The 288358-nt window shown below is 44.5% G+C and overlaps 7 protein-coding genes across 22 annotated transcripts in view; 3 read left to right on the top strand and 4 right to left on the bottom strand.

Moving 5' to 3' along the window:
• LOC121439078 (titin-like) overlaps positions 1-1913 on the top strand; it is a gene marked incomplete at its 5' end in the record, with an annotated part of 41969 nt that extends 40056 nt beyond the window's left edge. Inside the window, 2 exons of the mRNA XM_041639573.1 lie at positions 1-269; positions 607-1913. The exon at positions 1-269 is cut by the window's left edge and continues 31 nt beyond it. Coding sequence (XP_041495507.1) covers positions 1-269; positions 607-905 — 568 coding nt within the window. The remainder of the gene's footprint in view (positions 270-606) is intronic.
• Positions 1914-9218: 7305 nt separating this feature from the next.
• On the bottom strand, positions 9219-27154 carry LOC121439074 (pleckstrin homology domain-containing family A member 3). The gene is made up of 8 exons (XM_041639568.1): positions 26840-27154; positions 23207-23323; positions 20610-20765; positions 17513-17649; positions 16935-17099; positions 14391-14434; positions 12215-12330; positions 9219-10147 (listed from the first exon to the last, which is right to left on the bottom strand). Exons 1-8 carry the CDS (start codon positions 26877-26879, stop codon positions 10023-10025), a joined length of 900 nt encoding a protein of 299 aa, XP_041495502.1. The 5' UTR covers positions 26880-27154; the 3' UTR covers positions 9219-10022.
• A 2378-nt stretch (positions 27155-29532) lies between these two features.
• On the top strand, positions 29533-39231 carry LOC121439083 (peptidyl-prolyl cis-trans isomerase FKBP7). Of its 3 annotated transcripts, none has more exons than XM_041639583.1 (4): positions 29533-29840; positions 30971-31122; positions 34482-34612; positions 39032-39231. In XM_041639583.1, exons 1-4 carry the CDS (start codon positions 29635-29637, stop codon positions 39191-39193), a joined length of 651 nt encoding a protein of 216 aa, XP_041495517.1. In that variant the 5' UTR covers positions 29533-29634; the 3' UTR covers positions 39194-39231. The 3 variants fall into 3 exon arrangements, with proteins under 3 accessions (XP_041495517.1, XP_041495516.1, XP_041495518.1); XM_041639582.1 differs by having other exon boundaries at positions 34479-34612; XM_041639584.1 differs by lacking the exons at positions 29533-29840; positions 30971-31122 and adding an exon at positions 32707-32817 and having other exon boundaries at positions 34479-34612.
• A 3590-nt stretch (positions 39232-42821) lies between these two features.
• LOC121439085 (pejvakin) lies at positions 42822-49536 on the bottom strand. Its single transcript, XM_041639585.1, has 6 exons — positions 48924-49536; positions 48011-48206; positions 47113-47254; positions 44747-44864; positions 43297-43395; positions 42822-43114 (listed from the first exon to the last, which is right to left on the bottom strand). Exons 1-6 carry the CDS (start codon positions 49132-49134, stop codon positions 42822-42824), a joined length of 1059 nt encoding a protein of 352 aa, XP_041495519.1. The 5' UTR covers positions 49135-49536.
• A 1556-nt stretch (positions 49537-51092) lies between these two features.
• On the top strand, positions 51093-71000 carry LOC121439073 (interferon-inducible double-stranded RNA-dependent protein kinase activator A). Of its 2 annotated transcripts, none has more exons than XM_041639566.1 (8): positions 51093-51625; positions 52124-52169; positions 57808-57889; positions 60825-60903; positions 62162-62279; positions 64867-64961; positions 69909-70083; positions 70379-71000. In XM_041639566.1, exons 1-8 carry the CDS (start codon positions 51317-51319, stop codon positions 70534-70536), a joined length of 1062 nt encoding a protein of 353 aa, XP_041495500.1. In that variant the 5' UTR covers positions 51093-51316; the 3' UTR covers positions 70537-71000. The 2 variants fall into 2 exon arrangements, with proteins under 2 accessions (XP_041495500.1, XP_041495501.1); XM_041639567.1 differs by having other exon boundaries at positions 51426-51625; positions 52124-52293.
• A 24760-nt stretch (positions 71001-95760) lies between these two features.
• On the bottom strand, positions 95761-252837 carry LOC121439069 (oxysterol-binding protein-related protein 6). Of its 11 annotated transcripts, XM_041639549.1 has the most exons (27): positions 252551-252826; positions 183581-183743; positions 167445-167694; positions 153012-153104; positions 147036-147158; positions 144665-144718; positions 143503-143616; positions 143225-143395; positions 140809-140941; positions 137815-137918; positions 136768-136860; positions 132655-132729; positions 128144-128309; positions 126352-126485; positions 125540-125563; positions 116668-116775; positions 114517-114654; positions 110080-110167; positions 109279-109532; positions 108347-108484; positions 107799-107862; positions 105945-106023; positions 103696-103840; positions 102408-102552; positions 99731-99857; positions 98228-98350; positions 95761-96450 (listed from the first exon to the last, which is right to left on the bottom strand). In XM_041639549.1, exons 3-27 carry the CDS (start codon positions 167538-167540, stop codon positions 96342-96344), a joined length of 2898 nt encoding a protein of 965 aa, XP_041495483.1. In that variant the 5' UTR covers positions 167541-167694; positions 183581-183743; positions 252551-252826; the 3' UTR covers positions 95761-96341. The 11 variants fall into 11 exon arrangements, with proteins under 11 accessions (XP_041495483.1, XP_041495485.1, XP_041495486.1 ...); XM_041639551.1 differs by lacking the exon at positions 132655-132729; XM_041639552.1 differs by lacking the exon at positions 136768-136860.
• Positions 252838-272266: 19429 nt separating this feature from the next.
• On the bottom strand, positions 272267-287974 carry LOC121439075 (RNA-binding protein 45). Of its 3 annotated transcripts, none has more exons than XM_041639569.1 (10): positions 287567-287974; positions 284775-284897; positions 283201-283327; positions 280876-280998; positions 279752-279934; positions 277986-278115; positions 277754-277838; positions 277406-277569; positions 275834-276032; positions 272267-272544 (listed from the first exon to the last, which is right to left on the bottom strand). In XM_041639569.1, exons 1-9 carry the CDS (start codon positions 287864-287866, stop codon positions 275840-275842), a joined length of 1428 nt encoding a protein of 475 aa, XP_041495503.1. In that variant the 5' UTR covers positions 287867-287974; the 3' UTR covers positions 272267-272544; positions 275834-275839. The 3 variants fall into 3 exon arrangements, with proteins under 3 accessions (XP_041495503.1, XP_041495505.1, XP_041495504.1); XM_041639571.1 differs by having other exon boundaries at positions 277406-277566; XM_041639570.1 differs by lacking the exon at positions 272267-272544 and adding an exon at positions 272713-272734.
• Positions 287975-288358: the final 384 nt, after the last annotated feature.

Genomic DNA, 288358 nt, shown 5'->3' with positions numbered 1-288358 from the left:
GCTGAGAACAAGTGGTGACGCGAGCTTGCAAGGAAGCTTCTCGTCTCAGTCCGTCCAAATGTCTGCCTCTAAGCAGGAGGCGTCCTTCAGCAGCTTCAGCAGCAGCAGCGCTAGCATGACTGAAATGAAGTTTGCAAGCATGTCTGCCCAAAGCATGTCTTCCATGCAAGAGTCCCTTGTAGAAATGAGTTCCAGCAGTTTTATGGGGCAATCTAGCATGACACATCTGGAAAGCTCCACCAGTAGGATGCTGAGAGCAGGCGGAAGAGGTGAGCAATGAAATTCCTGGTGGAGGGAGCCAAGCCACATGGCACAGTATAGCTTTAGTGCAGCGGGTCTCAACCTTCCCGACGCTGCCCCCCTTTAACACAGTCCTTCACGTGGTGACCCCAACTATAACATTATCTCCGTCGCTACTTCAAAACTATAACTTTGCTGCTGTTATGAATCATAATGTAAATAATTTTGGAGATAGAAGTTTGCCAGTGGGGTCGCAACTTTCAGGTTGGGAACCACAGTTTTCACGCACAAAATTCACTAGAAAACAAATAGGATTTCTTGTTTCTCTCACCCTAAAACGTTTCTGTTGCTATCCCTCCCATCAAGGAATTCCACCTAAAATTGAAGCTCTCCCGTCTGATATCAGCATCGATGAAGGCAAAGTGCTCACAGTAGCCTGCGCTTTTACTGGGGAGCCTACTCCAGAAATAACATGGTCCTGTGGCGGCAGGACCATCCAGAACCAAGACCAGCATGGAAGATTCCACATCGAAAACACAGACGACCTGACAACCCTGATCATCATGGACGTACAGAAACAAGACGGCGGACTTTATACCCTGAGCTTAGGGAATGAATTCGGATCTGACTCTGCTACTGTGAATATTAATATCCGCTCTATGTAAGAGGGCCGGGGGGCTCTAATACTCCACACGTACAATCTCTCACAAACGATTCACATGGACTAATCTTTCTGACCTGTAAATATTTTTCAGTAGTTTTGTATTCACCTAAGTGAGTCTCACAGTTCCAAAAATAGGCATTTCGATCCTTTCATACCTGAGAATATTTGCTAATGACATGTACATACCGTATACAGCCGGATTCACGGTTATAAAGTTTTGTACCATTTATTATATGACATTTTACACTGTAACTTATGAAACTAACCATTGGTAGGAGAAAGTTTCTATGGATTATGGAACGAATACCCTGCCAGTACTTAAATCAATCTCTGTGCCTCAACATACTGTTGATGTCTAAGTATGCCTCAGTGGGTGGAGAAATTCCCCACTGAAGATGTCCTGTCCACCTAAGAGAGGATGCTGTGCATGTCCCTGACATGAGCACTGATACCTATCGAATCAGAAATGTAAGGCATTGGTGATGTTTGCACCTACCCTCCTGTAAGCAACACTTTAACGTCTTACATTTTCCCTGATGATGTCACACTTAAAATTATCATGACGAGTATTACCAGAGCAAAGTGTAACGGCCAACACTTTGCTCGCTCACTTCACACTGTCTCTGACAGAAGGAGTGCCTGGGTAGCCTGGAAAAAGTACCATCTCCTGGCCATCCCCTCGTTTCACCAGGCTATTCATGTATTCCCATGCCAGAGCAGTGCCAACTCCTGGAGGTCCCAGGTGCAGCTAATGCCTCGTGTGGTAGTTCTAAATTTAAATTACACCTGAAACTGGGCAACTAAGCAATGAGCCACAGCAAAATATAACAACAAGAAAATAATAACAACAAATGAAGCTGTCGTTAAAACAACATTACTACCAACTGCCCACAAACAAATTATCAATTTGATGTAGTCCTTTTCATGCCGGTATAATTGGTAGTTATAAATGTTGGACCTCCTTGAGATAAAAAGGAAAAATAAAGCAAGCTATCTGCACCTCAAAATGTGTGGTTGGTTTTTTTTTGTGCAATGCTGGAGAGGGGATTGTAGTTTCCACATAGCACGTGGATTACCACAGACAAGATAAGGAACTGCAAGTTCCGAATAGCCAACATTTAAACCTTACTCAAAGCAAACTTTTAAATTGCTACATTGGATGAATCCAACAATACCCTTTTAAAAGCCTGGAGAATTCGCAGAATAAATTCATCTATGAAAGCTTTGTCTTCTAAAACTATCAAGAGAAATAGTTTCATGGGAAGCTAAATTGACTCCTATAGCTACAGAGCAAATAATATATCTTGGGACTAGACATCTGAAGTGGTACAGTTAGTTCTGGCCTTTTAAAAACATTAGGTAGGATGGGAGAGAGGACTTAGCAGCTAAGAACACTGGCTGCTCTTCCAGAGGATCGGGGTTCAATTCCCAGCACCCACATGGTCTATAACTCCAGTTCCAGAGGCTCTGACACTCTCTTTGGGCACCAAGCATGCATGGGATACACAAACATACATTTAGGCAAAGCAACCATTCCCATAAACATTTTTTTAAACTGATACATACCTGGTACTCAAATAGCTTTTGCCATAAAAAAAAAAAAAAAACAAAAACCTATACTTGCCCACTTCAATTAGCTACGAGTAATTAATTATTATAAACATATAAAGATGATCACTTGCCTAAGTGACATCAATATTAACTAAGTGCCCCACACTGAAGCAAACGTGCTTTAATTTTTATTCTCTATAGACCACCTTGGGTCTTCATTAACTTATTCAGTGAGTTATTCTGGTTTAAGTCAGAGTTCCTGAAGGCGGAGGCCTGGTTCTTGCTTCAGCAGTCTTGAGCTCGACCTTGTTAGCTGCTCACCTTAGTGGAGATGTGCCCTGCTCACAGGAGTGCCTGCCTTGCTGGAAACTGCGGATAGGAGCTAAGCGTTCCCATAGCTAAGCCCTTGGATCACATCACAGGCAATACAAGAACGCAGCATTGAGACCCCAACCTGACCTCAGAGGGAGCACGTGCTACTGAGGTGCTTCAAGGAACTGTAATCATTGGGACCTGGGAGGGAACGCTAGGTGGCAGAAGAGGGTGAACAAGTGACTTCCTGTTTCCTGGGGTGCTGCACAGTCAGCACATAAGCTTCACCTGAGAGGGATCCCAACACACATCCTGGGGAAGCTGGGGGATCCAATAGCATCAGCCGCACATCTTCCTTTAGACAACAGGTTGTACCTCAAAATGACAGACAGATGGGGGCTGGAAAGATAACCCAGTAGAGATCGTGGACAAGCATGAAAATCTGAATTTGTTCCCCCAGCCCCCCGCAAAAAAAAAGCTGACTATGGCAGCACTGACTTGTAACCCCAGTGCTGGAGAGGGGAGGACAAGAAGGTTCTTGGGGCTGGCAGTCCAGTCAACCCAGCCTAGACAGAGTGCCCTGGGCCAAGAGATCCTGAGGAAATGACACCTAAGATGACCCTCTGGCCTCCACAGGCAACTGTGCCCCCACTCATGTGAGAGCAGGACGGGAAAAGTGATTCCCTGTGAACCACTCGGGCTGTGTTGTGCAGGTAATGTCCTGCTTCCTTGTCACCAACAGTCTACGATGACTGAATTTGCCCTGTCAGCTTCTGGGTCTAGGGGTGCCTAGGGCAGGGGAGGGCAGGGAAAGGTAGGGGAAGACAGGGGAGAGCAGGGCAGGACAGCATAGCTCTCATGAGAAGGAGTTGGGTACCGAAGCCAAGGCTTGAGCTGCTGCCTTTTTCTCCTCAGTGGAAACTCCCAGCTGAGCACCAAGAGGAGACTGTTCTGGGAGACAGAGGCGGGACTCTGTCCTCAGCTCCTCTGCAATCAGTGCCTCATTTCCAAGTGTGATTTAGCTTCCCTCTCCCCATTCCCATTGACAGGGAGCAACAGAGACCAGGAAAATGTGTGTGTGTGTGTGTGTGTGTGTGTGTGTGTGTGTGTGTGTGTGTAGCTCTCCCAGATTCTAGTCCATCCAATCCCCAAACCTTACTGGCTGCTTTCATCCTGCCCATTCTTTATCTCTTCCTATTTTATAACCCACACCCTGGTTACACACTGAGCAAAATATGTTGAAATCACACGTCTGCATTCAAGATGTGGGAGGTGACCTGCATGCGAACCTCAAATCTAGGATCTATTAACTAAGTTGTTGAAGTTGGGGCTGGTTATTGAACTTCACCAACCCTTGGTGTTCTCATCCATAAGATGGGAACAGCACTCTCGATACTGATGGCAATATTAGGCAAGTTACAAGTAAAGTTCCTATAGCAGCACTTAGCATGGCACCCAAGATTACTAGCAATAGTTCTTAAGTAGGGGCCACCATGGAGGACAGGGAAGCTACCCTAGGTCTCACCGACAAATGCATCGTTTTGCTAAGGCTGTTGCAAACAAGTACCAGTGAATGGCTTGCACAAAAGAAACTCAGACCTGGAGACTAGATTTCCAAAATTACGTGTGTGCAGGTTTGTCCTGACTTCCTCCAGGCCTCTCAGCTCATACACGCCTCTCTCCCAGTTTCTCCCCTTTAGAGCCCCAGCCATGCCGGATTAGGCTCCATCTTAACTTCACTCGCTCTCACCAAAGACCCTATCTCAAGTAAGATCACATCTAGAAGTCCTGAAAGTTGAGAATCCAATATATCTTGGAGAAGAGTCAAAATTCAACTTGTCACAGTAGAAACGGCCGGCAAATGCAGTTTCATAGAAACATTTTGATGGAGCCTTTCAAAATATGGGTCTTTTCTGTCCAATAGTAATGGGTTATAGAACAGACACACAAGGCAATAGGGAAGCAGATAACCAGAAACGGGCAAATAAAAAGTCAGATGACCATTCCCATGGCCACCAAACCCAGTAAGAAATGTTCTGAGACTATGCTCTAGGAAGATAAAGGAAATATGAGCACCAAATATGATTTTATGAGAATTGTCGAAGTCTGTTGCCGGATATTTTATCACATTGTGTGAAGATGTGCCACTGTTTTAACTTACCTAAAACACCTGATTGGTTTAATAAAGAGCTAAATGGTCAACAGCTAGGCAGGCGAAAAAAGGCTGGACTTCTGGAGAGAGAGAGAAACCGGAGAAGAATCTAGGCGCACAGGCACAACAGCAAGGAGAGGTAAAAAGCCACATGGCAAGACGCAGATTAATAGAAACTGGTTGATTTAAGCCATAAAGGCTAGTTGGGAACAAGCCTAAGATAAAGGCCAAGCTTTCATAATTAATAATAAGTCTCTGTGTCATTATTTGGGGGCTGGTGGCTCGAGAAAGTCTGACAAGGAAGTCCAACTACTAAAGTCCAGTTTCCTTGCATCGGGAGAAAGCGGTCTGCTGGGTAACAGGACATGGACATAGGATGTTCCAGGAAGCTGCATCCCAAAGCAGATTACAAAGGCTTGGTTTTATGCCTTTGAGTGTTCCTGAGTGTTTCCTCCGTCCCTCAGGATGTCTGCTAACAGATAAATTCCTACATGATTCTTCCTGAAGCAGAGGAAGTGCCCTGGAACCCCTACGAGGGATCTGGTGCTCTGAATTCCCTTTTCTTATGCAGTTTGGAAAGGCTGTTAATACACCTTGTGTAAGGCCCATCCCAAACCAGGAGTTCCAGAACCAAGGGAGCCTGAAGGGCTAAGGTTTCTTGCTAGGGATTAAATAGGTACAACTTCTTTGAGTTAAAGGGGACAACTCCAGTGTCCTCACGGGAGTCTTAGTACCAAACAGCCTTAGACAAACCCAGGTCAGAATGCTTTCCTAAAACTGCTGCGTATGACAGAAGTCAGCTTCTCCTTGGCAGCTGCCAGCTCACAAACACCACCATCAGCCTCGAGGTTCTCATCAGGTGAGGAATAAAGGCCCTACTAGCGGCCCAACCAGCTGCAACACTTGATCCACATCCGTGAGAGTCAGTTATCCCCGCCCCTCACTCCCACTTCCCTCCGTAGAACACTGGAGTGGAGGAAGGAGGCACAGGAGACCCAGCTGACTAGCAAGCACACAAGAAGCTGAACCACTCTGTCGATATAAACAAAGTCCCCTTACGGAGAGCACAGTCAACAGAGATATCTATAGAGAGAAGGCTGGAAGCGGAAGACCACGGAAATCCAGTGACTGACATTTTTGTTGCAGCTCGCGGTGATAAAACACTGACCAAAACCAACTTCGGGCAAGAAAAGATCTGTTTCACTTACGGTTCCTGATTACAATCTGTCCACCAGCGGCGTCCGGTCAAGCAGGAGCTTGAGGCGGGAACTGAAGCGGACGGCTGAAGAAGGCTGCTTACTGGCTCCACGCCTGTAGCTTTCTCAGCTTGCTTTCTCAAACAACCCAGGACCACCTACGCCTAAGGATGGCTCCACCTACAGCGAGCTGGGTCCTCCTACCTCATCCACTAATCAAGAAAACGCTCCTCAACTATGGCCACAGGCCAACCTAATGGAGGCAATTCCTCACCTGAGGCACCCTCTTCCCAGGAGACTCTAGTTTAAGTGAGCTGACAAGAGCTAGCCAGCACAATGCCCAAAGTCACTCAGTGAGCTGGGCCTGGATCTTCAGAAGCCAGGCCCATAAGGGCAAGAGACAGTCCTCACTTAGGGTGAAGGGGCTTGGGCTCTGTTCCATTTTAAAGGTCACTGTTCTAAAACAGAGACAACAGCAAACAAAACAAAACAATTCTTTTAAAAAGCCTCATTTGCAGTACAGCCAGCCCGTCATTCTCTCAGGCTAGAAACACAAACACTGAATTTCCACTGGCATCTAGAGTCAGGAAACAGGGCGCTTACCTGACCCAGTAGTCAAGGTGCAGGCAGCAGCAAAGGCGAGAGTTTTCTAGAACCGGTCACTGGGTCCTAAAGTAAAAACAAAACACACATTTTTCTAGCCCTCAGGTATCCTGACAAAACGTCCTGCCTGAGGGCTGACTTGAGGGAATGGCCTCCCAAGAGTCCTCAGAATGTTTATGGTAGGGTGTTGCCATGGTAATGGAGGTTTCTTATAGACACCATTCCAAACTAAGAATCTACTTCTGGACTTGGTCCCGACTGGGGAAACAACCCAACACAATTGTCCTGACTTGTTTTAAGTCAACTTCACAGAAACTAGAGTCACCTGAAAGGAGGGAACCACAATGGAGAAAATATCTCCATAAGATCCAGCTGTAGTGATGGGGGAGGGTCCAGCCCATGGTTGGTGGTGCCATCCCTGGGCTAGTGTTCCTGGGTTCTGTAAGAAAGCAAGCTGAGCAAGGCATGGGAGCAAGCAAGCCAGTCAGCAGCATGCCTTCATGGCCTCCACATCAGCTCCTGCCTCCATGTTCCTGTTCTGTTTGAGCTCCTGTCCTGACTTCCTTCAATAATTACAGTGGTATGGAAGCATACATAAGCTAAATAAACCCTTTCCCTCCCCCAAATTGCTTCTGGTCACGGTGTTTCGTCGCTAGGACGACGTAACAAAATTCAGGTTTACAGGACAATTCTCAAGATCCCACTCATCTCGGAAGCTCTGCAGACACAGAGGGAACAGCTACCAGGAACAGAAAGCAAGCACTCATTTGGCTTAGAAGTCAAGGGTCTCCACGTGTGTCAATATCCATGCCCTAGACTTCAGCAAGAAAAACAATCCATGACCAAGAAGCCAAAGTTCTTACAGGATGGGTCCTGACTCACTGTCTTCTTAAAATCCAGAAAAGTCAGGCACAACTCATCCTCAAAATGTAAGATTCCTTTAAGCTTCATAATATACACCATGCTGCTAATTCATGGATTAAAACCTTGACAGAAGCTGGGCCCGTGGTGGTCATCCATAGTCCCAGATAACCTGGAGAGGAGGCAGGAGGAACCCTGGAGTCTAGGAGACAAAAGTTTAGTCTGAGCAACACAACAAGAACTTCAAAGAAAAAAGAAGAAATTCAACAACTACATACAGATCAAGATATATGCCCTGAAAAACTCATTGCACAAGTACAGGAGGCAAGGACAAAGGACGCCAAGGTCACGATTTCAGCAGCTACCAAAGCTCCTGCTGCAAGTGTCTGTGTCTATGTGGAGGGCAGAATGTAAGGTAAGAACGCCAAGGTCACGATTTCAGCGGCTACCAAAACTCCTGCTGCTAGTGTCTGTGTCTATGTGGAGGGGCAGAATGTAAGCTAAGAACGACTACATTTTATTTTTAAAATATTTACAAGAAAATCATTCACAAATTTGGCTACTGGGGTAAAGCAATAGAAAATGGAATTTCCTAGTTTTCTATGAGGTCGAAAGTTTATTCTAGTACTTTGATTATAAACCTATCGCCATAAGGGGGCTAACACCCACCTGAAAAACTAGCAGTAGCACCTGGTCTGCAAGTTCATATGGTTTGGTCTCATGTCTCCCCTCTCGCCTCCCCTCCCCGCCGTATGGTTTTTAAAAAGAAAAAGAAAGAAAAAAAAACGAAAACTGGCTATTCATTCAATATGAAAACTTACTACATTACCAAATCTTTCCAAATTGAGCACATGAAATGCCAGTGGTGAGCAGGCTGGCCCACTGCACACAGAATGCCAGTGGTGAGCAGGCTGGCCCACTGCACACAGAATGCCAGTGGTGAGCAGACTGGCCCACTGCACAGAGTGCTCTAACGACCCGTCTGCTATTTAAAACGACATGCACTCTCAGAAGCAGTTTATATAAAAACATACTAATATATACATAATCATTTTAAGCTTAGGGAAAAGTTCAGACTTAGCTTAGTAAATATCAAATACTAAATATTTGGCTACCATCTAAACTAATAGGCTATAGAAGATAAACATATGGTTGATGTATATTCACCTTTAGGCCTAAACACTGAAACAAACACCAATAAGAACACTAAAGGCATTTAATAAAGACTAGACAGACTATCAATGAGTGTAAAAGATACAATGTATCAAGTGATGAATCTGAATGTGAAAACCACGTATCTATTAAATATGCCTGACTAATTTAAAAACACGAAGCCAATTTTTGTTAAAGTGCTGTTCATTCAAGCTCTGGGCTAAGACCATTACCCCAAAGTGACTTAAAAGAGAAACAAATCACAGGGCAAACACTGACAATACATATGACAGGCACTACCAAAAATGCAAATTGTTCTTTAATTAAATAATGCCATTCTCAAGTGATATAGAACAGTCATCTTGACAGGATTACTCTTTATATAAATATTCATAAATTAAAAATGTCTCTAGATATGCCAAAGAGCAGAAGAGCATACCTGACAACAGCAGCTTAATGCCTCTTTTTAAAAAAAGCACTAAATTCCTCTTGCACTGAAAGCCGTTTATTTCTCTGGTGTATGTGAACAAGGTCACTGAGACACTTGCCTCTCTTAGAACAATGTAAAGAACAACAATCATATACATTTTAAATCGGGGAGATCATAAACATTAGGACATAATCATCTTTTGATGCAATAAGAAAATAAATAAGTAAAAATTGAACACTGTAACCTGATGTTTGGTATTGACAAATCAAGTCTCAACTTCACATACGAAGGACAACGGAGTCTGGTTATTTTTTTAAATGTTCAATATGTCACGGTATTTGGGCTAAAGACCTTTAGACTATTACGTGTTTTCTTTTTTGCTTAAAGGACTGTGATCCAATCAGCATCAAGCTGCTATGGTAATTAATTTGAAGCGGGGGTGAAGTGACCTTCTGGTCCATGGCACAAGTTACAACTATCACATTTCTGTCACACCAAAGCGGCGAGATCTCATGTTTATATACTATGATACACACTGAACGAGCTGTCAATCCCTCACAGTTTTTTAGAAAAATATCTACATTTGTCCTTACGGATGTCAAAATGCTACACCATCATTTGTTTATTTTTTTTTTACAAAAAAAAAAGATGCACATTCATACTGTGAAGTTATTAGGAAAATACTCTTACAAGTAAACTATAGAAAGATAAAATACACTTCAAAAGTATGTGGGTTGTTTGTTACAATATTCTATAAAGTGCAGAGAAATCCTAAGGAGAGGGGACACGACCCCAGAACGAGTTTAATTACAGCAACTTTTGCATAGCAACACTCAGAGGAGGCTGGACGTGTCCATTTCCTCAGGAGAAGGGTGGAAGAGGTTCTTCAGAATCAGATTGTGTCTTGGCCAGAAGTCTGTTTTCTTCAGGAATGGTTGCTGATGCCAAATCTCCGTTAAGTGTGTTTCCTGAACAGTGAAGAGGTCCTAGGGAAAAAGGGAGTGGGAAGTTAAACATCTAAGCAATGCTGACTCTGGGCCTCCGTGAAACATCTCAGGTCTGTAGGAGAAATAATTCTACTACTCTTTGTTCATCTGATAAAGAAACTCACCAAACACCCCACAAGAAGAGTATTGTCACGTAAAAACTTTCGGCTGGACCAGACTGGGAAATCAGAGGCAGACAACACTCAGGAGGCCCTGGGTTCAAGCCCCATCACAGAATAAATCAGGCATGGTGTGAGTGCCTGTGATCCCAGCAGTCAGGAGGTAGAGGCAGGAAGATCAGGAATTCAGTCAGCCTCCAATGCATAGAGTTCAAGACCAACCTGGGCTACACAATACTGTCTCAAAAAAAAAAAAAAAGTTGTCAACTGATGATTGCAATATACTATTATGGCAAAATGTAAATTCTCTGCTTTGAACTAAACCATTAAACAGAAAGAAATTTAAGAATGATACTTCTCATCCTGCCAATGCAGAGGCTTTATGGTAAACTGAGGCATACATATACCTATGTGAATGGATGTGTGACATGTTTGAAACAGTCCGAACAACGAAGTTTGTGAATGAATGTCTTTGCCTTCTAAATATTTGAAAACAAGTCAAGTATAGTAGTGCCTGCCTGTAATCCCAACACTGGGGAGGTAGAGCAGGAGAATCACCAAAAGTTCAAGGTTAGGGTCATCTACATGACAGCTTACAAGCCAGCCAGAGTTATACAGAAAATAAAAATTGGCTAAGGAAATGGCTTGGTGGTGAAGGCTTGCTTCATAAGCAAGAAGAACTAGCTGGCTACTGAAACAAGCCGTATTTGTTAGCTCTGGGTTGGATTAGAGGCCCTGCCTCAAAAACAAAGCGAAAGCCCAGCATGGTAGCACCTGCCTTTAATCCCAGCAGGGAGGCAGAGGCAGGGCGATCTCTGAGTTGGAAGCCAACCTGGTTTACAGAGTGAGTTCAGGACAGTCAGGGCTACACAGAGAAACCCTGTCTTAAAACATGTCCCCTTCCCCCCCAAAAAGAAAGGAAGCAAAGAGTAACAGAAGATTACCAGCTCAACCGTGCCCACCCCCACACACCAATCTACACACTTCACACACAAATACATTAAAAGATGAAAAGGTAAATATTTCAAAAATGGATCTGCAAGCGGCCAACGGTTTTGTTTGGAGCCAGCTGCACTGGCATCCACAGGGCATCTTCCTCCAACAGAGCCTGCTTAGGATGCTAGGTTTTCAATCTACTCAGAACCACAGAGGCAGCTCCGCTGGCTCCTCCCACTCGATGACGTGGCTCTCTGGAGGACCTAACCACCACTTACTGTGTCAAGTCCACAGGGAACAGATCCACACTCCACACAACTGACATCCAGTGAACTCTCCATGGGAGGTAAGGACTCTCAACAGGTGACAGTCCAGTCACTGAGAAGTGTAGCACGACATTTGTGTTCCCTGGAAACCATGGTCCTTGCGATCAAATGTGGCGTATCCTGACACACTGGGAAAGCTCTGGCTCCTTTGAGGTAAACACAATCTTAACAGACACCCCTAGACTCTCCTGAAAGGACAGTCTGCTACCTCCGACGCTAGGGAAAAGAGGTACAGGAATCAGGGTTGTCATAACCACACAGGTTGCTTTCTTTAGCCATTTTAAGGCAGATAAACAATGTAACATAGCCGTATTTTCTGATTTTCAACTTTTATTTACTCTAGAAGTCTATCTGCAATTAATGATTTTTCTACAATACTTTAAAATGGAAACACGTGATAATAATAAAGACACAGTCAATAAAAATGTCTCTAAGATAAAGTATCTACCAAAGATCTTCAGGTCCTCTGAACTGAATAAACAGAATAACAAAGCTATTGGGGAGAGAACCCATGAGCACCTGTGAGTTGTGTGTGTGTGGGGGGGGGGGGGCTCACGTCCCTCTGAGGAATTCACCTAAAAGCAATGTACAGTGCTCCAGTGACTGTGTATTTCAGTCCCAGAAACTACAAGAACCTGGGGCAGTTTTGCTGAAGTGGCTGAGGAGACAGAAGGTGTGGAACTCACTCTCTGGGTCTTCAGGGGGGGCATCATTACAAGAGTCTGTGTCCGAGTAGGTTCTGCGGCGGCGCTGAGGAAGTCGGTGAAGGGCAGAGGCTGCATCTCTGATGGAGCAGCTATTCCTGCATATGAAATAAAAAGTGTTAAGCTATGAGCATCAAATAATAGACAGACCTTTTCTTGACCGGGACTTTAAATGGCTTCTCTTCAAGGCCAAGCATGGTGGGCACGCCTATAATCCCAGCACTTTGGAGGCAGAGGCAGGAGGATCTCTGTGAGCTTGAGACCAGCATGGTTTACAAAGTGAGTTCCAGGATAGCCCAGGCTACTCATTTAGAAGGGACACGTGAGGACAAGTGGGTCTGCCTGGAATGCAGGCAGGAACTCAGAGGCCCTGTCCTAACAGAGATATCCTTCTAGGAAGAGGGTCCGGTGAGACAGCAGACAGAGGTGGGCTGCATATATCGGAGAATTTTCACAGGTTTCACAAATGCATATAGCTAATGTCAACCTTTCACTGATGGAAAGAGCAGAAAGTTTAGCGATATAAACTCACTGAAGGAAAAAAACAGAAGACTAAAATGATGAACTGGAAGCTAGGGGGAAAAAAACCCAAAATGAAACATTTTTCAGGGCTAAGTATGTAGCTGAGTTGGTAAGGTGTATATGTACCATGCACAAAGCCCTGAGTTTGAACCCTGCACTGCATAAACCAGGCCTGGTGGAGGAGGTAAAGGCAGGAGGATTAGGATTAGGCATGCTGGACTATGCCCAGTTTGAGACCAGCCTGTGCTACATACGGCCCTGCTACCAAAACAAAACAAAACAGTTTTGAAAACTCAGAGCTGGAGACATGGCTCTGCAGTTAAGAGCACTGGCTCCGATAAGGATACAGTCTAGATCTGCAAGCACAGACACAAATCACCACCACCTAAGGGCACTTCTGCTTCTGCTTCATGATCGCTCAACACCGCTGCACAACCTTGACACAGCAAAGGGAAATATTATCTAGCAACTTATTGTCCAAGGTGGGAAGGGATAAAATAGAAACCGTTCTATCATCAAAATATGTTCACTGTCAGATGACTTAGCTTCTACCGTTCTGTAAAGTCCAGCTGTGAAGATGTTTTATACCCTGCGGCCGGGTATATAAAAATTACTGGCTGCTTCCTCTGCACAGATCACTCAACAAGGATTATGTAATTGCCGGAGAAAAAGACGAAACAATAGCAAGGCTCAATACTTAATAGTCAGCCTAGGGAAACATGCCAAAGAGAACTAATTTCATCACTTTCCAGAGAACAGAAGAGGGCGAGCCCAGCCACTGAGAACGCACACCTCATGACATGCAGAGCCCAGCCACTGAGAACGCACACCTCGTGACATGCAGAGCCCAGCCACTGAGAACGCACACCTCATGACATGCAGAGCGCCCAATAATAGCCTGGACACTGGCGGGACCCACCTGGAAGGTGAACTTTATACAGTATTGATGGGAATATGGCTTCCTTCCTTTCAGTGAGCTCTTGCTCAGTAACAGCCTAGCATAAATATATGACACTATAAAAAGCTGAGATAACAGATGGCTCAGTGGTGAAGAACACTGGCTGTTCTTCCAAAGGTCCTGAGTTCAATTCCCAGCATCCACATGGTGGCTCACACCCATTCATAATGAAATCTGCTCCCCGCTTCCCGCGTGCATGCATACATGCAGGCAGAATACTGTATACATAATAAATAAACACATTTTTAAAAACTGAGATAAAATGTCCTCAGTTGTGGACACTTGAATACAAATTTCTCTCTAGCCACTTGATATATTTCATTACTTTTTAAACAAAATCTATTGCTTGGTGGCAAGTACATTTGTCTGCTCAGCCTTCTTCTCGAAGAAGTATGACCCATACTCCTTGATATATTTCAAAAACCTGAGCAGCCACAACAGCCGGCATGGCAGCACCTTCGGGTTAATTCTCACATGTGAGTTTCCTTTCCTCGGCCCTTTCTGAAGCCGGTCCCGGATACAAGAGCTAAGCAATACCCACAAAGCTGCTGTGAGAAACAAAGCCAAACCAGCCTACGCCACAGAGCTGACATCCACAACGGCTGGCCTGGGACTGAAGACCTTCCCCATGGGGGCGTTATCCAGACAGAATTTAGTCAGAAGAAATGGTTAATCTACCTCTCTGAACTGCAGGAACCAGGGTGGCTGGCGGAACGCTTCATCTAGAAATATAAGAGAGAAGAAAAGACAGCTTAATGTTTTGTCAAAGAGAATAACACACCTCCAATTTATTATCATAACTAACATAAATTGACTCAGAGAAGCAGACGCTCGGAAAAGACACTTATCTTCTCCAGACAAGTGACAATCTGAACATGTCAAACTTTCTCCCTAATAACTATTAACTGAAAATTTCTCAAGACGTACCAAAAAATACTAAGCTTCTAATTATTTCTGTGTGTTACATAATGGTAAAGTATAAATAATAGTATGTATAGAACTAATCTACGTCATTTTTAATAATAAAAGGAGTATCTAGCAAATCAGAAAACAGTCTGAACCAATGTCTTTTTCTCCACTTTGTAGAGGGCACAAGCAGAACCTGGCAGCAAAGCTTCTCCCAGGCAGCTTCCACATGGATGTGTGTCAGGACAGTTTTCACGGAAAGCGACATTAGTGTGTCTAGTCTTTAAAGAACTCAGAAAACCTGAAACCTCAAATAGGCTTCTAAAGCATTTAAACAACGGAAGGGCTTCGGATGGAGGCTCAGTGATGTTCACCCACCATGCACAGGCAAGTCCAAGTCTCGAAACTCTAAAATTGAATGACGTCATGTTTAAAGGGGGGGAAACATCCGCTTGAGCAGGACGATAATAAATATTGTCAACACAAAACATAATTTAGAAGATCCAATTTGCCCGCCAGAAAGTAGAGGGCAATACAAGTCCAACGGTTATTTCAGCTTAACGAGGGGACAGAAAAGCTGTCTATGCTAAAGACATTCTTTATACACACGGGCCCACACCTAACCTGCTGTATGAATGCCTTCTCAATGGGCAACTTTGGCTGCCAGCTGCCAAGTCCCAGTTGAAGTGACAACATGTTTCTCGTCCAAGCTCCAAGGATGGCATAAGATGCAGCTGGACACTGACACACCCTTTCACGGTCCCTCCCCTTAGAACTGGTCACCCTCCCAGGACTGGGGAGACGGCTCAGCAGCCCCTGTGAATGCAGCTTCACAGACAGGACCCAAGTTTGCTTCTGAGAGCCCACACCGAGTAGCTCACACCCACCTGTCACCCAGCTCCCAGGGGATCTGACACCCTACTTCTGGCCCCTCCAGTATGCTCAGTATAGGAGAGACATTCTAGCAAAGGCTCTCTGCTAGATAGAGACAGAAAAACCTCATCCAAAATCAACAGAAATTTCCCCAGTTCATCTGACCAAAATACTTCATGGACACTAGGAGTCCATCGTTCATTGATGAAGACGAGACTTAAATAAATGTAGGAAATGCTCCGCAACCAAAAATGCTGGGGTGGGTGGGAGAACACAGGAGTGAGCTAGGCCCTCTTCTCACATGTGATCAACCAGTACCGGTGGAAACACAGCCAGGGGCATGCCTCCTCCCACACACAGGCTCCTAAGCATTCTCCAAGGAACCTGACCTCACCTCAGGCTCTTCACAGTGTGCCATTGCAGACTTGGGAGCAGGAAAAGCACAGGGAGCTCACCACCCCCAGCCAAGAGTTCTCGGCGTGCAGACTGATCAAGACGCAGACATGAAGCACCTACCACTAAGAGGCTCAGCTCCTTCATAGCGACCTTCTGACACAGAAGACATTTCACGGAGAAAGGGCCAGAGCAGTTAAGGCACTTGCCTACTCAGAGAATCAAATACAAATGCTGACTGTAGAACAGCTCCCACTGGAGGTGTCGAGCGCTGTTTGATAGTACCCTCCGAGAGTCAATCATCACTCCATGACAAGGCTTTCATCAAGCAGACACGAACGCCTCACTTCCTCTGTGACAACACACACTGCACTGTACACAACGCTTCCTGGACATACAAGAGTGGCAGGGCAGGCCATCCTCAGGCCCTTCAAAGTGGAGAGACCAAGGTATGACCACACACGCTGAGTTCCTCAGCTGAGAGGACCCATCACCAGCACAGACAAAAGCAGTGCAACCTAAGGACTACACCCCCGCCCCCGCTAACACTTTCCATTCCCACCCTTACAAAGAAAAGAAAAAGGAGGTAACAGTGGAAGAGAGGTTGAGACTGCTTTGTTGGTAAAGTGCCTGCCACTAAAGATTGGAGTTCAGATCACAGGCCCTCAAATAAAAGCCATGCATGGTACCACACATAGGGAAGAACATGCATGATGATGGACACCTGCACCACACACGAGGAAGGAGACAGGTGTGGTAGACACCGGCACCACACACGGGGAAGGCAGACTGCAGGCGTGGTGATGGACATCCACAACTACAGGGAAGGCAGACCGAGGCCCAGAGCTCAGCAGTCAGACTACGGATGAGCTTCAGGTTCAGTGAGAGAACCTGTCTCAAAAACGAAGCTAGAAAGAGAGCAATAGGACATACCTGACAATGAACTCCAATCTATATGTGCACTACCCCTCCCCACAACACAAAATAATTAATTTATATTTAATGTATATGTGTATTTATATTCCTAGAAGAAAAACAAGAAGTTCCCACCATCTGAACAGGAGAAGGCGACACAGGAGAAACCAAGGGGTCGGGATGAGGCAGCTGAAACATCTCAGGTTTAAACTTGGCATTGGCTATCTTCACACAGTCCTCAAGGGTGGTGATGAATGTATTACAGGTGGCACTGAGCAAGGAAGAGGCTTCATTCATGTTCTGAAAAACGACAAATAAAGACTGAGAAGACTCATACTCAACCATGAAATCAGGCACATCCTGAGAATCCAGTGAGAAAATTAATGAAAGCTAAGACTCATCACTAAAAGAGAAAACAAACAAACCCAAAGTTATCTACTGTACTGGCACAACTGACCCAGAGAACGCAGGCCAGAATGCTCCTTCCCGAACCTCATCTCCAAGCTCCTGAGGAGCTGCAGAGACAGGCCTTGACTCCCTGGAGACAAGAGCTGCTTGGAAGCTTGCCTCTAGCACACAGACAGAATTCGGAAAGCCCCGCAGAGCTTACAGCAGGAAGCGAGGATTCTGTCATCCTATGAAGTGGCTCAGGATGCCCCTGGGCAGTACACGGCACAGCCTGATCCCAAGCAAACGGGTCCTTTTTGCAGTACCTCTACGCTGGGAGATGATCGACTCTCGTCACGGTGAACAAATTCCTGGATGGTATGAACCTGCTGCATTAGGAGGTCACAGTAGAGGCGAAGTTCAGACATTTTGGTTTTCAGAGATTCACTGGTCTCACTTATCTCTAAAAGGAACATGTATAAATCTCCAATGAGGTCATTTTCATATTCTTTGGTAACATAACACAAGAAACGTTTTAAAAGCAGGCAACGGAGCCTAAGGAAATGGCTCAGTCAACAATATGCTTCCTACATAAATGTGAGGACCTAAGTTGGATCTCTAAAACGTAAAACAGTTGCACCCAGTAATCCTCACACTGGGAAGGATCCTTGGGGCTTGCTGCTCAGCTAGTGTACCCCTATCATTAAAAGCTCTGGGTTCAGCTGAAGTCTCTGTTAGAAAAATAAGATGGTGAACAACTAAGAGGGATTTCCAGCATAAGCCTCTGGCCTCCACAGGTACATGTCCCCACATACAGCATGCAGGCACACACACATGCATGCACACACAAGCGCATGCGAACATGCTCATACACGGAGGTAACACACACAGATTGTTACAGCTGGAGACGTGAACTCTTCGAAGCAGAATCCTAAGACCCTAAGAAACACCTCCACTTTTCCTTCACATAATTCAGGAGAGACAGCTGTTAGGCTCACATTTGCCACGAAGATTACATAGGCTGGTTTCCATAGACAACTCGTGATGATGGTTATTTAATGACTTAATTTTGTCTTGTTTAGGGATGGGGAGGGGAGGGAGGGAGAGAGAGAGTGTGTGTGTGTATGTGTGTGTCACACACGCATGCACATGTCAAGAAACAAGTGGAGAGGTAGAAGACTTTTCTCAGGAGTTGCTGTTTCTCCTGCCACCTTGAGACTCAGGGATTGCACTGAGATCATCCGGCCTGTGCACACACCTCTGCCCACAAAGACACCTCTCTAGCCTGACCACTGGGTGCTTTAATGCCCAGCATGCCCACCTCATTCCCCATTCTCTCCCACGTGAAACCCGCGCTTCTACTTTTGCAAACGAGCCTTTGCCTTCTCCTCATTCACTTTTTTTCAGTTCTGATATTACTTTTACTTTTAATACATAAATTGACAATCTGTTAAAGTTCTGATACATTAAAGACAGTATCTCATCTACCCACATAGCACAAACGCTTCCCCACCGATCACCCCCATCCTGTTTGCTTCACTGTGTATTTCAGCATACAGACATTGCTGGCTTCTAGGTAAGAACAGCCACACAGAAGCATCTGTTAATTCTCTTCCTTTTGGCTCCCTTCTCATATTTCACTGTCCTCAGAATTCTTAAGGCAGTGCTTCCTTGCTTCTCCTCAGTGACTCTGGACAAACTCTGCATCCAGCCAGCATCTCAGCTCTTCACCGGCCATTATCTTTTAAAGTAGAAATTAAAGTTGCGAGGGAATAAAAAAAAAAAAAGCAGCTACATAGTAGATGCTGGTCTTTTAGAAGTGGCTGAGCCAGGTCAGGGGAGCTGCTTCCCCACAAAAAAAATGAGAGAGGAGCAGCACTCCGTATATCTGAACTAAATCAATTATTGCGCAAATTTAAGAATGTCCCCTTGTTGTTGTTTGGGGGAAGGTGCTGTGCGCGTGTGTGGCAGAATGCATAGCTAGTGCTACACAGCTGTCAAGGCCAGAGGCTGCCATCAGGTGCTTCTCCACGACTGCTCTTTAACGTCAATCACCAAGGCAGGGGCTCTCCCTCAACCCAGAGCATCCTGTTCAGCCAGTCGAACTAGCTAGCTTGCCACTGGGGTCTCCCGCATCCACAGGGCGGGCAGCCACACCCACTCAGCTTCTGTGTGGATTCTGGGAGTCCACACTCCAGTTCTCAAGCTCTTTACTCGCTGAGCCATCTCTCCAGCCCCTGTCCCTTTTTAAAAAAAAAAAAATGGCAAATTACACACAGCACAAATTTATCCTCTGAAGGGTACAGTTCAGTGGCATTAAGAACATTCAAAGGCTGCGCAACCAGGACCATTGTCCGCCTAAATAAATTCTTATTTTTCCCAACAGAAATTCTGTCCCCACCGAACACTAACCTCATTCTCCTCCAGGTAGGCCCTACACTATTTTACCTTCTTTTTTTTCCTTCTTTCCTTACTAATAAAGTCTCATTATGTAGCTCCAACGAGCCTCAAACTCAAACTCCTCCTCCTTCAGAACCCTACCTGCACATGACCACCCGTGTCCATTCTCCTTCCTGTCTGTATAAGTCTCGCTATCCTTGGCATTTGAAATGAGTGCAATCAGCGCTGCTCTATTTGAGACAGGCTTATTTCACTAAGACTATGTCTGTAATGGCATCATGGTGCGGTATGTGCTAGAATTCCCTTCCTTCTAAGGATGGATAATATTCCACTGTATAGGAACCACATCTGTTTATTAATCAGGTATCTGGAGACATTTGGATTGATCCTATCTTTCAACTACTTCTTGTCCTTCATTGCCTTTAATTTTTAAAAGTTCTTTATATGCATACACGTTTGCAAAGTACAAGCTCAAGCCAGCCTCCAGATCAGTGTCCCCCTCTTTTGAGATGGGGTCTCTCGCTGACCTAGAGCTCACAAATTAAGCAAGGCTGGCCGGCCAGTGAGGCCCAAGGATCCGCCTAGCTACAGCTCATCAGGGCTGGGATTATAAACACATGCCACCATGACTGGCTTTTTACATGAGTGCTGGGCACTGAACTAGGTCCTCGTCCTCCTGCTTCTTCAATGACCAGTTAGCCACAGTTTCCCATACCACTGAACTTCCTTGGAAACACTTTACTGACCTCATAATGTATCAGCTGACTGAAGCGCTGCATTACCACCTGACTCTCCTGAGACCTTCCCGTGATTTACCACGTGATTCTCCTAACTGAGACCATCCCGTGGTTTACCACGTGATTCTCCTGAGACCGTCCCGTGGTTTACCACGTGATTCTCCTAACTGAGACCATCCCGTGGTTTACCACGTGATGGTGATCTAGGTAAATCTTCCACGTCACTAATTTCCTCCTGGTTCCCGAGAGAGGACAGCCTCACTAACGCCTAGAAAGTTGTCATCACCTTTTTCTTTTGCGGTCCTGGTGTCGGTCAAACAGGCTTTGGAGCTCCCCAGGGCGACCAGCCACCTCTGTCTCTCGGCCGCGTTGACTGCCTTCATGTAGAAATGCTGCTCCCCGGGGATAATCAACTCCATTCTCGTGTTGTCCGCCGAATGGACTGTGAGAATACACAGCACAGTCTGGGTCACTCTCTAAGAAGCCCTAGAAGCGCCGTAAAAACAACCTTCTCCCTACCACCCAAGGTGGCAACGGTACCAAAACGATGCGAGCACACAACAGCAAAACACACGACTCACTTTTACCCGTACTAGAATTTCAACGCTGTCATCTGAAGAAGCGAAAAAATTAAAAATTAGGTTTCCAAAACATCCCTTCCAGGAGACGTGGCGGGGGGAAGGGAGGGCACAACAACAAGATCGCAAAAACCCAAAGCCAACGCATTACTCAGAGAAATGAAATATCAAGTTCAACACAGGGAGGTGGACTACAGTAGATATTTTTATTTTCATTTGTTTGGCATTTATTTGCGTATTAATCTGCCTGTGACAAGGTCTTACTATGTAGCTGAGGCTGGCCTGAACCGCACTAAAGAACTAGGCGACCCTCAAACATTCTTCTGCGCTCTCCAGCACTGGGGTCACAAGTATGCGCCACCACGCCCACACAGTTCTCTCCGAACTCATTTACCGTGACGTTTCCATACTTGTGTCTATGTCTATCTGCTGGGATTGTGGCCGCCAAAAGACACTATTAACAGAACAAAAGCCAAGCGGGGGAACAATTATTTGCAAGCTCACTCTTGTGATACAAAGAACGGCAACAAATCACTATAAAAGACAGCCAAGCTCAGAAAACCAGACCAAGAGCTGAACGGGGACTTTTCAAGCAGAGGACATGTGAGAAGCAAGCTCTCCACCACAGTGCCACCTCCTCAGCCCTAAGAAATGTGTTTCATTAATATGTGTAGTGCGCTTTCCTTGGGTCCATTATGGCAGATCTACACTATTAGGGTAATGGAGGGAAAGAGCTTAGTCACCCTCTCCCCAGTACAAGGGAAAGTGGGAGTTTACAGCCAGGGTGGGTGGGGTGAAGAACTGAAGATGATTATGAAGAAACCTCTCGGGCAAATAGAAGTCCACTAAAGCGATCTCATAAGAGCTGCCTAGCAAGTGCAAGAAGGCCCTGAACCCAGTTCCTAAATGAGCACGCTCTTTCCTCCTAACCACCTGTTAGAGCCAAATGGACACTCCCTGACTGTGCTCCTTCAAGGCGTTTCTACCCTGGCTCGTAAGCTACCTACACAGCGGCACTCTGGATGTTCCCAAGTGATGAGGACACAGCAAAAATGGGCTACACAGACCCCAGCAAAGAGCGTGTGACAAGCTAATACTGGTAAATGTTTCTATAAGTTATACAGCCATGACGCTTTTCCACCAGAACAGTAACAACTCTTAATTAAAGGGTGAACAGAGAACACAGCAGGCATGTACACTCTGGAGAAATCTCCAAAGACATCATGATCTACTCCAGGCTGACAATGTTATATGATGAGAATCCCGGCATGGAAGAGGAAAGCAAGACTTAGTGCCAGGCCCGTCTAGACTACACACAGAGACCCTGTCCCAAAACAAGAACGAAGACGAGGAAACAAAGGAGGAAAAGGAGATGAAGTGGTGGTGGTGGTGGTGGGGCTGCATTACTAAGGAGTCTGAGATTAAGATAAAGGGGCAGAACTATAGCTAAAGAATATGAACCCAAAGCAGAAAAGAAGAAAGAGGAAGAGAAGAAGAAAAGGAAGGAAGGAAAGAAGGAAGGAGAAAAGTTTCTTCCCTCCTTGGCTAATCTTACTTAGAATTACCATAAAGTCATCAAAGTAGACTCCAGTGACAATGTAGTCACTGCATTAATCTCAAATAAGCAAATACACAAGACAACAGGACGCCTCCGGGTATTTGATGGCTTTGAGAAAAGCCCTCAGGCAGGACTGAAGCCCTCAAGCTGTGGGGGATGAGGGGTGGACATGAAAAAGGCTGGGGGGGGGGGACCTAAACATTCATTCCTCTGGTGCTATTATTTCCCCTTTAGTTCTCCTTGAAGAATTTCAATCTCCTCATTATCATTTTATCTGATTTCATTCTACCCACCTTTCCCCACACACACAAGAATGGATCACATCACGGTCTGTGAACTTTCCAAGAAAATTACCCCAGGACCCATTACTTCCCCTTTTGGAAGAAAAGGAAACCGTTTGTGTTCCTCAAGCTCAACTGCAGTCAGCAAGAACCCAAGCTTCTAACTTCTACTCCATACTTTATCAAAACCCCCACAGAGAGGCCTGCTTCAGCCACAGAGCTCAGCAGCAGCCTTTCCGACATCTTTCCAGGGAGGGTGAAATGAAAGCATCTAGGTACTACAATAAATGATCTCTCAAGTCAAACAGCAGGAAACATTTATAAAGGGGGGCATACCACACCTGTGTTCAACAGTGTTAAATGCTATCCTTGGGTCCTGAAAGGGAGGACTTGAAAAGAAGACGATGGTGAGAAGACACTTACTCTCCTTACCTGGAGCAGGCTGTGGAGCCCTCTGCTCCCTTACCTTTAATCTCACACACGGCCATCTTTATGCTTCCTTTGCTCCCTTTGCAGACGTCATCCTGGGAGTCGTAGTACGACAGGATCCCATTATCTAGAACAAACCATCGAGGCTGCCAACCTGGAGAGACCAGAAACCAAAGCAGGTTAATAAATGATTCTCACCACATAGAAAGCTGATTTCCACCACGCCCCATTAATTCTGGACTCCCAGTAACGTCCACACAGTGAAATTTTTAATGGCCAACACTTGGCCAAGATGTCCCAAGATCTCTAGATAGATAAAGAAAGGACTATTTTTGTTCTGACTCGCAACCTTCTCTTTAACCCAGAAGATGCAGCTGCAACCACAGCTGCACCCAGGCACAGAACAACTGCTCCTTTCCAGTATATGTATAGAAGTGTAGTGTTTCTTCTCCAGAATGCTTGGAACCAGCAGCGTTTCGGATGTTGGATTTTGGATTTGCATACACACATTGAGATATATGAGGAATGGGATCCAATCTAAACATGAAATTCATGCCATGTCACCTAAAAGTAATTTTATATAATGGTTTTGTTTCTGACTTTGCCTTATCACACAAAGTTGGGTGTGGCGTTTTCCTCTCGAGAGTGCCCCTTCAGCCCCTTAAAGTGTGTGTGTGTGTGTGTGTGTGTGTGTGTAATAATTGGGTTTGGAAGCATTTCTGATTAAAAATCTGCTCATGCCGTAATGGAAAAAACCTACGGAAACAGAGGTTTTGCCCCAGTTCTGTTACCATTCTTGGTGGTTAACCTAGAGTAAATATTTTCATCCCAAGAAGTCATTAATTCTTTCTCCAAAATAAGTGGACTGAACGAGTGGACCAAGCCTCAGGTATCCAATGCAGCCTTCCTTCCCTGAAGGAAGATGTTGCCTTTAAGCAAATGCCCATGAAGATGGGGAAAGCTAGTGAAATCCCCATTTTTTTAAGGCAGATGTGATACCCTATAGAAAGAGCTCCTCCCCTTCTCCCATGCTCCACAGCTCAGGCAGAAATGCTTCTGACTTCAATCACTCATCTCGCTGACATTTCCTCGGCAGTTAGAGCACACACCTATCAGGCTTGGTTCGAAGGAAGGCTGTAACCACAGTAGTGGCTTTCCTCAAGACGGGACCTACATTGCTCTTGCAAGCCAAACTCGTGTTCCCTGGACCCTTACCAAGCACGGTACCAATCGATAACTCAGCGGTCACGCTGGAAGCAGCATGACTGTCCTCACTGTTTCCATCATTAAGTCCCCATACAGTGTGAGTGGTCGAAATGAAACATGCCACCATGAGAACACTCTGGCCAGAGGCTGCGGAACCGTTCGTTAGTCCACGTTTTCCAGGAGCAGACAGTACCCCTATCACAAGCACCTGTGAGTCCAGCTTGAGGAGGGCCCCCCGCACTCACTCACAGCCACATAAATAATATAAATAAATAAGACGAGAAGGGTGGGGTGGAAGGAATTTAAATACAGTACTCACGCAGGAAAGTCTAGAAAAATGTAAAGGAATGTCAAAATTAAAAAAAAAAATGGTTGTGGGGGAGTCACTTGCCGAGCATGTACAAGGAAACACAATGAAAATAATCTGTAATGTATGTCTATAGTGACTAAAAGAATGAATCAGTACTAGTTCTCCGTGTGAAATTATAAAGAGGCGGTGAAAATATAGTCTTCCACCTCAGGTCCACCTAGGCCAGTAACACAAAGGCTCTCGAAAGCGTTAATGTGCACGATTGCATTGTTATGAGGCAACAGCTCTTCAGAACAAACGGATCACAAGGATTCCTTCAGAATCTGCAGGCTGAGACAGTCATGCAGCTGAGTGGCTTCATCCAATCACAAGCCGGCTAGTCATCGCCAAACACCTTTTTGAAGAAATATTTAATCCAACTTCCTCTAACTGGTTCACATTTCATAGCACAGTAAAAAGACTGGTAGGTTATTTCCTGCTTCAGTTTCCACCGTAACAAGCAGTTTTCTCAAACTAGCACATGCTACAGAAACGTGTGCTATCCAAGAAAAGGAAGTCAGGATTAACAATGTCATTACGCTAAAGTCCTTCAAGACCAGCCAGTATCAGCAGCTGCTCATCCTTCTGACCCAAGAGAGAGAAACACCTCAGAGCCAAGTTTACATTTTTAAAATGGAAGCATCCCAAACAACAGACTTCAGCCACTCTTCAAGGCTTACTAGAAGTTAAACTATATTGTACCCTAAAAACTAAAAACCCCATCTTGTGCTGGCACCCCCCACAGGGCCACATTTCACCCCAAGTGAAATTTCCCCTCCAGTTAGGGCTCAGGGAAGTAACTGCCCATTGCATCAGACCACGCAGAAAATGCTCCTCTGGCATGAGCTCCAAAAACAGAGTACTCAGAAATGTTTGCCTCTCCAAGCCCAGAGAGGCTCTGGGCCTCAGAGTTAACAAGCTCAACCGGCAATCTTTGCTGTTAGCAAAAAGAATCTCCTTAAAGTTTTACTGCTTTTTACACATTTTTCCCCTTGAGGCAGAAAATGTCACTGTATTACAAATATTAAGCCACTTGCTATGGCCCAAGCCAGATACAACTAAGCATTTAGCCCTTACAGGGTTTACCTGCAGATTCCCACAAGATAGGAGGACACGAGTTGCAAGCATCACAGAAAGACTACCGGGCTCAATACAATACTTGGGGCAGAGTGAGTGGGCAGGAAGTTAAACACCGCTAGTCGAGACTAAGAATCTGAGGACTGCCCAAATTTCCCTAAAGGCCGCCAGTCCTCCTCTAGTTTGGTGAGATCATGGGATTCAGAAGCTGGAAGGTACCTCTGGGGACAAAATAGCTAACCACCCAGATCTAGGCCAACCGGGATCCGGAAAGAATACCACACTTGCCTTTAAACGTTGGTTATGGCAGAGATCACAGGATACGGACTTAAGGCGTTTGTCAGAAGCCAGACTTCCAATATCACAGGCAGAGACAGTTCCCAGCTGATGATGACATTTCTATACACTCAGCTTTTCTTCTAGCTGCCTCACCAGGGAAACCTGCCTGCTCTTTACGTGATACATTCCCAACTACGCCTCACAATGACCAATATCTCCACCGTGTTGAAATGTGCTTTCTTCCTCTATGTCTCACAATTACCCGAAGCTCAAACCTCAGTGAAAACCAATCCCTAAGAAAATTCTCTGAGAACAGCTTCCCAAAGCACACTTGATGAACTCAGACAACCTCAACAAGTGGACTTTCAAACCAGTGGTAAGACAATGCAAAGGAACACAGAAAACATATCTTCAAATTAAATGATTTCACACACACACACACACACACACACACATCAATTAACAAAATGCTGTCCACAGAGCGTGAAGGAAAAGAGACTGTAACGACACCCTTAGGGTGAGAGGGGACTGTTCACTGTTCCCGAGGCACAAGGGGCCACGCAGGTTTCCGAAGGTGCGTGTCCCATTCTCGGGATGGTGCGCTGACTCGAACTCCCCGTCGAAGCGGTCCGGAATGGGCCCCACGAGGGGCAGTGTGCGGAGGGGTGGGGAGATCGGGAGTGGAACTGAGTGCCCTCGGCTTGGGACGAGTTGACCGAGGACCAGGTGGCCCGCAGCCCCGCGCCGCCCTCCCGGTACCTGTGAGATAGTTGGTCCACTTGTACAGAACCCCTTCCATGCTTCAGAGCCCGGCGCCGCGCATCCTCCTGGCCCGGCGCCGGCCGCGCTGCTGCGGAGGCGCGGGCCCGCAGCCCTCCGCCCCGACCCGGCGACCCTCAGAGGCCCGGCCGGCGGGAGCCGCGTGCTGCTCGGAGACCGTGGGGCGTGGACATCCCCAGCGGGCACGGCGCGGCGACCCCCGGGGCCCTCCCGCTCCGCCGCCGCCGCCGCCGCTCCACGAGCCCCGGCGCTGCCCTCCTGCGCGCCCGCCTTCCTTCCCCCCGGGCTCCCGGTTTGTTTTCATTGACCCCGACGTCGCTTTCACTTCCTGGATGAAAGGGGCCGGCTCGGCCCACTAAACCCCTCCCCGGCGGCGGGGCTCCGGGACGGCCGCGTGCCCGAGGCTGCGCTGCGCGCCCTCGTGGGGCGGCTTTGCGGTCCCCGGTTCCCCGGTTCCTCGGTTCCCCAGCATCCGAACTCCCCGGTCACCCTGCCCAGAGCTGCGGCCCAGGCCTCGCCTCCTTCTGATCTTTTTCAATAAAATCAAGGGTTGCTCATTTCATTTTTGCTTCCAGGGCTCATACCCAGGGAAAGTAGGAAGTTGTTATCACCTAGGAAAAGCTGGCAGCACTGGCACGGGCCTGTAATCCCAGCACTCTGGAGAAGATGACAGCCCAGCCTGGGCTACAGCGAGGGGGGGGGGGGGGGGGGGAACCCTGCCTAAAAGAAAGAGGGGAACAACGAGGGACACGGAAGAAGTACAGCGTGGCGTGGTCCCTCAGGGTCTTCATACCAAACATGGAACTAGGGCTGCAGGCTTCCAGGCAAAAGTGCTTGCTTCTGGAAGCTTGATGACCTGAAGCAACATCCTGGGGAACCACGTAGTGGAAAGAGAGAAAGACCTCTCTCTATACGTGGACCATGTTACACTCCGCGCGCGCACACACACACACACATACACACACACATACACACACACATACACACACACATACACACACACATACACACACACATACACACACACATACACACACACATACACACACATACACATACACACACACACATACACACACACACATACACACACACACATACACACACACACACACACATTTTCTAATGTTTTTATGCTGTACATCTTGATGCATTCCCTTAATCCCAGCATTCAGGAAACAGAGGTCAGATATCTGTGAGTTCAAAGCTACCCTGGTCTACAGAGTGAATTCCAGGCTAGCCAGGGATAGGTAGTGAAACCCTGTCACCAAAAAAAAGGAAAGGAAAGAAAGGAAGGAAGGAAGGAAGGAAGGGTTAAGATGGAGCCAAGCTTTGTATTTTTGTTTTGTTTTTAAATAAAGAGCTTTCCCTTCGATTTTTTTTTTTAAATCTCATTTGGAAGAGAGCAACACCTTAGCACACTGGACAGTAATTTTCCGATTTAGGAAGTTTTACAAATTCCAGACAATTGGATAAAGCAGGCTCAGTATTGAGGTAGGGGAATGTCTAACTTCCCCTTCAGGGAAGGCTGACTGAATAGGGTAGTCTAGATATCTACTTGATGAATTGGTGGGTAGATGGATAACCAACAAATCGTATATAGTTCATTAGTGATCGTCTAGGTGTGGCAAGTATCTGGTATTTATTGTAAAAGTCAACTTTTAGGCTGTTGGTTTTCATACTAAAAGGAGACTCGGGAGATATATCAACAGATTTGGCAAATCTCCGCTGTGTATTAGCCGTGAGATTGGAACAAAATGCTCAATAGTCAACTTCCTGTCTGCTGTGACTGAATTCTCAGGGATAAAACGCTTTTCTGGCCCTGATGAAGGCCATCAGATCAAGAGCAGACTTCCTAGAGGTGGGATCAGAAATGCAAGCTACCTTTTGCAAAGTCAGGCATGGGCTGTTGGAACCTTCTGTCGAGTTCAGGTGACCCTCCGCTGTGTCCTGAGGCAGCCAAGTTGTGTGACCGACGCATAAAGACGACCCAGCAGTCCTTTTATGCAAGACAGCACTCCCCCCCACTCCCCAAAGCCCTTCGAGGGCCTCCCCCAAAGTATCCTGAGAACAGCAGCGAACCAACAATCAGTTTCTTCCAAGAATGCCGGCCACGGCTGTGGCTGCCAAACCCGTGGGGGCCTTAAAATCCTTCTGCGCCTAGAAATAACAGCCATATTTCGACTAGTACACCCCCACCGTGGACTGTGGGCATTTAGTATCAATTTCTTGGCCCAACTTTTTAATATTTTTTTAAAATACTCAATTTTAGGACCCACAACTATGTAATCTTTCTGTTTTCTCGCTATGACCAAATGGCTCAATTTATCATTTAAAAATCAAGCCATCAGTCGGAGGAGGCAGTGATCGGGAGGCGAGATCAGATCATCAAGTGGAGGCCATAGAATTTTCAGTGTCTCCTAAATATCTAGAAATGACCACCATGATGCCAGTTTTATTTCAGGAAACGCGGGCCTGACTGCTGAAGGAGGAAGACACCTTTAGTGAATGAGGGCTTAGCGGGGTGAAGCGGCGGGGTATGCTATGCTAGCCCTAGTACAATCAGCGGGGTACCCGGCACCGGGAACACGCTCCAGGCTGGCAGAAGGCGGCTGACCGCCAGAGGGGGCGGAGCCTCGCGGAGTCCTGCCTTGGACCTTTGTGACGTAGGACAATGCCTGCCACGCGTCCGAATTCGGTCCTACGGGGGAGCCACACTCCCTTGGACACACTACAGGGCTCACACTAGGCCGGAGGGTCCTGCTTTAGGAACCATGCATTTCCTAGTCAGACTAGCGGTTTTCCTCAGCCTGTGTGGCTGTTCCAACGCTCAGGGACAAACGAAAGAAGACACAGAGGAAGTGAAAATAGAGGTTCTGCATCGTCCAGAAAACTGCTCCAAAACAAGCAGGAAAGGAGACTTGCTAAATGCCCATTACGACGGCTACTTGGCTAAAGATGGCTCCAAATTCTACTGCAGGTAGGAGATGCTCCTTGCAGTTCAAGCTCAGTCGATACACTCCATGCCACCAGCCAGAAGCCAACTGATGCTTCTGTTTTAAGGGTTTTTGTTTGTGTTTTGGGTTTTCTGTTTTGATTGTTTTTTTTTAACAGTAAATTAAGTCAATATGCCAATTTAGATTAGAAGATAGTACCTAAAAAAACTGAATGCTTTTAATTGTTGAAAATGTTAGCTTGGTAAATTGACGGCAGACCCACTACATCGCGGGCATCCTACTGACCACCGCCACTGTCCTTGGGACCCCTACAGCTAAATCAAGGCTACTCGAAAGGATAGTCATACTTTGTTTACCCAGAGCTGAATTCTCTTTCCAAACAGAATGTATTAGAAGCTAGCGCATTTTGTTCTGGTCTTCAGGGGGTCATTTTCTGGCAGAATCCCTGGAGATTTCACCCACTTGGCTCTCCCATCTCTATTAGGGTCTGATTGGGTACCCTTTCTTTAGCTGTGCCCTCCAAAGACAGGGCACCCTCCAAAGACAGGCCTGGAGAAAGCAATTCTTTCCAATTTAGAGGGAAACTTATTCTTTCTATTTAGAAGAGAAATTTAACGAGATGTTACTTTCAGTCCTTAAAATGAAATCTGGAGCTCAGCCTGCCTCTTCGGTTTTGGGAAGAAACCCAGAGAAATTAAATGAGTTTTGTTCAAGCCATGCAGCTAGTTAGAGGCAGGAGACCCGTTTAAAACTTTGACTATTGGGTAGTTTTTGTTTTTTTGGGTTTTTTTATTTATTAATTTATTTAACTTTATTATGTTCGTTGGTGTGAAGGTGTCAGATCTCGTGGAACTACATTTTCAGACAGTTGTGAGCTGCCATGTGGGTGCTGGGAATCGAACCCGGGTCCTCTGGAAGAGCAGTCAGTGCTCTTAACCGCTGAGCCATCTCTCCAGCCCCTATTGGGTAGTTTTTGTAAGGATGACAGTAGGACAGAAATTGAATGACTTCCAGCGATCCTTTCTGCTAACACCACAAAGGACGGACTTACGGAAGAATGCGAACACGGGAACAGAGACTCCAATTTTAAATAAAAACCAAACTTTCTTTCATGACCTCTGCTCATTTAAGTACCAAGTATGGTTTCTTGCAGTCGGACACAAGATGAAGGCCACCCGAAATGGTTTGTTCTTGGCGTTGGGCATGTCATAAAGGGGCTAGACATCGCAATGATGGACATGTGCCCTGGAGAGAAGAGAAAAGTGATTATACCTCCCTCGTTTGCTTATGGAAAAGAAGGTTACGGTAAGAACCTTTGCCTGCTCCCCTTGTTTGAAACCCCTGTCAACGCCCCCTATTTGGACTCTCTAATACCTAATTAGCAGTCGGTTTCCAAAGGGCGATTTTGGCATCCCCCTGTCTCCTGGTAGAGTCATGGCATCTTTGAAGCCGTTGACTGAGTCTTGAAGAGGTAATCCCCCTTGCCCCTGTTTCTCAGCAGAAGACTGCTGCCCCAAGTGAGATCAAGGAGAGTGAGTGCTTCGAGCTAGTCAGACCTGACATTCCCAAAGAGATGGTTCCAGATCGCTATAGCTTCATGCTCACTGCCTTCTGTCAATCATTTGCTCCTATCAGAATAGTTCCTAGGGCCTGGTGTGTGACTCGTGGTGGGAGAGGGCTTGCCCCCACCACCTGATTTCATCCTGGCACTGCACTACAAAAGAAAAAGAAAAAAGACAGCCTCCCACGGCATCATACTTTTATAAGCAGTGTGTGTGTGTGTGTGTGTGTGTGTGTGTACATGCATAGGAGCCTGAGAAAGAAAGAAAATTGAAGATAATTTAAATGCAATACTATCTTCAAAAAGTGGTGAGTTGTTTTTTTTCTAGACAAAACAATGTAGGTCAAGTTTGCCCTTCAGTCTCTTTCCTCAGTTCCTGAGTTGTCTCGTCAACATCCCGCTTACCCTCAGAGTATCCACATCCATCTTCAATGGGCCTAGACCCATTATCCTACAGCAAATGGCTAATTTATCATTTACCAAAACTGGTTTATGCTTGGGTAAGAAGGACTGCCCAGCTTCCCAAACTACCAACAAACTATATCCTTTCTGCAGGGAAATAGACATTCTCACTGCCTTTGAGGAGTCTCCAGTAAACATCTAAGCAATCTCACTGACACATTTATTTTACTTATAAGAAAAGTGAGGCCTGAAAAAATACATACTTTGGACTGTGGTTACCTGTTGCTATACCTGTATTACAATAGCTTAAAGAAATTTACCAAAATCTTCTTGATTATGTGTAGCTCTAGCTGGTCTGGAACTCACTCTGTAGACCAGGCTGGCCTCGAACTCACAGAGCTCCTCTTGCCTCTACCTCCCAAGTGCTGAAATTAAAGGTGTGCACCACTGTCACCTGGCTATTACATAAGCTTTTTAAAAATATTTTTATTAATTCTTTTCTTTGAGAGTTTTATGTAGGTACACAATATATTTTGATAACATTCACCCCCACACTGTTTTCCCCTAATTCCTCTAAGATCCACTCCACTTCACCTCTTTACTCCCTCCCAACTGTCAGTCATTCACACAACACACACACTCACTCACACACACAGTGAGAGAGAGATCTCCTGCCGGATTAAATTTGTGTTGTCCAAATACTCATGGTTGTGGGACCATCCACTGCAGCATGGTCAACCTACCGGGGACAGAGAATTGACTCTCCCTCCCCAGAACCCATCAGCTGTCCATAGCTCCTCAGTTAGGGGTAAGGGCAGGAACGCTAGCATGTTGACTGGCTGGCTCTTTACAGGTCTTGCTCACTATGAGCTTCACGTACGTGTCTATTAAAACATAACAGTAGTTATGACTTCATTTTAGGTGATGCTTGAAGAGGCTTTTCTTCTGGCAAAATGTCCTTGACTCGTGTCACGGAACACCCCTGCATGTCTTGAAGTGCATGTGGCTTTCTAGAGCTTTAATTAACGGTCTCTGTGGTATGTATATATTCTTTGCATTAACTCCTACCTCTTCTCTCTACCTCTATAAATGTAATTCTATTGCAATGCACATCTATCTCCTTTTTTTAGCTTTAATATTTTTTGTAGAAAAAACCTAATTAGCAACATTTTCTGCATTTATCATAGACTTGTTTAGGAACTTCCCATGCATCTGTGGTACTTTTTTCTTGGGAAATTTGAGTGTGGGCTTCGAGGAGCTCAGTGGTGTGGGTTAGCTCACTTGCCTCTCAGGCTCTGCTTCCAGCAGCAGCAGCAGAATAACACAGGGAACTTGTGCTTCGAGTCTGTCTTAATTACTGTCATTTTTCTGTCCTTCAAAGTCAGGTATTTTGTAGAATATTAGGTCGGGACTTTGACAACAGGCGCCTGCTGGTGGGCAGATTCTTCTGTGTTCCAGCTTTGGAAAGTGCACTGCTTTGGGCTTTAACTTCTGCCTTTTCCTGTTTGGGTGATAGAAGTATTTTAGCAAGAATCATCTACTTAACCATTAAAGACATTGCTGTTTCTTTTGCTGAACAAACTTAGCTACTTTCAAAGACTTTCATTTAGCAGATACATGTGTATATGTCCTATATCACATGACCTATAAGGCCCTGGAAACATACTCAGCTACTTACTGCATCTTGGCAACCCTATGAAATATTAATCTGATATAGCCTCATCTTGCTAAATTCACCAGCTGCATCAGCTAACAGATAAACTTTATTAAAACTATTCAATTTCATTTAAAAATGTTTATTATTAGAAATATCTGTGTAAAACTGCTTCTGGACTTTTGTTACTGCATTTAACTTTTTCCTGTCTATAAATTTTAAAAGCTAGTTGATATTTGTTTTACTTATGCTCCTGGATTACTTTATAAAATCATTTTCTTAGAGATTATACTTTGGAATCTCTTTTTCTTCTTCTTCTTTTTTTTTTTGTTTTCCTATTTTGTTTTGTTTGATTGGTTGTTGGTTTTCTGAGCCAGATTTTTCTGTGTAACCTTGACTGTCCTGGAACTCACTCTATAGACCAGGCTGGCCTCAAATAGAGATCTGCCTGCCTCTGCCTCCTGGGAGCCGGGATTAAAGGTGTGTGCCACCACCACCCAGCTCTCTGCCTAATTTCATTTATTTATATACGGACAAAGCATGAACCTCAGCGGGTCAGAGGTCAGAGGACAGTTTGTGGGAGGCGTCAGTTCTATCTTTGCACCGTCTGGGTTCCAGGTATTGAACTCAGGTCATCAGGCTTGGCAGCAGGTGCCACTGAGTCTGTTCACCAGCCCAACTTTGGTGGGTTTCTTCCCACCATACATTTCTTCCCTATACCATGTCTCTGTCTATATCATCATATAGGATGATCAAGATATAGTAACAAAATCTTTATTTATTGTAACTTAACCAGGAAACTGGTCCAGAAGGGCCTTTGGACTGACCTAGTTTCAAATATACGGGGGGGGGGGGTGGGGGGGTTCCCAAAATGTTTTTATAAAAAGGGGACAAAATAGATAAAACCTGAAATTTTTTATACTAAACTTAATAGTTTGAAAGCAGTACTTCTAAGCTCTAAAACCCTGATACTCATGTGACCACTGAATGAATCTCTGAAAGCCATTTTTCAGTAAGTCAAACTGTTAAAATTTAAACCCTTAGCAGAAGGCAAGATCCCACCCAACGCAACACTGATGTTTGAGATTGAACTTTACGCTGTGACCAAAGGACCACGGAGCATTGAAACGTTTAAGCAGATAGACACGGACAACGACAGGCAACTCTCTAAAGCCGAGGTAATTCAAACTTCGGGTGTGCAGTTTGAGCTGTTTTTCCATTATAAGTCAAAGGCACTTGTGTCGAAGATACTCCTTAGTGTTCGCTAGTGTTGACTCTGATTGCTTTAGTAGAGCTGCTTGCTGGAAATTCCGACCTCAGAGAAGAAAATGTCCTTTCCCTTTTCTCTGTATATAGGAAGGCCAAGAAAGTCCTAGTGTGAGGCCTCATGATGCAGGCCGGTAGCCTCAGTTATTCCCAAGCCCGACATAAGAAAATAATACCGCAAAGGACAGCCTGGGCTACAAAGAATTCAAGGGTATTCTGGGTAACTTACTAACACACTGTCTCAAAAAGTGCAAAAGGGTCTGGGCATATGGCTCATTAGTAGAGTTCTTGCCCGAATATCCATAAGGCCCTGGTTTCAATTACTAGTACTGGCAAATCAATCAATCAAGAAAAATCCCAAGCTACCCATGGCTCTTCCGGCAGCTACACTAGAGAGACAGACTTCTTTCCAACAGTACTGTATGGACTTGTCCCTCTGGACTCTGATGTAGATGAGATTATGTAGAGCTAGCAAGACTTTGAACTGAGTAGGCTAAGAAATTGGTAATCATCAGCTAAAAGTCCACCTCCTATAGATCAACTAATGAATATTTGTAATAATGATACGTGTTCTTCACACTTTCTTGGTCCCAGATACCATTCTAAGCACATAAGTGCGTGAATGCATCTAGTCTTCAGGACAGCGTAGGTGACAATCCCTTCTGTCATCTCTTGTAGATGGGGAGATGCTAGGGAGCATGTTGAGTACTTAGCTGCGATGACAAACCCGGGATTGCAGCCCGGCTGTCTGGCTCTGTGCTTTGAGTCTTGGGTACTCCCTACCTTCCAGGTACCACCATCTTGAATGTTTCAGGGAAGCCCACAGTGCCTTGTCTAGTCCCACAGTCTACGCTTAACTTGGCCGTCTTCCTCCTTCGTTCAGAGGTGATTAGAAACATAACATCACCTTGGTAGGTAATGAGGCGGGGGGGGGGGGGCCCTTGATTTCAAATAGTTCATTTTCTATTTCAGGCACTTCAGGGTTGAGATAAGGTCTCATTCTAGTCCCAAGCTGTACTGGAACTGTGATTTGTATAGGCTGGTCTTGAACTCGTGGGAATTCTCCTACCTCTTCCAAGGGCTAGAATTACAAGAACAAGCCCTAGCTGCTAAGCCTTTGCTTCTTTTCCTATTTTCTTTCTTTTTGGGGGAGAGGATTGGATTTAGAACAAGGTCATTCTAGGCAAGCACTAGCCCCTAAGCTACATCTCCATCTCCAGTCTCCATTCTCCATTCTTCTTCCTCTCCCCCTCCAACCCTCTTGCCACACAACTCTAGTTCCTCCTCCAGGAGCCTCATAAATAATAAGTCCTTCCTTGAGGCTCCTCCACTGGCCAGGAGGGAGAGAGGCCTATCTGCCAGGTGGCTCACCTTGCTTTTTCCTTTTCTGATAAAGACCACAGCCAAAAGCAACTCAGGGAAGAAAGGCCTTATTGGGCTTTCATATCCTAAGTCTTAGTCCCTTGAGTGAAGCCAGGGCAGGGACCTGAAGGCTGGAACTGAAGCAGAGACAACAGGGGAATACTGCTTACTGGCTTCATCCCAATGGCTTGCTCTACCTGCTGTGTGCTACACCCCAGGACTACTGCCCACTGTGAGCTGAGCCCTCCCACGTCAATCATTAATCAAGAAAATACCCCACAGACTTGCTCCAGGCCAGCCTGATGGAGGCAGTTCCTCAACTGAGGTTTCCTCTTCCCGGGTGACTCTAGTTTCTACCAGCACACACCAGGCCTTCACAGGGTCTCTAGAGGGGAACTGTCTTCAGTGTTACTTCTCCTGACTCCTCACCGCCCTACCAGCAGCAAAGGGGTCACATGGCACCCTGGGAAGCATCCTGTGCACATGCTGTCCATGGCTTACTTCAGCCACACCCGGAGGTTCCTTCTGGACTATGAACGCCCCTAGACATTAGGGTGTCTCCAGTTCTTTTCTGGGAAATAAAAGTAGAGGCGATCCAAAATACACTCAGCTTCACTACAGTTTCCCAGGCATCTTGCTGGGTCTCAGCTACACTGTCCCGGGATGGGTAAGAATGCTTTTTTGCCCAGTTATAACAATTTAGTTATCGTCTGTTGACGTGGACCCTGATGTCACAGTCCTATGGTATAGACACTTCTCTCCTTTGACAGATGGTATTCCTAGTGTTCAGAAGGTTGGATGCTTTGTTGCAGACCATGTAGTAGATACATTTGGAAGCCCAGATCTGAAACATGAACTAACAGAAACTTCCTTTCTTAATTGATTGTTTCTTCAGGTTAAGTAAGGTGGGAGTGGGGTATAGTATTAAATTACAAAATGAAAGGAGTGTAGAGCCCATCACTGACACAAATTAAAGTCGTGGGGCTGGAGAGATGGCTCAGCAATTGAGTGCTCCCTGCTCTTGACAGAGGACCAGAGTTACCTCCCACATCTGCTTGCATCAGACCAGTCACTCCAGCTCCAGGGGTTCTGATGCCCTCTTCTGGTCTCTCTGGGTGCTGCAGGCACAAAAGCATTAATAAAATAATCTAAGAAAAATTAGAAGCTGTGTTCTTGCCCACCGCCTTGTATCTTTACACACACCGTATAGAAAAAGAGTAGCTTTTGAACGCCATAATTAGTTATGAAAAGATAGTTTTGATTTGGAAAATGCAGAATGTTTGAGGCTGTTTAAAACGCTTTATACTTACATAGGATTGCTAAGTCTCAGCCGAAAGGGGAAAAAATGTTCCTCCCTTCATATTGGATCAGAGTCATGTCTGAGAACCTGCTGCAAGGCCCACTAATTCAACTCCACCTTTCAAAACTTGCCTCTCTTGCCTCTCAAATGGCCCAGACTTGCAGAACATTGTCTCCAGCTCGGTAGACTATGCTTTCCTTAGCATAAATCAGCATTTTCCTAGGGAAAAACAGTTGTCACGTAGATATCTTTAAATTATGCGGTGTACACATTTTAAGAAGCAAAACCAAGTTGACCATAGTGATGTCTAGCCATAGTCCCAGCTTCTAAGGGAGCTGAAGAATGGATTGGGCCTATAAATTGAGACCAGCCTGGACAACACAGTGAGAGATGGTGTTGTCTCGAAATAAGGGAATGGGGGTGGGTGGGGAGTTTTGTTTTGCTTTTTTTTTTAAACTTAGCTTAACTCGGTATAAATAGCACCATTTCAGCATGAAACCTCCAGCATCAGTGAGGTGTGCTTTTAGTTAGGATCGCCCAAGTCTGGTGTGTGACTTACACTTACAGGCACACGTCTCAGGTTACCATAGCCACCCGCAGACGTTGCATGTGGCTAATAGGACAGCGCTTCACTGCATGCTTGCTTAGAGAAATGTCCGGTGCTGCAAACACAAGCAGGCAACACTGGAGAATGTCTGAAGATTAGCTTGATGATGCAGTAGATTCATTAGTTCCAGAGACAAAAACACTAATGAGATTTTATCAAATAATAGGAGTCCATAAGACTGTGCTCGCCTTTCCTAAAATGAACAGTGGATTATTAGAAAGTATTTCGTTTCAGGAAGTAATATATAGTAATACAGATTGGTGTGGCTAGTGCTACCAATCTACAACCCCAGGGACAGCTAATTTGAACACCCATTTCTCTTCAGAAATCGCTTCAAAAGTTAAAAACGAAAAAATTCCTGGGCTGAGCCTGGTGGCTCATGCCTTTAATCCCAGCTCTTGGGAAGCAGAAGCGAGCAGATCTCTGTGAGTTCAAGGTCAGCCTGGTCTACACAGTGAGTTCCAGGCTAGCCAGGGCTACACAGTGAGTTCCAGGCTAGCCAGGGCTACAATAGTGAGTTCCAGGCCAGTCAGACCTTGTTTCAAAGGTGTCTCCAAACCAAACCTTAAAATATTTTTTTCTTTCTTTCTTTTTTTTTTTTTTTTTTTTGGTTTTTTGAAAGCGGGTTTCTCTGTGTAACAGCCCTAACTGTCCTGGAACTAGCTCCGTAGACCAGGCTGGCCTCAAACTTAGAGCCTACCTCTGTTTCCTGAGCGCTGGGATTAAAGGCGTGCACCACCATCACCCAGCTGAAATACCTTTAAAAATATTAAAGGGCTGGCAGGATTTCCAGGTGACTATAGCTCTTGCTCTAAGCCTGGTGACCTAAGTTCAGTCCCCAGGATTCCACATGGTGGAAAGAGAGAACCAACGTCCATCAGTTGTCCTCCGACCGCCATGCGTCCGCCGTGGTCCTCGAGTGCTCCCCTGTAAGCCATCAGATAAATGACTTAAAATTGTTCTATCACTCGATATGCTTATTCATTACTATAATCATTTCTCAAAGTTACCAGACATTTGTGCAGGTTTCGTTATTAACAACATTCTCGTCTGGCCCTCCAGATCGAGCTTTACTTGCAGAAGGACTTTGAGAAAGATGAAAAGCCCCGGGACAAGTCCTATCAGAAGGCAGTTTTGGAAGATATCTTTAAGAAAAATGACCACAACGGAGATGGCTTCATTTCTCCCAAGGAATACAATGTGCACCAACACGATGAGCTATAAATTTTACTTCTTTGTTAGTAAATTACTGCACTTTGCTTTAAAAAAAAAAGGTCACTTTTCTCCATGTTGTGGTTGCCTGTTTTCCCTTATGAAAAGATATTAGTTTCCTTTAATAAACATAATTTTGGTGTGATAATGTGAAGCTGTTTTGCAAATCTAACTCTGGGGTAGGTGTGATTGTATCCCCTGTTATTTTCTCCTGTGAACATAAATTGTAGCACCAGGGAATGGGCCTGTATCCCAGTGGGTGACACCCTCCTTCAGGGCGTGGATGAATACTCTAAGTGCTTCTCGGCTCTTAGTAACAGTGAGGAGAGGTACGAAAAGATCCTGAAGATCCAAGATTTTAATTCCTAAAATGCCCCATATTCCTAAGAATACTCAAAAGACCAGGAAGCAATAGCTTTTTTATTTATGCATTTTGTGATGTTTTATAGATAGTAGGATATAAAAGCATGGTACGAAGTCTTCCTTTGAGGTCCATGCAGGAAGAAGTCAGTTGTGCATAACTCGGATGCATGAAGAATTTCAGCAGTCTGTACTTTTTGGTGTGAGCTTCTGGCCTTGGGAATTTGGCCAAACTAAAGCTCATCACCTGTACCAGACTCTTCTTCCTCAAGCGCTACTATAAGTGTATTATTACTCTTCCATGTTTCTTCTCACTGTCTACCATGTATAGCTTTTTAAAAAGTATTTAGTGTGTGTGTGCTCACGCATGTGCGCACGGGCAAGCGTGTGCACAAGCACGTGCAGACGCATGAATAGAGGTGTCTATGGAGGCCAGAGGCTGTAACTCCCGGGAGCTGGAGTTGCAGACTGTTGTGAGCTATACGAAGTGGGTCCTGGAAATCAAACCACGGTCCTTTGTGACAGAGCTGAATGATCTCGCCAGCATCCCTTATTGTCCCCGCCCCACCCATCCATTAAGTTTGGCCCATAATTTTAAATTAGTGTCATAGCATGTCTTGGGTTGCGGTTGCCTTTCTCTATCTCTTACCACACCACTCCAGCATTCTTAATGGCAAATGACGGTTACAAACTGGAATGCATTAAAATTTTTAAAAATTTAACTTTTTAAAAAGTTAAACTTTTTTGCTACAAACGAGGTATCTTGTGTGGTAGTTTGAGTGTAATTGGCCCCCATGAAGCTCATAGGGAGTGGTGCCACTGGGAGGTGTGGCCTTGTTGAAGGAAAGGTGTGGGGGGGGAGCAGGCTTTGAGGTTTCTTTGACTTGAACTTCGCTCAGAGTCACAGTCCACTTCCTGTTGCCTTCTGATCAGTATGTAGCCAGCACCGTGTCTGCCTGCACACCATCGTGCCCCCCCCCAACACCATGATGATAATGGGCTGAACCTCTGCAACTGAAAGTGAGCCACCCCAGTTAACTGTCTTCCTTTTAAGAGCTGCCGTGGTCATGGTGTCTCTCCACAGCAATAGAAACCCTAAGACACCTTGCTATTCCAGTTCTGAGTTGTGGTCAAAGCATTAATGTGGTCCAACTTGTTGAGAGGAGAGAAGAGATGCTGGACCACGTTGCAAAAGGAAGGGCGCTGGAACATGTAAAAATCTGGATGCTTCCTATGTATGTCAAGCAGAATGGCTCTGGCTGAAATAAGTGAGCTCAGAACAAACAAAGCTTTTTCTGTTCTCTGAAATGTGTTCTTTCCAAACATTTGTTCATTTTTATCTCTCGGGTGTGTTGTTGACAACATTTTTTTTTTCTTTTTCTGCATTGTGAGATAGGGTTTTGCTATGCAGTCCAAGCTGGGCACAGACTCTGTATCCTCCTGCCTCAGCATTCTGAATGCTGAGATTTTAGCAGAAATTTTATCTAAAATGTAGAAGTTATAGAAACTATTACATTAGTAAATGCCACCTGCGCATACAAAATTTAACCCCTCCGCTACCTTCTCTTACCTTCCTAACACTTTCCGGCCACTATGTCGCCTACCAGTTTACTTCCCTCAATGTGCACAAAATATGAATTAAGTAAGTATATGAACACCTTCCTTGCCCATCATTTATCATACAAGGCATTTGTTGGGCTTTTATTTGTTTTTGCTTTTGTTTTTTTATGAGATGGGGCCTGCTGTAATAGCCCAAGCTTTCCTGCACTCACTGTGCAGCCTAGCCTGATGTCAAAACTCAATCCTTCTGCCTCATCTTCCTGCATACTGGGACTGCAGGCATATACTACTTCACCCAGCCTATACAAAGTACTTCCGAATTTGTTTTTTAAAGTTAAGGCTCCATTAGCCGGAGGTGTGGTGGCTCAGTGAACGGTGCTTGCCTAGCATGCTTGAAGACCCACCTGAGTTCAACCCCAGCACCATAGGATCTGGAAGTAGTGGCAGACACCTGTAACTCAGCACTCAGAGACAGAGGCAGGGAAATGAGGCATTCAACATCACCCTGGCCTACACAGGGAGTTCAAGGACAGCCTGGACTACGGGAGGCTCTATCTAAAAGAGAAGAAAGAAAAAGCACATATGTTAAATGAATACATGTACCCGAAAACTTATCTTTTAAATAACAGTTTAAATATAAATCATTACCCATCCTACCTATGTGCAGTGTGCCGTGGTCTGTTTCTTGTAATTGATTCATGCCTTTGGGTGAATCTAACAGTAACAATGTTATTCATTTAATCTATAATTTTTAAACATTTTTACAATTTTAATAAAAGATAATTATTTAGCTGTTGGCATATGAAAATTTCAGGTATCTTAGAGAATAGATATATGTGGGCCCACATATAACCCATAACTCACCTATTCCCGAGGATGAGGTGGGCAGGTCATGTGAGCCCAGGATTTTTAGACCAGCTTTGATAACGTAAGCAAGGCCCTAACCCCCCAAAAGAAATTTGCAAACAAAATATATTAAACTCATTAAACATGTCCAAAGACACAGGCCTGCCCTGCTTCTCTTAAGTGGCAGCACCCACTGCGCAGAGCAAAGTTAGTAGGTGGAGTGGCAGCCCATTGCCACTGCCAGCTATAGTGTTAACTGTGCGCAGAGCCCCAGGCTAAGCACCTGACACCACGATTAAACATTTAGTAATATATTAAATTATTAACATTTTTTTCTCCTCTTACCAAACCTAGGGCCCCAAAGTAACCACTTGTGCCCATGTGTCATCTTTAACGGCTGAACTAAAATGGGATTAAATATAAAGAGCAACTTAAAATGATATACGGATTCCCAAGGGATTGTGAAGAAACAGACAGGTTTGTGAAAGAGTGCTTTTCTTTGAATTTTGTAATAAGGTTTTGTTTAATATAAGCAATGTTATTAATCCTCATAAAAATCTGTGAGGAAGACAGTGGTATCCTCATCTCTACCTCACGAGCGGAAATGCTACCTAAAAGGCCTTCTGCTTTTTAAAAAGTTCATCCAAGCAAACCTAAACAATTTAAGGCTTGTGGAACAATAGTACATTAAACACCAACAAAGCTACGTGGGCGTGGTGGTGCACACCTTTAATCCTAGCAGAGGCAGGAGGATCTTTGTGAGTTCAAGGCCAGCCTGGTCTAGAGAGTGAGTTCCAGGACAGTTAAGATGAAACAGTGAAACCCTGTCTCCAAACACCAAAAACCCACCAACAAAGCTTACTCCTTTTTCCTTTTATTTCATTCTTTTGTGCCAAATATCAAAACAAGGGACCGCATGAAGCCTCACGTACTTTACCCCATCCACAGAGCACTGGAAGCAACCGTAAACCGTCTCCCGCTTCAAGTTCCCCATTCCACAGAGTATGCAGGGCCCTTTGGGAATGTTGTGGTTTAGTAAGTTCACTCGGATGTGAGTCCCCTCCTTGAGGGAAATGTCAGTCATGCTAAGGGGTTTGTCATAGTAGTCAGCAAAGAGATCGTCCAGGTAAAGCTGGGAGCGAGAGATGGCATCCATCACTCTCCTATCTGCAAAACAGAACCCAGAAACGTGTTAGAAGTCCAAAAAGCCACGCAGCCCAAGCTGTGTTGATAAGGGTATCAACCCAAACCATCCATCAGGAAATAACTGGGCTTTAAACATGTTAACTGGCAGGCCTCATATCCTGACACAGAAGGAAAGCCTTCATAAACCCCTTCGGCAGACGTACTTCTTTCGAAGAGGATGTTCCTCAGTCTGTAGAGCACGGCAAAGGTGGTCGTTTCTTCCCTTTCAAACCCTCCTTTTGACACTGATGTGACACAAAGGTCTACAAAACAATTGGAGATGTTGTTATAATTACCTAATAGTTGAGTATTTCATAGAGGATATGAATTCCCATACATGCAGTTCATTGGGTTTTCTCTTAATAAAGCTAAACTTTACACATTTGCAAGTACAAAATTTAGAGATTAAGATAGTACAACAGTGACATGCCTTCAGCTCGCCCTGGACCCAGCCTGTCTGGCACGGGCCTTGTGAATCCTTTAGACGTTCTGTATGCACAGACTTAACGTATGTTTCTAGAAACAATTCCATAGCATACACAGTTCGTTAAAATATCTCTCAGAGACCATTGTGTGCCCAGAGCTACCCCTACTCCCATCATGGTTTGTCCTCCTCTGTTGTGCTCATGGGATGGACCACTACTGGGTCCCCTAAGGATGTTTCCAATGTTTTGTTTTAGAAACTAAAGACCCTGTTTGTTCCTCTATTGCTGTACATTATGTCTCAGTATACCTAGAGCATAAATTCCCGGAAATAAAAAGCCAGACATTGTGTGCATAGAGAGATTACATTTTGATGAATGACATTCTATATTCCTCTCTACAATACAGTCAATATAACTGTAAAACCAAACAGCTGCAGGGCTCAATGTTGAGTTTACTTAGAATGTAGTTTCATTTCTAGGTTTCCTAAGCCTCCTTCCCCAGGACTACAGAAACTAGCAAAGAAGGTCTACAGATGTAAATTACCGTAACTAGGGGCTCCCTTGCCTGGTCCTTTTGGGGCTATATCTGGTCTTGTTGTGACTCAGTGAACTAACTTTAAAGTCCCCTGAGATGTAGAAAGCCAGGTGAGCTGTACTGATCTACCACACAAGATGATGATTGTAGAGGAAGTACTAAATTCTAGAGTGTTTCTTTATTATCTTAAGGAAAATGAAGCTAAAAATTATGTCTAGACAGGTACAAATAAATTGATTGATTATTAATGAATTAATATCACCCATTTGGGCACCAGATACCTTACTGTCTTCAGATTCCTTATTTACCACTGCAACAGCTACCTATTAGAAGTTATTATTGACCTTCCCGTGAAAGCTAAGGCATATTTTGTCAATGGACCTTGTTTTATTCCTAACCTATAGTTGTAAGTGGGGTAGTATGGAGTCTTCACTACGAAGCACAAAAGAGGTGCTGGGAAATTAGAGGGGGGTGATTTCCCAGCTATTCCACCCTAGCATATGAAGGCATAGTGCTTCTATATTCATGAAAACGACAGGGGAGAGAGAGAAGGAAGGAAGGGGGAAGGGAGAGAGGCAGGAGGGAGAGATTCATTCCTATTACATTCTCCCTAAAACTATCGTCACAGGAGCTCCAGGCAGAGCTTTTACTCACCAAAGGCACCATCCAAGTAAATGAAGAGTTCGAAAACACTGAACGCTATCGTTGTGTGTGCTGGGAAAACAATAGCCTTTTCTCTTCCTTTGGGATTCTGTTCATCCATAAAATGAAACTGCAGCAAAAAGATAAATAAAATAATGTTATTACAGAGCATAGCAGGGCAGGGTAGCTTGTCGGAGAGACAAACTTTGCATAATCCCACCCAAAACAAAACACAACCACCTACCTAAGTAAAGCACTGCCCTGCCTCAGTTAAACCTTATGGTGGACTCCAATGCATGATCTACGCCAGTGACCTTTTAGCTTCCTGACTTTAGGGTTGAAGTCAGTTTCTTACAGTAAACCCTTTTCTTTAAGCCTTGCCTATCTGCTTCAGAAGCCCCACAGCTGCAGGCAGCTTTCCCAGCCCCCAAATGACTATGATCGAGTCAGCATTTCAGCTTGTGCCCCTCAAATGACCGATGCTAATCAGAATTTGGAGGATATCTGAATATAGATTCTGGACAGAACCCTCATAATGTAGTGATGGATATGAGATGGCACACCTTATTCTTTTTTTAAAAAATATTTATTTATTTATTTATTATGTATACAGTATTCTATCTGTGTGTTGCCTGCAGGCCAGAAGAGGGCACCAGACCTCATTACAGATGGTTGTGAGCCACCATGTGGTGGCTGGGAACTGAACTCAGGACCTTTGGAAGAGCAGACAATGCTCTTAACCACTGAGCCATCTCTTCAGCCCCGGCACCCCTCATTCTTGAGATGTGTTGGCCATCGTACATAGATTATGTGTAATATGTTAAATTGCAGCTGGAGAGGGTTGGAAAGATGACCACTGAGTCCTCTATGACTATGAGAAGGACCAGCCTGTCCCATAGATTCTCCTCACTATGCCACCTCCCTCGTGATGGAATCACAGACACACACTCTAACACTGAGCTTTCCTCCGGTTGCCACGGGTCACGTTCAGATCCTCACGCTTACACAACAGTACTTTATAGACAGAGCCCTAGCACATCCCACTTTAAAGTAAAGTGGTATACAAGCTCATGGGTTTCATAATGGTGTGTGTGCATGTGTGTGTATGTGTGTTTGTGTATGTGTACATGTGTGTGAATGCACTTTAATTTGCCCTCTGCCACTGCCCTCCCCTTTCCACCTTCGTACTAGTCTCCACTCCCTTCTTTCCGCATTCAGGTCACACGTATTTCCTCCTGTCCCCAATCTCTCCCTCCCCTTTCATGGTCTTCTTTCCAGTTTCACGCCCTGTATACAAACACATGCACATATGCATGCACACACACATATACACTTAAAGCTCAAGTCTACATATATGAGAAAATATGCAATATTTGCCTTTCTGAGTCTGGCTTATTTCTCTTGACAATTTTCAGTTCCATCTATTTTCCTGTAAATATCATAAATTCATTTTCTTTACTATAGAACAAAATGTCACCTAACAATTGGCTTTAACCCTATCAAACCATTACTAGGTGTCATTGGTTGGTAAGAATAAGCAATATAAATTCCTATTTTTTTAAATTTTCTAAAGATTTATTTATTTTTATTTTACGTGTATGTGTGCCTGCATCCGATCCCTTGGAACTGGAGTTACAACCACTTGTGAGCCACCAGGAGGGTGCAAGTAACCAAATCTAAGTTCTCTCAAGACAGCCAGTTCTCTTGACTTTCTGTTTTCTAGCCATCTCTCCAGCCCTGTCTTCTAGTTTTTAACTTTTAAAAGGATTGACACAATATGAAGCATATTTGGTTATTGATGATGTTAATTAGAAAAAAACCTACTTTCACAGAAAATCTAAATTCAGGCAGATACAGGCACTTGCCACAGCTCCCGGCCACCTGGGCATGCTCACTGTGACACACATACGGAAGAAGAAAACTGAGCCCCACAATTTGTTCTCTGACATCATCAACATGTGCACTGTGACGTGTGTATGCTCGCACACACATGGAGAGCATTAAATAAATAAATAAATGCAAAAAAATGTTGAAAACTCAGCTTTTAAAATTCAGTATGAATTGCATTACTTAAAAGCAAAATCAAAGACTATAATATCTGGACTTACTTTTTTGTTCTTAATACAGCACTCGAGTACTATTTAATTGGAGGAACTCCAGTATATACATAAATTCACAAGGATTAGTTGTCTGTTTGTATTGTGTTACACAGGTTTAGAACCCAAGTTGCCTTGTCTGGTCTTCTCATTCTGAAGCCCAACCACTCTGAGGCTCTTCGTTTCCTGCCTCTGACGAAAGGCAGAAACCCTTTATGAGTAACTTTTTAAAAACTCCACAGTACCTCCGCAGTTAGCTAGTGCCCCCCGAGTGTGTTTTACCCGCATGGCTTCCCCTCGAATGCCAGCATGCACAGACAGGGAGCACTGGCGTGTGGTTCTGATGCTCTCCATGACCACGCACAGCACGGCTTTCCTGCTGCTCCTTGATTGGCGGATCAAACTGTGGTCAAAGTTTATTTTTCTAGAATAAAATGAAAAAGGTATGCGCACAAAATACTTTACCATGTGATCACACAGAAACGAAGGCACCTGTTGTGGTATCTGTGGTCCAACCCAACTATGTGCTAGTCTAGGCAGGCATAACGCAAATCAGAGAATATAAATCACTTCACTCAATTGCCTCTCCCTTCAGTGGTTTTTCTTGTTTTAGAAAATGGAGGCATGGCTTTAGTTTTGTAGAACCGGAGTACTGAACCCTGGGCTTTGTGCATACTAGGCCAGTGTTCTATCAGTGAGCCGCCTCCCAGCTACCCACCACCTCTTTATTTAGACAGATCCTCAATAATTTGCTTAAGGTGGACTTGAACTCACAATGTAGCCCAAACAGGCTTTGAACTTGTGATTCTCCTGTCTCACTCTCCCAAGGGTCTAGGATTACTGGCCTGTGCAACTTCACCTGAATCTCCTAGTTCTATAGAATGCTCTATCCTGTCTAGAGTCTGCTGGAAGCACAGTTTGCATTATTTCAATTTAATAATTTAGCAAATTGTGCAGAACCATAGTGATGTTTTGTGAAAGAACTGAAAATGCATATCAAATGATTTTTGATTTGGTTGGGGTACTAATCAGCTGCTAAAATGGAGTCTTTCAAATAAATAAAAAATATAAATTAACTTGTAAAATATGACTCAAATGTTTTAAGCATTCTTTGCTTTGGATTTGATATAGTTAATCATTTAATGAAAATACTGCAGTATATCGGGAACTTTGTACTGACCGTGCGGTAATTTCCTTGAGTAACGTTGACACCTCCACTTCATGTTTGGTTACTACACCAAAGGAAGCTTTGACCGCGATGGAATCGGATCCAGTAACATTAATCCCAACGTCATTCACGATATGGTTGTTTCGCCTCCCATAGAGGGAAACATCTGACTCATCTTCATAATTCAGTAACTGATAAGATGAAATACCTTAGGAGAAGGAACTTGATATGTTGTGAACGTCTCAAATTCGTACATTATCATTCCAACATGACTGAAAAAAACTCTTTTGCCCAAATGTTAATTAGACAGTATTTCCAACATCACGAAAAGTAGCATTCCAGGCAATTTTACTACAAAAAAATAAGAGTGTACTTAAAACAAACTCAAATTCTCTGTTCAGATAACAGAATACATCTATAGCAATCAAGATCCCTCGGGTAGCTAAAATGAAAACAAGTGTCTATAACCGATGACTGGACATCATGACTATTTTATAATCTAGTTTTAAAAACAGAGTTCAGGGTTGGGGAACGGCTCAGCTGGTAAAGAGCGTGCTTGCAGGCATGAGGATCTGAGCCTAGTCCCCCAGGACCCACATTTTAAAAACCGCATTTACCTATCTAAATGATGACTTTCACTTATTGATCATGTGAAATGGGTAAGACCAGATAATACCTGGTATTATACAGGACAGAATACATCATTTCCTTGCTGTGTTTAGTTTAAAACATCTGATAGCTGATTTTAAAAATCAGGCAACAAGATCAAGACTTAAGCATTATTCATCTTAATGATGCTACTACCACATAAAGGCTGATTTTAGTCATAACACGTGTATTATTAGTATAATTAATCTATACGACCTCCGTTGGGCTATTACTGCTATAGCCCCATGGAGAGTCACGCCGGAGCATTTAAACTTACCGGCTGAGATGTCTCGGTCTCCTATGAGAATATCTTTAAGTGTGAAGGGCGTCGAGGTAAATTTGTGTCTAGGAAACAGAAAACACCGCTTCTTTTTCACCACCAGACTCAGGGGCTGGTACTTGTCGGCTTCACTGAGGCTCGGAACAGGCACTAATCTCCCTCCGTCTCCAACTTGCTTAACAAAGCTCTTGGTAGCGGCGGCAAACATAGTACCATCAAGACGTCATCGACTACGACCCTCAAGCAACGAACCCATTTTTGAAGAGGAAAACCAGTCGCCAAACTTCACCTTCTGTGGTGTTAAATCCAATTGCGCAGACCGAAACTCTAAAGCATGCTCTCACCAGGTCCTTTACCGGTGTCCAGTCCACAACACTGCCTCCCTTCACGAACTCCAGTCATGAATAATAGAAAGCGCTGTAAAAGGATGCGCTAAAAACGAGTCTAAGTGGGAACGGCCGTCTACAGCTACAGTACACAGAAACGAATTCAAACATACTACCAGTGTCCTTGAGGAGACCACAGTTGGGAGTGCTCTGCCACCAGCAATGAACCAGCTGGCAAGGAGGCTACGAGTCCTGCTAGTCCTGCGGGAAAGGGATTGTGTCCCCTGTAGATGTCAGGCCTGGATACCATCTATAGGGGACACTATCCAAGGGGAATTCCTTCACGAGGCCAGCAGGAGCATTTTGGCAACAGAAAAGCACCTTTGAATCCTCACAGGATACAGATCATTACATGAGCATTTCTCTCCTCTGGGATTTAGCATGCTTATAAAACTATATGTTTAGTACCACATATCAACTCACAGGATATAGAGGAACGATCGTAAGCAGCTCTCTATAGAACACTGAAGGCTTTCAGTTACAAATTCCATTACATATTAAAAACTACTATGGAAGTCTCTTACTTTGAAACTGATGGCTCAAACCACATCACCTGATAGGGTTCTGCTGCATTTACCTCCTTTTTTTTTTTTTTTTTTTTTTTTGCTTATTCCTCTCCCAATTACTTAGCCTATAGAAATAGTTATATAAAGTTTTGGCTTGTTTTCAAGGAGTTTTGTGGACCCATTAAAATAAAATTCTGGGGGAACAAAACCTATATTGAGATATTGTATGATCATAAGTGGTTGACATATTTTGAAAATGGTCCTTACAAAAACCTCATCAACACATAAGTGTAATAGTATTATTAGGTAGTGCCCTAATATGCAGAAATAAAGGAAGGGGCAGCAGAATTCAATCTGATTCGATTCTGGATATTTTTACTTGCATCCAAGTGTTTGGGCTTCCATGCAACTAAAACCAAATTCCATCTCAAAACGAATTACTTTGGTATGCCGACCTAAAAATTTTACTTTTAAAATAATTTTTAGCAGCCTGTTCATGAGAGCACTTCTAGAATTCAATTCCAGAGCATCAAGTAAGCTCTGGAGCCATTGTGCAAAGCAGTTGACAAACCTGTCTGACACACCCACAACCCACTCTGAAGGTGGAGCATCCCAGATTAAAGCCAGCACTCTCCACTGCACAAGTCAGCGGGGTGGGAAGAGCGATCCTGGACACTGCTCTAAATATCCTTGCTGCGCTTCCTTTCCTAGTCCCGGGTCTCTGGTCTCATTGTGGCTTCTGCAGCCTCCTAAAGCAGCGGTTCTCAACCTGTGGGTCGCAACCCTTTTGGGGGTAGCCTACCAGATCTCCTGCCTATCAGATCTTTACATTATGGTTCATAACAGTAGCAAAATTATAGTTATAAAGTAGCAACGAAATAGCTTCATGGTTGGGGGTCACCACAACACGAGGAACTGTATTAAAGGGTCGCAGCATTAGGAAAGTTGAGAAGCACTGTTCTTAAGGCCTGCAGGTCACAGGAGCCCGCCAGGCAGAAGAGGTGTCCAGGCACCCAGTACTCTAAAACTAGCCCACCCGAATAGCCTATGCTCCTTTAGCCGACACTCTCGCGTCTCAAAATGCGGGATTTTCTTCGCAATTTTGCATTCAGAATTTTCGAGCCTTCCTTAAAGTAGCCCAACCCTTAGCTTTCTCCCTCGCTGCTCAGACCTGCTGGCTCTCGGCCTACTACAAGCTTTCTCGCCGGAAAGGAAAGGGCCTCCCTCTAAGGACAAAGGACTGAGCCTCTGCGTCACTAAAGGCGGGAGGGGAAAACCTAGGGAACAGAAGCGGGGCGCAGGCAGAAACTGGGAAGATCCGGGACTGGCAGAGAGGGCGGGACCTGGGGCCAGGCGCTGAGAAGCTCAGGGAACCCAACCAGAGCGTAAACCGTAGCTGGAAGGGCAGGGACTCGCAGAGAGGGAATCGGAAAGGCGCCCAGCACAGCAGCAGAGAAAAAACAAAACAAAACAAAACAGTACAAGAGAGGGGCGGAGCATGGCAGAGGGGGGCGTGGCCGAGAGGTCCGGCAGAGAGGGGGTGTGGCCGGCTCTTCCGCGCCTAAGCCCCGCCTCTCCCCCCCCTCTCCGCCTGTCCCTCTTCTGGAAAGAGGCAAGCTGCTATCGGAGGGGGAGCCAGGCAACAGGGCAGGCAAGCTCCTCTCGGGATCTGGCCGACGTGGAGAGGGAGGACCCAGATCCCCATTACTCTCGATCGCTGTGCCCAACCGTCCCTTCTCGCCATGTCCCACAGCAGGCATCGCACAGAGGCCCCGCCGCTGGAGCGCGAGGACAGCGGGACCTTCAGGTCAGCCCTGGGCCGTCGAGGCCGCAGGCCCAAGACAGGGGTGGGCAGCGGGGCCGGGGCGGGGAGCCGGCTGTCGGGCTGCATTCTGGGTAAAGCTTCCTCCTTCCCAAGGCTCGGCGCTGGGCCCGCCCTTCGGGCCCGGGATCTGTCGCGCGCCCCGCCCCTCCGGCGACTATGGGTTCTGGAGGCTATGATCAGGGGTGCTGCACAGACCCGGGTATAGGCTTGATCTAGCCTGCAACTCCCGAGCCCACTCGGTTTCCTTCAGCATCCCTCCCACTGTGCTCAAGTTCTCACTATACCGATCTCTCTATTCTCGTCTATGGGCTGTAGTGCCCAGACGCAGGTGTGCCCAGGCCTTGCCACTGATCCTGGCAACTGGGGCGCCTTGGAGCTTTCTAGTTACCGTTTGTGGCTGTCAAAACTGACAAGTGGATGCTCTTTGCTTCCCTTTCAGTTTTGTCGTTCAAAGCGTCCATTTTTCTGGTTTTTTTGCAGTTTGGGCAAGATGATAACAGCCAAGCCTGGGAAAACACCGATTCAGGTATTGCACGAATACGGCATGAAGACCAAGAACATCCCAGTTTATGAATGTGAAAGATCCGATGTGCAAATACACGTGCCCACTTTCACCTTCAGAGTAACCGTTGGTGACATAACTTGCACAGGTCTGTATGCAGCTAACCGCCATGACCATGTGGATTGGCGGTCCCGACTTTGTGTTGCTTTTTAGTTAGGAAAAGTACCCTCCCCCCTTTATCTAAGACTCCTCTGGGAGCAGACGACAGACTCCAGCATCAAGTTCTCTTGTTTTCTCCCTAATTTTTGTCTCCCTAAGATGTAAAAAAGCTCAGAAACTCAGAAGGTTTCCAAGCATCCAGCACATCTCTTCCTATACCGAGGGAGCCTGCTAAAGTTCCTCTTAAGAATTAGAAGCTGGAAATGTCCTTGGGGCTGTCATAGCTAGGTCAGTAGGTACCTTTCAAAGTGACAAATACAGATACTAGTAGGCACGACCTCAGAATTTTCTGAGTTTCTCCCTTCATGGACCCATCTGGAACTTTGAATTCTTGGTACCACTCTTGAGTCTGTCTATGATATATGGGGAAGGCAGAGACTCCTATACTGTATCCCTCTCCACTGTATTGCACAGTAGCCTCTCCTTCTCGATACTACACAGGTATTTTGTCTAAGATTGTTCCTCCTTTGCACTCATGAAGGAGGAAGTTCAGAGACATTTTCATAAGCCATATTTCCAAGGTCACAGAGCAATAATGTTCTATAGTTCAGATTCAGATCTTCTTTCAGCCTGAGCCTGAGAAAATGGCAACCAGAGCTGACATTTGTAAATGTGGACATAGTTTTCCTATATACTTATTTACTTGAAAGCATTAAAAATGTTGAATAATTTAATTTGTAAATATACAAAGAAAAAATTTAGGAAAAGCTAAAGTTTCACTGTCTAATGGAACTTTAGTCTGAATGTATCATGTATTTGTTTCTGGGAGTCTGGGGTTGCCTCTAATCATTGAAGCCGCTTCAAGAAATTAAGGCTCCTTTTATTTGTGTGTGTGTGGGGCAGATGGATTGTAGGTATAGGCTGGAACATTTCTTATAGAAATCCATAAGGTTAGATTTAGTTGCTACTTTAGCTGGCCATTTTTCAAATATTTAAGCATGCTCAAGAAAAAACATAGCCATTTTCCCCTTTGATGCATTTTAGGTTAGAGAGGAGCAATTTATTACAACCGTCCTGCCTTCGATCTCTTCTACCCTGCCTTCCTATGGTAACTTATCAGCCTTCACAGCTTCAGTGATTATCTAAAGACTAATAGTTCTTGGAGAGATGGCTCAGGGGTTAAGAGCATTGCCTGCTCTTCCAAAGGTCCTGAGTTCAATTCCCAGCAACCACATGGTGGCTCACTACCATCTGTAATGGGGTCTGGTGCCCTCTTCTGGCCTTCAGGCATACACACATAATAATAATAAAAAAAAAAAAGACTAATAGTTCTGAGTTTTAGCACTTCGGCTAGGTACAGAACAGTCCATCTACCTACCTGTGTGCTTTCAAGGCATCTTTGCTTGGGTTGCAGCAATAGAGACTCTAACTAAGACAGTTGTCTTCCTTATTCTAGCCTATCCCCCTTCCCTGTGGTTCTTGGCTCTTTTTTGACATAGAAACCTTTCTGCTGCAGTGTTCTAATCCTTGGCTCTCCCAATCCTCAGATCTTCCAGTCCTAGGCTCTCCCAGTCCTCGGTTTTCCCAATCCTCGATTCTCCCAATCCTAGGCTCTCCCAATCCTAGGCTCTCCCAGTCCTCGGTTCTCCCAGTCCTCGGTTCTCCCAATCCTAGGCTCTCCCAGTCCTAGGCTCTCCCAGTCCTAGGCTCTCCCAGTCCTAGGCTCTCCCAGTCCTAGGCTCTCCCAGTCCTAGGCTCTCCCAGTCCTAGGCTCTCCCAGTCCTAGGCTCTCCCAGTCCTAGGCTCTCCCAGTCCTAGGCTCTCCCAGTCCTAGGCTCTCCCTCACTTCACTGGCTTTGGCTTGTCTTAGTCTATATAGTTCTCCCTTCCCCCATGAAAACTTCATGAGTGTCTCCAAGAGTAGCTAAACTGCTAATTTTTTCCTTTTTGATTTTGATATGGTTTCTGGTGGGAGCTCAAGCTGGCCCTTAATTCCCAATCCTCCTGCCTCAGCCTTCTGAACAGGTGGTACTGGATGGTCACACCTGGCAAGCTGCTGATCTCGTGTGCCTCCTTATAGCTTACACTGAGGCTTACAGCATGCCCTTTGTATTTCCGGTATCTGTTAACATACATTTGACTGTCAGTCCTAGAGAAGAAGAGATTCTGTTCAGCCAGTGTCTGTTTTAGTAGATGAGAGGGAGTATAGGACTCTGTGTCCTCTGATACTTGAGGGTCATACTTGAAAGCATTCTCCATGAGTTTGGGGATTTGAACTCAGAAGGAAAAGACAGACTTCACCATTTACCTCATGTGATGGCTGAAATGAAGAGTTAGGTCTTCCAACGCCCTCCCCTTGTCTACCCATGTTAGCTTTTACCTATTGTGTGGAAGGCTTGTGACGTAAGCTTCGCCTTCTGTATGTTGACCCTTCTCTACTGCGCGTGATGTGTAATCCTGCCTGCTTAGCTAGAACAGGGACTGTCAGTGACTTCTTTAAAGAAAACTTGCTGCAGAAGAACCTCTCTGTCTGGGAAAAAGGAAGAATTGTAGTGACTTTTTTGTTCCACCAGCCAGCTCCCAAATCATGACACGAAGACTTATTTATTATTAATTATGAAAGCTCAACCTTAACTTAAGCTTGTCCCACTAGCTCTTAAACTTAAATTAACCCATTTATTTTAACCTACAGTCTGTCGCTTGGCTCAGTTACCTGTAATCTGTACAATGTCTGACTCCTTTAGAGTCCCGCTGATGTTGTCTCTCATGCGCCTAGATTCATCTCCTGCTTTCTTCCTCTCTGACCAGAAGTCCTGCCTGTACCTCCTGCCTAGCTATTGGCCATTCAGCTTTTTATTATACCCATCACAGCAATACATTTTCACACAGTATACAAATATCCCACAATATAGTAAAACTATATACAATAAGAACAGTTATCAGGTAAGAATTGCATTCAAAATATCCAGTCCATTTGTATTTGGCATATTTGGAGAAAATACTCTATTATCTAATCTATCTTAGTAAATGCAAAGTTTTATACTTAAACCATTTTCTATCATAACTTGTATTACCATCCTAAAAATATTTTTTTAGACCCCAAAATATCTTAGACTTAAATAACTTAAAATAATTTAAACTTTCATGTCTCTCAACCTTATAAACTTTATATCTTTTATGTAAGTTTTTTTTAATTTGGTAATAAGAAAAACTATAAAACTATAACTACCTAGTCTTTAACCCCATCAAAGATCTGAGAAGGATATAACAGGAAGTGTAGAGCAAGTAACTTCCAAAATTATAGAAATAACAGAGTTGTCTGGCTACTTGGGCAGTCACCCAAGGTTCCTCTGTAACATTGGGGCATCCATCTTAGGTCGATGAGGCTAGAATATCTGACAGGCTTTTCTGCAAAGCAGGAATTTTGAAGGACTATCCTACCCTGTCTTGGTAAATTTCAACAGTCACTTTCTTTTGTGTCCTGCTTGCCCAGTGTGGACAGCACACTGTCAGCAGTCAAGGCAAGGGCCTAACTTTATCTTATGGCTAGCCCAAATGGCTAGCTTTGTCACATTGAAAGCAAACTCCATATGGAGGTTATTTGATGCCCATCATCCTTTTTTTGAAGTAAATTGATGCTTCTAGAAACAGACATGGTTCACTGTCATGAAAAGCCTTATGTTATTAAAACATTTTAAATTCCATATTTCTGCAAGACTGTGAAGTATTTGAATACCATCTATCCATTTTAAATATATCTCTGTTTGATCTTGAAAATATACCTAACATGACTATAAGTTTGATTGTTACAGATGATGAACTATTAACCTGTTTTTCTTTATTATCTTTAATAACTTTCAAGGACTAGAACTTTACATTTGTTCGTGAGATGCATGGGTATAATACCTTAAATAAGAGTAGAAAATATAGAGGTTATTTTTGTTGTATCAATATACAAAAATCCACGTCAATGTAACATACTTGAGACTAGTGGTTGTTCAAAAGTAGACTCAACATCTGTCCTGTAGTCTTTCTTGGTTTCTTTTTAATATCTGTACCCAACATTTTCAGAAGGCTTACCCCCAATCAAATCTGATTTTCATTAATTTTGAAGAGAACCATAACTTTTTGTTTCTAGTGGAAACAAAGGCATCACTTTTCTCCCAATGCAACATATTTTCTGATTTCCATTCTGAAGTGAAAACATTCTTAAAATATATAAGTTGGTTTAATTCAGTAGTTTCCATAATCCAATGTCTCTCAACAGATTGTTTTTTGTACGTTAGTATTTGAAAAATTCAAAGTCAACAACGTACCATACAGGATCCAGGCACCCTGTGTATTTCCCATCTTTACATGATTTATTTATTAAATATTATTTTACTCTCTCTTTAAAGACTCAATTTTTTTATTTTTAAACTATTTTTTTATGACTGTCTATATTCATTTTTAAACTATATCTGTTTAAAGGTATCCTTGGTCTGAACCACTTTGCAGTGCACCTGCAGCCTCTCTGACTGCAAGACCAACCTTAAATGGCCACACCAGACACTGGGCAGCTCTGGCAGCTGGCTCCCTCCCCCTCAATTTGGTGAAAGTGGAGCCTCATGCCTGCAAGGGGCCTGTTGTTGTGCCCCAGCTCCAGTAGGATCATCTACATAGTCTCCTGTCATCAAGTAGTGTGCCACCTGTTGCTAGAAACCCCATTCAAGTGCTTAACAGCAGGGCCTCTTGGTACCAGAGCCTGTATACGCTACCAACAAGGAGCTGCTTGGAACTTTTTTCCAGCTTTCTCGGGCCCTATGTGAATTTACATGCCATGCGTTAGGCACCAAGTGTAATGAGTCTTCTTCTGTCCCACCAGCCAACTCCCAAATAATGACACAGAGACTTCTTATTAATTATGAAAGCTTGGCCTTAGCTTAGGCTTCTCCCACTAGCTCTTAAACTTGAATTAACCCATTTATTTTAATCTATGTTCTGTTGCATGGCTCCATGACCTCTGATCCCTACTGTTCTTCTTTAAAGTCCCACTGGCACCTCTTGTGCTCCTAGGTTTGTTTCCTCCCTCCCCTCTCTCTGCCCAGAAGCCCCGCCTATACCTCCTGCCTAGCTATTGGCTATTCAGCTCTTAATTACACCAATCACAGCAATACATTTTCACACAGTTTATAAGTATCTCACAACAAAGAGCAAAATGCTAAGTTTTGTTTCTTCAGGAGGTGCGATATGATCTAGCTTATCCCTATTCTATATATAATATAGTCAATATAGAAATCATGTTTTATGTACTTATGCAGAAACTCAAATAAGTAATACTCTTAAAAATGACTTTGAGGTGTTGGCTGTGCAGGTTGAGTGTGATAGTAATATAACTGCACGTGGTGGTGGGTGGCTTCAAGCAAGCATGCATACGGTGACTTTGTTTCGCACTCTGACGACAGCTATGGAGCCCATGCCTCCTCACAGAGACTGAGACCTTTCTTCCCCATCTTTAACTCAGGTGAAGGGACCAGTAAGAAGCTGGCAAAGCACAGAGCTGCAGAGGCCGCCATCAACATTTTGAAAGCCAACGCAAGTATCTGGTGAGCTAAATTTCTTTGTATTCTGCAGCTCAAAGTCGTCATGGCTGAGGTAAGAAGAAAAATTTTAACATGCTCGCAAAAGCAACAGAGTGAGCGGTTGGCCGTGTCTTCGCTCTAAAATCCCATATCTGTGAAAGCCTGCCGTCCATTAGAGACAATTTAAGCCTATTAAATCTGGCAGTTAGCTGCTCGTGGGAGGCTGTCGTGGACCAGGCTTTACTGGGTCATGCTGGAGTGCAATCAGCATTTGTGGCAGATATTAATATTCTTTTTTTTAAATATTCTTAATATACAGGGTAGTTATTTTTAATTGATTTTTTTGTACACTAAAGAAAATAAGATGTAAGATGGAAAAAGGTCAGTAAAAATAGTACTTTTCTTCTTTTAAAAGATGGTCTTACTTTTTTTTTAATGCATACCTATATAAAACATAGCTGCCCTCAAATTCACTATGCAGCCCAGACTGGGCTCCAGCTAATGGTCCTCCTTCCTCATCCTCTTTGGTGCTAGTATTGTAGGCATATATTACTCTACCTAGTTGAAAGCACTCTTAGGAGTTCTCATCTGGGAAAAGGAGGCAAGAATGTACCTTTCCTGCATCAAGTACAGGGGTATGTTAAGTCGGATAGTAATTCCATACGTTTCCGAGTGGAAATGTCTGCCACTGTTAGTGCTTTTAGAAAGAGTATTGGCCTTGCAGCATTGTATAGCTCATAAATTATGTCTCCGATTTACACTTAGCCCACTGTGGAACATGGCAAGCCTTCAGTTTCCTCTCTTACACATGCCCAGAGATGCCTGGAGTTCAGTCTTGTGCAATCTGCCTAGCGTTGGTCAAAAGGCCAGTGGAGTTTAGGGTAGACTGGTTTTTGTTCTCCAGCCATAGTGAGACTTAGAGATTTAGGAGAATATTTAAGATCCACGCAGTAGCTCTCTTTCTCAGTCACTCCAAAGCTTTGGGGTGTTTTAAAACTAGTACCATATTTACCTTTAAGATACGTGCTTGCCTCAGGCCTGCACTCACAAGGCGATGCTTACTCCTCTGTATATAAGTGACTTATGCTGGCTTTCAAGTCACACTTCTTGTAGCACAGCTTTTGAGCCCTTCCACCTGTGGGTGGTGGCCCTCCTGTGCTATGCAGCCCAAAAGTTATCCCAGAGCGCTGGGTACATTTGTAAAACCCAACAAACAGCTTATCGTCTCTGCGCATGGGCATTTCACTCTGTCACCGTGAAAGGCTAACAAACTTTACGATGTATTTGTGCTTCTTGACAGATAAGATGGGAATTATTAAGCTGTAATCAGGCCTACAGTGGCCTGGTTTAGTACAGAGACTTTCTCACTTCTCCATCCCAATTACTTGCCTAGCTTCGGCATGCAGCATTGTAAGTGAATTCTCATCTGTCCTGTCAGCCTGGGTTAAACTTGGCAGTTGGAGGAGATGGCGGTAGCAGAACCTCACGTGTCACGACAGAAGTGACTCTTGAGTTGCCTGCATTGTGGAGCTGTCAGCGTGGAGTGCAGTGTCTCCAGAACTAGGCCTTGATTTCCTCAGTAACTCGTAATTGCAAACCCCCTAAAAGAGACTGGTCTTTCCCCTGGTTAGAATCCCCACACACATGTTAAGACCACATTCATGTAGGGTGTCTACTTTATGCAAGATGCATCAGAATCTCAGAGAATTAACCTTATACCAAGTAGATAACAGAACAAATTTTTCTTGCCTAGATATCTGGATGAAAAAGCACTTATAGCCTAGATAACTGCATTGCTACAGCTAAATTTCCTGACTAATGGTTGTGCTTTTTTTTTTTTAAGTTGTTTTCAGGAGCTGGAGGGAGGATTCAGTGGTTAAGAGTACTGACTGCTCTTTCAGAGGTCCTGAGTTTAATTCCCACTACCCTCATGGTGGCTCACAACCATCTATAACTGTAGTCCCATGAGATCTGATGCCCTCATACAAAACACCCATACACATAAAGTACATAAATAAAAGTAATGTACTTTATACATGCATATGTTCATATATGCACACTATGATATATAATTTTTAAGAACCTCATGCATGCATCTATATGACTCCTGCCCCTCTCTCCCTGCCTCTTTGTCCAACCAACCCTCTTCTATAGTCCCAAATTATAGTTACATGCACTCTTCCTGAAACTGTTTTTAAATTTATTTGTTTTTATTTTGTGTGTATGAGTATTTTGTTTGTATGTATGTATGTGTACTACATCTGTGCCTGGTGCCTACAGTAGACAAAAAAAGGTGTTTGATCCCCTGAATTGAAATTATGGATGGTTGTTAGCCATCCTGACCCTACGGGAACTGGGAACCAAACTCAAGTTCTCTGTAAGAGTGGCAAGGGTTTTGATCCACAGCCCTCCATATTTATATTTTATTGAGTTGGTTATGTACAAAGCTTATGTAAGTAAGAAATGCGTAGGCCCTATCACCGATTAGTGTTCAATGTGAGTCAGAAAGAATTAGGAGAGGGATGGATAGACTGAGGGCAACAGTGGATAATTTACGGTCCAACAACTTTTTAAAGAGCCAGATTAAGATTTTTTTAAATATAGAACTCAGACTTGCTATGTTTAAGGCTGGCTTTGACCTCCTGATCCCCCTGCCTCTGCCTCCAGAATGGTGAGATTATAGGCATGTGCCACCGACTTTGGTGGTACAGTGTTTCAGGAAGAACGAGAGATCACGATCCATTGAGGTAACAGAGTCGATGTCTGGAAATGATGCCTGACCTAGCTCTTAGATGATGGGTCAATCAGATTCCCAAAGGAGTCAGCGTGAGGGGCATTCAGTCCATGTAGGAGGAATGGGGAGCTTAGGCAGAGGAGTTTGAGTGGAGAATACATTGTCATCTACTTAGTAACTCAGAGGAATTTGCTTTATTTAATAACACCTTTAAATAATGTTTAGTTTTGCAGTTCCTGACCCCTTAATGCCTGATCCATCCAAACAGCCAAAGAACCAGCTGAATCCAATCGGCTCGTTACAGGTAGGTTAGTTTCCCATACTGTTTTGTCTGACTGAAGTGTAATGAGTTTGTACTATCACAGAGACCAAGACAAATGGGTTTAAATATAATGGGGGGAATATGAGCATTTTCTCTTTCTTTCATTCTGTGTGTGTGTGTGTGTGTGTGATCTTGAGACAGGGTCTCTCTATGTGACTGTGGTATCCTGGAACTTACTCTGTAGACCAGGCTGGCCTTGAACTCACAGAACTCCACCTGCCTCTGACTCCTGAGTGCTGAGATTAATGGTGGCATATGTCATTAGGCCCCAGCAATGAGTATTTTGTTTTTTTATATTGCATAATGTTTTATTAACCTTGAATTTTCTTAATGCTAATGAGAAAGAACAGCAGCTGCAGAGAGACATTGGACAGTAGACAAAACAAGTATTTTGTTTCTTAAGCAGTGATCATTGCATTGTCCATAGCTAGTTTGAGATTATTCTCTTATTAACTTGCTTTTGGACTTTCTTCCTGTTCAGTATTTGCCTTGTTTAATGGAATCGTCACTCGGTATAAACAGGCCTTGGTGTAACAGGGTAGAGTGTTAATACCTGACTTTGCCAAAAGGTCAAGAAGCAGTTGGGTAGCGAGTTTATGCTTTAAGATTATGGCATTTTAGCTGGGCGATGGTGGCGCATGCCTTTAATCCCAGCACTCGGGAGGCAGAGGCAGGCGGATCTCTGTGAGTTCGAGACCAGCCTGGTCTACAGAGCTAGTTCCAGGACAGGCTCCAAAGCCACAGAGAAACCCTGTCTCAAAACCAAAAAAAAAAAAAAAAAAAAAAAAAGATTATGGCATTTTTCACTGCTCTTGGAAAAGTAAAACAAAATGAGACAAAACAAAAAACCCTCTTTCTGCTTCTGTTGAGACAGAACCATGGCTATGTAACTAGTTCGAGAGGAGAGAGGTAGCCACGTAATTGCTTAATTCTAGCAAAAAGGGAAAGAAAACCATAAATGTAGTCTGCCTTCCTCAGTGAACTCAGGCATCAGCTCACTATGGCACACCAGAAAAGTACCGCCAATGGTACCAAACTGCTTTGGTTTGGGCATTGGATAGAGGAATATAAGATGTGGGATCGCCTATGGGGATATCAGGGCTTTCCTCTGGGTTCTGTTGGCCAGTACCGTGCTTCTTGTCAAGCACATGACCAGAACCAGAATCAAAGAGAAATATCATTTGTGTGACTGAGCCGTCGAATAGTTAAAGTTGCTATCATAACCTGATTGATTTTACAGGAACTGGCTATTCACCACGGCTGGCGACTTCCTGAATATACCCTTTCCCAGGAAGGAGGCCCTGCTCATAAGAGAGAATACACCACTATTTGCCGGCTAGAGTCATTCATGGAAACAGGTACTTGATCCTTACAATCAGAGGCATTTGCGATATTTCCAGATGGTGAACTGCTATAGAAATTTCTATCATGTGGCTTTGTGAATATTGATGTCTCTTTTCTACTATCTGTGACTTTCCGAGAATAGTTATGTTTCTGAATTTGATGTTTCTAAAATGAGGCTGTAGCTGAAAAGACAGGCTAATTGTAGGCTCTTTGCCTTAAGTAGTTTTCACTGGACTAGAAAGATGAGGTGAGGAATGAGAGACTAAACGGCGAAAAAAATTGTGGTGAGCTAGTGAGGGTGTTTATCTTAATGATAGCATGTCTGGTTGGCATGTGTGAGGTCCTAGTTCCAGTCCCTGAAATCATAAAATATAAAGAATAATATCATAAATTACAAGGAGATAGCAGAGGTTGTCCTTTTTAATTGCAGCAAATTTTGATTTATAAAGGACATAAGCTCTGAGGAAAAAACTGTCCCTTTAAAAAGTGCTAGTGAGAATTCCCGTGTTAACTTCTCTGGCCTGTTGGTCACTTCTAAAGTAGATTAAAATGGGATTGCATGAACGATGTGTGAAGAGCAGTGGTGGAAGGCTTACCTAGCCCAAATGAGGCCCTGGGTCCTGTCCCCAGCACTACACAGATGAGACCTTAGCTGAACATTAGACACAATAGGCCAGTGTTTTCTCCTAAGTGGTAGTGTGGGCCAGTGCGGCTTCTGTTCTTCCTGGAGTCCTTGGTTTAAAGGGTTAAGCAAACTTCGTAATCTCCTTGGGTTTCTGATTGATTTATTAATTGTTTAGTGGTATTGGATATTTAACATGCACCTGTCATGCGCTAGGCAAGTGTTCTGTGACTGACATATCTCCAGGTGTTTTGTGTTTTTGTTTTTGAGACAGGGTCTCTCTCTATTATGTAGCACTGGCAGCTCTAGAACTCGATTTGTAGACCAGGCTGACCTTGAATTTACTGAGATCCAGCTGCCTCTGCCTCCCAAGTGCTGGGATCAAAGGTGTGAACTATTATCATGTCTGGCTAGCCTCAGTTTTTAAATCTATAAAACTAAAATATAGAAGTAGATTTTTTTTTTTTCAAGACAGGGTTTCTCTGTAACTTTGGAGCCTGTCCTGGAAGACCAGGCTGCCTTTGCCTCCTGAGTGCTGGAATTAAAGGAGTGAGTCATCACCACCCAGCCTAAAAGTAGATTTTTAACCTTTCAATCCCAGTATCTCCTATACCCTTATTAATGTTTTTTTTTAATTCACATATCATCTTTTATAAGTTGGCAACTAGATGATAAACAAGAAATTAGAGGAGGTTGGAGAGATGGCTCAGAGGTTAAGAGCATTGCCTGCTCTTCCAAAGGTTCTGAGTTCAATTCCCGGCAACCACATGGTGGCTCACAACCATCTGTAATGAGGTCTGGTGCCCTCTTCTGGCCTGCAGACATACACACAGACAGAATATTGTATACATAATAAATAAATATTAAAAAGAAAGAAAGAAATTAGAGTTAGGGGTTAAGGGAGTTTACTGGCCTTTGAGATTGTATCATGGGATGAAAGCAGAGGGGTCCCGTTCACAGGTACTGAGAGCCATCTGGTCAACTCAACCACAAAGATTCTGTAATAAGTAGGAAAAGTAACTGCCCACTCCTCATAGACTGGGTAGAACCATGCTCTTTTTAGGCTAAATATTCAGTGAAAAAAAAAGAAGCAACACTTGACCATTTTAAAATTAAGAGTTAGGGGTTATAATTTATGTATATTTGATAAATCTAGTTGGTCAGAATTAAACCACACATGATTCGTGTGCTAGATCTAAGGACTCACTTTGTGCTGCAAAGTTTAATTATTGAAGAAAAACTGGGCTGGGGGAATGGCTTAGTGGGTTCACTGCTCGCTGCACAAACATGAGCCTGAGCTGGAATCCTCAGCACCCACTTGATGGCCAGGGGGCACAGAATGAGGCACATAGATTCCCTGGGGTGAGCTGGCCAGCTGGTGCCACTGAATAGCGAGCTCCAGGTCCAGGGAAAGATGCTGTTTGAAAAAAGAAATAATAAAACAACAACAAAAAGTAACAGAGATGAAAAGCAGCAGAGGGAGACATCCAACGTTGACCTCTGGTCTCCCTGGGCACCAACATGAGTGGGCCCAGCCACACACAGATGTCTTCACATGTACACATCACACACACACACACACACACACACACACACACACACACACAGATATTTTCAAAAATAATTAATGGTTGTTTGAGGGCTAGTGATACAGCTTAATGATAGAGCACTTACCTAGCATATGTAGGCCCCTGGCTTTCACTCTTTTGTGTGTGTGTGTGTGTGTGTGTGTGTGTGTGTATTTTAGTATGGCAGCTAAGCGGTGGCAGACTTAATAAAGGTGAACACAGAAGGACTTTGGATGTAGGGTATATTGAGATATATCTATACTATATATTATAACAAATAAAGATGTTAATGCAATAAGAAAATTCTGGTCCGGTGTATGAAAATCCTGAGGTATTCACTAATAAAACACTTGGTCATATTCTGTGAACATTAACTTCTAAATCTACTGTTTCTTTCTTTCTTTTACCTAGGAAAGGGAGCATCCAAAAAACAAGCCAAGAGAAATGCTGCTGAGAAATTTCTTGCCAAATTTAGTAATATTTCTCCAGAGAACCACATTTCTCTAGTAAGTAATAACCAGGCAATTGGATTCTATTATGACTGAGCATCTCCGACTACAGGAAATGTCCCTTCATTTCTTGTGTGAACACTTCAGAGTTGCCATCTTTAATACTCTCTGCTGTGTCGAGTTACTTGTGACTCCAATTTTTGTTGCCTCCTGGATTGGGCTAGAGTTGGTTCAGGTGATTCAGAGTCTCGGGATGGGGTCTGAAAATAAGATCTCAGCCAAGAGTGTGGCACAGTGGATGGCTTTGTACTCAGCATGTACGAGGGTCAAATAGGCAAAGTAACAGACAGTGGACCAGCGGTGCTTCTTTCTATAGCCATTCCTTGGCTTGCTTATTATCTGTCCACTTCATGATCATTTGGTGAGCTTGCACCGTGTCGGTATGCAGCTGGCTTCTGCCTCTAACTAGTTTGGCAGCCGACTGAAAGACAGTATGCTATAGATAGTCCAGGTGGAGGGTGGGACAAGAACGTGGAAGAAGGCAGCTAGCCAAGACTAGGGTTTCAGGACCGTCTCCAGGAGGAAGTAACGTCTAAGCCGAGAGACGGGATGAAAGTAGGGCAAGTAAATTTCCAAGCGAAGATGGCAACCGCAAAGTCCCCCGAGTAAAAAGCCATATATAGTCAAAGAATTGTTAGCAGTTGGTAAGTCCAGATCATGGTGGCAGAGGAGGGAATTCTCAAAGAGTGAGCCCAGGCAGGCAAAGAGTGATCATGTCTTAAATCGACTGACTAAACTAAAGAGCTTACCATTCATACTGAGGGTAGTGCCAAGTCATTAACAAATTTTATCTTGGCAGGAAAAAAAAGATCTAATTTGTTTGTTAGAAGGGAAATCACTTTGTTGGATTATGGGGAATAAATGAATATGAGGACCAGAGAGACCCCTAGAGTGGTATTATAGAAAACAGATGCAATAAGATAACATAAGCTAAGGTAGAGGCACAGGAAGTGGAGAGAGAAGTGAGTATATTTTAAAATGAGTTTTAGAGGAGCTGGGGAGATGGCTCAGTGGCTAAGAGCATCCAGGGTCAGTACCCCGCACCTACACGGTGGCTCAACGGCAGAAGCATCCTCACAGAACTTATGGCTCACTTATAGGGAAAAAGAGAAGCAATCTTTTCAATAGATGCTTAAAAGATAATTGTAGCAGTCATAACTGATAAAAACAAAATCCAAAAAGATATTAAAATCATGGTTACATGTCTGCATTACAATCGTCTCATTAAAATAGAAGATAAAACAGGATATCAAGTAAGAGGCTTTATTTGACCTTGTTCTAGAAATATCAAGAACACGATTAGATGACAGGAAATAGAGTAAAACTGGAAACAAGAAAGGGTGAGCCAGAAGTGTTTGCTAGATGCAAATAATCCGGTTCTAATTCTGCAAACTCCTGGAGAGCTGGGTATGGTGGCGCACTGGGAGGTGGATGCAAGACCCCAAGTTCAAAGCTTCCTTTGGCTACATAACAAGTTGAAGGCATCTCTAACTGCAGGAGACTTTGACTCAAAAGTAAACCCCTACTAGAAACAGTAACAGAATGTTTCAAGGTAACTGCTCATTAAAATAGTGTACGGAGTCAGTAGTTTTCACATTCTTTAGTCTTAGGAAAGTAACACTAGAGTAGTAAAAAGAGAAGGTTAAATTTATTGTTTTGGGGAAAGCAATTGAAGGTGAGGAGAGGGTGAGGCAAGAGGCTGTCTTTTCCTACTGTGGACTTTGGAATGTTTTTGTCTATGAGTAGATGTACGTAGGCTACCAAAAACCTAAGAGCTTGGGGGATGGCTGAGTCTGTTAAATGCTTGTCATGCCACCAGAAGGACTAAGTTCAGAAATGTGGCACTTCTATAAAGCCAGCCACAGTGGCCTGTGATCCCAGTGCTGGGAAGACGGACACAAGAGGACTCTCGAGGCTTGCTGGTCAGCCAGGCCAGATGCATCTGTGTGCTCCAGGCTCAGGGAGAGACCCCGACTCAAACAATAAGGTGGAGAATGTTGACACAGGTGGAGGCGCATTCTCACACATACCACGTCCACACATATACCACACCACACACAACCACGTGCACACATATACCACACCACACACAACCACGTGCACACATACCACGTGCATACATATACCATACCACACACAACACACACACACACCACATGCACACATAGACCATACCACACACAACCACGTGCACACATATACCATACCACACACATCCACGTGCACACATATACCATACCACACACAGCCACGTGCACACATACTACGTGCACACATATACCATACCACACACAGCCATGTGCACACATATACCATACCACACACAGCCACGTGCACACATACCACGTGCACACATATACCATACCACACACAGCCACGTGCACACATATACCATACCACACACACAGCCACGTGCACACATATACCATACCACACACACAGCCACATGCACACATACCACGTGCACACATATACCATACCACACACAGCCACGTGCACACATATACCATACCACACACACAGCCACGTGCACACATATACCATACCACACACAGCCACGTGCACACATACCACGTGCACACATATACCATACCACACACAGCCACGTGCACACATACCACGTGCACACATATACCATACCACACACAGCCATGTGCACACATATACCATACCACACACACAGCCACGTGCACACATATACCATACCACACACAGCCACGTGCACACATATACCATACCACACACACAGCCACGTGCACACATATACCATACCACACACAGCCACGTGCACACATACCACGTGCACACATATACCATACCACACACAGCCACGTGCACACATACCACGTGCACACATATACCATACCACACACAGCCACGTGCACACATATACCATGCCACACACAGCCACGTGCACACATACTACGTGCACACATATACCATACCACACACAGCCACGTGCACACATATACCATACCACACACACAGCCACGTGCACACATATACCATACCACACACAGCCACGTGCACACATATACCATACCACATACAGCCACGTGCACACATACTACGTGCACACATATACCATACCACACACAGCCACGTGCACACATATACCATACCACACACAGCCACGTGCACACATATACCATACCACACACACAGCCACGTGCACACATATACCATACCACACACAGCCACGTGCACACATACCACGTGCCCACATATACCATACCACACAACACACACACACCAAAACAAAATTTGACACTTTCCGAAAAAATAGAAAATCTATTCTGGAAAAAAAAAAGTATACTAGAAAAAAGTCAATAATATTCTTATTTATAAAGTAAGAGCTAGAGTGTAAAAAAATCCATGAAATCCATTTTCAATATTAAAATCAGAGCGTTATGTTGAGGTAAACTGGAATAGAAAAAAACTGGATCACATAGGAACACTTAAAAACCCCCCTGAAGAATATAATAAAAATTAGATTATTGTGGCCTTATTTCTTTTCACACAGACACTTGATATAGTAAATATATAAAAATATAAGTTGTCTTACTCTAAATCTTCCAGACTTCAGTTTGGAACTCACAAGGATTTTACTAGGCTTATCTGGAAAAAATCAAAAGGCAAATCCTTGAACAGAGCCAAGAGCTCTAGAAAGCAAGAATTTGAAGTGGGCTAGGGTGCTTGCCTTCCCAGAGAATAAAGCAAACAGTGAAACTGTAAAACCACCGGGTGCTGGTGGGAGAGCAGAACGGAACTCAGGAGCAGGTGCAAGTGCACAGACACCTATGATGATGGCAGTGGTTTCGGAGCAGTTAGGAAAGGGATGGCTCAGCTGTGAGGCAGACAGCTGAAAGCCCTGTGTGAGGGTGCCAGATAGGGTCTTTGTATGTATGTCGTCATGTACGTCAATTGCTTATCCCCGTACCAACAGAAGTCCCAGACAGATCAAGGACTGAGCATAAATACAACTGTAAGTATTAGAAAACATGATATCTTTTCGAAAAAAATCTTAGGCATGGAAAGGTTTTAATTATAACTTAAAATCTAGAATCGAAAACAAATGAATTTGGCTAGAATCTACAGTACAACCAAAATTCTGTAAATAAAAGCAATATAACTAAAACAAAGAAAGAAGCCAGTGTTCATACATATAAAGTGCATGCACATAAATTTTAAAAAAAATCCCAGTAGGAAATTACAAAAGAAAGAAAAGAAAAATATTCAGTTTATTCATGCAAAATAAGATATTTTTACCTTTTAAGTTAGTAAAAGCTACAGTGTTTAATAACTAACTGGTATTAGCAAGAGTGTGAAAACACAAGCTCTGTCAGTTGGTGGGTTTGTAAATTAGTTCTGAAATCGAACAGGAAGTATTTCTTACATTTATTTGGGCATGGGAGGGCACGGTGCATATGTGTGCAAAGCAGAGGGCAGCTTGCTGGAAGAGCCGGCTCTCTTCCTTTGCCATGTGGGTCTGAGAGATCAAACTCGGGCATCAGACTGAGCATCAAGAGTCCTCACCTGCTGGTATCAAGAGTCTTCATCTGCTGAGCCATCTTTCTGGCCCAAGTTGGAAGAACTTATTAAAATAAAAGCCTTTCTGTTGGCAGCATCTCTCCTAGACCTAATGCTGGAAAGAAACAAGCCTGGGTCCCCTGGAAAAGCAGCCTGTGCTCTTAGCCCTGGGTCCCCTGGAAAAGCAGCCCGTGCTCTGAGCCCTGGGTCCCCTGGAAAAGCAGCCCGTGCTCTGAGCCCTGGGTCCCCTGGAAAAGCAGCCTGTGCTCTAAGCCCTGGGTCCCCTGGAAAAGCAGCCCGTGCTCTGAGCCCTGGGCTGTCTCTCCAGCTCCTAACCAGTGCTTTCAGTTACACTGGCGCTGAGGCTGGGGGTGGGGGCTAGTAAGCTGAATCTCCTTCATCTCTGCTTTTTAGACAAATATGGTCGGACATTCCCTAGGATGTACTTGGCATTCATTGAGGAATTCCCCTGGTGAAAAGATCAACTTACTAAAAAGAAGCCTCCTCAGTCTCCCGAACACAGACTACATCCAACTTCTGAGTGAGATTGCCAAGGAGCAAGGCTTTACCATAACGTATCTGGACATAGGTATGGTCTCTTGTTTATCCTGACTTGTTTTGTTTTGTTCCTTTTTGTTTTATTGTTGGTTTGGAGACTGGCCTTTAATCCCAGCACTCAGACGCAGAGGTGGGCAGATCTCTGTGAGTTCGAGGCCAGCCTGGTCTATAAGAGCTAGTTCCAGGACAGGCTCCAGAGCTACAGAGAAACTTGTCTTGAAAAACCAGAAATTAAAAAAAAAAAAAAAAAAAAAAAAAACCTTTTCTAAAGGATTTGCTTTACGCACACCCAGCACTGACTGTCATGTTTACATGTGTCGTTACAGAGGAACTGAGTGCCAACGGACAGTATCAGTGTCTCGCAGAACTGTCCACCAGTCCTATCACCGTGTGTCATGGCTCAGGCATCTCCTGCAGCAATGCACAGAGCGACGCCGCGCACAATGCTCTGCAGTATTTAAAGATAATAGCAGAAAGGAAGTAGGAGCGGGCAGCTGAGCTCTGCGGCTGAGCTCTGCAGCCGCGCCTCCGTCCCCCTCGCACCTCTTCCCAGGGGCACATTTACTGCGATACACGTTGAGCGTCCTGTCCTGTCCACGTCTCTTCGGGGTCTGTCGGCCTTCCAGATCCAATTGTCTCCTGGTAGTTGCTGTTCAGCTCTTTTTAATGGCTTCAACTTTGTACTGGTATGTTGTATTTATAAACTTTGTACACAAGGCTGAATGCAGCACCCCTTTTACAAGCTCAGGCTCGCTGGATGAACCTGCGTGTTTGACCGACCATGAGGTGGTAAAGTCCTGCGAGCAACAGTCTCGCTGCTGCTGCAACTCCCTTTGGGGGCGAGGCTTTGTGACGTGAATCCTGCTTTAGACTAGAGTGTTGAGGCTTGTGTTGAATGTCACTGCTGAATTTCAGGGAACATGGCTGAATAAAGAGCTGTTCTTACAACGGGGGCTCCGCTTATTTTATTAAATAGCTACTTATTTGATCGTAGCTTTCTTCTTTGTAGGTGAACGCTCTGATGGACATTTTCGTTTGGATGGCTTGTTATCTGCATGCCGCTAGCTTACTGCAGAAATTCAAAGGTAAAGTTCTGTAGCTGAAGGACGATCCACAGGTATCTGTGGGCATCACTGTTTGATTTTTGCAATCAATCCTAATCCTACGCAACACTGTGTTTTTTCTTGACACAACCATTTGTTGGTGAGTTAGTGGTTTGAAAAAGGGTTAATACAGAAATGATGACAACAGAAACGTTTCCGATTCATTCGATTCTTTTACCAGAATATTTCAAAGATTTGACTTGATTTAAAGGTTAGAAAAAGAGCAGGAGATGGCTCAGTGGTCAGGGGGCTTGCTGCTAACCTTGACAGCTTGCTGATTCTCAGAACCACCTGGAGGAAGGAGAGAGCTGACTCCCACGCGTGGTTCTCTGACCTCCGCAAGTGTGCTACGACGCACACATATAATCAATCAATACAGAAGTGTCAAAATACATGCATTTGAAAAGTTGTGGGGAAAGGCTGGAAAAGGTTAGATTCTTAAATGCACGATGGCCTAGCCTCTTCTGGGAGCGTGGCTGATCTTCTATGAGACGTCTCCATGCTTGTCCTAGCTGGACACAGCAACCAGTCAGTCATCCTTTCTAGGCAGCCTGCGTTCAAAGAGTCACCGTACTGCCCACATTGGGATGATCATAATGCTTATCTCAGTTCCAGAGTTCCCATACGCAGGGACAGTTTACTCTGCCTTGTGGGTATTTTGTGAGTGGTTTGGATTTGAATTTGTTGTTTTTTAAAACAGGGTCACTACATAGCCCTAGCAGTACTGGAACTCACTATGTAGATCAAGCTGACTTTGAACTCCAGAGATCCTCCTGTCTCTGCCTCCCAAGTGCTAGAATTAAAGGCCTGTGCCACTATACCCGGCCAGAGGCTGCCTTTGTGTTTGTGCTATCCCCACTTCTCCCTCTGCCCCACGGGCCTTCCTTTCCTGCCCGAGCTAGCAGCCCCTAATCTATCCTCTAATTTCAACTCCAATTTGCTTCTCAGGAAGCCCAAGCTGTGATGCTTGAAGAAGTGGCATAAGAAAGGAGAGCCAGTGGGATTTTGCACCTCCTTCTGCCTCCTGGCTTACAGGATGGGAGCCCCACTCAGTGATGGAAAACAGACCCCACAGCCCCTAGGATGCTGGGGTAGCACATTTATTACAACTTCAGGCAGTAAGCTGAGCTGCCCAGCTTCTGTTTCAGATGACTGAGAAATATAGAAGCGACCAGCTCTTAAGGATGGAAGAATTGGCCAGCTATTGCTAATCGCTGTTGCAGCCTTGAAAACTATGGCAGAATAAGGGTGATTTAATGGCTGAGTCAACATCCCTAACCAAAGGAGAAAAGAGTTGCTTTAGCTCAGGGTTTGAGAGAGTTCAGTCTCGAACATTAGAACATTTGGACCCTTTGCTGTGGACTTGAGATGAAGCGTGATGGGGCAGTAGGAGCCAGTAGCACCTGATGGAGGCCAAGAAGGAGAGAAAAGGGCTTCAAAGAGACAAGTGCCAGCGTGCACCCTCAAAGGCACAGTCCCGGTGACCCACTTCCTCTGCCTAGGTCCACCTCTCATTCCCCCCAATAGTCTACTCAAATTTTTAACTCATTAGTACATTAAATTAGTACATTTGGTTATGCCCTTCATGGCTTCATTGTCCCTGGAACCTCGGACACACCCGGAAGGCTTTACTCACCAATATATTGTTTTCAATCCAGCCAAGTTGACGAAAACAACCATCATAATTGGTCATTCAGAGCTCTGTGTGAAAGCCAAAAGGCCTTCCTGGAGGCCTAGGACCAGGCCTAGGACTGAACGGTAAGAACGGTAAGAACGGCAGGAGTTCAAAGAATTGAAAACTAGCTGGTTAGGTCTGCAGAAGCCATGACCTCTTTCGGGAAAAAAAAGAAAAAAGATTCCTTGGCCTCTGTGTCAAGACATATCATCATAATAAAGACCAAGTGGGAGATTTAGAAACTGATAACAAGATACTAACAAGAGCCAACATTGCCTTCTATCGTTTCTGAAGGCGTGTCATATGTTTGTGCCTGTGCAAATGCATATATGCACACATGCGTGTGGGGGCACAGGTCCATGTCAAGTGTTCTCTCTCACTGCTCTCCGTTTTATGCATTGACAATAGGTTTCCCATCCACCTGGAGCTCATTGGTTCAACCAGGCTGGCTGGCCAGGGAGCCCCTGGAATGTGCCTGTCACAGTCACCCCAGCACTGGGGTCACAGACGTGGGCTACCTTGTTACTTGCACTCTAAATAAATGAAAACTTCATTTAAAAAAATGCCTCAAATATTTCTCCAAGACTGTTGGAGAGCCGCCTTATTTGTGAGTTCTGAGGATCTGAATTCAGGTGCTCATGCATGCAGGGCAAGTACTTTAATGGACTGAGCCATCTTTTCTGTTGATGACATCTTGAAAGAATTCAGGGGGCTGGAGAGATGGCTCAGTGGTTAAGAGCACTGGCTATTCTCCCCCGAGGTCATGAGTTCAATTCCCAGCAACCCCATGGTGGCTCAGAACCATCTGTAATGAGATCTGGTGCCCTCTTCTGGTGTGTAGGCACACATGGAGGCAGAATGCTGTATACATAATAAATAAATCTTTTTTTTTTTTTTAAAGAATTCAGCTAGCATGGTTTAAATCACACATTCATTTAATCCAATCTGGAGCCTACATCCAAGTCACTCACCCTCCTTTGGGCATCCTGCATCCAGCACAATAAAGTCTTGGACTTTTGGTTTTAATTTGATTTAATTCAGAAGGAATGATCAGCCTCTGAATTGATCATGAGATCTTTGTAGGCTGCGGCCAAACCCTCCTGTCTGTCTTCTCTCACAGTCTGCTCCCTAGGAGTCCAAGCTAAGATACAGAATGTATAGCTGAGTGGGAACAGATGAAAGGAAAAAAATGATATAAATCATATGAAATTACAAACCTGCATTAGGCAGGGTTCTATTTAGAGCACGGAACCATCTTTGCTTTATTGCAATTTCTAAAGAAAGTTATGATTTTGTAGATAGTTCTTCTGTAACTCTTTGTTGGCTGCATATTATAGATTTGTATGTGCATTTAGAAAAAAATTCCTTAGGACCTGAGAGGTGCTCAGACTAAAGCCACTGGCTGTGTAAGTCTGACGACTTGAGCTCAGTCCCCAGATCCCACAGTGGAAGGAGAGCACCAAAGACTCCCAAAATGTGTCCTTTGACCTTCGCTTGCATGCATTACACCAACATGCTCTCTCTTGCACTCTCTCTCTCTCTCTCTCTCTCTCTCTCTCTCAACAAATAAGTAAATATTTTGTAAAAGATTCCTTTTAACATTTTCCAAAGACTAGCTATGTTAGAAATAAAATTTACCCTTGAAGGCAAAGTCCACTGTGAGTAGTACTAAATCCACACTGGAACTATATCATAGTCCAAAGACATTCAAAATGATAAAGGGGTGGGCACCCTGATAAAAGTTCTAAAATGGATAGACTTCACACCTGAGGGTTCAGTGTTGGGATCAAACAGCAGCTCTTATAAATTGGAGAGATGGAATTTGTTTTGATGCTCTGAAGTTGCGGTGACCCTGAAAATAAACTTTTGGAAATGATCAAGAATGTCATTTACCCTGAAGATTTTACTGGCTTGACAACCTACTGGGAATTATTCAGACAGCAGGTTATATCTTTGTTATACCATCGTTAATAAAGCCATTGATAGATTTGTATTGCCCTTCAATGTGTACCATATGTAGTTATGCACAGTAAATTCTTGATGATGAGGAGGACCAGCTATATTACTGGTCCTGGTCCCTGTGTTTCCTTTTTATCATTAGAATGGATTTTACCCTATTGAAACATAGCTCACTTGTGGAGGCCTAAAAATGTGAGCCTATTCCATCTTGTCTGAAGGTCAGAGAGTTTGAGGGTGCTCAAAGTTGTTGACAACAACTGTGGCTACACACCCTGACCTAGGGTGTGGTTACTTGGTGTTTTGGACATTAATATGGCCCATAGAGGTGTGTCCTCTCCACCCTGACCAAAGGTCAGAGAATTCAAGCACACTTTTGCTTCTTCTTTTGAATTAGAAGGTTTGACCTAGGGAGGGTTGCCTTCAGGATACTTGGTTTACTGCCTAAACAACAGAATGCTTTTCTCAAGAATTAATGACTTGATATCTTAAGTATTGAAACAAGTAACTGTTCTAGTTGTCCTTTTTTTTTTTTTGCTGTGGGACAATGGTCTATACCCTGTCACTTGTATTATAAATAAACACTGATTGGCCAGTAGCCAGGCAGGAAGTAGAGATGGGGCAAGGAGAACAGGAGAGTTCTGGGAAGAGGAAAGGTTCAGTCTGCAGTTTTCATCCAGACACAGAGGAAGCAAGATGTGACTGCCTTCCTGAAAAAGGTACCAAGCCACGTGGCTAACACAGACAAGAATTATGGGCTAATATAAGTTTTAAGAGTTAATAAGAAGCTGGAGCTAATAGGCTAACCAGTTTATAGTTACTGTAGACCTCTGTGGGTTTTTGGGGGACTGAACGGCTACAGGACCTAGTGGAACAGAAATCCAAGTTGATACTTTGTATCATGCTAAAGCAGTCTTCAGCCGATACTTTGTATCATGCTAAAGCAGTCTTCAGTAGATACTTTGTATCGTGTTAAAGCAGTCTTTTGCTGTCTTCCCTCTTTTGTATTGGGGTGTACACATGTATGGAAGACAAAGGAGGGTGAACTCAGCATTTAGCATTTGCTGAGTTGCTCTCCCATTACTAGCCTATGTCGCTGTGATTCTTAGCTCTGTTCCTCCTACCTAACATTTTTCAATCCTCAAGCTCCTACCCTGGAACCTGCCTGGCTAGGATCACAACAGAAGTCACCCCAAAAAGGTGGTTCCCCACACTCACTGTAAAACAGCTTGCAGCGCCGCCATGGGAACAGGAGCTTCATGCATCTCGTATTTACCAAGCCTTGTGGGGTAGGGGCAGGGTGTGCAACAGTAAGCCACACAGAGTGGGGGCGTGTCTGACTTGCACTGTCTAGATTAGTGCTAACACACTGTGCGACACAAGGACATTTCACAGAGTGCATTCCCTTCGTGAATGCAAAGGACCTCAGAGGATGAGGAAGTTACAACCACATTTTTTCTGAAGTATGTGTTGTTCAGCGGTTCTATAAGGATTTGAAAGTCAAGCATGCATCTTTACAGTTGTAATCGCTAGTGTACAGATATAGACTTAGTTCTTCTTAATGCATGTTCTGTCATGTGTTCCCACACACCAAACTCATATGCTATAATGGTGCTATAGGCGTGGGAAGGATTCCATCTTCTCTGAGTTTTACATTTGAGCTCCAGTTAGCAGTCTTTGGTCATAGGAACTTCTACCTATTGGCCACTAGGGGGAGATATACCAGTCCATGGTTTCCCCAGCTCCTGAATTCATTGTGCCTAACCATTTCATACAACCTGTGATCCCAGGGACTAGACTTGGTGACCCATACCTTTAATCCCAGCATTTGGGGGCAGACATCTATGAGTTCAAGGCCAACCTTGTTTATATAGCAAGTTCTGGGACAGCAGGGTTAGAGAGAGAACCTGTCTCAACAAAACAAAAATAGCTAATATTCCCACAGGTGTGATTGATAAGCCATTGAATTTGAATAAAATGTGACAGTGTGTGTGTGTGTGGGAGAGAGAGAGAGAGAGAGAGAGAGAGAGAGAGGAGCATGTGCATGTATGTTCACTGTGACACAGGTATGGAGGTCAGAGGTCACAATTTTCTGGAGCTGGCTCTCTTCTTCCATTGTAGACTCTAAGACCTGACCTCATTTCCTCTGATTTGCACTGCAAGTTCTCTCATCGGCAAAGCCGTCTTGGCAACCCTGGAGTCAATTCCCTCAGGCTTGTCCGTACTGCCTGGGTGTGAAGAAGACATTTTCAGAAATCCTAATGATTAATTATAGTACCTGTAAATACAGCTGCTTTTTAGTGTAGCATACAACCCTCAATCAATTTCTGTAATAATAGAGATAATTAGCTGAGCGGACCCTGCAGGTGTCCAGGCAGAGCACAGACCTCGAAGAGGAGAGAATGAAAACTCGGTTCAGATCGACTTCCTCAGCCTGGATCAGACCTGGGGAGTCTGAGGCCCAGCCATTCATTGTCAGCATAGTTAAAACAGCACAGTTTAGGGGAATGTTTCCTGGCAGCGATCGTTCCTGTTCCAGGTGCACAATAAAGTTTAAGGTGTGACTGCTTTGAAACTCCTTTACAAAGTACCTGTGACCATGAAGATGGGTACTATAGCGAAAACTATATCTAGTGTAGCCTCTAACTGGGATAGCATAGTCATCAGCAGGCCATAAAGTACAGGTGACATCCCCTCTCCTCGGTGGCCCGCTAAGAATGGGTTCTATTAATCGGGAGCTAAAGAAACAGTCTAGTCTAGGGAGGGAAGAGCCTAGGATGATCATCCTGGGGCATTTGGGTGAGGTCTCCCTCCACAGCAAAAGGCTGGTGAGGTCTGCCTCCAGAGATAGCAAAAAGGTCACCGGTCATTAACAATATCCACTCCCAGCCTTCTGGGCAGAAAACAGGTCATTCTTCCTTTGAGGAGGAGGCCCTGCTTGTTTAACATTCCTGGGTCCCTAGTGCCCTGTGGTCATAAGGACCATTGTGGCCCCCTAATACGCCTAATACACAGCTCTCCTGGAGGTTACTGGCTAAGGGCTGACTACTGTTTCATTTCAAATGAGGTCTAGGTTTAACTGTACAAGTTAAATCAACTTGACTTCACTCTGGAAGGAAGCTCATAGGCGATGAGGAGATATTTTCTTTCATACAAATGAGAAATGAACTATTCCTTCCAAGCGCGTTTGTTAGTTTAACTGACTGGACTTAGGCAGTTAATATGTTTGTATACAGAACTATTCCTCACTGAAGGACAGGCATTGGCTTCTGTCTGACATTGTAAAGCAGAAGGAAAAAGCCTCCTGATGGCACTTTGATAACAGTTGACATAGGATGATGCCAGTCCCTACTGTGCTAAGTGGGCAACTGTTTACTTATTTGTAGTGATCTTTTTCCTGGAAAACAAGTCCAGGCTCCTGCTCACTTTTCAGTCATTGCCACTTGGTTTTGTAAATGTGACGTTCGCCTGCCATTTCCATCAGAAAATTCCAATGATCATGATGGCATTAACTCTACAGAATAGAGGCTCACTGCTCACGATGTCCATAATCCTCTAGGAAGCAGAGTGGAGTCTGGGGCACTGCCTGCCCTGAAATTCTTCAAGGAGGGCGGGGTAAACGTGTGCAAGAAGACCCAGGACAGGTGACAGTCAGGACAAGTGAAAGTGCAAAACTTAGAGGGAGAGAGCATGGCGACTTTTAGCGCAATCCAGAGGAGCAGCCATGTGCCCGCTCCAGCTTTGGGAAATGCATTCTCAGAGCACCCAGAGATGCCCCGAGGCACAGCATCACTGGAATGGGAGACTAGGCTATGGGGAAGGATGGGTACCAAACTGTGATTAGAGGCTTAACCCAGGAAAGTGGCAGGGGGCACAAGCTGGGGCTGAAACTGCTTAAGATCTAAAACGTTTGGGCCGGCCGGGCGATGGTGGCACACGCCTTTAATCCCAGCACTCAGGAGGCAGAGGCAGGCGGATCTCTGTGAGTTCGAGACCAGCCTGGTCTACAGAGCTAGTTCCAGGACAGGCTCCAAAGCCACAGAGAAACCCTGTCTCGAAAAACCAAAAAAATAAAAAAATAAAAAAAAATAAAACGTTTGGTCTGCACAGATTGTAAAGAAAGGGATTAGGCAAGTGCTCTACCACTGGGTTATGCTCCTGTCTTAGTTAGGGTTTCTATTGCTGTGAAGAGACACCATGACTGCAGCAATTCTTACAAAGGAAAACATTTAATTGAGGTAGCTCGCTTACAGGGCAGAGGTTCAGTCCATTACCATCATGGTGGGACATGGCAGAGTGCAGAGAGACATGGAGCTGGGAAGTAGGGAACATCTTGTGCAGGTAACAGAAAGTGGCTTGTCTCACTGGGCATGGCTTGAGCATATATAAGACCTCAAAGTCTGTCTCCTCAATGACACACTTACTCCAACAAGACCACACCTCCTAATAGTCCCACTCCCTTTGGGAGACCATTTTCTTTCAGACCACCACAGCCCCTAACTCCTAACATGTATTTAAAAGCTTAAATGAACAAAACTCACAAACTAAGACAAGCTACCTTTTGAATTAAAAATACAAATATTAAGCATTGTTTATCTACAAAAGACCCATTTAAGATCATAGACTACAAAAAGAAAAATCAATGTAAGGAAAGCTCTGCCAGTTTCCATGAATCATAAGAATTGAGAGAAGCAGTTTTAATACCTGGTTAAATTTAACTGAGGTGAAAAGCATCAGAAAGAGCAAAGAGATGCGTAATGAGCGGTTAAAAGCAATAATCAAGATGCTAAAATGGTCACAGAATACATGGCGGTAATAAAAAACAGGAGCCAAGAGTAGAAATTAATTAATTCCGTTTAAAGATTCCACACTGATTCTTAGAAGTTCATCAAAAAGAAAGGGAGGGGGCTAGAGAGATTGCTTCCTTGGTGGGAGCACGCACTGCTCTTGCAGAGAGCCTGAGTTCAGTTCCCAGCACCCTCGTCAGGTGACTCACAGCTGCCAAAACTCCAGCTCCTAGGGGACGGCGTGTGCACGTGTGTGTGCATGCACGCACACACACACACTTAATAAAATAAAGGTTTATTCATAATAACATTAGTAATTAATTACAATGAGTTCAAACTGAAAGGAAATATAGAATTTTAGATCCAACAAAGGATGTACTTCTCTGTAATCACATTTGGAAAGAGTCAACCTCAGAAAAACTGTATCTGATCATAGTGATAGAGAAATTAGAAACCAGAAAACAGTAGCAATTTGAGATATAAGCCCCATTAGGTTTGGAAACAAACCTGGCTTTACCCTGCTAAGCCATTGGCCGAAACAGCTTTATTCATTAGCCAATAAAAGCAACACATATACAGAAGGACTTCCCACATTAAGGTAAGAAGTGGAAGCCAGTTGTTCATGCTAGGGTTCTGGGCCAGTTAAAGAATTAAAAGGCAGGAAAATCTGAGGGCAACAGATAGCAGCAGGGAGAATCTCAGACAGGGCAGTGGATGGTAAGTCAGCTTTGTTTCCTTTTGTGTCTTGATCATCGACAGCTCTTACATCTTAGAAATAGCCCATAAGTGTTGGTAGGATGGACAAACAATACCTAAGGCAAAAGTTTCCGCTTCACATATACCTCCTCAATAGTCATTAAACTTTTCTGCACTAGACAGACTAATCCCCTCTTCAAGGTGTCTGAGGTGTGGTCCTTGGAATCTACGAATAAGTTAGGTTATGTGTCAAACTGAAGTAAGATAGCTAATCACTGGGTCTGTGGATGGTAGCCTGGCTATCCTTTACTTCACTTCTAATATCCACTTATGAGTGAGTACCATGTTTATCTTTCTGGGTCACCTCACTCAGGATGATCAATTCTAGTCCCATCCATTTGACAGCAAATTTCATGATGTCACTGTTTTTAACAGCTGAGTAATACTCCATTGTGTAAATGAAGCTCAGAAACCATGAATCTCACTATGGAGGGGAAATGGAATAGACATCACCCATGGATGGGGGAGTAATCTGGATGGGTGGGTGGGGATGGGAACAGGAGGTATCAGATAGGGTAGGATGGAAGGAGAGAGTACTGGGAGAGACAACTGGAATCGGGGAATCTCTGGAAGATTCCTAGAAACCTAGTGCAATGAAAACTCTCAGGACTGTATGAGGGTGACCCTAGCTAAGACTGCCGGCCGTGGAGGACACTAAATCTGAACCGGTCATCTCCTATAACCAGGCAAGACTTCCAGTGGAGGCATTGGGACCCCAACCCAACCACAAACCTTTGACCAACAATTCGTCCTTTCTACAAGACACGTTGGGATAAATTGTGGGAGTGGTCAACTAATGACTGGTCCAGTTTGAGACCTTGGTTAGGGTCTCTATCGCTGCAGTGAAACACCATGACCACACAGCAAGTTGGGGAGGAAAGGGTCGATTGGCTTACACTTCAGCATTGCTGTTTATCACGTCATCATTCATTGGGAACTCAACAGGGCAGGATCCCAGAGACAGGAGCTGATGCAGAGGCCATGGAGGGGAGCTGCTCGCTGGCCTGCTGCCCAGGGCTTGCTCAGCCCACCTTCTTATACAACCCATGACCACCAAGCCAGGGATGGCACCACCCACTGTGGGCTGGGGCCTCCCCCACTGATCTCTAAATGAGAAAATGCCTTATAGCTGGACCTCATAGAGACACTTCCTTAGCTGAGGCTCCTTCTTCTCTGATAACTGTAGCTTGTGTCAAGTTGACACAGAAAACCAGCCAGTAATGAGAGTGAACCTAGTTCTGACAGGACTCGGAGGTCAGATAGCTCAGAGACCTAGGATAGAACTAAACACATGACTGGCGATAAAATAAAATGAAACAATCAATGAAATATTTCCTAATGATATTCTACTGTACTCAGACTGCTGCCTAGCACAACTGTCAGCGGAGAACAACTGATAGAATCAGATGCAGAGAGACCCACAGCCAAACATTAGCTGGGGTCTCGGGGAATCCTGCAGAAGACAGGGAAGGATTGTAGGAACCAGAGGAGCCAAGGACACCACGAGAAAACCCACGGAATCAACTAGCCTGGGCTCACAGAGGCCCATAGAGAGTGAGCTGACAGCCAGGGGTGCGTACTAATTGACACATGAAGAGACTCTGGGCTGTGTTTTATGACTTGCTCTTCTGGAATGAGGCATCTGACAGGCAGGGAGATTAGTGCCAGGGACTTTTCAACAGGAGAGCATTGCCAAGATTCTGTGCCAACAGGAGAGTTCGTTAACTCAACTTCCTCTAAAGGCTTGTCATTTGTAGTCATCGCTGCCCGGATTACTCGGTCCTGCTGGGTCCCAGCGTGGGAGAATCCTTCTGATCAAAGTCAGTCTCAGGGCAGGCTGAGGCCCACTAGGCTCCCGTCTGTGCACAGGAAGGTCTTGCTCCAAGTGACTGTATTGTCTGTCTGCAACCTTTTTTTTTTTTTAAGTACAAGCATACACACTGTATAATACAGTTTTTCAGTAATTTGAGCTTCATAGAAAGTTTCCAAGGTAGGATGCAGAGGTCTCTTGTCCCTTCCAGCCAGAGTCCCTCCACGGAACATCCTTGGCAAAGATGGATAAGCGCCACCACCATTTTTCTGTTTTTCTATCAGCGGCAAATGTAAATTCACACTGCCCTGCAACTGAGCTCCAGAGCCCAGTTCCCTTACAAAACTTCAGCTCTCTCTGTTAGACACCATGTCCTGTTCTCTGCTACAGTAATCTTTTTATGTTTATTTATTTCGAGACAAGGTTTTGCAGCACACAACGCCTGTCTGTTTTCTATGCGCTACCATACAGTTCCTGAGCTTCTGGAAAGGGGCTGGAGAAACACACAAACACACAGAGACAGAGAGACAGAGACATTGACATCTAGTCACCGGTAAGAAGCCCCTTATTCAATAGCATCATGGAAGCTTATATACCCAACAGTCAGATGGGCCAGCAGGTGAAAACCTTATCCTCTGATCCTCAAGGCAAGGCAACCCGTGCTCGTGAAGCAGAGCTGGTAAACAACTTTGACACAGCTTTCAGTAACTCAAATCAGAAGGAAAGTAAAGATCTCTAGCAGGGAAGAGCAGCTGGAGGCCAGGACTCCAAATGCTCCCAACAGGGTTTCTCTGTGTCACTTTGGAGCCTGTCCTGGAACTAGCTCTTGTAGACCAGGCTGGCCTTGAACTCACAGAGATCCGCCTGCCTCTGCCTCCGAGTGCTGGGATTAAAGGCGTGCGCCACCACCACACGGCCACAGTAGGCTTTTAATTTGCCTTTATTCTTTTTTTTCTGCTAGTTATCTCATATAGGTAGAAACACACAGTGTTTGTCTTTTTTATTTTTATTTCTTTTATTTTTTGTATTTGAATGTGTACCTGAATGTGTGTATGTGAACCATGTGCTTGCAGTGCACAAGAAGGCCAGCGAGTGTGCCAGATCCATCGGAATGATAGACAGTTGTGAGTCACTGTTGTGAACCAAGTGGGTTCGAGGGCTTTTTCTCCCTGGGCCATCTCTTCAGCCCACGGCATTGGTCTTTTTAGGACTTATGTCACCTAGTATGTTTCCATGGCTTAAACATTTTGTACCATGTCAGAACTTCCCTCCTTTAAAAGGCTACATAATGTTCTGGTTCAGGTTGTTTGTCCAGTCAACTGTTGGTGGGCACTTAGGTGATTTCAACCTTTTGGCTATTATGGATATGGTTACATAATAGTCCCTCTAGGCCTTGGCTTCAGTTCTTGTGTATCTAAATACGAGCTGAATTGTCTCCTCACAAAATTAGATTCATCCCACTGTGTTGGGCTGAATCCGTCAAAACAGGAACTCTACCTTCTTCAAGTTTAGAAAACTCAGGGAAATTCAATATTGCTGGGACCTCATCATTGTATTTAGCTTCGTTTGAATGGATAAAATTAACTGACACCCTATTTGAAAGTTCTTTTCCCTGGATTTCAATTCACTAAAAGTCTCAAAAACTACAGTTTTAGCACTGTCTTCATCACTTAGAGTAGCAAATTCTAACCTTTTTGGAGCAAAGTGCTGTCAGAACTTGGAGAATTTGTTATAGCAGCTTACAAAAAAAATAAATACCACTGTGAAATACTTAAGGTAGCTTACACATTTCTTCAAAGGTTCAAATCCCTTGACGACAAGTGACAAAGGACACAATACTAAGAAACTGCAATGCTCATTCTCTTTGGCATTGACTTTGGCACAAAAACAGTCAGTATGGGTCCACAGAAATGGCTCTTCAGTTAAATGCACCTACTTCTCTTCCCTGAGGACCCAGGTTCTGTTCCCAGGACCCACAGGACAGCACACAGCCCTCTGCAACTTCAATTCTAGTGGATCTATCGCCCTCTGCTGTCTTCTGGGAGCACTACATACACACAGCATACAGACACAGCATACAGACCCTTATATACGTAAGATGAAAGCCAATCAAGTCTTAGAAAAATTGCAGTTTGATTGCTTGTGCTGAATATATATAAATATTTGCTAAATTTGACAACTACTTCTGTTGGTAAAAATTTTAACTTATTGAATACTATTATGAATCATGTTTAGGATATATTTGTGTGTGTGTGTGTGTGTGTGTGTGTGCCTGAATATATGTATATGCACCACAGCTGTCAGAAGAGGACATTTGATCTCTTGGAAAGGGAATTATAGGTGTCTGGGTTCAGGGAAACTGAACCCAGGTCCCCTGCTAGAGCAGTAAGGGCTCTTAACTGCTGAGCCTTCTCCCAAACCCCTTAAAATGACAAGTTGGTTTTTTTATTGTTTTGTTTTTTATGAGTTCATTGTTTTACAAATTCCTCCTGCTGACTAGAAAAGAATTGAGGAATCCCCAGGCTACCAGAATCTGCTGCGCCCCTGGGATCAGTAGAGTCAGAAGGCATTTTGGAAATAGCCCACAGTTCCAAGTCTGCCTCCGATTGCATCTGTTACATGCACAGTGTGGGTGATAATTCTCACAGATTTGGCAAGATTTGTCTCGGGTGCTAACAAATCCTGATGTGTAGGGCTCTCTCACAATGGAAAGGTGCTTGCTGAACTCATGGATTTGACCTGTGGCCTCAAAAAGCCAAACACCCTAAGGGCTTCTAAGGTGGTGCTGTCTCAGCCCCTCTTGTGTTGTTATGACAGGAGCCTAAGCCTGGATAATATTTGCTTTTGTGGCCCTGGGGATGGAGCCCCAAGGCCTCCCTTCTGCCAGGCAAGTAGACTCATTGAGAGTTAAACCGCTAAGCCAAAGACTAGGTTATTAATTTTGTTTATTTTTGTTGCTTTTGAGGCATGTTTTATGTGGCTGGCCTTGAACATGTTCTGTAGCCAGGGAGGCTTTTGAGTGTCTGATACTCCGGCCTTCATCTCCTGAGCATTAGGATGACAACCCTGTGTCCCCGGGACAGGTTTATAAAATGCTGGGGATTGAACCCAAGGCTACACACGTGCTCACGGAACACCATGTCAACTGAGCTCCATCTCCAGCTGAGCTTAGGGAATGGAAAGAGAACTATATTGCTTACAGTTCTAGAGGCGGGGTGCCCCCACACACCTGTGTCTGAGTCCCCCCCCCCCCCCAAGCTGGCTTGCCTGAGGCAGATGCAAGAGGGAGGGAGGACCAGCTTGCTTTGACAGCAACCCTTTCTGTGGTAATTAACTGGCTCCCTGGGCTATGCCCTACTGATGGGGTCACCTTTTAAGTCCTGCATCTCTTTATATTATGATGGTAGTCACATTTCCTTATGCATTTTGGAGGGGACATTCAAGCCGGTGTCAGTGTTGGACACTCATGAATTCAGCTTGAACACCCTCCCCCTTGTTTACCCCACTGAATAAGCTACATCCTCCCTTAAAAAAATTTCAAATATTATTAAATACATTAATCCATGTTAGATACAATTGTGAGGAATTTAGAGGATGGCTTTGGCCTCCTCAGGATGGAGATTCTGAACTTGAAAATTACCGATGGCAGAAAAGTGTTATTAAGTCTTAAGAGATGATATATAGACATGTCATGCCACCTAAGGCGTAAATGGGCAGAAACTTAAGCCTGGAGTAGACTATGCCAAAGCCAAGGGCAGTGGACAAACAGTCTTGGTTAAGCGCTGTCATCAGTCCGGAATAGTAGACAGTTAACAGAGAGACTGTCTTGGTTTCCTGTGCTCTGTCCGGAAGCATGCCTTGTGAATACTTCAGACAGTTGATCTGCAGAGATCTTGTGTAATGCTAGGCAGATTTTGACAGAGGGAATATTAGTGTCATATATAAAGGTATTTTATTCCATATGGAAAAAAGAGAATAAGAAAAACTAACTGAAGGAACTTTTTTTCTTTTTTGAGGCAGGTTCTCTGTTTAGCCTTCACTGTTCTGGAACTCACTCTCTATAAAGACTAGGATGGCCCCAAACTCACAGTGATCCTCCTGCCTCTGCCTCCTGAGTTCTGAGATTAAAGGTGTGTGTTCACTATGCCAGGATGTAATTTGGAAGAGTTAAATTGCAAGATTTAGAGAAATGAAACTTCAAAAAGAACCACCAACCACTGTCACAATGCGGAGAGAATTCTCAGGGATACCATGGAGGAGTAAGCATTTGAGAGAACCGAGGGAAGGACGGCTGAATGCGAAGGCTTTGATTTCCCTTGGGAGAAAACCTCTCTGACATCTTTCCCTCTGGATTTCTGTAGATAAGCACCGAGTCTGCAGAGTGGCCTAACCACTAAGCAGTGAGTTTGGGAAGTTTACACTTGATACATTTTAAAATGATGCAGTTTTAGGAAACAGGAAAGAGGCTGAGGCAGCTCACAGACCTTGTTCTATGGGTAACTTGTTAAGAGCTGGGAGAGCCCTGACCTATGGGTAACTTGTTAGGAGCTGGAGAGCCCTGACCTATGGGTAACTTGTTAAAGAGCTGGAGAGTCCTGACCTATGGGTAACTTGTTAAGAGCTGGAGAGTTCTGAAAGGATTTATTTCTGTTTTCGTCCCACCTTCCCTGTTAAACTCATTCGTGAGAGTGTTCTTGGTTGTCGATTTGACTACTTCCAGTATTAACTAATGCACACACATATATAACATAGTGTATACCTATGTATACAATTACACATATAATATGTACATATTAACTCAATTATGCATATAATATATATCATATACGTATACATCTTATACATCCTATCAGTTCTGATCCTCTAGAGACCCCTCATACACCAGTATTCCAAAGAGAGTAATTCTGTTCGTTGAGCCTGTGTGGAAAATCAGGCAAACGCCAGGTGTCTGCCTTGGGAGATGCCTGGCCAAGAAGCTTGAGTTTGGCCAATCTACTTCCTTGACTGCTCGGCCCAGGTCACCTGGAGGCTTTCCTTCTGAGCAAACAGGCTGTTGACACGAGCTCAGTTATGTTTGTCTTGCTCTGTCATTTAATTTTGTAAGATAAACCTAAACCATGAAATCACTACCTAAAAGTCAACAGCAGTTCTGTGAAACTGGACCACATTGGTGCATTTATGGAGACGGATTAGTGTCATCTATGGCCCAAGTTTGTATTTGGACAAGGTGACTTATGGCCACCACGTTTATTGTCCTAGATACAGTTAACTGTCAGTTTAACCCAGCCTAGGATCATCCAAAAGCCTCAGTTGAGGGTTTGCCTGGATCAGGCTGGTCTGTGGGATGTTGTCTTGATTACGAATTACTGCAGGGGGGCCCAGCCCACTGCGGGCAGTATCATCCATGGGCAGGTGGTCCTGGGTTATACATGAAAGCTAGCTAAGCCTGAACCTTGAAGTGAGCAAGCAGCATTTCTCCACGGTTCCTGGCCTGACTCTCCTCAACCATGGGCTATGTCCTGAAGAGTGAGATGAAATAAACCCTTCTCTTCCTGCGTTACTTGTAGTCAGGGTGTTTCATCACAGCAACAGAATTAAACTAAAATGGTCACAAACTGCAAACCGTCTCCCTGTTACGTCTCCTTATTTTCCATTTGATTTCCCATTCCTTTGTTACATACAGTAAGGTGGGAGGGAGGAATCTCATCCTTGTTTCAAGCTACAGGTCGTAACTTTGTATCGTCTTTCCCTTCCTCAATCTCTCTGAATTGAGAGATTCCGGGGCATGGCTACAAAGTTACAAGGAAGCCTGTTTCTGTGGACATCGGCCACTCATATTAAAGCTTCTGCTCAGTAGAAACCAAAGAAATCATCCCTGGGAAGGGATACTACAGGGTCTTCACATTTCTGTGCTCAGACAGTACTGGGATGAGGCTGGGTACCACTCCGTAAATGCACTGTAGTGGGCCAGGCTATTGAAAGCCCCCAGGATTTGGAACAGCTGGATTACCTAGGCATGACTGTGCATGTCTGTAATCCCAACATGTGGGATTGTGATACTGGAGGACTGCAAGTTTCAGGCTAGCCTGGGCTACCAGGGACTTGTCTATAAGAACAAGCAAACGCGAGAGGGGAAAATGAGGAGACAAAAGAAGTTGATTTGGAGGCACTCGTGATTCAGGGTCAGTTGGTGCTTTCTTTGACATTCTATGAAAGTGTGTCTTCTTTTACCTTTAAAAACAAGAAATTAAGAGCCTTGGTGGTCAAGGCTGCTGAGAACCTACTCTTCCTATGAGTACAGACTAATCAGGACACACTGTCTCTGAAAGACCCTACAGACCCCCTCCTCAAAACCCGCAGCTAGCATGCTCCCGGGGGAACGTCCTGTTTGCTTTAAAAAAAATTCTCCGGATCAGCAGCCAGCCTGTTCTTGTAAGAATATCCCATGTGCTTGAGAGAGCAGGATGTCTATGAGATAGGAAGACTGCAGGGCAGGATGTCAATAAGATAGGACATCAACAAAGCAGGTTGACTGCAAAACAGGATATCTATGAGATAGGAACAGTCATGCCCCCCGCCTCATTCCGATAACCACGCTTTTGCTTCTGTAAACTTGCTTTTTCTGACACCCCGCCTCATTCTGATCGACCGATAACCACGCTTTTGCTTCTGTAAACTTGCTTTTTGCTCTTCCCTATAAAAAGCCTGCTCTCCAGTTGGCAGGCGTGCAAGTCCTCCGAAAGACTTTGCTGCCCGCAGGTACCTGTGTTTACTCAATAAACCTCTTGCTAATTGCATCCTGTGGTCTGGACTCAGAGTGTCCTGGTTCTGGGGACTTCATTGGAGGAAAAGGTCCTCTCTGAGGGTCTTTCAGTCTCTGATTTATGGGAACTGATTCCACCAGTCACGGGAAATGTTCCCCCACTAAAACACTCTTTCCAAATGAACAACTACTGGTTATATGGAAAATCATCCGCAGGTGGGCCCAAGAGTCTAGGGATAGGCAAAGACCTTCCCCTGAGCATTTTGAGTTTCCCACAATCTTTGTGGGATTGATTCAGTTTTACTTCTAAAATCTAAAACAAAACAAAACAAAACAAAAAAACCAGAAAACTGAAGCCAGACCACTAAATCTCTTAGTATAATGCTCCGAATTCAGGAGAATGTCTTTCGCTAGTATCTGACTTGGTTGTGCAGCTACTCCATGAAAAGACCTGGAAACACAGTTGGAGTGCATTCCGAACCTCCTCCGGTGTCGCTGAAGTCTCTTCTGGAGGTGAACATGCAACTAGTGATTTGGGTGAACAGTAATGTTTTGAAGAAGTCATCAGAATAGCACACAAATCTCTTTATATGATTTATTTAAAACTCCTTGATTTTCCTGGGTTGTTCCAAATGTAACATTCTTGTATACAGCCTTGAAGAGGCATGGTTGTTATTCTGAGTGGTTACAGACAATCTTTTTATATTTTTCCCCCGTGAATTACCATTGTTAGGAAATCTTTATTCTGCTAGACGTTGGTTGGTATTCTGTTTGTAACGTTAAGGTGGCTTTTCTCGCTGAAGGTGACCAAATCTCCTCTAAACAGTACAGGGCCACTATCTTTATGCCTTCAGATATAAGGACAACAATTTTAAGTCAGGGTTTCTTCCAACAGAAGCTCCCGTCAAGGAGGAAGCCCATCTAGGTAAAGACTGTGCTCTGAAATTGTCCGCTCTGAAATTGTCCGCTGGGATCTCAGGACCCAGCTTTGTGGAAGGAGTTCCCTTCAACTTTCTTCCAAGCCAGGAATCCTGTCAGTCCACCGAGAAGCCCCTGAGAGATGCAGATGAAGCAGGGATGAGTTCCAGTTTTTGAGTCAGTTTCTGATTTTGCGGCTGCCGAGGCTGCCTCCACCAACGCACTCGGATGCTAACAACATCCACCAACACACTCGGATGCTAACAACATCCATCGTCTTCTAGATTTCAGTGTGCTGCCATCCTTGCCACTGTGCTGATGTTAAGCAGGCATCACAGCGAGAGAGCAACAGAGCAGCGTTCTCATCTATGTGCGTGTGTGTGCTCTGCTCACCTGCCAAGTATGTGCTCATGTGCTCAGCTGGGGACAGGGCCCAGGGATTTGCATGGGCCAGGCAGGTGTTCTCGGTTTGGGTCCTTGAATAAGACTTTCCCACCGACACCGGAGAGCTACTATCAGAGCTACAAAGAGAGCTGGTGCTGGGGCAAGGATAAAGCATTGCGGGGTGGGAGGATGTCTCATCCCACTTGTCCTTCAAACTTCCTGGGGATGGATCGGAGTGCCTTTTTAGCTCAAGTCGAAGTTTTCAGAGAACTCGGGAATCAAAATCAAACATCCAAGATGACTTGTGGTCCAGCTGGGATCTACCCACACCCTTGAAGACCATTTTACCACTTAGGAGAGCAAACATCCCCCCTGCTATATCCCACTTCCCTTTTAGCTATTCTTTCCTTTCCTTCTGCTGCAGAGCCCAATGCTAATCATGCTGTGTTTGCTGGGCATGGGGTACACAGTGTTAATCCCAGCACTCAGGAGTCAGAGGCAGGCAGACTTCTGTGGGCTCTAAGCAAGGCCAGGCTGCACAGTGAGAAGACGTCATTTAAAAAAACTCCTGCTCTATCAGATGACCTCTGGGAACTTTCCTACTTTCCAGTAACAGGATAGGGGGATGACAACAGGAAAGAGCTTTAGGCCTGCCCAGTGGGAGGTCACCAGGTACTAGGACACTTGCTTTCCATTTCCTTTACAAAACCAGATTCTTTGTTTCCAGATGAGGAGTAAGGGCATTCAGGACATACACTTCTGAAACAATGGAAGTTTCAAATGTTCATGAGCACACAGTGATGCATGGAATAGTTCAGAATCCCAAAAGAACAGGCTTTGGAAGTGTCTACCATTGACAGATAGGGAATGTTAGAAACGACAGAACTGCTTAACCTGCCTGGAACATGACATGTCATATACACAGATTGAAAACGTCACTAGACCCTTCATTTATATGCACAATTTCATGTTTTGTGTATAAGCTTAATGTTAAGTTTACTTTGTAAGATGTCACATACAAGCGAAGTGAATAACAAAACAGGCCCGCAGAAGTGTCTCTGCCTCCATCAGCTTCATCCTTATCAAACAACCATCCCAAAGCCATCCATCCTTATCAAACAACCATCCCAAAGCCATCACTCTGGAGTCCCACAGCTTCTTTCATCACACAAGAGAGGACAATGCCTTCAAGGTCTTCCTCTATCCAACCCCTCATCCCCCACCAATCTGATCGTAACCCTGCACTCTCAAAGCCTGAAAACTACCCTGCTATGCTACATGGTCATTTTGATATGAAAAAAATAGCTTTCTAAGCAAATCTATGATCTCTACTGGGTTACAAAAACCAGAATTGAGTGGGGTCACGTTGAAGCTTGACCGAGTGGTAAAGGCACGGGAGGAGTTGGCAGGCATGTATACAGCCGCCCCACACCCCAATCTTCTATGCTATAAACACAAGAAAGTATGCAAACTTTAATTTAAAAAAGCAATAATAACAACAGACCAAGAATTGATTCTGAGTGGGGAAGAAAAGATTACACACCCCAAAACCTATGGGGATAATGAATATGTCACTACTGTGACGTGATGTCATGGTGTCTGCAGCCAACATATGTCAGGTGGTACAGTTCCAATAGCAAACACTTTTATTCCTGAAGATGAAAAATCAAGAGAGCAGGCCCAGGGCAGGAACAGTGTTTTGAGCATCGTTCCCACTTTAACAGAATTCGATTCAGTTGCTCACTCCCTCTAACATGACAGGTAGAAGGAGCAGGTGGATCCCAAGCAGGACTCCACATTATCAGACCAAAGATTTGATATTCTTTTCTATACAATGAACTCATGTTTTAGAAGGAAGGTATAAATAGCAACAATATTTATGGAAACCAGGAACTTGTTGTTATTCTTTTTCCTACCAGCCTGGAAAGCAACTAGTAATATATGTTTATAAGGAAATTTTAACTTGTGAAGGATACTGTTCAAGAGGAAAGGGAACGAAATAGTTTCTAATACTGAATGACTGAAATTCAACACAAACATGGCTGTTTAACAAGCAATGATGTGGTGCCAAACAATAGAAACAGGTATCCACTCTTTCAATGGTTAGTACCAGAGGTTAGAGAGACAAGTTTGTCACCTTGAAAAGCCAATGGAAGAGTTCAACACCAAGTTCCCTCACAGCTGCTGCCTGTAGCCCAGAGCCCTTTCTACTCATGTGTGGGACGTGTCACACCACAGCGATTTTAAAGACAGTTCATCTCTTAGAAGAACGAAGGCACACCCTTCTTAGACAACTCGCCATTCCCCTGAAAGCAGATGCCGTCAGAAGGTTTTCCGTCTCAGTAAGAGCTTTGAAGACGATGCTAATGGAGCTAGTTTCTGCTTGAGAAAGTGCCACGCAACGCACAACTTTCAAAGTGTACATTTTACAAAATAAACCCAACAAAGACAGAATCCTGGTGCGATAATAGTCTTTCACAAAATCCATGGAGCCTTGGGGGCAAAAACCCCACAAAAACAAAACGACATTTTCCCCAGCTCTATGGACACATTCCCCCCCCCCCCAAATTTTCCCCCAAAGAACATTTCTAGAGCAGAGAATAGATTCATAATGGTTTAATTAGATACATTTTATATATCCCGAACATAATTGCTCTCATAGAAATAAACTAATATTTTGTACACAAACTGTATTTACTGTGCCACATTCATAACACACTGAGCCAAGTGCAAACATCTGATTCACGCCATGGTGTGTGGAGCTCAGCTGCTACAAACGCTCCATTACCGAGGATGACAGAGAACAGCAGTAGACAAGACGGATAATCGAACCCACAGAAGAGTAACAAAAATACTCTTTAGTATTAAGCAAAACAGGCAGATCAGGTTTTCTTCCATGTAACTTCCCTCCCTCTCCAAGCTCCTTGGGACTGGTAAGGGGTCATGCAGAAAAACACAAGGCCAGAGCACAAAAGGTTTGGGAAATCGACAATTTGGCATCCTTTGTACCAAAAATCCCTTGGTTTCCCTCAGCCAGAAAAATTACATTCAGTCCCTGCTCTCACTGGCGTGATAATGGCAAGATATCTTAAATGAAGTTCTCGTTTCTTTACAACTACCAGACAGTGCTTTAAAGTAATCCATGAAAAATAATAACTATTAAAAATAACCAAACATCAGCAACACTGAAGAGGGAGTTTGCACCTTGGTCAGTAGCACTGAGCATCAAATGATTGGTTTTCGGAGAGCCTCTGCGAACGCTGGAGTGTACCATTGATCGGTTCAGTCTGGGCAAGCCCTCAGCCTACTGCCACCAATTACCGCTGTTACTAATGACCATCTCTCTGGAGGGGAGGGAGCTTGGCAGTAAAGCTTGGGAGAACAACACAGACATACCAAGCCCTCCTAGATCTTTGTAATGAAAAGCAAAACAGTAATGCCTTCATGAATCTAAAGATTTATGTAAAGTTCCAAGGAATACATCATGTTTTATCAAGAGAATAAGCTAATATTCTTTCCTTTTGCCGTTTAGCTTCAAAACCCGGAATGTTATGTGATTGACATAACAAAAGTTATGGGGCCATAACTTTTTAACTATGGTGTGAAGACAAGGAGGGATGGGGCCGTGACTTCAATACCAGAGCGTGTTCCCTTGGGCAGTGAGCTAATTGGGTGTTACAGACAATCCGCAGCCTAACCGAGGGCTGGATGGTCACACAATTCAGAACTCTGGATCTCAAAATAGATTCAAAATGGAGGCTACCACACACAACACGTGGTTGTAATTAACAGGACACGTCCCTCATTTTCATCTTGAAATCCAAATTAGTTTCAGGGTGGGACCTGACCATCATTTCCTGTTTGTACTTGATATCTAACCATATTATGTATCCAGCAAAGGCCTTACCTCCCGTTTCTCCCTCCTTCTCAGATAACACAAGCCTGGGCACAGTCATTTCTTCCCTGGTGGCTCCTGGTCTTCCTCCATTTGTTAAACTGACAGCCCCCTGCCTCTTTGGATCATCTCACCTTCCCGGTCCCTCCTGGTCACACCTGTCTTCTGCAGGATTCTTTTCTTACCTAGCCACTGTGAGGCAGTTTCAGGAAACACCACTAAGTCCAGGTGAGACCCATTTTAAATCGTACTGTAAGCTCCACCAAGGGAGGAGAACCAAAGTCTGTGAGGAAGCCAACAGGATTCTAATTAGGTCCTAATTCAAATTAAATTTAGACATGAAAGAAAGTGCACAGATAAAAGGACATTAGCTTGAATGAAGAAAAAAAATAGTCCATGACAAGTGGAAGATTTGACAATTGCGAGGCAAACCACCTAAGATTTCACACAGGAGTTCAAAATCGAGGAGCGAGCATAGAGAGGGCCATGTACGCTGAAGCTCAGCTCTGGCTGACTTAGGGAATTAGTGGGAGCGAGCGTCCGTTCTAACAAGTGCCAGCTGTGAACATGACGTATGGACTTAGACACAAGAAGGTCAGGATAATTAAAATGGAGTGGAAATTCTGAGTTTCCTCCGTGTTCTCAGCAGCAGCCTTGGGTTTTATGGCGAATTACCCATTATCAGAAATGCTTTGCTGGGGAGAAATAACACCAAAATTGGTGCCTCTTAACAAAATATAAAATGTCACTATAAGAGTCTAAAATAACACTTAAATTCAGATGGTGAGAATCTAAGAATAATACTCTAACTGACAATAAAATATATGTAAGTTTCTAATTCACTAGGAAGCCCCCCTACAGAGACTTAGTTTTTAAACATACAGGCATTTATAGAGTCATGTACGTGCAGGAACTTAGGAATGCTAATGCAAGCTTCCTACAAAAACTTCTGTGTACCTGTGGAGAAAAAACAAAACCTGAAGAATTCAAAACACAGCTTGCCCGCCCCCACCTTTGGAATGGATACATTTTTTTTTTTTTAGCCAAGTTTTTTATTTCTGCCCTTAGCAAGGTAGATGATTACTATGTAACCATGTATCATATGGACTTGCTTGACTTTAGAAAAGGAAGATGATTTGCATAGGACCCATTTACATAATGCAAATAAGCTTTTGTTCTCTGTGGAATCTGAACCGTGCCAAGGAGTGGGCACGAGTCAGGGATGTGCTGTATGGCCTCGTGTGCCACTCAAAAACAGTGCTTCATGGTACCACCCAGCCCAGGCAGAAACTGCGAACGTCTGTTACTTCCTAATGAAGTTTTAACACTGATGACAGGTATCCGAATAAAATACAGCATTGCCAAATGCCAGGACACACTGTGAGGTCAGACGCAGGAAGGATGGTTTACTATCTGGACACGGATGGGAACTTAAAGAGCAACCTGGATGCAGAGACCTTAGAGGACCATCCCTTAGCCCTCTTGCCCTTCAGATCCGCCACACGGTAACTCGCTCAACAAAGGAAAATGGGTTTTTCCTTACTTAATCTTCTTACATCAGCTGAATCAATGTTCTGACCGAGAAAGTGAATCCTTCCCAGGATTCTAACGCTCTGTCCTTCACATACACCTAGGAGCACACATTTTAAAAAAATGGTTTATTGTACATCTTTGCATTTCTTAAGGCATGAACAATGTAAAGATGGGATGGGTTTCCGGAAGCATCACGTCTATTTTGACGAGGCTGGTACAAGCACACCACATCCAAAAACACTTCGGGTCTGAACTAACCGACCGCTCCGGCCCAGGAGCTCTAAGGTAGGGGATGACGCTTTCAGCCAGCAGACCAAACGTGTAGCAGTACCGTCATCTTACACGCCCCGATCCGCGTGAAGCACCGGTTACAGTGTGATCTTCTTGACCAACTCTTCCGCCTTTGGATTTTATACTCCCTTCTGTCAGTCTGCTTTCCGAGGAGGGCATGGGTTTTCTTTTCTTTTCTCTTTTAATTGTGTTTTTTTTTTTTTTTAAGGAATATGGTTGCAGCAAAACAGAAAGGATCCAAAAGTGGTTAGGAGCCTTGTCTAATGCACTTTTGAAAATCCATTATAAAGATGAATAGAAAAGCAAATGGGAGGTTTTCAGTAGACCCAGAAACCACGCGCAGCTATAAGAAACGTAATTGTGCATAGTTATTTATTCATCCGGAGTGTGGTATGGTAGCTACCTCTACGCCTCCAGTTTACCACAGCACAGGGCTCTCTACTTTGCTAAACCCAGGGTCCTTCCGAAGCTCCCAGTAGGTGTCATTAGAAACCCAGGCTTCTCTTTGATTTGCATCAATTACTTTTCTGTGGAAATATGAAAACCAACATTAGACACAAATTACATCAAGGTCAGATGAGAACTCAACTCTCTCATATATATATTATGCACACACACATATATATATAAAATATATACAGTACAGTATATAATATAGTTAGTGTGCTATCTGCCAACAATTGATAAGCTAGCAATGTCTGGCCAGAAATAACTAAACTGTTGTCATTAAATGATTGAAATGAAATCAAAAAGGAAAAGATGAAGGGCAGGAACTAATTATCTCTAATTACCTCTGGGTAAGGAGAGACAGGATGGAGGCCCAAACACGGCTCTGTAAGTACTGTAAGGAAGAGCTTCCTCCCAGGAACTATAGAAATCTAAGTTACATAAATCTTTAGATTCAGTATCAGAAGTTGCAAAAGCCTTTATGATACCCATGTCTGAAGGGCACACTGCAGCTCTGAAGGTCACACTACAGACCTCTGAAGGTCACACTGTAGCCCTGAATACACACTGCAGACCTGAAGGTCACACTGCAGCCCTGAGGGAACACTGCAGACCTGAAGGTCACACTGCAGCCCTGAGGGAACACTGCAGACCTGAAGGTCACACTGCCCACCTGAAGGGCACACCGCAGACCTCTGAAGGACACACCACAGACCTCTGAAGGACACACTCCAGACCTGAAGGTCACACTCCAGACCCCTGAAGGTCACACTGCAGCCCTGAGGGCACACTGCAGACCTGAATACACACTGCCCGCCTGAAGGGCACACCACAGACCTCTGAAGGACACACTCCAGACCTGAAGGGCACACCGCAGACCTCTGAAGGACACACTCCAGACCTGAAGGGCACACTGCAGACCTCTGAAGGACACACTCCAGACCTGAAGGGCACACTGTAGCCCTGAATACACACTGCAGCCCTGAATACACACTGCAGCCCTGAATACACACTGCAGCTCTGAATACACACTGCAGCTCTGAATACACACTACAGCTCTGAAGGGCACACTGCCGCCCTGAAGGGCACACTGCAGCCCTGAAGAGCACACTGAAACCCTGAAGGGCACACTGCAGCCCTAGGGCACACTTCTGCCCTTAAGGGCACACTGCCACCCTGAATGCACACTGCAGCCCTAGGGCACACTGCAGCTCTGAAGAGCATACTGCAGCCCTGAATGCACACTGCAGCCCCGAAGGGAACACTGCAGACTTCTGAATGGCAAGTCTGCACTTCCGCCACAGGATGATCATGAGATGACAGCTCTAATGGGGAGGGTGTTGCCCTGAGCTTTTCTGTGCATGCTCAGGAGGATGACTGATGATGGATCTGGAAACTACAGTCATCTCCATGATGTTTATATAATCCTTTAAATAGTCCTGTAGCAATCCTCTTTGATCCTGCCACAGTGGGGCTAAATATGAGCAGAAACAAGCTCCATGTTACAGAAATAAAATTAAATCCTAATGAAGTCACGGTGCCCTTGGAGGTAGAATCCCAACCACTGCTGCCTGAGGAGAGGTTCTGCCACTCCAAAGGGTCCTGATGAGGGAACAATGCCCTTTGGTGAGCTCCTCTCTATCTCTCTGCCCACAGAGAGAAAGGACCCACTGAGAAGAACTGCTGATTATGGCAAGTAACTTTTACACACACAAGATCCGATTCAGCATTTCCCTGTCCAGCGTAAAGTTACCCAAATCAGTTTAAGTCCTTGGATGTGCTGCAACCTTCTTTTTCTCATGGTCTGTTACAAATTTTTAGTAAAACATGAACTTGCTGTGGGAACGGCTGACTTACTTAAAAAATTTTGGTATATGTTCAAGGTTGTTTTCCTCCATGTACCGTCTTCGGGATCTTTGGAGTTCCTCAACTCTTTGTTTCTCTGCGGCAGCGGCTTCTAAGTTTCCCTCTTCCAGAAATCTAAGAGGAATACAGTTGATATCCCAATGTTAGCATCTTTTAGAAGAAAAAATACTGGCATAAAATTACCTGCTGAGAATATGACATCCTGAACAGCAGTGACATTGCTGCTGCCCCTTCACCCTGTCCCAGGCCATATGTCCACACTCTGTCCACCAATTAAAATAGTTTCCATACGTGTGGATTAAATCACTACATTCAGGACCACAGTGGTATGATAAGGGGGCAGGCGAGTGGTTTGGCACTGAACACTTCTCTGTGTTGTCTAGAGTTCTACAACTTCAGATGGTTCTCTGGAGAATGACAGTCCAGGGTAAGAGCCACATGAAGTCACAGGCTGGTTTCTTCTTTGTGCATCCTAGTGCCAAATGTGTTAGTTCAAGGCTGTGGGTGCTGGATGGTGACCAGCTGTTCTCTATTCAGAGACAGACTGAGAGGCAAGAGCTTTCCTTTTTTACTGGGGAACATCAGGTATGAAAAAGAAGGTATCCTGAGACACAACTGAGAAGGTGAACACGGACCCAGTGATGATCTGTGAATGTTTACATGTGTGGCTGGCATGTGGACAGGAGCTTGCTAAACATACACAAGGCCCTCGGATGGATTGCCACCAGCACACACACACACACACACACACACACACACACACCCTTACATTTCAAAACAAGGGCAAAGGAGAGTAGGCACATACAATATATGTTGCACAGGGTTAATTGATGAAATTAAATGTTAATCAGTGAGACACACATTCTGGGAGGACCATAAACTGCAATTTTTAGTGGAGAATCATATGTAGAATAGAATGAAGTAAAAGTCATACCATAACATTTTAGGAGGGGAAAAAACCTCCACACGTACATGGGAAACAGAGAACCGCTGTGTGATGGAATGCAGGTGACATAGAGAAATTTGGGGAAATGAATTCTGTAGAAGTGGACATCATGATCACATAAAAAGAACAAAAAATGATGAATTCGGTAGTTTGAGTACAATGCCACAGCCTCTGGGACTAAGGTATGGGACTAAGTTTCAGTCAGGTCACCTCCAGGTATTCCTGTCACTCCAAGGACACTCCATGTTACAGGGCAGTGTGTGTAAGGAGGTCAAAACCATAGGGCAAGGCACGATTTGCTAGTGACCAGCTGTGTGTTCAGACATTTGGTAACTGAACAGAAGGTTCCGGCCACTGTCCAGTAAGTTTCTGTTACAACGTCCCTACAAATGCCAATTTGCCCAGGGTAAGAACTTGGGTATTTCTGAGTGAATACGGGGATGAAAGAATGCATGAAGAGCGAACAAGCAATGGAGAGAAGAGTCCCAACGACCTCTGACACCATGACGTCATCTAGGATGGAGCAGAAACCCTGCAGCGACCCTGACCTTTGATCTGGCCGGAATCGGGCATCCGTGGGAGGAAGGAGGTCCTTCAGCACAGGATCCAACTCGTTGAGCTCCACAGCAAACCTCGTGAAGCCGTAGTACAGCTCATAGTTGGTTGGCAGGGAACCTGGAGAGAGGCAGAGAGCAGCTCTGAGTGTTCGAGGCAGGCGGCAAGGGGAGGAGCCCACTCCACTCATCAGGAAGAGCACTTAACATGAGCCCAGCTTCCAAATGGGCTTATAACTCATGAACACAACATCATGGTTTCCTTTTGAGTAATTGAACTGTTGCTAATTTGCTAGGTGATACAGTTTATGTTGACTGTCAGAATTGAGAGATTAACACACTTAATAAAACGCTGCCTTTAAATAAAACCTTGCATTACGTTAATAGTCTTTGTTGGCCGAACACAGAATTTTCCTCTCACATATTCAATTAGGTAACTAAAGACCAGGTTAGTTAATACCAACGTCGAAATTTCACGAGTAGCTCCTCTCATGGACTTCCTCATTTAAAAGATGCAGACGGAAATTTTATTAGTAGTTGTTTAAAACGTTTAAAAATTATTTTTAAATTTGTTGTTTTGTGTGTGTGTGTGTGTGTGTGTGTGTGTGTGTGAGAGAGAGAGAGAGAGAGAGAGAGAGAGAGAGAGAGAGAGAGAGAGAGGAGAGACACACCTATTCTTGGCATTTTTCTTTGGCTCAGTTTTGTCTGTTCTCATCAAACCTTATTTTTTTTTTTAATGTAAAGGTGTCTCAGGGAAATATGATGCGTGTGTGCAGATACCCATAGAGTCCAGAAGAGAATGTGGGAACCCTTGAGGTTGGAGGTGTAGACAGTTACAGGCAGTTGTGAGCAACCCCCCCATGGATACTGGGAATGATCCCAGTCCTCTGGAGAAGCAGCATGTACTCTTAACCGCTGAGTCATCTCTCCAGCCCCAGTGATTTCTTTTACTACCATGTGGATTTCAGGGGTTGAACTCAGTCTTGGCAGGAGGGAACTTCTTCAGAGCCCTTTCATTTTATTCCATCCTAACAATTTACACAAACACACACACACACACAGGCAGACAGACACACACACACACATTTTGAGCTATAGCAAGTGTGTAGAGGTCAGAGGACAAAAGACGATTTGTAGGACTCAACTCAGGCTGTTAGGTTTGGGGGCGAGCACCTTTAACCTGCTGCCCTCTTGCCAGCCCCGAGAGCCATCCATCTATCTGTTGAGGCATCCATCCATCCATCCACCCACCCCCTGGCCCACCCACCAACCCATCCCTCCAGCAACCCACCCGCCTGCCGTACTTTCCCTTCCACCCTTTTTTTTCCCTAACAGCTCACCTTGCTGTCCAGGCTGATCGTGAACTCCTGAGTTCTAGCAACCCTCCTATTTCAGGGTACCAAGTGTGAGGACCACAGACATCCACCATCGCCCCAGGCAGTGAGTAAGACACTTGCTTGGTACCCAGAACCTCACTTATGCTAGAAAGTGCACCACCACTGCTTTACACCCCAACCTCATATTCATGCTTATCAGTGCATTCTAAGGTGGAATCTGTGTTTGCTTTGCTTGCTGAAGTAGTCCAGCCTCCTAGAACAAGGCTGGTGCATGGCCAATACTCAGTAAGTAGTTACTAACAACAGATGAACTAGCCACTCTACCTGCAGGAATTTTCTTTTATTCTGTTTTTGTTTTTTTGAGACAGGGTTTCTCTGTATAGCTCTGGATGTCCTGGAACTCACAACTCACAGAAATCCACCTGCCTCTGCCTCTTGAGTGCTGGGATTAAAAGCATGCGCCCCCATGCCCGGCACTATCAGGAAATTTATAAACATTTAAAACAGTGGCTTAGGAAACCAAAAACTAGTTTTTTTTACAGTTTATTAATTTTATTTGAAAAATTTTCATACAACATTTTGATTATATTCTTTGGATTGTGACAGTCCTCACAAGACCTGCACAGGTTCAAACCAGACAAAAATCTCAGCACTGAAAGAAGGAACTGGCCACAATGTCCTGTCAGTCTGCCTTCTTCTCTGTAGGGGGTGGGATCCTTAATACTATTTTTAAAAGTTGGAGAGCACTTAACAAATTCCAATGGAAATAGATGTCACGTGGAGAATTTTTTGGCCACTTACACTTTATTTTCCTTTACATGCTAATGTAGTGCCTGGCTGTGCTGATGTCTTTGGTGATGTGCCAGCATGTGGCAGCTTTTCTGCCTATGTAAAAAAGCTCACTTACCGTGGCAAGTTACTGAATTTAGGGTTACAGATACTATATTTCCTTTGTTTTATTTAAAAAGTAAACAAGATAAACAAGGTCTTGCTTATGTGTTTCAATTATTTAAACTCTTTGTTTAGAACACCTAGTATTTGCACATATGCATTATGTTTAAATCAATTTCCCGTGGCAGATTTGAACAGGTCAGTTTATGGCATGACAATGATTTGGTCCATTTGTTAATTACCAAGTATCAAATGGTGGATTTTACATATAATTTATTTGTTGGGTGTAAATATAACTGCAAGGGCCTTGAGCATTTACATGTTAGATTTCACTATCAACAGGAAATGCAAGGCAAATGCATGGTCCGCCCTCTGCTTCCTCCCTTTCGTTGTCCCCCCCCCCCCCCCCAAGCCTCCTGACCAAGAAGCTCAGGCCGGCTCACCTGGTCTCCAGATGCACTTGGCAGAGGGGGCCACCCCGCAATAGAGTCCTTCATGCCACTTCCCAAAGAGCCGGTGCACCACCTTCCCTTCCTGGTCTATCACCACGCCCTGGACTTCATTCACATTGGAGTTCCAGTAATTCACCTGGGAAACAAGCAACCCCCAGCACTTTAGTAACACCAACCTGCCCTTTCCATATGCAAACCGTTCTTTCCATTGGAAAACAGCTCAGCACATTGCACGCTCAGGGAAGGTGGCTTTTCTTGCTTCTCTATCTCAATAGCGTCTCACTAACGTAGTTTAAATTGGCATGGAACTTCCCGTGTAGCCCAGGTTGGCACAAAACTCACAGTCCTGCTACCTCAGAGTCACATGCACGTGCTGGGATTAGTGGAGTGCCACAGTAACTGGTTAGATTAGTTTCTAAGCAGGGGGTAGTCTGAGCACTGGCTTACCACAGGCAAGGCCCTGGATTTGGTTCCTAGTACCAACACACACACACACACACACACACACACACACACACACACACACACTTCTGCTCCATGCCACAGCATGATAGCATGTCAGTCTCTAGCTCCAGGCCAGTTGGTAGCTAAAGACCCCAATATTAACTCACAGGCTAGTGATTTTGTCTTTAGAATCTCTCCCTTGGCTCACGGATCTTAATGAACTTGAGGTGGACATGATATCAAAAGAATTGGCAAATGCTGTAAGGTAGTTAAACATGGTGTGTGTGTGTGTGTTGTATTTCTCCTTCAGACCAGCGTTACTCGGGGAAAGGTGCTCCAAGGGCATTTCTATCCACAACCTTTTCTCAGTAAACAAAAGCAGTACTTTCTCCTGGCCCAGTCTGGATTGCTACAGAGCAGGGTTAGATAAGTTTGGAGTGACTGTGGCTACCATCTCCATGGCTCTGCTCAATGTTTTCAAGAACTGACACCTGCATTAGAATCAGAACCCTACATACGATCACATTAATGTATTTACATTGTAATCAGGCACTAACAGAAACTAGAGAACTCGGTATAGAAATGAAATGCGTTCTAGAATTTTACTTAGTGTCCTTGTTGGCTATGTAAAAACAAGATTCCTTAAAAATAAACTTATTTCTCCTTTGACATGGTATTTCTGACTTCCACAAATCCAGAAGTTTAGATTCCTCAAGCAATCATGCTTTCTTCTCTAAAATACCCTAAGACATGACACAGGGCATATCTCCTTCAATTTCTTCCTTGGGAAGCATTCCATGTGGCCCTTCCTCTCTTGTTCTATGGCGCTTCTTACCTTAACAAACGTGAGTTTGCAGAGGCAAACACTGCTTTTGGTATTTCTAATGGTTACTTCACCATAATGCTCGATCCATCTTCTCCCACTGAGGATGTTGTGTATACACGTGGTGACTTTGTTCCACACGTAGTAATCTCCATACCTACAGAGGACACAGCACTGATCAAAAGCAGTAGACACAGATATATTACTGTTCTTACAAATGAGAATAGTCTTTGGGTAAAACTTCCTTTCCCCTCACTTCCCCTCATTCCTTAAAAACTACTGTGCAGTCATAAATATGCATGACACAACCCCTTTACTTAAGGGATAATGACGTGTTCTCTAGGGACCTAAAGCCGCTAAGTTCAACAATGCCTCTTTCGTGCTCCTCTGGGGCTAAGAGTATTCTAGGGGCATAGTGACATGTAAGCAAATACTCAGAACAGTCAAGTATCATGAAGGTTACTATCTACAAATGAGCAAAGCATACGAGGACAGAAGTGGGGGTCATCCCTAGCTTTGCAGGAACATGGAGTGATTATCAAGCGAGAGACACCAGATGAGGCTTGTGGTTTGTAGTGTGGAGGTGAGCACAGTGTATGGGGGGTGTATCTATAAGACACAAGGGCCAAGAGAACCTGGTATCTGGGGCCCTGCCATTGGTGTGCTCCAGATCACGAGGAGGGCAGGGAAGGCACTTAGTGACCTTCCAAAGGGTCTACATTTACTGGCAGGTGATGAGAGTATTTGTGGACGGATTGGAGGAAAGAAGCTTAATCAGATACACATTTGAGAACAATTACTCTCAGAATGCTATCATAGTACACTGTCATAATAAAAGCTAAGAAGATGACATTGTCATAATAAAAGTTAAGAAGACGGAGCCATTCTTTAGGAAAAAGACAGGAAGGCGAACAAGCATATCTAGGGCACAAATCCAGTGTATATTCTGGGGAATGAGGTGCAGAATTTCTGCCAAGCACTGGGATGGCACGAGCACAAATCAGATGGAAGTGTATACATTATTTTTTTTTGGTTTTTCGAGACAGGGTTTCTCTGTGGTTTTGGAGCCTGTCCTGGAACTAGCTCTTGTAGACCAGGCTGGTCTCGAACTCACAGAGATCCGCCTGCCTCTGCCTCCTAAGTGCTGGGATTAAAGGCATGCGCCACCACTGCCCAGCTGTATATTTTCAAGTACAGTTATATTTCATAATGAAATAAAATACTTCTCAGGCCCAGCTGTATGATACAGGTATTAGAGACACCAGGGAAGATGATATCCTCATGACTTTTCACTCATTGGATGTTTATCTCTTTCATCTTGCCTTTCCCCATATCCAATTCATCAGCTGGCTGGGTATGCACATGTGTGCATTCGTGTATGTGTGTATGCGTGTGTGTGTATGCATGCATGTGGAGGGTAGCCTTATGTTTTGGTCTTTGCCTTCCGCTTAGAGACAGGCTCACTCTGCTGTTTCTCCGCTGCATACTGAAGGGTGGCTGGCCTGTGTTTTCTGAGGATTCTCCCGTCTCCACCTCCTGTCTTCCCACAGCAGCGCTGGATAACAGACACTCATGCTAGGTATATGGCTTCTGGGGATTTGAACTCAGGTCCTCCTATTTGTGCAAGTGCTTTTTATATACCTAGCCATCTCTTTAGCTCCCCACCCCAGCACATCCTACCATCCAAATAGATGAAACCCAAATCAACCAGACAAGCAAAAAAAAAAAAAACAAAAAAAAAAACAAAAACAAAACAAAACAAAAACAAACAAACAAACAAAAAAACCAAACTCATATCTTTGTCCTCAACACAAACCAAGCAATTTAAAAATATTTATAGTCTATCTCTTCTAAGTCTTTTTATATAGACTATGGTATAAAAGGATTCCATCATTACTTTTTTTCTAAATAACTTAGAAATTTAAGATAGATCCTTTATCTAAGCAAGATAGATATACAGGTGAAGTTATAAACAGGATAGAAAAGAAAAGGATAAAGAGTGAGCTTGCTAACAAAAGCGTAGATTAATATGTTGGCGAGAACATGGCAGCTCTGGGCTGATCAGAAGGAGGCCAGGACAGAAGCAGGAAGCTGCTGCACACAGGCTAAGGTTATTCGTCCTTGTGGGAGACCATACTGAAAAAATCATGCTGAAGGTAACAGAGACTATGGGCATCCAGGGAAATGGACCCTTTGGACCTTCCCGCGTACCCACTTGTTCTGGGAGAGCAGAAGCCTGAGAGGGGAGGAGGGCAACCTACTTTGGAAGCGTAACATTCAGGGTTCCAACCGGCAGGATCTCCATCGACTTCCCCCAGAACTTATTTTTCCATCTGATATCTAAATGAGATAGCGAGAGGACAAAAATACAATGCTCCACGTCTGATCGGTTCTGTAAAAACTAATAGTGGTATTTTATTTTACAAAGCATTTTTCTTTTTTGCAATTCTAGCAGATACTGTACTGCTATCTAATATCACAAGGACCTGAGGACAGCCAAGGTGAAAAGACTGTGATTCTTCCCAGACTCATTGCTTATTATTTCTCCACAATCATGTTCCCCGTTTGCTTCCATTTAACGGAACAAATTCCAGAAGCCAGAATAAAATATGTACATGTGGGAGGCACTCATATATGCATATGAACACAGACCCTATGGTGCTTTAATCCCCAAACAATAATAAACACTAAGTTTCGACTAAATGATAAAAATAGTCACCATATATATCAAGCCCGAAGTATATGTAAAAGTAACTGTGGTATGGTAAATACACTGACTTACAACACATCTCCCCTGTGTGAAGAAGAACTTGGGATAAAAGGATAAAAAAGTAAACTAAAATCTTTACATAGAGATAGCGAAGATTTATGAGCACGTGGGATGAACTTAATGAACACATCTCTACGCTGGCTACGCTATAGCCCGAAGTCCAGCACTTTCTAACACATCCAAGCACTGGCTAAGACACAGCCCGAAGCCCAGCACTTCCTCTTATTCAATGGCTTTATGTATTTCACTTGGAGACTCAGATTTGCCTGCAAATCTCTAATAAGCACCTGGTCCCATCTGTATAAACTAAGGGAGCTTAGGGTTATTTTCATACAACTTCTGACTCTTGGGTATAACCAAGAATTAATTTATTTTCTTATTTTGCCATAAAGTTCAGTTACAATATCTGTCATTGTGAGCTCTCAAGTTCAGGTAATACTTCCTGTGAGCAATGAAACACCTTCCACATGCAAAGAAATATTTTACACTTAATAGCCAAGCCAGGAAATGCATCCTTTTCTCCTGGGTGGGGGCGGGGGGCTGTTGAAGCTTTATTTTAAGTAACACTGCAAAACTGTACCCCAACAATGGACCTTAATTAGGAGAGGCTTCATTGCAAAGCCTGAACTCTGAAAAGTCAAAAGACCATGAATCACTTTAGTGTTTAAACTGTTACCGCTTGGGGGAAGGGCTGTTTCAGATCTTCTATGTGTGACACCACAGGGTGCAGAAGCTCCTGTCCTTATATAAACAGTGCAAGATATTTGCATATAAAAGACTCACTGCTCTCATACACTTGAAATTATCTCTGGATTCCCTGTAAGAACTAACACAGTGCCAATCCTAAGGAAATGGTTGTCTATAGTTATTCTTAAAAGAAACCTAGTCTGTATCCGTTCCGAATAGATAGTTTTGCTGAGTGTTGCTCATCTCGGCCGGCTGACTCTACACATGCTCCTGGATGTATTGGGTTGACAGATGTCTAGACAGAGTGCCAGGGAGCATTCCTTTGGGATTAAAATCTCTGCACATGCTCCAAGAGTAAGAGGGCAACAGACACCAGCGCCACAGTATAGAGGCCCACAAGGCACGATGGGATAAGGTGAACCAGGCTGGAATGGGAAGCGCGGAGCTGATATTCCAAAGACCCAGCATCTCACTTCCAAGACAACATGGCTTCATATTAAACTGGAAAATTTAATTTCTCAAGACGATTCCTGCCAACATTGAATAATAGTCTCTGAGTTCTCAAGACAGAAATCAAACTGAGCAGTGTGCATTCTGTTGCTAGAAACTGTCCACAGGTCTTAGACATTTGACTTTCAATTGTAATTGAAATACAAACCTTGCCAGAACACAAAGTTCTTTGATTCACAGTGGCAGGCAGAAATGGGTGGATGATGGCTAACCTGGTGAGAGAGAGAGAGAGAGAGAGAGAGAGAGAGAGAGAGAGAGAGGAGAGAGAATGATGCTATTATTCCAACTTCTTTAAATGGTATTTTTTGTTTTTTGAGACAAGTTCTCATGTATCTCAGGCTGGCTTCAAATTTACAGCATTGTTAAGCCAAGCCTTGAACTCCCGATCCTGCTGCCTCCACCCAGTGCTGCGGTTACAAGCATGCACCACCACACCTAGATCACCAACAATACTGTTTCAAAAAAATAAAATCACTCTGCCCCCCAGTGAAAACTAGAGTATCCATTCTAATAATAAATTCATCTCAAATACTAAGTAAACACAGAGGTCTTACACACACACAGTGGGGGTGAGGAGGCAGTTAAATGACATGATTTTTCTCTTAACTGATAAGACAGCCTGTTCCAAATGCACAGTTATGAAAGTTCTTCTCTTTACCAAACCGTCTCTTTAACGTGGACGGCAACCTCACTTACTTGTTCTGAGAAGAACCGGAACCCCTTATCTTCTCTTATGCATTCGTAGGTCTCCCCCAGGACGGGGTTGAACGGTTTGCTTCCTGCTCTGAAGTAGGTGGAGCAGTACCCTGAGACGGCAAACGCAGCAACGAGAACCTGTGAAGACATCGAGAGTAGCGCCATGTAGGAGTCACTCAGGTGCGTTTGTCTCTACCCCTACAGACGGCACACACTCCATGTTGAGGGGGGCCGAATTGACGCCACACGTGTTTTCAATTACTTGAATCTTCATGAATACACAGGTAAGGATAAGTCAAACCACCCCGGTGAGAAGTGTCCGGCATCTGAGTTAAGCGCTCTTCGCTCATGTGTCCACCCAATTTCCTGACTATCACAGATTGATGTCAAAGGTTCTGGAAGCCAGTTTGGGAGCCATGTCCTGGGCACACCCTTAGCCCCACAGGCGGGGAGGTATGGCTGCTGGTGCTGGATAGAGCAGAGGTCAAGTTTTCCAGCCTTAGGAGTAGAGGACAAAGTACCAACAGCAAGTTGCTTTCTTAGAACTACATTCCTGGCCCACAGGACTAGCTGACAGATCAAGGCTCAGCATGCTTATACCCTCACAGGAGGTTTTAATCTCTTTGCTAACATTTAGGGGGCACTCTAGGTCAGCAGGTGTCACCGACCTGCAACTCAAGGTCAACATGCATCTATCCCAAGAAGCCATGAATGGCTCCACATGGCAATGCCAAGGGCTGAGACCACTGTGGGAGTCTAGGTCATGAAGAACTCACATGAGTAGCCTCCAATAAGAGGATCTAGAATTTTCTGCCCATGCTTGGTTCTGCAGACCAAACCTTCGCTAACACCTATGCCGTGAGGATGTTATACAAACAGAAAAGCTGTCTACACAATGGCTGTGACCTCGCTCAGGTCCTGCCCTTCCTTACCATCCTCTCATAGGGGTCGTCAGTCTCCGAGGCCTTGTCCAGGAGCTCGCTATACTCCAGTTCTTCACAGAGGTGCTGCAGAGTGTTGAGTGGCTCGTTGAGCTCCACAGGCATGGAGACCTTCGACAGGTCTTTGCCAATGTTGTTTCTCAAGATATTCCACAGGTTAATGTTACTGGTGTCAGGGCAAGGAGCAGGCAGGCACGTGCGGCGGCCGTTCCTGAAGGCACCTCCTGTGAGCTCCCCATTCAGGACTGGGAGAGGAAGAAGGACAGTGAGTGATGTGTCTCCTCTCTGGTTCATAAAATCAGAGTGGAAAGGAGAGCCCTTCATAGAATTCTGACTGTAATAATCTAATCACAGCCTCCTTAATACATAGGATCATTTCTATATGAAGTTGAGAACAACATGCAAGACATCAGAGTACATTTTAAACAAAGTTCTAAATATACTCAAATATTTAAAAAGAGTGCTCTCTCTCCCTTCCTTTCCCTCCCCCTCCCTCCCCCTCCCTCCCTTCCTCCCTCTCTCCCTTTCTCTCTCTGTGTGTGCGCGTGCATATTTTAATGAGAGGGACTTGACATTTGTGTCTGAACAAGATGTACGTCTTCTCTACTTAACCACATACGTCACAGATTCCACAGTCGCACACCCTGACAGATTATGCGACAGAAAAGCTATCAATAACTAACTGAAGGGGGACAATTGGTGAACAGAAGAAGGGAATGCCTGGCTAGCAATTCACCGGGGTTGTAATCTGGCATGCAGAGAGAACAACCTGGACGCTCAAACGATGCATACTTTGCCGAGAAATATTGTCGGCGACACTGGTGTTGTCTTCGGATATGTTGTCACTCACGTCGCTGATGTAGGACTCATCGTCAGAGGCCTAAGGAAGGAAGGACAGACAGGTGATGAGGACGTCCCTCAGGATTCCTGCCTTGAAAACTCAGATCATCCAATGGTTGAAAGTAACACAGTCTTGTTCAAATGAGAAGCAGACGTCACTGTGAACACATACTTGGCTCAAGAAATATTTGAGTGTCTTCTGCAGGGAGCTAGGGAGGAACCTCTGTTTTGACGTCTCTCCTCAGCTAGGCTGGGGGAGGCTAGAATGCTTAATTCAGGAAAACACAGTAACATATACAAAATAGGAGGCCTGTGGCTCTACCCTGAGGACTCCAGATAGGCTGCCCAGAGCAGGATCATTGAGTGGAAGGTGTGGAGGTGTCCGAGAGAGAATAGGAGTTGCTCAGTCATTATAAGAGGGAGAGGCATAGGAAAAAGGGAGAGGCAAAAGCAAGAACCATTAGGGAAACATTCACCCAATGTAAAGAGTGACTAAGTGTAGAGAGACAGGAAAGGGCACAGCAGCGATGATAGGTTTTCATGCCAACTGAACGGTTATTAAAAACCACCAAATTGCAAGGGCGTGCACACAGAGTCAAGACTCAGTTTTCCAGAAGATGCCTACAGCTGTCTTTAGGAAGGTGAATGAGAAGATGCTACACAGATCTAGGGAAATGCTGTAGGACAATGGTCTGGTACCCTGTAAAGATTTGTCCCTTGTATTGGTCTAATAAAATGCTGATTGGCCAGGAGCCAGGCAGGAAGTATAAGTGGGGCAACCAGAATAGGAGAACTCTGGGAAGAGGAAAGGTTCAGTGTGCAGTCTTCACTCAGACATAGAGGAAGCAAGATGAGAATGCCTCACTGATAAAAGGTACCAAGCCACGTGGCTAATGAAGAGAAGAATTATGGGTAAATGTAAGATATAAGAGTTAATAAGAAGCCTGAGCTAATAGGTCAACCCTATTTATGCATTTGTTATTGACTCTTGACGGGCAGTGTAAGTCAGCTTTTCCCAAAGAGCCAAGGACAGCAACTGCCTTCGCATCTCCTGCTCTGCCCCACTTCCCAGCCCACAAACTGTATCTTCCATTTCTTCACCACCTATGTGCTCTCTTCTTCTGTTCCCATTGCTCCGCCATCTACTTTCTCACTTCCTGTGGCACCCAGCTGGGAGTGGCTGAGCTGTTGTCTGGGCCCTTTATGTACCGTTGCCTAGGTGCTACCCAGGGTCCAGCATCTGTTTCTTGATGATCTCAGTTACCACGCTTGCTGGGTGTGAGCATTGTTCTTTTGCTGTTGCTCACAGCTTCCTCTCATCACAGTGGTCCTCTCTGGGTTCCACCTCACCAGGCCAGAGGAGAGATGCTCATTCCTGGGAGAGATCAGGGCTTGGGCCCAGGCTACAGATGCTGCTGAGAACATTGAGCATGACTTTCAGTCTGTACTGGTTACCAGGGAACGCCATTTTGATTCTCCTCACCTTTTTTTTTAAGCTTTATGTCAGTATTTTGCTACTGAACGTTTTAAATTTGAATATAGTAAAAACTATTACGACTAAGGGCATAGCTAAGTGACAGACAGCTAACCTAGCATGTGCAAGGCCCTGGGTTTGATCTCTTGCACCATGAAAAATGGTTTAAACTATTTTTAATTTCTAATATTTCTAGATTTAGTGACAATTTTTAAATTGGGGTTGAGGGGGTGGGCTGTCAGTATTGTGCCTGCTGTACGAACATAAAGACTGGATTCCCAGGACCCATGGGACAGCTGGGTGTGGTGAATGTGCCTGAAGCCACAGCAGCGGAGGAAAGGAGACAGACCCAGAGCTGGCCAGCCAGCCTAGCCCAGCCAATGAGCACAGGGCTCAGGGAGAGAATGTGTCTCAAAATGAGATGGAGAGAAACTGAGAAAAGATACTGGAAGCTGACGTATGACTTCTGCTCACGCATGCGTACGCACACAAACACACCCAGAGGCATATGCATACAAGAACACATACACAAACACACACATACACTTAAGTAAATAAAAGACAGGGTTGAAAAGAGTTCGCGTAGTTCTCTTTCCAGAGTTCACCCATTTCCTGTGGTAAACCCTGACAGAAGGACCGCACACATGGGTCAGGATAACAGGAGGTTTTGCTTTTGCGTGTAAAGTCTACAAACACGGCAATTTAAGAACTTTTTTTTTTTACGCTTGCTTTGGCAGCACATATACTAAAATTGGAACGATACAGAGAATATTAGCATTAAAAAAGAATATTTTTTTCTGATTCATAATCTCCCTCTGTGCGTGGTCTCCGTGGTTCTCACCGTGAAGAGAGCTAGCGGGAATACCACTAAGCTCAGTAAAACTGAGCTCTTTAGCTTGAAGGGGAAAAGGGCAAGTCGATCTCTTCCACCCAATCGGCTTCCAGAAGAAGCCGATCTCACTGATTACAGAAGAGGAGACCAGTGCCTATCGGAAATGAACATCTATCACAAACATGCTTACAGTTAGCATTTGTTAAAAAAACAGCCACGCTGGAGCATGCTCTTCCTCTCTGGCGTCTGATCTCTCCCAAACTGGGCCATAAATGGTACAATGTTGCTGGTGCAGAATTCCGAGGGGACAAGGGGCATGGGTCAGAGGTGTGCAAGTCCTAAGTTTGTGGTGCAGTAACTGGGGCTGGGCTATTTGCTGTGGTCCTTTCACGTGGTTCTTTGCATGGGCCAAGACCCTGTGGTGTTATCAAGGTCGGTCTTCTTCCCCGTGAGCTAAAAGTGCTGGGGTCGAATATTTTTGTTTTGAACTTCAGGGTTCAAAAATAGTTCATGAATTATTTTCTAAATGTGACTCGGCATGTCCCTGCATTCTAAATTCTAAAGCCGACACCAGGCTGGTCGATCACTCTGAAAAGAAGTAGGCCATCTTCAAACACCAGTGATGCAGCTTTTAGTAGACAGTTTTCTTAAAGGGAGCCAAGGACTCATTAAATAAATGCACTGGGAGAGACCACATCCCCAGTCAGGGAAATCTGGATGTGGGCACTTCCCAGAAGTGGGGGAATGGCCTGGAAAAAAAACCAAAACTCTTCCCTTCATGACATTAGTAAATACTTATTGAGTGCTGATTCTGAATTCACTAGACTGTTCCAGAGACCAAGTGGTAAAGTCTCCACCTTCATGGAACCTGTATTCTAGAGGGGGAAACACAGGACAGACAAATGGAATCGATGGAGCATAGTGTTGGGGAGTGGTAACTGGAGGGAAACACAGACAAGGCCGACCGAAGGCTGGGGGGGAGAGAGGGAACGGACAGAGCCATGCTGAGGTGGGTCAGCCATCACGGGCTTCCCTGATGGTGTCTAATGAGGAAGAACTAGGCTGAATGCAGGGAGAAGATCACAGACATATCTCTGGGAGAAATGCTCCTGCCAGCGTAGACGGCGAGGGTAAAGGGCCCATCTCCACTGCCTTACAGGACACACAACTTGCACAGACCCTGCAGCTGTGACGGGAATTCATACACCAATCCTTGCCTTGCTAGATGGGGTTGCTGAGTGTGTTAGCGTAAAGGCTTGGGGAGTCTCTGATGGGGTTCTCGAGACTGGAGAAGAGGTAGACCTAGGAGCCATACCTTGACTAAGGAGGAGGGACAGCCCTGAGAGACTCACAGTGACCATCACCTGAGTTTATTTCCTGGCTAACTCCTGAGTATTGTGGCATAGGAAGAAGATAAGACTAAAAGCCACTCTTTGTGAAAACCTCTAAAACACAGGGCACAGGGACAGGTACGCAGTCCGGTTCTTTCCAGTGTGGGTCACACAAAAGACTACTTCTCTTAGTTACTAGAGACAATACGGTTTCTTTAGCAAATTGATAACTCTAGGAATCACTCCTTTGGCTGTGGGAAGGATCTATAACAAAAAGAGACAAGAGGCTGCACCTGAGTACAGAGAATGGATTATTAACATTTTTGTGTAGCAGCTGAATTGTTATCCTAAGAATACTGGGAATTGGGACATGATTAGATTTGCCTTGGAGAAATATTAAGTTACCCAGTCGAAAAGGTTTCTAATTCTCTCATCCTTTCTGTATTACCGAATGGTCCCTGCAATGAACTCTGCTAACAATGGCTGGGTTACTTGGTCATGTATATGAATTTTTGATTATTTCCCTTTTTTCATCCAAGTTAAGAGCCCTGAGTTGCAATCCTGAGTCACCATGAAGTGCTCAGGAAACGGGGAGCACCACGGTAGCTTCCATACTTCCGCCCTGCTATAAGGAGAGCCTTGTCCTGTGACATAAACAAACACCTCTAACAGCCCAGAGTCCCAGGGGCTGGCGGTCTTTGCCCAGACTCACAGTTGCAGGCAAACGAGATGGACGCACCCAGGACCCTTACCTCGTTCTCTGATGAACTTGCAGACAGAAGCACCTCTTGGGCATCGAAGAACTCGGACACAGATTCTGACATGGAGAGGCGGCTCTCATTGGCCACCTGCTGTGACAGAGGGAGGTTGACATGGATTTGCTCACCGGCCTATAGGAGAAAGAGAGAGAGAATATGACAGAATCAGGTTTCCCTCCTAGCAGCACTGCTAGTCCTCCAAGTTAGTTAGATTTCTAGAGAATTCCAGACTGCCCATTAACACCAGTGTCCAAGTTCCAGTTGCCACCATATATGATGTCATCTACTGTGTCTGGAGATACCCAAAGGCAGAATGAAAAGATGGTGATGTGACAATTTGATTTCAAGTCAATGCTCTATTGGTAACAAATGGAATTTAACAGGTGAAACCTCTATTAAAAATGTGAGCGGACTGTGGTCTTAGGCCTGACATTACTGGTCATAGTCTAAGCCAGTGGTTCTCAACGTTCCTGATGCTTTAATACAGTTCCTCATGTTGTGTGATTCCCACCATACCATTATTTTCATTGCTACTTCCTAGCTGTAATTTTGCTACTGTTATGAATTGTAACGGAGATACCTGGTGTGAGGTGCAGGATATCTGACGTGCGACCTCCAAATGGCTCATGACCATTTGTACATTAAACCTCAAGAAGTATTCACAGAAACTTCTCGAGACAACTAAGATCACGGTGATGTATAAAACTAATTTCTGAAATAGGATATATCTAATTTGATTTCCAACCAAATCGTAGATTTTAAACTAATTAAACATGTCTAGACTACTGAATGTAATTTCAAGTAAAATACTGCTTATGTGTGCTGAGGCACACATGACTGCTTTCAAGGAAGATAAATTGAATTAGAAATAATTTTAAGAATATTATATATATTCTAATTCACTTTTCAGGGTGAAGACTCCAATTAAAGATTAAGTAATTTCAAAATCACATTTATTCATTGGGTGTACTATGGGGGCAAACACACATACATGGATGTAGGGGGCTGGTTCAGAGGTCAACTTGTAGTGCTCTGTTCTCTCTACCACTATGGGGCTCCCTGGGGACTGTACTCAGGTCATCAGACTTGGTGGCAAGCGGCTTGACTGGCTGAGTCTCCTTGCTGGATCTAAATATTTTTTCAGTGATAAGTCTTAGAACTATTACTAGATTCTGAGCAACCGACTGGATTTAAATGTGATTGGAGTCCAGTGGGACCCTAAGCAAGAATGGAGACAGTGGACAACCTAAGTCAATGGTAGGATACCTTGGGATAGTTCAAGCTGATGCCTGAGTCTGATTTATGGTAAAATTCATAGTAAAAATATATGGTTTGGGTGCAAATAAGACCTTAGCATTAATTTAAGCTCTTATTTTGTTAGATGTATTGCCATATACACAGCTTTAATTTCTCACAATTAATAAAACAGTAACTTTACAAAATCTTAGACATATTTTAGCCTAAATTCTGAATGGTTTTCTATTTTTCATGTCATTTCTTCATTATAAAAAACAGAACAACAGTATGTCCTGTAGAGGCCGCTGAGAATGACATCTGAGGTACAATGTGACTGCTTAGGGCAGTCCCCAGCACACAGCGGTTATGACACCTGTTAGCCATACCTAGGGCCTCTGGGCGCTAGGCACACACCCCACCACACTTCCAGTCCCTGCTGGCTTTTGATCCTCTGAGTCATCAGTTAGCTTTGTTTCAGCAAGAACAGGTCTTCTCTCCCTAGATAACTTCTTTCAAAGAAACCTTTAAGCAGTTCTTATTTAACAGTTTATCAGGTAAAATTATTTTCAGCATTTCATTGGACATTTGGTGCTAATGAACTCGTTAAAAAAAAAGGGAACAAAATACAGATGCAAAAAATAAAAAAAGCTGGGCTAGATAAAAAAATTAAATATTTGGTGACATCAGATGAATATAGAACTGAATGAAAAGAGACAGCGATCACCGGGAAATCATGATGTCAAGTACACACATATGTTTTAATTCAAAGACTACTGAGCTGTCTGCAACACGAGTATTTATGGAGAAGATATTATTAACGGAAAACAACTGTTTAAAATAAGCAAAAATATGTAGAAATTCAGATGCCATAAAATAGATGTTCTCTAACTGTTCCTAAATGAGCCTTACCTCATCAGGGCTAGGGATAATATTTACACTGACAACCTGATCACAGATGATAGACTCTGAGTGTATTCTGTTCAGCCGACTCCTGAGCTCAGCATTCTGGTTGAGTGCCTTAAAGTAACAAAAACTGCAATTGTAACTGCAAATTAATAGGCAAGCGTTACAAGCAAGTACAAGGGACCACTTGAGACAACAACATTGGAGAGGCCCTAGCTCACATTTTACCATGTGCTGGACCATATCAGTTAAGAAGGAAATAAATGGCTCCTAGTTATGGTTATGATGCTAACTTTTTGTAATATAAGAGCACTACTTAAGTAGGTTAGGGAACTGAAATATTTAATGGGCTTCATAAAAGTGATACATGGATTTTCTCCTCCATAGAGCCAGACTTATTACATCCAAGACCAGTCTACCACCACATATAAATTACCTTGTGCCGTCTGGGATGAAAGTTATTGATTACTTCCTAGCTTTCTTTTGTTCTACTCTCTAAAGTTCAGGATTCGTTTCAAAGACGGGTCATCATCTCAAAAATACTTGGAATAATTAATGAGAAGGCTTTAGTGTACATCATTATCTTTCTGGGTGATTGAAGGAAATGGAGGGCTTTTTTTTTTTCAGGCTCTCATAATTAACCCTCCTGGCAGAACAGTGGAACACACAGAGGTAACTTAGAATGTGCTTTTGCTGAGTAGTTGGACACAGACAACCATAATAAGAACTTAAGTCCAACAGCAAACCAACTCCGATTTTCAATACACCCCAGCACTTTGAACACACCAGGAATAAGCATCGGTAAACACCATTTACATAGTCTAGCACATGCAGCTAGCACACCTAATACAAGAACAGAACAGCTTCACGTAAGTGTGCCCCTTACAGGACCCCTGGGCACAAAGCGTGGGGAGCCTTCTGCACTTCACACTGATGGGTGGGAATGCGATCATTTCTGTCTCAGGAATCAGCTCACTGGAATTTTCAGGTATAATGTGTGTGTGAGGACAAGGCCTGTGCAAAGATGGGCAATCCCTTCCTTCCTGTTAAAAACGGGAATTTTGAAACGGACACGGATGTTTTAGAGTAGACAATCTATGCCAGGGCTCACTAAAGGGCGTCGACCCTGGGGAATGTGCATTCTGCTTCATGTAGAGTATCAACAGATATGGAGACTCCTATCAATAGATATGGTACACCAATGTAAGCCCAAGTAGAATTCGATAATTGTAACTGAACTCATCCAAACGCTCTGTAAACATAAGGACCAAAACTTGACACCCACGCTGGGCAAGGCGTACACCTTAACCACAGAGTAAAGGCTGTCCTACCTTTCCTCTCCTTCCCCAGGTCTGGTTCCTACCTTAAATTCCAGTTTTGCATTTTGAGGGCAGAATTACTTAGAGATTTTGTTTTAAAGCCTTTAGGGCTATTGGCATGATATACAGCAACACATTGGATCTGGTGTGACAAGTATCTGGTGATTGAAGGTGGATATTGATCCAACAGCACTCATGTGGGGAGAGGAGAAAATGCCCGGTTATCTAAGAAGCCATGGACATACTAGGAAAGAGATGAGTAAGTAAAAAATGGTGGCTTTAGGCTCATCCTCTGTGGTGAGCTCACTTGTTCATTCAGATATCCCCTTTGCCCATAAGTATGCACAGTTATTGAGATGTTCGGGCCAAACCTACCTAGCCACACTTAGTAAGTGGGAGGGCTTTGGCAAGGCACTGGATGAGCTGGTGGGCAGAACCAGTCTTGATCCGAGGTATTCACATAAACCTGAGCCATCCATTCTTTTTCAAATGACCCCACCTTCTGCTGACACCGGCATTGTGTTCATGAATCAGCCCTCAAGAAGCCACAAGGGTAAGCAAAGCTCTTGTTCGGGGAGGGAACGTTAAACTCCTTTCCCCATTTACAAGGAATATTGCAAACCACTTCCTCTGGGGATTTAAAAACATTAAGACCTCACTTAAACTCTCTTCTTGGCCAATCTGCATTAAATATGATCTGCCTACAGACACATAGAAGACACCCAGGGAAACCTGTAAGGATTAATATGGTAGAAAATGAGCTAAAAGAGCTCTTTTTTGTTTAAATGTGAAGACAACCTTTTCTTTTTCTGGCAATTATACAACGGGAAAAATTCTAAAGCCGGGCAGTGGTGGCGCACGCCTTTAATCCCAGCACTTGGGAGGCAGAGGCAGGCGGATCTTTGTGCGTTCGAGACCAACCTGGTCTACAAGAGCTAGTTCCAGGACAGACTCCAAAACCACAGAGAAACCCTGTCTCGAAAAACCAAAAAAAAAAAAAAAAAAAAAAAAAAATTCTAGGAGTGACAAGATGAGGATTCCTGGACTTTTGGACTTAGTGCCCACCTGAGACATAGAAGCTGTTGGGAGTCTGCATTCCCTCCTTCCCCTTACTTTCTCTTTTGAGACATGGCCCTCCTAAACAGCCCATGCCAGCACTTGGAATTCTCCTCTCTCTGCCTCCTGAATACCTGGGATTACAGACCTATGCTAACGTATCTAAGGGCTGTGCTTTCTTTAGTTACAAAGTCAGTCCGCTGAGACGGGTGACTTCTGAAGCCCTTTTCAAATTTGAATAAAATGCCAAGTTGAAATCATGCACATGCTTCTAGGGCACCATTCTGAAGAACAACTGCATAGCCACAGGGGTGTAAGATAATTCTGGTCAGAGGGTTTTCTGGGATTTACATTGGGAGTACGGAAAGGAAAGCTTCCTATACTTCTAAGGGCCAGCCCTGGGCAGGAAGTGCACTGGCTGCCTAACAGGAAAAGATGATGGCATTTTCCCAGTATATGCTGTTTACTTTGAGATTTACCGGGATGGTCTGGAGACAGATGTTTTTAACCCACATCTTTAATTTTTTTAGTGTTAAAACTCTGTTTTCTCCTCAGTTGGGTAGCAAACAGGTTATTATGGTCACCAAAGAGAAATCTTAAGTGTGCTCCTTACTGAGATGAAGAACAAACGGTCTTCATTTTGTTTTTTTACTTTTAAGTTTTTCAAACTTACAATAGTTCTCTGAAATTATTGCTAATACTTAAGATCAAGGATATGTGCTATACATGGAGAATAATTATAATTTGTTGCCAATATGTTGACACTGTATGAAAGAAAAAAACTTGTATTCTACTTTTATGCGCAGTGCAACATTTTACTAGTTCCAAATTTCAAGGTTGTAACCAACGTCCAAGACTAAATCCTACTTCTGTTTCAAACAGGCATCCCCTCCATGGAAGTCCGAGCAAATATGGGAAAGAAAGCACTTCCTTGATCATATATATGCAGTGGTAGGTGCAAGACTTGGTCTTTGACACAAAGGGAGTAGAACTAAGTCACTCCGACTCTGGCAAACTCAAGCTGGCCACCATGCATGCATCAGCCCGTTTTAGCAATCTTTCTCAGGCTGGGTCCTTCTTTGCCTTGATCATCAGTCTGCTTGGGCAATTGGGTGCAGTCCAGAACCGGAGCGCTGGGCATAGTGTCCCCAGCAGGGACCAGCACCACATTTTCTAACAGTATCATGGAAATTGAGAATACTGAAGAGTCCAGGTATTGAAAGAGGAAACACCGTTGGAGTGATAATAACATGAAAGACCACGGAACATGATAATAATTTGGGAATGTGTTCAAGGAGAGTAAACAGGGACAGAGCAAGGAAAAAGGAGGAAGATTCCAGCCACTGGTGCCAGCCGCCAAGCAAGAGAAACTATGGGGTCCTGCCCAGAAGAGGATAGATGTGCTTTGTACATAGGGGCCAAGGCCAACAGGGAAGCGCTGAGGAACCAGCACTGTGCGGTGCCTACTGTCTTCACTGAACAGTCATACAGGGACCATCTGCACTCACTAGTGCTTCTAGACTGTGTGAAAGACCCCACAGAGCATGCCCAATCCTGCCTCCAGTCCTCAAACAATAACAATGTCTAACACCTAAAAAACAGCAGTACCATAATGAACCTTTACATCCCAACTTCTTCAGACAATAGATGGGAATTTAACTTAGACTCAGGGAGACACTGGAACGATCGTTTGACTAAGTGGAATTGTGGGTTCTGGGAAGGAAACAGCCTGAGCTGGAGGGGGATTAATAACACTCAGCAAAGGTTTTCACACAATCAAACCCTTTGTTGAAGGTAAATCTGCTTCAAAAGAAGTGAGAGGATTAGTAAAAAAAAAAAGTCAAAACCCAAATTCTGCACAAACAGCCTTGCTTTTTTCCCAATTAAAAATTACTGTTATATTTAGAAAATTAAAGCATCTAATATGTTTTGAATTCATACCATACTACCGGACTGGGGACACCAGTGTGTCATTCTTCCTAGCTTTTTTATATTGTTTCCCAGGTGAACGGCTTTCACTTCTTACCTGTACTTTATGCTCTGGTCATGAACACATGCTTGAAACTTTTTAGAAACACGATTTTGATAGCTGCACTGTAGGCAATAGTTTCCCATTGGAAACGTAGGTAGTGACAAAGTTTTACTACAGCAAACACGTTGTGATATCAGCATGGACCCACAGAGACAATGGGTTACCATGGAGACTTGATACGTAGCTAAAAAATTGTAAAGAATTCTATGAAAAACGTCTTCATACCCTCAGATTTCCTGGGGTCCCAGAGAATTGCAGAATTCAGAAACAAATAAGTAGACATGGGATTTCTCTCCCATTACAGAGGACCTATCTGCGGTCTGTGTAATCTTGCGGACAGGGAGGGTGACAGATAGTATGGCTGGGATATTAAATTATGCCATATGTGCCTCGAGCCAACTTTTTGTTTACAGTCTCGGTCTTAACATACTTAAATAATTCTAAGTGCGCATTCTCCCCACACAGCCTTGAGCCTCAGACGCACACTCTGTCAGCTCAGTTGACAGCAATGCCTTTTTCCCTCTCTCTCAGCAATGCACAAAATAACGATGTCTTTAATGACTGTGGCATGTTGATGAAGTGACATATAGCAATTCCAGCTGGCGTGGACAGGTCGGATGCTGTCGCTCACATTTGTACGGACTCACTTTACACTGTATTCAGCACAAGCTGTGTCCAAATTCTGGGGTAAGAAACCAAACCAGCAACGGTAACACAGCATACTACGCTGCGGGAGAGACCCACACATATCCCGGCAAGTTACTGCTTTGTTAATTGGGAGTGCCGAAGCTGTCCTAGTTTTATACTACACAATTTAATTCTAGTGTTCATGAAATGAGGGCTGATAGAGAATAAGGTCACCTAAAAGGGACAGAAGCCAAAAAAGTCCTATTCTACACATTTATGTTCAACATCTCTGCTTGTCATGGATGTGAAAGTTACATTTCACGAGGGGTAAAATTAAACAATTATGTTGTGTTTGTGTCTGAAGAGGAGTTTATTGGTCTCTCCAGCCTTGTGAGTTTCTACTTACTCAAGGCAGGTAACAGTGTTTGCCAGATACAGAGTGAAGAATGCTAACCTCATCTACTTCATATGCTATGTCCTGCTAAAAGGATGACAGAGTTTGTCAAGTTTATATGATATATACTGAATAGCTTCCCCGAAAATGCACCATTTTAATCATCAGATATCATATCAATTAGGACTTATGTCAAATAAAATATGAACTTTAACAATGTCAGTCAATTTAAATGACTTCTCTACCGTCTTCCTCCTTCCCTCTCTTTAGGAGAGACCATGAGGAAGATGTCCGGGGGTCCAACTGCTGACAGGGTATAGGGACCAAAGGTGTCTTTGGGCTACCTGAAAGCACACTCTAACATGAAGTTACACTCATAGGAAAATACACACAGGGTGTAGAGACAAACCATCTCAAACTATTTGGTACTTATACAGTCTTAAGTACTCCAACTATTTGGTACTCTTATAGTCTTAAGTACTACATTCAAGGTGGGACGGTGCTAAAAGTGCTGGCCACGATGCCCCAACTGACTCCTACTTTCAGGATCTCATCCTCTTCTGGCTCCCATATAACAAACACATGCTGATATGACTACCACAGTCAAGAACGTCATTCAGTCCATGTGCTATTTACTGATAAAGAGGATGTTTTAAAAGTTTTTCCTTTGTAAAGATTCTCAAAGCTCTACCATTGGTCTTCACTTGAGCTTAGTCAAAAGGGCCAGGAAATGATTTACCCTTAGTGGCCATCACTTGAATTCCGCTGGTAGTATGAACCTGATCTCCATCAGAGAATCTCTCTTAACCTGGTCCTGGCTAGTTTGATGTCAACTTGACACAAGATAAAGTCACCTGAGTGGAGGGCACATCATCTGAGAAGATGCCTCCATAAGAGCCACTGTAGGCAAGGTTGTAGGGCAGTGATTGATGGGGGACAAACCATCAATTGTGGGTAGGTATATCCCTGGACTGACACACACACACACACACACACACACACACACACACACACACACACGATCTATGAGGAGCAAGCCAGTAAGCAGAGCTCCTTCATGGCTTCTGCATCAGCTCCTGCCTTGAGGTTCTTAGCCAGTTTGAGTTCCTGCCCTGGCATCCCTTGATGGGCAGTGCAATTCAGATTATGCTTTTGGTCATGGTGTTTTACCACAACCATGGTAACCAGAACTAAGACACCCTGTCCTTAATACTGATGTTCTCTGCTGCAGCACCAGCTCCACTGGTCCTCTTCTGCTCTGCCTGAAAATACCACCCATCGGCATCTTCAACATCCCTGAGATGCTGATTTCCTTATTTCTCTTTCTGCCCCTCAAGATGGAAATATATATCATGTTAGATGACCTACAGACATTTAAACTCCTCTACAGAATCATTTATCACAAGCCTCTGGTAAATATGTCCTTTCTGTTTTTCCTCTTTTGGGGAGAAAGAACTCACATGCTACGTCATCCAACCAGGGGCTGGGGTCTGCTTCCTAGCCCCCTTCTAATGTTCACCTGATCACCAGGCCACGATGATCCCATAACTCAGCCCTTGCTCTACCAACCATGAAAGGTCTTTGCTTTGGGAATATTACCACACATTTCATCAGACAGTCTGAAATTACCTTAAATAATGAGTCTGACCAGGTGGTAGTGCCTTTATTTCATCCATTCTCCATACTACGATACCTGGCTAATCTTTCTAATATATACAGAATGCCACATATTTCCAATTTCTGGTAGTTAAACTTCTTTAAGACTCTTTATCATTGATAGCATAAATTTAATCCTTCGTGTCTCAATGGGATGGTTACCATCTCATGACTACCCATGGAATAACTTCCCCATTCACCAAATTCTCTAGACTCCTATTAAGTGTTCAAAATGTCAGGATCAATTCACTACAGAAGAGTAACTGTCAGTAAACTGAATGCCTAACACAGAAGTCACCACACAGCGGTGAGGGCAGAAGTGGCCAGTGTGTGCTTGGCTGGCTCAGTTGAACTGTATAGATGGGCACAATAATGTCACCGTAGCCAAAGGCTACAACACACAAAGGTAAGCATCGAATTTTCCAGTGGCTAATGTGCAACAGTCTTGATAGTCCCAAACTATTTTCATATCTTTTTGAGCCTTTTTGGTTAGGAGGAAAATCGACATTTAACAACCCTAAACCAAACAACCCAAGAAAAATCTACTGAGGCCTTGACTCATGATGCAAATTAAGTATCTCTCAAGAGCAGGAACTATTTGAACTCAAAGTGTGTATGGTTGGTTTCACCGCTATCACTTTAGGGTGGGGTCCTTCTTCATCCCCTCTGACCTGAGGAAGACAGATCCCTGCCTGTGCTTTCCGCTCAGTGATCTGACCCTGGAAATCTACCTCACCATGTCCTGCTGTGAATGGCACATTCACAGCAGTGTGGTCCATATAACTCTTTCCTGGGTGGACAGTTTTCACTTACCAACAAGATCATGAGCTTCCTGGAAACCAGGTCTGTGATATCCCATATCTTGCATAATATCTAGTCAGTTAAATGTATACACAAATGAAAAAATGATTTTCTACCACTCCAATCTCTCTTCCTAGTCATTTCTAGATTCTTACAAAGCCAAATCCTAGATCTCTATCCATTTTTGAGACAGAGTTTCATGAATCTCAGACTGACCTCAAAATCATTATGTAGCCAAGAAAGACCTTCAGCATCTGATCTCCTTGCTTCCACATCCTGAGCACTAGCATTATAAAGCATATGTCACTTTGCCCAATTCTATGTGGGGCTGGGGGTTGAACCTGGGCTATTTGTGCATGCGAGGCAAGCATTTGATCAGACTCCTCATATCCCCAGACCTCAAGCCAATTCTCTGTCTTAATGAGAGAGAAACAAAAGCAAGCAAGCAGCAAGCAAGAAACAAATTTTCTTAGTGTATGTTCAATATGTTTATGTCACTAAACTAACATTATAAAACATACTAGAGAAAAAATACAACACTTTGGGGCTCAGGGTGTGTTTTATGTGTCTTCATCTACATGTTCGTTTGACTATTATTTTGACCTTTCTTCTTCATGGCCCATTCATAATAACAATTTGAAAGATCAATTAATATTAACAGAGCACTGAGAGGATTCATTGACGTGAGCAGATGTCATAACTTTTGCCGGTTATTAGTGAAGTCCTCTGCAGGCTGCCAGTCAGGCGCTATGGTGACGTACATATTCCCAAGGCCCTGGATTGTACCGGAAGCCTCATATGTCCCTCAGCTGGTGGGGTTTGTGGTTGTGGGGAATGTGTAGCCTAGATATTGGCATGCCATTATAGGAGACCGAATACTGAAAACACGGACAGGTCGGGTACGCAAACCACAGTGAGGAGAGTTCCCATTTCACTTCTCGGGACTACGGAAAATATTCAAGCAGGGTCGGATCCACATGGAGAACCACTTACCCACGACTTGCTGGCTCCTTCACTCTGATCCAAGGTGCCAGGAAGTGAACAATATTTTATATAAACACTGAGTTGTCACAAAACAATCACATAACAGCATCACATGCTCAAAGGATTCAAACTGGGTGCAATTTAGGACTGTCTGAAGAAAATGTTTATTACAGAAATGTGTAGCTCTTAAGAATTTGTAATCAAAACCTCAACTCTGAGGTATACAGAGGCGTGGTTACTATTAGTAAAATAAAATATGACATATGCTAAAATATAGCATATGTGTGTTCAGGAGCACAACAGACTGAAGGAAATCCCAAGAGTGCAAATTAGAAAAGAAATAGGAAATTAGTAATTACCCATTTACCTATTAATTACCTATTCACAGTCATTAGTAACTTTCAACAGATTAAAATCTAAGTGGAAAAACGTACAGTGTGGTAGACCTAGTAGACTATGTTTTATTTACCACTGGACTGAATATATTCTGGAATATTCCTTAAACATGCAAATCATGTATAAATGCCTGTTTTACTTTGTCTTTTAAAAAATCAGGAGCTATCTGACAAATGATCCCAGACATTAACTCAAGCCGTCAAATACACCAATTTATATGTACTCAGCAATTATTGCTCATTTTCACTCTTACCTTGACCTTTTTAGGAAAAAAAAAAAAACCAACACTACTATTCAATGCTGACTCTGCAATGTCTTGGGAGAGTGTCAGAGGGACATGCCATCCCCAGCGTTGCTGGCCTCCTCCCTCCTCCTTCGCCTAGCATCTTTTGCTGGTCCATGCACAAGAAAACACTTGGGCCTACCTGTGATAGTGATTGCCGGAGCCTGGCCATCTGTGTGCTATGGCCTTTGTTGTGGTCTTGCTCGGAAACCATCTGCTTCAGCTTCTCCTTCTCTATAGCGATGCTATTAAATGCAGACTTCAAAAGAGAATGCACTGAGCAGGGAGAAAAGCGAGGAACAAACAGTAACTGTAGCAGAACGAACACACAGGCTGTCAACTTCTGGACACTAGCTGGTAGGTGTTGAGACATTTTCCAGAAAGACTAGGTTATGGTCTGACTTAAAAAAAAAAAATCAGACCTTAGGGGGAAAAAAAACCCTAGCCTTAAATAGAATCATCTGAGTATCCATACTCTGAAAAAATATGCAACTGTAATTAATTAAAATGGAAATTTTTATATTTCATGCCAGATGAGCCAACACAGATTTGGAAGCAACATACAAAATACCAACATCAATTCTCAACATCAATACTTAGAAATTAACTTACATCTCAAGAAGGAAAAGAAAGCATGTTTTTTGTCATGTTTGATGGTAATATTTAGAGCCATTCTGTTAAAGTGTCACACAACTCAAGAGTTATTACAGAGTTATTTCCACAGTGCACCCCCCCACCCCCAAAAAAAGAGCATTTTGTGAATCCTGTCAACACAAACCGGACAGTAGACCCAGAAGTCCTGACTGGCTTCTTTGGCGTGGGAAACGATTTGGATTAAAAAGCAACCCTGGCTTTGCTTTGTCAGCAGTGAGTGTCTCGGTGCCAAAGGTGCTTTGATTTAAAAGCAACAGCAGGAACAACGCTTCTCTCCATTGCCTACATATTTAACAAGTTACGTTGGTAAAATCTGAGGCAGTCTTGTGGTTTGAACCACAAAAGGTTGAGCTAAGAATTCCTATTTTTATATTAACAGTGTTGCAAAAATGCGTGAAGTCTTCCAAAATAGACTTCCTTTTTTGAAAAAAAAAAAAAGCTACGCCCCTGTCTCACAATCTCTTAATTCATGTGTAACAATGCACCATCAGCGGAAAGGAATTCCATCAACAGCTGGAATTAATCCCACTGTTGACTTTCAAAGTTCCTCACAGTGCTCTTCCAGAGGCCAGTGAGGCACGGAGCTGCCGTTTTTGTCCCCCTTGCATGGAGGGTCTGTATGTCTGCTGAGAAAACCTGTAGTTTTAACAGAGGCTTTCAAAGTCTGGAAACTTGAGTTTCTTGGAAGCTTCATAGTTAAGAGCATTGCCTGCTCTTCCAAAGGTCCCAAGTTCAATTCCCAGCAACCACATGGTGGCTCACAACCATCTGTAATGAGGTCTGGTGCCCCCTTCTGGCCTGCAGACATACACACAGATAGAATATTGTGCACATGATAAATAAATACTTTTAAAAAAAAAAGACTAACCAAACAAAGCTCTGTTGGGGTGCCATCGAGTTTACCCTTCCCCTGTGCTGTGCTCACCTACACACTCCAACTGCTGCCACCCCAGCCCAGAAGCAAAGGCACTGGCTCTGATCCCGAGCTACACGGAATACCACTGGCTCTGATCAGGATATTAGCATCCAGTTTAACAAGGCAATTAAAAATGCATTTGTGAGGAGTTAGGAAACAGTATTAATTGACACATCCATAGAGAAAAGTAATAAAACGATTATTTCAGGATTATGAAATTGGAGTCACATCTGGTTGTGCCGTAAATATCGGACACAGGAAACTCAAGGAGTGGCACGGTGACCCGGGCGTCCACCTGGATGTCATAAAACAACGACCTTCCATCCAATTCGCCACGGCCTGAGAAAACACCTTGCTGTGTTACCTTTCTGTGCGATCAGACAAAATTCTTCTTGTAGCTTTGTATAATCCGTGGAACTTTCCAGAGGGTCAGTGAGGTGGCTAGGAGGGGTCTGGAACTCGGTATCTGCACAGAGGTTGGGGTTGGAGGAATGCAGACGCACTGGGGACATGGTGGCGCTGAAGGGAACCTGGAAGGGAAGGTGTAAATTATTCACGTGTCCCCATGTCCTGTTCCACCATCCGCTACACAGACAAGGTCCCTCCTATCCTTATTCACTGCTTTCTGATGGCATGCGTGGAGACCCTCAGTCCTCACCTCATTTATTTTGCAAGCAGTGTAGGTTGGGGAGAAGGGGTCTTGTTTCTGATAGTTCAAGAATGCCCAAAACTCTCTGAGTTTTCATTCTTACAAACAATAATAACTATGGAATGAAAAAGCAGACCTCTGACCTGAAAAATAAGTGACCTCTGACTCATCCTGAAAAGTAAGTGGCAGGGAAAAGAAGCCTGAACCTTGATGCGTGGACCTGTTCTCATCCTGAGGGCAATTTATGTTCACTTGTCTTTGAGCCTAGGCAGAATCCTGATAAATATGTAAAAACACACTTGAAGACTCACTTGGTCTACAGACACCAGAAAAAAAAAATAACAAGTTTATATTACATATATTACGTACACTAATGACTCAAGCCATCTAAAGGTATACTCACTAGAATATATATTCACAGATTAAACCTGTGCTGTGAGTCACGGCCATTGCCCTGGTGTGCCGCACACTATACTGATCTATAACAAACGTGGTTTATGAGCCTGCCACCGGTGCAAAGCATTAGGTAGTAAAGGTTGCATTACTCTAGACCATTCCCGATGGCTACAGGAGCTTCCCTGCCTGGACTGCATCTGGATTAGCCTTGTGCTGGGTGAAGGCAAAGTACTTTCTCATCCCTTTTAGAAGGATCAACCCAAGGATCACAAATGCTATTGGCCAATCGTTCTTGGAAAATGGAAATGCTAATTCTTCTAGCAAATCCACCAGAAGTGACTTTTCCCTTCATCTTAGGCGTTCATTCAGTTGTTCTGAGAAGCCATATTGTAGACTCTACAAAACGTGAATTTTCTACAATTGAAATGATAACTCTTTCTCCCTGGCGAATTTGTGTATTTCCATAGGAAAAAGGAGGCAAATCTTGGCTTGGGCATGGGGGTGGGATTTTAAAATGCTTAATTTTAAATGTATTTTTTGTTTAAATTTCATGGATTTGGTGAGATAGGATAGGAAAAAAAGGATTCTCTGTGTGTGTGTGTGTGTCTCTCTCTCTCTCCCTTGCTCTTTTTGGATAGAGAGAAAAAGAAAATCTGGCTTCTGGGCAGCACTAGCCTGGGGGCCCTGCTGATGCAGCTCAGCTCTGCCAGGGAGTAATCTCTCTGGAAAGCTACCAAAGGGGAGACGATGCTACTGAGGAAGGAAGAGAACTGGAAACTTCCCACTAACAAGTGTCTTTGCATGCTGACACACATTCTCGGAGGCATTCAGAGGGATCTTTTATTCTCAGCAGGGACAGCAGGGATACTGTGCTGGGAGATGTCAACAGCTGCCTATCTTGTCAGGCTCAAACTTCTTCCCAGTCCAGATTTGAGTCAGACAAGTTAGGAAGGAGTCACTGGAAAGAATGGGATGCGGGTGTTCCCTTACTCTGGGGACCCCTGTCTGGGGTACTTCTGTGGTAACGATGACAGAGGGCCTTTGGGAACACCTAAGAGAAGCATGGGGTCTGTGGAAAATGATTAAAGGTAGACAGAGGAACGTTAAGAAACACAAAGGCCGGTGTTTGGGTTTGGGAGATACTGTGTGTTGAAGGTCCTGGGAAAGAGTTTCAGGTCACTCAGTGGTAGCGAGTTTCTTGTCATCAGTGATGACTGGGAAGGGAGCTGCCACCAACTCCTTGTGCTTAGAGTTGAGAATCCTCAGTGCTGGATTTGGGCCTTTCTCTCTGCTCAGGAACAAACCTCAAGGCTTCCAGGGAGGAAGCCTGGTTCTGGAACTTTCTGATACTAGTAGCTGTAGTATGGAGTGGAAATGTTAGGGGATGCCCTGAAAACTCACCCACAAATAAGTCAAAAGAGAAGGGAATTGTAAGGAGACCTGCTGGCCCCAAATATAGCAAAGAGCACTGGGAAAGAACCCCAGTGTGTCCAACAATAATAAGTTTAGAGGTCTTACTCAACCGGGGTGAAAATCCCCTGTTCGTATTCTGCAGTTTGCGTTCAGGGATATGTTTGAGGTACTGGAGGCTTGGGGAGCCTCGGTGTTGTTCCATAGTTGGGGCCAGTGTTTCTGTGTTTCCAGTTTGAAGTTCTATGGGCTTTGGCTAGTGGAGAAAGTGGGTCATTCCAGGGGCAAGTGTTAAGACCCAACAAGAATAAATTTTGGAACCATCTCCTCAGGTATAAAGGTCACTCTACTCCGGAAGCCTGAGTGGAAGGGGATAAAACTGACAAGGATTCTGTGGAAAGATTCTAGACCAAAAGAGCTTCCTGTAAGATAGGGCAGGTTCAAACGTGGGGTAACCTTCCGTGTTGGGAAGAGGAGGGGCACTAAAAGAAACAGGGAGGCTCAGCCAGGCCACTGGAGTTGGGGAGGGGGCAGGGGGCAGTGGTGGATACTCCATGCCTCTCAGGATAGAGTCAGAGTACAGACCCAAGCAGGTTAGTAGCCAGCCACCCCAGTTATTTCCATAATTATTCCAAGTGTTGACAGTACCCTTTTTTCCCACTAGAATCAAAGTTATTTTTATAATTCCTGTGGTCACAGCTGGGTTGGGATGTGGGTATTAATGTTTCCTATTTTAAAGAGCCTTTTCTTTTGCTTCCAAGTGAAGAAAATACAAACCTACTCTAAGCAAAGGGGTGCTAGCCCTAACTTTATTATTTTCACTGTCTGCATCTAAAGTTTAAAAAACCAAGCCCAGGAAAAACATAATCACCCCCCCCCCCCCCGCACGCTCTTTTGGAAGGGTATCAGTGGAAGAAGCATTAGCCTTCTCACAAGGTAAATGAGTTTGGCTTTCCAGACTACGATGTTGTTTGTTACTTCTCTAAAGATCATCTGGATTTCTCTACTTGGGTCCTTTAACTGGTTAGACACGTCTACTGTCAGAATCTGTTATTGAACCAGGGGCAGAGACTTCATTAATCTGCATTAATATGTCCGCTGCACCAGAGTGCAATTTCAGGAATGACTTGGTTCAAATATTTGTAAAACTATCAACGTAGGCGTCTGTTCCCTAATTAATTCCAAATCACTGGTTGTTTCAATAAGCAAAAGTAATTCTATCCCGTGGTCTGGCTGAGCACTTACGTATCCCCCCCCCCCCCGAGCTGACCACGAAGTAGAAAACCAACAGCCTCCACACCAGGAGCTACTCTGCCGGGCAATCAAAACCTTCTCATGAGTATTCTTAGCAATTCCAATCTGCAAATATAGCCTAATGTTTGCAAGAATAAAATTGTAATTAACTCAGAAAATATTTAACAGATAAAAACTATCATACATGCTTACTACGAACTCGGGAATCTCTTATTTTTAAAAGTGAACAAGGTCTTGGGATGAATTAATATTATGATTGACTTTTATCCGGCACATGATTCTGTGGGGAGCTGTTCTGCTTCCTACTCTCTGGGGGACGGTCAGGATTCTTTACCCTATTGTTCTAGGTCCTGCTATTCTTTCGTTTGCCTCTTAGGGGAACAGTCCTCTACACACGGATTAGGCGCCATCTAACCCTGTGTGTGTTTTAACAACAGCCCTCTACACATGGATTAGACGCCATCTAACCCTGTGCGTGTTTTAACAACAGCCCTCTACACATGGATTAGATGCTATCTAACTCTGTGCGTGTTTTAACAACAGCCCTCTACACATGGATTAGACACCATCTAACTCTGTGCATGTTTTAACAACAGCCCTCTACACACGGACTAGATGCCATCTAACTCTGTGTGTGTTTTAACAACAGCCCTCTACACACGGATTAGACGCCATCTAACTCTATGTGTTTTAAATTTCCATACTATATTTCCAGTTTCCAGGTCAATATTCTTTCTAGAAAGCGATTTTCCTTGCTATGTCTACTTCGGATTCATGCAGAGGTGACATGAAAATCCATATTCTCTTATCCCCTCGCTTCTTTCTCACAACCTTCAAAAAAAAAAGGTAGCAAAAGTTCTAGCGATCAGCATGGAAAAATAAATAAATAAACCATCTCAGGGCCCCATATTCAGTTTGTCAAAATTAGTTAACCTTAGTTTCCATCCTTTCTTCCAACAACAGGAGAGGAAGAGGATTATGAGCTAGCTCTCCCTTTACCAAAACCAGCACCCACGTCCAATGGCTGCCATGCAAGGCGAGCCAGAGACCATTGGAAAGTAACGTCAGCTGGGCAGGCCACAGGTGATGCTCAACACAAGGGTGGCACCGCCCCCACAAAGTCACCCTTGCACAAAGGTCCTCGTTTGAGATCGAAAGCCACTCACTGTGGTAGCCACTGCTGCCGCTAGCCTCTGCCGGCGCCGAATTGTGTTGAACTGGCCCTTCGCAGGTGGCCCTTCCTGACAGTGAATGGGAGAAGAAAAGGGGGTAAAAACATGGGGTGGGGACGAAGAGGGTGGGATTTATGGGGGGGATGAAAGATAGTCAGACAAAGAAAAAGGGAAGTTTTAACTGTAATTGACTTTTCTTTAAAAAAAAAAAGCATTGGAACAGGTCAAAGGGACATTCATGCCACAAGGAATGTTCTTTATTCTCACTGCTGACCCCTCAAACATTGTGAATCCACCTCCTGAGTATCATCCCTGCCCCCCAAAAGATGGAGCACTATGAATGAGCACATTAATGAGGAGCCTGTGATTCTAAGGCAAAATGAACGTGCACACCGCTTTTGAAACATGGGATGACACACTGTATGAAGTCAACAGGCATCCAAACGGTAGTGAAGAAAACAGGCAAACTCAGGGGAAAGTAATTATATAAAATGTAATGGCAAAAAGAATGCATTCAAGGAAAAGAATAAGGGAAGAGAAACAGGATTCTTCAACCCCTTACTCAACCTCCTACCGAAAAGACTGCTGGCAGGGACTCCGTATTAGCATGAGTGCTGGGATCTTCAGCTTGAAGAGTTTCCCAAGGTGGAAGCCAGGCATACTGGATTGGGGTTTGGGGCAGCTAGGGAGCCTTTAAGTGCCTCAGTGTGTGGGGCCAATGCCTAAAACCACCAGTTATGAAAAACAGCAAGCACAGGTTTCATTTGGTAGCGTGCAGCTATGCACAGGCCTGATGAAGTCAAGAGGCAATGGCATCCCCTTCTCATGTTGTCTCAGCGCTGCAAACCCTGGCTCTTCAAGACTGGGGACAATAAACACTTCTACTTCCAGTTAGCCAAAGTGAAGTTTCTCAGACTAGCTCAACAACTTACATAACAGCAACAAAAACTCCAGGACTACTTTCATCTGTTTGGAATGACAGTTTGAATTCTCACATCTCCAATTCTCTCAATATTCCAAATGACTTTCATATTTTACTTCACAAATCTTTTGCATATTTATATGTGTCATATACACATAATCTATTTTCTACAAAATCTCTATACTTAATGTAATAAAAGGAAGGACTCATCTTCGCATGTCAGTATAATTTTGGAATGCGAGACTAAGTCAGATTCACATGAATGATGGGTAACTTGATTGACCACTATGTACCTCTTCCTACTCTACCTAATTCCTCCAGTATCTAGAACCGATTATCTAACTTACTCTATTAATAACACAGGGCCACAGAACTTCTCTTCTATAGCACTTCTGACTAAATACTGTTATTGATATTTTTTATGAGAACCAGAAAATCAGAAGTTTTGGGAGTCCTGGATGCCTATTTTCTTAAAAGATGCTCCCCACAGAAACTTCGAGACAAATGCTTACTTTGTGAGTTACACAGCAGATTTCTGAAAGCAACAATTCAATGGTATCTAGCTCAGATATGACCAAACAGGTCTAACATTTAACTTTTATCTTCAAGAAAGGTGAGCCATCTATCCTACCGAGAATAAGCTACTATCCAATGTCCAGGGTGACATGCTTCATTTTCTACTTTCTGCAGTCAACAACAACAACAAAAATAACCTATCTTAGAATTCTTTCAAGATGACAATGATTAGAATGATGGATGTGAAGTTCGATGACACAGTATCAACACGAATAATGATCACCACCCAACTACCACCGCCACACAGCCCAGCTTCCTTCACAATCGGCTCACGACCTAAGTTACAAACAACAGAAAGGGAGCTATCATGGCCCAAGGATCTCTTCTTGGCTGCAATAATGGTCATCCCGGAAAGTGAGATGATTATCACACAAATACTTGGCATCATCTGATGGAATTCTCAAAATCAAAAAGCTTTGGGAATAGGAAGGGGAAACCAGCAAGGGCGAGAAGAAAAAGGGAGCCGGCATCTTAAGTAAATGTTATGTCTTTCTGTAGGCAAAAGACAGTGGAGTAAAGCTGTTTTTGCCTGTGACAGACATTGCTGGGTGAACAGATTCAGCCCCAACGGGTGTGCATGTTGAAGGGGCTCCGGTCCTCTTCTGCTTACACAGAGACTCCTGCCAGCTCTTGGGAGACCTGCTGCCTTAGGCAAGCAGAAATCGTTGTGTGTGTGTGTGTGTGTGTGTGTGGTGGGGGTGATACCAAACTCTGAGGTACTTCAGTCAAATGATACACACTTTAAGTCCAATTGGAAGGAAATGGTCTCTAGGGTGATTAATAGCTTCCTGTCATCCAAAGTCTATGTTTCTACTGAAAACTACATCCGTTCCTCTTGGGCAGGCAAAGGGAGTGTGGGGATGAGGTGATCTCAGATGCCTCTTCTAAATCAGAATCATAAGGTTATCTGGGGCACTCCTTGGTCAGGCAAAGCAAGACAGCATCAGTGAAAAATTCCAAGTCTCTCAAAGATCTGCCTGCTTTTGCACTGATTTCTTCCACTCAAACAATCCTGATGAGTTCTCGGCACATTTATTAACCAGAACTATAGTCTGTTTCCTCCAGGGGGAATCCTGGGCTTGTGGTGGGAATCCTGACCCCACAGACAGCCAGGGGCATTGTGCTCAGACTTGCTGAGAGCTGGTCCACTCAAGACAATGGCCGGGAAGGGAATCTGCTCAGTGGTGTGCGCCATGAAACCTGATTAGAATAGCATCTATCCCAAGCGGGCATGCACTTTGGGTTTTAGCATTCTTCAATTCTTTTATTTAAAGAAAGGGTTCTTCCGGTTGCAAAAATGACTCTATTCTCTTAGACATGAGAACATAAAGGCTGAAAACAAACACAACTTATAAACTCAAAACAAACGACAATGTTGCAAGTTCCCTGTGAGATCATTTGGCCCATTTCCCCTTTAGCACGAATTTTATGAAGAGAATGGAAAACACATAAAGTATGTTCTTCCAAGGAACACGCAGAATTCCATTCATGGGCTGCAGATATTTGAAATAGAAATGTTATTGCGTAGTGCTTGTGAAAATTTATTATGAATTACATCAAATTAGAAAGCACGCCAGCAGTTTGTTATTGACACACTCAGAGTGACAATACAAAGAATGTTGTTAAATCAGCCTGCATTAGAGGAGAATTACGTTTGTTAATTATTCAGAAGAAATGGAAGAACAATGAACAGGAGTTACTTTCACCTTTGTGTTAGGATCTAAATTCACTGATAAAATTTTTTTAAAAAATCTGAAGTCTAATTTTAACTGTGCAGGTAAGCAATCATCTTACACAGCTAAGGTAAGAATAGTAGAGATTTTTGTCAAGATTTGAAAGTAGTATCATTTATGACATAAGGGGTTTGGGGCATTGACCATATTCTGTATCACTGAAATGCAAAGAGGATCAAATCTGAAAATTTACAACTATTTATTGCAATTAAAATTTTTACTTCAAGTAAATTTATCATGAGCGATGGAGATTTTAGTTCCAATTTTAGAGTGATCATTGTAGGCCAGATATGATCTACCTTTGTAATTACAGAATTTCAGAGTTGAGACAGAATTCAGTAATCAGTAAATTATTTCAATAACCTGAGCAGAGAGCAAATAGAGTCCAGAAAGTTGAACAGAAATACATAAATTATGAGGCCAGAGAATCATAGCAGCCACGCTGACTCCTATTGTTCTGATTTTTAACCTAAAGCACCCCTATATAAACTTTGGACAGGGTTCACCCATGAAAGAGCCCTCTGACGCTGACTACATAAATGAGGCCACACTACAGTCCGCTGGCTTTCCAGTTTTGATTTTCAAGTGGCTTTCTGTCTGGGTTTTAATGCTTCAAAGGCTGTGACTGAGGATGGAAATCCAATCATGTGGCCAAATTGGATCATCTTTACTTTTCAAGGTTTTTGGACTTAGGTCCAACTATCTAAAACGAATAATTCCATGTTTAGATGACACCAACTCCGCAGAGCACAAGCTTTAAAGTGAGTAAGCTATTCCTTCAACCTCATGCCCAGGGGCTCATCTGGAATGGATACAGATGTAGCGCTTTAACAGTGAATGAAAGCAGAAAGGGAAAGGAAAAACAAAAGGCTGTACCTGCAGTTGGATTTTTGTATCTTTGCTGACACTTTTTGTTCTCCAGCGTCTGGTGACCCGCTTGTCTTTCTTTGAAATATCTACACAGTTAGCCTACGTTACACAAATAGTTAAAAGCAACAGAGGGTTATTAAGTTCACACACACATGATAATGCACACACATAGAGCCCAGAAAGTTAGTAAGGAATCATTAGAACCCTAAAGCAAGCCAGCCAAAGAAGAAAGACATTAATACTAGAGCCAAAGACCTCTCTACAACTGACCTGTGAAAGTTATATTTCTAGTGAACGAAAATGAAAACCAGATTGGAGATTGTGAGCATCTTTTCTACACTAAAAGATGCTCATACTTCCAAAAGTTCTAGAACTTAAACTTTAAAGCCATCATTGTACATGGGGGAGTGATACAAATATGTATGTCCACAGTAGTCTATAATACATTTACGGATAAAACACTGATAAAATTCAGCCAGGCGGTGGTGCACTCCTTTAATCCCAGCACTTGGGAGGCAGAGGCAGGTGGATCTCTGTGAGTTTGAGGCCAGCCTGGTCTACAAGAGCTAGTTCCAGGACAGGTTCCAAAACTACAGAGAAACCTTGTCTTCAAAAAACAAACGAAATTGATAAAACTCTTCCTACTTAATACAAAGACACCAAACTTCAAGAGTATCATGAAGAACTCCAGAGGGGCTGGAGCCATGGCTCGGCAGTTGTTCTTTTATAGAGGACACAGGTTTGATTCCCAGCACCCGCACAGCAGCTCACAACCATCTATTATTACTCCGGTCCTAGGGGATGTTCAGGACTCCACAGCCACTGCACACATACGGCGCACAGATAGGCATGTAGATAAACACAGATACACATTAACTGAAGAAAGAAAATGACTGCAGACTATAAACCATAGATTGATGTTATTATAAACATTGCAATGTTCGTCTGAGTGTGGCTCTTCCCTTTTGAGTGCCCACCTCGCAAAGTCACAGGACAGTCCAGGAAGGGCTTACGTTGGGATCTTAGACCTTGTTACTGGGTAGTCACGTTTACCTGCATGTCAGTGAAGTTCGGGGCTGACTGGGTCCTCTGAAGTATCTCCAGGTTTTGCAGGAGCTTGCTAAGTTCCACAAGGTTTGACTGACAGTGTGCAAGATCTAGGGAAGACAAAAACGTCAGAACTGCGTAGAAATGGCGGAGACAATATGAAAGGGGCTCAGTCCACACTGTGGTAGGTACGATGCGGTCGACGGGTGGGCAGATCTGTATTTCTATAATGGTGATGCACGTAACCCAAAGGGTACCTTGCTCGGGGTCAGACCATGGGAGCCACAGGCGGTGAGAGAGTTCCAAACCCATTCTTACCACCTGCGGCTGTGAAAGTCGATGGTTTTACCCTGTCAAGCTGTGTGTGACTGCTTTCCTGTCTCCACAGTCTGTCTCATGGACACTCCAGAGACTTCAGCCGTCTTGTGGTTTTATTCCTAGGGGCTGTCTACTTGTTCCTCTAAAATGGTTTGCAAGGTGGCTGTGTGGAATTTGGGTGGGGCCAAAGTCAAATTCAGTAAAAACAGAACAGAGTAAAAATCAGTTAAACACATCTGTTCTTCAGCTCACTAATAATGTGGCAAGAAAAGATTCCTTTAAAAATCTATTGTAGATTCTTACTAATTTGAATTTCATCACTACAGAAAAAAATATGTTCCAAGAGCCAAGTAATTTCCCCATATATTGGTGGCCTGGATTCATATAAGTCCAGAAGAGTCAATCCCCTTTACTGTTAGGATTATAAATTGGACACACAATGGGTTCCATAAAACGCTATGTCTTCAAATTCAAACAATGAAATAAATAGGAAATGTTCCCTTTTTGAACTGAAACCCATCTCAGGAGTCAGCTTGCTCCACGGCAAATGGTCGGTATAGATTTTTTTTTTAAGTACAGCAAGAGATTAGGGGAGGGGGGAGTGTTCATGGTTTCATGGTTTGAGAGCAGCTTACAAACGAGACTCCACCCTGTCCCCACAAGGTTTAGATGATTGGCAGAAAAGTTTTAGCCAAAACGAAAGGTGGAGGAGGGCAAAGAGGTTGGGAAGAACAACCATCCAAAGGCACACAGCAGGACATATGTAAATACATCCATGTTAAAAGCAAAACAAAACAAAACATAACAAAACAAACAAACAAACAAACAAAAAAAACCCAGTTGCTTGAGTCTACAGAAGGCGGCCAGGTTGCAGGGGTAGGTAGGGCCAGAATGCTGAATGCACTGGCTACTAAATGCTGAGACAGGATTTTGAAGTAACACCCTAGAGACAGTGAAGAGCCCCAGGAGGGAGTCTGCACAGTTATTTTAAGGTCTACCAGGCTTGAGTGGGCACTGTGTGGCGAACAAAGCACCGACCTTGGGATTAGTGAACTGTGTGCTGGCTGCCATCCCAGCCTCCCCACGGAGGCAGCTCTAGAATCTCGGGCAAATGTCTGGACCATTACAAATTGCATTTTCCTCATCCGCAGAGTTCAGAAAGCGAACAGTACCTATGCCTCATGGCTGGATGCAACAGAATATTAGCTGCTAAGTATTGGCATAGTGCCTGCAAACAGGCTCACAGGTGATGATTTCCCATGAGCCTTTGAGAAGGATGACTAACTGAGCAGGAGACTAGGTAAGGTAAGGCAGTCAGGAGGCTGTGTGACTACCAGGGACAAGAAGAATGGCCGGTTGGGGTCACGAAGATAGGGATGGATGTCAGCAAAAGGCTGGTAAGGATAAGGACAAGACTTTGAACTGGCTGTGTGAACGGGGGGGGGGGGGGGGAAGAGGGGGGAGCTGGGTGCAACAATCACTGACGTGTGGGGCCCAGGTGTCGACACAGCCCCTGGGGGAAACCCATGAGGCGGGTAGGGTACATTCCTTTCAGAGGCGTGCTTTGCAGTGAGAAGGTCTGAGTTTGAATCCTGGGTCCTCTTTTGCAGCTACAGGGGCCGGGCTGAGATGGGGGAGCATCTTGAAGACGATCCTCAGCACAGGGGAAGCTGGGCAGTCTCTAAACACTGCAGGAATCTACAGGGCTTGCTGAAACTGCTCCGCCTCCTCCCACAACTGGAAGTTGTGAGTGGTGAATACGTCCCAGGAAATACTTTAATGAGATGTCATATGGACATGATCATGAATCTAAAACTTCTTTTAAATCATAATTTAACATGCGGACTAAGTTTGGGAGTTTGGTGTCTCAGAGAGTTGAAAAAATGCACATTTGGAGCTATTACGCTGGTAGAGTTTTTTAAAAAATGGTGAGGCCACCAGGAGGATTGGCAGATTGTCCATGTTTTCCTTTGTAAGTGAAAAAAGTCAAAAAGTTACATAACACCTGTTCTTATTATAATTTCATAAATAAACAAAATTAATATTAAGTTAAATTAAGTCAGTTGAATCTTACTAAACTCTCTCTGCATTGCCCTTCTATTTTTTTTGTCAGTTTTGTGGGTCGAATGAAACTGTTTCGGAATGGAAATGGTCTGTGGATAAAGCATGGGGCAATGGGTTCCGCTGAGGAAAGAGAAAGTTGTTGAACAGCCCAGGATAGAGTGGACAGGTCAGAAGACCCCAAGGCCTGTCCATGTAACCCCACTTCCAGGTAAGTCCAGACATGCAACCCTGGACCCTATGGTTTCCATCTGTGCTGACAGGGAACAGAACTGTTCCGTGGGCAGTACGACAGCAGAGAAGGGGGTATGGAAGGGACCTAGGGAGGAGGCAGCGTGGAGTCCAGGACTAATGGGGGAGCTCTTCAGGCCGCGAGGGACAGGTCAAGGCAAGGTCAAGAAGGAGCTGGTAAAGAGATGGAAAAAGTGGAAGAGCGTGGAAGCCAAGGCAGGAGAGAAACTCAGACCCACTTGTGAGGAGAAAGATCTAGAAGATATAAGACTAAGAAAAAGGAAAGGCCAGGTCACTCGGGGAGGTGAGGCTGGAGGCTGCGTTGTTTTGATTTCCACCAGCTTTGGGCTTGGGGGCTCACTCTGAGAGCCCCCCAAGGCAGGAACTAACCTTCCGCACACCTATCCATCTCTTCGGAGTCCTGCAGCCAGGCCGCCACTTTACTCTGCCCCGTTGTGCAGGTCGCAGGGAGGCTGTTACTGCATGGTAGAGGGGACTGCCATGGAAAACTGTTGGGCTGCATCTACACGCAAAGAGATGAAGGGCACAGTTTACACACGTGAAGGCTGAGTTCATGCACGCGAACAACACTCCATCTGCTAGCTCCCTCATCCGATGAAGAAAACAGTGTTCAAAGAAATTGTGACCCATCCTCACGAGGTGGCTAGAACTTACTCAGAAAGCTGTATCTGATACATACTGTAGGGTCCTCATTACAGTCTCCGGGACTCATGGCTAGAGGTCTCTCCTTCCCAGATCCTCCCTGTACCCTAATGTGTGATTCCTAAGCTCACTACCCACCAGAAAGCAGCCTAAGGATGCTCTGAAAACATTCAGAAGACTATATGAAAGGCCTTCTTGCCAAGTTGTCTAGAGCTGATAGCTTTCTCATGAAAAGGATTTTTATGTGAACTACAGCTGAACAAAAAATGCAGATACTAAGGTGTACAGCAAACAGCCACATAAACAGAGATTTGTTTCACAAGGAAGGATATGGCTTTAAAGCTGCATTTGACTCAGATACTCACTGGCAACTGATTCGGCCTCTTCTGAATGATAAGAAATAAATAATGCACACAGTCAGCAAACCCAGTCTTATTTATTACCTACACAGGGTCACAAACCAATTAACACGCAGGAGTCTCATAATTCGATATGTGGAAAGCAGGGAAAGGGACAAAAGGCTCTTTACTGCATTTTGATAAATGTAATGGAAATCACCCAGGGAATCTGAGCTCGAAGCCATGCCACTTGCAACGGGAGAAACAGGCCTTTTGTGGGAAGCAGAGCTGGAGAGTGTTCTTATTCCAGAGCGAACAGCGAGGGGAGGGATTTGGTTTCAGTCCCCCAATCTCAGATATCACCCAAGTAATTTAATAAATAAGACAAGAGACAGAAAGAATGCATCTTTTATCAATGCTTTGTGCCAAAGATACCAGCCGAAACTGGAAAAACCTAAGAATTAAAAATTAATGTTTTCTTTTTAAAGACCTGTTTGGGATACAGTTCTCATTAAGTTGGGACTAACCCAGATTCATCCCATCCTGTGATGAAAACGCAGGCAGCCCAGAGAAACACAGGGACTATCTTGGAGACCTCTGAGACCCCAAACCCCAATCCCCCTGGCTCGTGACTTGTTCTCCGTATTCCCAAAACTGGTTAGTGTTTCAGCCAACCTCATTCCTAGGAGAAAGGCCATCCGACAGTCTTTATCAGGAGTGTGACCACAGGGAAGTCATAGATCGGGTTGCCTTGTGAAATATAATGATTAGTGGGTTTAACTTATACACTAGTATTTTCCATCAAATAACAAAAGCCAAACATGGTAGATGCCACTAAGTTTGATAGGTTAGGTCTGGTGTTTCTCAATGAAGTTCTCCAATGCTATGTAGGAAGGAAACTATATAATCTAGGTATTATGGAGACTCATGTGGAAGCAAAGAGAAAAGGCAGACAATCCACTGAAACGTTTTTGAACCCAATCAGCTTCTCTGACCTCAGTTTGGGGTACCAAGCATAAAGCCACAACACCCCCGTGCAATGCAACCCAAGGACCGAATCAAACACAGAAACAGTTGCTTCCCAGCCTGTTGCTGTAACCTTGACTTTCAGACAAGAAATACCTCCAGCATTTCGGCAACACAGGCTGTGAATCTTAACACAACCCAAGGAACCACAGACTCTCTTGTCTGTGTTTAATGACAGGAGGCACTGCCTTTGGAAACAGCTGTGTGGCCACATCCCGGGATAGCGATGTCACTTGTACGCATGCAAACACAGCCTCTGTGACAGATTAGAGAGGAAGGACTGTCATATGCGTAACACACTTGCTCACTGAAACGCCACCGATACCACAGGACCTCTCCAGCTGACCTGCATTAACTCCGGGAGCCGGGGGGAGGGGGTACCGAGCCGCCTCTCTCTGGGTCATGTATACATTGTAACTCAAAGCACTGAGCTTCGCCATCAGAACTTCCGGGTCTCTTTATTACTACCCAAGAATTCCCAGCTGTTGTCTAAACAAATGTTTGCTCTACCTCCCAAGATTCCTAAAAAAGCCACACACACATGAGGTGTGTGGTCCACTTATGATAAAGGAAAAATAACTGGAAACGCTTGGTGATTCACGGGTCTGGCTCATCTTGTGATTAACTCAGAGCCAATGTCACTTGTCTCCTGGGTGTCAGGCTTAGAAAATCATATTCTCTTTCTGGTGTTTTCAAGGACACACGGCGACGTGTGTGTGTGTGTGTGTGTGTATTTCTAAGCGGTTTCCAGGCTGACTTCTCACAGCACGACGTCATACCTTTCCATCCACAACAGAAACGTTAGCAGCCGGGGAGGACTCGGCTGTCGAAGCTGCGGGGAAGATGTGGAAACTGGCATCTCTTGGCGATCGCACAATCTCGTTCTGACGGTACAGGCGGTGATGACGCAGTTTGGAGACCCAAGCATCAAACCAGTCCTGGGATTTCACCTGGAACAGGAAGCAAGGAAGGACAGCTGTGGAAACCGTCTCCTGGCTGCCACGGGCGAGGGCAAATCGCATCCCCCGCTAAGGCCGAAGGCCGAAGACAATTTCACCTTCAAATGATAGATGTGCTCCTCCGTGTCAAGGTCTATTCTCCGAGCTTTCTTTTTAATTGACATGACAGACAGTCCAACATCAATGCTCCCATGGACCTTCCCCTTTTGGATCTGAAATCAAAAGACTAGTGAATTATGAATAACGCTGGAAGGATATCTGGGCTGGTGTGTTCTGAACTGAACTGAGGGGAGCCCAAGGAAAATCTTAACTCACTTATGGGGGTGACTACATTCTTTTTAATGATGAGAAAGTGGCCAAGGTCTGAGGGCAGTTAGGCTGTCGTGATCACACCGATTTCAGCATGCAGTGCTACTCCTCTTCCTCTATTTTGGGCACAACTAGTGATGTCAGCTCTCCGTGATTCCAGATCGCTTAGCTTCTAGCTCCTCTAAAGGGCAACACCAATGAGTCCCAAAATAATCACTTTTGAACCGTGACCCAGAACACCCATGAATCAGCCGGATGGCAGCTGCTTGCATAGAGTTGGGCAGCTGAGATCAGAGATCAGGGAGCAGCTGGCCCCCTCTTCTGACTGTCCCCAGCTGACCAAGGACATAGCCGGTTCCATGGCAGAGGGGCAGACAAAACTAATTCTAAGCCCTTAGTTTATTGCCCTACACCACACGATAGGAGGGAAGGAAGAAACTTGGAGAGTCTAGTGCAAAGTACTTCTCAGCTATTAAGCAGAAGCAGTCTGGAGTAATCTTAATGAGTTGGAGTTCTCAAGACAAGAAGGTGAATGAACACAGGTTAAGTACAAAAGATTTTTTTAAAAAGAACTTTGACAAGAACAAGGAGGGCTTTAAATTTCAAAAAGCAAAGAACATGGAATTCATTTCAAAGAGTAAAGAAAAAAATAGTTTCTGAATATTCTCTCTAGGAGAGAAAGGGTGATATTATTAGTGTGTCACTTTTAGGCTTAAACTTCTGTTTAAAAACAGTTAAATACCCATGCGCTAGTTTGAGGGTTTTGTGCCATCTTGAGTATAAGCATAAAGCACACCTGCTCTAGAACCCGCAGAGTTGGCAGCTTGTTACAGGCACAGACACGCAGGAAGCTGGTGACTATGGCACAGAGCTTGCCCAGTCACAAGTGTTTACTCACTTCAAGCGGGAATTCTAACTGGACCTGCAAATCGTGTCCTTGGAGCTACTTACGTCGAGTGGAGCCTTTGAGTACTTCAACAGTCCATTGTCCAGGACAAAAAAGCGCTGCAAGAACCAAACAGCCCTAGTTACTGTTTGCACTCGGAATTACACAAATATTCACAAGCCCAGGTCCCAGGGGCTTGGCGTTCAGCTGCTAACGTGTTTGATGACTCTGATACACAGACTCAGTGCATCTGGCCACAGTCAGAGGTCAGTGGGTCTGCGTTCTAGTCAAATGACTTCTCGCTAGGGATGGGGTCTCCTCTCCATGGTCTGTATTCACCGGGGGAGGTCTAGGGACCTGCAGCTGAGACTTCATAAATGAACTGCTTAGAACATTATAAGAATAAGGAAAAAAAATAACCTGGAGAGATTATGGCAATTCTGTAAAGATTTCTATACTATTCTGCAGGGAAGGAGCTAAATTCTGGATTTCCCCCTGGATACTATGGAAACTTTCTAAAAATTCTCATGGCTCTTACAAGAGCCATTACACCATATCCACTACTAATAAATTGCTTAAGTGACCTTGGCAATTTGCATGTATTTTCTCCTTGGCAATCTGCTTCTATATTAGTAAAAGAGATTAAATATTATTTCCAAGATACCTTAAGAATAAAAAGGGGGCTCCACCTCTAGCTGGTAGCTGATGGTTACAAGGGCAGGAGGATCACGTTTTCCTTGGGGCTGCGGCTATTGGTCAACTGCTCATGTTCCAGCCAACAGCCCCAGGGAATATACATGAGCAATACTAAGAGGATCCGAGGAAACAGACATATATTAAATATATTAAGATAAAAAGGAAGCTGGTCGGTGGTGGCGCACACCTTTAACCCCAGGAAGCAGAGGTAGGCGGATCTCTGTGAGTTCAAGGTCAGCCTGGTCTACAAGAGCTAGTTCCAGGACAGGCTCCAAAGCTACAGAGAAAACAAAACAAAACAAAACAAACAAACAAACAAAAAACAAAAATAAGAGGATGTGTTGAGGTACTCTGGTGGGGGTGTGTGCTGGGGTGCTCTGTGGGCAACTGTCTGCCCTGAGGTCTGCTGACTACAGACTGAGTGAATTTGCCATTTTTAAAGTGCAAACACTGAAGAACTGTTTGCTGGTTTTTTTTTCTGTGGGCCGTTCAGTAAAAGTCGAACAGCTCTCGGGAGCCAGCCACCCTGTCTGTGGGCCCTCTTCCAGCTCTGCACATGTAGGAAACCCCTCTGTGGCTGGAATTTATTCTGCTGGAACATTTCCATGGGACGTATGAACTCATAGCTGCTGAGACAGCGGAACATCAGGTCCCCAAAGTCACCCTGCCTAGAACTCACAAAGGGCCACTGCCATCCCTGTGTTTGGGATTCTTGAAAACAGGTGCCTGCCAGAATAAAAAAGGGCCACATTAAACAAGCAGTTCAGTTGCCTATAACTGGGGCATTCAGAGGGGCTGGCGCCTAATCAATGCTTAGCGGTATTAGGGAGAGGAGGAAAAGCACTGTGGGGTGGGTGCTCTCTCGTCTTTATGCAAATATCCAGACACACAGTCCAGAAAGAATCCAGAAAGATGGCAGTCCGCAGCCATTCCAGTCAGAATGCCAAATGGAACCTAGCAATTCATCTATTTAAAATGGGGTTTTGGCCTGTTTTTTACTAATTTTAAGTTTCTGTTAAAGAAGTTTAGCCAGGAATAACTTAAGAAAAGTCACAGGAAAGCACCAAGTAAGGTTACTGGTGAGGAGACAGACAGGCAGCGGCAGGTCTACAAGGAATCACTGGCTGGCCAAAATTCAAGTTAGAAGACTGGAGAAGGGAGGAGGGAAGTCCTTGGTGTTGGGGTAACATTATGGGCTGGAGGGAGAGTTTCTGACAAGGGAAAGCTGTATTCGATGAAAGCCCCTTTGGCTGGCTTCCATCCTACTCTGGAGACAGGTTGGGGCGGCGTTCCTCTGCCTGTTTCTTTAAGGAAGTTGCAATCCATAACCTCTGTGCTTGGAGCCAGGAGGTGGCCATTACTCAAGCGTTTGGTTAGCAAGCCCATCTACTCTGAGATGAAGTTCTGCAGCAGAGCTGGCGAGTGTATGAAGCTGCTTTTGCCGGGAGAGTCCCGGAGGGGAAGGGATTCTATGGAGGAAGGGAAGAGAGCCTCTTCCTCAGTGACACAGAATTTGTTCTTTTCTCCTCCTCTCCTGTCCCTCCCTTGATTCTTCCCGCGTCCCCTTCTCTCCTTACTGGGCTTTTGTTTGCTGGTTTTTGTTTGTTTTCGAGACACTGTTTCAAACTCAAAAGCTCCAGTGACCTTTGCTTCCCACCTAGTAAGGACTCAGAGCTCTATGATGATGCTCTCAGCTTCAGTCAGAGCTCTATGATGATGCTCTCATCGGGAGTTAGTTACCTTATGCCAGCCCTTTAAAGGCCATTTTCTTTTCTTCAGCATAAACCCCTCGTGCCTGTCTGGTTTCTGGACATTGGTTTGGCCTATTTTCAGTCCTTCTATAATTTCCCAGCTGTCAGCTTCCTGAGGGAAAAGGAAAACAAATCACTCGTGTTTCGTGTTTCGTGCTTAATGAGACACATTTAAGGAGAGTCCTAGGCAGAAAGTCGCCTTTGATGCCGCCCTCGACTCAGCAACAGGATGAGTGACATTCTGGTGCTAATTGCAGCATCAAAACAAGTCACACACTTTCAAATGAAGCTCCCATGAGTTTCCCAGGTAGACCTGGAGGCAGGCAGACTCCAGGAGAGGGGCACTGGGAACACTGTTTGCTTGGAAGCGGAAAGGAATTTTGATTTCCTAACTCAGAGCATTTAAAATGCATTCCCCCCCCTGATGATCCTGGGCCCCAGAGGGGTTTTAAAGTTAGACATCTGATGATAAATGTTCATTCAGTGTGCAGACCAGGCTTTCTGTGCGGGAATGGAGAGGTTGCTGGGGTCCAGTGTGGAACAACCTGCTGGTACACCTATGCAGTGCTGTGGTCCTCTTTCTCCCTACTGCAGCCCTGTGCATCAAAGTGTGTACTAAAGCTTCATCCAACAGCGCATACCAAGAAGTCCAGGCTTCCCAAGAGGCATGTTTCCCCGGGAGCCCAGGGAGAGTACAGCTCCACAGCTAAGACCCTGGGTCCTAGATCGCTGGTAAAGCCTGTGCTTAGTGTACACAGAGGCCCTGGGCTCAGTCTCTCCAACAGCAAGAATAAGACCCAAGAATAAACAAATTTTTAAAAAGCATCTTGGTTCTAGAGTCTCACTCTTCCTGCTAGATAACAGATTAAATCAATTTCTTCCTTCATTAGACATGTTTTGTTCATATATGTTAGGAATATTTCCTAACAGAGCCCCTCAGCTGGGAAAAAGAACTCCAGTCAAACCAGATTAGACCAAATCAAAAATGCCCATGTTTAATGAATGCCACACTCTAGGCCGGGCATGGGGGGGGGGGCGGGCAGAGGGAGAGCACACGCAAAACCCGAAACCACATATTCCTTCTCTGGGCAGCCACCTAAATACCCTGTGTGAGTGGTCCTGACCCTCCTTTGGGGACGGGTCAGTGCTTGGCATGCTGAGAGTTGGAGTCTGGACCAATGCAACTCCCAGGCCAAGGGCTGGGGTGACACTCCCAACTTAATATTACAATATACGGTACTTTTTTAAAAAAGTGTTATCAGCATTTATAGATCAGACAATTGTTTTTTACAACTTGAAAAATCCAAATTTGCTCCTAGCTTATAAACTCTTGGTGACAGTGCTGGTCTTCAGTTTGCTGTGGTGGCCGCCACTCCACTCCTCTTGGCAAGCCTACTTAATCCTTACGACATCCTAGGTCTGAAAACCCCACAACCAAGTAATTGCCATGGGTCCATATGCTCTAGGTTAGTGGTTCTCAACCTGTGGGTCGCAACCCCTTTGGGGTTCACATATCAGATATCCTGTATATCAGATATTTACATTATGACTTACAATCGTAGCAAAATTATGGTTATAAAGTAGCAATGATAATAACTTTATGGTTGGTGGTCACCCCAACATGAAGAACCGTATTAAAGGGTCACAGCGACAGAAGGTTGAGAACTACTGGGCTAGGTGAGCACAGCCTAGCAACATTCTTACCATGCCCGATTCTAGAGTTTTGGCATGGCACCCAGAACTACCATCTGTACTTTTAACAGAGAAAGGTTTCTCAATTCCCTCACAAAACTGCACTCAGAGAAAAAAACCTCTCATCTCATCTCAACTCTGCATGCAGCCTCAGCTTCAGGGAGTGGCCATGCTAGTAGTGGCCTTTGGTAGTGGCCCGCCCTCAGCTGATCGGGTCCCTGCACTCTGAAAAGACTGTTACTTAGATCCATACGGAAGGGCAGAAGGAGAATGGGTTAGAGCACTGTATTTCAGGCTAGACCAAACCTGCAACTATGAGTCTCACAGTCTCAGGAAAGGAGGTCCCATTGTCGGGCACAGATAAGGCACACGGCATGGGTGAAGAGGGCTGTGTTCACCATCTCTTTCTCCCCGTCCTCATGCTAGAGGCTGCTTGCTTTGGGGCCAAGTCTAAGCTATGCCAAACCAAAATATGCAACATCCAGGGTGGAATTTTCTCCAAACTTTTGTCAGGAGATAAAACACAGAGATGGTCCCGTCTCTCTGAAAAGCCTAAAACCAGCACCGAGCCTGCATCCTTCCTAAACCCAAGCCCACAGCTGCCTCTCCCCACCTCAGGAAAGACCCTAAAGGTATTGTTGTTTCCCCACATCCACAGAGGCCTCTGAGGAATGAGCTACACATGGCTGACCTGTGGGTGTCTAGCTGGCGACATTGTGCGTTCTTCCCGCGATGCGCAACACCTCAAGATGTGGGTTCTGCTTGAAGACAATTCTAATTCTGCCAGAAACTGTGGTTGATCTGGGGTGCATGGGGTGGCGCACTCCTTTATTCCCAGCACTCAGGCAGAGGCTGGCAGATCTCTGTGAGTTCAAGGCCACCTGGGGCCCCATAGAGAGACCCTGTCTCAAAACAATGTAACAAAAGATACTGCAATTGACTGTTACTTAGATACAAATGTTTCTGATGAGACAGCTTTAGGCTGTGTAGAATGCCGTGGTTGTTGGCTGTAGCAAGCACAGGTGGCACTGTCCCATGACCCCAGGGGCCACATGGAGGCTCCCGAGTCCTCTTTCTTAATACTGGGGCTGCAACTCAAGAATAGAACCCTACTTATGAACAGCGTGAAGACCAAGGAAAGCAGTCAGTCCTGACGGAAATCATCAAGGACTTCTGGCTTCCTGTTCCCATTGGAATAGTGGCGTTCCATAAAAATTAAGTAACTAAGAACTTCCCATGTGCATAAATATCTTCCCTGGACTTCTGTCCTTAGTACTGTGTGAGCTGTATTTAAAGACATTTCTCTCTACATCCTATAGAAAAGGGTACTGACCCCTCCCTTGCCTCCTTCTCCTCTCTCTCTCCATCTGATGGAGAATCTCTACATGACATAAAACGGAAGCATTTAGTAGCAAGAACAATTTTCCCCCTTACTAATTGAAGTCAGGTGTAACACAAACTCATCTTTTTGTAGCTACCGTTACCATTACCGCTCCTTTTGGGGAGAGCCAAACTGGAGAGTGGGAAACAGGTAAAACAACAGATCAAAAATTAGCCTATTTCCTGAGTGAAACCCTGCACTCCGAACTAGCAGTGCCTTCTCTGCGAGCTCAATGTTCCCGAAACAGAAAAGACGCGTAATCCAGCACTAACAATTAGATAAGCTGTCAAGCTGACAAAGAGGCAAAGGATAAAAGCAGGGCAAGCAACAAGCCCACCTATTTCAATTATAAATGCGGATGGAAGATAAGGTTACAAATAAAATATGTAGGAAAGGAAACAACCCATTTCTACACAGGACAGAACCTTCAGCATTCTGTTTTCCACAATGCCAACGTTGCTCTTTCTCGCTTAGTGAATTAGGTGTATGTCGTAAGAAAATTAAAATAGTTTTCTAAAAATCAAATAGTGTATTTTTCCTGAAATTTCAGTTATTATTTATTTTCAGCTCGAGTCTCCACTCCTCCTAAGTCTACATAAAACAAAAATAGAACCATGAGCCCCAGATGATCGTGTCAGTACTGACCAACCTCAGGACTCCTAATTGCTGAGCCATCTCCCCAGCCCCCTTCTACATTATAGTTTAATAATTCTTTTATAGTCTAACAATTCTTCCCTTTCCATGGGCTGGAGGTCTACTCTTGGTGTGATGGGATAAATTTTGTAGTTTGCAATGCTTTCAAAGTATAAAAAGTACAAGATAGTCTACGGGTGGTGTGAGGAGAGGCAAAAATGTCTCAAGAGCTGAAAACAAAGAATTATTAAATTAAATTATTAAATCCTGAGCCAGAGAAATGCCTTGTCCAAAGCGCTCCTACCAACCAGTACCCAGGAAGCCTGTGTTCTCAGGAGGCTCTGAAGTGGGGAGATGCACTGGTACCCTAGGTGGATACAGCAGCTCTTAGGAGCCCCCAGACTCGTCCACATGTACTAACACATGAACAAACAGAAAAGGTCTGTTAGTTCCATAGTAAGATTTAAATGGGAAGCGCAGAAGCCACGGGGGTAGCGAATGCTCTTGGTACCCCTAGCAGGACCTGCCTGCCTTTGGTCAGCAGACCCACACCCCAGCGGCTGTGCATTGGCAAGCGGTAGGGAGTGGATTAGACCTTTATGCGGGAATTATATGGAGACGAGGAAATCAATAAAACTTTAATGATCTGGAGGCTGGTTGCGAGAACGTATGGCACAAAGCAGGTGTTCAGTGGATGCCGCTGCTCCATTGCCCACGTGTGTTCTTTCTCACCTTCTCACTAGCTAGAGGATGGACACTGCAGAGAGAGATGATGATTATGTTTACCAAGTACGTGGTCTCTACTGACTGTTCAAATGGAAGTCTATCCTTCTTACTTTTAAGTTAATTTTTTAAACATGTTTTTATTCTTAACTGTGTGTGCGCAAGCATGCGTGTACAACTACACGCACGTGTGTGCATGCCACTTAGCTGCAGGTGTCCACAGAAGTCCAAAGTGGGCAACTGATCCCCTAGAGCTGGAATTACAGGCAATTATCAGCTGCCAGATATGGGTGCTGAGAAGCAAACTTGGTCTTCCGTGAGAGCACAAAGCCATCTCTCCAGCCCTCTCTGAATTATTTTTATAGTTTAATAATTCTTTTCTTCTACCCCTCTCTGACAGAATAAACTTTGTAGCTTGTAACATCTTCAAAGTATAAAACATACAAGTGTGCATATCCGTAACACTAGGGCATACAAGTGTGCATATTCGTAACACTAGGGCATACAAGTGTGCATATCCGTAACACTAGGGCATACAAGTGTGCATATCCGTAACACTAGGGCAGTGCAATAGCATGGTCTTTTCTCAGTAGTTTAGGCTCTGTACAGGAAGCAAAGCAGCAAGATCAGCTGTACACATTTATAAGTAACCATGTTGAGGCAATAAATCTGGTTTTATGGGAACCTGCCATTTGCATATACTCTCTTTTCAGAGTTTTCCCATTAGGGAACCCGTTCATTGGCCGGGTTAACATCTCACGTGGGCGAGGATGAGCGGCGGGGAGGGAGGTCCATCTTCCCAAATCTGAGGGAGGACGGGCAGAAGAGGAAGGAACTCTGGCTCCCATGATACAGAGAGAGGCTTACATCTGTACTGTTCTCCCCAGAGTCACTGCTGGAAGGCAGACACTGGAGGGAGACCACACAGTGTGGGATGGCCACTGGTGTAGGCACCGCTGGCCCTCGCAGGGAGGTAGAGATGGACAGTACGGGTTACAGAACTGGGCAAATCTAGTTTGTATTTCACCCCCCTACTTAACAACGTTTTTGTCTTAGGAGAAACGGCTAAGCCTGAGTTTCCGGATTCATGGAATGTAATGAATATGCACATGTCAAGCAGCTGCTTATAAAAACTGTATCAAACGTGATAATGTATTGAAGTGCTTCGTGTAGTACCGAGTATGCAGTAGGTAGGCAATAATGGTAGTTGCTGCGATATCCCCCCCCCGTTAATTAATCATAGAATTATTCGCTTATCTGTCCAAGAGGATATAACCATGCTTTTCTTTATTTCTTCCCTTAATATGCTTTCAGACCTTCACATATAACCCTGGAAACTCAAGGGAAATAGAGTTCTTTCTATTCCCCCTCATCCAAGGCAGAAAACATCCCTGCACAGGAAGCGGAAGAAGTGGCAAAGGAGCCCTATTGTTAGCTACTTTAAGAGAGTCAGGCGTCAACGTTATTCACAGTTCATTTGGCTCCAGAGCGGGTGGGTACTGGGCTACCTGTGAGAGCAATGGTGCAGTCACTGACCTTGGAGAGGGGGATGGGCTCCGGCTCCAGCAACTGCCGGCTGATGGAGGGCTCTGTGCTTGATGACGCGGTCCTCTCCAGAACGTGGATACTCTGCAAATGAGCAGAAAGCCACCTAGGGTTAGAGCTCCATCTCTCACGTGGGGAACATGGTGGGGGGGGGGGGGGCGGGAGGGGGAGTCATAGGGAGCACAGCAGAAGAGTGAGCTGCCAGGAGATGAAGAGCCTGGAAGGCCAAGCTCAGCAGCAGCTGGGGAGAAGATAACAGCAGTGCACGTGGTCTCTTGAGGTTCACCGCTGAATGTCTTCCACCGTGCTGGATTTGACCTTACAGGAGTCACAGGAGAATATCCTGGGGGGGAAAGCCTTTAGAACACAAGAAAACTAAATATGTCAGGTGATCGACAACAGCTTCTATACAACAGGGGAGCCCCTTTGTCACCTCTGAATGCTGTTAGAACCACAAACCCGAAGAGAGACTTGACTTTGCCAACTACAGAGCATATAAACTCATAGGCAGGGCATGAAGGATTAACTCAAGACATTTGGGCAGCCGAGGGAAACCGGATGCTCCAGTTTCCAAAATGAAGGCACACACAGAGATCAATTTGGCATAAAGTGCAATAAACGTGAGCTCAGCGCCTATAGATAGCAGCAGACTGCTAAAATGTTGCCTCGGCTTCGTGGACCAGAAGAGTGAAACACTATGTGACCCGGCAGCGGCATCTGGAAAGGAGCCTCCTGTGTGCTTGGCACGGAGAACACACATCAACCTCTTCTCTCCTTGACTTTGGAAATAGTTATGCTATAAAAAAGAGAAGCCTGTTCATCTTGAATATTCACCATACATACAATACAGTGCATATTAAAATGAGTGAAAGTCTAATTCATATTTTGTTGATTTTTTTTCAAGGCACAGGCAATCATAAAAAAAAACATTTACTGAGACACAGTAATAAGTTTTTTTTATTACCACAAATGTGTGTGTGTGTGTGTGCGCGGGTTACTAAAAACTGAAAGCATAATTGATAAAGCTACTAACTGATATCAAGTATTAGAATTGGTAACTAAATTCTAAAACCAGCCATCTTCTTCTTCAGCCCCCAGCATGTAACAGGGAAGTCAGTACCTTTTCACACAAACCTCCATCCGGCAATTTGCTCACTGACAGAACCTGAGCACCTCTGCTCACCCCAGAACTAACCCAAATTGATTGATACCCCAAACTGACTTCAAAATCATATTTAAAGAAAAAAAACATACTCTTTTGGCTTGCATTCATATGTATTCATTACTACAATCGAGAATTCTTAAATGTTCTATCTTTAGCATCGGCAGCTATGAAAGTTGAGAGCTATATACCTCATCTCAGACTCTAGTTACACTGAGAGCTTCCTGGAGGCAGGGCCGGCTATCTGCACTGAGAATCACCATTTCATTTCACTGTGGCCTGCCCCACACGGCTCCGTCGGAGTGGAGAGGAAGTATATTGTACAATATACAGTACTGTGCGTTTAGTGTGCAGGAAGGCCAGGGTTTGATTCACAGAACCACAAAAGGTGGGGGGAAAGGCTCTTAAACATAACTTCTATAATTCAGGAAGCAGAGGCAGGCGGAACTCTGTGAGTTTCAAGGCCAGCCTGGTCCACAGAACGAGTTCCAGGACAGGCTTCAAAGCTACACAGAGAAAGCCTATCTTGAAACCCTGCTCCCCACAAAGATCCATAACTTCTTTAAAACCTTCTAGGCTTCTGCTGGAACTGTAAAAAGCGGAACTCTAATACAACAGAATGCCTGACAACATTGAATGAATTTATTTTAAACTCCCATTTCCTATTTACGGCATTGAAAGTTCTGGTCAACTGGGAAGCATCAAGTTTGTCCTTGAATCTGCAATTACGAAGTTAGACCCATATCATTTCTCTCTAAGATCACGATTTGTGCTATAATTGTCTACATTCTTCTTCACAAGCTGAATGTTCTCATTTTCTTTCATGATGGCCGCGAAACATATATGACCTTGAAGGGTTTAAGCATGTTCTATAAACATCGCAGAGGGCTACAGAAACACAGCGCTCTTCAAAAATACAGCTTCCTCTCAAATCCTAAATTACAACTCAATTTCTAGGTCATATGTGTGTGTGTGTGTGTGTGTGTGTGTGTGTGTGTGTATGTGTGTGTGACAGAGAGAGAGGAGAGAGAGAGGAAGTGGGGGGCACTGAGCCAAGGCCTTGTGAGCATGCGGCAAGGACTCAACCCCTAAGCACCATGCCCAGCCTCTAGGTATACATACAGAGCATACAGAGGTGGGAGAATTTACCCATCCCCTGTTCTCCCTGCTCGAGGCGAGCTGATGCATAAGGAGCCTGGGCCACTCTTGACCATAGCCTTCCCTGCAGCTCTTCAGACTAGAGTTCACAGGTTTCAATACCCCCTGGGCAGCGAGAGGAAAGCTGCCCACGTGACTGTCCTTTGGTTTCCTCCTCGTCAATGAACAGACAATGAGACTCTGCATAACAGCTGAGCAGCTCAGGACAGACAACTGGCCCAGAGAAAAGCATGACTCTAAGGACGTGTTTAGCAGAGCCTCTTGTCTTTATTTCAAAGGCACAAAGCAATTGCTAGGAACATTTGAGGCTGCGGCTCTGGATTCCTGGATGGGCTCACTTTCCGTCCACGTGCGGGGCACTAAGAAAGACGACCAAACCACTGCTTCCCGAATGCCGAGGCCACAGAAATGGCTCATCCGGCTCTCTCCTCCCGTTTCTTTCTCTTTCACTGTGAAACGACGACGGACTAAAAGCAACCTGGGGAGGGAAGGATCTACTTGGTTCCCACTTCCATGTCACAACCCATCCCTGAGGGACACCGGGGCAAGAACTCAGGCGGGAACTGAGACAAAGGCCCTGGACTAACACTGCTTCCTGCCTTGCTCTCCGTGGATTGCTCAGTTTGCTTTCTAATACACCTCAGACCACCTGACCACGAGCTGGCAAGACCTAAAGTGGGCTGAGCCCTTACATCAATTAGAAATCAGTAAAAGGCCCCACAGACTTGTCCGCAGGCCAATCTGATGGAGGCAGCTCCTCAGTTGAGCTTTTTTCTTGGTAGATGACCTAGTTTATGTCAAGTTGACAAAAACCACCCCCTTATCATCTTTTCTAATTTTGGGGTGTGCGTGTGTGTGTTGCCTTCACATGTAGTATGTGCCTATGGAGGCCAGAGGTCATCCATCCTCAGTATAATTCCTCAAAATGCCAATCCTGTTTTTTTGTTTGTTTGTTTTGTCTTTTTGAGATAAGGTCTCTACTGTAACCTATGTCACCAAGTAGGCTAGCCTGAAGGGCCAACCAACCCCAGGGACCTACCTCTTTTTATACCCAAGGTCCGAGATTCCAAGCATGCCCAAGACACTTGCCCAGCCTTCTATATGCATGCTGTGGCCAGGATCAGGCCCTTGTGCTGGGATTAACATCCCCTCAGCCCCTCTAAGATAAATTTATATTTACAAATTATATGAATTATTTTTCAAAGGAAAGCATCCAAATAGGCCTGACTCTCTCCTAAGGGCCACGTATTTAAGCCCAACACAGTATTTCAGTGATATTAGCAACCTACTCGGGTAGTGTTGCCACCAACCAACAGTGAATTCCTATAGTGCTTACCATATCGCCACCGACAATCTTTGCATGGGTTATTTTGTCACATCGTCTCAAGCTTTTGTACACTCACACACTTATTTTATGACTGACTGAACAGTGAGGACAGGGAGCCAGAGTGGTGCCGTCAGTAAGCACTGAGGTTTGAATGCCAATTGAGATTTGATTCAGGGGCCCAGGCTTTTCAATAGTATCTGCCATTGAAGCTAAAGCTAATACAGGATGACAGACATTACAGAAACTCCTAAGAAATAGCCCCGCCCCCAGGAACTAAACATGCGGCAAGGCTCCCTCCACCACAGCCGTCCATGGATGCCGAGGTTGGCACGAGTAAACGGAAGGAGAGAGGTTACAAACTCTGAAATGACATACAATTTCAAGGTTAATTTCTCGGACAACCCTGAAATTAACCTTGAGGTCGTGTGATTTCCAGTTTCTAATTCTGAGAACTGAGAGTCAGCTGGCTTTAGCCCTGGGACTGTAGCGTATGGCACAGAGCAAAAGGTGTAACATTTTTAGACCTGAATACCGCTCTCGTTCTGTTTACCAAGTGCAGGACAAAGCACTAACCAGGCTCGGCCGCGTGTCTTCGATCTGTTAAGAGGTGACCTAGAGTTGGCATTTCTACAAAGCACTGCCCGGAGACTGGTACACAGCTGACGCTCAATGGTAGCAAACATCCCACCATCAGTCAGGAAACTCACACGTTCCCACGGAAACGGAAGGATGTTTGCTACTGCGCAGGGATCCCTTTGCAGAGGGGAAGCCATAATTCCAGCGCCCCCAGGTCAGTAACCCTCAACAGGACCGTGGCACAGCCAATGCATGGGAACTTATCGTGCCAGCTGTCAGTGTGAACGGAGTAGGCAAATGCCCCAGACAGCCACAACGGGAAGCTGCCAGCTGCAGGACGGTGGACCCTGCAGCCACCTGAGCGCCAGGAGTGGAAGAGGCTCAAGTCCTTGCCTGCCTCATCTTCATCATTTCCTCCAAGGAATACTTTTCCCTGCAATACCATAAGCCACGAGAGCAGTGGTTCTCAACCTTCCTAAAGCTGCAGCCCTTTTCTACAGTTCCTCATGGTGTGGTGAACCCCCAAAGCTAAAATTACTTTCATTGCTACCTCATAACTGTAATTCTACTACTGTTATGAATCTTAATAGAAATGTATGTGTTTCCCGAAAGTCTTAGGTGACCCCTGTGAAAGGCTCATTCACCCTCCAAAGGGTCCCAGGCCCACAGGTTGAGAACCTCTGAATTAGAGTCACTAAAACCACAAGGTCATGCTGACAGTGTAGGAATCTTAGCGAGCGGCACCTGTCCGGTCCGTCCTGCAAGAGCAGCAGCATGTGGACAGTGAAGTGCCCATAAATGCACTGTGAAACTCAAAGCTGAAAACCTTAGAAACAGTCCAGGGCCCAGGAAAGGTCTCCCATGGGACAGTGGGAAACCCCACAGGGAGAAAAAGCCAAGTTAGCACAGTCTGACAGTCTGGGTGCTTCTCCATGGAAAGAACAGTGTCTCTGCACATAGGTTACAGTTGTGTAGCTTGGTCTTCTTGTAGGGCTCCTCACGGTGGGAGCAGCAGCTGTCTCTGACTCTGTTACCTGCTTTGGGGACCCAGAAGAGGAGGTGTCTCCTCACTGCATAAATAGGCCATGGCTGGTTGACACTCAAGGGAGGCCAGCCCTTATCTGACGAGAAGAGAGGAGAGGATGACAGGGTACAGGGCACGGACTGGGAGGAGAGGAAAATGACTGAGTTGGAAAAAAAATCAATCAAGAACTGAAATTTTGCGAGAGAGGTGGCTCAGCAATTAAAACCAGATGTTCTAGCAGGGGAGTCAGGATTCACATGGTGGTTCACAACCATCCGTAATTCCAGTCTCAGAGGATCCTATGCCCCCTTTTCTGGCCCAGAGAGGTACCAGGTATGCACACGGTACACATATTTAGGCAAAACACTAAATACAAAGAAATAAATAAAGCTTAAAGAAAAAGAAATATTGCTTGCAAACACTGAAGTGCTACACTGATTGATACCTGAGAAACAGTTGGCTATAAAGGGACAAAGCAGTGAGAATACGATAGCTTTTAATTCCCAGAGTTGCCTTTAAGTAGAAACAGAACATACCGTTCAATTTATTACTTAATACCCTGATTTCTAAACACTTAGCAATGCTAGTCACATAGCAACGTGGCTATAGAGCAACTCAGAGGCTAGCCTGAGCTACAAGAGACCTGTTTCAAAAGACAAGTAGGACTAACAGTCCCTTGCAGCTTGAAAAGGGCACCGGGGTGAAGCTACAATCTCCAGCCTGTCACAATTACCCAGCATTCAAAACGGGTTTCCAGTCTCATAGTCACACCCACGATTTTGCTGACTGTATAAGGAAAATCTCCAATCTTTTAAGGTTTATATATGTACATTACAGGCAGACTGTGTATATCTATGGCATTGTCTGTGTGTACCATAAATATTTGCTGAAGAAAGAACACACAGGTGTTGTAATACAGATAATGCCTCAGTTCCTGATCAGACGTGATTACATGACCGTAGATAAAACACAGGTAATCAAGAGGAGGGTGCTGGCCCAGCTCATGCCTCAGTGCGTTTAGAAAATTTTTCCCTATTTCCCACAGGGTGTTTCTTTCATCTTCATTTATCTTCAGGTTTAAATTTATGGTGCTAAGGCTTATAACACGATAATCAAAAAGCTGACAGATTAATGATAGATAGATTAATAACCCCTTATAAATTTACTGTAAAAACAAACAAACAAACAAAGGGAAAACAGAATTGAAAAACACCCATGTTAAGCAATGGAGTCTTTAGCTACTTTGGCGTATTTCATGTTTTAATGCAAATGTAATTGTTAAAACCAAAATTGGAATTGTACTGTATTTCAGTTTAACAACCTGCTTTTCCAATTAATGTTCCCCAAGCAATAAATATTCTTCAAAAAAAAAATTTAAAGAGCTGTGTAAGATCTCACTGGATGGCTATGAAAGGCTGATTAGCTGCTTCCTTAATTCTGAACACTAGATGGCTTCTAATTTTTCACTGATTTAAAATGCTTTGATAATCATTTTGTGTACAATTATTCACATGTATACTAAACTACAAAGTAGCATCCAGTCTTTGGTAATTCCATACATGAATACTGTGTTATCTGGATCACTGTCTCGCCGATATAGCCTCTGTTGTGTCCTTAGGATATACTGTTCAGAAGCTAAACTACTGGTCCTTTCACAGGACCTGATTAAAGGTTTTCTATAGACACCGCGAGGCCCAAACCCCACAAGATCAAAGCACAGACTTGGCAGCAATGTGAAAAGCACGCGCGTCCACAAAACCTCGCCAGCACTAGCTGTGACGGGTGCTACAGTCAGCTTGTAGTTAACATTCGAAGGAAGGAAGTCTGTGCTTGGAATGTGGCCTAGGTGACATGCACAGGGCGTAACATCTGCACAGCATCTGTAACCTAGACTTAGGAGTAGCAGGGAGGGGGTGAAGAATGCAAAAGTTTCACACTGTTCCTTAAAATCAAAGTTTTGTAGGCTTAGGGTCCTTCCACAGGATGTCTGATAGTCCTAATGAAACACCGTAGAATATATTCTGACTTCCAAACCCCAGAGAATAACAGACTCCAGGGAACGACAGATTTCTAGGGCCTTTCCAACCGTCTACAGTGCAAGGGGCCCTCTGGGACTCACTAACATCATCTACTTGGTGTTCTGCCTACGACTCTAATGAGCTGTGTTAAGCTTGAATCTGACAGACGGATTTGCCGCTGTAAAAATGCCATTCAAACCCAGCAAGCTGGGGGCGGGGGTCCCTGAATGGATGAAGGCAGGCCTAGTAAACCAGAGGGCCCCTGCAGGCACCCCAGGAACAGCAGACTCTCACCCCTAACGATGATTTCTCAGTCATCTGTGGGTAATGAGTGGCTAAGCGCCAGGTGTCAAATTTCTTTCCAGTGGTCTCTGTTTCGGCACTTGTCATATGTACTGAGTGCGTGCTGTAAACAGAAAATGACAGCGGCGGGGATCTCCAAGCGGTGACAAGAAGGTTGGGGGGGGGCGGGGTGAGGGGCTGTTCATTACTTCCAATGGGGAAAAAAAGGCTAGTTGGAGTTAGTAGTAAACAAACGATCAAAACTTTGCCTTCCAAAGTCAATATATGCAATAAATATACAGATGACTCAGCAAGTAACATGTCGTTCACGAGAACAGCTATGGGTGCAGGAAGATTGTTTTGGGTAGCATTGGGTTTACAGTTTACTTGGTCAGAGAATGTACGGACATCAGCACGGATGCTCAGGGGGCAACGTGAGGAGCAATACTAACGCAGAAGTGACTGACAGATTCTGCTTTGCAGAGTTCTCCTCTAAGTACCCAGAAGGCCCTCCCGTTGGGTGTCCAGCCTGACTGACTTTGTGATAAATAGATCAAACAGTGCAGTGGCCAGGACAGGGCCTGCAGGAACAGGCAGAGAGCAAACCCTGTCCTCCTCACGTGCTAGCTGTGGGCTCTTACTGCCGTATTTTAGTTCTCTGGAAAAGGTACTCACGGCCAGCCTTCCGCAGTGAGTGTTCATAGAGGATCAGTGGCTGCTGCTGGGTTCTTATCTACTCATAGCTCTGCCTAACACTTCCAGAACGTCCCATTCGTAAAAGGATCTTACATCAAATCTTGGCTGGAGAATGGACTGCCGTGAAGGAACTGTTTTCCTCCCTTAACCAATACTAACAAGGAGTGACCCATCTTAATGTCCAAGATCAGAAGAGACTAAAATATATCAGGGCAGTGTGACCACAGACAGAAATAGTACTTTCTTATTGATACTGGTCCTAAATCCTGAAAAGTGAACTCCAGACAAAACCTTTGGGATTCCCAAAAGGCTAAATTTAAATTGGAATAAAGTCAAGAATTTATTAACACTGAACACTAAAGATTTAGTCTTTCATATTACTCAGGAAAGGACAGTCCAGATTTTCAAATCAGGTTCAGGATTTTTCTACCCTGACATGGATTCCAGGGTCAACCTGCACATCTTTGGGGGCCCACTGGATTGTACAGAGATGTAAAAATTCATATTATTCTGCTCCCCGTGGATAAGACTTGAGGTGGTCTAAACCTCAGGTTAGGTATAAAATTGGGAATATGTGTCACTTTTCCTCACACAATTAGACCACTGGGGGCTGGAAATGGCTCAGTTGGTAAAGCATTTGCTGCACAATTATGACGATGACCTGCATTGATTCCCCAACGCCTGCCTAAGAAGCCGAGCAGGGCCATGTGCACTCTTAATCTCAGTGCTGGGAGGCAGAGACAGGCAGATCCCTGGGGCCCACAGGCCAGCCAGCCAGCCTAATCAGCGAGCCCCGGGTTCCAGGGAGAGACCTTGTCTCAAAAATCGACATACTTGGCTCCTGAGGAAAACACCAGGGATTGATCTCTGGCCTACACACGTACACACATGCATGCATTCACACATACATACACATATACCCGCACACACACCTTCATACCATGCAGCCACAAAGACAAACACAAATATGAAATGTTTCAAAATGAGAAAATTTTTTTTTAAAGTTTGAGATAACATTATATTTTGCACCACTCAAAGGCAGAAAGAGGTTTGCTATTCGTAAAAGAAGCATCCTGTGTTTCAAAGATGAACCCTGGTCATCTCGCTGAAGATGCTCCAGAGACTTAGCAGGGACATCTGCCAATTCAGTCAAGATAAGCTGGGAGATGTTCTTCTCAATATGTCTGTCCAAGGAGAAAACTTGCTACAAAAACCTTGTACACCAGATATTTAGTTCTAGGACCCTTTTCCCACAGACCACAGATGCTGAGGTGGCTATCAGTCTATTGCCAACCAGTTCTACCAATACGTAGACTCATTGCTGGGATGGCCTCAAGCATCACCAGTGGGCACAACCGAAAGGGTTCTGGCTGATTATGAAATACACGGCTCTTGCTAACGCATAGGAAATGGTGGATGCTCATGTGTGATGGCTAGTCTCCACTGCCAATCTGGCTGGACCCAGATTCACCAAGAGAACATGCCTCTGGTGTGCCCATGAGGGGGTGTCCAGAGGATGAACTGAAGAGGAAGGCCTACTTTCTGGCTGCAGATGCAATGTCACCAGTGGCCCCGCATCCCTATCGCCATATCTACCCCTATGATAGACTGTGTCCCCTTATCCTCTAACCTTGTCTCTTGTCAGGGATTTTGTTTCAGCGACAACAAAAGTAACTAACATAAAAACTTGGGAGACAGCTCGGTTGATTGGTGCTTGCTGTGCAATTCTCAGTGTAGACCTCCAGCAGGAAAATCCAGGAGTGGCGGCATGTGTCTGCAATCCCAGTGATGGGGGACCAGAGGCAAAGGCTCATCCCTGAAGCTCTCTGGCCAATCAGTGAGCTTCAAGGTCAGTGAGAGACCCTGTCTCAAAATATAAGATGGAGAACAACTAAGAAAGACACTCAACATTGATCTCTGACCTCCGCAAGCACACATACATGTACCTGCACCTGCGAGTTCACACATAGACACACAGACACACACATACACACACACACACACGAAAACTTATGTATACAAAGTTAAATATTACTGCAACAGGCCTATTGACATCCGGGATCAAAGTTCACAAATTCTGATCTTTCAGGAGCCAGGCAGTCTATATAAATAAATACCGGAATAACTGACAGACAAGGATGTGTGATCAGGTAGAAAATGCCCCCGTCTAAACCAGAGCCACGACTGAGAGAATCAGTGTTGTCACTTAGGATCTGGGCACAGTGTCCCTATACCTTCCAGTTTATAAGTGCAAGAAAAACATGGATTGTTTATTAGCCAAATATTAGGAAAAAAGCTTTAGAATCTAACTAAATTCAGGAAGTGTTTGATTAATGCAGGTTTTCCTTCAGAACTTAACAGTCATCTTAATTCATTGCTACACAGCACCAAAGAAATGTTCCGCATGACTCTTAATTTACTTAATAAGTTTTATTTCCATATACTTCAAGGGACAAGTTTTATTTGGGGCATGTTGTCTTATGAAAGCCTTTGACGTCTAATCGACTCCTTTGTTGCCCCTCTGGAAGGGTCATGCGTGTGCATGTAAGGACGTTGTGAGATCACACACACACACACACAGGCAACTATGTTAGGTGTTCTAACATCTCATACCAGAGTCCAGGAGGACTTCTCATGGGAGCACATCCTGAAGCCCTTGAGCTTGTTAAGGACTAAGTGGACCCTTGACCCCCTCGGTGGACGAAGAAGCACTTAGTGAAATCCCAGGCACTGCGACACATCACGCCCCGTCTTCTGTCTTTCATCTGCTGTGCTACATAGCTTAGCACCAGGAAAGACAGCCAAGTGCCACCATGCACAGATGTTCTGCTTTATTTACCCATGGGGAAGAAAGGGGAGGGTAACTAAATCTGGCATGGGAATCTGCAATAAAAAGATAAGACTAATATCATTGTGAGTCTTTAAAAATACCCTCTGTTTAGAAAAGTTTACAACACAGTGTGGAACATCAACTCATCAAAAGTAAACAATATAAAAATACTAAATATTATCTATGACAAGGTCAGTGAAGGAGCAGGGAAAGTGGTTTTGAATGGTCAGTGAGAATTAACATGAGCCATCCTTGATCCCAAGGAAGCATTAGAAGGTGGAGGTTGGGACAGGACTCCACTCAGGGAAGAGGAAGCAGAGATACAGAGGGGGAAGATTTCGGAATCACAACACACCATGTACATGTTGTGAAATGGGGCTGAAACAGTCTATGTCTCCACTGGGCACCCAGCCCATAAGGGAATCTGGCTTTACTTGTGTAGGGAACAGGAAGCCTTCGAATGATTTCATGACTTTGCCATATTCAGGGAAATTGAAACGACGGGGTTCTGAAGGTGCTAGTGAGGCAGGGGTCCTCAGCAGGACCTGGGAAAAGGTGACAAGAGTCTGGGCTGGGAAGCTGATGGTGGGAACTAAAGGAAATGATGTTCTTAAGGAAGGGTATGATCTAAAGGAGTTAATCTAGGGACTTTAGGTGCAGTCAAGGAGAGAGACACAGAACAGAGCCCGCGTCACTGACAACAGACTGGCTTACACAGATTGCTGTATGTCACAGTCAGAGAGGGGGACATCTAAGCAGACATGTTTAATCAGCTCATCAGCACTGTGCACCTAGAACCTGTGAATGACAAGCAAATACGGTGGGTTAAAACACTGCTGTGTCTCTGCCGTGTACGATATCCTTCACCTATGTGATTAGGAGAAGGAAGAGTTGAACTGTGCAACACAGCAGTATCAGCACAGATGTCTGTCAAATCAGGAGGGAGAGAAGATTGAATGAAGACTAATTCATCACACTTTCCTGGTGCCCTTGTACTACACAGATGCATATAAAAGTACTAAACCACAGCACAGCATACGGCAGACTTCCAAGTTCTCTACATTGGTTCTGTGTTTTAGGCAATGATGGAGGTGAGGGGGGAAATGAATGATCTTTATTCCTTACTATTATTCTCCTCTTTGAGGGAGATGAACAGACACAAAAGAGAAGTCGCGAAGGTAGCAGAGGACAAAGTCTTGGGAAGTGTTTCCACTCGCTGAGATACACAGGGACAAAAAGTAAATCGTCTCCTTAAAAAATACTAGCCATGCAGCCTTGGCTAGCCTGGAGCTCACGATGAAGACCAGGCTGGTCTTAAACTCATAGAGATTTGCCTGCCTCAGCCCCCAGAATGCTGAGATGAATTAATGGCACGTGCTACATGGTGAGACTCTGTCCAAAACAAACAAACAAACAAACAAAAAAGCAAACAAAATCTTCATGACCGATTACACACCCTCTCACGTCAGCAGACTTTCCTCTCACAAGCCAGTCAGGAGTCACCCATTCTAACTTCAGGCTCTGGGGCAGGCTGGGGTCTCCAGTGTCCCTGTCATTTGCATGTGGGGTTGGGAGCCCAGGTGCAGCAGGCAGATCAACAGGGCAGGACAGCTGTTTCCATAGCACTCACCACCAGTCATTTTTTATTTACCACAGGTCTCCAGGGTGAGCTGGGCCCATGCTTCCCTGCTCCTTAGCAACCAGGAAAGGCATGCGACAAAATGCTCAGAACAAGGGGGAAAAATGGAGAATCCATAAATAGAAAGAACAGAGGAGCAGGGGAAGGGTAGACTGGCCAGCTGAGGGGGCATCTCAGCGTGCAGCAGCTGTTCAACACCAAGCGTTTTCACACACAGCACTCTGAGTCTCTGAGAATTTACAAATGCATTGCACCCAGTATTACAACATCAGGTAATCGCAGACTTAGTTATTAGTTCACGGCAGAAGAACTTCCAAGATAGCGTGTGAGTATCCTTTTGAACACTGTAACAAGAGGCACAAGCGTTAAAAACTTCCGCAAGACGCTGTAGTAGGAATATCTGTGTTAGGATCTGTGAAAAATACACACAGAAAAAAAATCATCAGTTTGCATAGACTGCCCTGGAATTCTTGCTGTAAGCGGCAAGGGTATGCTGGGAGGGATAGTGGCTGGGGTTCTCTCAAAAGCACCCACAGAAACGCATCCCCACTACTGTGGATCCATATCTGAGTTGTCCATTTAAAAATGCACGTACAATGAACTATTAATAGCTGACGCACAGCCTGGCACCACAGCTAACACCTATAACTGCAGAACTTGGAGGCTGGCACAGAATTGCTGAAGGCTTGAGATTGGCTTGGGCTACATAGGAAGCTGCAGGCCAGCCAGACAGGTGAGATTCTGTGTCAAAAAGCAAAACAAACAAACAAGCAAACAAACAAATAAAAATGAAAGAAAAGATAATTGATACACGTATTTCTTTAAATTAGGCAATATGTTATCATCACCTAAAACGCGAGTAGAGCAGAGATGCGAGGGCCCCTGCCAGACTCTTCACTAAGTAAAACCCACACAAAGGAAAATTACCATGAAAAAGTTGACAACGCTCTTGTAAATTTCCACTTATACAACCAAATTACTATCATAAGGCATAATGGATAACCGTTATTCCTGTCTGCTGAAACACTGCTGTTGTGTCTGCGACCAGCATTTATGTGATGAATCCCCACATAACCATGGCAGCAGAGCAGCCCCCCAAACACGGATGCAGCGACTGCAAAGATAGTTTTAGAGACTGGATCCAATGGGACAACGGTGTATTCTAGCATAAATAGGCTCTGACACTTTACTTCCTCTGCTGCCCTTCAAAACTGTTCAGTCCTTGATGCTCGTGGTGCTCAGATACCACAATTCCATTTGCCTCCTAACTCTTGAGATTGTCAGTGACCGGATCCCAAGGAGCCTGGCAGAGGTTAGGACTTGTCGAGCACGGTTGGTCTTACAGAAAGTCTCTCAAGGGTTCATGGGTTCCCCAAAGAAGAGGGACCTGAACGTAACAGTCCTGCTACTGGCTCCATAGCCAGGTGTCCATCGTGAGAAGAACACCGGCCCTCTGGGAGGAACTCTGCTCCATGCTGGGGTCTGCTTTCTGAGCCCCCCCCACCCCCAAAGGAAAGTAAAAAATAAAATAGCAGAGAAGCCACTGTAACAGCTTCGCCCTGTTGGGAATGGCTACACAAAATAAGGGGGGGGGGGAGTGACCTGTGATCTAAAGGACTTCACAACAAACTTTCAGATTCAGTTAGCAATAGCACGCTATCCACACAGGGTCCTGTCTGCAGAAAATGATAAAAACGCGCTGGTTCTCCTACCTGCCTGCTTTCCCTCTGGGAGGACGTTGAGGCACTTCTATGGGTCGGAGTGGATGTTTTATGAGCAGGGGATATGCCCTTCTCGTCTGAACTCATCACGGCAGTTAGTCTAGGGGTGTGCACGTGAGACCATCCCAATCCTCCTTCCGACTCCCAGACGAAGAACCGGACAAATGGCAGCTTTAGTCCATCTCACACAGATCAGACTGGACCAGGAAAGCACAGGTTACTACTGGGGTGTCCAAATCACCTAAAAACAAAACAGAAAGGCTCACGTCATTTAAAAGAAAATAAAAATCATTCTATTTAGGGTAAAATTAATTTGCATTAACAAAGGGAAGAATATACATTTAGAAGCGCAGGTCTGGGGCTCAGAGACATCGAAGCTGAAGGCACAAGTTATGATAATGATAAAAATGTACAAAATGATTCATATATGAATTCTGAAATTTCTATATGTGTAAGGAAATTTCATATAAGTCTATAGTTATATTTTTAGAATTTCTAACGTTATGTAACAGATTATGTGAATTTGAATGTGGTAGGATCTTATGATTAGGATCTTAGTGATCACCTAGATACAGACAAGAATTGAAATAGCAGTCCCTTGGTTGGGCAGGTAACTCAGAACACTTGTCAAGGATGGTCAATTTGGTGTTCAATCTGACCACCCTAACCTAATTAAGTAATTATTAATTTAAAAAGAACAATCTCAACAGTTAAGAGAACTCTCCTGACCTTGTAAACCTGGATGCTCTAAGTGACTGAAGCTTGTAATCCTGTCTCAGGATTTTAAATCCCCTGCTATTCTATTAAAATAAAAACTGCTTAGCTGAGCGGGAGCAATGGCTCAGTAGGTAAAGAGCTGCTCTCCCAGAGGACCCAGGTACATTTTCCAGCACCCATATGGTGACTGATAGGCTATAAGTCCTGTTTTAGGGGATCCAGCTCCTTCTTCTGACCTTCAAGGGCACCAAGCACACACACGGCACACAAACACGCATTCAGGGAAAACATCCACACACGTAAAAACATTTAAAATCTTAGAAAATAAAAATAAACCATCTATCGTCCAAACTGGAAGAATAGATTAAAGCAAAATTAGCCTTCGTGAGCCATAAATTCAAAGAGCCAGAGGCCCTTTTGTCAAACAGCAAAGGCTTCAGCTCGGACTGGCAAAAGGCAGTAAAAAAGCCCACACCGCGGATGATCATCCAATCTGCTCGGCAAAGGCAATCTACCAAGTGTGAATCAAGATTCCGAAGCCAAGTCCTGGTGCCTGGAAGCAGAAAAGTGAGAACGCTATTTAGATCGTTGATTCAAAGGACTTTGTTTTCTGGCCCAAGATGTTTTACAAGTAGATGCTGACACTTGAGCCAAAAGTGTGGCGGCTTTGCGATGTGTTCAAGCGCTCCTGTGGGATGGGGCTGAAGTGGCCAACCTATTAATCCAATATCTACTCAGACACAAATTCAATCCAAGTTTCAGGCCCTCTGTTAGTCTGATATACAACCTCCCTCCCCCCACCCTGTTCCCAGCTCTTTCTTCCTTCTCCCCTCCCCACCCCAGTACATCCACCTGCACTGTCTTCATTAGTATCAATGCTAATATATTATTTTAACTCGACATTTTCAGGGCAACTTGTACATAATTAAACCATGTCAGTCTTATTGTATTATGAATACATTTAAAAGCTGTCAAAACCAAAGAAAATAATGGATAAAGAACTAAAGGCATCCCAAGATCCAATTTTGAGGTTATTGTTATCGATGAATTTGGGATCTCATGTTTTTAAACAAAAGGTGTTGTGTGGCTTTTCCTGGGAGACTGGGACAACTAATCTCAGATAGTGAACCAATTGCAGATAGAAATTCAATGCAGTGAACCACTGAGTTTATTGGGGTTCCATACAGGAGTATGGGTGAGGGGTTACATATAGGAGGAGCACAGACAACCCTAAGCAACTGCATCACTAAAAAAAAAAAAGAAAGAAAGAAAGAAAGAAAGAAAAGAAAAAAACCAACAACAACCCATCCCAGCATGGATGATGGTTCATGAAAGCCAGATCCCTTCAGCTCCCCATATGGCTTGTGGTAGATGTCAGAGTTTGAGGCCAGCCTAGTCTACAGAATTCCATGACAGCCAGGGGTACACAAGAGAAATCATGTCTCAAAAAACCAGAGAAAGAGAGAGATAAACACACTCTGCTCCCGTGCTTGAGTAATAATAATAAAACAATTTGAGGTCAGAATCCTAAGAGACCACCCCCCTCATTCCATTAGCCTTCTCTGTCACGTGAGGGTAAGGCAGTGACAGAGCAGCGGGCACTGACCGAGTGTGAGGTGAGCATGCTCCACACTCCCGTTCACAGGAACACTCCGCTTTATATAAACGAGGAGAGAATAGGGCCTAGGAAGTCAATGGCTGCAGTCCTCAGCTTGGTTTCCATCTGCTTGCTATTAGCATCCCCACAAAGAACTTACTTTTCCAAAGGACTGTTATCTGTGCAGGCTGAGAGGACCCCAGGAACAAGCTGTGTGATGCTTAATGTGAGGTCACAGGACAATGACTGTTTGGCGTGTTGACCATGGGTCCTGCTGACTTGGGCCGCTCTGTTACCATCCCCTGGTCGTTTTGCTAGTACTAACGTTTAAAGACTAGTCTGTTACTTTTCATTCATCATCGGGGTTTTGACCTCTCTGGCATGTTAAAAAGGAAGACTGCGTAACGTCACCGTGTGCCTTACAACAGGAAGAACAACCCTGAGAAATACAGTTCCTGATGACGCTAACAGACAAGGACAGGATGCAAAAGCTTTCAGCTCTGCTCTGTGGCCTTAGCATTTACAAATTCTTGTCCATTTTGTGCACATTTCTATTCAGACAGCCAGTGACCTTGAAGGTGCCCTATTTTGAGGAGGAATTTTCTGTCAAAACAACCATTCTCCACTTGGAGCTCCTGGGTCAACTAAAGTTAAAAATGTCCCTAAAGTGACCCTTGTACACTGCCAGCAGAAATAAAAAAATGGCACGGCTGCCATAGAAATCAAATGCTTCAACTATTCCTTAAATGTTTGTAAACAGGTGACTGTGTGATTCATTCCATCTCGAAGTAAGTGCTCCAAAGAACTAAAGGCTGGAGAACATACCATGCACACACTCATATCCACACAAACAATCCCAAGACGCAGAAACAACCTCAATATCCACCAACAAAGGAATACATAAAAGTAGGGAGTATTCTATTCAGAGACCAGGATATTACTTAGACTTGAAGAGAAAGGAAATTCTAACAAGCATGGTTCTCTACGGTCATAGAACTTACGGAATAAACATCTCTCCCTGCAGTAAATATGGGCTTTATTGGAATGACTTACGGGCTGAAGCCCAGCTAATCCAACAGTGGCTGGCTAGGAAGGGAAAAGTCTGAGAACCCAGTGGCTGCTCCGTCCCACAAGGCTGGGTGTCTCAGCTGGTCTTCAGAGCATGATGGAATCCTGAGGAAGTAGACTCCGATGCCAGTGAAGGAGTGGATGTGGTGGCAAGGGGAGGGGCAAGCAGGCAAAGAACAAAAGCTTCCTATGTCCTTATACAGACTTCAGTCAGAAGACGAGGCCCATATTAAAGGTGTGTCTTCCCGCCTCAAGATTTGAATTGAAGGCATAGATCTCCTTGACTCAAGGTCCAGATCAAAGGTCTGGACTAGAAGTGCACAAACCACCTCAGACCAAGCAGAGAATCTCTCACAGGTGTGCTCTCCATATCTGGATTGTAATTCATTCAGATATAGTCCAGTTGAGAACAGAGACTAGCCGTCAGAGTAGGGGGAGGGACAGAGAGGGAGAGCAATGAAAGAGATATCTTGATAGAGGGAGCCATGATGGGGTTAGGGAGAAACCTGGTGCTAGGGAGAATTCCCACGAATCCACAAGGATGACCCCAGCTAAGACTCCTAGCAATGGTGGAGAGGGTGCCTGAACTGGCCTGCCCCTATAATCAGATGAGTGACTGCCCTAATTGTCATCATGGAACCTACATGCAGTAACTGAGGGAAACAGATGCAGTGATCCACAGCTAAGCACTGGGTCTAACTCCTGGTGTTCAGTTGAAGAGAGAGAGGAGGGATCATATGAACAGGAGGGTCAAGACCATGATGGGGAAAACCCCAGAGACAGCTGACCTGAGTGGGTGGGAGCTCACGGACTCTAGACCCCCTGAATGTGGGTGACAGTTGTGTGGCTTGATCTGTTTGTAGGGCATCTGGCAGTGGGACCAGGACTTCACCTGGGTGTGACTTTTTGGAGCCCATTTCTTATGGTGGGATACTCTGTTCAGCCTTGATGCAGTGGGGAGGGGCCTGGTCCTGCCTCAACTTAGCATGCCAGTCTTTGTTGAAGCCCCCAGAGAAGCCTTGCCCTCCGTAAAGAGTGGTTGGGGGATAGGATGGAGGAGGGAGGGTGGGAGGAGAGGAAGGAGGGAGAATTAGGATTGGTATATAAAATGAAAAAAATAAATAAATAGCCATCACAATGGATGAGTCCTGAAGGAAACATGCCACATGAAACAAGCCAGATACAAAATGGCAAACGCTGCCAGGCCGCATTCCTACTGGAGACCCAGGGTGAGCGTCCCACAGACAACAGGAGCGGCGCCTACCAGGATGTGGGGGAGAGGACACAAAACTGATGCTTCCAGGACTGGATCTAGAATTCCAATTTGGAAAATGAGAACAGTGTGGGAGTGGATAGCAAATGGGAAATCACTCAGTGCCACGCTTTTCGCCTGAAATCGTAATTAGAAGATGTGATGTGATGTGTGTGTGCGATCACCATAGAAACGTTCCCCACCATCAGCTATGCTGACTGGTACAACATCCGGGCACTATTTTACACCATTTTTGCAGCCAGGTTTCATCATGCGATCGTTAGAACTGTTGCTCCAGCCTGTTTCATGCCTCCATTTCCACACGTTTCAAACATGTCTGCTCTCTGTTTATCTGGCGTGGTTCTACAGCATCCCTGAGGGAAGGGGCAGTCTGACTTCTGTCATCGTGGTTCTACGTCACGAGCCACAAGCACCACTCTGGGCACGGACTGAGCTTATCACGTCAGCTCCGTTCCAGCCCCTCCGTTTTACCCATTAAGCAGCTGACTGGGCTCACACACTGGCTGTAGATAACCTTACTCTTACGTCACTTCTTTGATATTACCGTATATGCTTGAAGATAACCCTAAGTAATCCAAACGAATTACAAACGTCGGTTTCTTATCTGTTCAGAAGTCATTTGAGAAAACAGACTATACAAAGTTCAACCTTCCCGAGAGGAAACTTCCCCAAAAAAAGATCTGCCAGGCTACTAATGGAACCCAAGGGGCCTTACTAGGCTTTATCCTTCCTACTGCGGAGTTACCCATGAGGAATAGGGACGATGTGATAGCCTCCGTTCTTTCCAAACACAGCTGATAGACTGGCCTGGCTGCACCAAACTGGGGCACCTGCCACCTACTAATTGACTGGCCCATTGTCCAGCTTAAGCACGGCCATTTCGTGGACAGAATTTTGAGAAACAGCCACCCTTCTAGAATGGCAAGGTTTGTACTGATTGGTACGCATGTGTCAGGGTGTCTACAGTGCTAAGTTGGGGGACCAGTGGGAGGGTTGCTTTGATTACTGCTCGTGCACTGTCAGGTCAAGGAGAGGTGAGCTGGCTTAGGAGGTCTACTGCAGGGACCCACGTATCTAAGGCTCGTGATTATTCAACTGGGGTACGGTAACCTTTGTGCACACTCAGTGCTGAGCTCAGGAACCTGTTGTGTGTTCCCCTCCTCAGCTCAGGCTTCAGAGATACCCCAAAATTGGCCATAGCGGTGATGGGGGTGAGGGAGCATGCATGCCACTATATTGTTCATAAGCACATATATCTTGCACTGATGTTTTATTTTTACATTAAAAAAAATCTCATGGATTAAGAAAGAAATCCCAACTCAGAAATACGATTCAAACATCATCACAAGATAAGAGAATGACCAAATACGACACTAATTATGATTATTTTATGTTCGGTTTGATGGCACATACCTATAATCCTATCACTTGGAGATTGAGGTAGGGACTGCTGCTAGTTTGAAATTAGCCTAGGCTATAAAAGAGAATGGGCTATCCTGGGATTATCTAGTGAGACTCTGTCCCAGAAACTTAAAAACTAAACAACAACAACAACAAAAAAAAAAACCACACACACACACAAAAAAAAAAAACAAGTGCCTCCTAAACAAAACAAAACAAATAAAAGCCACAAAGAAGCCAGGTGCTATTAGTGCACGCCTTTAATCCCAGCACTCGGGAAGCAGAGGCAGGTGGATCTCTGTGAGTTCGAAGCTAGCCTGGTCTACAGAGCAAGTTCCAGGACAGCCAGGGCTGTTACACAGAGAAACTCTATCTCAAAAAACCAAACCAAAAACAACAAAACAAAACCCCTAATAAGTGAATGTGGTGGTTTGAATGTAATTGGCCCCCATAATCTCATAGGGAGTGGCCCTATGAGGAGGTGTGGCCTTGTTGTTGGAGGAAGCATATCACTGTGGGACAGGCTATGAGGTTGCCTATGCTCAGGATACCACCCAGTGTCTCAGTCGACTTCCTGTGGCGTGCAAGATGTAGGACTCTCAGCTCCAGCACCCTACCCACCATGATGGCAACAGACTGTAACCGTAATTCTGAAACTGTAAGCGAGCCATCCCAATTAAATGTTTCCTTTATTAGAATTGCCGTGGTCATCGTGTCTCTTCACAGAAATAAAAACCCTAAAGATAGCAAACCAAACCAGACCAAACAACAACAAATAAAAACCCATAAAGGTTACCTTAATGTCAAAAATACTTGAAATATCACCAAAAAGTAAAGGAATGGGAGCCCTAATAGTTTGACAAGGTTGTATGTATGAGGTTTGCAGAGTATTATAATTCACAAACAAATTAACTCCAAAAGGTTCAAGCTCCTGCTTTCTTTTTCAGGGGGGCATGTGATCCGTGTCTCAAGGAGGATGCTGAGGGGGCAAGAGACCTCCAAGACTGGCTTAACACAAGAGATTTTGTGGGAACGAGAAGGAAGGAAGTAGTTTAAATATTCATATAGAGATACTGGAGTGAAGCTAGCAGGTTAAATACAGAATGGCTTCATTCCAAGGCTAAACTACAAATAACAGTTGAGGTTCTTAAATTTTTAAATTATTTTCATTGGTTTTACACATCCTACAGACAGTTTCTTTCAAGTATGCTACGTGTTCTGAGGACATTCATGCCCTTCCCATTTCCTGCTTTCAAAGTCCACCCCCTTTTCTCCACCTAGAGGCCTCCCTTCTGCATTTGACACATCGCTGATGTGCGCTCACAAACAGTACCTCAGAAGAACTGCAGGGAACCACAAATGAGAGAAACCATGCAACATTTGTCTTCTTGTTTTATTTATTTTTGTTTTTGTTTTGAATCTTTTGGTTACTTGAAATGGGGTTTTGCTATCCAACCCTGACTGGCCTGGGCTTGTGACCCTTCTCCTGCCTCTGCCTCTGCAATGATAAGCTTACAAGTGTCCTGCGGCTGGCTGGATCTACCTGATTTATTCACTCAAGATGATGCTCTCCAGTCCAAGCTACTTCCCTGGAGGAAGCAGAACTGCACTCTTTATGGGCGAAGGAGCTTCACTGTGTGCACATACCGCATTCTCTTTATGCGCTCGGCCACTGATGGGAACCCTGGCTGATTCCAGAATATGGCTCTGGTGAGACGTAGGCACCCGTGCGGTGTGTGGCCTTACAGTCTTTTGGGTGCGTACCTACCAGCGGGAAGCCAGGTCCTATGTTCATTCTGCCTGTGCTTTATGGCGGACCCTTCGTGATGATTTCTACAGTGGCTGCATCAAGCCGCATTCCCACCAGCAGTTTGCAAGGCTCCCTACCTCCCTGCCAGCGTCTATCACTGTTTGTTTTGTAACTGGTAGCCATTCTGATTGTGTTAAAATGGAATCGTAATGTTGCTCCAATTTGCATTTTGCTAGTGACAAAGGCTGAACATTGTTTTTCACATAGTTATTGGTCATCTGGACTTAACCTTTTAAGAACTGTTGTCTCATTAGTCCATTTATTGATCGGGTTGTTGTTTGGTGTTTGGCTTTTTTAGTTCTTTTAGTCTCAATATTAATGCTCTCTGTGATGTAGGGATGGAATGGATTTTCCTCCATCCTGATCCTGGAAGCTGTCTCTTCATTGACTAGTCATTTCCTTTGCTGTGCAGAAGTGTTTTAATTCCATGCATATTTAGGCTTCATTTCCTGAGCTACTGCAGTCCTTCCCAGAAACCCTTGCCTGTGCCTTCATCATCAAATATTTTCTCCTCCCAGAACTGTGAGCTCTGATCCACCCTAAATTGACATATGCATATCAATTCTGTGACATAGTCAGTGATATCATTCGGTGAGAGATATGGGTCTCGTGTGGCTGTCCAGTTTTTCCAGCACCATTTGTTGAAGAATGTCTCTCAGTTACTTGTCTATTGCTATAATAAGGCACTATGACAAAGGCAACTTCAAGAAGAAAGAGTATTTATTTGGTGAGTTTACGGCCACCATGATATGGTAACATGGAGTGTGGTGATGGGGAGGCAGGCATGATGCTAGAGTGGCAGGAATGGCAGGAATGGCCTGGATTGTTGAAACTCCAAAGCTTGACCCCAATGTCACTGCTCCTCAAACAAGGCCACACCTCCCAATCCCTCCTAAACTGTTCCACTAACTGGAGACCAAGCATTCAAATATATGAGCCCATGGAGCCAATACCATTCAATCCATCACACAGATGGTGCCTGTTCGAGACTGTTTAAAAAAATAAAAAAGGATGACTATCACTGTGGGTTCAAATCTCAGTCTTTTATTCGATTCCATTAATCTAAACTATCTTGCTCTGTGCCAACTCTGCTGTCTCTGTCATGACTTGAAACCCGCTGCTGTGACATTTCAAGGCTTGTCCTTTCAGCTATGAATTGTTCTGCAACCCAAGTCTTCTGTTCTCCTTCTGTGACAAATGTCATTGGAGCTTTAAGGAAATTACATTGAACCTACAGATTGCCTTTGACAATGTAGAAGGGGATTGAGTTTATTTTCTAAGTTAAAATCCTGTAAGGGCAAGAAGAAGACAAGACAAAAGCAACAGAATTTGGGGGGCAGAAGTAGAATTTATTTATTTAATCAATTAAAAAATGGAAAGCATAATATGGTAGGATGATGGATTGATTGGCCATGAGGATATCCGGTCACAAAGACAGTGAGTGACAGAACTCAGGGACGACTTGACATGTCACTTGATGCTGAACTCAGGATGAAAAGGGCTCAGAAAACACCACATATGCCCACAAGGAGGTGTCGGTAGGCGACCCACAGGATGGACGGGGCACTAAGCACATCCCTGCAATGCCCGTGCGTCAGAGCAAGCAGACTTAGAAACAGAAAACTCCAAGAGTTGGGCCCCACAGTGTGACAGTGAGCAAGTCAATTATGGAAGGGCTTATGATTTTAACTATTCTTTCCAATTTTGGATTTCTCTGTCTCCTCCAATGTAATTTAAAAACATCAGTTGTGCTTAGAAAGACAGGAGCTGAGCACCAGAGAGATGGCTCAGTGGGTAAGAGCACCTCTGGCCAAGCCTGACAACCTGAGTTTGAGCCGTCTGACTTACATGGTGGAAGGAGAGAACTGACTCCTACAGATTTGTCCTGTGACTTCAAAGGTGTGCTATGGCAGGCATGTGCACACACGCAAACACACAGACACACAGACACACTCACACACACGTACACACATGTGCACACACACACGTGCACACACAGAGACACACAGACACACTCACACACACGTACACACATGTGCACACACACACGTGCACACACACACAGACACACTCACACACACATACACACATGTGCACGTGCACACACGTGCACACACACAGACACACTCACACACACGTACACACATGTGCACGCGCACACACACACGCACACACACACACAAATATATATAAGAACAGCCTCGTTTACAAGAGTGAATTCCTAGTTCCAGGACAGCCAGGGCTGTTACACAGAAAGAAAGAAAAAAACCTATTTTTCTAATCAGCATTGGGTTGGTTTTGAAAAACCTGCCAATCATGCATGAATTGAAATGCAAGATGAACACTGCCCCACTTCCTTTACCTCTGTCTTTGACATCAAATCTGAAAATATACCTGTTCAAAGATGCTTATTTTATCAAAAAGAAAAACCTCTTGATTAGGATAAAAATTGGAGGAATTTGTGATTATAAGGTAAGAATATTCATGGAATAAACCAGTGCATTTGTCCTAAGTATAGATACCAAGCGAGATAGTAGGAAAAATCAAGCAAAAATACAAACGAAATCAGTAAATCTAGGGCATGATGTCAAAATGAATGCTAATAATTCTCTTTTTTTCCTGAAAACTTCATTATTATTTGCTGTTTGGATAAAGAACTCAAAAGGATAAAAAGGGTTTTTTTTTTTTTAAGAAAAAGCCTAAGATCTTGTATTATCTTATATACTAAAGACTTTATTCTATTTTTCCTTGTTTTATAATTTTTTAAAAAATAATTTATTTATTTTTTACATGCTTTGTTGTGAAGATGTCAAATCCTCTGGAACTGGAGTTACAGACAGTTGGGGGCTGCCCTATGAGTGCTGGGGATTGAACCCGGTCCTCTGGAAGAGCAGCCAGTGTTCTTAACTAATGAGCTATCTCTCCAGCCCCAGGTTTTATAATCTTACATTTAAATCTGTAATCTACGGTGGTTTGAGAGAAACTGGTCCCCAGTGGCCAACAGGGCGTGGTACTATCTCAGATGCACAAGGCCGTCTCTTCCTGTTGCCTGTGGATCCATATGTAGAATTCTCAGCTCCTCCTCCAGCACGACATACCGCCATGCTTCCCGCCATGATGATAATGAACTAAACCCCTGAAATCAGCCCAATTAAACCTTTTCCTTTATAAGAGTTGCCATGGTCATGGTGTCTCTCCACAGCAAGAAAACCCTAACTAAACCGTCTATCTTTAGTTTATTCTGTATAAATTGAGGAGCAATTCTCCTTATTTTGTCTAGGACACTCACACATTATTTGCTGAAAAAGCTATCTTCTCCATTCATTAGATTTCAAAGACAAGAAAATTTAAAAAAAAAAGAAAAACTATTAGTTGAATATTAAAAGAAGGAAAAATGATTAATCATATTTGTAAACTCTTTAGATTGCTGAGAATTAAGTGTTAAAATGGAGTGCTTAAGGAAAAGAGACTCTGGCTGGATGTGGTGGTGCATGCCTTTAAATCCTAACACTTGGAGGCAAAGGCAGACCCATCTCTGTGAGTTCGAGGCCAGCCTGGTCTGTATGAGAAACCCTGTCTCAAAAAACAAACAAACAAACAAACAAACAGAAACCACAAAACAATAACAACAGAAAAGATCCCTGCAAAGAGGGGAGGGGCAAAACCTTATTAGCTGCTCTTAGAGAAGACGGAGTTCAGTTTCCAGTACCCACATTGCCTCGGGCACTGCATACGTGTAATTGAAATAACATACATATATACATACATACATACATACTAGCACATAAAACAGCAATAAATAGAGCTTTAAAAAAAAAACAGAAAAAGAGACTCAGTCTAGTCTAAACATAAGCAATGAAACCAAAATCTAGAACTCAGTGATAGAAGACTCCCAACATCCACCGTCATTTCTCCCCCAGCCTTCCTGTGTACATTTGACTTCTTCATTTATGCAAACCCGAGGCATCCTGTACTTGATCTGATGTAAATGTTGGCATTTCTTCACTAGAACTTTTCTTTTTAAGTGTTTTATTTTGGAGCAATTTGGAATTTGCAGAAAAGTTTCAAGAATATTCCAGACTACATCGTGTACCCTTTCTCCAGGACACTGATTTCACCAGTTCTTCAGGAGCTGACGTGGTGAGGGGTGAGGTTTGCAGTTTGGAAGATGGATTTGAAAATGAACCCAAAGGCCGAACCCGCAGTTACTGTGGAAGTAAACTCTGCTGCACTTCCCAATCTATTACATATGAAGAATTAGTCAGCAGGTTGCCATTTAGTCCTTCATTCTGTCATCACTTCTGAAGAGGCACCGCACCTGCTCGGCTCCAGCACAATACTCTTTCCACTTTCTCCACGGTTACGTCACTCGGGTGACAGCTTCCTATCTACGCTCAGAAGCTAATGCCTTGTCCCCTGTGCTCCTGGGTCACCACCACAGGGTTCAGAACAGGGCTTGGTTGACACTGAATGAAACGTAGCTATCTTTGGCAACTAAGAAATGAATGAATGCTTACATAGGTTAGTAAAGTGTCCGTGTGTGTGTGTATGTCTGTCTATGTGTATATGTGTCTGTCTGTCTGTCTATTTGTGTGTGTCTGTGTTTATGTCTGTCTGTGTATGTGTCTATGTGTGTTTCTGTGTGTGTCTAACTATGTGTGTGTGTATCAGGGGTGACATATGGCACACAATGAAAGACAAATCCGTCAGATGATTCTGAGTTCTGAGATGTTAACCTTCTATTCCCAGTCACACACAGCAGAATTGCGGGCAGTCATCTCCTCCACCGTCACTCTTTACAGGAACACGACTCAGCACCGTCGCTTTCAAAGCCAGCTCTCATAAGCCCATCTGTGCCGTTGTGCTGGCTCACTCAAACTATTTCCTGGCCTTATTCATTTGATGCACCAAGTCAGTGAGATAAAATTTAAATAATGCTCCAAATTAGAATAATTAAAACATGAGTCATTCTTTCTGTAAAAACATATTTGAAAAATTCATGATTACTGGACACTACTGTGATTCAGAACAAGGCACTGTAAGAACGAGCAGGCCAGGAGATTACGAGACTGTGGGTGAGCAAGGTGTTATGGTCAACTTGACTCCCACCGCTGACCTCTGGGATTAACAGCAGACAGGGGGCTGAGAAAGGGCTCCTCGTGCCTGTATCATCTATAAATCCTTCCGTTTCCGCACAGACAAGCAGTATAAATGTGTCCAGAAATCAAAGCCCTTGATCACCTGACTGTCCCAAAGAAGAAACAATCATTCCAGATGAAATACCACAAATTATCCATTTCCCAAATAAAAAGAAAAAAGGTGATGGACATGGGGGCACCTTTGGAATTCTCTGCTGCATTTAGGGATTGACTCTTCAGCCTGGAGTGCCCCATGAGCAAGTGTGGACACTAACACACACATTCAATATGGCACAAACTGATCCCAAGAGCACAGGAGACTACTGCCCCTCCTGAAACATCATTCCCAGCATAGGATGCACTGAGTTTCAACAACTCAAAGTCTCTGACAAACTAAAGATTTAAAAGAATAACTCTCAATGCCAAGAAATATATCTAATATTAGCACCAAAATGAAGTTGAAGGAAAAATTCATTTCCTGATTTCATATATGCATTTCGAAAGTGCTCATAATGCTAATAAATGTTTAAGAAAACGAACCTTACAATTAACTTCTTTCTCTACTAAAAAATAGTGCAATAATTAGTCGCTTAAGGCTAAGATTATTAATTTGAAGCTATTTTAAATATCTAAAATATAAACTGAATAGTTTTATAATGTTATTTTGAACCACAAGATTTTTCAATAGAAAAAATATGTAATTATTTTTATTTTTTAAAAAATCCTATAACATTCACTTACGAAAATCCCTAAGAATTCTTTATTTTGATGGATGTATTTCCTATCAGGTTCTACAAAAAGATCAGGAAACGTCAATGATTCCCAAGGTTCAGCTACTGCTTCTAAAATCCATTTGGTACTGACAGAACCAAGGTTTGTAAAAAAACAGTTGAGTGCCGGAGCTCAAGAGGAGCTGAAGCAGCCTGCGCTGGCAACAAAAATCAGGGCCAAAGAAACTAACATCTCAAGTGTGCTTCTGGAATGCTCTCGACTGGTACGGAGCTGGGACTGAGTGTAGGCACATGCTGTGCACGTCAAGGTTCACTGTGACTCGGTGTAACAGGCTGTCCTCTGCAAATGTCCATGTGCAACCTGAAGGGCGCCAGAGAACAAAGCAAGCTTTATTTGAGCTTCTTCAATAACAACAAAAACTTATGTTATAAAATGTTTCCATGGCAAAGACCCACAGTTGGGTCCCATATGAAATTAACAGCAGTACTTCTAAAAAAATTTCAATTTAGGACAAGATATTGATCAAGGTGGGGGGAAAGTTATTGATTAAATACAACTCACTGTACACGTCGAATTCTGATGGCAATACCTCTGAGTGCCAACATGTTGCGTATGCCAAGGGCACAGCAGACCGATCACGCAGTGAATCACCCTTGGGCACAGATGTGCCAGTTAGAAAATGGACTCTACAGATGCCATTCAAAGAGAAGCCAGGTCAATGAGTCGCTTTTGTACCCCTGACCACATGACAATTAAATCAAGCAATGAAACCCTTAGGTCACAAAGTGCCCAACCTTAAGATGACCACACCAGTGCGTGAACAGAGCACTTCAGTCTGCATCCTATGCCAGTCGGCGCTCTCAAGATCAGTGGGCCCATCTCATCTCGGAAAAAGCTTGCCTCTCTCTAAGCAAGCTTAGTAAGTCCTAAGGGGACAACTCTCGACGCTCCTGCGTCTGATATAAAATAATAAACGCTGAGATAACAGCAACGAATAAAGACAATCGGTTGTGCTGCAGTCCACAGAGGTGAGTTCACGGAAGACGAATGCAGAGTTCTTCAATGCCACGGCTTTCAAGGGGGTGCCTGGCAGGACCAATCGATCTGTAGGATTCGTTGATTAAATATTAATGGAATGCTAAAGACTATCAGAAAGTAATCATTAGGATGGTAATGAGATCACATTGCATATTCTCATGGTTTTCTGACTTTTTGTGTGGAGTGTTCATACGGTTTAAAAACCAACTGATTTTTAAAAGTTTTCATATATGAAAGTGATGGCCTAAAAATTGGCCTGCTTCCTTTTAGTTTGCAAACCATGTTGTCTTAATTATGTAGCTCTAAGTAGAAAGCTTCTCACATCACATGATTCCACTAAATTATTACTGAGCCTTGCTTCCCAAACTCCCAAGAGGGACCTGTCCATGCAAAAACAGGAGTATTATTGGAATTCGTGAAGACTGTTCCCCAGATTACACACGTCTACACTACCAATGCCTCTATCAGCACCCAGAGCAAGAGTGAGTAGTGGAGGTGCAGCTTGCAAAACTCCCCCCAGACTACTAACACCATAGCCTTCCCCATGGGAAGGCAGAGGCATGTGGATAACAAGGAGGAGTGTATCCCAAAGGCCAAACACCCCAGGCCAACCATGCCAAATGGAATCTATGACCTGGCGCTGAAAACGTAGTAGGTGCAGATGGCAAAGATGGCAAGCAGATTATAAAGCATGGGGGGACTCTGGACTCATCACTGTAGTCTCACAGGCAACACCAGAACCACCAAGTGTCTGCTGACTACAGAAAAACAGATAATAATATCTGTAAGCCTGCATGCTCATACTGTGCTGCCTACATGCAGCCATATAAGGAAACCAAAGCTAAGACCACAGCCATTTTTTGTTTTTTGGTTTTTTTTTTTTTTTTTTGATTTTTCGAGACAGGGTTTCTCCGTAGCTTTTGGTTCCTGTCCTGGAACTAGCTCTTGTAGACCAGGCTGGCCTCGAACTCACAGAGATCCGCCTGCCTCTGCCTCCCGAGTGCTGGGATTAAAGGGACCACAGCTATTTTTATGTTGAGGTCTGCAACCTCTCTCCCAAGGAGTGAAGTGTGCTCCTGTTTCCACATAATGTAGAGACCGTAGGCAGAAATATAGAAGTTAGCCAATATTTGTGAACATTTAGGTCCTTGCCTTTAAAAGGAGTCAAATGGAACATTCACTGAGATGACTAAACATAATGAGGATTGTGACGTGTTATTGAAGGGCAGTCAAACAGGGAGGTATAAAGAAACACCTTCCTGTTCCCTGGTGCTGTGTCATCATCATGTGGAGTCATTTGGCACTGCCTGGTCTGCCCTGCGTTTGCAGGAAGTGTGCATTCTGCACCCTCACCTTTGCCTTGTGTCGAAGTCTTCTAGCTTGCCTGCACCATTAGCTTCTTAGTGAACTGACCTCAGATGCCTTCTGCTATTCCTGGGACACAGTCCGCCAGTCTGTTGGCACTGGTGGTGCCTTAATTGTCCTCGTTAGCTGTTTTCCCGGCAGGGAGCAGAACCTGGAAAAGAGGGATGACAATCATACAGGACATTTCCAAAGAATGTTCAAGACACTCTCAGGAGGATGCCCCCCAATATCTCTCTGCATGACAAAGTTTGTACCAGGCACCTCAGCTTTTATCTCCTCCATTCAGTCTTACACAAATGCAAAGATAAGAACCCTGAATTCAGTGCTCGGTCACATTGCAGATTCCCAATTACACTCTGCCCAGAGTCTCAAGGGAAAACCCTCTACGTGACACAGCAGGTATTTCCAGTGAGGACAAAGTACATTGTGTGGAACCAAGCTTAGCTTTCCCATGATGGAGGTGGGTCTTGTATCTTATCTGTTGCTTTCATTGGTTAACTAATAAAGAAAACTGCTTGGCCTGATAGAACAGAAAATTAGGTAGGCAGAGTAGACAGAACAGAATGCTGGGAGAAAGAAGCAGAGTCAGGGAGTCGCCATGATTCTCCCACCCAACACAGACGCAGGTTAAGATCTTCCCTGGTGAGCCACCTCGTGGGCTACACAGATTATTAGAAATGGGTTAATCAAAGATGTGAGAATTAGCCAATAAGAGGCTAGAACTAATGGGCCAAGCAGTGTTTAAAAGAATACAGCTTCTGTGTAATTATTTCTGGTAAAGCTAGCCAGGTGGCGGGACGCAGCCCGCCACAGTTCCTTCAACATTCCCATGAACGGTGGATGCCAGGCGGTGCTTTAGAGAAGACAAGCACAAAGAGGGCTCATCACATGAGAACAGAAATCTCCAGTTCCATGGCTCCGACAGGACCCTGTTGTCGTCTCTAATTGGCCTTTCAAGAACAGAGCTGCTTCTGACTTTACCACCACAGAATCTAGTTTTCATGATAGATCACTCAGGAAGTGAAAACCACAGAATGAGAGAATAAACGCTTACTTTAAGAATAAAGGAAAAAGTCAGGCCTAAAGCAGAAGCTGCACTGATTACTCTCTGCCCTGAAACACGACGGCAGCTTTTCCTTCAAGCCATAGACCTCTCTAGCAAGCTCATTTCTTCACACGGAGACAGCGTTAAAAGTACTCATCAAGTCAGATGCTGTGGTCCGCATCTATACTCCCAGTTCCTGGGAGGTTGAGACAAGAGGGTTTCGATTCTGAAGTCTACCTTGGTTTCTTAGTGAAACCCTGCCTTGGAAAAATAAGTAAGTAAATAAATATAAATAAATTATTTCTCAGATTTAATTATTTTAAACTATGTACGCCATCCGCTTCCTAACATGACTTACTGAAAATGCAAAAGAGAGCTGTCCACCCTGATTAGTGTGGACAGACTGACTGCTCCATTTTAAAGGGGAGTTAAGGTCAGATCTTATCCTGTAGTTTACACTGGCCGGGAACTTCTGGAAATCCTCCTGCCTCAGCTTCCTAAGTGCTGGCATTACAGGGAGCCAGTATGACCAGCGTGATTGCTTTGTTAAGTTACATCTTTCTGCCAAAAAAGTATTTCTTCCAAATTCCTCTCTATCTCTCAAATCAAAAATAAATCTACGGTGGGTGCTATATTTTGTAGATCTAAGCAAGCGTAACCATCCCTCATGATGATGGTGTGGACAGACCGGTTAACACCCATCCAGGTTGTGAACCGGTGCTCAGGATGGACCTTTTTCTTTCTGGCACATGGGATCCCATTTATGCCCTTTAGTCTCACATAATTAATTGTAGGCAGATGGTGAGATCTAAATTTTCAGAGTAGAAAGTCTACTGGCCGCTTCTCCTTGCTGTTGCCAGTGATGGATTCTGTCACACTGTTGGTGCAAACTGAAGGAGGTAATACAGTCAGACTTCTGGGCTATGTGGAAGCCTTTTTACTCACCGACCCCCATCCTCCTCCCTAGTCATTCTGCGCCATTGGAAAAGTGAGAAGGAAAAGAAGAACAGAGGATCATGGGACACAATCACAGTTTCCCACCCTCACCTCTATCCCTGCTCTAAAATGCATCAGAAGACAGGGCAATGCAGCGGGCACCTTACGCTCCCCCATCCCTGCGCCCCCGCCCTCCCCCCCCCCGGGTCTAAGAACCTCCATATGTGTCCTCAAGCAAAACAGACCTGGGTCCAGGGAACATTTTACCACCTCCTCCCTTTTCTCCTCCTATCATCTTAGCCAACACGTCCTTTAGATTCTCACTCCAGAACACAGTCCCCAGCTCTGTCATCTACTTTCTCAACTCCCTTTCCCAGGCTTTCGGTTTATTCGACCGCTGTGAGGGTGTTTGGGTTTCAGAGTTATCTCTGTCCATATCTGGTCTTCACCGCCTGCAAGTGCACACTCGGAAGCAGTGAGCAGATCATAGAGAGCCTGACCACACCCCAACACACACACCACAGGTCAGAGTTCAAAATGCAAAGTTGCTAGGTTTTCATCTGTGTGTGCCTTAGAAGGAATGGAATCTATTGTTGTCCATTTTGTTAAGAGCAGACTTTTGCACTGTTATGCAGTGCCAAGGTTAAGGAGTCCTGACTTGTCCTGAAACTGTGAGTAACGTTCATGTAGACCTTTGCTGTGACCTTCCAGGGGACTGAGCACTCAGGGTTAAAAATTATTACACACTTCAGACATAAACAAACATCGCTGAGAGCCACAAGCTAATGAGTATTGTGGCTATAGATATTAATTGTTGAAGACAGGTAGAGAATAGGTATACAGTAACATCTGCATTCTAAATCCCCAGGTGAATAATATCCTGCCTTGTTTCCTTTCTTTTTGTTTTCTAAAAATAAGGTCGTTCACCACGTGGCAGCTCAATGTGGTGAGCTTAATTAAGAACTGCCCCGGGTCCCATTTACTTTGTATAGAAACCGTGTGTAGGGTGGAAGTCCAAAGGTGAAAAGCCCATAAAGTTTGAGTCTGGTTGTTCCTTGTGAGAGCACACGTTAAAGATTAATTCTTAAAGCTGCAGGTAAGAAATGCGCCCGAGGCAGGGACAGGAATAGTTCTTCTCACGAATAGAACGGAACCATGCTTAAAAACAACAATAGAGAGTGAAAACAAAACCAAGCCTACTTGCACTGACCGAAAGAATCATCTTCTAGGGCTGGAGAGATGGCTCAGCAGTTAAGAGCACTGGCTGCTCTTCCAGAGGACCAGAGTTCAATTCCCAGCATCCACATGTCAGCTCACAACTGTCTGTAACTCCAGTTCCAGGGGATCTGACAGCTTCACACCAATGCACATAGAATAAAGTTAAATAAGATATATATATATATATATATATACATACATACATATATATACATATATATATATATATATATATATATGAATCATCTTCTAATTTAACATGTTCTGGAGCAGAAAAGGGCTCCTGATACCTCAATCCTGAGTCCTTCATTAAGTGCAAGCTTTAAAGGTTGAAATGCTGACTCAAACAAACGCTCCCACAGCAACCGATACTCAAGTAGGAGTCTCTGGAAGCTCTCATTGAGGACTTGGGTGAATTGGCAATGAATCCTTGGAGTGGCTCACTCAGGAAGGCAAGGATCGGCAGCATCCCTCCAAGCCCGGTGACTAATCCTCCCACAGCCTGCGTTCTGCCCACCAGACCTCGCGTTCTTGTCTGGTACATCCTCCGCTCTTCTTGTTTCTCATTCAAGCCGTCAGAGATGGAGACGAAGTCTACCAAAGACTAGACTGCTATATGAAGCTGCGAGGCAAATGTATATCATACAAGGAGACCAGCAAAAGCAGGATCCACCACTCCGCAAAAGTAACAAAGGGAAGCTTTATAAAACGGTTATAACAATAAAGACTACCACAGTAGCCGTCAGGACAGGGTTTTACAAAGTAATCCACAAGACAAGTTCATTCCACAGTTGACTTGTGACGCTGTAGCTAAATGTGCAGCCATGGTGTTAGCTCAGTGCTCGCCTTACTTCCACAAGGATGCATTGGTCTCCATTTAACCCCCTCTCTTGCTCCCCCCAGACACTCTACAAGACCTTATTTGGCTCTGTTGTGCTATTTGTAGTCGCCACCAACTGATAACTGGTGACAAGACCACCTCGCTGCTTTTTCCGCCACAGTAGTGTTCTGATAAGAAACCTAAATCGCGGCTCTTTCCACCTTTGGTAATTCAAAATACCCCATGGGTTTCCACACTAGTACAAGAATCCAATAACTTTTATGGAAATAAGTTGTGCTGGGGTAACTTCCCAGAGATGACAAACACAGATTCCTGTCAGTTACCTAACAAGTAGGCTTTGCTGCAATGTAGCTAATGTCATTAATGCAACTATGTATCACAGACGTTAAAAGTCACCAGCTGAAAAAAAAACATGCTAGAGTTTTCTTATCTGCCATTAAATGCTATTAACTGACGCTGCCCAGGAGAAAGTCAGATGTGTGGTTATTTAAATAAACATCAAAACCACAGAATGGAGAGGACTTAGAAGTTAAAAAGCAACGTTCCTTTAGTTACACAATTGACAACTTAGCTCCAGATAACAGGACAAGACAGGCGGATAATCTTTGCAGGCTATAAAGCAGAAAAGATATTTGTGATATTCACAGCATGGAAATGAGAATTCTAGCTTGGAATTTGTGTGCCGTTGTGTGGGCTGAGAGAGATCAGAGGAAGCTGGGGGGCGGGGGAGAGGTACCTGTCAATTAATACCATTTGGCAGAAATAGACAGGCAGGCATGAATGAAAAACACTTCAAACCACGTGAGTGGTGCCTGACAGTTGAGAGACGCTAAGTGAAGCCCATTGGTTGGTTCAGAACTCAGGGCTTCCCTGAAGCTAAAACAGGAGAGTGGGGAGGGGCCACACAGGAGGTGGAACCAACTACACCAGTTTCAAATGCATTTCATTGTGCAAGCTGAGAAGGGCAGGGGTAAAACTCAGAACAGAAGGTCCCATGACCCAACAGCTAAATAAAGGAAGAGACAACAGTTGGTTTCGGAAGGTCATGGTAGCAAACCAGACCAGAAATGGAAGCTGCGGGGTATGGGACAGAGGAACAAGAGAACTTAGTATCTGACAAGGGAGATCCAGCCTGTCTCCTCACTAGCAGCTCCCTCCTACCTCCGTCCTTCCTTATTGCTTCCTTTTTGTGGTGCTGGGAATCAAAGCCAGGCTTTGACTCAACCTGGCTCATTGAATCTGCTGATGCAGAACCCAAGGATAAGACAGATGGTTCACGACATAAGCCATGCCAGCACACTTAATTCGCTCATCGCAAACACACTTTCCACAATCTTTTCTAGCACCACCATCCAGCCAAGGTTTCAATTTTTGGTTTGCATCTAACTCAAAATTATGTTTCTCGATTAGAGGGAGAACAACTTTTCCCCCAGATCCTAAAGACCAAACAGAGAAATGACCCAACCCTATTAAGCAGCAAACAACTTTCTTTTTCTCTAGCTAGTTCTGTTAATCTTGTCACGAATTCATATCAGATTTCTGGCTATAGATTACTTACAGGAGTCTAAGCTGTTATGTTTTTGCTTGCTGACTTCTATCTCACATCCCAAAGTAAACAATATAGAAATCGTTCAGCAATTCAGTTGCATTAAATATTATAAAGCCACGGACAACCTCATTAACTACAAAGCACAGTAGAAATGCTAGAGACATACTCTGCTCTTGTGGATGGTCAATGTTCTCTAACGCTAGTCAGCAAATCTCTGCAAACAACATCTAAATCAGTGACTTTTTTACACGGTCTACTACTTGATGCAACTGTCCAACCCTGTTATTATTTGAGAAGGCAAACCCATGTAATGTGTGGACGAACATGGCTAGGGTCTAGTAACACATAATTCGCAAAAGTGGCGGAATAAGTTGGGTGTGGCCGCAGGTCATCCCAGATCTAAGGCAGGAGGATCATGAGTTCAGGGCTAGCCTGAGCTATACAACAAGCTTATGTCTCAAAACAAACAAAAACAAATGAGCAAATGCCCTGTGGAAGAACTGTGGTTGACCCTCGTATAACAGGCACTCAGTTATGGCAACCCAGAGGGTTTGGTTTTGCTTATCTGTAAATCTGTTTTTCTGTTTGTCAGTGTAATCTGCAGTCCATAATGTGTCTAAGGCTGAAGATGTGAGACAACAATTCTTCTAAAGGAAGTGCACATCGCTAGCGAAGTGATCAAAGGGCACACAAGGGGCTGGAGAGGTGGCTCAGCAGGTAAGAGGACTGGCCGCTCTTCTAGAGGCCCTCGATTCAATTCCCAGCTCCCACATGGTGACGCATAACCATCAGGAGCTCTAGTTCCAGGGGATCTGATGCCCTCTTCTGATCTCCTTGGACATGTGGGGCAGATGTGAGGCACAGATGCAGACAAAACACTCATAAACATGAAACAAGAGAAAACTTTAAAACAAGGGACAGACATCAAGGAGACAGCAACGTCCGGGATAACTTTAAAAGAGAATATACGCACAACAGAGGAGATAATAAGTAGATTTCTGTCGATTATACAGTTTAACAGTGTGAAATTTCTTGAATTAAAAGCTTCAGAAGGCACAGAGTAGAGCCATAAATATTTAGGCACACGTTATACTTATTTACAAAACCGAGAGACATTCCTACTACTGTGTGAATTTAAATGATAGGACTAGAAGTCCTACAAACACACTGTCTGAAATTCAAATCCTAGTTCTGCCAATTACTGGTAGTATGATCCTGACAGTACCTCAAAAGGTACCTATAAAGACAAAGAGAGCTACAGAACCTACTGTCCGTTAGGATTGTCTGAGGAGTCCACAGATTCACTGTGTAACACTTAAAACTACATAAATGCCTGGTGCTCTTAGAACTTTACTAAAAGCAGAAACTGTAGGCTGCAGGGGATCATCGCCATTCAAAAGAATCTGGCTTTGTCCTCATACGTCTTAAGCTTTGGTCCAACTGAATCTGTTAGATAGAGAGTCCTAACGACTTGGCCCTCTCCACTAAGATCTTTACCAACTGAGAAGCATTCCCACCTTACCTGGTAAGATTTCTCTAACCACTCTCCACAGCTAAAAATACCAACTCAAGAATAATCCCAAAGCTATTATCCAACGGTTCTGTAGCACAATTCCTCCAAATGGGAAAAGGTTTTGCCTGCTCTTCTCTTACAGGCAGAAATATCAACAGCCCCCTCTTTGCTTACAACCGGAGCAATCCAAAAGGAGAGAGTAAACAGGAACTTGGGGAGAAAGATAAAGGACCTTAATGATTCAGTTTTCAAATAAATCCACATCTGTATGACAGAGAAAGGAAGAATGTGGCATCCGTGTGCACACCTGGTCAAAGAGGGGAGTAGGGTGGCTGTCAGTCGTAAAATTATCCAAGCAAGGAGAAATCAAGGCATGTTAAACTGTGCGGTATGGCTGACTTCCTTCTGAACAGTGTGAGCAAGGCGGATGGGGCAGCCTCTGTCCAAAACATTGAGTCTAAAGGACCACTGTGACCATACGCTGATGACTTCAGTTACATGAGCAGTGGATTTCGTTCCCTGAGGAACCGCCAAAAGGGACACTTTGTTCTCATTAATGGTATGACGACTGGACCACAAATTAAGTTGAAATTATCAGATCTAAAACAGAAACAAGGAAAGGAAAAGAGGTTTTGGCTTCTTAGCCACATACTAAAGGGTTCTCCATTAAATGCCGCCACCCCCAGCTATGTTCCAGCTTTCTCCGCTACACCTTCTGAAAGCTGAGCTTCCTACAATACCCTGATCACACCTGCTCTCTGCCCACTGTGTGCGTCCTCTGCCTAGACGTCTTCCCCTCGCTTCTGCATCCTATCTCGACCTTTATTTCATACCATAGGATCTTAAACCACTCCCCATGGCCCAGCAGAAATCATTTTTCCAGATTCTTGAATTTTTTTTTTTTTTTAAAGACAGGGTTTCTCTGTAGCTTTGATGCCTGTCCTGGAACTAGCTCTTGTAGACTAGGCTGGCCTCGAACTCACCAAGATCCACCTGCCTCCTGAGTGCTGGGATTAAGGCATGGACCATCACCGCCTGGCCAGAGATTCTTGAATTTTTTTTAAGTTTTTTAAAAATATTTATTTATTTATTTATTTATTATGTATACAATGTTCTGTCTGTGTGTATGTCTGCAGGTCAGAAGAGGGCACTAGACCTCATTACAGATGGTTGTGAGCCACCATGTGGTTGCTGGGAATTGAACTCAGGACCTTTGGAAGAGCAGACAGTGCTTTTAACCACTGAGCCATCTCTCCAGCCCCCGATTTTTGAATTTTTTAACCCTTGTTCAGTCCCCCTGGATTTGTAGTCTGTCTTGATCAAAGGTGACATACACAGCTTCTCTTGTTCAGTCCCCCTGGATTTGTAGTCTGTCTTGATCAAAGGTGACATACACAGCTTCTCTTTTCACGAAGGACCGTTCTTTAGAGCAGTGTCCACATCTGCTCCATCTCTGCGAATCCATCCATACCACAGACGCTCATAGTTTTCACTGACCATGCAAGAAAGGGTCAAACTGCGCTAAATCATTGTGACTGACCGTTTACATCAAATGCATACGCACATGCCCTCAGAGCCTTGCTGGAGAAAGGCTTAATTCAAAAACATACGGTGGTGGTGCATGCTTTTAATCCCAGCACTTGGGAGGGAGGACAGAGGCAGGCAGATCTCTGTGAGTTTGAGGCCAGCCTGATCTACAGAGCTAGTTACAGGACAGGCTCCAAAGCTACAGAGAAACCCTGTCTAGAGAAACCAACCAACCAAGCAAACAAACAAAACAAAAACAAAAACATGGCTCAGTGGCTAAGTGCACTGGTTGCTCTTTTAGGCAACTTCGGTCCATTCCCAGCACCCACAAAGCAGCATACACCCATCTGTAACTCCAGTTCCACAGGATCTGGTGCCCTCTGCTGGCTTCCAGGTGCTACATTCACATGTTGCAGAGACATATGCAGGCAAAACACCCGCACATACAACAAAATAAAATTAAAATAGAAAACCCCCACAAAGTCAAAATTTGCCTTCTCATGAAACGGGAGAAGTTTAATGCTAGCTACAGTGCAAAGAAGCTACTGTTTGTAATACAATTAAGTGGCCTATTAAAAGCTTCCTTCTCATTAACATTAACAGACACACTCCCAAGTTAGATACGTCACAGGAAGCAGGCTCATTCTTTCACCAATCTAGACTCAAAGTGCTACTTGCCTCTAGGTGTCTGTCTTAGTCAGGGTTTTTATTGCTGCAATGAGACACCATAACCAAACAGCAAGTTGGGGAGGAAAGGTTTTATTAGGTTTACACTTTAGCATTGCTGTTCATCACTGAAGGAAGTCAGGACAGAACTCATACAGGGCAGGATTCCAGAAGCAGGAGCTGATGCAGGGGCCATGGAAGGGAGCTGCTTACTGACTTGCTTCCCCTGGCTTGCTGAACCCATCTTCTTATAGAGCCCAGGACCACCTGCCCAGGGATGGCACCTCCCACCATGAGCTGGGCCCACCAGGTCCCACAGCCATTTAGTATCAAAGAAACACATAGAGGCTTATATTAATTATAAACTGGTGGGCCTATTAGATCAGGCTTCTTTTTTTTTTTGCTTTCTTCCCCCTCCCCTTTTTATTGATTTTATTAAGCTCTGCATATTTCTCTGCTTCCTTCCCTGCCTCTCCCCTCCCCTTCAACCCTCTCCCAAGGTCCCCATGCTCCCAATTTACTCAGGAGATCTTGTCTGTTTCTACTTCCCATGTAGATTAGATCCATGTATGTCTCTCTTAGGGTCCTCATTGTTGTCTAGGTTTCTCTGGGATTGTGAATTGTAGGCTGGTTTTCTTTGTTTTATGACTAAAAGCCACTTATAAGTGAGTACATGTGATAATTGTCTTTCTGGGGCTTGGTTACCTCACTCAATATAATGTTTTCTAGATTTATCCATTTGCCCACAAATTTCAAGATGTCGTTATGTTTTTTCTGCTGTGTAGTACTCCATTGTGTAAATGTACCACATTTTCCTTATCCATTCTTCATTCAAGGGGCATTTAGGCTGTTTTCAGGTTCTGGCTATGACAAACAATGCTGCCATGAACATGTCCTTGTGGTAGGATTGTAGCTCGGGCTTCTTATTAACTCTTATAACTTACATCATCCCATAATTCCTGTCTGTGTCAGCCACATGGCTTGGTACCTTTTATCAGCGAGGCATTCTCATCTTGCTTCCTCTCTGTCTGGGTGAAGAATGCAGACTGAGCCTTTCCTCTTCCCAGAATCCTTCCCTTCTTGTTGCCCAGCCTATACTTCCTGCCTGGCTACTGGCCAATCTGCATTTTATTAAAACAATACAAGTGACAAATCTTTACAGGGTACATGACCATTGTCCCACACTATCCCCTATTGATCACTAATGGGAAAAAATGCCTTACACCTGGATCTCATGGAGGCATTCCCTCAACTGAGGCTCCTTCCTCTGATGACTCCAGTTTGTGTCAAGTTGACCCACAAAACAAGCCAGTACAGCTTCAGATAAAGGGATCTTAAGACTTGAGTACATAGCGATCATTTCAACTGCCATCTTTAACAAGCTTTAATTCCTCCAAATGTGAAAAATCAGACATTCTGACACGTTCCGGAGCCCACAAGTGCCGAGACAAAGATTAACAAGAGAACGTTTGCATCTTGGCCACCTAAGACTACATGGGCAGATCCCCGCATGTCCTAACGTGCCACTTGGCACTTACGGATGTTAGTAATGGGTCACCAGGCAGAGACCAACTTCTCTCTCACGTGAAACTCCAGGGCTGTGCTGATGGGCATGTTCTTGCCAGATCCCTAGTCACCCTCCCATGTCCGCAGTCCCCCAGCCACAGAAGGCATCTCACTGCCTTCCACCTCACAAACAATGACATAAATGAGTCTTAATATACACTCTGAGGTACGAGAGAAGGTCCTAAGGCCAAATCATGCCACAGCAGACACCCCAAGACCTGAACGCAGAAGGAAGAATGGACCATAACAGTGTGTCTCCTGACGAAATGCTGTATTGGCAGGAAGGGGTCTGTTGGGTGACCCATCTGGCACAGCTGTTGTATCGATGACACTCAGGACATCTGGGGCCTCTGATGTCACATCCCTAGTATCACCTGCATTCCCAAAATGACAAGAGAATCCTTGGACAAGTGTCAAGAGACTCTTACTAATTTAAGTGGCTGAGTTTTTTTTTTAAAGCAATTCAGAAATATATTCATGCAAGTATAAACATGTCTGTCACATGCAAACTGAGGTCAAAATAATTGTAGTAATAAGGGCGGTGGGGCTGCGTCCCTGGCACCCCAGCCGCCTGCTCGGCTAGCTTATGCCCCGAAATAACAACACACAAACTGTATTCATTTAATCACTGCTTGGCCCATTTCTATCTAGCCTCTTCTAAGCTAATTCTCACATATTAATTTAGCCCATTTCTAATCATCTGTGCTGCGCCCCTAGGTGCGCTAACTGGGAAGATTCTAGCCTATGTCCATCCTGGGTCGGAGCTTCATAGCGTGCGTCTGCCCAGGAGCCAGGAGCATGGCGTCTCTCTCAGGCGTCTGCTCCCGAGAGGAGAGCTGTCGAGTCTGAGCTCACTTCCTCTTCCTCCCAGCGTTCTGTTCTGTTTACTCCTCCCACCTATCTTCTAACCAATAAAATGGGCCAAGGCAGTTCCTTTATTAGCCAATGACCTTCCTCCATCAAATAATGTTAAAAATTACATATTCAGTAAACACAGTCTAGTGACAAGGTCATAAATTATGCTATGTTTTGAAGTCATATAATCAATACTGACAATGTATAAAGTGGCCTGATTCTGTGTTATTTTTCATAGATGTCTCAACTGAGTAATCCTGGCCAAATTTCTCTGTGCTCATCGCTTTACTCTTTGGTTAGTTAGGGATTATCCCAACCTATTCCGTTTCCTCGGACAGTTGCACCTGTCTTTGTCTGGTTCTCTATCTGATTTCTGCACCTACTTTTTTCTAATTAGCCTCCACCAACATTTAACAGCTACACCAGGCATGCCGGAATTCTTATGACTAAGCTTCCTGTATTAAGACATATTGCAGCAGCAATAAAATCGAATCAATGTGAAAGAGTGAGTCGGTGAACAACGTGGCCCATGCCATGCAAAGCTGTTCAGGAAATTTAATTTGATGTCATAAACCGATAAGAAACAAATATATGGGGGAAACAGGGTGGCCCACATTATCACATGACAGCAATCACCCAGAAATGAGAGGCAGAAGCCTAGAGGGCTGTAAGGTTGTTCACCTTCGGCATGGGAGTTCAACAAATGAGGCACAAATCCCAGCGTGGATGCTCCCTTAGCTACTAAGGGAGGTCATTCTCCTCGGTTGGTCCTCAGTCTCCTCATCTGCAGAATGGGGTTTTAAGCTAAACAGAGTTCAAGCTGCTGTGGAGATTATAGATATTATCGGGCCAGGTAAGGATGATGTGGTCAGATTACACAGCATCTAAGCAATGGGAAGGTCATGGCACAGTGTGTCGCTCATGTGCTCCCAGGATGCTGGCCTAAACAAACCAACTGTGTTGCCACTCATACAAAAGCACAGCTTATAGTTATGCACAGTAGATATATGCAATATAAGTGAATCAATTACTAGCTCCTATTTTACTATACTGTATTCTTAGTGTGTTTAGATATACCCCTACTTCCCCTTAAAGCAGGCTATTAAGTTGGACAACAGCCCCAAACCTCTCTTGTTTACTACGTTTTGCCTGTATCATTTTCTTTTAGGCTTGATTGAATGTCTTCTGTTTTGTTCATAATGGGCATAGGAACAATAGTCTGTACGTACACACGCGCGCACGCGTGCACACACACACACACAAGGACACCACAGACAATGTATGTAGTACCAGTAGCATCAGGGTCTAGGTGAACACACTCTACAGTGGTTGCACATTCTATAGTGATCTACTTGCCTAATGACCCTTCTCTCAGAGCACACACAGAACCCATAACACCTGCTCCAGAGCTAGCAATGCAAACTTCCCACCACAGACCAACTGAGGTGAGGTAAAAGCACACTAATTTGGATTGCTAGTCTGCCGACTCAGGAAAATTATATGTAGAAATCATTGAAATGTTTGTGTCAAATATCCAACTTTTCTGAGACTTACAAGTAGAGGACACCTGATTTCACTTCCATATTCTAATTGCTCTCTGGTCGCGTGGCCATGGGAAAGGTTGCGTTAGGGAGTTTTTCATTATTATAACATGCACTGGGCATGCCACCACCACAGCCATCTCTGACCCTCTGCGTCACATCCATCGGGCCATTCCTCACTCATGTCCTTTATGAAACGCAGGAACACTGCATTAAAGAAGAGTTAAATGAACACAAAGCTATGACGTGCTCTCCTGATGTGAATATGTCAGAGAACAAGAGCTACACAGAGCGATATGGATTCATCTAAAAAGGTCCATGTCTCCCGACGCACAGACTACAGCAGAGGTTACGTGAGGACACACTCAGTGGAAGCGCTGGAGGCCACCATAGGACAACGATGACAAGCTCCAGGATGGAAGACAGGCTGAGGACGACGGAGGAGAGAAAGAGTCAGGAAGAGCCTTTGAAGCTACCTCTGAGCCACTGTACTAATCCAGGCACAGCCCTGCTTCACTTGTTCTGGTTGAGAGAGTGCATAAATATCCATATTTTTAAAAATGAGCAGAATGCTGTGGGAATTAAGTGTTCACATGAAGAAGTAATCCACAGAAATAAAAGAAGGTTCTCTTGAAATGTCTGATGTTGGTATAGGCAATATGGGTAAGCAATATCATAGATGAATCTCAACATAAGAAGGTTATTGTGAGGACAGAAAGATGGATTCATGGTTAAGAGCACTGGCTGCCCTTCCAGAGGACCCAGATTCTATTTTCAGCACCCAAGTTATGACTCACAACTAACCTGTTATAACCCCAGTTTCAGGGCATCTGATGCCCTCTTCTGGCCTCCATGGGTACCACATACATATGTGGTATGTAGGCATTCATGCAGTCAAAACATTCATACACACGAAAATAAGTAAATAGAGGCTTTTTTTATTTATTTTTTATTTTTTTTATTTTTTATTTTTTTGGATTTTCGAGACAGGGTTTCTCCGTAGCTTTTTGGTTCCTGTCCTGGAACTAGCTCTTCTAGACCAGGCTGGCCTCGAACTCACAGAGATCCGCCTGCCTCTGCCTCCCGAGTGCTGGGATTAAAGGCGTGCGCCGCCACCGCCCGGCCTAGAGGGTTTTTTTAAAGACCGTTGGCTGTTTTCTTTTATATGAAACTCAAAGACAGGCTAAAGTAATGGTTTGCTACAGTAGTCAGTATTCCAAGGTTCCCTGGCAGATATATCCTCTATAATTTTATAATTGTACTTATATCCTTATTACCTCATAGTCCTTGATTGGTTATCCCACCCACTTTAAACTAATTGTTCTCTGATGCATCTCACGAATCTCTCTTCTTCAATTGTTTGACCGAATTAAAACATTCCTGAAGAATATGAAGCCATTCTTAGGGAGAAATGGTGATGATGTCATTCTTCGGGAGAAATGGTGATGACGTCATAAGTCATTCTTAGGGAGATATGGTGATGGCGTCATAAGTCATTCTTAGGGAGATATGGTGATGACATCATAAGTCATTTTTATGTAGATTTGGTGATGTTTTACAAACACATGTGACTATGTGACCATAACCTAAATTAATATAAAAAAAACCCTTAGTCTTCCTATTAAGAATTCCACAAAGAGCCAGCATTCTGATTTATGTTGCCTCATTTTTGAGGCGGGATCTCATGACGTAGCGTAGCCTGGCCTCAAAGTGCCATGTCTTTCCTCAGTCTCCCTGGTGCTGGGATAGTGAGCCTGCATCACGACAGCTGGCTTGTCATTCTGTTTTCTATCACCAGGATTTGTTCCATCCATTTGGAAACGTCATCTAGATTAGTTAACATCAGTCTTTGGTGTAAATTCTGCTCATATCCATCCACAAAAACATGAATACAGCTTCCATTAAGATTTCGGACATGAAAGGCAAAGAGATAAAGATGGCTGGAGTTAAAGACAACAAACTAATTTGGAATTTTAAAAATCCCTTATATTCATCCATTCAAATCGAGGGCATCGGTATGTACTGGTCAACAGTTTGCTTCAAGGTGACATTTTCTAACTTTACCCCCTGAAAAGAACTAGGAGAACGCTGTGGTCACCACACCTCGTGCCTAGCATTCTCAAGCCCCGTTTGAATACCAGTTCAGAACATCTCAAATATGCGGCCAATGTCAGGTCTGGGACTAAAGGTACAGGGAGAGTACAGCAGTTGTCTACCAAAGACTCGAAGTGCTAGGAATACCAACATGAAATAAACAGAAAGACTCTGGCTAGAAAGATAGACAGGAAGATGGACAGACAGATGCATACATGCCACAAACAACATGCCCACATATACACATACGTACCGGCTAGATGCTTCTCTAACAATGCAAGAATTTAATCATGAAAAAAATGCTTGAGCTAGATCAAAACACTTCAACCATGTGTAAATATAACCAGTCAACTTCAGAGCAGGCCAGTCAAGCAACTTATTTTGGAAAGTATTTATCTTGCTTTCTTTGGTTGCACACCATATCCCAGGGTAACTGAGGCCATGGTGCGAAGTGGTTACTGCTTACAGAAACATTCTAGCTCAAAACAGGAGATGAATGCTCCAACTAAAAGCTTTCCATTTTGCAGCTCTTAACCAACAAAGGGGATCAGGGCATTGACCATCGAGTGCTTGCTGGTAGGAACCAGCTGATATTTCCAGAATATTCACAACCTCAATAATTTCATCTGGAAAAACAAACCGGCCAGTATTGACTCAAATGCAATGCAAGCAGAAAAGGATAACTAAAGTTAATTCTACCCCTTGAGCTCCAGTACACTTTCCAGTTAAAGAAACTCATCAGTATTAATGTACGAGTTTCCTTTGGGAAAGAAAACGGCTCTCTGCCAAAGGAGCCAGTGGCATCTACAAACAAGTTCATCCCTGGGTTCACCGCTCTGCCATGAATATTTCCAGTATATACTCTTGGATATTTCTTCTCTAGAAGCTAAATGTAAGGGCAATTCTATCTTCTCCAGCCAAAATTGAGATAATTGACTTAAAGAATTCAATGAAAATTCCCTACAGAAGAAAAACACATAGGATATAATTCTACTGTTGAGTCCTCACCGATTTATTTTAAATTAAACAAAATTAAATTAAACACAAACCCAGGATACAGTAAATTAACCACTATTTTGATCATTTCTCTTTTATCTAATTGGCAAACTAAGTCGTTAAGTAATACCACTGAGAATTAGGAGACAGGTAAGTGGTTTTCTGGGTCCTATCATTTTCAGTGCTGGACCTTAAAATCTCTGTACCCTCACCAAAGGAACTCCAGAACACAGGCAGGAACAAAGGAACTCCAGAACACAGGCAGGAACAAAGGAACTCCAGAACACAGGCAGGAACAAAGGAACTCCAGAACACAGGCAGGAACCTTAGGGACAAGCAATAAGGACAGGAGTGTGATGTATCATTTAATCCATGACTCACCTACCTCCAGGCAAATTAGTTCATGGTCTGGAGTCTCTGCCATGAACCATCCAGACAGAATCAACAGTCACTGCGCAGGCTGGCAGAGCTTCCACAAGGAAAATAGCCAGTCTCCCCAAGCATGCCCAGGCAGTGACGGGGTGAGCCTGCTTTCCCACCACCCGGGGAATCGTCTTTCTAAATCTATAAGGTTGAATGATGAAGTGTGAAATTCAACAAACATCTTGATCTTGGGTCAAAAGGACTCAGATGTGGCACTGCACAAAAGGAGCTGGAAACAAAACAGTGTCCAACTCTCGTGTGACGGCCATGAGCAAGCAGCTTGTCTCCGATGGGGTGCGGGGGGGACATCAAGACACCACTCATAGAGGCAGAGATGTTATAAAGGCCTTAAGAGACTCGTTGGGGACAAGAGAACTCACATGACAGGGTCTGAGCTGTACGGAGATGCCCATGTGCAAAACTCAGAACTCACGTGGCAGGGTCTGAGCTGCATGGAAATGCCCAAGTGCAAAACTCACAACTCACGTGGCAGGGTGCGAGCTGCATGGAAATGCCCAAGTGCAAAACTCACAACTCACGTGGCAGGATGCGAGCTGCATGGAAATGCCCAAGTGCAAAACTCACAACTCACGTGACAGGGTGCGAGCTGCATGGAAATGCCCAAGTGCAAAACTCAGAACTCACGTGACAGGGTGCGAGCTGCATGGAAATGCCCAAGTGCAAAACTCACAACTCACGTGGCAGGGTGCGAGCTGCATGGAAATGCCCAAGTGCAAAACTCACAACTCACGTGGCAGGGTGCGAGCTGCATGGAGATGCCCAAGTGCAAGACACACCCAGCCAAGGTTAGTGGGCTTCGTTATAAAAGCGCTTTTAAAAATCTTTTTTTTAAAATTGCCATCATCAAGTGGGGTGGGAGCTGATGAACATGCAGACAATACAAGGAGAGCTAATGCTGTAGCTAAGGGACAGGAAGCCCCTTGACTGATCATTCTGCTTTTATGTTTGAAAGTTTCTACCATCAAAAGGCTTCTTAAAATTTTAAAGGGTTGGGAATGGAGCTCAGTGGCGGAGCCCTTGCCTAGATGCACGATCCTGCGCATGGTCCCCAGTGCCACCAACAAACAAAAAGCCCCAGGCTTAGTCCTCTCTATCCCTTAATAGTTACTGGTTCCCTAGGCAAAAATATAACCTTTCTTAACTCATTTATTTACAAATCAGAGATAACGAATCCTGGCATATCTCACTCTAAACTCCAAATTCTTACTAGGTATCGAGTAAGGCAGTAGATATAAAAATAAGTTTGAAGCTATAAAGCAATATACAAACAGCAAATTCATACCAGTGAAGATTTGTATTGGGCCATATTCTGTGTTTGAAGATAGCATTGATATTTTTTCCAGACACACACCGTGTCCATCTGTTGACTTTTGGTTATTCCTGCTTTAAAATGCAGGGATAGAACCTATCTCTCAGAAGTTTGGATGACACCAATTAATTATCTTCCTTTATGAAGTATACTGTGATTCATCTTCCTTGTACCGTAATTTCCTAATAATGCAAAAATGTATGCTTTTGCATCTTCACACACACACACACACACACACACACACACACACACACACACAACCAACTGACGAGCAGGAGAAGATGCCAAGAAGTGGATTTCAGAAGAAAGCTGGTTTAGGATTTTAAGTCAGCTGGTTAAACTGCAGCTCATAATCAAGAATCGACTTTCATAAAGCCCACAAAAGCTTGGGTAGTCAAAATAATGTTCATGATCTATATTTAAAAATTGCATTAGGAATTAAGACGCACTACATCCTTAACAGGATTCAGTCAGGCATGGAAACGAAAGAGCGAGATATTTGGCTCCAGTATCACAAACTCAAGGAGATTCAGCTGAAAGTAAACACAAGGCCCATCCCCTATTTTACTCGTTAAGAACTTGTTTGTTAGGCTAACTTTAATCAGATGCAAATATCACAAAATAGAATGGGGTACCAGTGGGGCCGACTGGTAGCTATGCTATTGTTGGCTTCAGTCTTACACTGAATAAGCATTCTAGGTTAATATCCAAACATGGACCTTTTAGCTCAAAATTATTCTCTCTCTATCTAGCACATGCACACACGCGCACATACACATGCACATATGCATGCACGGTCACACACACATGTGCACACATGCACACATATGCGCACGCACGCACACGCATGCATGCACACACACGCACATGCGTACACCTGCAAACACGGCACACACACAGAGAGTTGCATCAATTCTTTTGCATTGCCTTCTTCATACAACAGCAGTACCAAGCACCTGCTTGCAGTGTTTAGCTCTCCAGATCCGGTCTTGGGGAGTGTGGTCTTCGTACCATAACTTTTCCCTGGCCTTTCAGCTCTGTCAGAAAATGACCTTATGAACTGTTCCTTCTTATGCTGCCCCAGATGCCCCACCGGTTTCTTTCCACATGACTTCCCTAAGACATCCAGGCTCAACCTTCCAACTGCTGGCTTTCAGGATTTGCCCAAAGAAGCCCATCTGAGCTGCTATTTGTGAAGTTACTAACAAACAGATGTTTGAAATTGCCCCCTTCTTGCTCCTTTTCTGAGCGAGATCACACAGCTCCACAGCAAAGGTCTGTGCAATTTAAGACAGACCCAGGCTGCCAGCAAAAGCCCCTCTCCAGCAATCACCTCGTTAACAGACCTGGTCTTCCAGTTCCACCACAATCACAAAGTTACCTTTTAGGTCCTGTGTCTCCAGTCTCAACATGTCCCAGTCACAGAAGGGCTTTTCCCTCCTAAGAGGCTGTGTGTGTTGCTTTCTCAGAACATCAACTCTTTGCTCTGTTTTCCTAATTCATCTCAGGGCTGGGCAGCCTCCATGACCTCCAAAGAGGAATGTGTTTCTGTCAGCTCATGCAACACACTACTGTCTGTGTGATCTCCCAAGTCAGGAGCGGCTGACAGGGCAAAGCTTCTGAATAGTTTATCAGGCCCTCATCTGTCCCCTCCTGGAGCACAAACACCACAAATATCAAAGGGCAAACCTGGACCAAAAGGAGCAGAAGGACTGGAAAGGACTCGACGGTCATTTCAAACCCTAGAGCATCACTGTTCAGAAAGGGTAAAAGCCAGCACTGAGAACACCAGTGGACATAGTTGGATGGAAACACTGCAAGATTTTGGAATAGCCACTTCTTCCTTACTCCCCTCCCCAAACTGCTGGACTGTCTTTGGACTGCCCGTCTGGAAATACTGACCTGGAAACTTATTATTAATTATGAAAGCTTGGCTTTAGCTTAGGCTTTTCTCCAACTGGCTCTTAAAACCTAACACATATTTTTTAAATCTACTTTCTGTCACGTGGCTCAGTTACCTCTTCTCAGTAGGACACATCTGACTTGCTCTGAGTCTACTGGTGAAATCTGGTGCCTAGAGGACTCTGCCCAGAAGTCCCGCCTCTTCTCTCTCACGTAGCTATTGGTCATTTAGCTCTTTATTAAGCCAATCAGAGGGTGCCTTAGGCAGAGGCACATCTCTACAGTGTAAACAGGTATTCCCAACAGCTTCTCTTCACAAAGTTTGCTCCCAGCATTCCTTTAAACCCAGAACCTAATGACACATTGTGTTATGGAGGAAATCAAGGTGAGTGGCTGAGGTAAGAATTGAAGATGACCTCTGATAACCTCTGTAGCCAGCTGCACCAAATCTCAAGCAAATGCCTTACTTATTATAGGCCGGGAGCAGTGGTCCTGATGGCTGAAGACTCCTTGACAAACTTTGCTTCAGAAAAACGAAACATTATAAAACAACCCCAAATCTTCCCACTTGGGAGCACAGTATAAAAACATTAGTACCACCCTGGTGTTTTTAATAAGCTACTTCAGAGGGTGCTAGGATTTGGGAATTAGTGTGTTCTAGCCATGAGCAACCAGGTTTCCTCAATTTCTATCTTGTACACCTCTAAGAAGATTAACAAACAAAGTTGGGGGCTGGAGAGATGGCTCAGTGGTTAAAAGCACTGGTTGCTCTTCCAGAGGTCTTGAGTTCAATTCCCAGCAACCACATGGTGGCTTACAACCATCTGTAATAAGACCTGGCGCCCTCTTCTGGCATGCATACATGGAGGCAGAATGTTGTATACATAAATAAATAAATCTTTAAAAACAAAAACAAAAAACCAAACGAAGTTGGGCATGGTGGCACATGCCTGTACTCAGGCATTCAGGAAGCCCAGGCAAGCAGATCTTTAGTTCAAGGCCAAACTAGGCTACGTGGCAAGACCCTGTTCCTCCTCAAAAGGAAGCTGTATTATACAGTGAAAAGAAAACCCAGCTAAGTGATGCTCACAAGAGAAGGGCTTTAAAGGTAAAGTTACCATGCAGTAGACATGCTTAAATAGCTGATGCCAGCCAAGACAGACTTTGAAACATAAAATATTAATACACAATTTCATGAAGATGAACACATACTAATCCCATCTGTTTATGCAACCCATAACAGGGCTTTGAAATACATGTAGCATTTTGGGGTGGTAGGGGGACTCTGGGAATCAGACCCATGGCTTCATAAATGCTAGGCAAGCACTCTACCCTCAGTCTGGAGTGTCATTGACAGGACTAGGAGAAAGAGGAACATATAATCTGATTTCTGTAAGTCAGCATCTGATCAAACAAGTACACAAGGACATTTTTATGTGACGTTTTAAAATCAAGAATATAGTGACCTTTAGTCAACACTGTGTCTAACGACAAAGTTTGCATTCTTTCAAACAGTGACCTGCTCTTGGTAGTCAAAAATGCAAAAGTAAGCACTAGGAAGCCAAGGCCTGTGCATCTCTTTGAGTTCAGGGCTAGCCTGGCCTACATATCAAGTTTCGGAGCTTCACACTGAATGAGACCCCATTCTTAAACAAAACAAATAAAATATGAGCTATCCAGATATCTTGACTGTATACTAAAAATGTTTCAAGTGTCAAAAACTCAAATTTAGTTTGACACCTTGTATTTTCATCTGTTAAAGCTGCCCACTTTAAGTTCCTTCTCCACAAGGTGACAGATAAGACCAAGAGTCACGGAAAGAACACACTGTGTTTTCCACTTGTGAGCCTCTGAGCGCATCCTCTCGGAATCTATAGCATGAATGGTGTGCAAAGTCTAAGGATAAACGTGATGATATTACTGGAATCACTTCGTTTCCCCAGCTGCAGAATACACAGTGTTGTGCCCCTTCCGTTACCAAACCACTGATCAACAAGCACTTATCCACATCTTACTCCACCCTCCAAATCTGAAATTCTCCTATCAGGAACCCTTGCCAAAATAAAACAGTCGCCAGCTCAATTTGTCACCCATTTTTCCTTCCACAGTAATTCCTGACACCAATTTGTCACAGTTTATCAATGATGACAACTCCTACTTGAATAAGGGAGATTGGCATCTCTCATTTAGTCGAGACTCTGCCTAGGAACTGCAGAGAGGCCAGTGCTCTTCACCCCGACCACATCACAGCCAGAATCTCAAAAGGTCTTATCATGTTAGCAAAGACTCATAGTTCTAAGATGGGGTCGTGCCAGGGATTGAGAAACAGCAGGTAATCGTGCTAACCAAGGGAAGCAGGGAGAATGTGCATTGAAGATAATGGATAAGGTGGGCTTTGTGTCTGTTTCTCTAAAATGTGGTTCTATTCAAGTGGCCTCAAGTAACCATCATGTTACCTGTCATGCAGACAGTATCTCATGGACTTAACATTTGTTTACACAGGCTAGATCCTCTTGGAAACCCAACTGGGGGTCTTCTGACCATACAAGAAGAAAAGACGCTCGGATGTGTTTTTTTTTTTACCCTAAACATCATCTCTTCTTTCTGTGTTGTGGTTGGAGCCACTATGCTGATTTTGACATCACAGTATAGTCCTTGGGCCAAATACAGCCTGACACTTATTGCCTAATAAAAGTTTTATGAAAATACAGGATGCTTGTGTCTTTACAACATATTATCTGTGGCTGCGTTCACACCATAATGGTGGCGCTAGAAAGGGGCCAACAGAAAGCATGGCCCGTGAGCCCACAGGTCTTTACAACATAGCCCTTTAAGGTAAAAGTTTGTCAGTCCCTGCGGCAAAGTACTAACAATAGTATATTGAGAGAGAGAGAGAAAGTGGGGGGAGGGGAGGAAAAGGGGAGAGAAAGACAGGGAGGGAGGGAGGGAGAGAGAGAGAGAGAGATGAAGTAACAACATTCAAAGCTTTGCATCTTTTTTTGGCAACAATTTGAGAAAGTGGGTGGTGTGTTTCAACCAAAAAGTATCAACTCAGCTCAGGTGACCTTCCTATTTTCTGTGTAGCACCTCAGACACCGAAGCAGAGTTTGAAAGGAACACTGCCCTTGACTCTTACATATCCTTAGACTCCAAAGTGCAAACACACATGCATGAAGTACATAAACAGCATCACTTTCTGCTTTTGGCAAAATTCCCCAGTGGCAAGCACACCGTACACAGGATAGCTTCTGACACCATTATGTGTCATCTGATGAAGACCGCACGAGTCGTCTGATGAAACAGCAAGGAAATGGTCTCCATTTAGTGCCATAGCCTGCAGGGAACTGTCACCATTGCAAGAATTTAGAATTCAAATCAACGTAAGTTCTTCGGTGGCTTCCCTCTAGACAGAAGCAGTGTGGGATTCAAAAGAGCAGTTGCCTTCAAATGGAAACCACAGCAAGCTTGAAAATACCCCCAGCCACATGGGCTGTGGAGGAGAGCTCCGACAGCCAGGGTGGCGGACTGTGATTTGGAGGGGCTCTTGGTGAATACGTCTGTCTTACAGGAGCCAGGCACAAATCGCCCCTGAGAAGTTCCCTTCTGCACTCATGGAAAGAGCTTACAGATAGTCACGGCACACTTACAGTTAATGACATTTCATACCACAGAAAATTAAACAGATAATCCTCCCGTTGAGAAAAGCAGAGAAGAAAAAACGCTACAACCACCGTTGCCAAGTTTGACTTGATGATACTCACAGAGTACAGGGCTCACCAAATAGAAACTTCCAGAACTCCATCTGATTCAACCCTTCTGCTTGATGAGGGATCACAGTGGTTCTCCAACTGGGACAGAACGGGGGTCCTTTGGCTCTTACTTCTCCAGCCTGCATCACCTGCTCCCTGAACCCATCCCTCCTCCACTGGGCTAAAGGTATAGGTCACACCTGAAGGCCCTGATACACCTCAGCCAGCATCAACCAGATCTCAATATGCTCAGACGTCATTTCTTTTCTCTTCAAGTGTTTGATAAACGGCTCTCATGAGCTCAGAGTTAAGGGTCAATGCGTTGATAAACATGATAGGCATGGCCCCAAACTCTTGAAAGCACACACAGGCTGCAGGGCCAGGGAAGGGAGCCGACACTAGATGATAAATAAACTCACTAATGACAGTTAGTTCTGCCCAGTGTTGTGAAGATCAACGATCTGTGAGACCAGAAAAGGAATGTGGATTCATACTGTAATATCCGAGAAAGCCCGCAGACTGGATTACTCTCTTACCAGCTGCTCTGTAGTTTCCTGCATTCTGCAACATCATCGGATTTCCTGCTGTGTTCCGTAGGAATGACATTTAAAACGAAAGCAGCAGGAGGAACAGGCCTTCCTGGGGTAAAGGCAGAAGCTGGGAGGCATTTCAGGCAGTGAGAAGGAGAAGGCTGGGGAGGTGGGTGAGTAGAGGCCTGGGAGACAGCAGCTGCCTCTCACTGCAGGGCAGGACTTCGCTTCTGTTCTCGGGACAGGAGAGAGTCACTGAAGGTTTTGAACAGGGGTTTGAAAACTGACATCTACACTTTTTCCACAGGTGACTGACTGTGATATGACGCCGTGGGGAAGGGGACAGAACTGGACCTTGGCAGTCACTGTGGGGAACATCTAACAACAACATTTAGGTGGTAGACTTATCGAAAGATAGGAACAGATGCTAGGTGAAAGAGTTGTACTAAGGGTGATCCCCAGTCTTTTGCAGCTCCAGAGAGATGTTGTGGGGATCAAATCCCAGTGTGTGGACGGATACTGAAGATGGGCCACCCCTAAGCATAAATGATGACTAGTGTCTTAATTGTTACTCGAGAACCATTTCCCACAGGAGGCAGCGTTTGTTTCCACCTGTGGATGAACACACAGCACACAAGGGCTAGAGCTGAGTTCTGCATCACGATGTCTAAGTGCACAGCACACAGGGACTAGGGCAGTGTTCTGCATCACGATGTCTAAACGCACAGCACACGAGGGCTAGGACAGTGTTCTGCATCACGATGTCTAAGTGCACAGCACACAAGGGCTAGAGCTGAGTTCTGCATCACAATGTCTAAATGCACAGCACACAGGGACTAGGGCAGTGTTCTGCATCACGATGTCTAAGTGCACAGCACACAGGGACTAGGGCAATGTTCTGCATCACGATGTCTAAGTGCACAGCACATGAGGGCTAGGGCAGTGTCCTGCATCACGATGTCTAAGTGCACAGCACACAAGGGCTAGAGCTGAGTTCTGCATCACAATATCTAAGTGCACAGCACACAAGGGCTAGGGCAGTGTTCTGCATCACGATGTCTAAGTGCACAGCACACGAGGGCTAGGGCAGTGTTCTGCATCACGATGTCTAAGTGCACAGCACACGAGGGCTAGGGCAGTGTTCTGCATCACGATGTCTAAGTGCACAGCACACAAGGGCTAGGGCAGTGTTCTGCATCACGATGTCTAAGTGCACAGCACACGAGGGCTAGAGTTGAGTTCTGCATCACAATGTCTAAGTGCACAGCTTTTGAGGACTAGAGCAGAATTCTGCATCACAATGTCTAAGTGCACAGCACATGAGGGCTAGGGCAGTGTCCTGCATCACGATGCCTAAATGCACTCTGACATAGAGAAGGCGCCCTCTCCTCCCCACGTTTTCTTCTGCCTCACACCACTACAAACAGCACGCAGCACTGAGGACAGGCTCACACCCCGACAAGAAGCACAACAAACAACAGAGTTCAAAAACACACGCAATGCGGCGCCATTTCCAAACTAGAATAGAATTACGAGCAAGTGCCGCGTGCATTAGTTAGCTTCCCGATCCTGTGACAAAGCGCTTGAGAGAATCAGCTTACACAGACGGAAACCTTATTTTGGCTCAAAGGTTTGGGACCATGGTTATTTACTGCGATTGCTTTGGAATTGTGCTAGATGAATGTACTACTCAGGAAGTGGGTAGCAGAGAAGGTATGGTCCCCTTATGGCAGCTAAGGTGCAGGGAGAAAGACAAGATTAGATTCCAACCCCCTCCAAAGGCGTACTCCCCGTGCCCTAACTGCTGTCCACTAGGATCCATTCAATAAAGGTGCCACCACCTCCACCCATGTCCTAGAGAGGACAAAGTCGTTAACACAATGGGCTTTCAGGTACTGCTGGATCCAAACTACAGCAATGAATTTTACTGTTGTTTTCTTTTTGATTAAGAAGAAAACAACAACATAAGAAGCCATGATCCCAGCACCTTCACCCACTAGGTCTAGAAAAGGCATCTAGAGAAAATCAAGCAGTACACCCAGGCTGAATGAAACGGCCAATGCTCCACCCCCCAAACTGCTCAGGGGGTCTTGGAAACACACAACACAGGGAGATCACGTAAGGGGTCTCTGCAATCAAACCCACTGTGTCATTTCCCCAAAGCAACGTCACCCCTGGAACAGAGGAACCCCTGGAAACCCCACACATCTTAATGTGACTCTCAAGTCCCACTGCCCCTTCGGTCAAAACCATTCCATAGCAGTGGTGGGACAACACTGTGTGTGTGTGTGGGGGGGGTAACGCATATGGAGACTAGCTTATTGCTAAAGCGGCAAAAGTATCGCTATTCTGTGAGGTGCGGTAAGACTCATACATTTTAAACAGCTTCCATAAGTTCTTCCTTCCATCAGATCCAAGCCCCAGTAGGGATTTAAAATTAAACCATGAACCGAGTGTCAGGAATTATGAAATAAGAGTAAGTGGGGGCTCCTTCTGAATGGCAAACACCGGGCTATTCAGAACGGTGAACTAGAAGAGCCCCTGGGGGCAGCACCATCTATTCCGGCTTTCTTGTCAAGAAAGCCTCCTCCTACCTTCTCTAAGAGCCAAGGGGGGATGTCTCTTTACAAGGAGACACCCACTTATTCATTCATGAAAACGTATTGGGCTCCTAATATGTACCACTCCCAATCCTAGGAACCGGAATGCGGTGTTAAACCCAACAGACTTGGCCTTGAACATGGCGACTTACAGTCTGACGGGAGAGACAGTTCTAAAACCTAAACACCTCTGCATGTGATTAAATGTCAGACGGAGAAGGAAACAGTCTGATGAGAGAGACGTGAATGGGGCTTGGCTTCACTGAAGCAGCACTGGGAGGGAGGGTAGAGGTCAGGTGAGAGTGGATCAGAGCAGCATTCGGGGTGGCACGAAATGACCATTTGGAGACCTGAAGTTACTTTTCTAAGTGCAGCGGAAGGCAGTGAGCGAGAGATCGAGGCAGAGATGGAAGGATGTCTGTGGTCTGAAAAGGACGAGCAGAGAACAAGACAAGGGGAAGCTGAGGCAGTGGGAGCGGGAGGATGAGGCCTGGGATGTGCTCTGAGTTGAACAGACCAGCTGTTTCACGTGGGAAGTGTAGTGAGGGAGTGAGCATGGAAGACGGCCCTGGGTCCCTCTGGAGCAACTGACTGAATGGCGTGCTGCGTAGAAAGGCAGGAACAGCAGGACACACCGGTGGAGCTGATAGGTACAGGATCAAAAGCTTGGTTTGGAGCAGAGAGTTGAAAAGCTAAAGATGCCTTTGAGCCCTCTGGATGGAAACGCTGAGTAAGTGGTGGGATTAAGCTCGAGAAACGGGATTCATTTGCTGTTCCGCTCTACAGATCCTAGAGGAGCTGCTCAAGGCTGGCCCGCCTCCCTTTGAAGGTGAAGGAGTCTGTCCTACTCTCTACTCCTGAGCTAGGCGGCAGCAAAATGAGAAAGGAACACAGATACCTTCTAAGAGCTTTAAAGAATGCCCATCTTCAATGAGCGAAAACTGCACAGAAAACTGCAGGAAGCAGTGAAGTTGCCTACAAACCATCTACGGATATCATGCATCTTAAAGTGGGAAGATTATATAAACACGTAATTCCAGAGGTCAGCCATTCACAGGACTCCTCCCCATCCTCGGCTCTTACAGCGTCCTGCCTCCCCGCCTCCCCCCCCCCCCCCCCCCCGTCCACAGTGTTCCCTGAGCCTTGGTGGGGAGGGATAATACAGGTGTTCCGTGAGGGCTAGCACTCAACAGCCCCTTGGTTTTAGCACTTCAAACAGGTATGATGTTTCCACATTAACCCACTGGCCACTGCGGAGAGGAGCGTCTCTATGGATGGGCGCAGCAGTAATCTGTGGTATCACTCAGGTTTCTTTGCGCACACCGCATCTCTTCTTTCATTGACTGTAGATTTTATAGGTATGCATACACGTACACACACACTCACACACACACATACGCACACGCACACACACACACACACACACACACACACACACACAGGTTAGAAGAGGCCCTAGATGGTTAAGAGAGCTCACCTATCCTGACACTGACAGAAACTTAAAGCATCAGTATTCCATCCACACTTTGGTGGACTAGGACTTTGAAACTCACTACATGCTCGAACAAATTCACTGCTTCACTTGGTTTGGTTAAAGGTTTTTGTAAAGGACTCCAAATTGTGATGAGTGTGTGTGTGTGTGTGTGTGTGTGTGTGTGTACGTGTGTAACTGCACACTTGTTTGTGTGTGCATACCACTGAAAGCATGCAGGGGTCAGAGGACAACCTAGGGTGTTTGTGGCTACCTTCCATCTTGTTTGAGGCACAGTCCCTTGCTGTTCGTTGCTATGTGTACCAGACATGCTGGCTTAGAGGCTCTGCCCCATCTGGCACCGGGATTGTAGACTCACAGAACTCACCTGGCCTGACAGGGCTACCGGACATAAATCTCCCTGCTTGTGTGATCCACACTTTACCCACTGAGCCATGTTCTCAGCCCTGTTTTTGTTTTGATTAAAACCTAAATGCCATGTTTCAAAAATCCTTCGTTCACTGGAAACTTTCAAGATTTAATAAGCAGAAGCAGCAGAAGAAGCAGGCTCTCTTCTAGAGGGGGACACTCAGCACCATGGAGACAGCCAAATACAAAGATGACATCATGCGCATAGCTGATTCACGGGGAAAGGGGAAGAAGGGGAGGAGGCGACCGAGAGCCAAGTAAGACGTGGGGATTGAGATGACACTGTGCTGGAATGGAGGATGCTGAGCTAGGCAGCCACACTGTGACCATCACTGGGCGCCAGTGAAGTAAAAAAAAAAAAAAAGGTGGAAGTTTAGCTGGGGGACTTGAGAGCAAGCTGTCCCTGTTCTGTTTCTGAGTACATATTTTCCACACTGGCCTCCCTAGAAAACATACTTCCTCATTCACACTCGCCCAACATAAATATTTTTTTCCTTTTATCGAAATCCAGATTACAGTCTCCCCTCCATCTACTCCTTCCAGTTCCTCCTCCTTCTACACCTCCCCTCCCACCTAGACCCATCCTTTCTGTCTCTCATCAGAAAACAGGCTTCTGAGGGATAATAAATGTAATATAATAAGATCACACACCAGAATTGAACAAAACAAACAAACAGGAGGAAAGGAGCTTGAGAGAAGACAAGAAACAGGGACTCACTCGCTCACACACCCAGGAGGTCCATGAAAACGCTGACCTGGAAGTCAGGGTACACAGAAAGGACCTGAGGAGCGCAAAGAGGAGGAAAAATATACAAATAAAATCAAAATGAAAACTAATAAGATGAAATTTTAAAATCTTCTTAAAAAGGAACATCCCTGACACTGTGAGACAAGGGTCTCCACAGATGCCTTTGAGTTCATTTCCTCTTGGCCACTGACTGCTAGGCATGAGGTCTGCCCTTAGGAGAAGTCCGCTTCCTCAGTCAGACTCCCTTGAGGGAGACTAAATTTTCATTTGGAGGCGGTTATCTATTGGAGACGGTTTCCAGGTTAGGGAGGGGGCCTGTGTCCACTTCTCCTTTCAGCTCCAAGATATCATCTGGAGCAGCAGACCCCCGGAGGACCTCTGCATACCGCCTCAGTCTTGGTGGGTTCGTATCAATCATGTTGTGCAGAGGGCCTTGTTTCCTTGGTGTCCCCTATCACACTCTTCCCGCCTTCTCTTCTTTGGGGTTCCCTGTGCCTTGGAGGAAGGGATTTGATGGAGAGACCCCATTAAGAGCTGTGTGTTCCGAGGTTATCTTTCTCTTTGCACACTGCCTGGTTCTGGGCCTCTTTATATTTGTCCCTGGGCTGTTGTCTCTGGTTCTTGGTCGCCCAACCAGTGTCAGGGTTCCAGCTCAAGAAATGGGCCTCAAGTCAAATCAGCTATTGGTTGGTTATTCCCAAACTTTGCACCATCATTGCCTTAGCATATCTGGCAGGCGGGAATATGAAAGGGTCTTTTGTATTTTCATATGGAGCTGAAACTTGTCCTTTCAAGACCCGTGAAGAAGCGTGGCAGAACATTGATGGGTATTACACCGAATCTGTGGCTTGCTTTCAGTAGGATGAACATTTTGTTCCACTGACTCTTTATGTTTTGTTGTTGTTTGTATGTTTCTATTTTATTTCTTCCTTCAGGTGTGCTGTGCTGTTAAGTTACTAGTGTGAGGATCTCTCCAATTTCTTTTATGTAGGCGCTTAGTGCTATGAACCTGTCTTTTAGAACAGAGCCTCATTGTGTCCCATAAGTTTAGGCATGTTGTATAGTAGTTCCAATTCTAGAAAAGTCTCTAATTTCTTTCTGAATTTCCTTCTTGGCCCATTTTTCATTCAGTAGTGAACTGTTCACTTTCCACGCATTTATAAGCTTTCTGATGTTTCTGTTGTTAATATCCAGCTTTAATCCATGGTGGTCAGATAGGATGCAGGGTCTGTCGAGACTTGCTTTGTTCGAGTATGTGGTCAGTTTTAAAGAAATCTCCATGGGGAGTGGTAGGGTTGTCGGGCTCTAGTGGAGATGCATTGTCCTGGCTGTTGTTGATTGCTTTTACGCTGGCGTCTCGGCATCTGTACAGGAAGACTGTACTTTTAGGTGATGATATGTGGTCTTGTCTTTGTTGGGCAGCATTTTGCCCACAGCCAACTGCTGAACCCGCTTCTCTCACTTGCCATCTCAACCCTACTGACCAAGCAATCGAGACATCAATGCCATTAAATAATACTCACTTTTATAATTTTTCAAGATCAACATATAAAAAACGTACGTCTACCCCATCATCCTTCTCGCGGCCAGTACAATGCTTGCTGCAGAATGCTCTATCCCTGGGAAGGTAAGCTTCGATTTGGCAAAGGACAATGGCAATTAGAAACATGGAATGAACAGAAATCACTCTTCAGCAAAGACGATGAAAGGCAAAGCTAACGAAGAGTCAGGAGGGAACTCAGCTGGTAAACTGCCCTTAGTACAAGTAGGAGGACCTGAGTGTGAGTCCTGGCACACAAACCAGGTGTGCCAGTATGCACGCGTAATCCCAGAAACGGGGAGGTGGAAGCAGCTGTGACCCTAACCAAACCTAACTGGCAAGTCCCGGTCTCAGTGAGAGAAACTGTCTCAGGAGTCGAGGGAGATGACTCCTAAGAGATTACACCTAAGGTTGATTCCTGGCCTCAGGAGGGACACACACATGCTCACATGCACGCGCGCACACACATACACAGGAACAGTAATCAGAAATATAATAATAAATAACAAAAATCCAAAGGTCTCGGGCTGGAGAGATGGCTCAGTGGTTAAGAGCATTGCCTGCTCTTCCAAAGGTCCTGAGTTCAATTCCCGGCAACCACATGGTGGCTCACAACCGTCTGTAACGAGGTCTGGTGCCCTCTTCTGGCCTGCAGGCATACACACAGATAAAATATTGTATATATAACAAAAAAATAAATATTTTTTTTAAAAAACAAAGGTCTCTTGAAGAGAATAAAAAAGAGTTATCAACTGAGAAAAACATTTTCATATGTGAACAGTTCTGTAGACAATACCAGAACTGAATTCCTGATATTTACCTTACTTTAGTTATGATATCTACTATTGTTGTGATGCTATCTTTACAGGAAGGTGAGTGAAGGAGATGCAGGGCCTTTGTGTGCACTTTGGGGTAACTTCTTACGAGTCTGTAATTATTTTAAAACAAAAGCGTTTTAAGCATAGACACTGGTAATACCCTATAGCTAATGCCTGTCTGCACTAAACCGAAGCCAGCAATTCACGAGTTGGGACACCTTTAGCCTGAGTTGGAATTCTCTCCAGGTTCCTCTCAAGAAGCAAGAGCAAATGTTGCCGGCATTGCTGCATGGTTTCCCTTCCCTGGGTCTTATTGTGACAAATAAACAGAACTTTCAAAAAGAAAAGAAAAATGACGTGACTTCAGGCACGAACAGCAGTGACATCAGGAACATTATGAGCGCGCTTCTATTTTCCGACTAATCTCCTGAGCGATCATTCAGTCTTTGAGACTGCAAGATTAGTATTATTAAAACGCTGAATAAAGTAAATTACCCTGCTGTTTTAAGACTCGGAGGAAAGCATCGTAAGAGAACTACGGTTATGTCAATTGATGAAATGCGCCTGCAAGAGAATTTTCAGTCGCTAGAATTGCGCCTAGCGTGAATAACAAGACTAATGAAGATTGCTAGTATAAAACGGAGGGGGGGGGGGACCAGAGGGGGGACCTCCACGCTCCAAGATAACACGCTAAGTTCACTACCTAAGTGACTCAGCTTAACACTCCTGGCAACCCACTAGGTAAGTACAGCTATTAACAATGCAAACCAGAAGGTGATTAGTAGATTAGATCATGGCCAGGTTTCTTACCTACCAAAGCCCACCACCCATTCCTGGACAAAAAGATCCTCCCAAATGCTTGGAAGATACCAGAGAAACCAAGGGCACTGGCTTCTGCTGCTGTCTTTCATCATACGTGAAAGATTGTAACAACTAACCAGAGTAATAAGGGCCATATAATTCCAGAAATTATAATGAATTCAGGAGCCCCGTGCTCAGCCTATGGGAAGCCTCAGCGAAGTCAGAGGGCGTAGCTCTAATGAAAGGAGGCTCAGAAACCACCATGAACACAGTAGCAAGTTTCGAGACACCAGTCCATTCCACACAGACTGGAAATCCATCGTGGGAGGTCGGAGGTCATCTCACTTTTGCTGTGTATTCATTTCTAAAGCCAATTCCAGGATTTTGTGGCTGGCTTTCATTTCTTCCCGTTTCTGTGCTCAGAATATCGGACATGTTTCTGGAATCAGCTGTTTTGAAAATATAACTGTAAAAAGAGGAAGCTACTACTTTACGCTTCCCAGTACTACGAAGATAAATACACTCCAGGTTGTACATGATGGACTGCTCTCTCTAGTTCATGAGAAAAACCCTCCCTGTAACAAACTGACAAGCCTTGTTTGCATTTACGGGTTATCTGACAGCTAAGGTGTGCTCTGAGTCCTTCCGGAGAAGGCTATGAGAACTTGACAAGATCCCCTGAACCCAGGAGCAAGTCTGTTCTCTAAGTCTACAACACAGGATGGAAAGGGGTGCCACAGAGCACTGCTTCTCAGAGGCAAACTGAAAGCAGCTAGTTCAGAATTCCATTATGGACAGAGGGGCAACCCTGATGTTGCGGTAATAAAGAACAGCATACGGGGGTGGGGGGGGGGGAGAGATGGATCAGTTGAAAAGTACCTGCCAGGAAAGCATTGGGTCCTAAGTGTGATCCCCAGCAGCAACAAAAAAGCTGGGCTACAGCAGTGCATGTCTATAAGCCCAGCACTGGGGCTTGGGGTGGCAGACACAGCAGGATCCTGGGGCCGTCCTGTCCAGTGAGTCTGGGTAAATCACTGAGCTCCCTGTCTCAAAATACATGGTGGAAAGCAACTGAGAAAGATTTTCAATTCTGACCTCTGGCCTCTGCAGGCATGAGCACACACATGTGCACACAGAGAAACGTGCACACATGCATATAGCCTGCAAACACACACAAAGGACAGCACACAGTGTCAGCCGAAGGCAGTGGAGAAAAAGATACAGCATGTGACGGTGAAACCCTGACAGTAAGGAGCTAGGAAGCTCAGCTTCTTCCTTTAAAAAGAAATAGCATGATGCCGGAGAGATGGCTCAGCAGTTAACAGCACTGGCTGCTCTTCCAGAGGACCCGGATTCAATTCCCAGCACCCATGTGGCAGCTCACAACTGCCTGTAACTCCAATTCCAGGGAATCTGGCACCCTCACACAGACATCCATGCACATAACTAATAATTATTTGCTATCTATAACAAAGGTGCTGCAGATTTAACCACCATAAATACCTCATAACATTAGTGCTATTATTCAGCTTTATTGATGAAGAAACTGAGGCTCGCCAGCTTCCAGTGACTTGTCTGACATCACTGAGCTGGTAAAGCCCATGCTAAAGCTTCAATGTGAGCACTTAGAATCAAAAGCTTTCTGCTCTCCTTAGTCACGGTACCCTATGATCTTAGAGAAGTCGCTTCTTAGCTCATCTGGAAGCCTGATAAATTACTAACACATTCAAAGTTATGCATCTCTATATCACAGTGAGATATCTTAGGCTAGATTCTAGAATAAGCCAACAGGAAAACATGGTAACCGCGTAAGAAAACGCCTGGAACTTTTTAAAGAGAAGCAAGATGCACTGCTACTTTGCCTGAGGCATGAAAAGAGGTTTTTACCTCGTTTGTCTTTTTAATAAACTAACAAATATAGGAGTGGTTTAAGAACACCAAGCGCTAAGATGATGCCAATGACATGAAGATTTAAATAATGCCAGAGGATAGTCCTGAGTGTAAGGCTAGGCTTCAGCTCCGTCACAAACAAGTAGAATCGCTTACTAGATTCAGACAAACTAAAAGGATGCTGGAGGCAGCAAAAATGTTGGGGAAGAACTGTTTATGTACTGTTGTGTGTAGAAGACGGTCACTAAGGCTCTAACTATACAACAGACGTTGAAGACTCCCAGAATATTCCTTGGCAGGCACTTGGCAATGACAGTAGTCTGTTGAAATGCTTGTCTAGAGGCAGGGAAGAAAGTTCAGTCAGTAGGACTTGTCATGCAAGCATGAGAACGTGAGTTGGATCCCTGGTCATCAAGTTAAAATACTGGGTATCTGGCCTAGACTTGGGATCCCAGCACTGACGAGGTGAAGGCGGAGACCTCTAGGGCTTGTAGCCTGATCTCAAGAAGACAAGGTGGTTAGTGTGTGAGGAATGAAAACCAATGTCGGGGCTGGAGAGATGGCTCAGAGGTTAGGAGCATTGCCTGCTCTTCCAAAGGTCCTGAGTTCAATTCCCAGCAACCACATGGTGGCTCACAACCATCTGTATTTCTTGCTATAAGTTGCCAAGAAAGAGCAAATCATAAAACTGTACGAAAGTATAATACCAACTTCTTAGCATTGATGGTCTAGATAGTTGGTTAATTAATGAAACATTCATTGCTATTCTCCCTGCAGAGTAGGCCTGGGACAGTTACACTTGTCTGTTATTTTTCCTTATTATCTTAAGTGCATGAGTGTTGATCTGCCTGCAAACATGCGCACCCCATGCAGAGGCCAGGAATGGGCATCGGATCCCCTGGAACAGATGACTGTGAGCCACCGTGTGGGTGCTGGAAAGGAGCCCAGGTCCTCTGCAACAGCAGCCAGTGCACTTTACAGCTGAGTCATCTTGCCAGCTTCCGTCATGCTGGTGTTTGACTAGTTACACCCAGAGCTGAGGTCTACTCCAACACAGTACTGCACACACAGCCTTCTCTGCTTTAAAGAAAGTGATCAGGGGCCCATACTGGTGACTCAGGTTCGCTCTGGTGCAATCCAAGGGACGGGACATACATCCCAGCCATCTTAGGCAATCTATTCATCCATATTTCATGTATTTGAATTTTCCAAATCCTCTGTTGCATGTGACCGGCCCAATTGGGCTCCGTCCTTACCCAGTTTCAGACTGCTCTCCACCCATGTGTAAGAACACTAGCCTCATCCCATCCTCAGTACAGGAGCCAGTCAGACTTCTTAGCACAGAGGAGATGCTACCCACAAGATAGTCTATTGCTACTAATAGACCCAAAGTATCTCCAATGTGGTCAGTAATGAAGCAAAGCCGGGGCTTTAGCCACAGACACAGAATCCCAATTCCTCCCTACTTTTCACCCAGACATCACAATGCCATAGGCCCAGCACTGGAAAGAGGACCACATTTTGTTATGAAGATACACCCGAGGCACTGAAGTTGTCATAGCAGAGGCAAGCCCACAGTTATTCCAGCATCTTAGTTCTACTGTTTGCTGGGTACTTGGCTAGAAGTGGGCTCATAATATAAAAACTCTAAATCATGAATTTTCACCCCCCCACACACACCTAATTGTAGAATATATACCAGACACAGTGGAACACACTAAAAATAGAATAATCAACTAGGAAGATCCAAAGATGGATCAATGTGCCTCCCCACTCTGCTCCCAGGTGCTACAAAAACATGTCTATGTGAATAACTTCTCTTCCAAATATATAAGCTCCCAAAATGCAAGGAGATCCCTCTAGAATGGAGGGATACTGGCACACTGTGTCTGTTATTCCTCACGATTACCTCCTTACCCCACACCCCCATTCCCACTGTCTATTCTCCTCTCCTCTTCTCTGGCATTCAGAAAGCGACCTCTGTATAAGAGGACCACCTAGCCTCTCTTGCCCTGTAGCTTCCAGGTGATCTTGGCTCATGGAAGGAACCGAAAGGAAAACGAAGAGCAGAGACATCAAGACGCTAGCCCCTACTCCCTCCCCCTGGATGCTGTCCTGGCCTGGCTATGCTTGCCACTCTGTAATCAGAGTCCTCCCTGGGTCCCGGAATCATAGTTTCTTCTCTTGCTTCTTCTGGTCCAGGGGAAGGTAATGGTCCTCCCACTTCTGCTGGCTGCTTCAGAATACCAAACCATCATCAAGTAATCCCTCAGTCTCTTTGAATCACTTGTTCAGTGTCCCTTCTGTAACCCTTTAGGAGTGCCTTCCCATACCAAACAGATCACTAACTGAAAACAATGGTTTTTGTTTGGGGGCTTTTGTTTTGTTTTAGAACTGCGAAGTCTAATTTCCAGAAAATATCTAAATAACTGTGAAGTCCTGAAGTTTGGCAATACCATCATTGTCTGACATTGACTAAGTAACTACACTTTGGTAGGGGCTCAGTGTCCGGGTACCAATCACAGCAGCATCTGTGTGCCTCCTGTTATCAGTTTGGGATGCTCACACACAGGACTTCAGGGCAGTTCTGGGTATTCAGGAGTGAGTTACAGGCTTTGCTTTAAAAACAATTATTTAATGTGATGTACACACGAGTGAGGGTCCTATGGGTAGAAAATAGCCAGCTCCCTGCTGTCCCCAGACAAACCTTCATCCAAGAGAACATCACTCTGTTCTCTTTCCTTCAGAGGAGCCAAAGTCCTTCCACCTGCCATTATCACCACCCTGGTACATCTGCAGGTCCATTTACGTGCACTTGCTCACACAGCTGATCCTATGGCAGCTTCAAATCTTAAATGGCTCTAATGTGTGGAAATAACAAAGGAATTATGTGCTATGATTCTGAATGGCATCACTCTGATTCCAGAAAAAGCAACTCCTGATTCACTCAGACTATAGCAGGGACTGCAGCCAGGAAATCATGGCAGGTCCTCAAAGCAGTTTATCAAACTCCTTATACACATGTCTGCTTCAGGAAAAATACACACACACACACACACACACACACGACAACACACACGCGTGAGTGTGCATACACACATGCATGTGAACACACACATGCATGCACACGCACATGCACACATACATAGACAACACACGTGTGTACACTGCAGTCACACACATGCACATACATACACACATGTACGTGCACACACATACATAGACAACACACGTGTGTACACTGCAGTCACACACACGCACGTGCACACACATACACACATGGTACTGACTACTTTTCAAAAAGCTTTGTCATCTTTCTGTCTTCTCCAGACACTGCTGTTGTTTTGAGACAGGGTGTCTCCGTGTTTCTCAGAATGGTCTTGAACTCCCTTTGTAGTACTGGCGGCCCACGGCCCATCTATCTCAGCATCCACACACTACAAACACAGGTACATAGCACCATATGTAGCCCCAGGTATTTATCACCTGGAAGTTTTCTCTAAGCATGACTTTTAGCATATGTTCTGATTGCTCCATGGTGTTTCCTTGGGCACGTTCTTTTATTTGCTCCCTTGATTTGGGGCCTGTGCTTCAGTGCAATCTCGCTGCCTCTCTTCTACCCTGTTCTCTTAACTCCTTCTCTTCTTCCCTGAGTCATCTTTAGATTGTGACACACTCTCCCACCCCCAGATATCAGCCGAGCACCCTACAATGCACAAATGTACTCCTGCTGCTATCCTGAGGACCAGGCTCACCTCTTCAGATGTGATGTTCCCTCTGGGACCCGGGTTATCCTTGGGGCACCTGATTAGAGGCAAGGGAGGTTGCCCAGGCAACCACTCCAAATTGCCCTAAGATGCATGACAAGTCTGTTTTCCACAGCCTGATAGGACGGTCACACTAGCCAGCCCAGTGACAGTTGAAGGTGAAGTGCCTGTACAGTCAGCCACCAGCCGGAAAGAACATCCATCAAGGGGAGCTCAACAACATTTGCATGGCCATAAAACTGTCAGGCTCCCAAGGCCGCAAGGACTCTGCAAAGGGACCATTCTAAAGAGCCAACGGTATTAGATGGGAGGATGAACAACTAACAGGAGCTGAGTGTGCTGAAACAACTACAGAGGGACACTTTAGAGACAACCAGCTGGGACTCAGGGGCTCTGCTGGGGACAGCCGGTTACCACCCTGCTTTCTCGGGGGATTTAAGTACAGGTCCACCTGCTAAATGAACTGCACGGTCTGGAAAGCGTTGCAATGCACCTCTTTCCTTCCTATAATTTCTGTAGATTAGAATGATTTAAAATGTTAGTTCCAAAGGACGAAACCCGCTAATGCAGAATATCTACATGCCCACTAAATTGTTACACCGGACTACATTGTGATCAAAATTCAAAACCAGCAGGGGAAGAAAGCAGCAAGACAGAGAGGAAATGCATATGGCTAATGTGTGTGCTCACAAAACTGCAAGGTTTAGTGGATGTCTTTGCAGGAAACAAACATAGGAAAAGAACACTCGGTGGCTGATTTGCGGCAAAATGCAAATGGTCAACACTATACAGAAAAATGCTCAGTCTGAATTTAAGATGTGTTTTAATATTGCTGATACAGTAGCTCATGCACGTAAGCCCTAACACTTAAGTGGCTAAAAAAAACGGGAAATGCTGTGAGTTCAAGGCTAGCCTGGGCTACAAAATGAGTTCCAGGCTAATCTGGATTACGGAATAACTCTCTATCTCAAAACAATCAAACAACACACACACACACACACACACACACACAACCTGATTGACAAGAATATACTTTTGGGAGAGCAACCTGATAACAAATCTCCAAAGCTTCCCGATACATATAATGCTTTGGAAGGTTATCTCAAAACCAGACTCAAACAAGCACACAGCCTTACATCCAAAGTTGTCCTCTACAGCAAGGGTTATGGAAGGAAACAGCAGGATACCACCTATGTGTTCAGCCAATCCCTGCCGCCATTGAAAATGATGATAAACATTTAGGATCCACACGGGAACTCTTGTAAAGGGAGACATTTATGAAAGACAGCATGTGGAGCACAGCAGGATTCCACTTCTACGGGTTCTAAGAATCTAAATGCTGAAGTGGAGGGGGATCTTCATATTTAACACAAAACGTTACCTTATTTCTGGACAGCAGAATGGTGAGTCCATTTTATGTCTCACGCTGGAGTCAAATCTTATTTTTTTTCCTGCCACGAATAAAACTTTCTTCTTATTATAATAATATTTACATTTTAAATGTTAAAAAGAAATCATAATTTATTTGTGCGCACACCAAGATACTTATTTCTCACCCAACCTTTGCTTTTGACCAAAATCATAAAATCATTGTGTAATAGCTATGTTCCTAGGAATTAGAACACAGGAGGCTGAAGGACATCTTTGCATTTTAAGTAGAGAGCTGAACCAGGGATTAAATATGACATCACCAGCATCCATTCCTGGAAGCTAGGTCAGTGAGAAAGCTGCAGCCTGGGGTATGGGGGAGGGGGGTAATCCCCAACATCACAAGGGAAGGGAAGCGAGACTGCCTGGGGTTGGATGAGACCGAGTTACCGACCATCGCTGGCCACAGCCAACACAAAGCTGACTCTAGCAGGCAGCTTCCCTTCTTCATTCTCAATGTGCAATCCAGCAACAGAGAATGACGGGCTGCTGATGTGGCAAAGAATACAGGCTCTGAGAGCGCGCAGCTTTCAAACGCAGTGTTCTGAGATCGCCAGGTGGGGAGGACATGGATAGCCGGGGACAGTTTGAACACTGTGCCCTAATGGTTCAGGTTTGACCTCAGGAAAGCAAAGTCATTCACTGCTACTGTTTGGACACATAAAATAGCTACCACTTGCTACTCTGTGCTTCAGCAATGATGACAGCATTGCTTGACTCAGTCATGAACACCATTCTCTAATGGCAACTACCTCCATGCAAATTCAACTCTTTAAGACCCAACTGTATCTGGCTGCTGAGGACTGGTGACTTTTTAGCGGAAATCCCTGCTAGGGACATTTGAGTGTACTAACTTGTGTGGGGAAAAATCAGTGGAAAATGTTTAACACACACAAAGCAAACAAAGGTTCAGGGTCAAATAGCTACTCTTGGAGCTTACTTTCCATTTCTAATAAATCATGCACACAGCTTCCTCTGCCCTTGCAGGATGCTTCCATTTGGGTTCACTGCATAATGGCACAACGCCTTATTAAAGGGCTGGACTTGACTTCAGGGTGAGTTCCTTCAGACACTGCTTATTATATACCCCCTTCGTGCTGTTTCTGCCCTGCAAGACATGATTGACAGTAGTCTATCCTGCCCCATCAGCAATTCTTCATGTTTTTTAGGTTTTAATAGCTTACATTAATTATATTATACGACTGGGTTTCCTTGGACATTTCCAAGCAAGTGTAAGTTATTTTGATCATATTCACCCCTTTTTCTCACCCCCTCTATCTTTCCCTGGCTCCTTCCTTCTGTCCAATAGCCCCCCTTCTGCTCTTACAGCTTTTGGGTATTTTTCCCCATGATCTAATGATTGTCATTACAGTTGTTTATGGGAGCGTGATGAGGGGGCATGGGGGCATCTTACCAGTGTTTACACCACTAGACACAAGGGCTCTCCCTTCCCCAGCAACCATTAACTGCCTATCGCTCTTCAGAGAGTCCCTCCCCTCAATTCTGCTGTGTACCTGCCCACCTCCCTCTCTCTGTATTTGCTAAGTGCAAATACACCACTTCAAACTGCACACACCAGAGATTTCCAGAGACTGTGTGGCATTCTATATGAACAGGTCTACCCTCAATAGCCGACCCCAGGATGGAGAGAAAACAAAGAGACGCTTTCCCACAGAGGGTCCTTGAGCCACGCGGCGGGCTGAAAAGTCAATTACCTCTGAGCTAAACCCATCACAATGCCAGTTCCGAGGCAGACCCCGGCTTAATGGACGCCACTATCCAGTGCTCCCAGAAGAGCAATTCTTTCTCAGATGCATCCATAATCAGTCACACTCCAGCCACATCCTGTGACTGCAACTTTCCCATGTAACCTGTCTGCAGCATCCTGAAAATCCAGCAGGGAAAGGCAAAGAGCTAATCCTAATGTCAGCAACGCTCGCCACATAAGCATGGCTGTGCACACCCTTCAGCCCAGGATGTCTCTGCCACACCACACAAACACCTTCGAAGGAAAAATGTTTACATTTATTTTTGCTCTCCCAAACTGAACAAGAACGTACACCTAGGAGAAGTATTTGGCCAGTGATTCTAATTCCTGCATTTTTCTCGAAAACCAAGTAAGAGTAAACAAATAAGCAATATATAAACAGCGATTTAAAATCCCAATGAGAGCTTTGTTGTTGTTGTTGTTGTTACTGTCACTTTTTAAAAGCAGGGCAACACTCCCATTAACCCAATTCGGCCAATGAGACAACAGAACTTGACTTGTTGGGCCCGTGTTCTGCAGCACTGCGGCATGTTGCTCCGCGCTTGCCCCCGGCACTGCACGCCCCCGGCACTGCACGCCCCCGGCACTGTACGCCCCCGCACTGCACGCCCCCGGCACTGCATGCCCTGGCACTGCACACCCCCGGCACTGCACGCCCCCGGCACTGTACGCCCCCGGCACTGCACGCCCCCGGCACTGCACGCCCCCGGCACTGCACACCCCGGCACTGCACACCCCTGGCACTGTACGCCCCTGGCACTGCACGCCCCTGGCACTGCACACCCCGGCACTGCACGCCCCTGGCACTGCACGCCCCTGGCACTGCACGCCCCCGGCACTGCACGCCCCGACACTGCACATCCCTGGCACTGCACACCCCTGGCACTGCACATCCCTGGCACTGCCACACTGCTGCCCCTATGCTGGATTACATGGGATAATTCTCTTTCCCCTCCCTCCTAGGCCTTCAAAGATCAAATCCACTCAGCATGTGAGCATATGATTATAATTCCAACACTCAGGAGGCTGAGGCAGGAGGACTGCAGTTTTGAGGCCAAGCCCATCTAGAAAGCAAAACTACCCTCACACCTCCCGGAATGAACTGCGCTTGCAAATCTCTGGAAGCTCCACACCGCTATGTGGGGGAGATGTCCTGAACAAGCCTGTCACCTTGAAGTAGCTCTGGTGGCGGCACAGTATAGCAGGTGTGCCTATTCAAACGGATCCATCCTGACAGGACTTACCGTCCACGGTTCTGTATGAACTGAAAGGCAACATGCCACCATGTCACTAGCTGCTCCTGACATGAGATTTACCACCGGATGTAAAATGGGGCTTGGATTTAACAGCACATAATTAGTTCCTGTGACACCCAGAAGAGACTCTTGCCAGGAAGGGGGGATGGGACAACTCTCGGCAGCCGCATGCACTGGTGATACACAATCACTTGCCAAGGCCCTGCCATTTAGAGCATGGCATGTAAGCCAGTTCCCTCCCCCACGTGCTGGCCGAATAAGCAGGGCAAGACGCGCTATGGCAGACTTCTTAATGATTCTCATCAAAACGACACTTAGCCCGTGAGGTACTCTCTGAAGAACCCAGCTGCGGAATGAATACCAGTAGGCTAGGTAACAGAAATACAGTTTGAGTCTTATCGCTCATCTTTGATCTAAGATTGAGATTTAGTCTTTTTTTTTTTTTTTTTGGTCTGTGCCTCAATTTTCTATTCTATGAAATGGGAGCCAAACACATCCTCCCAAAACGTTGCTATCGGGAGTCAATGTGAAGATACAGAATACAACGAGCACAATCCTTGGCCCATAGCAACCAGCCAGCAAATGATAGCTATTAATAAACCTCATTTATTATAGATTGTCTGCTCTGCTTCTAACCTGAGTCCCTTACTCAGACTGCCTTCTCCTCAATGAAGATGCAGTGGGAGTAGTACTACGATCATTATGGCTACAAGACGGTAGGGACACCAGCCTCTGAGGGATGAGGCAAGCCAGAAGCTGAGCGATTGAAAGGATGGGAGCAAAGAATAGTTTTACACAAGTGGCAGGGTACAGACCATTGTCCCACAACACACATGAATTGTCAAACAGCACAAGGGTCACCATGTCCCTTTACCCCAAACTCACCGAAGCTTGATCAACTATCCCAATGACATGGGAGAATGCTCAGCGGGTGAGACCGATTGCAAGAATAAGGGACCTGAGTTCAAAGCTCCAGAACCCATGTCTAAAATCAGGTATGTCTCTGTGTGTTTGTAACCTGAGCACTGGAAGTGTCTCAGGCTTTCTATTACTGTGATAAACCTCCATGACGAAAAGAAACTGGGGTGGAAAGGGTTTATTTAAGCTTGTATTTTCAGGCCACGCTCCAGCACTGAAGAAAATCTGCTGTGAGACAATGCTCTTGTAAAGATTTGTCACTCGTATTGGTTTAATATATGCTGATTGGCTAGGAGCCAGGCAGGAAGTATAGACGGGGCAACCAGACTAGGAGAATTCTGGGAGGAGGAAAGGCAGAGACGGAGTTGCAAGCCAGATGCAGAGCGAGCAAGATCAAAATGTCTTACTGAGAAAAGGTACCAAGCCAGGTGGTAAAACACAGATTAGAATTACGGGTTAATTTAAGTTGTAAGAACTAGTCAGTAATAAGCCTGAGCAATAGACTAAACAGTTTATAATTAATATAAGCCTCTGTGTTTATTTGGGACTGAATGGCTATGGGACCGGGTGGGACCGTTACAGAAGTCAAGACAGGAACTCAAGGCAGAAACTGAAGACTAAAGCAGAAGCCATGGAGAACTCTGCTTGTGGGCTTGCTCCCCATGACTTGCTCAGCCTGCTTTCTTATACCATCCAGGATCTCTTGTCCAAGGATTGTGATTCCCACAGTGAGCTAGTCCCTCCTTCATTAATCATTAATCAAGAAAATGCCCAACAGACTTACCAATTACCTACAGGCCAATCTTATGGAAACATTTTCTTAATTAAAATTCTCTCCTTTCAGATATGCCCAAAGTTGACAAAAATGAACCAGCACAGGAGGTGGGTACAGAGACACGTAGGTTCTGGGAGCTGGTGAGTTAGCCACTCCACTGGAATCTGCAAGCTCTCAGGTCAGGAAGAGAGCCTTATCTCAAGACAATAAAGCAGAGGAGCCATAGAAGAGGACGCTCAATTCTCTGCTCTGGCCCCCAGTACATGCGCTGAGCATGGACCCACCACATGCTCACAACAAAAAACATTCTGTCCAGCATCATTCATTATACTTATCCATCACCGTTGTGCACCTCTTTCCATTCTAAACAGTTTCATGGCTCTAGCCCTCTCCTGAACTAGACAGTGAACTGTGACAGGACCCCTGTATATTCCGGTGTCTAGCTCATAAAACGTGGGCTCTCTTATAAAGGACAGCCATGAGCACTCCACTAGTAAATCAACATGGATAAAGTGTCGTTATCCAATCCACAGATGCCAGTCAGCCAGCCTCAACCACAGCTTTAATCCAAGATTTCAGGACAGAATCCAAAACCATGTGTTGTAAGAATGTTACCTGTTTCCTTCCGTCGAAGACAATTCCTTAGCCTCTCCCCACTGCCTCCCTCACTTGTATTCTCTCAGGGGACCTGGGCCACGCTCACCTGGGTCCATATCTGATGCTCACATGACTCACACCATAGCCTTCTGATGAGATCCCAGCATGGAGCTGGGTTTGACGTGGTGTAGATGTCAGGAGGCGTGGGCACAGATTCACCCCACCTGAGAGCCACCAGTCTTCACAGCCATAAAACCACTATTTCCTTTTGGAATCGAACAAGACAGCAAGGAAACTCTATGAGGCTACGCCAGTACTCCTGGTTTGTTTGTTTTGCAGTATAGGGAACCAAAATTAGGGTCTCACACCTGAGGCAAACACTCTACCAGTGAACTAGGCCAATTACTCTATCAAGTTCAGAATTCGCTGACTTGTTCCCTACTGAAGCCTTCCAAAGTAATGAGTTTCCAGTTTCCTGACTCTGTTTGGGCCTATAGGTTGACTTCCATCTGCGACAGGAACTTGCCTCCCATTTGTTTATCAACAGAGACCCTCAAGATGCTATTTCATTTAATAGCTCGTGACTCATTACTGTTGCAGAGAGAGAGAGAGAGAGAGAGAGAACACCACACAGCCGCAGGTCAAAGAACAACTTTCAGGAGTGCGCTCTCACCTTGCTGAAGCAGGGTCTCTCTCGCTGCTTCTGCCATTCCACACACTTCAGGCTTCTGGTGATTCTCCTGTATCTCCCTTCCGTCTGGGCCCCAGCAGCGCTCAGATTCCAGACGTGCAAAACTAAATCCAGTCTTTTACATTTGTTCTGAGGTTCAAACTGGGGCACCGTACTATCTCTCCTGCCTCCTATTTATTTTGATGTTTCAATTTTCCAAGAAAATTGGTCACTAAATGTCTCTTGCTTTTAAAAAGGCAGACTTAGTATGAATTCATCCATCAGGTGGAATGCTCAAGGCCAAAAAAATATCTCAGCTTTATCAATTTTCTTTGGGAATTATAAGACAGTGAGAAATCACTCGTGGAAGGAGGACACTTCTTTTCTTCTCTCCCACTAGTAGCTGACATTCATCTTTGGTTAGAAACAAACATTCTCTTAGACTCATCTGTTAGGTAATGTTTAGAGCAGCAAGCCTGCACTATCCTTTTTAAAAAGACAGAAGACCTCAGAGACCAGCAAGATGGCTCAAAATCCTGACAACCTGTGTAGGATCCGCAGAGCAAACAGAAAGCTGGGAGGCAAGAACAGACTCCGTAAGGGGTTCTCTGACCTCTCCAGACACATGTGTGCCCCTCAAACCGTGTATCATATATGCATACAATAAAATAATTTAAAAAAAGATAGCAGACTTGAAAAGGAATCTTCAACACCAGGTGCCTTTCCCAACACCCCATTCGCCAGAACCCCTCTGTTCTACTATGGTTTCTGATGCTATGATAAACACCATAGCCAGAAGCAACTGAAGGACTAAAGACTTACTTTCATCTCTGGTGTGGGAGGTCCTTCTGTCTATGCGCTGCTTTTGTTGGTTAATGAATAAAGAACTGCTTTGAGCCTATTGCAGGGAAGAACAGAACTAGGCTGTATGCTGGGAGAAAGAAGGGCAGAGAGAGAGAGGAGAGAGAGAAGCCATGGCTGCTGGAGACAGACGCTGGGAACTTTACCTGGTAAACTACAGCCACGTGACGATACACAGATTAATAGAAATGGGTTAAATTAATATAAGAGTTAGCAAATAAGAAGCTAGAGCTAATGGGCCAAGCAGTGATTTAAGTAATACAGTTTTTGTGTGATTATTTCAGGTCTAAGCTAGTCAGTTGGGAACTAACTAGTGGCCTCCTCCAACAAACTGGCAACCTCCCTCCAACACATCTCACACTTCAGGCAACAATCATCACTGAAGGAAGTCAGGGCAGAAACTGAATCAGAGACCATGGGCGGGGGGGGGGGGGACAATACTTTCTGGCTTGCTCTCCATGACTTGTTTATCTTGAATTCTTAATACAACTCAGAACCCGCTTCACAGGAGTGGCACCATATGTATATGCATAGATGAATTTAGCAACAATTTTAATGTAAAGATAGGTCACAATTTTTTAAAGAGAGCAAGAAGGGGTATGTGAGAGAGTTTGCAGGGAGAAAAGTGAGAGCAAAATGAAGTAGCTATATTATAATTTCGAATAATAAAATAAATATTTTTAAGTCAAAAAATAGGACAAGTCATTAATGCACCTAATGTCACAGCTCAGGCAGAGTGGAGGAGGGAGGGCTGCGAATTGTACTGACGAGGATCTGGAGTCTCACGGGTGACTGTGGCTGAGAAAGCAAGAGCTTGGTCTGAATTATCTTACACCAAGGCTCCTAGTAAATCCACAGTGGAATGGCTACACAATGTGCCTGCCTCCCCACGTTGCTTACTGCTTCTTGGGGAAGGGGACAGACTTGGTTTTCCCTAGGGGTGTGGCTCCTGGTAGGTCAATCATGCTCCAGTGGGCAGCCTCACTCAAGAAGGAAAAGCAAAGGTGTGTGGACAGCAGGGATATGGAACCAATGGGTAGTTACATTTAAGACAAGTTACCAAGAGAGGACATGAAGTTAAGATCTGTCAAGAGTGAAAAGGAGGAACTGGGGATGAATGTGATCAAACAACATTGCACAAAGTTCTGTAAGATTTAGTAAAAATATTTGTAATGCCCCACAAATGTGATCACAGGTGAATCTGATGGAAGCAATTCATCAATTGAGACTCTTGACAGGAGTCTAGTTTCTGTCAAATTTACAAAAAGTAACCATCTCACCATCATTGGGGGACCTCATCCTAAATAGAAGTACCTCTGGCCTCCAAGCCAGCTGTGAAACCGCCCTTGACACATCAGACCCAGGAGAGATGCACAGGAAACAGCAACTGTCCCCTTCACCTGCCTCGATTTTCCTCCTGTGTCCTTCCCACCTCCATTACCCACCAGTCTCTCTGTCTTAAGAAAGGACCCTCGAGTCAGAGCTGGTAGCGGGCCAACTTTGATCCTAGCTCTCGGGAGGCAGAGGCAGGCAGAAACCTGTGAGTCGGGGATCAGCCTTGTCTACAGAGCAAATTCCAGGACAGCCAGAGCCACGCAGAGAAACCTTATTTCAAACAAACAAACAAACAAACAAACAAAACTTCAAAGTCATTTTCAAATATTCTTTCCTAACCCACTGATAAATTCCATGGGTCTGAAGTCCAGTGCCCCTTCTTAAACACTAGTGGGATTTCACACTCTTGCCATGAACCCTCTTGGTCCCTCCCCTCTCCCTCTCCACAGCACACACCAACAGAAAGGACCTCTTCTTTGCCTGCTGAAGAACGAGGTACTCCCAGCATACTGTTCTTCATAAACTGGCGTCAAAGCACACCTGGCTCACTGTCTTTGGGACTGCAATTATTTCTTTGCTACTCTGCCTACCAAATAGGCTGTATAAGGCCTTGCAATACAGGGTTGGTCTCTGTCTGACCTTAGAAACCCACCATCTACTCAGAGCTTAGTAAATGCTCACTCTGCTCACAAACAGGCTCTCACAGAAGACACAGTTGCCTACTTTTTAGAGGCACTAGACATAATCGAGGCAATTTTTCTTACAATTTTATTCCTGGCTCACAACTAAAGGAGGCATATGTTTGTTCTAAGAGTGTGATGATGGGGTTATTTAGTATCCAGGAAAGTAGGAAAACCCTTTGTTAAACAGACATTTCCATAACAAATACAGAGCCCGCTGAACAAAGCATTTACTTACATCCCAACCTTATAAATACCGAGGTTTAGGGGATGTTTTATTTGAGATTTCATTGGTTTGGCTTGCAAGGTGTTCAGTTTATGCCAACTTGACTAAGTAGTCTCTAATTATTCAACTAAACATTCATGGGTGGGCTGCTACGGAGGGATTATATAATGTGACTGAAGTCTCTAACCAGCTGATTTTAAGGAGATCTTGGTTCAAACTCTGGTGGGCTAACGGGGTTGGCCGAAAGGCTTTAAAAGCACAGCAGGTGTGTTGTGCCTCTGAAGAAGAGACTCCCCTGCGAACCCAACCATAGTGAACCCTCCGCTCGTCCAGGAAGAGACGCAATGGGCCGCTCTCACGCTTGCCTAGCCTGTTCCCATCATTGCTGGTTAGGTTACCATTGCAGGACTGTAAGGATTCCTTGTAAGAATAGAAGACCTTTGCTTTGGCTCAGGGTTTCAAAGATTCCTACTGTGGACTGGCTGGCTCCACCATTGGTATTGCCAAGGCAGAAGCACCACAGAGGAAGGATGAGGCAGTAGCTGCTCAGACAATGGCATCCAGGAACCAGAGGGTCAGAAGGGACCAAAATTAAGGTATATTTTCCACAATCCCAGTGATCTATTATCCCAAAGAGGCTCACATCCCAATACTGCCATGTTATCAATCCATCAGCAGATTAATCCATTGATCATATCAAAGCCCTCATGACCCAATCGTTTCCCAGTAGATGGATCCAATGACTGGAGACCTTACCTTCAATACATGAGGCTACAGATGGAGCCCTTTGCATCCAAACCAGAGCAGTCACATATGTTCCTTTCTGCGCTAAATATTTTTACCACTCACTGGCTCTTTTTCTCTAGTGCAAGCCTAGCCAGTACCGTCCTCTTCTAGAGGGAAGCAGAGAAGAGGCTAAAACAGCCGAACAATTAACAAAATCTAAATAAGGCCTTCACAGTATCGCTTCGTTACGGAGTGGGAAGCATTCAAGTTCCTAGAACATCAGATACCCTATCTTCAAACATAAGTACAAATACACATAGCATATGTCACAGCTTCTGTCCAACCCGTTCATTCTACATTCAGTTGGCAAATACTTCTTATGAGAGGCACTGGGGAGAGAATGGTGAGCCAGGCAGGCATGATCCCTGCTCTCAGGGAGTTTACAAGTGAGTGAGAGGATCCGGCATCAAACCAGTAATTATACAAATACTCAATTATAATTATTATGAGTGCGAGGAAATACAGGATGCTGTTGGCATATTTAGTAGAGAGCCTTCCCAACTGGAGAGAGCTTTCGGAACTATTCCTCAGGGCTGACACTGGTGTGGGTGAATAAGCAATAGCCAGGCAGAGTATAAGAAGAGCACCCCAGACAAAAGGGGATCACGGAACACATAAGCCAATCACAACATGAACAGAATGGCCCACGAAGACTTTTCTAGCAGCCATGGAGAATCTGGAAGGAGGCAAACTACACTTGGGGAGACCACAGAGATAGCTTTCATTGTGTTGCAGGAAGAAAGATGGAGGAGAGCTGGACACAGGCCATGGCATGAAGAGAACTGGTTTGCGGAAGGATGCGTGGGGTCTGCAGTTGTGTTCAATGGCCTCCCGCATTGAGGAGGCAGGGGAGGGGGGAGGGCATATCTGAGAGCAAAGATGGCGGTCTATTCGGGACATACATGAATCCGCAGTTTTTATAAAACAACCGAAGGGAACACATTTCTTCACTACAGAAGACAGCTGGCCCATTTGAGATCTGCGATCACTAAGGCAGAACTTGATGAGGTCAAGCCGTAAGGGAAAGTAAAGTAAGAACCGAGGATGGAGGCCTGGAAAGACTGGTATCATAAGGGTCTAGAAAAGCTCCCAAAATAGCTGGATGAGGAGCAGCCTGGACAGCCCATGTTTGTACAGCACACAAGCATGTATACGAAACAACTCTTTCTTGAGCTCTTCTGGTCCAACCTCCAACTCAAAGAGGTGCATTTTTTCTTTGTTACTGAAAAGAAAATGGCCAAGTATAAGGGTAATGACTTGGGGGAAAACCAGCTTGAAAGAGCATGAATGACTTCCAGCTAAGGTCTTTTATACAATGTATACCTGCTGCCTGATTACGGTTTTGCAATAGTTATTGAGTCTTTGAGCCCAACTATAACTTGCTGAAGTCACTTCCTACTAACACTAATGGCTTGGTCCTTTATGCATAATTAGTTCAGGTCATTAGCTGCAGGGCTATGATTAGAACGCATAGCTTTAATCTTTTCCAAATCTCTGGGTGTCATATTATATTCTGAGTGTTTCATTTGAAAGAAAACACTGAGCTAACAGGAAGTATTAATTTAAGAGGACCACCTCACTCCCCCCCCCCCCCCAAAAAAGAATTGTATGAATTAATGCAGGCTCAGCCACTAAAAGAACAAAATCAGAGTTTGGATGGAAGCCACACCCCAGCCCCTGGCATCCATCTATCCAAAGAGTCTGGAATGTTCAGGTGGAAGTTTCACCCCAAGTCCCCTCCCTGGGAGTTGTTTCAGTCCAGACTCCACCCCTGAGAAGCCTGCCAAACGATGACCCCCTCTTCCCAAAGACACTCAAGACCACTCCACAGGGTATTTAAACTGCCCCCCAGAGAACAAACATGTGGTTTTCTGGTCTTCCTTCCCCAGCTCCTCTCTGGGGGCGGGGGACTGGAAAGCCATCAGAAGCACTGGAATCCATTAAACCTGGCTTTTTTTCTAATTCTGATTTTTAAAAAAAGGCCCCGAAGAGGCCCTGTAGATTCCAGCAGTCACAACAGCTCTGTGCATGACAGTAAAGCCTAATGAATATTTGATGACGACGTTTCTCCTCTCTGCCTGCTGCTGCTAGGCAGTCCCCAACTTATCAATGGGACTTGCGCACAAAACTTGGTTTTCAATCTCCTACCTAGACCTTCAAACATTATTGTACTTCAAAATATGTTTTGTAGCCAGACAGACAGACAGATGATACATAGATACATAGATAAATGGATTGTAATGCTGGCGTCGTGATCATGTGTTTAAGCCCAAATGGCATCTAACTAAAGCCCCCAACAACCATTTATAATGCTGCTTTTATAAAATAATATAATGAGGTATAATGTATGTTCCAAGGACTTCTCTATCTGGGCAGGAGTCCCATAGTGGAGAATCTGCCAGTCTTCATAGCAGCAGCCAAAGGAGATTTCTGGCTCCAAGCTGAATCTGGCTTGCAGGAGGGCAGCAGTTAGGAACCAGGGCTGGTGGTCGCCATTTGAGAGTTCCGAATCCAAAGAAGGAGATACAAGAGATAATTCAGAACAGGTAAAGAGCAGACTCAAGTCCTAGACAGGCTGACTGGGAACTGTCCCCAAATGATAACAGGTGATGGACAGCTATCACCCAAAGTCCCGGAAATCACATCAGAAGTCAAGCGGCCGCTCCCCGTGTTGTGCATGAGCAGCCCCTCTGCTCGACCTGCCTAGGGTAACTCGGAGGTTCGGCACATCCTTGGGTCTGTATTTTGCTCTTTCGGAGCAGACACACCCATGTTGAACTCAGTAGCTTGGCTCTAGACAATCTTCATTCCTGTCCTGGTCTCAGCCTGTGTTCCACCCCAGGAAACAGTGTCTACCTACTGCACTGTACGTTCCGTCTGTGTGCCAATGTTTGTCTGCGCGCTGGGTACTTATCAAGTCATAATACTAAACAGATGGCCATCAGATAGTATCTCTAGGTCAAATCATGGTAGAGTAATGGCTAATCTTTATTGTCAATTTAATTGGATTAATTATGCATAAAAGATTAGTGAAGTACACATTTGGGTGTGTCTAGAAGGGGTTTTGGTTGTTTTTCTTTTTTTCCCAGAGATAATTAGATTATGAGGGCTCTTGCCTAATCAATGGCTTAACACATTAACTCATTCAAATTTTAAACACTCCTGGGAAGTAGAAACTGTAGAAAGTGTCACTGGGCACTGTTTCTGGGGTTGTACTTTGTTGACCGGGTCCCTTCCTGTTATGATTCCCTTTGCATCCTGGCTAGCACGGCTAACAGCTGTTCCACGCTCTACAGACACGATGATGTTCAGTGCCAGCACGGACTCAGAGTCAGCATCCTAGACAGTGAGGCCTCTGCAATCATCTGCCACGGTAAATCTTCCTGCCTGAAGTTGCTTCTCTCGGGGATTTGACCACATCAAAACATTTGACACATTTGACTGTCCCAGCAAGCCAGGGCCCTTAACCCGCCAATTCCTGTCATTAAATCTTTCCTATTCTATGGATTCATTTTTGTCTAGTAAAAACCTTCAGAATCACCACACAGACATATACAACCTTGTCTTAATTGCAGGGGAAGAGCGTTTGAAAGTCTTTGCTGACTCTACAGCCTTTATTTTTAATTTTTAATACAGTCTTATTTTTCAGTGTAACACAGCAATCATGTAGAGAGAGATTTTAAAAAGCAAAACAAAACCAGAGGTGATGTCTTCCAAAGCCTTTTAAGTTACTTAATAGAGACTAGAAATGGCTATAGGCTTCAGGCCAAAGCCTGGGAGACTCTGCCCAGGCCAATGGGGAAACACTTTAGCTATTATGGCTGCCATGGAGAAGATGGGCTTCCCACTCAGACTGGAGCTACAGAGCCCTGTTAGAAAATTCCACCTGAGTGCCTTAAATCTCTCCCCTTAGTACTTAAAAAAAAAAAAAAAGTCTCCAGATAGCTGAAAGAAAATTCTGACATTAAAAAAGGCAGAACATAGGAAGAAATGGAAGAGGAGACGAGCAGAGGGGACGGATGTTTTTCTGTCAGCTTAGTGGCTGCACAAGAATCTACCGTTATTTTCATTACCATCTGCAGCCCTATAGTCCCACAGTCAATGATGTGCTGGCTAAGCCCTATAGTCCCACAGACAATGACATGCTGGCCTTTCAGGCCGCAGCCTGGAGGACCTTCTGGTCCCTCAGCCCCAGCTCTGCTGAGGCCAACATATGTAGGTTTAAACTAAGACTCTATTGTTCTATTTACCAGCCAAGACTCAGAAGTCAGATGTGGGGTGAAAACCTACCAGATCAGAGAAGGGGAGAAGCAACCAGCTGACCTTGTTTTTTTCGGCCAGAGATTCAGCAAGAGATTTATCCCTTCACTCCCAAAACCAAAAGGCAACGCCAAACTCTCTAATCCTTTCCCTCTCTTTCCTGTGAGTCCTCTCTATTCAAATTACTGGCTTCTCTATGATCAATTCTGGCCCACTAGTCTCTAGCTCCGCCCCCTGATTCAAGGTAAACTTTATCTAACAGTTATTTAAGAGTGTTACAGTGCAATTAAAATTCCTGAAACAAGGGGCATGGATTCAAAGGCAGCAGATTCAGTGCCGAGGAGAGATGGAAGGGGGTCCTGGCTGTTGGGAGAGGAGGAACTCTACCAACGGTGTTCATGGAGCACAGATAGCATCCTATGCAGAGAAGCGTGGCCCAGAGAGGCTCTGGTGAGACAAAATGTCATGAGAGGACACTTACTATGCTGCTATGATCCAAATCACTCATAAATGATGGGGATCTGGTTAGAACATCCCTGATTAGGGGGGTTTCACGCGTCTCCATTTCTCACCTGCTCCAGACTGATACCAGAGCTGCTGGGACCACAGACCATGATTTAAGCAGAGTGACTGCTGACAGCAGATGAAGTTAGATTCATAAGCACGTGCACACAGACACACACACACACACACACACAGAACCTTTAACGTAAGGAAAACAAAACCGTTCACAGCAGGAAGAAAATAAACACGGTTAACTCCATGGCTCAACTGTATCCACATGGCCTACGTGATACAAATGCTGAATCCTGATGGCATTATTATTATTATTATTATTATGACTGCGTTTTTCTGTAGCTTTGGAGCCTGTCCTGGAACTAGCTCTTGTAGACCAGGCTAGCTTTGAACTCATAGAGATCCGCCTGCCTCTGCCTCCCGAGTGCTGGGATTAAAGGTGAGCGCCACCACCCCCTGGCTCTGGTTGCAATATTTTAACAGCCTCACCAAACATCCAATGTACCTCTCCCAACTATTTACTAATAAATAAAAACGGAAAATCAGTATTTCACCTATAAACAGACATCAAGAAACTCCTTAGAAAGACACAACAGCACCAAATATCACTTCATCAACATCAGTCATGAGACAAACAGACGTGATGCCTGCCTATAATTCCAGGACTCAGGAGGCTGAGGCAGAAGGATGTTGAACTGGAGACTCCAGCTACAGAGTAAAACTGGGGCGGAGAAATGCAAACACCACCAGAGAAATCTATATTGAAGAGTATGCTATAACTGTCTTAACAAAACCCCTCCATCACGTCAAGAGCAGGCTAACCAGCACTCAGGAGTACATGCATGGAGCCGTGTTCAGAAGCCAGGACCCAATCAGAGGTCACACGACTTTCTCACTGGGAAAAGAAAAATTAGCTTTGTCTTACTATAACTGACCGTAATTCATGTAAGAAAACAACTGACCAAGAATTCACCAGAGTGTCTGATAAGGAAACCAAACTATTTGGTAAGTGATTGAACAGAAATCAAATTTTCTAGCCCTTGCCTTGAAAAATTAGAAACTCAAAGAAAGGGTAATATTAGCGTTACCTTGGTTACGCTTCCATGGCCTCAGTTTTGCTGTGACCTGACTTTTTATCCCATTGGTTGAGTATAAAAAGAAGACTATCAAGTCATAAAATAAAATTGATTTTCACAGGTTGAGTTAATCTGCATGAATTCATAATTCCCAGCCACAAAACACAAGTACCGTCTGTGTTCGCTTCCCTTCTGTGTTGATACAGTGTCAACAGGTGTTTTTATCCTCAAGAACTCAAGAAGGTTCTTTTTGTTTCCTCCTATCTATTAGAAACTAATTCCTCACACGAGACAGATATTAGATACTGATTTATTCAAGATACAGCCTGTGACACAGCCTTTATATTAAGATTATGGAAAAAATTACCAAAAAGTGTTGAAAAATTCGATGCATAACCTGATTAGCCAACACACTTTATGCGTCTCAAGAGCTAAAGGCTATTAACTCACTCGGGGGTCGTCTCTCACAACCTGAGACGTGACCTGAAAAGATGGAAGAAATGCTTCTCTGCCTTCGATCCTTCCATAACCAAGAGCCCAAGGCTTCCGAAGTATGACAAATGACCATTCTAATTAAACTGATCAAACACTTAGCGGGGCTGCTCACTGGTGTAATGCCCTTAAGAGGATTAGACAAACAATTCTGGAAATCCACAAAGCCTGCACGTCTGCTAATAAATTACTGCTTCCATACGCAACCCCAAACAACTCTGATTCGTCACGTCACAGACCTGAAAACACCCTAGGAGCATCACCTGCTGGCTTTGCTTTGTTTCTTAACTCTGCACAGTGCTCTGTGGTGGGGAGAGGATTACTTTGTCCCCTCTGCCCACTTGTCCCTTTATCATCAACACTCTGTGTGTCCTTTGTAGGAAATGTCTGTTTACTTTCTTTCAGAGAAGCTCTGCTGTTTCACCTTCTGGGTTTATCGTCTATGGAGAACTGTTAGGAGGAGGCTAAGACTTACTAGACAACCAAGATACAGAGTTCAGGGGCTCCTTTGCCCCACAGCAATGACCAGTGGACTGCAAGCACCTACGATCGCCTCTGGTGTTTCAGGACGTTTCACCCACTGTATTTCACTCAACAGTATCTGAACACAGTTGAGAAAGTCTCCATTTAGGTTATCTGATAAGTTGTGTTGCATCTACCCTGACGGGCTGTGTTAACTTTACCCCCACCCCTCAGCCCCAACCTTACTCCTCTGCCTACCTCCACTCTTTGGGAGATCTGCCTCTGGCGAAGAGGAAGCATGACAGGAACTGATTTACCCTCCTAACAGAGCTAAAGAGCGAGTAAAGAAAACAGCCATTCAGGGGCTGGATAGATGGCTCAGTGGTTAAGAGCATTGCCTGCTCTTCCAAAGGTCCTGAGTTCAATTCCCGGCAAGGCCACGCCCAGCAGACTAGCATGAAGTGGAGTTCCCAAACACAGAGAGGGGGAGGAAAAGGAAGGATAAAATCTGGATAAATCATGGCAGAAAGAAAATGTGCCAACTCCTATCCCTCCAGACATACACACACTGTGTGTGTGTATGTGGAGAGAGAGAGTGTGTAAGTGTGTGTGTGGAGAGTGTGTGTGCATGTGCGCATGCACGTGTGTGTGTGTGTGTTTTACAACTGCATTTAAATCCTTTACACAGAAACTAAATGATTTCAGATGAACGCAAAGACCTGCAAAGGAATGATGGGCGCTATAGATGGTGAATACAATAGTAGCTATATGAATACATAGTTTTAAAATGTTATTTACTTCACCTTAAGAGATAACAGATGGTTCAAATGAAAGCAGCAACAATTCAATGTGCCATTTATTATGAAAGCAAAATATCTGACAATAATCGCACCAAGGTCAGGAGGGGAGGTGAAGTCCCTATTGCAAGATTCCAGTACCAGAGGCAGGTGCTTCGGTGCCATGTCGGACTGCTTGGATTAATAGCTGCAATCCACCATCTACCAGGTTATCCCATTCTCGGAGGGCTCTATCTATATCTGCCCAGTGTGTGGCCTGATTTTAAAGCTGATGTCACCCCTGAGAAAGCAGGAGGACAGCAGCAACTCCGCACACATGTGGGACTAGCCGTGAACTCCACCCATCAGAAACACACCTCAGAATAGGAAGAACCCCTGCCAGCATTCCCCTGCATCAGCACACATACCTGCAAACCAAACCTACTGTGCACCACACACCAGTCACGATACTTTAGAAGCCAGGGTCTGAATACCTCACTCAACTCTCTGTGCCTCAGTTTCCCTGTTTGCAAAATGAGAAAGGTGAACCGGGTGGTGTCTGAGTCCCTTTCACAATTTGGTTCATGCTGGAAAGGCAAATACTACATACTGAGATACTAAGGAAATATGGAGACAGAGGCTTGGGGCATCTGCTTGTCACAAAAAGAGTCTCCGAGTTATTCCCAAGGAACCATTATTTTGAAGGCTGGCTGTTCTTTTCCTTTTAAGTTGTCGTTCTGAGCTCATTCTGTGAGAATCAGCTGTCTGACAATTCCCAACAGTTCACCAATATTTTCTTTAGAATACTAACCAGGATTCTAAGCTCTTTAAGTCAGAACGGTGAGTTAAGCTATACTTCTCAACAGACTATCCAGTGACGTTTGTATGATCAGGCATTTTAGCAATACTTTTCTGGAATTCTGAATAAATTCAGCTCTTTCAGAAAAGTTCACAGAACTATAACCAATAAACAATCTTCAAAGAACACAGCACTACACCAGCACCCTCAGAATGAGATTACTAACACCCTGTTGGTACGATGGTCCCCACATCGATGCTAGCAAACAAGAGAGAAAAGGATTCCAACGTGAATTACAGACAGCTTTTAAAACAACCCACAGGACTGGAAAGATGGCTCGGCAGTTAAGAGCACTGGCTGCACTTGCAGAGGACCCAGGTTCAATTCCTGGCACCCACACTGCTCACAGCCATCTGTAATTGCAGTTCTAGGGGATCTGATGATCCTCTGACCTCTGTGGACTACTGCATGCATGCACATACTTACACTTGGGCATATGCAGGTGTGTATGCGCACACATACACAAACTCATAAAATAATTTTTAAAATTTGTATGTGCTTGAGGAAAAAGATTTTTTCTTGGATTTAATTCAAGTCATCGATTTGCAGAAGAGTCAAGCAGCCCATCTGCAACCAAACTGAAGCTGTTCAAGAGTTGCAATACCTGCATATTAAAGAAATGCATTTAACCTTTATTAGCCTTACTGCCGCCTTGGAAACCAAATTTTTAAACTTTGTCATCTCTCACCAGTTGGCCAGCTCACAAAGAATAGTTAGATATTTTCGTCAAATAACTTTTTCTCAATGTTTTTAGAAGCATTTCTCACGGGGAGAAACAGAAATAACTGTCAGCTGCCCCAGAATGAAAATTATGAGACCAGACACACAGTATTGCTTTATTCAGGTATGTGTTTTCATTAAAGGGTAAGGAAAAGGCTTCAAAAAATGTTTTAAATCCAGTGTTCCCAAAGACTAAAAAGTAAACACAAATAAAACAAACCTATAATTAGCAATTCTAATAGCAAACAGTATACAGAGTAATTTTTATAGAAATCAATTAACAAAAATTATATACTGAGCAATACTTACATGGATGTGGGAGTTAAGAAAATGAATAGATAGGGCTGTCTAGCTCTAGGAAAAGCCTTTAAAGAAGATTAGTTTGAGGGATTTTTAAAAACGGAGAACAAAAAGAAACCCAACTGCTTCCTTAAGAGTTCTGAGTCTCCACTGGGGCTCTCCATGACATCCAAGCAGTTATTCACGTGTAGCTAAAAGATGAAGACTCAAAGGAAAGCCCAAGAACAGCAGGGCAGAGCCCAAACCTACACAAGAAAATCTACTTTCTTCTGAACAGAAGACCCAGAAGACATTTAGCAGCAAATCCCTAACTACACTCCAGAGAGATGTTAAGGGGCTGGCAAGATGGCTCAGAAGGCAAAGGCACTCCACCCCTTGAACAATTTGCCTTCTGACCTATACACATCTCTCTCTCTCTCTCTCTCTCTCTCACTCTCTCTCTCTCTCTCTCTCTCTCACACACACACACACACACACACACACACACACACACAGAGTCACACATATCTCTCTCTCACACACACACAGTCACACACATACACACAAGAACCACACACACACTAAATAATAGTGATTACATTTTTTAAAAATAAACATCAAACTCTGGAATGTGGAAGAAGAGAGAAAAGAGGAGGGAAAAGAGTGGGAAATAGGCAGATCCCTAGACTGGCTTAGTCTGTGAGCTCCAGGTTCAGTGACAGACTCTGCCTCATATTAAATAAGGTGGACAATGACAGGGGCAAACACTTAACATCCACCTGTGATCTCCACACATGCAAACAAATGCATGTTCGGCCCACACACGAAAATCTGTACACACCCATATACTACACACAGTTGGGTTTTTTTTATGATCTTGGCTAGCATATGGTTCTTCAAAACAACCAAATATAGAACTACCATACGATATCACTCCTGGCCAACACACCCAGAGAAACTAAGTCAGCGTGCCGTGCAGACACCTGCACATGCACTTTTTAAAAATTTTCTGTAGCAGTACTCAACAGCCAAGCTCTGAAACCAGCCTTAGTCACTACCAGATGAACAGACAGAGAAACATGTATACACCGCAGAGGTTTGCCCAGTCTAAGGGAGGTCGGAATGATACCACCTGCAAGACCATGGATACATCTGCAGATCCTAAGAGCAAACAAGATAAGCCAGAGCCAGAAAGATAAATACACAAATACTGCAAGCTTTCTCTCATCCTCTATTTTTAAACTTCATATATAAAGCATTGGGTCTTTGTGTGTGGGGGGGGGATGTATTTGTACACTGTAAAGATTATTGGTGTAATAAAACACTGATTGGCCAGTAACCTAGGCAAAAAGTATAGGTGGGGCAACCAGACTAAGAGAATTCTGGGAAGAGGAAAGGCAGAGAGTCAGACACCAGTCAGACACAGAGGAAGCAAGATGAAACTGTCTTACTGAGAAAAGGTACCAAGCCATGTGATTAAACAAAGATAAAAATTATGGGTTAATTTAAGTTGTAAGAGCTAATTAATAGTAAGCCTGAGATAACAGGCCAAACAGTTTATAATTAATATAAGCCTCTATGTGTTTCTTTGGGACAGAACGGCTGCAGAACTGGGTGGACAGAAACTTCTATGTACATGTGTGTGTATGTGTGTGCATGCGTGCATGCGTGAGTGTGTGTGTGTGTATGACATAAGTTAGAAGAGGGTCTATTTGGGGGAAATGAGAAAATAGTATGAGGGCAGGAGGTAAGAAGGTATGAGAGGGTGAATATGGTCAAAATACATGATGTACATGAACAAAAATATCTTTATTAAGCCTATCACTATGTGTAATCAATGCACACTAACAAAAATCCCATTGCGGACAGCTACGCAACAAAACTGATCAGCGCAAACGATCCTCTAGAATGTTTGGATCAGTTGAAAGACAATACATTCTTGTACTTAACAATCTAAAAGGAAGAACAGGGCACACAGGAAGAAAATACGTGTCCCTCCATGTTCTCCCCAGCCCCATGTTTTCTTCCCAAGAGGCAATTATAGTTTTCGTTTTTTATGGGACAGCCTTACAGTTGCAAGACAAAGTGCCTTGAATTCGTATGTGACACAGGTCATCTTCTAACCTGTGCCTTGCTCTGTTTCTGTTATTCTAGCCTAGAGATCTCTGCATACAGCATTGTGTCAGGTGATCTTGCTTAATTTTGTTTCTGCCCCAAACTATTTATCAGTTTTTTGTTTGCTTGGTTAATTCGGTTTCTCAAGACAGGGTTTCTCTGGGTAACAGAGCCCTGGCTGTCCTGGAATTAGGTTTTTAGATCAGGCTAGCCTTGAGTTCACAGAAATCTGCCTGCCTCTGCCTCCCAAGTGCTGGGACTAAAGGCGTGCACCACGATGCCCAGCTTAACCAGTTCAGGATAATAACTTCCTATACACTTTTCCTTAATCAATGCTGTATGCAAGCTCATCCTGCCAAGTGTAGCAATAGAGCAACCCGTTGAGGTCCACAGAGCACACGTTTAACTAGGGTGGAAACGCCAGTGACGCTGTCCCTGGATGCTGCACCTGTCATTCTGTCCACCCAGCCACAATGCATGATGCTCACTGGTTTCTGAAAGCCTTGCCACCATAATGTAGTAAATGTCATGATTTTTGCCGATACAAGAAATTAAATAAGGGAAGCTTGAATTTCTCCCCTAATGAAGAAAGCGTGATTTTGTATTTATAAGTGCCACTTCTAATTATTTTCTGTGAAATGAATGGTTTCCTCATTTCCTTTGCCCTTTTCTTTAGGTTATGAGTCATTTTCTCTTCTTGACACATGAGAGCTCCTTGGCCATGAGGAATGCTGTGAGCAGCCTCTTATATGATACATCTTATCTTCTGCCTGTTAGACTGGTGACCGTCCCTCACACGAAGCTACATCTGTTTCTTTTCATAATGTTATTTCTTTTACAGTCTCCAAGGTATTTAAAGATTTTACTTTAATGGAGAGCCAGGTGGTTTCCAAAAGACCTGACCTTCATCCTCTGAGGTCTATACTTTTATTTCCCCATTGGCACATCCTGAGAAACAGGTGAGGTCGCAGCTACCTCCATCCCCTTCTGCTGACCTTCTGCTACATTACCTGCTAGTCTTGGAGTCAACACTGTCCTCTTCCCCTGTGTTCCTAAGGGACTTTGACATGAGCCCTACATTTGCTTCGCTTGCAGACTGCTCTCCCCCCCCCCCCTTCTGTAGCTCTTGCCTCAGTTGTAAATTTACTGGGATCAAAAAGAATACATTAATGTCTTTCCACAATCCACATGCCATTCAATCGTGCCACTCTCTCTATTCTTGGGAAATTATGCGATCAACACTGCTCAGTTGTGCTGCCTGATGGGGTGAGAATATGCAAAAGCGTGTCTAGCTGCTATGGATAAACAGAAAGCAAAAATATGGTCATAATTTAAAATAAACCCAGACTCTCAACTCTCATCTCCAGAAATAACACACAATGAAATATGTTTACTTTAATGTTCTTTTAGATACTTAGGTAGCTAATACATGTACTATATGGGATAGAACGGTGTTATGTATTAGAGCATCCGAGTAGCTTCTTCAAATGTAGAAGAAGGAGTTGAGCATGTAGCTCAGTGGTAGAGCACTTACCTAACATACAAGGTCCTGGGTGCTTTCTCCAGCACCACAATACAAATAATTCAATAAAACTAGTTTAGGGCATGTGAAGTAGCACCTACCACTAGAAATTGAGGCCAAGTTTATTTTTGGTTTGACTTCGAGGGGTGGATTCTAAAAATAAATGGGTGTAATTCTCCATCCTCTAACAGGTTTCAAAAGGTGAACAGGTCTGTCTCAAGGCCACAGAAAGGGTGGCAAAACCTAGATGCTAAGGTCCCATGCCCGGCCCCTGTGCACACTGACATAAAGAAGGAGGATGCCAAGGAAATGAGACAGAACAGTCAACACAAGAGAACCTAACTTTCTGCTCTGCTCTCCCACTACTGAACAAAAGATGGGACGATGGTTGTCCAAAAAGCAAACTCTTGGAGCTGGAGAGTTGGCTTAGTGGTTAGGAGCACTTGCTGCTCGTGCAGAGGACCCTGGCTTGGTTCTCAACACCCATGTGACAACTAACAACCATCCATAACTCCAGCTTCAGGGGATCCCATGGCTTTTCTGGGGTACGTATACATGCATGAATGCAATGCACTCATACACATAAACAAAAATAAAACTTTTAAAAATGGAGTAAACACTAAAAACTATATACTCGCATTTTTCATTTTCTGGTCAGAAAAGAGAAAAAGGAAGAAAGACAGAGAGGAAATATATAAATAAATACATGAGGGGCTGGAGAGATGGCTCAGAGGTTAAGAGCATTGCCTGCTCTTCCAAAGGTCTGGAGTTCAATTCCCAGCAACCACAACCATCTGTAGTGGGGTCTGGTGCCCTCTTCTGGCCTGCAGGCATACACACTGACAGAATGTTGTATACATAATAAATAAATAAATAATTTTAAAAATAAAGAAATAAATACATGAATATATATCACAAGAAGGGTTAAAATCTTAACCCTGACTCACTTTCTTACTCTTCTATCCTTAAGGTTCCTTAATTAAGGGACAAGCTTTATTTCCTGTCCCCACTACTAAAATTAAATTACTTGCCGGACCTTCTCTTGGCATTCTGTGCTGGGCTAAGCCTCACGGAGTTAAGTGTGGGGCCTCCTTTTCCTAACCTGGAAAACGGGAGGCACTGATAGAATGGCTTTTGAGTGTGTGTTTCCTTTGGTTTGGCTTTACCTTTAGCTCCACTAAAAGTCAAACTCTGCGTGTGCAGGGCAGGCAAGCACTCTGCCTAACCAGCTAACGCCCTGCCTCCCTCAGAGACACTGCTTACAGCCCTGTGAGCTTGAACATCTAGGAGCCAACTTAGAGTGAGTCATTCAGGCATCAACAAAAACACGACTATTTCTACTGCTTGAATATTTGCTTCGTATATTTGAAAACAACATCAAAAGGCAAGCGTCCCAGCTAGTTTTAATTGTCAACTTGCAAAAGCCTCAACTGAGGAACTACCGAGGTCAGATTGGTCTGTGGCTATGCCTGTGGAGGACTGTCTTGATCGCTAATGGATGCTTCAGGGGCCAGCCCACTGCAGGCAGCACCATCCCTGGGCTATATAAGAAAGCTGAGCAGAGCTCAACCATGTGAGTGAGCTAGCATACAGCGCACTAGCACACAGCGCTTCTCCGTGTTTTCTGCTTCAAGCCCCTGCTTAGCTCCTATTCTGCAATGGGCTGTGCCTTAGAAGTGGAATCCACACCAACTCTTTCCTCCCTAAGAGGCTTTTTGTTTATAGTGTTTGTCACAGTGACATGCAGCCAAAGTGACATTATATCTTATCCCAAAATAGCCTCATAAGTAGAACGCCCAGTCTAGAAATGGCTATAACCTTAATATTCCTACAGCTGGAGCAGAAGGATCTTGAGTCTGAGGTCAGCTTGGGCCACGTTAGTTCAAGACCAAACTGAACTTTACAGAGAGAACCTGTCAAAACAAAACAGAACAAAGGACTAAATCAAAAGCTGGTAACCTTGTCTCCAAAGGAGAACAAAGCAACACTCTTATGACAGAACTCCAGAGGGCGGCTGTATATTTGTCAAGGAGGTATAATGAGAAAAAAATACATGCGTGTGTGTGCGCTTGGTAATATTCAATGAGGAATAGTAGGAAAGCAAACCTAAAGGTTCCTATTTCTGAGCCTACTACATTATCGGGGACCTTGTGAGGTAGTTATTAGCATCCTCACTCCAGGTGTGCAGTACAAGCCCCACCCTCGCCTTACACACTGGGTGGCTGGTCCTTCCTATAGTCTAGTGCTTGTCACGTAAGCCCAGGGCTCTCTCGACTCTGAATCAATGTCACCGTCCATCCTGACATATCACGCAATCTTAGTGAATTTACTGCATTTACGTTAGCAGACACACAATACAAACGAGTCCTCTGTCACTGTCACTGACCTTCCCACATCTTCTCAGATACCTCAGGGGGTGCCATCCTTCAGTGCCGAGGGTCCTCACCACTCCTCAGAGCTCTTAGGTCATGTGTTCATGTGTGTGACATCTACTAACTCCGAACTCGACATCTGAAACCCCACCAGTTTCTTTAGCCAAATATCTCTGACTGATCTAAGGTCACAAGCCCCAGATCACCTTTTCAGTGATTTAACATGAACCCTTTTTCATTTTCTCCATACTTGAGAACTCTCAGACAGCCAGGGTTCCTGCCCTGAACCTCTCTTCCTAACTTCTACCCATCATCCCCTGGGCATCTGGAGTATTTCACTATTGGAAAACTGTCAACGTCTCCCTCCTCCATGGCCATACATCTCCATAGTTCTACATGGTCCTCTTCCCAGTGGGACCACTTCCTGCCCATGCTTCCCGCCAATGTCCTACGCCAACTCTTGGCAATTCGTGCTTATACAAAGGGACAGCTTCTTGTCCTTCAAGTGACATCTGGGCCTTGACACAGGAGCCTGCTGTGTGACAGCTCTACTAACCTTGTTTTCTTTTCCCTGAGAATTTTAAAATACCATCATCGGTTCTTCCAAGATCCTCTGCTTTGCCTTTTAAAAATATAATGATTTTGTATGAATTCATCACCATACCTACGTAAGATCACTGTGTGTAGCCTGTAGTCACCTCCCTGATCCTCCTAAAAGACAACCACACCCCTTTCTAAACATTTTAATTGTTTGTTCATCTGTTTATAGGCACGTGCGGCACAGCTTGAGTAGAGAGGTCAAAGGCCATCCTATGGGAGCAGTTCTTTTCCTTCCACGTGGATGCTGTAGATAAAATTCAGGTCATCAGATTTGCAACAGGCCTTTACCCGCTGAACCAGTGATGAACATTAGGCTTGGGAGGAAGCTTAATGTTCATCACTGCTTTTCTTTAAAAAGAAAGAAAAGAAAAGAAAACAGTGTGTGTCAGAATATGTATGTAAAAACTGTTTTGTTTTTTTTTGTTGTTGTTGTTGTTTCTTGGTTTGTTTTTTTTATGTTTTTGGTTGGTTGGCTTTGTTGTTGTTTGTTTTTGCAGTTGCTTATCCATTAGCTTGTCTCCCTGACTTCCCCAGGTAAGCTAGCACAGCAGTCTTGGGATACAATATGATGATATTTAGGAATTCAGACACTCACCAGTCTACAACCCAGCAATCCTATCCCTTGGCATCTGCCCAGGAGAAACATTTACACGCATACCTCAGGAGAAATAGTGCAATTTTTTTTAATGCAAAAGAAAGGGGCCACTGGCTACAGATCAGACAAACACAGTTACATGGCACAGATGGAATATTGCACAGCAGTGAGAGTCAATTAGCTACACACAGCACGGCGACACAGAGTCAAGGGAGCGAATTCAAAAAGACAAAAACAGAAACAGAAAACTCTTTTGTCCAGGACTTTAAAGTATATTACTTAACCTTTTCAGGAAACAACAAAAAAAATTTCTTCTTTCAGTAAACAAAAAAAAAAATTATTCATGAGGGCAGGGGAATCCTTTATATCTCCCACAGAACGCAGACTAGTGTCTTCAACAGAATAGGACTTGCTGAGAAATTATCAACTGAATGATCACAGGATCCTAGTTAACCAAGCAGCGTAATAAAACGAAATCTCCCTAGTCTTCATAACTTCATGAGTGAGCACATTAAACTTTCGTCCACTTTAGTTTCAAGTGAGTCATCGATAGCACTCCAACAAACTTCTCACCAACAACATTTCTTCTTGGACAGACTTGTTTTGGGCGGGGGGTGGAGGTGGGGGGAGACAGGGTTTCTCTGTGTAACCTTGGCTGTTCTGGAACTCGCTCTGCAGACCAGGCTGGCCTCGAACTCACAGAGTGCTGGGATTAAAGGCGTGCACTGCTGCCGCTGCCACCACCGCCCGGCAAACTCTGTTTCTTACTGGAGTAATATTAACATAAGGAAGAGTAAAATTCATATGAGGTTCAATTAGAGATAAGACAACATCTGTTACACGATCTTGTGGAATCCAACAGAACTACAAGATACTAAAAGCAAGATACAACTGATAACTCATCACCATTTAAAAAAGCAGTCTCCCCAAAAGCAATCCAGCCACTGAATGTATAAGTTCCCATCACAACAACTGAAAATCTGGCCAAAAGCAAGAGGTTTTAGGGTTGGTAAAAAGTAAACGTTTTACATTTCAACATATCCTGATAACTTTAAAAAATATTTACTTGGGTAAAATATACTAAATCAGGAAGTCAATACCAGGAATAATTCCACCAATCAGGGCCTTCCTTGTAACCCAATGAGGCATGCACATTCTCTGTAGGTGATTATAGCTGAGTTACACAGCATCTTCCCTTCGACCTTGGGAACCTGCTCGTTCCCAGAGTTACCGCGAGGTCTTCTGATTCATTTATTATTGGTCTTTGCACCTGCAATGCTGTAACACTAGATAGGAATATCAACATCGTGAACTCGCAGTATCCAAAGCTGCGGAAATGCCTCAAAGCAAAGGGGGATGGGGGCACAGAAGGGAAATCTATAGATATATATTTAAAACTAAAATAGAGGAAAGCAAAGTTTAATAGTCTTAAAGTGAAAAATTTAATTTCCTTTGAAGAATACATTTCTTAACTCTGTATCATAGCTACCAATCAATACGCAATTTTTCAATTTAAGAAAAGATGTTCAAAATATATTTTGTTAATCAGGAGAAACTGCAATCAAATATAATGTATGATTTATTAAATCTTGCCCAATGACTCCAAAATGGAAATTATTTTCAAAAAGCCTTATAGGACTTTCTGTCCAGTAGCGAGAAATAATTTGGCAAACGGGTAAATCCGCTTAGTTTCTGTCATTTGCTTCATGTCCATTATGTAATGCTTCCCCCCAGCTTTAGGTCTCTAGTTTCACCAACCTTCCAGGTAGATAGATCACAGAATCGAAACAAAATCAGTATCTGCCCATAACTTTCCAAAGCAGCTTAAAACGTGGCTTGCGGTGCGTATGCAGACAGAAGAGGTTTTTATAAATCTGCGGGTGCCATTAGTTCTCCGCAGCTTCCTCCCCAGGTTTCCCATTCCTCCTCCCCCAAGCGTCCCCGGCGACTCGATTTGCGGGCAGCTCCAAGCTCGACGCAGGGGAAGCACGTCCTGCCTGCAATGCAAACCCTGTCCCGATCTGAACCGGAGAAGGTAGCTAGGGCCGTGAGCGTGGACGCAGGCTGCAGGGAGGGCTGCAGGGACGCTAGCCTGGGTTAGCCAGGAGCGCCCACGAGGGCAGTCCGCAGTGCACGCGCACAACCAAACCCGCTGCACAACTTGCCCGGCCACTGCCCGCGGCTCCCCGGATTCCCTGAAAGGTGCAACGTAGGCGTCAGCTCGCGCGGGCGCGGGCACTCTCACCCGCACCGGTTCGGTTCTCCGCCGACAATTACATCAGTCCTCCCGGCCCCTACTTCCATTCCCAGCCAGCCGGCCTGAGGGTGCGGGCACAGGGGGTGCAGAGATGCGCGCGGGGGGCGGGGAGGATGCGTGTGTACCAGGAAGCCGAATTCCCGGGCAGCCGCGGGAACGGAGGGCGGGCGGCGAGCAGGGACAGTGACACCGTACCCCCTCCCACTCTGGCCGCACCGGGGACCTATTCGGCCTCCTCTGCTTCCGCGCTACCCAGCTTGGGAGCCTCTGGGGTCCGCGATGTCTCCGGGGGCCTGGGGCTGCGGCTGCCCACCAGCTTATCGCCAGGGTCCTCGGCCCTCCGGACGCGCACAATGCCCCTGGGTCGCGCGGCTGGCGCGGGGTATCCACCCCGAGGCCGAGAGACGCTTACCTGCAGGGCGAGCGGAAGGTCGCCGTGGGAGATGGCCCGTGCTATCCGCTCGGCGCGCTGGCTGGCGGAGGCTCCGGAGGCGCAGGGACCGGCGCCGCCTGCGCCGAGCTGCGGTCTCCAGAGCGGACAGCGGCGGCCGCGCGGCGCCTCCAGTGGTCCTCCGCGCCGCAGCCCCTCCTCTCCCACGGGCGGGGCGCGCTGGCGGGGCGGCGCTCCGGGCTCCCCGCCCCCCGGCTCCTGTTCACCCGCCAGCCCAGATCGATCCCGCGGGCCCGGGGTTGTCCAGCAGCGTGCCCACCGCACCCGCTCCTGGCGGGCTCCAGTGTCTGTCTGGTCCTGGGCAGGCGTCGTCGTGAACCCGAGGGGTACAGAGATTAGTCACCCGGCAGAACCTGCTCAGGACGGGCGATCCTCCCGCGAGTCCAGTCCAGCAGTGGTGCGAGTCCTGGGCTGGAGAGGAGAGGCCGGGAAAGACTGCGGCATTCAGGCCAGGGAGCGGTGGGAAAGGGCTTCACCCGGGAACCGCAGCCTGGCGGCCTCGGCTCAGTAAGACCAAGCCTCTGGCCCCCGGCGCCCTTCTGAGGCCTCGTTCTATAAACAAACACTATGTGCCGACTGTCCCGCGAACTCCCAGTCCCAGAGGGACAATCGGAGTGTGTGGAAGGAAGGACCAAAGGCTCCAAGCCCCTGGCAAAGCCCCGCAGTGTCGGTGCAGTACACCCTTCCCACCTAGAAACTTCCATGCTTAAACTATTCCTGGCATGCGTCCAAGACCAGATTGATCTAAAGGCAAATTTGCACGGAGGGACGAGGTAGTTTAAATATTTGCACAGACGTTTCTTCTGTAAAGGGATAATTGAAGAATGTTCCCGTATCAAGACATTTCTGTCATCAACAACTTCAAGGGGACAAAGCCAGAGAACTGGGCCAAACGGGGACTATTAGAGGCTCTAGCTGTTCTGAATTGGATGGGGCAGGAGAGGGAAAGCCCTTTAAAGGGGGATGGTGCCCTGAAGATCTTGCCCCCTACTGGGATAGTAGTGATGGCATTTCCCAGTTGTGCTGATACAATGTAGCTATGTGCACTCTTGTCTACAGATAATTGCTCTTGTATCTCCAGTCTCATTTTTGGGATTAACTTTTTCCATCTTGAGTAACAACTGCCATAAAATAACAAATGCTGGACCTTGTGACACATGGCAGTCTCCCCCCGAGTTTCCTCCGTGTGGAGACAGTCTCCCCAAGGGAGCCATTAGGTTGCCAAACTTTACTCCAACATAGCCCCCTTTTCCACCAGTCCCAGTGGCCGAAACTCTATTCAAACAGCTTTCACACGCAGACACAGGCATAATACACGAAAAATACCAGAGCATGGGAGACAAGAGAACTCCCAGTCTTCAGCTAACGATGTCCTCTCAAAAATGTTCCCATAACCCCTATCGGCAAATCATACACTATCAGGGGACTTGGGGAGTTACCAAAACCCACACCTTACAGTTACTCATCAGAAAGCATGCGTGTTTGCCATCCTCTTCCATTGCATTATTTGGGCAAACAAATTTTATCCATCAGAAACGTCTCCTGCCTGTCCTGCTGACTAATGGTCAAATAAGCTGTCACGGCACTACCCCATCCATCTCGGACAACAGGTGGGTTAAAGCGGGCTGGATGTGCACAGAGCCGCATTTCAAGGCAGTTTCTTCCACTCTGTGGATCCCAGTATTTACAAAGTTCAGACTGGCAGAGATGTGCACCTATGAGGAACGGGTTTTTCACCATTCTCCAGCCATGGCAGTGCTCTTGCTCTGGAAAGTGTCAGGGAGTAGCACTTTCTTTACATGTATATTCTCACTGGAGCTTAGGCCACAAGTCGGACATTAGCTAAAAGGACCTCTACTCCCGGAATCCACCCCTTTATTTGTTTCAGAGAGGGACGTTTTCTGTGAAGAAGGATAAGGATGTTCTTAAACCCCCAGTGCTATTAATCCTGTAATTCCATTACATGCAAATGAACCGAGCCTCTGTGAATCAACACCATCCCCACCATCGGTCATCCAGCTCACACGTCCACTTCCATTGAAGGCTTTTATTGCGTGCTATTTTGGCTTGGGTTTGCTTGAAGGCTGATGTGCTTGCTAAGGCTTCCCTGAAAGATACAACCCCTAGGCCTCGTGTGTGAGGAAATCCGGAAGAGAGCCTTGAAGCTGAGACTGGCCCAGCTGTTTGGCTAGTGAATTATCTGGCCCTTTTGGAGTGTGCCGGAGAAAGAAATCCCATGCTTTGACGTCAGAATGCTGTATTTGGGCTGAACTGTTCTTCAAGTGACAGATCTCTTTTCCTGGGTGCTTACAAGTCTACTTGTCAATATGGGCAGAAGTATAGGGCTGTCGGATATTTCAGAGGCAAAAACAACACAATGGACACTACATCTCAAGTCATCATTGATTAATGCCGTTTGCAATGGATTAAAAAGATGGATGAGAGTTTCTGCCCTCGCTCCTCCCCTTTCAGGGTGTGGTCCATGGAAGGATCACAAGCCAGCTAACAGACTTCATAGAGACTCACCAGAGGTGGCAGTCACAGGATGCCCAAGCTTTCTGGGGATGTCTGCAGTGGCCCCTGGTCCCTTCACTGGCCCCTCGATAGCAGCAGGATGTGTGCAGGTGTCTGATTTCCCAGCCAGTTTGGACTCCCTTACCTATGTGGTCTCCAGTCCTTCGACTCCTCTTTTACACTTCTTCATCTCCCATAAATGTGAAGATGACCCCTCCCATGATAAATTCCCTCATTCCAGACATACTCCCTGTTGCTGAAACCCCAGTGACACCCTGTTTGCAAGGATCTCAAGCCAGAGCTGAGGTGCCTCCATCTTGCAATGGGAGCAATTATGACAAATAGCTGTTGAGAAGCAAGGAGAAACAGGGCTTGCCACTCTAACTGTGCTTTAAACAAGAGGCAAAATTATCCATTGTTTGACATTGTATTGGTTCACAGAGAAGATTCAGCTTTGACACCATATAATTATTCAGCAATTATTAGTAAATTAGCCTGTGTTAGTAAATCACTTACATAATCAAAGTGAACAATTATTTTACATTTGGTGGGACATCATTTTGGCTTCCAGAATAGAAAATAAATCAAACATCAATTGGAAAATTCTGACCAGTATCTTCTCCCAGCTGTTGACAAATTCTGAGTTTCTCATTTTGATGCAAATTTAAACATATAAATGAGAATTCCCTTTTAAATTTACTTTTAAGAAAGTGAGCTTTTTGTTTGCTGTTTCTTTTGGCTTCTTGAGACAGGGTTTCACTGTGTAGCCCTGGTTGTCTTGGAACTTACTCTGTAGGCCAAGCCAGAAACTCAAGAGATTCGCCTGCCTCTGCCTCCCAAGTGCTGGGATTAAAGGCGTGTGCCACCACCGCCTAACTAGAAAGTGGTCTTTACAACAGATGTATCAAAGCTAGCAAAGTGTGGGTAAAGACACTTGCCACCCACCAAACCGGATGACCCGAGTTTGTCCTGAGACCCACATAATGAGAAAACCAACGTCCATAAAGTTGTCCTCCGACTTCCACATGCGTGCATGGCATTCATGTGCCCACACATCCCTCAGGGGGAACCACATGAAATAAATAAATAAATAAATGTGATTATATTGTGTGTGTGAGCACGCGTGTGTGTGCATGTGTGCAGGGGTGTGTATTTGGAGGAATGCGCATGTGAATACAGTTACAATGAAGGCCAGAGCCATTAGATCCACCATGAAGCTGGAGTTTCAGGAAGTTTGAGGCACTATAATGTGGGTGCTGGGACAGAATTTGAGTCCTCTGCAAGACCAGTACACAATCCTAACTGCTGATCCATCTCTCAAACCCAAAAATATATATTTTTTTTTTTTGGTTTTTCGAGACAGGGTTTCTCTGTAGCTTTGGAGCCTGTCCTGGAACTCCCTTTGTAGACCAGGCTGGCCTCGAACTCACAGAAATCCGCCTGCCTCTGCCTCCCGAGTGCTGGGATTAAAGGCGTGTGCCACCACCGCCCAGCTCCAAAAATATAATTTTAAAACCCAAATTCAGGGCTGGAGAGGTGGCTCAGAGGTTAAGATCACTGACTGCTCTTCCAGAGGTCCTGAGTTCAATTCCCAGCAACCACATGGTGGCTCACAGCCATCTGTAATGAGATCAGGTGCCCTCTTCTGGCCAGCAAGCATACAGATAGACAAAACACTGTATATATAATAAATAAATAAATAAAATAAGAAAGCCTTCTTCAAAATAAATAAATAAATAAATATAAAACCCAAATTCATGATTTTTACAATATTAAGGGGCATAGTTAGAAAAGCAAAGGAAACATGAGTTTCTTTGAAACAATGAGTTCTTGAGGGCTGCAGTGTTCCCTAGTACTTCCGGTTGCAGGGAGCCTTTCTCTAGCCTTTCTTCCAGCCTGCTGGACAGATTTGATGGTGGCTTTGCATGTGCACACATACCCCCAGCAGAAGTACAGCTTCCCCTAAATCTCACATACTATCACGCTTGTGTAACGATTCTCCCCAAGAAGACTGCCATCAAGAACCTGAGTGTTTTCTGGTGAGCACGGAAATCTAACCCGGCCACGTGGCCTTGCATTATCCTCCCAAGGGACTTGGTGATCCAGCCTAGAGAATTCCACTGTCTCCACTTCAGCGTGAGCCATTTGCTCAGACCGCCCTAACTCAGTGTCTAAAAGGGTAAAGAACTGAGGTACCGTTGAGTGTACAGAAACAGGTTAACTTGTCCTGGTCAAGGCTGGGGACCATAGTAGCTATGTGTTCTCTTAGTTAGTTCAGTAGTTCTCAACCTGTGGGTCTCAACCCCTTTAGGAGTGAAACAACCCTTTCATAGGGGTAGCCTATCAGATATCCTGCATAGCAGATGTTTACATTACGACTCAGTAGCAAAATTACAGTTGCGAAGTAGCAATGAAAATAATTTTATGGTCATGGGTCACCACAACATGAGGAACTGTATTAAAAGGTCACAGCATTAGGAAGGTTGAGAAGCAATTGATTTAATTCAATAAGTATTTTTGAATGGGTTGCACAAATTAGGTACTATTATAAAAATGGAGTTAATATGAGGAAGAAAAAAAAAACCATGTGCCCTGATGGAGCTTACCTTTTAGCAGAGTGAGACAATAAGCAATTGACTCGACAGATGAATAAATGATGCAATAAATCAGAAACTCATAGCTAATAAGGGGAGGAAGTAGAGCATATTGACGGGGATGGAAAAGGATTGTCAAATAAGCAGTTGATAAAAAATAATGAATCAGGGCTGTCCTGAGAAGGTGACAATTGAACACAGGCGTTAAAGAGATGAGGTCGGTCACCTGGAGGCTCCCAGTCCCATCCCAGTCTGCCCTGTAGACATACTGGATGGAGGAATGGACAATGGGACAAAGCACGGAGGACTTGTAAGCCACTGGGAGGACTCTGAATTTACTGTGAGATGCCACAGCCCACAGGACTTCATTCAGAGGAGTGAGATTATTTGACTCGTGTCTCGGCAGAGCGACCCTAGTTGGAGGGTTGAAATGGGCAGGTACCGAAGCATGCATGGGGTCAGAAAGAGGGCTCTTGAGTCCAGGGACAAGGTTCCAGGAGGCTACGGTAAGGAGTAATAGCATTAACGATGTTTTAGGCAGGTGCCGCAAATTTGGTTTTTCTGATGGGCTGGATATCTGATGGATTAGGTCACGCTGGTCTTTGAATGACTTATCAATGAGACTTATTGTCATTAGATGAGAGTAGAAAAAGTTCCCTGGTCAAGAGTATAGAATCTCCGGGCGAACTGACATTTCCCGTTGGACCAGGTCAATCATTTTGGCTCAGAGACCACTCCCCGGAAGGAGAACTCACCTTAAGTCATGCTGTCAAGATGGATGGAATGACTAATGTTTTGACAACTGATGTTTTAATTTTCCTGCCCAGAATCTCCATTCCTAGGGCAGTACCTAATCGGTCGGCCACAGCTTTGCAAGTCTACTGGCTTTTCTGAACTATTTGGGAAAGTAAGTTCTTTCTTCTTTCCACCCCTTTCCTAAGCATGTTTTCCTTAACATGTGGGATTTCCCAATATTTTTGGCCCTCCTAACTCTTTCTCTAAAGCCTTGCGACCTGCCATGTGGATGCTGGTTGGGCATATGTCTGACCTCCATGTAGGCTCACACAGCTTGCCCCACCCCCTACTTCTCGGCTCCATTCTCCAGAGAGCTGTTGAGAGTAACATCTATCCTGTGTGTGTGTGGGGGGGGGGCTTTTCTTTTAAATGCTAAAAAAATTGTTCTTGAGCTTCTGTTTGAGTCCATTCTCAAAAAAATACTTTATTAATGAGGCTAAGAACCCCAAGAGGGGGACCCTAGCTTCCCCTATAACCCCTGATGTCTCAGGTGGGATCCCAAAATTCTATTGTTCACTAGGATGATGAGAAGAAATGGTGGCCCTTCTCCTTTCTCCTTTCTGTCCAGGTAGTACTAGTGACGGACAGAGATGCCAATACCTGAGGGTGACCATGACACACACAGACACACACAGACACACACACACACACACACACACACACACACACACACCCTTCCTTCCCTGGAGACTAACAATCAAATGAGATTTATAACACACTTCCTCAGCCTAGAGGCCAGATTCTTATTTCCCTTGTCACTGTATTCTAAGTTCTCCTTAGACCAGCCCGCCTTCCTCCAGATAAGCCGAGAAAACAAGGACTCAGTGTTCTTTCTGTTCTTGACAGAGGCCTGCTATGAAGTCCTCAACACAGACAGACACTCTTGGACCTCCTCCTCCACTCCCCAAGTGTTGTTTTCTTTGTTTGCTTTGCTTTGCTTTGGTTTGGGGTGGGGACTAAACCCAGTGCCTTGCTCTTGGCTCAGTCATAGAGACCATTCTGAACCCCAAGAACTCTACAGTTCCCGGTCCACAATGGTGTTGCAGAGGTGAGCCTTCTCTATGAGCACATTAGCTTAACAGTAAATGCTGTACTCCTGCGGCGAGTCAGACCTCTTTCCCCGTGACTCTCTCTAAAGTCATTACTCCTACTGGAAGGAGTGGGCTATGTAGGGGTGTGGTGAGATGATTTAGCTGAGTGGGCCATGTAGGGGTGGGGCGAGATGATTTAGCTGAGTGGGCCATATAGGGGTGTGGTGAGATGCCTTAGTTGATTCCCAGAGGTCACATTTTAAAGAACGAAATCAGATGAGCAAGTCTCTTTTCAAATCCCTTTCATTTAGGGCAGCTGACCTCAAAGAATGAGTCTCAGTTTAAAACATACCCACCTCCCAATGCTTAACGAACAACAAGCATCACAGGCTCACGCTGGTTGCCTCCAGAGTTTAACCAGATTTTGGGTTGGTTGGGTCTCATAGCAATTGTTTAAAGGCTTCTATTCCTGTGGTCCAGTTGTGACGTGGAGCTCACTTTATAGATGAATTTATTGAAAAGCCAGTATGTGGCACACAGCTATAGCCCAACCATAGAACACATTTCAGGCCAGCCTGACCTTGTTTCAAACTAAACTAAAAAGACAAATAGAGGAAGAGAATGGTAATGCATTTAAGGTTTTGTTTTGTTTTGTTTTTTGTGTGGTGCTGAGGCTCAAATCAGGGCATCACCTACACAGGGTCAAATGGTCTACCAGTGAGCCATACCTTGTGCCACCCGAGATTTTTTTCTTTTTCTTCCATTATTCCCCCCATGTTTTGTTTTTGTTGTGTTGAGATGAGATCTTATCCGAACAACCCAGGCTGGCCTGAACTTACACAACTCTCTTTACCCAGTCTCCTGGATGGTGGGATTACAGTCCCGTGCCTCCATTCCTCCATTCCTGAGAATATTCAAGTCTATTTTAAACCATCCTATATGCCATGTAAGAAACACATTGCTATAGTTCATTTTTGCTAGGAGGTATGCTTAGAGTTCCTCAGTCACAGAGATGCAGGGGGCCATAGGCTCCTCTTTGCCCTAGCTGGTGGCTGCACCTGATTATTCCAGAACCCTGAAAATTGGAAAGTTAGAGTCTGCTATGTGATTGAGCCCAGGATCAGGAAGAGGGGGCAATCTCAAGCCCTAATTATTCACAAGATGAGACTTTGTCTTAGTTGCTCTTCCTTTGCTGTGACAAAACCCCATGACCAGGGCAATTTATAGAAGAAAATGTTTAATGTGGAGCTTATGGTTTCAGAGGCCCAGAACCCAAAACGACAGAGCACAGCCATATTGGTAGGGACAGCTGAGAGCCTACATCTTAGGAGGCAGAGAGAGAAACTGGGAAACCGTGACATCTGCAGCATAACTCCTCTAACAAGGCCACACCTCCCAATCCTTCCCAAACAGTTCCACCAACTGGAACAGAGCATGCAAGCACATGAGCCAATGGGAAGCATCCTCATTCACACTAACAGTTTTGTATCTGAAACCAACAGGATGGGAATTTGAGAATGGAGCCAGTCCTGTCTTATGGAAAAGGGGAACAGGAATTTATCAATATGTTTCAGCGTTTAAAGTCACTGTCTTGTACCAAATCAGCATACTAGCCATCTGTGCATTGTCTCCACGTTGGCGTCCCTTTCTGCAGAATGTGATATTTAAAAAACTGTCTTTGTTTGTTTGCTTTGTTTTGTTTTGGTTCAAAAAAAATTTCCTTTTGGGGGGTACTGCAGGGGTGAGGGGATGATATGGGGGGTCCAGGAGGTGAGAGGAAATAGGGTGCATGATGTGAAATTCCCAAAGAATCAATAAAGAAATAACATGTTTTGTTTTTTTAAAGACTTCTTTGTTTTCAGTAGTCTCTTGAATTTGTTATTCTGATTCCCCAGAACTAGGAGTTCTGCACACACTTACAATCCCTAATTCCCAAGACTGAGAAGGAAGGATCAAGAGTTCAAGGCTAAGCCTGGTGTGATGGCATACACCTTTAGTCTCAGAACTTGAAAGACAGAAGCAAATGGATCTGAGTTCAAGGTCAGCCTGTTCTACACAGCAAAATTCTGTCTCAAATAAATAAGTAAATAAATACCCATATAAATACATAAATAAAACATAAAAAGGTTCATGACCAGCCTGGATCACATAGAAAGACCCTGCTCTAAATCACTAACTAAATATTTTAAATTTATTATTAATATTATTATTATAATAATATTATGTATATGAGTGTTTTGCTGCATGTGTGTATACCACATGCATGCAGTAACCACAGAGGCCAGGAGAGGGTGGTAGAGTCCTGGGAGTAGAATTATAGATGCCTGTCACTGTCACTGGGGGGGGACAGGACACCATGTGGGACATGGACGGAGCCTGAATCTGAATGATGTCCTGTAAAAGAGCAGTCTCCTAGCTGCTGAGCCATCAAGTCCTGAAGAAAAGAAGCTTTCTTTTAATTGGAAAGTAATGCTCTCAAGTTTTATAATATGCCCACCCCCAAGACAAATGATAAAGGTCTTAAGATAAGAGTTTAAACTTCTGGAAGACTGGAGGGTTGGAAAGAATGGTCAGAAAGGCACAGATTTGGAACCTATGGACCTTCCCTGATTCCCTCCAAATGCTTGGTCCTTATTAACAAAAGAACCTAAAAGCTGATTCAGAAAGAAAATGCAAGAGCATGTTATTGATGTGTTATATATATTGTGTGTGCTTTGCTGCACATACCTCTAGTCCCAGGACTTGGGAGGTTGATGCAGAGGGACCGAGAACTTGAGGCTAGCCTGGAATACATAACAAGTTTCATGTTAAGGCTAAGACACATAGTAGGATCCTGTCTCAAAAATCCAGTAGTTGAAACCAAGCCAGGTTTAGTGGAGTACACCCTTAATCCCAGCACTCTGGAGGATAAAGCAGGAGAATCTTCGAGTTCAAGGCCAGCCCGGTCTACAGAGGGAGTTCCAGTACAATCAGCACTACACAGTGAGACCCTTTCTTCAAACTCACCCACCCTCCAAAAAAAGCCAGGGACTGAAACTGCCAGCCCTGAAAGCATGCATACAAGTAACAACGTATGGACTGAGCATGATATATCATGGAATATAACTGCAGGCAATAACAATTAGTAAAATAAGAGGTCATAAATTTGAAAAAGAGTGGAAACAGGTGCTCTTTGGGAGTGTTGAGATTTTTTGGGTGTTGAGGGAGAAAGGGAAGTAATTATACTATAATCTCAAACAAAAAATCCCAGAACCCAGGGTGCGGTGCAGTGGCAGAGACCCTGGCTAACTTGTGATAGGGCCATCGGCTTGAGCCCCAGATTCATTTTTTATTAATAGTTTTATGGAATAAGATTAAGACTGGGTCTTGCATTTTAGCCCAGGTTGTCCTGGCACTTTGAAGCCCAGGCTGGCTTTGAATCCTCCTGCCTCAGCCCCCTGAGCACTAAAATTACATTCAGATTTAATTTTTATTCTAGAACCCGGTAACACTTCATTCCATAAAATAGAGTAAATGTCCAATTTTAAAATAGAAGTAATATTTTAAAGAACTAAGGCTAACTATTATTTTAAACGTTAAGCTTCTGGGGTCTGCAATTGGATGAAATTTGTCCTGGTGACAGAAATCACAGCACACCGTGACAATGTGGGGGGGGCGCTCCCTTGCACAGCACACCGTGACAATGTAGGGGGGCCGCTCCCTTGCACAGCACACTGTGACAATGTGGGGGGCGTTTCCTTGCACAGCACACTGTGACAATGTGTGTGTGTGGGGGGGCTGCTCCCTTGCACAGAACACCGTGACACTTGGATTGGTGGAACATTTCCCTATCACCTTGACATGGTATCAAATGGCATGAAATGGACCAACTTATATTTTATCTCAGTAGGAAAAGATTAAAAAAGAGGGGTGTTTATATGGTAAGACTGACCAATTCATATTTATGTAACTGAAACAGCATACCAGTAAGTAATATCATACTAAAATAACTTGAAAGAGGTTGTTAAAATCTTTGATCATATCCATAGCTACTTAGTTAGGCAGAACTTTAATCTCACATTGCTACAAATACAATTTCCTTAACCAAAAACATTGATTTTCATTGCCCATGATCTGCTAAAAATAGAAGTTAGCAAGTACAACAGGGCTAACATGTGTCATTAAGAATTAGACCTCATTATTTCTGCAATAAATGATTGAATCTGCTTATGCAGGATTTATGGCAATTTTTCAAATAGAAATGGTTACAAAGACTAGCTTTTCCCAAGATATTTCCCCAAGGACATATAATAAGAGAACTCCCAGTGATGTATAAACAGAGAAGCTGATTGCTTACATGGATGATTTAGGGGAGTAGCAAAAGCTACCCCATCTTGCTGGTGCCAACAAATTCATTATTTTCCTTCCATCATGCTTTGGGAGTGTTGTGAGCAGAGGAAGCCTTAAAAAGAACCGGTTTCTTCCCTTTCAAGCTTCTTAAAGGACAGTGATGTATTAAGTCCTATTAAAATGCATTAAACGGAAATATTTTTATTGGCCTTTCAAGAAACCAATTTTGTGTAATACATTAAATTTAGGGCACATTTTTAATACCCAGAGATATAAAAATTTTTATTTAAAAGACGACAGGAAATAAAAGGCATCTTCCATACATGATTTGACTTTGAGTCACAGTGTTAAGTTCCTGGCTCAAAGGTATCCCTCTGACCCAAACTAATGGCTATAATAGATAATGAATTAAAGTAAAATTAAAAACATAGTGGGTATGGTTGTATTCAATAAGACAGGAGAGCCAGGGTCAGAAAATGCACCCAACAATAGTCCTTGTCTTAGCTTTCTATTGCTGTGATAAGATGCTGACCATAGGGAGGGGAGGGTTTATGTGGCCCACACATCCTGATCTTTGAGGGATGTCAGTGCAGGAACGCAAGCAGGAGCAGACGCAGGAGCCATGGTGGACGGCTGCTTTCTGGCTTCTTCTTCACGGCTCACTCATCCTGCTTTTTTATACAACCCAGGACACCTGCCCAAAGGTGGTACCATCCACAGCGAACTGGGCCCTCCCACATCAATCATTGATCAAGACAATGCCCCATAGACTTGCTTACAGGCCAATCTAATGGTAGTTCTCAATTGAGGGTTTCTTTTCCCAGATAACTCTAGCTCGTATCATGTGACAAAAAAAATAAGAATAAAAAACAATAAAAAAACAAAACCAAAAAACCACCAGGACAGGTCTGCTGGACATGGAGAGCCCAGACTGCTGCTGCTGCTCACTGACACTATGGTATAAGCCTCAGGAGGACAGAATCACCTGGCAACCATAACACCACCCGCCGAGAGTGTTATCAATAGCTGGCTAATGTTCTTCTCACCCCTGTACTCACAACATTTACCACTGCGACTTTAGCGTCCTTCCCACAGAAGGCAGTAAACACTTCACCCAGTCTTTGGGCCCAGCTGTGGCCCAGGCTCTCACCAATGGGATATGCAGAGACACCATGAAGGAAAGACGTGCTCATCCGAGGGGCTCTGCCCTCTAGTCTTGGTTATCACAGTGAACCTTTCCCTCAGATGGCCGTTCCTGCTCTGGGCCCCTGGGGTGAGCTGGTTGAGAATCACACTCTGTATTAGTTACTCTCCTGCTGGTGCGACGGAACCCACTTCAGGAAGAAAGGGTTTAGTTTATCTCACAGTTTGAGGTAGAACATCACGATGGAGAAGTCGCCAAGAGCTTGAGGCAACTGGTCACATTCCATCCACCGGTCTGGAGAGGAATGAACGCTTTGCCCAGCTCACTTTCCCCCTTACACAGACCAGGAGCTCAAAGCAGGCAGGGGTGCCACCCACAGTGGGCGGGTCTTCCTGCAACAATGAACCTGATTAAGATAATCTCCTGCTGGCATGCCCAAAGGCCCATCTCTCAGAGGGTTTTAAATCTCTTCATTGACAATTGTCACTTCCTCTGTGATCAGAGGCATGAACCGCAAGGCCCAGCTTTGGCCTTCCATCACCAGGAATTCTCCTAAAACTGGTAAGAGGGCATGCATGGTAACAGCACCAATGACTCCAACAGTGGGTGGACTGGGATGGAGGATCTAAGCTGAAGGACAGTCTGGTCTGTACGGTGTGACTCTACCTCAGACTTCTGGCAATTTCTTATCTTCGGTGGGAATATCTATTAATCAAGAAATCAATCTGCAATCAGTTTCCTGGCCATACTGTTCCTCTCACTGAAACCAGTAGAGGGGGTTTTCTGTTGTTTTTGCGGATGCAGCTCAGCCTGGCCTCAAACTCGCCTTGGGTGCATGGATTACAAATTCACTATCCTCCTCTAGTGGCTGGATACATGGAAGCACCAAGGGCCTGAGGGTGTTTTAGAGCTTATTTTTCCTGGTGATTAGGGTTAGAACCCCTTCGATGGAAAGTTATTAAGCAGTCTACTGATAAAGATAGCTCCGAAGGGTAGCACCCACTTCCGTCTTCCTTTGAGGCTCATCCGCACTTCGTATCATTCTGAAAAGCAATCTTTTAAAGATTTTTTAAAATATTTATTTCCAGTGTTCTGTCTGCATGTATGCCTGCAGGCAAGAAGAGGGCATCAGACCTCATTACAGATGGTTGTGAGCCACCATGTGGTTGCTGGGAATTGAACTCAGGACCTTTGAAAGAGCAGACAATGCTCTTAATGGCTGAGTCATTCCTCCAGCCTCTGAAAAGCAATTTTTTATTGCTGTAACTTATTTTTGAAATCCTAGGGGTTGATTTAGGGCCTCATATCCCAGACGAGTGTTTAAGCACAGATGCAGAAGCCAGCCCCTGAAAAAGACTTCATAGCCTCCGTTCTTGGTGGATTTGGCTCTGTAGCTGGGGCTTTGCTCTTTCTGTCCTGGAATTCTCAACAGGTATCCCAAAGGACAAGCATGGCCTTCTCACACACACATCGTCACACAACAGTGACATGTTTCAGTGACGAGCTGCTGACATGTACATCTGACTGAGTCACTTGGAGGTCTCGTCCTTTCCTGCCCGACGCAGCAGAGATTCCTTCTGGTTTCCACTATCACCAACTTTCTCTGCTTGACAGGAACTTGGTTTTGTTTGTACTGAGCGTTTCCTGGCCCACTGGGAGGAGCACAGGATGGCAGTGCTTGTGTCTACATTGCTAATTATCATCTATTTGTAAGAGATGGGAAAACAGGACCAAGAAGGAGTGTGGTACTGTCCGTGAGACCTGCTCTTGAGGTCACCGGAAGATTCCGACATCAGCAAGCTCTAAAAGGCTGAGCTGTTGGGCAGAGGCCAGGCACTGCGGTGGGCACACCACATGTCTCTCAGGATGGCAGGGGCATGGCAGGGCAGCAACTGTGACCCTTTACTGTGGGAGCCTTCTTTGGAGTTTACTACAGGGGAAACCCTGGTTGGGTGAGAAACCCGATTACATCAAACATCTCACACGGAACCTTTATTGCCTGGAAGCCCAGAATTACGATAGAAGTGACACAACAGGATTTCCAAGGGAGACTCCAGCCGAGATGGTACCTGAGGTGGGGGAACCCTCAGAGAGCATTCATATTGAGAGCGGAGGCTGCTTCCAGCTCTTTCTGACATGTTGGTGGAACCGTGTTACTTGCCAATGCAGGTCAACCACCCAGTGCACGCTGCACTGCCTTAGACTCTTCCTGACGTCGATCCTATCAGCTAGAGATTGTGACTTGTTTTTCTTCCGCGTCCCCCAAATGCCACATAGCCCTCTATTCTTTGGTGAACCGTTTACTAGCATGATAAAGAAAGAAGCCTTTCTGACCCACAATAAGACTGGGAACGCTACTTTCTAGCACCACAGCTGAACACAGCAGGATTTTTTTTTTTTTTTTTTTTTTTTTTTTTTTTTTTTTGATTTTTCGAGACAGGGTTTCTCCGTAGCTTTTGGTTCCTGTCCTGGAACTAGCTCTTGTAGACCAGGCTGGCCTCGAACTCACAGAGATCCGCCTGCCTCTGCCTCCCGAGTGCTGGGATTAAAGGCGTGCGCCACCACCGCCCGGCTAGCAGGATTTATTTTTAAGATAAAAGGTTAAAAAAAGGTTATATTTTGATAAATCACACCTTGGAATAAGTTGGTAAATGACTGAAGTATACAACTTTAATTCATTTTACAGCATTAAAAAATAAACACAAGAGAACAAACACCCTAACAATCTGACTCAGCTGCTGGAGGCTATGCCCGATGTGCAGGTTCTACATGAGAAAATCGGTTAGCTGCACACTGCTTACAACGGCAGGGAATTCACAGAACACCAACTCTGCGGGGTGTCTGTGAATAGTCACTTCCATTGTCTGTGCTCAGTATTTCCCCCGTTTTTGTGGGCAGCAGTACTTACCTTGTCACAGAGTTTCATATCTCAAACACAATCATTTTCTTAAAATAACCCCTCAAGTCTTCCTTCTCCCGAGCCTGCAGCGGTATGGTCAGGTAGGCAGTTTTTACAAACGCTGCTCTGTTGTGGCCCTGGTCAACCTGCATCTCTGCTAGGTCACAGAGACCTTGACATGCAGCCTTCGGTTCCTACTGGGTGACCTCAGAATTCCCTTTTCTGGGGCAGCTGCTCAGAGGGACTGGCAGGGACCGTGCGTTTTCAAAGCACACATGCATTTTCTCCGAGCATGTTCGTTTCTCATCCTCAGGAGCAAATGCGGGCCGTCAATCACCTCTGCTCAGCTCACAGTGGGAGCCCGGCAGGGAGAGAACTGCAGCTTCCCATTTTCCCCCGACACTTCTGTAGGACTCTCTAGCCACACCATACCTTTAGTTCCTGGGGTCCATGTGCTCCTGAGTTACTCCTTCTAGAAAAGGAAATGATACAATCCACTTATTAGACTTCCAGACACTACAATGGAACTTGTTATCAAACGAGGAATGTTATCTTTCCCCTTTTTTCTAAAATCGTGTAAAAACAACTCTAAGTTTCTTTTTCTGATGCTGGGATGGGGTGAACCTGCTAAGACTTTTAATAGAACTTAACCACATATGTAAGAAATCCTGCCTGAGTGAGGCTATACCACTACATACGACTTCTTATATTTATACATATCAGTTTCTTATTGCAATTCATATTTACTGACACTAAGCTGAGGAAAAGGAGATCCTCAATTTTCAAAAAAATTTTATGTTAGAAAACATAACTTCTTAGTGTTCTTCAGCAATCTAAACCAAAGATCAACATATAGAAATTGTTTAGAATTGAATGTTGCAAACTGAAAAACCAAAGGCTGCCTATCAGAATCACTTAGGGAACTTGTTGAGAAATCCCTATCCACCACATTGCCAACTGGTGTAGCCACTCTGGCAATCAGTGTGACTTCTCCAAAAGCTAAAACTCCATCTCCCTTACGACCCAGTGATCCCGCTCCTTGGCATATGCCCCAAGAACTCGGCATCCTATTCCAGACACTTGCTCAGCCACGCTCACTGCTGCTCTATTCATAATAGCTTGGAAGCTGAAGCAGCCTAAATGTCCTTCAACTGACAAAGGGATAATGAAAATGTGTGACGTATACACTGTGGAATATCATTCAGCTGTAAAGAAAGATGGAATCAAGAAACTTGCAGGTAAATGCACCAAGGCCAGCTGGACTGTGACTGAAAAAGCATGGGATAAAACTGGACTCTCTGAGCATGGCGAACAATGAGGGCTGATGAGAAGCCAAGGACAATGGCACGGGGTTTTGAACCTACATAATGTGCTGGCTTTGTGGGAGCCTAGCCAGTTTGGATGTTCACCTTCCTAGAAATGGATGGAGAGGGGGAGGACCTAGGACTTACCACAGGGCAGGGAACCCTGACTGCTCTTTGGACTGGAGAGGGATGGGGAGAGGAGTGGGGGGAGGGGGAGAAGGGTGGGAGGAGGGGTTGGGAAATGGGAGGCTGGGAGGAGGTGGAAGCTTGTTTTTTTTTTTTTTTCTCCTTTTCTCAATAAAAAAAATGGAAAAAAAAATATATCAAGTGAGGTAACCCAGACCCGGAAAGACAAAGGCCCATCTTCTTTCTCATCTGAGGTCCCAGCTCCAAGTCTGCAGAGGTGGGTTTATGACCTGGAGAAACATTAACTTCCAGGCCCGTGTGTACAGCGCCTAGTCTCGGCGGCTGAGAATGCCGAGGAAGAATCCATGGCCCTTGCTTCTTTGTCTCCGGAAACCCACACCTGCCAAGTTTGGCTGAGCACTTGGGGTGAACCCTGACTTATTCCGGCCACAGTGGTAGCAGCCTTTCTGAGAGGGTGAAAACATTCCCTATTTATTGTTTTCTGCGAGCAGTGAAACCTTTAATGTCACCCCTACCACACACACACACGCACCCCACCCCTACCACACACACACATACATTACACCTACCCCCTCCCACTAGCGCGTATGCACACATACACACCACTCCTGCCCCCCACCCCTACCACACACACACACACACCCCAGAATTGGAGCATTAGCTGGGTGGGATCTTGCCCTGAGGGCATCTTTCCTGTGATAGTACACAGTACAGTCAGGGGCTTCTCTTTAAGGGTTCCAATTCTTTTAACAGCTACAGTCTTTCCTAGCACAAGTCCTGGCTGCAATCTTAAGATTTTCCTTCACCCACTTGTTGCTTCACTGCAGATTTTCAGAAGAGTGACCAGTAAGAACTATTTCACACAAGTCCATGTCGGGAGGGCTTGAAATTCCCATTACTAAAATTAGTCCATTGCTTTTAAATTCAGCTTCATGCAAATTCTCAAACACAGGTGGGATGCAGTCAGTTTCTTTTCCAGAACATCAAGTGACTAGCCTGCAGGCCAGCTGCTACCTAGTCCTCAGGAGCTAGTCTCTACTGTCTGCATTATATTGGCATTCTTATATTTTACTCCAGTCTTTGGGATAGGGTCTCACTATGTAGCCTTGGCTGGCCTGGAACTCACTAGACCAGACTGGTCTCGAACTTTATAGAGATCCACCTGCCTCTGCCTCCCCAAGTGCTGGGGTTAAAGTTACTCAATTTCTCTCTTCTTTACCTTCCAAGCTTCTCCTGGAACAACCTGTTAAACTCTGCCACTAACTTTGATTATGACTTTCCAAAAAAGTTCCAAAATCTTCCAAACAATGTCACTGTGTGCTCAACTCCGTGACCCTATGGGGGCCATTTCTGCTCAAGCCATGGCAGCACCTGTGCAGACTGAGGAAGCAGGTTCAGTGAGACACCGGAAAAGCTGGACAGCAGGAAGGCTTACATACGGCAGCTACAAAAAAGGACCAGCCTCTGTGTGGGCTGGCGAGACAGCAGATTAAAAACTGGAAGATGGGGGCTGGAGAAATGGCTCAGTGGTTAAGAGCACTGCCTGTTCTTCTAAAGGTCCGGAGTTCAATTCCCAGCAACCGCATGGTGACTCACAACCATCTGTAATGGGGTCTGGTGCCCTCTTCTGGCCTGCAGGCATACATGCAGTGAGAATACTGTATACATAATAAATAAATAAATCTTAAAAATAAAAAGATGTGGAGGTACACAGAAATTTAAAAAAAAACAAACAAAAAACTGGAAGATGTTGAATTTTATCTCTAACTATGAGGATAAGCCAAAAGTATGAGGCAGAGGGTGTTTCCTTTCTCTAAAAATTTGTTATTTTTGCCCAGTATAAACACCTGGACAGGAGCATTTTTGAAAGGGAATTCAATCATAACTGTAGTGTTAGAGCCAGACAGCCTGTAAATAATTTCAACCGTGAAAAGTGAGCTGTGTACAGGAAGTAAGTCTGGGAAGAATGAATCTGCTGGTAACAAATCCTCAGCTTTCTTTACTTCAAGTCTTCGTTTCCCACAGCGAGCTCTGCCTCTTAATAAGCATGGCTCCAGGCTCACAGAAAAATCACTGGCTCAGTTTCTGTCTGGGAAGACCAGATGCAATTTTATTTTATTTTTGCTTTGTTTGAGAGGATCTCACGGCTAGGCTGGCCTCAAATGCACAGCAATCTTCCTGCCTCAGCCTCCAGAACACTGGGATTTCAGACATGATATGCCACACCTGATAGGTTCCTAGTTTCTATTTTTCATTTCAGAATGAGTCCATCTTCTATCATGGTCTGTTGTGATAACTGCTTGCATATCATATTTTTGGATTGTCCATTATGTTTCTATATTTATAAATAAAAAAAAGTTCATTTGCTCAAAGCCACTGATACTATGTAAATTTAAGTCAGGTGTGCTAGCCTAGACCTATATTCCTAACCCCTGGCAGGTAGAGACAGGAGGCTCAGGGGTTCTACGTCAGCCTGTTATTACATGACAAATGACAACCCCATGTAAAAAACCAAAACAATCCCTATAAATGTTTAAATCATTGACACTTTATAATCCCCAAAACGCTGATAAAACTACCAACAAGTTTTGGCCTAGCAACAAATCCACAGCACTCCACCCTTCCTAGTACAATGTCTCCGCTGTGTCACTGCGGCATCGACGGAGGGATGTGTGGATTGCGCATGTAGCTTGTTTCACTACTCTAAGACGCACGCGGCTGAAAGGAACACCTTTACTTACGCCGCACTGGGAAGAGACTGCCAGTCAGCCTGGTTCACCCACCTGGCATGTTTCTACTCCCAAAGATACTAAAATGTGAAGATACGTATCTCAAAAATCAATGAAACAGGCCGCTTATTTCAATTCTGAACACCTATTACTATTTCTTCACTCTCGTCTTCCACATAAATAAGTCATGGTTTAGTTATGCAAAGCAAACTTTATTTCTGCTATGAATGACAACATATTTCTCTATGAAAGCTTTATTTCTACTGTTCACAACAACATATTCTTCCAGGAAACAATTTCTATATTAGTTTACCATGACGGTCGGACAGAAATACAAGTCAGAAATCCCAGGAAGCAATGGTGTGCAGACTATCAGATATGTGAAAAAAAGAAAAAAAAGCTGTCAACTGTCCACAGGGAGTTCGTCCAGTCAGTCAGCTGAGGACTATGTCATTAGTTAGTCTCTGTTCTGTAGAAAGAACACAATACAAGTAAGAAAATCATCACCTGGAAGGGAATAGCTTTCGTAGTTAGTATTCCCAAACTGTCGGGGATTCTCTAGCTTCTATACAGCCAGTCTGATCCGTTCAATCATAAATGCCACCAAGTAAACAAAACCAAACTTACTCAGAAAGTTGGAGCCCGCAGGGACTGGATTTCTAGAGGGAAAGTTCTGTGAATTAACTTAGAACAAGATGCTGTGAAATATTAAAATTTCTATTTGCCTCAAATAGAAAGAGAAAAAAATTATAAACACAAGACTTATCTCCAAATAAAGTTCAACTACATTCAACATTAACTCTTAACCAGATTCTTATTTCTTAGGTGTGGCTCATTTAGTCCCAGGCGTATTCCTGGAAACAAAAGCAACCAGCATTCAAGAGCCCTTGTACCAACCACACCAAAGAAGTTCTTCCTGTTACAGCCATGGAAAGTGCCGGGGTCTATCACACTACTGTGCTGAACCTGAAAACAAGATCATCACTGACAGACAGGCTCTCACTATGTCTTCCAGGCTGGCCTTCCACTCTTGAATTTACTTGACTCTCCGGCCTCAGTCTCCCAAGAATGGCAACTATAGGTTCAGGCCACCAAACTTGGCCAATATAATTTCTTAATGCAACCCAAAAGGTAGAAAGTTTCACTGTGATAGCCAAGGTAAACAGAGGGTGGTAGCAAAAATCAATGCCATGGTGCATTATAAGACACCCAAACTGTAACTATGTCTATCCTAACCATGTCACCATTTTCAAGTTATAGAACCTCTTTTGAATCTGCCCTGAAAATGTATCTTGATTCAATGAAAAAGGGCGAGATTCATGCTGTGCTGGCTAGTCACGCCAACAGCTGTGCAGGTCCTCTGACTGGGAGCCAGGTGAGCGCACAGCAGCGTGAAGAAGCTCCCATAGTTTAGAGCTTGGGTCTCAGGGTCCCAGGGGCCTGGGAGGTAGTTGTGCACCATCCCTGGACGGGAGGACATCTGAAAGGTTGTGCTAAAGCCACACGTGTCTGAGTCTGAGTCCCATTTACAAAGCCTTTATTTCGGTCTATCAGGGATGCTGCTGTCTCCGGGCCTCTGACGTGAAGGGATCTACACAGACTTAGGTATTAGAGGTGGATCTAGTCCAAGTCTGCTGCAAGCTTGTTCACACTCTCTAATGCTCTCCACCCACACCCACGCTAACCTCAGTCAGCATTTCCGCTCCAGTATCCCGAGTGCTGAGATTATAGGCCAATAATTCCCTTTAAAATGTAAATTATCATTGGGAAAGGCTCAACTATGAGAGTACTTCATGCATTTTCTTGTACTAGCAAGTTAATATTATTGCCCCTTTAGAGGACAAAGATATCCTGAACAAAAACAGTCATTGTCACTGATATGCTGAAACATTTAGACATAGGGTAAGTGTAATCTTTGCAGAATATTTTTATTTCTGTTTATTTAAACAGAATTAAATTAATATTTTTTTTAGTAAACAAAATTTGCTTGCTAATTCTCTTTCAATGATAACTTAGTATTTTTAGAGCTGAACTGTCAAGTGTTTGGAGTAATGAGTGTAGATTTGGTCATTAAATAAGACATTCAAGAGCATTTTTTTTTTTTTTTTTTTTTTTTTTTTGATTTTCAAGACTGGGTTTCTCTGTAGCTTTTTGGAGCCTGTCCTGGAACTAGCTCTTGTAGACCAGGCTGGCCTCGAACTCACAGAGATCCGCCTGCCTCTGCCTCCCGAGTGCTGGGATTAAAGGCGTGCGCCACCACTGCCCAGCATTCAAGAGCATTTTTAAGGTGGGCATTTGTCACTGCCAAATGACTTCTATCAGGGAGGAACTAACAACTTGCTTTGCTTTCCAAAAGCAGGGTCCTCGGTGGTGAGGCCTACAGTGATTGATTCTGACAGTTATGCGCGCACAGCTACGAACCGGACACAGCTGACGTGTAGCAGGGCTGGGAGGGTGATGAGTGTAGGAAACAGGAAAGAGATTGTCCTGGAAACTCAGAATTCATTAGAGTAAAACAATCTAAGATGGCATCTCCCTTAAGTCATAGCTAAAACCCACCACAGGAAAAGACTGAGTTTTAAAAATTACTCAATACAACAATGAATCCCTGTGTTGTTCAGTATTCGTGAGAAAGAAGGATTTAGCACTGGTCAGAGTTCTCTAGAAATACATGGAAGCACATAAGTTTGAGTTCAGAAAGACACGAATGTTTAGGTTTAAAAGGTCTAAATATATATATTATTCATACTGTTTCTCGTTAGTAGGAAGTGAGATTACTTTTTAAAGCCATATTCTATGATTAAGGATTGATGCATCTGTCTGTGGGTGTGTATGCAGGACTGTGTGTAGAGTTCATAGCGGGCACCGGATTGCCCTAGACCTTAGGAACACACAGGTGGCTCTCAGCAGCCTGATGTGAGTCCCCTGGAAGAGCAGCAAGCACCCTCAGCAGCCAAACTCTCTTGCCAGCCCTGACTTTAAACTATTTTTTTAAATTTAACAAATATATTGGCCAGGCAGTGTAGTATTAGGGGCAGCGGGGCTGCATCCCCAGCACCCCAGCCGCCCGCACGGCTAGCTTATGCCCGAAATAACAACACACAAACTGTATTCATTTAAACACTGCTTGGCCCTTTAGCCCTAGCCCTTACTGGCTAATTCTGTTATCCCGATCAACCCATCTCTAATAATCTGTGAGAACCGGTCTTACCGGGAAAGGTTCAGCATGTCTAACCTGGCTGGTGGTGTGTGTCTGCCCGGGAGCGGGGCATGGCGTCTCTCTCAGAGGCATCTGCTCCCTAGAGGAGAGCTGTCAAGTCTCTGAGCTCACTTCCTCTTCCTCCCAGTATCCTGTTCTGTTTTCTCCTCCCACCTATCTTCTAACCAATAAAATGGGCCAGGGCAGTTCCTTTATTAGCCAATGACCTTCCTCCATCAAGGCAGTGGTGCACACCTATAATCCCAGCACTCAGGAGGCAGAGGCAGGCGGATCTCTGTGTGTCCGAGGCCAGCCTGAGCTACAGAGCAAGTTCCAGGACAGGCTCCAAAGCTACAGAGAAACCTTGTCTCGAACCCCCTCCCCAAAATAAACAAAGAAATAAATAAATAAATTACAAAAAGAACTTGGCTTTATTTATAGGGTTTAAGCCAACATGGTCTTAACTAGCTTCTAAAGTCCCCAAAGGAGAATCACAAGTAAAGTACTTACAGACCTTATTCCTGCCAAACTCCTTGGCCAGCGGCTAAGAAAGACTTACCAAGACTCAGTAAGTTCTCTGCCTCTTTTTGGGTTCTTCCCTTGGGGAATCGGCCAGCATGACTTTCAGTCTGACCCCGTTCAGAATCTTCCCGTGCAGGGTTGTGATTGCGTCGTTGGCACTTATCCTGTCTGCGTACTTGACGTAGCCCACGTTCTTTCCTGACACAAGGTAAACCTCGATCAGGTTACCGAAACGGCTGAAACACAGTAAAAGACCCAAGCATCAGCAACAGACGGACGCTCTCAGGAAGTTCTAAATACAGCAAGTTCTTGACTCTTCCCCAGCGCCTATGGCCAACACCCGGCTGCATCAGGTACTCAGCAAACAGCCCCTTCTTCAGGAACACCCTTAGCTCTGCCAGGGGGCTCCCTCCTCTCCAACAGCCTCTTCATTTTTTCCTCACTCCAACATGCTCTTCCTGCCTCTGCTTACCCCACGGCTGCCCTCCCTCCCAACTCTAATGCTTTCTACAGTCTACCTCATGGCTGCCCTCAAGGGTTCCACTTCATTTCCCAGGTAAGCATGAACTTAACTTTCAGGACAGTAATAAATTGTTTGCTTACGTCACAATTAGCACCCCAGTCCAGGGGCTGCCTGGCACAGAGAAGCGGCTCAAATACAAAACAAAACCTAAAGCTAAATTAATCAGTTACATGAAGGTCGACATACTATCACTACATGCCTGATACCGTGTGCATCTTTAACATGCTCTTATCTGCTTACCTCACTAATATTCTTAGAAGGCAAAAGGAAAATGTCTTTTAAAAAAACGCTAGGGTAAAAAAAAAGGGTAGGGTAGATATAGTTATATTAAAATAAGAGAAACTGGCATTTCCCCCTCCCCTTTTCTTTTTACACTTATTACATATTATCCCTATAACCAAGTGATTTGCTCTACACGACGTAATCCTCAGGTGCCAATCAAGTGCTGGCAAACGTAAGATCTTTAGCAAACATTCATCTGCCTGGATCACAACACGAGGAAAACGGAATGCGCAAACAGGCCTATGCGAGCATCTTCTCCCAAGGGACGAGGGATCTGTCCACTCCATACCGCAGTTCTTAAAGACCATCCTGCGTGCTTATGTCTTCAAAACGGGGGGTGGGGGGGAACCAGGAAATTCTGGTAGAGGTTAGGATATGTGCCCAACAAAGGAGTGAATTTTTTTGAAATTTATGCCCTGGCAATGCTGAAGCATACATGGGCAACCCATATGTGGCGGTTCTGTTGAGCTCTTCCTTACTGGGTTTCATTCATGGTCTAAGTTGATGAGGACGACAGCCCAGGTCTCTCCCTCAAGAGGGCACCAGATCCCATTACAGAGGGTTGTGAGCCACCATGTGGTTGCTGGGATTAGAACATAGCAGGCAGTGCTCTTAACCGCTGAGCCAGGGAGGTGCGGCAAAGGAAATGATGGTAAATTGAAAAGGCCACTAAGGAGTCTTTAAAACCTCAGAACAGACCGTTTCTCAGTGGCGAGATTAAGAGAACAGTGGTTACTTGCTTAAATGCATCGAATGTACTTGTTTTTACCTACCGACGTGTGGCTTTGTAGAAGCGAATCTTACCAGAATATATCCTCCAACACGTCTAATGGCAAAGGATGAGGATTAAACACGATAAAAAGTCTCTCTTTCACGGGCATTTCGGGAGGGGCTTTCTTTTTGCACGACGGAAGTGCAACATCTGTCTGGATTTGCGGCACCTGTGACCCAGAACTTCCTCCGAACTGCTGTGGAAGAGCAGGCACAGAGGAGAGAAATAAGATCGCTCTTTGGGGATTTGGGGCCCAGAGCTAAGATGTACGTCACTGCACCATGAGGTCTTTACAATAGTTCTGAAAATGTTTTCTTTGTTAATAAACAGATATCATATTTGCTGACTGCATTACAGAGGTCACATTCTCACACACTCACCAGAAACTGCTGCTGACTTGGGTCACTCCACACCATTGATGTGAGCTGTGACGTCACCATCTGGGTGGCCATTTTTCTGATGAGACTGGAAAGAATAACCAACAATTTACAGAAAACTAGGAAGAGTGACCATCTAAGGGTGACTTCCTCACCCGAGGTTAACTGTTTGTCCCTAGTCGACAAGCCACTGTCCTATCCACCCACGCTAACACATTCCCGGAATGCTACTTACTCTGCCGCGTTACTTCCGTCATCCAGGAAGGAGACCCCTAGCCGATTCCCAGGGGGGTACTGGAATCCGTGCAATTTGTATTTTGCATAAATAGCAGATGCTACATTAAAATACTGAACCACACCATGACCTGAAATAGAAAAAGCAGAGATGGAAAAGGTAGAAGATGGCGGGTATCCCTAAGGCCCAAGTTACAATGTACTCGAAGGTGAAAAATACAGAACTCTGATGATCACACAACTAATAAAGATGAGGTCCAAGGGAACAGAGGGCAAAGCTCTGTTAACACATATGCAATATTATATCACACAACTAATAAAGATGAGATCCAAGGGAACAGAGGGCAAAGCTCTGTTAAACACACATGCAATATTATTTGTAGGCATTGAAGTGTAGTCAAATTTTGGTCAAACAGAAACATAGTACTTTAAGAAAATATGGTCCCAGCATATATTTCATCCAATGAATTGAATTTTAAGACCGCCCCCTCCTTTCTCAGCAGGAACTCAATACGTAAGCCAAGCCAGGGCCTTTAGTTTACAATCCCACTGCCTCTGTGTCCCAGTGACGACTGGGACTACAGGCACTCACCACTAGGCCCAGCTTAAAATTTTTTAATAGAATATCAATATACATAAAAACCAGAACTCTTTTTTTGTTGTTGTTGTTTTAATTTTTGTTTTTCGAGACAGGGCTTCTCTGTAGTTTTGGAGCCTGTCCTGGAACTAGCTCTTGTAGACCAGGCCGGCCTTGTACTAAAGATCAACCTGCCTCTGCTGGTAGGATTAGAGGTGTGCACCACCACCATCTGGCAAAACGGAAACCCCTTAATTCATTGAAATGAGGAGTTTCCCGTTAGTTACATTGTATACTCAGCTGCCTGGAATATCAGAGGAAGGCGGTAGGCAGGAAAGCAGCAGGCTGGGGGCAAGGTCGTAGGCTGCAAGCTGCCCATTTCACATGCCTTGGACGAGATTTCAACTACGGGGGCAGCACTGAAGGGAGGGTAAGATTCGTCCTTGAGCCCAGGAGCTCGCGGACGGAACCAAAAGGTTTCAAAGACCAACTCTGGGGAGAAACACAGCACCATTCCATTTTCCTCTGTAAGGATCAGTGCTCACTGTCAACTCGACACAGCCTAGAGACACCTGGTGAAGGGACATTCAGCTAAGTCACTGCCTGGATCAGAACGTCCGCTGACAGGCCTGTGGGGAATGCAGCAAATCTGAGAATGTACAGAGATGCAGAGCCCTTAGGATGCAAGAGAGTTTGAGAAAAGGAGACTTGGAGGGTGCCTGGGGAGGAAACCTTAAGCATTTTATAACGTTGCTAGCATCAATCCAAAGGGTAAAAATAGACCTAGACTGGGCACTGTTGTTCAACAGTGGGATAGAGAGTCCTTTATTTTGTGAGTTAAAATATTTTTACAGCGAATGACTTTTATAAAGAAGATACATTCTCGGGAATTTATTTACAAAGGTATCCTTGGATTTAACTATAAAGTAGAAAAAAAGGATCTGGAGAGGGTAATGGGTAGTAATGAGATTAAAGTACATGGTATACCTAAAGAAAAACATCATTGTGAAAATAATTACTGTACAGTAAACATATGTATGTTTAACAAAAGAACAAAAAATTAACTAGAAAAAAATAAAATATAAACTTCTTGGAACATAAACAGTACAAAAATGTGTCATGGATAAAAACAACAAAAACAGAAAAAAAAAAAAACAGTAAACTTAACAACAGCAAAACAATCACCTTACCATAATTTGAGTAAGGATCTCGCTGAACCTCACAATACTCCAGGCCTGGGACTATGTCAAAAATGCTGAAGAGCTGCTCCTCCGTGAAGGGGACGCGCGACACAACCGACAGGCGCTTAGAGACAGCTTCCTGGCCTCTGTCACTCTTGTGAAAGCTTGAAAACTCAGGCTGCTGTTCTCCAACTATACACACAGGTAAATCGTTACATTTGTATACACTAAAAATTCATGTAACCATTTGTACACGGCTGTTTGAAGTGTACTATGCCAAACAAAGACACTGTATTTTGTGGTATTCTTTTTTAAAATACACTTTTAACTTTATTCTTTGAGAATTTCATATATGTATGCAATGCATTCTAATCCTATCTATTCTCCCTACTTTGTAGTATTGTAATATTTATTCTACAATCATGAAGAACATGTGACCAGAAAACAGACCACTTCACCCACTTCTCTACTAAACTTCAACACAGAACAACTACAGGAATGTCTAGTTAAATACCACAGGATGGAGTTGAGTATACAAAACTGTGAAATATGGCAAGAATTTTATCTGAAAAGTTATGCCAGTGACAACCAGGGACCTTGATTTCACCACTTCCCAGCAGCCTCTTCTAGCTTCTACTCCTGCTAGTCTCCTTTCTGCAAGCCAAACTTTAAGGCAGCATACTGAACAGATACCTGTGCAACATTTTTGTACTTTTGGTTGGCTGCACAAAGGCAGAATTCACACACACACACACACGCACACACACACACACACACGCACACACACACACACGCACACGCACACACACGCACACGCACACACACGCACACACACGCACACACACACACGCACACACACGCACACACACACGCAGTAGTGACACAGGTTAGTATGTAGATAATGTGTAGCTAGCCAGAAAAATCTATATTGGACATAAGTTAAACAAAATAAGGGTGAAGTATTAAGGATATTAGAAGTACTGACAACTTCTCAGGAAAAACAAGACAAACTACATATAAGATTTTCACTCACTCGGTAAGATTTTCAGGTTGCTGACGAAAGAACGACCTGAGAATGAAATTAGATCACACACTCAATGCTGCTAAAGCAGAGGTAACGGCGGTCCACTCACCAAAGGGAAGCAGGTTTACTCTCGGTTCATGGCCCAGAGCCTCTTGTCTCATGCTACTGTAATAATCTTGCTCCGAGGACTCGGATACTTTATTTTTAGGTTCAGCCAAGAGCGCTCTGAAACCTGAAAGTGAGAAGCCATGAATTTTCAAGCTTCATAGCAAATTTAACATATTTGGACTTACGGGTCTGACCTAGTTTTAGAAATACAACTATAAAAAACAGAATCTACATGGTGGCCACCTCCATCAGCCCGACTTCTTCATCTCATGGTAAAGAACAAAACGTAAATGAGAAAACCACAAACAAAAACAAGCCAAGAACCCCCTCGTCTCATCATCAACAGACGAGAAAGGTCAGCAATGCTGTGCCTTCCACCCCAAGAAAAGATAGCCATCATCCACTTGCCCAGTTTCCTTAGAACTAAAACCTCACCTGGCATCTTCACATTTAACCTTTTGCCAACCTGCCTCCTTTATATGTGCTTAGTATGGTACTTTGCACATTAACTTCTCTGCCTGTTTTTAAGTTATATCTTTAATCACGACAGTTCTGTAACTGGTCCCCTTGTTCTAGATTGAGAGTTCTTACTTAGGGGTCCAAGAATTAGCTTCAAACAGGGGAAGAGGGAGAGACAAGTCACTGAAAGCAGACTGCCAACAGCCACATGAAAGCCAGGGGAGTCCAGGCATGCCTATAATTCCAGCATCAGGGAGGTAGAGGCAGGAGATCAGGCTAGCCAACTGGTGAGCTAGGTTCAGTGACACCCCGCATCCTCCCTAAGCCCCTACAAACCCTCTAAAACAAAACGCTTATCCATGCTATGCAACATGGGTGTACGTCAAGGGGTCATGGCATTCACGTGGCTCAACAGTGTGAGCATGACGGACTAGTTGGCTTGAACTCACTCAGTACTTCCGGAGGAGCTACGGCTGCTTGAGGGATTTGGAGGTGATGGAAAACAAGATATACTTCTTGTTTTCAGCCTTTAAAAGTATTCTTCTATTCTTTATTTTCTAGGTCTTAGCCAATACAGACATAAAGGTTTCCATCTGGGGCTACCAGTTACCTCATTCCTATCTTCCTCTTGGCATGCTGAGGAGCATACCATGGAAGCCGATTAAGAAGAAAACTGTGCTGTGGACTTTAGAAGCACCTAAGAAGTCTACTGATCAACAGCAACTCCTTCCTGTAGATACTGATTTTTATAATGGTCTAAAGTTCGATAATTTATCAAACCTCTCATTTCTCAAAGTCAACTTTATGTATAATGTCGAAGTGTGCAATAATTTATCACTATAGCTTCCAGTTAATTATCTGTGATAGCGAATCTCACCAACCCGATCTTTTTTTTGTTTGTTTGTTTTTGTTTTTGTTTTGTTTTTTTTTTGAGACAGGGTTTCTCTGTGGATTTGGAGCCTGTCCTGGAACTAGCTCTATAGACCAGGCTGGTCTCGAACTCACAGAGATCCGCCTGCCTCTGCCTCCCGAGTGCTGGGATTAAAGGCGTGCGCCACAATCGCCCGGCAAATTCACCAACCCGATCTTAACTCGTATGTTTGTTAGTGTATTAAATACTGGTGAGGGTTTAGGCTGAATAGGAACAAATACAAAGAATAAGATTTGCCGGGCACATGGCATATGCCTATAAAGCCAGCACCCAGGAGGCTGAGGCTGCAGGATCACAAGTTCAAGGTCAGGTTGGGCTATATAGCAAGATCTGTCTTTAAAAAACAACAAGGAAAAATATTTTTAAAACCTAAAAGGGTCAATCAATTTTTAGTACTTTAATTTACAAACTGATTTTTGTATATATATATATAATATATATATATTATATTTATATTATATCCTATATAAATAACAAGCCTGAATATGCCCTGTGCTTACATCCTGACAGCTCTGTCACCAGGATGGCTTCTGTGCATGGCTGATTCCTAAGTCCAAACATTTCCCTCCTTGAATCACATGGAAATATTCACTACTTATTTAACTTTAGCAAAAATCTAGTCAAAGACTCCCTTATTTATAATATTGAGAATTCTTTTTTTAAAGGACTTTTAGCAAGGTTAAAGAACGAACAAACAAACAGATCTGGAGCTGGAACGATGCTGGCACAGTGGTTAGGAACACATTTGCTCTTACAGAGGACCTGAGTTCTGTTCCCAATACACACAGTGGCTCACAACCACCCAGGACTCCAATTCCAGGGGTTATGATCTCCTCCTCTGGCCTCTACAGGCACTGCATCCATGTGGAACACAGATGTGTATTCGGGCACAACCGCACACATAAAATAAAGCTTTAAAAAAAAAATCATTCTTACTTTTATCACAGTTTTCTATTGCCTGGGCGGCTTGGGATGGCTTCAGATACCGCACGTAGCCCAGCCCTTTGCTTTCTCCCGTGACTTTATTCTTGATGATGCTACAGTACTCTATATCGCCGTACACCTGCGAGAGGAAAAGAAATAGCCTCAGGAGGCTCACAACTAATGACAGAAAAGACACTTCAAATTTAAATTTTTACCTACTCATGTCTTGTGTATAAACAAAGCAATCCTTCAAGGCTACACCGACATTCTGCACTGCAGATTTCGCAGACAGTGACGTCGAGCCCACAAAACCCACATACCTTGCCTATACAACAGAGAAACTGAGCCAGGAGAGAAAGAACTTATCCACACCGTCTTGCTCAGTAGAGGACTGTGAGGGCTTTGGAACTGGGATTTGGAGATTCAAATCCTAACTGAGCAACTTAGTACGTAGGCAGGTGACTCATCTTCTCTGTGCCAGTGTCTTCTGTAGCACTGACCGCAATGGATTGCTAAAGGTTAAATGGACTAATTTGTGTTAAATGCCTAAGCGCCTGGAAAATACCAAATATGCAGCAACGCTAGCTGAAACTGTTTAGGTGTCTCTAATAGTATCACCAACATCTGGATGCTCTTCTGAGGGGCAGTTCAAAGTCAAACACGATGGCTCTCTCAGATGGTTAGTCCCATGTGAGAAACACACTAATGTTTACAGTTGAAGGCATATGGGATTATAAACTCATGGCATGTCATTTAGTATGAATTTTACAGAATTCTCTTGTAAATGTTTTTCTTCCCTCTTAGAAAAAAAAAGAGGTAAACATTTTCTTACTATGGATGAAGTATGGAATATAAGTTTTTGGAACCTTTTATTCTTGAAGGTTAACTCTCAACAGGAGGGCAAAAGACACATAGAAAGCATCTTTTCCTGCTAGCTTTTTTTCTTGCTTGTAACCTACCCTCAACTTAGTGCTAAAAGGTTAAACAGAAGAAAATACCACCACCACCACCACAACAACAGCAAAACAACTTAAAACACCGTTGAGTAACTTCTGGGAAAGCCTACATGTAGCCATTGCATACAAAGGCACAAAGATTTAAAATTATCTTCAAAAATCATTTCCTCTGAGCAGTAGCTTAGAGCCGTAATGGCTTCCCTTAAATATGACCTGTGTAGAAGCCAAATTTTAGGACAACACCACTTGCAGGAATAACTTCCCTCTGAACAAGCACCATGTCAACACAGCATGATAGGCATTAGCCAACACAGCCCGCGCACTGGGGCCTGACTGGGGCCTGACTCAGGCCTGCGACTCACTCTGCAGAGAGGCAAGAGAAGTGAGGACCAAGAAGTGCTCAGAACTGTAAAGTCTGAGCGCAGGCTCTGGGGGCAGAGCGGGTTTAAATCTTGGCACCACCACCTATTAGCTGTGTGGTTTTAATGAAAACTCTCTGGCCTTGCACTTCATTTTCTCAGCCTATGCTTTAGGATGAAGTCTGGGCAGAGGGGATGGTCACTGTTACTGTCCAGATGTTTGTGGCTGTACAGTGTTGAAAACAGAGTTATGATAAGAACACACAAGGACCTTAAATTTTTCCTGCAGGTCTTCTTCTGTATAGGACTTTGGTATCATAACAAAGATTCTTGTGAGTTCTTCATCTTCCACATCTCTGTGACTTCCTGACGATCGGGACTGAGCAATGAAAACCTAAGAAACATACAGAGCCCTTAGGATAACGATAACTGTATCCCTATTCCTTAAGCACACTTACTTTATAATACAAGTATTCAACTCAGAAATGCAATGTGATAGGATCTTATAATTTTTTTTTCAAAAAAAGCTTTATTACAGTGATTTAAAAAACTACAATACTAATCTTTACAGCGCTCTTTCCAAACACATTTTGGTTTTTGCACTTTTTCCCTTTTGTCTTGTTTTGAGACAGTGTCTCCCTATGTAACACTGGCTGTGATTAAACCCTGCATGTAGGCCAGGCTGGCCTTAAGCTCAGAAATCCGCAGGTCTCTGCCTTCCAAGTGCTTTCATTTGCATTTCTGACTACCAAGAGCAGGTCACTGTTTGAACAGATGCAGACTTTGTGGTTAGACACAGTGCTGGCATATCTTTCTTTCGTGGTCTACCTGTTTGATCAGATGCTGACTGTACATAAATCAGATTATATGTTCCTCTTTCTCCTAGTCCTGTCAAAGACACTCCAGACTGAGGGTATAGCTCAGTGGTAGAGTGCTTGCCTAGCATTTATGAAGCCATGGGTCTGATTTTCAGAGCCCCTCTCCCACCCCAAAATGTTGAATGTATTTCGAAGCTCTGTTATTGGCTGCATAAGCACACGGGATTGCTATATGTTCATCTTTATGAGATTATCTATTAATATTCTACATACGGATATCTATCTTCACTGATATGAGCTTCTTTTTTCTACGGCATGGTATCTTCAAAGCATTTTCTCTTGTAAACATCACTTAGTTGTGTTTGGTTCATTTTTGTTTTATGGCATCTTCTTTTGGGTGGCACACGGTCTTCCCGTGGAGCCTATGCTGGCATTGCACCCAAGAACTGCTTGCCTGAGCTTCCTGAGTGCAAGGAGTACAGGCAAGTGCCACTATATCCGGTGATGATCTTCTCCCTGAGATGCTTGGTTTGTTTATATTTAATATAATTATTCATATAGTTGGGGTTAAGTCTAGACACTCTACCTGCTTTCCAACACTACATTTTTAGACACAGGCAGCATCGTCAGACTGATCTGTCTCTGTGAATCTCCAAAAGCTCTTCACATGCAGATGGAAAATTTACCAGAGGTTCTACTTTTCTATTGGCAGTTCAGTCTTACTAAAACATTATCAGGGAAGTGAATCTGAATCTAATTTGCTTTGTAGTACAATATTTGTTTATCAATTTGTCTTTGTTTTTTTTTTCTATTTCCATAGGAATGTTAAAGTCTATGACTAAGGCTATAGACTTGTTTGTGCAGCTATAACCATAACATTCTTAAGGTAATGCCACTTCTTATAATTTGGAATGACATAGATCCCCTTATACACAAGGACTCATGAGGCTTTATGCATGCATACGAGTGTGTGTTTCCTTTAAGGAGGGTAGCATATCACTGAAGTATGTGAGGGCCACGGACAGTGAAGGCTGCAGGAGGCAGAATCTCAAAAGGGATACTGAATAAAAAACAAAAACATGTCACTGTATACTTCGGTGGAAGAGAGAGAGCACTGGACCCAGGGACACAAGAGTTGTCACTCTTGCTCAGAGGACAGCTTGTTAGAGAGGCAAAGGACCCTGCTTAGAAAATGGAGTCAGAAGCAGGGTGGTGGCGGCGCACGCCTTTAATCCCAGCACTCGGGAGGCAGAGACAGGCAGATCTCTGTGAGTTTGAGGCCAGCTTAGTCTACAAGAGCTAGTTCCAGGACAGGCTCTAAAACTACAGAAAAAAAAAAGAAAGAAAGAAAAAAAGATGGTGTCAGAGGCATGTCCCTAGGTAGTCTATTTTTAGTTGTTTCTTCAATAATTCCCATCCTAGGCCAAGCACTACTGGGGTATGAGTAGAAACGCTCCTCTGAGTCAATCTAGTTGATACATCAATAATGAATATCCAAAGGAAGATACAGGGAAGCAAGAAAATGCATATATTGGAGGAAAAAAAGGGACCTAAGGTAAAAGAAGATCAGAGGTGCCATCAGCTCACAAATTTCTTTTTTTTAAAAAAATATTTATTTATTTATTATGTATACAATATTCTTTCTGTGTGTATGCCTGAAGGCCAGAAGAGGGCACCAGACCTCATTACAAATGGTTGTGAGCCACCATGTGGTTGCTGGGAATTGAACTGAGGACCTTTGGAAGAGCAGGCAATGCTCTTAACCGCTGAGCCATCTCTCCAGCCCCCTCACAAATTTCTAAATTTTAGAGCCTGAAGTGTCTGTTTACTCTCTGATAAAGGAATGTGTCCACACAGCACGTGAATCACCTAGGGCACGCCTTGTTCTCAGTTTCATCCCTTCCCTAGCTGATAACACCGCATCCTGGTGCAGCAGCAGCAGGAGAGACCCCAACCCACAGTCCATGAACACACATACACGGTATTCTTGTAAAACCAAAGTCAGGACTCCCCAACCTCTGCATCGTTTTCTAGCTTATCACAACATAATTTTACTTTGATAAACCTTGTGGCTATAGGCTGGTCCTGTTATATCCCCTGTACTTTGTAACCGTCGCTTCCGCTGACACCGCCCCCCCCCCAACCCCGGGCACCCCGACCCCAGGCACCGCAACCCGAGTGCCCTTATCCCTGACACCCCAACCCGAGCATCTTCACCTCACACACCCTAACCCCAGTGCCACACCTTGATGGGCTTGGTTTTGTAGGGGCTAAGGCACTGCCCGTGCATCTCCTCCATAGCCCGGCAGGCCTGTGAGCTGCGGGCGAACTTGATGAAGGCGACGCCCTTGGACTCCTTGGTGTGTTTGTCGCGCACCACCCAGATGTCCTGGATGTCTCCGAAGGGAGAGAAGCGCTCCCGCAGCACCGACTCGGGAGTGTACTTGCTGATCACTAGGAAGATGCGGCTGTTGGGCGGCTCGTCCAGGCTGTCCACGCCGGGGCGGAAGCCTCCGCTGCCCGCGGAGCTGCTGGCGTCGTCCATGGTGCCCCACGTAGGAGAGGGAGCCTGGCCGGCTCGGTCCGCCCGCTCGCCCACCAGCCCGCCGCGGCGGTTGCACACCTCCGCTTCCGGAAGAGCGCTGAGCCCCGAAGCAGGTGCGGTCCCCGGCGAGAGAGTCCGGCTTCCGGGAACCTTCTGCAGCGCCCCCTGGCGCCACGGTGGACTCTGAACAGCCCCAAATTTCAGTCCCATGCTAACAGAGGATCAGCCTGTGCAAACCGAGCTGCCTTGTGGCCAAGAAGACCCCACCTGCCAGATGCTTAAGCCTTCCCAAAGCTGGCGTCTGGTTTCTTCTAAGCCAAAAATGGTGTCGTTACGAAAAGATTACTCTTCACCCTCGTAAGAGAGAGACTGGAAGTGGTGACACATGCCTGTAATCCGAGTCTCTTAGGCAGAATTAGTGAGTTCGAGGCTAGGATCTGGGCAACACGCTGTCTCAAAAATAAAGCAATAACAAAAACACCAAACTAAAAA

The sequence above is a fragment of the Microtus oregoni genome, unplaced genomic scaffold (genome assembly GCF_018167655.1).
Source record: "Microtus oregoni isolate MIOR12 unplaced genomic scaffold, Mior012 000060F_001, whole genome shotgun sequence".
Classification (NCBI taxonomy): Eukaryota; Metazoa; Chordata; class Mammalia; order Rodentia; family Cricetidae; genus Microtus; species Microtus oregoni.
This window is presented reverse-complemented; position numbering and strand designations above follow the sequence as displayed.

Coding starts and splice junctions, on each gene's coding strand:
- LOC121439074 (XM_041639568.1), bottom strand. CDS start 26,879: ATGGAAGGGGTTCTGTACAAGTGGACCAACTATCTCACAG. Junction 17,100..17,512: donor GATCATCTCCCAGCGTAGAG/GTACTGCAAAAA, acceptor GTCGTTTTTCAG/AACATGAATGAAGCCTCTTC. Junction 10,148..12,214: donor CCCCCCTGAAGACCCAGAGA/GTGAGTTCCACA, acceptor CTTTTTCCCTAG/GACCTCTTCACTGTTCAGGA.
- LOC121439083 (XM_041639582.1), top strand. CDS start 29,635: ATGCATTTCCTAGTCAGACTAGCGGTTTTCCTCAGCCTGTGTGGCTGT. Junction 31,123..34,478: donor TTATGGAAAAGAAGGTTACG/GTAAGAACCTTT, acceptor TTAAACCCTTAG/CAGAAGGCAAGATCCCACCC. Junction 34,613..39,031: donor GGCAACTCTCTAAAGCCGAG/GTAATTCAAACT, acceptor CTGGCCCTCCAG/ATCGAGCTTTACTTGCAGAA.
- LOC121439085 (XM_041639585.1), bottom strand. CDS start 49,134: ATGTTTGCCGCCGCTACCAAGAGCTTTGTTAAGCAAGTTGGAGACGGA. Junction 43,396..44,746: donor TTACTTGGATGGTGCCTTTG/GTGAGTAAAAGC, acceptor ATTGTTTTGTAG/ACCTTTGTGTCACATCAGTG. Junction 43,115..43,296: donor GAACATCCTCTTCGAAAGAA/GTACGTCTGCCG, acceptor TCTGTTTTGCAG/ATAGGAGAGTGATGGATGCC.
- LOC121439073 (XM_041639566.1), top strand. CDS start 51,317: ATGGCAGAGGGGGGCGTGGCCGAGAGGTCCGGCAGAGAGGGGGTGTGG. Junction 62,280..64,866: donor AGAGTCATTCATGGAAACAG/GTACTTGATCCT, acceptor TCTTTTACCTAG/GAAAGGGAGCATCCAAAAAA. Junction 64,962..69,908: donor CAGAGAACCACATTTCTCTA/GTAAGTAATAAC, acceptor TCTGCTTTTTAG/ACAAATATGGTCGGACATTC.
- LOC121439069 (XM_041639549.1), bottom strand. CDS start 167,540: ATGAGTTCAGACGAGAAGGGCATATCCCCTGCTCATAAAACATCCACT. Junction 132,730..136,767: donor ATACAAAAATCCAACTGCAG/GTACAGCCTTTT, acceptor ATTCACTGTCAG/GAAGGGCCACCTGCGAAGGG. Junction 116,776..125,539: donor AAGGAGCCAGCAAGTCGTGG/GTAAGTGGTTCT, acceptor TGTTACTTTAAG/GCACTCAACCAGAATGCTGA.
- LOC121439075 (XM_041639569.1), bottom strand. CDS start 287,866: ATGGACGACGCCAGCAGCTCCGCGGGCAGCGGAGGCTTCCGCCCCGGC. Junction 284,898..287,566: donor ACAAAACCAAGCCCATCAAG/GTGTGGCACTGG, acceptor TATGTTTCTTAG/GTTTTCATTGCTCAGTCCCG. Junction 278,116..279,751: donor AGATCCTTACTCAAATTATG/GTAAGGTGATTG, acceptor TTTCTATTTCAG/GTCATGGTGTGGTTCAGTAT.